This window comes from Urocitellus parryii, chromosome 5 (assembly GCF_045843805.1).
Source record: "Urocitellus parryii isolate mUroPar1 chromosome 5, mUroPar1.hap1, whole genome shotgun sequence".
NCBI classification, from domain to species: Eukaryota; Metazoa; Chordata; class Mammalia; order Rodentia; family Sciuridae; genus Urocitellus; species Urocitellus parryii.
In genome coordinates, this window is record NC_135535.1 from 8,448,797 (window position 1) to 8,732,015 (window position 283,219).

General features: G+C 40.6%; 2 protein-coding genes and 1 non-coding gene across 5 annotated transcripts; 1 reads left to right on the plus strand and 2 right to left on the minus strand.

The window, feature by feature from the left end:
* Window positions 1-787: 787 nt before the first annotated feature.
* On the minus strand, window positions 788-17,433 carry Adsl (adenylosuccinate lyase). Of its 3 annotated transcripts, none has more exons than XM_026405919.2 (13): window positions 17,236-17,433; window positions 14,135-14,338; window positions 11,848-11,892; window positions 10,840-10,919; window positions 8,756-8,927; window positions 8,513-8,559; window positions 7,743-7,833; window positions 7,025-7,094; window positions 6,739-6,886; window positions 4,202-4,292; window positions 3,089-3,178; window positions 1,928-2,104; window positions 788-1,044 (listed from the first exon to the last, which is right to left on the minus strand). In XM_026405919.2, the coding sequence occupies exons 1-13, from the start codon at window positions 17,386-17,388 to the stop codon at window positions 958-960; spliced, it is 1,455 nt and encodes a 484-aa protein (XP_026261704.1). In that variant the 5' UTR covers window positions 17,389-17,433; the 3' UTR covers window positions 788-957. The 3 variants fall into 3 exon arrangements, with proteins under 3 accessions (XP_026261704.1, XP_026261705.1, XP_026261706.1); XM_026405920.2 differs by lacking the exon at window positions 17,236-17,433 and adding an exon at window positions 16,407-16,507; XM_026405921.1 differs by lacking the exons at window positions 788-1,044; window positions 4,202-4,292 and having other exon boundaries at window positions 1,934-2,104.
* A 20,567-nt stretch (window positions 17,434-38,000) lies between these two features.
* Tnrc6b (trinucleotide repeat containing adaptor 6B) lies at window positions 38,001-224,935 on the minus strand. The gene is made up of 25 exons (XM_077798936.1): window positions 224,896-224,935; window positions 217,118-217,192; window positions 205,557-205,647; window positions 187,770-187,837; window positions 105,954-106,041; window positions 100,845-100,866; window positions 91,636-91,974; window positions 86,681-89,029; window positions 83,845-84,003; window positions 80,446-80,621; window positions 77,517-77,591; window positions 76,683-76,728; window positions 75,403-75,539; window positions 70,012-70,137; window positions 60,010-60,141; window positions 59,605-59,700; window positions 59,273-59,456; window positions 53,204-53,341; window positions 48,032-48,208; window positions 46,622-46,768; window positions 46,112-46,207; window positions 43,004-43,228; window positions 42,761-42,831; window positions 40,223-40,362; window positions 38,001-38,740 (listed from the first exon to the last, which is right to left on the minus strand). Exons 3-25 carry the CDS (start codon window positions 205,599-205,601, stop codon window positions 38,353-38,355), a joined length of 5,424 nt encoding a protein of 1,807 aa, XP_077655062.1. The 5' UTR covers window positions 205,602-205,647; window positions 217,118-217,192; window positions 224,896-224,935; the 3' UTR covers window positions 38,001-38,352.
* Window positions 43,277-43,350, plus strand: Trnas-uga (transfer RNA serine (anticodon UGA)). The gene has a single exon. It is a non-coding gene; the product is annotated as a tRNA-Ser (tRNA).
* Window positions 224,936-283,219: the final 58,284 nt, after the last annotated feature.

Sequence of the window (283,219 nt, forward strand, 5' to 3'; positions counted from 1 at the left end):
GCTTCTTCCTGTCTAGAATAGAAGACAGGCCTCTTAAGAATTTCCCTATACATAGCACTCATGAGGTAAAGATGTCATACCACAATTCAGAGCAGAGAAACCAAGCTTAGTTTTGATTTCTAATTACATTTAGAATTAACTAGGGGGGCTGGGGATGTGGCTCAAGCGGTCACGCGCTCGCCTGGCATGCGTGTGGCCCAGGTTCAATCCTCAGCACCACATACAAAACAAAGATGTGTCCGCGGATAACTAAAAAAAAATAAATATTAAAAATTCTCTTTCTCTCTCACTCTCTCTCTATAAAAAAAAAAAAAAAGAACTAACTAAATTTAACTAGTTAAATTTGTGTCCAGTTGACTACATTTGATAAGAACACATCTTGATGGGGATGAGTTACTTTACAACAAAATCTTCTTTGGATGTTGGTGCTCTGGGTTACCCTTAGATCAGGAACTGTTTTCTCAGTTCTGGCTCATACTGAGTTAAAAGCTGATTTAAATTTATCCTTGTTAGATGAAATCTTAGTTATTCTCCTAATTCTGGGTCATATGTAAATCTTCTAAACAACAGGTTTTTTTCAGCCAGGGACCTTAGCGCACCTGTAATCAAAGCAACTCAGGAGGCAGAGGCCAGAAAGTCAAAAGTTTGAGGCCAGACTCAGCAACTTAGTGACACCTGGTTTGAAAAAAAAAAAAGGCCAGGGAATGTAGCTGGGTGGCAGAAAGCCCTGGGTTCAATCCCAGTACAACCACAACAGCAGGAAAAAACAAAACAAAACAGAGTTAAGAACAGTTCACTTTGTTATGCAGTGTTAAACCTTAGAAAGAAAAAAGGACTATATCAATTTAAGGTAACAATTCTTGTTGTAAACCAAGGCACTACAATAACATTACTTTCATGTGTCAGCAATAAAGTTAACAAACCAGCAATGATTTTTCATTTAATTCTCTTCCAACTCTACAAACGTAATTCTGCTTTCACCTTCATCACACTTTCATAAGGTTTTAACAGGGGATATACCTCCTCTTCTAAGAATCTCTGTACCTGCCAAAGAGGAAAGCAAAAATACAAAATAAAATGTTCAGAAAATATTAGCATCAGTTGATATCACTAAGATCTAATTTAATAAGGCTTTATTCCAACACTGAGCATCTGTTTTCCTCAAATGCCTATCAAAAATCTCTCCCTAGCTGGACACAGTGGCACACGCCTGTAACTCCAGCAGCTTGGGAGGCTGAGACAGGAGGATCTCGAGTTCAAAGCCGGCCTCAGCAATGGTGAGGCACTAGGGTCAATGAGACCTTGTCTCTAAATAAAATACAAAATAGGGCTGGGGATGTGGCTCAGTAGTCGAGTGCCCCTGAGTTCAATCCCCAGTATCCACCCCTCCCCCCCAAAAAAAACCCTCTCCCTAGCCAGAGGCAATTCAATCCACAATGCCCACATAGACCACCTTCCCACAGCCCAGCCCAACCTATGTTCCGTCAGATGGCCTCACCATTTCCACCCAGCTGCCATGAGGGTATTCTTGGTTCCTCCTCCTCCCCTGCCCCGCTTGACCAGCTTCCAAGTGATGAACCTCCTCTTCACCCCCTTGTCTGTGTCTACTACAGATAAAACTAGTCTTTTCCCAAAGGCTAAGAGAAAATGACATAACATTTTATTAAGTACTTACCTTACACTAAGCACTACGCATTTCAACCCTTACAATACCACTGTGAGATGAAAAGAATACCAAGAAATCCAGAGGGGAGAGATACTTAAGGCAACTCAAAACAGCCAAATCTTTTAAACAGCTTTTGCCACCAACGTATTCTGATTTCTAACTAGCCTCCTAGTTAAAAGAGCACCAACATGAGTAACCTCTGTTCTTCAATTCAACAGGGTAAAGAGGGGAAGACTCCTCAGCCTTCTGATGGATGCTTACCTGCTGGGGGGCACGACCAATGAAAGAAGAAGGATCCAGTAAATGCTGCAACTGGGAATGAATAGGACTGAAGTAGGCATCAGACTGGATTCGTTCTATGAGGTCATTGTCATCTCCTTCCTGCTTAACAACAGCAGCTGCTTGCTGGGAAAGCACTCTAATTTTCTCATGGCAATCCTAATGGGAAAAAAAAAAGTGGTAGTGTTAGTTCACTAATAACTGTTTGAACACACTTGAAAAGTCATTAGACACTTCACTACAAAATTGCTCCAGGCGGAGATGGTGCCCTCAGTCTGTACATATCTCAACTCTGACCACATCTTAGGAAGATCTTGAGACGGATGATCCTCTTCTCAAAACCCTCATGAAATTTTTGCTCTTGCTTCCTGCTCACTTCCTACGGAAACTCAGACCTAATTCCTTCACTAAGGTTGATCTTTTTCTACAAAAAAATTTCAGTACTATGGACTGAACTTTACGGGTGTTTATAGCTGAGCTATATCCCCAGCCTTTCTAAATTTTTTGAGATATATCTTGTTAAATTGCTGAGGCTGGCATTGAACTTGCAATCCTCCTACCTCAGCCTCCTGAGCCACTGGGATTATAGGAATGTACCACCATACCAGGCAAGAGATTTTTTTTTTTTTTTTTGGTGCTTCTGGGGATTGAACCCAGGACCTCACATATGCTAGGCAAGCACTATACCACTGAGCCACATTCATTTTTTAATAAAAATCTCTTTCCAAAGATGGCAGAATATAGTCACTGTGCCAGGAACGATGGATGGTACACTCCTATAACCCCAATGACTTGGGAGGCTGAGGCAGGAGGAGCATAGGTTCAAGTCCAGCCCCAGCAACTTAGTAAGTTCTAAATCAACTTACATCCTGTCTAAAAATAAAAAAAAATAAAAAGGGCTGGAGATGTAGCTCAGTGATAATGTGCCCGTGGATTCAATTCCCAATACCAAAAAAAAAAAAAAAAAAAAGAAAGAAAGGAAGGAAGGAAGGACTAATGAACAAATGAATGAATATAGTCACTGTTCTGTTCTATGCCAATACTATGACAGAAGGTCATGAAAGAAAAGCCTTCCTTCAACAGTTTTTCTAGGGGAAGACAGCAAAACTCTCAATTTTTCCAAGAGCATGAGGGGCTGCACACCTGGCGGCTAACCCCAGCTTTGACCATGGCCATGATGATGTTCTCTGTAGCCATGAAAGGCAGTTCCTGCCTAATGCGCCGTTCAATGACCTAGAAGAAAAGAAAAGGTGAATGAGCAAGACAGACACCTCAAGAAGGTATATACATAGAAAGATACCAACTTCATCAAGTAAAATACAAAGCAGGGACATGGACTACCATTAGTTACAGATGGAGAGAAATGAGTTATTTTATTCTGAACTGTATTGTTTACTTTTTTTTTTTTTTAAAAAAAAACTCCCTTCCACCCCCACCAAATCCAGAGATCGACTGATTTCAGTACTGGGGACTGAACCCAGAAATCATCTACTACTGAACTACAACCCCAGCCCTTTTATTTTTGAGACAGCGTCTCACTAAATTGCACAGGCTGGACTGGAACTTGATATTCTCCTGCCTCAGCCTCCTGAGCAACTGGAATTACATGCATGCACCACTACACCCAGTTACTTTGATTTTAAAAATCAAAGTAAACTTAATTTTCAGAAGCTGCTTCATAGGAACAGCTCCTAAAACCTCAAACTTGATAATTCAGTGCTCCACTCTAAGAACTTGAGTATAAGATTGAAATGTAAGCCAGGTGCAATGGTGCATACCCATAATCCCAGAGGCTCTGGAGGATAAGGCAAGAGGACCACGAATTGAAAGCTAGCCTCAGAAGCAACTTAGTGAGGCCTTAGGCAACTCAGTGAGACCCTGGCTCAAAATCAAAACAGGCTGAAGATATGGCTCAGGGGTTAAATGCCCCTGGTACAAAAAACAAAACAAAACATCAACAACAAAAAAACAGATCCAGGGGCTGGAGATGTGGCTCAAGCGGTAGCACGCTCGCCTGGCATGCGTGCGGCCCGGGTTCGATCCTCAGCACCACATACAAACAAAGATGTTGTGTCCGCCAATAACTAAAAACAAAAATAAATATTAAAAAATTCTCTTAAAAAAAAAAACAGATCCAGGTAAGAGAGACACCCTATGGAGGAGAATACAACACTCACCCCAAACACACACTCCAGAGAACTCTCCTTCCCACATTCCAACCCCCCTAATACTTTACTTTTAATCCAGGCATCTTACTTTGGGGTACACCACCAGTCCTTCAGAAATGTTTTGTAATGTGTTCAATATAGTATCTGCCGTAAGAAATGCCTCAGCCAAACAGATTCGTCTACAAAGCAAACAGCCATTCAGTTATCCCTACAAACAGATTCAATATCTTGGGCATGTCCCAAAGAGGTGCCCACTGGCTTTTCATGCTGTATGTACTGTTCAGGCAGTTTTCTTCATCAGTCTGTGACTTCCCCCACCCCATGTCCCCATGACCCTCAAAACTACCACATCTAGTCCAGACCACTCACCCCAGTGCCGGACCTTATCTGAGAGATTCCCCTGGCTGATCCACAGGTACCTCAAACCCCAGCTTCAGCTTCCTCCTCATTGCCCCCTCCCTACTGCAAACCTGCTGTCTCCCTTGGAGCTCCTCCTGCAGTAAATGCCACTGTCATCCCAATCATCAAGTTCTTTATATTAACCCCAATCAAACACCAAGGCTAATCACTCTGCCTTTTTGCAGGGGGGGGGGGGTTTGGGGGGGTATCGGATACTGGAGATTGAACCCTGGAACACTCTTAACACTGAACCATAACCCCAGTCCTTTTTATTTTAGTTTCAAGACAGGGTCTCACTAGGTACTAAGAATCTTGCTAGTTGGTGAGACAGGCCTCAAATTTGAGTTCCTCCTGGCTCAGCCTCCTAAGCTGCTGGGATTTCCACCATGCTTGGCTCGAATTCTTTGTGAGGTCCAATGATCCTCCCTCAGCCTCCTAAGCACGTGGGACTATAGGAATGTGCCACTGCACCCAGCTGCCTGACTCTGCCACCTCCTTTCTTTCCATTTACATAGCCACTGTGCCAAGGTGAGCTTGGAATTTTAAAGCAGCCTTCTAACTTGTTCTGACAGGATCTGACTGATTCTACTATTTGTGCCAAGGTGTCTTAGCAGGCAAATCAGATTAGGTCACCACCTGCTAAAAATTACAGTTGACCTCTGTAACCAAGCATGCAGCACCCATGGATTCAGCCAACTTTGGATGGAAAATATTCAAAAAAGAAAAAAAAGGCATCAGTATGAACACACATATTTTTTTTCTTGATATTAATCCCTAAATAATGCAGTATAACAAATACTTACATAGCACTTACACTATATTAGGTATTATAAGCAATCTAGAGATGATTTAAAGTATCTGTATAGGTTCCATGCAAATACTACCCCATGTTATATGAGGGACTGGAGCTTCTGGGGTTTCTATGAAGGGCCCTGAAAATAATCCCCTCAGATTGCAAAGGACAAATTTATAAAAGGCTAACTTCTGAAGGGAGTTCACATGAGCTAGTTTTAACTACAACATTCTTTTCCACTCAAGAAATCCCAATATTATGCAAACAACAAGAGTACTGAGTGAATCTGCTTTGGATGCATACTAGAAAACCATGTTCATATTGGTACCTTATAGGTATTTATAAACTCCTTCTGACCCATCATATGACTAATAAAAATGTTGTTATGATTTTAGATTCTAACACTCATTAACCATTATCTGCTATTAGTTCACAGAGCCTATGAGGCCCTCCATAAACTGGCTACTGTCTGTAATCCTGTCCTGCATCCTACCACATTTGACTTCAATCCTCAGTGCTACCCAGCTATTAGTAACTTAAGGTGTTCTTTCTCCTGCCTTTAGCCTTTAAACATGATTCTTATCTTGTCTTAAATGTTTGAAGCCAGCCAGGTGCAGAAGTGCACAACTGTAATCGTAGTGAGCCAAGAGGCTAAGGCAGGAGGATCACAAGTTTGAGGCCAGCCTCAGCAACTTAGTGAGACCTTCTCTTAAAAAAAAAAGAAGGGGGGATTTGGGGGTTCAGATGGGGCTCAGTGGTAAAATGCCCAAGTTCAATCACTAGTGTCTCCACCCCCCACCGCCCTCAAAGAAAAGTCTGAAACTTTTCCTTGTTCTGCCAACACTATTCCCTCCTCTTTCCTCCAAAAGTACCCTGTATACATTAAATCATTAACACCACATTATTTTTGGCTTTGAGATAGGGTGTCTACCTGTTGTCCAGGCTGGCCTCAAATTCCTAAGCAATCCTCAGCCTCCTGAGTAGCCAGGACTACAGGCATCCACCACCATACCCAGCTCACATTGTTCTTTGTTTTTTTTCTTCACTGCAGTCCTGCAGATGGACTGAGCCTTGTGCATGCTAGGCAAATGCTTTATCTCTAAGCCACACCCTTAGCCCTCGCTAGGAGATTTCAGAGGTGCTCAAATATGTCCTTTTTAGTTTATTTTTTAGTAATGCAGATTTAGCCCAGAGTTTCATACATGCTAGGCAAGTGTTCTACCACTGAGCTACGTCCCAAGTCTAACTGATAATGAGATAGGTCTCCCTAAATTGCCCAGCCTGGCCTTAAACTTGTGATCTTCCTGCCTGAGCCTCCTGAGTAGCTTGGATAATAGATGTGCCACCATGCCAAACTCAAATATTTATCCTTTTGCTTACAGGCTCATTCTTTTGTCCTATTCACAACACACTATAACATCCCTGTCACTGACCGGTTGGCACTATCATCCAGTGTGCGTTCAAACCACTGCACAGAAGCTGTCTGCAGTGGATCCATGAGAAGGGTCATCAGGTGACGGGCAAGGCTGCAGCAACGTTCTGAGCGCATGGGGTTCCTCTTGTATGGCATCGCACTCGAGCCTGTCCATGTAAGACAACAAGATGCAAAGGCAGAAAGACTTCAGAGGACAGGGTGCCTGCCTCTGGGTGAGCTCTTAGCACATGTTCATATGCCTCTGCAGCAGCTGTGATGCTCCCAGGTCTCCACCTAACACTCACCAATCTGCTGTTTTTCAAACGGCTCCTCCATCTCCTTGAGATTTGCCAGGAGGCGTATATCAGTGCAAATCTGGAGGAAAGCAGAGGAACAGGCATCATTTCACATGTTCGGTACACAGGACAGTAAGGTAGGAGGTGGGATGAGTCTGGAGAGGTGAGCTCTTTATGTGTGCCAATGCTGAACTGAATGCCACGCCCTACCCAACAGCTCCTGGGAGCATCTCACTCAGGCTTGTTGGAATGACAAGTTAAAGGAGCAGGGAATGCTGTTGTGAAGCACTACTTAAGACATCTTGGAATGGCAATGGCAAGATTAATCTTAACACAAACCTCAAAGAGATGGACATTTTACAATCCTTGCAATAAGTGCTTTTTCTTTTTTATGGTACTGAGCCCAGGGATTCCCTACCATTGAGCTACATTCCTGGCCCTTTTTATTTTTTGATATTAGGTCTTAATAAGTTACTAAGGCTAGTCTTGAATTTGCAATCCTCCTGAGTAGTTTTCAGGCATGTGCCACCATGTCCAGTACTGAAGTCACTCTAAAGAGAATGCTGACACTACTCTTTCCCTTTGACACCCCTTAATATAAGGGCTCCGTTTACAGGTCCCAAATTATTAAAATTGAAGTATGATTGAGAGGCAGGATTGGGTGAAAGTCTGAAGATGATTCAGTCTGCTAAGGTGTCCAAAGCTCCCATTTCATGGTAAATCTCACCTTGTGCACTGATGCTCCCAAGCTAGCCAGCACAGACAACACCTCAATGTCTACTTTTCGTGTGTATGTCTGCCCTGTGATGATAAAAGCCCTAGATATAAATAGAAAACAGATTTGTTATAACCTCAAAACATGACTCTTCAACAAACAAAAGCAGATACTAGGCAACATGGAGATACCACGTAGTGTGCTCAGTCCCACTGAACCCAGAGGACCTGACCAGTAAACCAGTAAACTGCTCCTGAACAAACTGTTGTTTCACCCTTTTTACTAGTCCTTAGGAAGCTGTCCTTACCCAATGAAGAATGTGACCTAGTGTGCCCATATTCTGCCAAAGCTTGAAGGAAATATCTGGCAGAAGCAGCCATGGAGCCTACTAGACCTCAGTTGAAATGGTCAGGTTTAGACTAACCCATTGAAGTCCCCAGGAAAGAAACAAAGAAGAGAAGGCTATTCTGAAGAATTCAGAAATAAATAGTTTCCTTTTTTCTTGCAAATTGAAAGAAAAGAGAATCCAGGACAGCAGGTATAATTCAGCAGAGCACATGTGTAGCATGAATGTGGCCTTAAGTTTACTTCTCTATACTGCAAAGAAAAACATTAAAAAATAATTCAGGTCATAAGAAAATAAAACCCAGGTCAGAGATTGAAGAAAATGGGTAGAACTAAGAGAAAAAAGGCCAGAAAAGTAACTATCAAATTATTAGTAAAATGAATACAGGCCTGTTATCAACTTATCTGAGAGGCCGACACTTTCCCCACATACCTACCTCTTAAACCCTGCCTTTTCTGTCACCATCTTGTCCAGCTGCTCCACCTTGGAGAGAAAAGACACATCCCAATAGAAACTCAGGAGTCCAGTGTGAGTGTACATCAACAATCCATCCTGCCTTGGCCTTTGGACTTCCTTACAGACTATTCTGGGATCAATCTCCATCCATTCTGGAGGCCAGCCTTATTTCTTGGGCTGTCACTAACAAGTCTATGCATTTCCCAGGTCACTTTCAGAATACCTTTTGGTGATCTCCCTCGAAGAGCTGCAAGAAGCTAGCCTGAGTGCCAGTGGTGCCCTTCACTCCACGGAAGCGCAGGTCATCACGGACCCGCTTCAAATTCTGGAGATCCATGCAAAGATCTTGAATCCAAAGACAGCAACGTTTTCCAACTGTGGTCAGTTGGGCAGGCCTGAAAACAACCCAAAGAGAACACATGAAGGTCTCACACCAAAGTCTACCTTGACAAAGACTTCATTTCTTCTTCTAATGAGCCATTATCTCTTTTATTTGGTAGTGGGGATTGAACCCAGGGATGCTTTACCTCTGAGGCACATTGCCAGCCCTTTTTCTTTTTTATTTTGAGATAGGGTCTCACTAAGTTGCTGAGGCTTGCCTCAAACTTGGAAATCTCGTTGTTCAGACCCCAAGCTATTTGAGATTACAGGTGTGCCCAAACATCTCCAGCAGCCATTACCTCTTGGAAGCTGGTTGACAAAAAGTTAAGAGTTGACAAAACCAGTGAAGACAAAACTAGAGCTAAAAGTTTGAGCAAATAATAATTAAGGAGGATCCTGAAGGCTCCCGAGGGCCTCCAGTTATATTGCTATTAGTGTACAAATTCAAAGAAGCCCAGAGAATTTCCAAGTGGCTCTTTCCTAAGGAACTGAATCTGGGCAGTTCCCTTCCAGCTGACAGAGCCAGGGCAAACAATGGACTCTGGAGTTCTAGTCTGCAACACAAAAAGTTTCCCAAAATAACAAGGAAAAAAAATTCCTCTTGCTTGGTAGGGAAAGAAACTAGTCCCTTTACAAGAACTTCAACTTGCAGAGAGTCATTTTGTTTCCAGGGAGTCACTGTGAATATCAAGGAGGGAAGCTGGGACCAGGCAGCAGGACACATCTACTCTATACCTTGGGGGAAGTGAAATGCAGAGCTATGTAACACTAAGGGAAACATTTCACCAAAGTAGTAGGGGACATCCCTGTAGACTAAGTTGCCAGTGGAAGCTTGAGGCCATTCCAGGCAGGTACAGGGAGGAACAAATTAGCAGAATAAAGTCAGGCAGCATGCCTGAAATCCCAGCTACTTAGGAGGCTGAGCAGGATCACCAAGTTTAAGGCCAGCCTTTTGAGACCTGTCTCAAAATAAAAAAGAATGGGGCTGGAGTTGTGGCTCAGTGGTAGAACGCTTGCCTAGCATGTGTGAGGTACTGGGTTTGATCCTCAGCATCACATAAAAATAAATAAATAAAATAAGGATAATATGTCCATCTACAACTAAAAAAATATTTAAAAAATAAATAAATAAAAACAAAAAAGGATGCAGCTTAGTGATACAGCACCTCTGAGCTTAATCCTCAGTATCCACCCCAGACCCCCTCACCCCTAGAGAGAGAATGACACTGGAGAAGGCTACCTTGGATTGGTAGTAAAAGCAGCCTTTGTGAGGGCAAGCATGCTATGGAGAAAGGACTCTTAACATAACAACCAATGGCTTTATTTCTGAAGTCTAAATCAATGTACTCATGGTTTGTTTCTGAACATAAAATATGATCATGCTGCAATATGTCCAAGTTCTAATAGAGATCCTACCCCATTCCAAGTGGAACTTCTGGATACTGACAGCTAGTGACATCAAGGCACAGCACTATTAAGGTCTATAGTAGGCTTCTCACAAGCTACAGCACCCCCAAGTTAATCTCATGGTATTTGTTCTTGTTAACTCCTGCTAATAGATTACTGGTATAAACAAACAAATTAATTTCATAGACTTATTCACAGCAGCATTATTCTACCATTATTCAAGGTAGAAACAAACCAAATACCTATCAACTGATGAGTAGGTAAACAAAATGTGGGCTATCCATGCAATGCAATGTTATTTGGCTAGAAAAAGAAATGAAGTTCTGACACATGCTACAAAATGAATGAAAACTGAAAAAATTAGGCTAAATGAAAGAAGGTAGTCACAAAAGGTAACACATTGTAAATGATTCCACTTATATGAAATGTCTAGAATAGGCAAATCCAAAGTCTCCCTTTTAACTGAAATCCATATACACATAAGAAATCCAATTCCCAAGAAGTAATCTTGTCACTTACTGGAAATGTGTAAAACCTAAGGTAGGCAGATTGGCATGTTCCTTAGCAAAGTCGGCAAGCCGAGAGATCACTCTGGCAAGCTACAAAAGAGACCACGTGGTGGAAAAATGGTGAATTCACGACTTCATCACACAATTAAGAACTACACTTTTAGATGACTTTACATAAAATTAGACCTCCAACTCATGAAAGTTGGCATCCATACTTTTTCATTTTCATAATCTAAAGTGCCCTGATCTGTGATCATAACCATCAGCAATCAAAAAACTGAGTTGAGCCAGGTACAGTGGCGCATGCCTGTAATCCCATCTACCCAGGAGGCTGAAACAAGAGAATTGTAAATTTAAGGCCAGCCTAGGCTTTAGTGAGACTATCTCAAAATAAAAAAATAAAAAGGGCCGAGGCTATAGTTCAATGGTAAAGAGCCCCTGGTTTCAATCTCTAGGACTGCAAACAAAAACCTGGGTTGAAGCCAGGTGTGGCAGTGCACACTTTTGATCCCAGTGACTTAGGAGACTGAGGCAGGAGGATTATAAATTCCAGGCCAGTTTGGGCAACTTAGGAGACCCCCATCTCAAAATAAAATAAAAAATAAAAGGAGTTAGGGATATAGCTCAGCAGTAGAGTGTATGCCTAACATGTGCCAGGCCCTGGGCTCAATCCCAAACACTTAAAAAAACCCCAAACAACAAAATAAGACAAAAAACAAACTGATTACCTAAAAAGTCACAAACTATTTTGTCAACTGTAGAAAAACAGAATAAAATCATGATCCTTACCTATATTCCAGCAACATGCCTCTCCTTACTTCCTTCATTTAAAAGCCTATGCTTTAAAAAGTATTCACTTACATTGTTTTAACTCAAGAGACAATTAGCTCTACACATTCAATATGGGAACATTCACCTGAGAAAATGATGAGATTAGTATTATGTTTTGTAATATAATTTCCCATCTCTTGTCAGAGGGAAATTGAGAGCTGGCAGGAAACATCTGCCCATCTCTTACCTTCGGCAAAAGCAGGTCAAAAGCATTTCTAAGAATAATCAAGTCCTGCAAAGAAAAATACAATGTCGCTTTATCAAACAGTATTATTACCTAACACTTTCTGGCCATCACAGCTGGGTTTCTTAGCTAGCAACTAAATCACCTTTAGCAACCCACTGTATATGCCAGAAGATGCTAACAAAGGTGGATCTTTTCAGATCATTGTTTCAAATGCACAGTAGGACTTCCGGGATTCACTGTAGCAGAAGCTTTATACTTATATGTATGTTGTATCTACAAATGACTAAAAAATGTGCAAGTCAATGTATTTGTATCTATTCAGAGGATTGCCTGAGGCTCTCAGAAACTCCCATATGTTCCCATTCTACTAATATTCTCCTCCTTTTTTCTAACCATAGTTGCTAACAAGGAAAGGCACAGACTAGAACATCAAGATAGAAAACTTAAAGCTGCTCCTGAGGGAGATTAGAGATGTATTTCAGACAACTCCAACACATGCTTATACATGACAATAACTGCTGAGACCAGCTACACACTGGGTATTTTTTTGTGGGTACTGGGGACTAAATCCAGCCTTGACTAGGCTGCACTTCGGCCCTACAATGGGCACATTTTTAAAAAGAATCTTTCCAAGAAGACTGTTTTTCTATTATCTGACCAATTACATAGATGCCTGTAAGTGGGCTGGATGTAACTTAGCAGTAGGGTACTTGCTTAACATGTGAGTTCCTTTCCAGCATGAGGAAGGGTCAAAGTATTGACAGCAATTTAAGTTACTGGCTTCTTCCTCAAATTTCTTTTTCTTTCTTTCTTTTCTTTTTTTTTTTTTTTGTGCTGCTGGCAATCAAACCTAGGGCCCATGCTTGCCAGACAAATGCTCCACCACTGAACCACATCCCCAGCCCACATTTTTTTTGTGTGTTTCTAAGGATTAAACCCAGGGGTACTCTACCACTGAGCCATGTCCCCAGAACTTTTTATTTATTTCTTAAAAATATTATTTAGTGGGGCTGGGGATGTGGCTCAAGCGATAGCGAGCTTGCCTGGCATGCGTGCGGCCCAGGTTTGATCCTCAGCACCACATACAAACAAAGATGTTGTGTCCGCTGAAAACTAAAAAATAAATATTAAAAATTCTCTCTCTTAAAAAAATATATATATTATTTAGTTGTCAGTGGATTTTTTTTTTTTTTTAATTTATATGTGGTGCTGAGGATCAAATCCAGGGCCTCACACATGCCAGGCAAGCACTCTACCACTGAGCCACGCCCCCCTTTTATTCTTTGCTATAGGCACAATTTCATTTGTATAAAATCTCTGTAATGGGCAAAACTATAGAGACTGTTATGGTTTGGATGCGAGGTGTCTCCCAAAAGCTCATGTGTGAGACAATGCAAGAAGGTTTAGAGGATAAATGATTGGGTTATAAGAGCCTTAACCAAATCTGTTAATTAATCCTGATGTGATTAATTGAGTGTAACTGAAAGCAGACAAGGTAGCTGGAGGTGTTAAAGCACTGGGGGGCATGGCTTTGAAATATATTATTTGTATTTGGCAAGTGGAGATCTCTCTCTGCTTCCTGATCATCAAGTGAGCTGCTTCCCTGAGCCACACTCTTCCACCATGATGTCCTGCCTCACCACAAGCCCCAAGGAATGGAGCTTGCTGTCTATGGACTGAGACCTCTGAAACCTTAAGCCTCCAAATAAACTTTTCTTTCTCTACAATTGTGCTGGTAGGGTTTTTTAGTCACAGGAGCAAAAAGCTGAATAAAACAGAAACAGAAGGCAGGTCAGTGGTTTTCTGGGATAGGAGGGAGGAATAGGGACTGACTGCAAACTGGCAGGAAAGAACTCCTGGGAGATGTACTCAGAAACCAGTGTGTGGTGACGGCCGAGCAAATGCATTAATTTATTACCACTCACTGTACATTTAAAATGGTAAACTTCACTGAGTTTTTAAAACTGAGAAAAGTTGTCTAAAAATGGAAATAATAGCATCTATCTCTTATGGTGGTTGTGAAGCATAAATAAATAAAATAAAACCTATAATGTGGTCGGAATAGGGCATGGTACCTAGTGAACTCTCAGGAAAATACTTGCTTTTACTTTTCCATGTTTGATTATAAGATGGCTTTACTAGTTAAGGGTTTCACTTAACAGTTATAGTCCTTTCTTTTCTAAAGCCACAGCAAATTTATAAAAGAAAGAAGAATGCTTTGGAAAATTAAAATCTATACATGCATTGTAAAGACAAAGTCCTAAGTATAAACAACATGGGCTCTTACTGTGTTGTCTCCAACATAGCAGGAGGTGGCACCCAGGTGAATAATGCCTGCAGCTTTTGGACAGCAGTGGCCAAATGTATGTACATGAGCCATAACATCATGTCGCAACTGCTTCTCTTCTTCAGCTGCCATCTTAAAGTCAATGTTGTCCAAGTTTAATTTCATCTCCTGGATTTGTTCATTTGTTATAGGCAAACCCAATGTCTGCAGAAGAGGCAAAATAAAGTCAAACAACCTCAGTGTCACAATTACTTGAAGTGACATTGAAAAAAAAAATGCTAGTGATAACCTACCACCCAATTCTCAAATTAAAATCTGGGGCAACCAACCTAAAAGTAAACAGGGGGAGAGGGGAATGGGGAAGGAGTACTGTGTGAAAGAACTTTGTCAATAAATCAAGGTAAATTATATCCTAACTAAATGCCAATATATAAAACAATCCTGATCTTGACTGTTCCCTCTGTCCCTACACCTCTTCTTGGCTTACTGCCTCCTATGTGCCAGCCTCTGGGCTCAACTGTCATTTACTCAGAGGTCTTCTCTGACTTTACTGTAAAACACCTTTGTGTCACTCTATCTTTTGGCCTGGTTTATTTGTAACAGTTATCACCACATAACATTTTTTACATACTTACTGTCTTCCCAATCTAGAATATATGTATACTCTGTGAGAGGAAAACTTTGTTTTTCTGGGTTTGATTTTTATTTTTATTTTTTTTAAAGACAGGATCTCACTATGTTGCCCAGGCTAGTATTAAACTCCTGGGCTCAAAGGATCCTAATGCTGGAATAGAGGAGTATACCACCATACTGCCCTCAAGTAGAGCTCTGTTTTATTTATTATTTAATCCTTAAGGTTTAAATAAGGATAAGTAAGTGTGGTACATTTACATTTAACCTAGATGGATTAACTCAGAGAAACCAAAATTAAGTATTCTATAAACTTCACCAACAAATTATGTAGAACAAATTCAGTACAGCTGAAAGCAATTCCAGGAGATAGCAATGAGAAAATAAACACATTTACATGTTACATTCATCTATCACTGGAAAAATTAGGCTACCCAAAAAGCAGGGGGCAGAAAAAAAAAAAGAGATAGATTTAAGAAATCCCCCATCCCACCCCGGGGAGGGTAGTAGTGAGGAAAGGTGATCATCCACATTCAGAACCCTGGATTCATAATAATGAAGTTATTCAAATCTCACTTGAAATTTACAAGGCCTGACAGGTGTGGTGGCAGATTCCTATAGCCCCAGCAGTTTGGGAGTCTGAAGCAGGAGGATCACAAACTGGAGACCAGGCTCAGCAATTTAATGAGGCCCTAAGCAACTTAGTGGGATCCTGTCTCAAAATAAAAAAGAAAAAGGACTGGGGATGTGAATCAGTAGGAGAACACCCCTGGGCTCAATCCCAAGTACCAAAAAAGAATTCAGTTCTTAGCCACATTTCAAGAGTTTAGTGACCATATGTAGCAGAACTGCCTGAGACCTAGATCGTCACTAGATTTGACATCTCAGGGTTCCTTTTTAAGTAAAACAGGAGGGAGACACACTATGGACATGTGCTTTCTCTCCCACACTTTTTTTTTTTTTTTTTTTTTTGGGCAGACATTTAAAGACAAGCAATGTATCTTGTCAAAACTTGTACTTTCTTCTCTACTGCAATTTTCTGCATTCCTCTTGGTCATTCATTTCCCAGTGGTTTTTCCTTAGTGTTTTTTCCTCTCAATCACTTAAGTAATGATGTAACTAATGCTGCTAATTTAGTTACTCTAACAAATAATCCAGATCAAAAACTACATGCATTCAGACAATGTGTAGACTAGATAATAAATGGTTTCAAGGACTGCTATCAATCGCAAAAGGACTGCTATCAATCTCATATACAGAATGGAATATCCAACAAGAAGAGTATATACAGTATATCCCAAAGCACAACTCATGATTAAGGTCCTACTGTTTACTATTATCTGAGCCAATAGTTCATAAATCTCTCAATACCTGTATTCCCTCAGACATGAACTGGCTAATAATACTTCCCCTACAAGGTTGTTTTGGGGCTTCATGGGCTACAAAATGTAGTCTTATTTGGGGTTTTTACAGGGAAAACACAAAATTGGAGCAGCGATTGGGACACAGAAGGCACCTCATGAATGTCTGCCATAAGTATATCATTTGATGTTTGAAGCACAGTGATGGGGGCTAGGCAGGGAATCTAGGATCAAAGTTTCCTGTTTGGGGAGTTCCAGGTTCTAAGGTCCTAGGCACTAACCAGACTGTTCCGTTTTTTACTTTGCCCTTTGCGAGGATACTGCAACCTTGCTTGTGGTGGCAGTTTACTCTGAAACTTGAGAAGAAACATTACAGCTCTCTGGATCACTTTCAGTTTCCTTCATCTCTTGTGGGAAGGCCGCTCTGAACTTATTTCTGAAACGCACGGTTTGAGTAGGTGTACATGCTGCCTGAATAAAAGAAACCATAAATCGCATCTAATAAACTCCTACCCGGATCTTCCCTTCTCAGAGGCGAAGCAGAGTCCAGTGAACTGGAAAGAGTGGCCTAGAAAACACAGATTCTAGTGTTGTCGCTTACTTCACAAGCACTATGGAAGATGAAATGGTTTAAACGCTCAGTTCAGGCTCGGGACTTATCCCAGGTCCAAATCCCAGCTCCGCTCTTAATAGCTGGGGGGCCTACTGCAGACCAGGCGAGCTCCAGGTTTGGCTTTTCTCTGGTGCAATTAGCAGACACCTCTACTAAGCTTACAGGGTCTTTTATGGTAGGCAGTGAGTTTCAGCGAGCGCAGTCAGAGGTGGACTGCAGCAGGAATGGCCCAGTAGCATTCCCTGAGAGGACACACTGAATTTCCCATCGCTCTTCTGCGCATCAAACTCCCAGAACTAAGGATGGGAGGCAACAGGTGCAGCTCCGAGGCTTCCCGCCCTTGTCCACGTGGGGCCGCAGTTCCGAGAACAGTGAACACCCGACCTAAAATAGCCGGGCCCTGGCTCGCCGGCCAAGCCCACACTCGGCGCCCCGCCCAGCACGTGCTGGAGTGGAGCCACCTCTGCCCGCCCGGCCCTCAGTCCTGGGACCCTTACCTGCTCGGCCTCTGCCAGCCACAGCCAGAGCTGCCGCCACGTCCGGAATTTGTACCTGTCGCTAAACACAAAGCACATCTCGGGGCTGGCGTAGCGGGAAGCAAGCGGTGAGCGGTAGCTGTCAGGCGCGCCATGGTCGCCTCCCGCCGCCATCCCCAACAAGCGACACCACGAGAGGAGTCAAGACGTGCAGGAGCGGAAGCGGGAGGGCGTGACTTCCTTCACCGGGGTGGGACTTCCTCCGCGTGGTCCCGCCCCCTGGGATTCTGAGCGCTGGGGCCACTGGAGGATTCCAAGGCTTTGGCCACGTAGGGTTGCGGCGTTTTTCTTCGTTTAAGAGAACCGTGAGCCTCTCTGCACCACGACTTTTCCATCCGAAAAAGGCACACTAAGATCTGCTTTTAAGAGTGTGGGTGGAGTCCGCAGTTCAGTGATGCCCGTTATACTCCGAACACCCTACTTCATTCCTGCTGCTTGCAAGGCACCAAGCGCCTTTCCAAGCAGCAACAAAGATGAACGAGGGAACTTTGACATTTGTTGTGTACCAAGTGGGCCCCTTGTGCCAAAATGCGATTAAAAAATGGATTTCTGCCAGATTCCTCATGAGGGAAGTGAAAGAAGCTGAAAGACCGGCTGAGAGTCACCCAGCCAGTAAGCATGGCAGGACCTGAAACCCAGGTCCGCCCCTCTTTGGACCCTGCGCTCACTTATGCCCAGGTCACACCATCCTCCCACCCCCCACCCCCCCCCACCCCCCGGGCTAGAGCACCTTTCTCTTCCAGTCCCAGCAGCTCGCAAAGCTGAGGCTAGAGGCCAGCCTGGACAATTTAGTGGAACACTTTCTCAAAAATCTAAAGGGCTGAGGGTGTAGCTCAGTGGTAAAGTGCCCCCAGGTTCTATCCCTGGTTCTGCTAAAAAAGAAACAAAACAACAACAACAAACAAAAACCCTTGGTCATCCATCAGAGAAGACTACCAGTTACTTGGGCTCACCATCATGGTCTTCTTTTGCCTCTCCTTTTGAGCTGTAGAGAACGAGTTTTGCTGGAGGGAACTTGTGGGGGTGGGGGTGGGGGTGGGGTGGAGTGCTGGAGATTTAACCCAGAGGTGCTCTACCATTTTACTCTTATTTTTATTTTGAGACAGGGTCTTGCTAAACTGCTGAGGCTGGCCTTGAAGTTGAGATCCTCCTGCCTCAGCTTCCCAAATCACTGGGATTACTTGGGCCACCACGTAATAATAATAAAAAGGGCTAGAGATAGAGCTCAGTGAACCCCTGGGGTCAATCTCCAGTAACATTCACACACACAAACACAGAGAAAAAAGGAAAAAGAAACATCATCACTTTAATAGGTAATAATCATGAGTGGTGGGAATATGAGGTCAAGGAGATAATCAAGAGCTTTCTTTTAAAAAAGCAATTTACCCACTGTCCTGCCTGGCTTAAGTCCACAGGATATGTTATGTTCCTCAGCAAACAATGTGTTATCTGCAAGAGAAATGCAGGTCTGAAAGGCTGCTGTCTACTAATGAGAACACAAGTTACAAGGAAGCGGGTAAGGGTAAATTTCATGACCCTTACACAAGATTCCAGAACTGGGAGAGATGTGACAATTAGAACCAGTCAGCATGGGCCAAAGTGATTCAGAGTTGCCTTGGAGCTTTACCATCCATGCCCAGTGGGGATTTGGAAGTCTGACACAATCAAGTAAAAATTGACCTGGATGGAACTGTCTGGAAACTTTCTGGGACCCCTCCCCCCAATAAAACTGTAGACAGGAGGGGTGTGCCCTCTCTTTCCTCTCTTGACAGGATCCACTTCTCCCTTAAATATCCTCTTTCCCCTTCTACCTTTTCTAATAAAATTATGCCTGCTACTCTGTGTGACATGTCTAACATCTTTCTGGCACGATCACAAGAACCAGTAACTGAGGACCCCTTTGGCTCCGTGGCAGGCCCTTGCTCTGTTACAGCTTGCCCTGGTATCTCCTTAATGTAAAGTCCTCTTTTTTTCTGGCTGTTTCCTCTTCAACCATTCCTGGCACTACCCCATATTTGCTGTTACTTGCACTACCCTATATTTGGGCAAGTTACTTAAATCTTTTGGCACTTTGGTCATCTCACCTGCAAAATGTGGCTGATGATCCCAGGAGTGCAGTGAGGTGTGAAGGCAAGAAAAGATGCTGGGTCCCTGGCTCACTCACTGTCTGGGACAATTGGGGCTCAACAAATTCATTCTACTCTCTGCTTTAATCCTTAGCACTTCAATAAAACTTCTGCCCTCTCCCCTTCCTCCAAATCATACTCAGTGATCATCAATAACTTCCTCTAAAAGACAAATCAAAAGGCCTTGTTCCCTAACTTATATATTTATTTGCTTATATTTGCATTAAAAAAGTGTTAATATGGCTGGGGATGGCATGCAGGGCCTGGAATAGAGATGGACAGAAAAAGGGGCAAAACTTCCCAATGTCACCTCTATGTCATTATCATTTTTGCACCACATTTTTCTTTTCCTTTCTTGTATTGGGAATGGAACCCAGGAGCACTTTACTACTGAGCCACATCCCCAGCCAGTGTTATTTTTTCTTTTTCTTTTTTTTTTTAATATCTTTATTTTTAAATTTTTTTTATGTGGTGCTGAGAATCGAATCCAGTGCCTCACGCATACTAGGCAAGCACTCCACCACTTAAGCCACATCCCCAGCACCCCCTCTTTTTTTTTTTTTTTTTTTTTTTTGAGGCAGAGTATTGCTAAATTGCTTAGGGCCTTGCTAATTTGCTGAGACTGGCCTTTGACTTATGATCCTCCTGCCTCAGCCTCTTTGGTGTGCACCACCATGCCAGGCACCAAATAACTTTTATCTTGTTTTCCTGTACACATTCACACCCCCTAGTTGGTTGAAATATTTAGCATTTCAGGTAACCTCTTTTCTCGCTGCTTTGACAGGTGCTGATGCTGCTCCCTTTCCAGCTATTCCTTCTTGGTTATTTCTCTCTCCCTCCAGGAGAAGGAACTGGTGGGAGTTTCCCCCAAGATTTAACTCACCATTCCTCCCTGGGAAACCTCTTGCAGAACTGCAGGGCTTACCTCCTGAGTTTGCAAGTCCTCCGAAGCATTCTTGATCTTTAAAGGCTGGATGGTTGTCACTGTTAACTAGAGCAACATCTCTCAATCAGAGTCTAGTTGCTTTTTTTTTCCCTCTCAGTTGTGGTCTGATTCAACAAACAAGTCTTTTGGTTGTTTTCTTCTATATTCATTTTTATTTCCAGCTTTTAAAAGCTTAGATTCTTAAACAGGTGCTGTCATTTCCCCATCTCCCAAGTACTGAAGATTTCACACAGGGGTACTCTACCAGTGAACTATATCCCTAGCCCTTTTAATTTTTTATTTTGAGACAAGGTCTTGCCAGATTTCCAAGACTGGGCTCAAACTTGCTATCTTCTGCCTCAGTCTCCAAAATCAATGGGATTAAGGTGTGCACATCCACACCTGGTCTGACTTCAAATTCTTCATTAGGACCATTTATTTCAAGATACATATACCAAAGTGTATATGTGAGTTCAAGGTCTCACCTTTAACTAGGCAATAGGATACCATGAGACTGGAGTACAAAGGACAAAGGTAAGAGCAAGAGGTGAATTTAGGGAAGTAGATGGAAGTCAGACAAGAACTTTGTTGGGAATAAGGATATTTGAAGTTTTATTCTAAGCATCAAGAAGCCACTAACAGGCTTTAGAGTGAAGGATGACCGCTACAGATTTGTTTTGGAAAAATATCATCCTGGGTATCAATGTAGTCTATCTACATTGAAAACAAACAAACAAACAAAAAGAATGGAAGCCAGATGCAGTGGCACATGCCTGTAATCCCAGTGGCTTGGGAGGCTGAGACAGAAGGATCTCGAGTTCAAAGACAGCTTCAGCAACAGTGAGGCAGAAACTCAGTGAGACCCTGTCTCTAATCCAAATAAAATACAAAATAGGGCTGGGGATGTGGCTCCGTAGTTGAGTGTTCCTGAGTTCAATCCCTGGGACCACCTTCCCCCAAAAAAGAATGGATGGGGCAGGGGGCTGGAGACATAGCTTAGTAGCAGAGCACTTACCTAGTTGTGCAAAGCCTGGCTTAAATGCCTAGCACTAGGGGAAAAAAAAAAAAAAATAGGGACAGGGAACTGGACTTGCTGGATGTGAGAAAAGCTATGCTAATGCAGTGAGTTCAGTAAGACCTATTGGTGTGGGTGGCCTAGCTTGGACAAGGGCCAAAAAAAGGAAAGAGTCTGAGGTATGATTAGCTAGGTTGGTGGAGCACAGGAGGAAGAATCAAGGGTGATTCCAGGTTCTTCATGTTTATTACTGGGTACATTATGCTTAATGAGGCCAGCTACCTCAGGGTGGGAGGCAGGGCAAGCAGGCAGGACCAAATTTTGTTTAGAACTTACTGAATCTGCAGGGTATCCAAATGCTTCCAAATGGTGAGTAGACAATTACATACACAGGTCTGGAGCTCAAAGGTAAGGGCTGGAGATAACACACGCAGTTTATTATAGATAAACTCTGTTCCTTTTGGTACTAGTGGTCTTGTGGTCTCCAGCACCAAACAAACAAAACAAAAACAAACAAAAAACAACGAGCATGGTGGCACATGCCTGTAATCCCAGTAAGGGAGGTGAATAATAAGATAATTTTACAGTGATCAGGTTTTTTTTTTTTTTTGGAGGGGGGTTACTAGGGATTGAACTCAGGGGCACTCAACCACTGAGCCACATCCCCAGCCCTATTTTATTTTATTTAGAGACAGGTTCTGAGTTGTTTAGCACTTCACTGTTGTTGAGGCTGGCTTTGAACTCGTGATCCTCCTGTTGGCCTCCCAAGCCACTGGGATTACATGCGTGTGCCACTACGCCTGGCAATAGTGATAAGTTCTGTGAAGAAAATCAACGAGGACAAGAGCATAGAGTACCTTAGGGTAGTTGGAGGTGGTAACAGTTTTTTTTCTTTTGTTGTTTTTAAATATTCTTTGGTTGTTGATGTAACTTTATTTTTTTATTTATTTTTTTTGTGGTACTGAGGATCGAACCCAGTGCCTCACACATGCTAGGCAGGTGCTCTGCCACTGTCCACAACCCCAGCCCCAACAGCTTGTTTTTGACAGAATAACCAAGTGAGGCTTCCTATTTGGTCCGAGATTAAGCCATGATGTGGGGGACAGAGGAATAAGGATAATGGCCATGAGGTGGGCAGGATTTTGGTGTCATTGGGAAAAAGGAAGGCTCAGGGGGCCTGTGCTGAGTGGGCTCAGAGGGAGTTAGCAGCTTGGGGATTTGTAGACAGTGGTGTGGAGTCTGCATTTCAAGAGATGTCCATGGAGGGTAAGCATATGCCTAAGTTTGGTTGTTATGCAGGGAACGGTCTAGCCTGGGGTAAAGAGTAAGAGAATGGACAACGCTGTATTGGTCCAGGTGAGCATAGAGTGGGACCTGAGTTGGTGGCGGTGAGACACGTTTGTGGATCCACATGCATGACACGTAGTGAGACTGGGCCTCACTACATTGTCCAGCCTGGCCTCGGACTCCTGGGCTGAAGACTTCTCCCTCCTCAGCCTGGTGGCACAGGCTTCCTGATGGAGGTGACAGGTGGAGGTGTGGGTTTGAATAAATAGGTGAGCTGTGAAGGGTTAAATGGATGGGAGGAGTAGATTTGACCAGGAGGGTGAAGCAATTTGTCCATTAGTCTTGGAAACAGGCAGTTAGGTAGTTGAATAGACAGGAGAATAGAAAGGTCTGGGTTGAAGATAAACTTGTGCAGAATAGGCATTAACAGTGTACTTTAAAATACAGGGCTGGGGGCTGGGGCTGTAGCTCAGCGGCACAGCACTTGCCTATCATGCGTGAGGCACTGGGTTCGATTCTCAGCACCGCATAAGAATAAACGAATAAAATTATAAAAGCATTCCGTACAACTACAAAAAACAAAAACAAAAATACAGGGCAGGGTGAAAGCCTCCAAGGGGAGCAACAGAACGGGAACACAGGAAGTTTAGGACAGAGCCCAGAGGGGTACACAATCTGAGGAAAAAGAAAAAAGGAATGTGGATGGCATCATCTAGACTCATGGAAGAGAGAAAAATAGGAGGGCCTGGTCTGAGCACTGGTGGGACCCAATGGCTCCAGGACAGACACAAGGGGACCAAAGCACAAGACACAGGAGACAGAGAAACTGTTGGAGAGCAGATGGAAAGCCAGGATTTGTGGTGAGCACAGAGGAGTGGCAGGGGCAGGAACCAGACGGAGTTAAGATGAGACAGTGGCTGGCAAGGCAGGTCCAGCACCTGTGCTCACAGGCAGTGTTGTAACCTGGGAGGGTCACCTCTATGGGCAGGAGGCCCCAGGGGAACGGTGAGGGGAAAGGGGACAAGGAGGTGACAGGAACCCAAGGGAGGAGGAAGGGAAGGGTTCTAAACACTAGAGGAGGGACTAGCATGAGGAAGGGAGACATCTCTGCTTAGGGTTTACAAGAATTTCAGGGAATTACGCTTAGACCTCTGTTTTTCCCCATGTATTGGTGGGCAAAATCCTCAGCTGGAAGGAGCATGGGGTTTAAGATTTGAAATCAGGAAAGGTCTCTTTTGTTTTGAGACTGGGCCTCACTACATTGTCCAGCCTGGCCTCAGACTCCAGGGCTGAAGACCTCTCCCTCCTCAGCCTCCAGAGTAGCTGGGACTACAGGTGCATCCAGTGCCTGGAAGAAAAGGTCTTAAAGGAGGGGGAGCAAGGAGCAAGCTGATCAGATGAGCACAGGACACTTGCCAGGCCACCTGATTGTGGGTTATAGAGAATTTAAGGAGTCCTTATTTGCCCTGTAAAGACTTTTCTCCCAGCAATGTTGGGCTGCTTTTGCATGCTTGTAGAGAATAGAATCCCCAAAGTGGGGATTTTGTCACATCAACAAAACAGAGTGGCAGACGAATTTATGGGGGAAAAATGTGTGTATAATAATAAGATAATTATTATTTTGGTACCAAGGACTGAACCCAGGGGTATTTAACTACTAAGCCACATACATCCCCAGCCCTTTTTATTTTTTGAGACAGGGTCTTACTAAGTTGCTGAGGCTGGCTTTGAACTTGCTGTCCTCTTGTCTCAGTCTGCTGAGCTGCTGGGATTACAGGTGTGCACTAGCACACCCTGCTGGAATTTATGAATATTAGCAGCAGGTTATTGGAATTATGGACTATAAAGTCTAAACTGGATTAGAAGGAATAGTCAATGAAGTCAAAGCAGCCATCCAATAGGAGTAGGAACCAGCTGGGAGGACAGAGGCCATGGTCAAGGATGCTGAAATTACTGATAATGGTGGGGAGCAATTTGGGGTGTGTGTGGCTGGCGAGGTCTGGACAAAGTCGCTAAGAACCCAAGGTGGTAAGATGGATTTTTCCATGTGGTCACGGAGAAAGACTGATTCAGATACTAAAGTCTTTTAACAACCATCTTTAATTCTATAATACCTTCTTCCTTAGCCATTAATACATTTTGAAAATATCCAAAACTAAAATAAAGCCTCTGGTAACGACGAAGGCCTTATTTTTGTGCTGATCTCTATACTATAATAAAAGAGCACATACGTAGGACTGGCAGGCCCCCAAAGTGTTTATGAATATATAGTCATCTCTTCTTGTCCACATTTCCCAGTGTTTACTTCTTTTAAGATGAAAGAATTGAATGGAACATAGCCTACCAGTTTGTATAATAATTTCCTTAAAACTCTTCTCTGATATCCAGGTGTTTTTCAGCATAGGCATTTTTACATAATACCAACTTTTTTTTTTTTTTTGGTGGTGCTTGGAGATTGAATTTAGGAACTCACACGTTAAGACTGTGTTCTATCACTGAGCTATACCTCCAGCCCTAGTGACTTTTTAAAAACAAGGTCTCATTAAGTTGCCCAAGCGTGACTCAAACATGCAGTCTTCCTGCCCTGGCCTTCCAAGTTAATGGATTATAGGCATGGGCCAGCATGACTTCTGAATGCCACCTGGGTTCCTATTATGGTCACGCCTAAGCAGTGGAGAGGAGCTTCAGTTAAACCAGGAGCATGTGCTTGGAGCACGCCCCAGCTCATAGTGAGCACTCAGTGTTGCCTGTTATTGGCTAATTAAATCATTTGAAGCTTCAGCTTCCTGATGAAAAGGGTTTGCCATGTCTACCTCATGCACCATTCTGAGAATTAAATCAGATACAAAAGTACCTAGGAATTGGGGGGGGGGAATAAATTCTTATGGATTCCTTTTTCTATTCTAGAGGCAGCAAACAAGAGACATGGAGACAGGAAAACCTGGCCCAAGAGCTGAGGTGGTGCTCTTCAGCAGTTCTGCAGCACCCAGCACAGGGCGGAGGGGGGCTCAGCATGGCATTTTCTGGACAAAGCCACTTGGCTGGTTAGTCCCTGGGCACAGCTGCAGCAGGAGGAAGAATCTTCTCTCCTTCACTTTAATGTTCTCCCACCAAATGCAAATTGGAATTCAACAGACAACAGTCAAAGGCAGGAGAACCTGAATTTCTTTTATAGAATCTGAACCCTGCATGGTGGCAGGTCACAGCACCAGGGCAGGCAGCAAGCAGCACAAATGGACCCACCAGTCCGACATCAACCAACAATACCACAGAGCAAGACAAAATGGACAAATTTGAGGCCCAAATTTAAAGCTTTTATATATGGAGCAGGGAGAGACAAGAAGAGGAGGGGGGAAAATGATAAAACTTTCAACAAAGGAGGAAATTAAACTGGCAGAATAAAACAAGAAACCACAATAGTAAATGCTTAGCAGCCAAACACATTTATTAGTCTTTTTTCTTTTTTTTTTTTTTCCAGGAACCCAAAAATATTTTGTAGTTATAATGTAAGCAACTGAGTTGCACATAATACAATCATATCTTTCCAAAATAAAATAAAATAAAAAACTAAACAAAAACAAAAATAAGCTGTTTAAAAGCCCAAAAAAACCCTTCAGAAAACTCTCATATATGCATTACATCATCTCTCAGTTTTAATGAAATGACGACGACTTAATTCCTTATTACTCAACCTGTCACAATCCAATAAAACACCACCCTTCAGTTTTTTTTGTTTGTTTTTGATATATATATATATACACACACACATATATATATATATATATTTTTTTTTTTTTTTTGAAATCCAGCATGAGAAATACAGTACCTGCTATGGCAAAAAATACACATAAAATGCAACTTTTCAGCTTATTTGTACATTAGTAGAGTTTAACATTTTATTGTTTTTAAGTGAACCAGTGATTTTAAGTACCACTATACTAAAAAAGTAAAATAAAATATAGAAAAGGGGGGCCCAGCCTGCCGTGCAAGTGCACCTCTAAAGTGCCTAGTTTCTGTGTCCATGTAAAACCAGTAACACGAGGAGCAATGTCAACATATGGGAGTTTGATTAAACCTCTATTTAATAAAAAAGACAATGCCATGTCCTCCCTTTTCTCCCCCAAGTGTCCTTAAATCCCATCATCCTCTTTCTCTATTGCCCATCTGAAGAGAGAAAAGAAAGCCACCAAAATAATATTGTAAAAGCTATTTCAAGTATAAGAAAAACAAAACACTTATAGGTAACTTGCAGAGAGCATCAATATGTGCAGCTATTTAGTCCTTTTGACAGGTTTTGTTTCTGTCGAGTGTTTCAGATGAGAGGTTTTTTTTTTTTTTTTGCTGTACCTTCTGTTACCTGTTTGTGTGCAAAGTTGGAAAGCTGCCTCTTTATTAAAAAATCCAGCCTCCTTTTGATGCCTTCTCTGCACCTTCTGTTTAAAGGGGGCAAGGAGAGCTGTGGAGGAGGGAAGGAGGGAGCCCATGTCATAAGGATTTGGTGATACCTCTCTGCCTCTCCTCCTCAACCACACCCCCAGATCCTCCGGTGTCTCAGGTTCACCCTCAGTGACTCCTCACTGAAGTGACTTCCACTATTCACTGTTTCCTGATTTGGTAGGATGTATTTCACTATGTAAACATAGCCCCCTAGGATTATGGAACCCAAGCAGCATTTATATCTCCATCGAAAGGGAGAAAGATAAAAATAGTCAAGAAACCTCTCCTCAGATTGCTTTTGTTGTCTGTTTTTGGTTACACAAAACAGGGATGGGATGGGGCAGATTCAGAATGTGAAGTTTTAAGCAAATTATGGGGAGTTAGGAGTGGGCGTGGTTAGCTGTTATATCTGCTTTATTTCCCTCCCAGTTTTTTTTTTTAACTTGTTAAAAATGTTCCTGCACCTTAAGTCGTGCTGAGATTAAGGCCAAGGGTGCAGAGTCTTGTGCACGTGTCTCTGGGAGCACATTCAGGAGCGTGCACCATTTTGTTATCTTCTGAGATCACTGTGTACACTTTGGTCACTGGTGTGTGCAAAGGGTGGTAGTGGGGAGGTGTCCCAGGAAAGAGGTGTGGAGATCAGCAAAGCCCTTTGGGAGCATCAGAGAAGGGCAGAAAGGCAGATAGAACCCATGAGGATCAGAAGAAGGAGACTGCTAGGTAAGGGCCTCCAGGTAACAACAGAAGGAGAATTCCAAGTTGACAGAACCCGAATCAGAAGGTGGGTGGAGAATGAACATGTACTTATCATCCAGCTTCTTCCTCAGAGGAGTCGTCACTAAGCAAGTCCAGGGAGAGCACACTAGAAAGGGTTTCTCAACAGTTTACTTTCAAAGAGCTGGGGTGGGGGTAAAGAAGCCATTCAACAGGATCCAATCCAACCCTGTCTCATGGGGACCCAAATCCAGGAAGCTAGTAACTGACAAGAGTCCTATGAGCTTGGTGTTAAAAGGTATTTCCCTCAAGTCTGATGGAAGGAGGAAGATCTGAAGATGTGCACGGCCTTCAAGGTTGTTAGCATTGTCTCCTTAGATGAGTTTCCTTCTAAGAAATCCATATATTTCAAAAGCATCACAATCTGACAAGACTATAAATTTTTTAGCACAAACTGAAATGCCAGGGATTAAATCCCCTTGTGAACTACAGAGTGATATCCAAGGTGTGTGTGTGTACTCAAAGTCTTGCCTAGAAACCCTCTGGAGTCCCAGCACAAGACAGATCTTCCAGAGAAATCCACATAACCCCCACCCCAGTGCTGGGATACTGGAACAGATGGCAGTAGTTAAGAAGACAGGGTTGGACACTGGTCTTCGGTCACTGTGAGGCAGAGCGACAGACACAGCTCCACCTGGAAACAGATTCATTCTACTGACCTGCTCTGTCTTTGCTTCTTAAACATGAAAGGATTCAGATCTGAGACTTTTGATGGCTTAGTATGGAAAATATCATATTTTAGGGTTACTTTCACAGCAAACAATGTTTTTAAAGTTATCCTGCTATTTACACATTTATATTTTATAAAGAATAACTCACCAATGTTAGAAAGGAGACAGGAGTTAAGGGTTTCCATTGCAGGGGCACTGTACCTCGAGGTATTGTTTTGTGTTGACAGTTGAAACGTCAGGATCTGTTTTTTTGTTTAAAGGCAATCTAGCAGAGCAAAACCCTGATAAGGTCATGCCTATGCAGTCCTGCACCGGCACGAGGAGACTGTGATCAAGTCTGCTACTCGTTACAGTACTGTGAACATCAACAACAAAAGTTGCTGCATGGAAAACACTGAATACAGGCCGAACGATCTCTTGCTTATGATACTGTGTGCTGCAAATAATGCCTAGGCCAGAGCAGTACAGGTGCCATGATGTGTCACAGGCAAGATCAAAGGAATTCTGTTAGAACTAAGAAGAGGACTATGCAGGCCTTCCCATGTCACTCACTCACTGCTCACCATAGGAACAGCATCATAAATGCAGGGGGAAGCAGAGAGATTCCATCTGACTGTAGGACAGCGGTTGGGGAAGGGAAGAGAATCTTTTCTTGCCTGCCAAGCAACAGCAGGCAACAGCCCTCTTCCTCACAGAGGAGGGCAGTTCCCTCATAGTTAAGAATAAGTTCACTTAACAATGATTAAAAAAGAAGAGAGAAATTAAAAAGGAGAAGAGGAAGCATTTTTGAATTGACATAAAGATTTACTTCAAGATCAGCACAAGGGAGACATGGTTTCCTGAGCTGAAGGGTTCTGGATTCAGGAAAGGATGAGACTTCTTTGTCCAGAGAACACTGGAGCCTTTGGGGTCCCAGTTTCCCTGGATTAACACTGCACGGCTAGGATCAGGGATCCTGTACCATACTGGTGGTTAGGAGCTGCAGGCCCCCTGAATGTGCCTGGTCATCTGACCTGCCAACCATGGCAAGAGGCCTCAGGTCTCTTTTGATCCCACAGTGGCAACCTTGGCGCATCTTCTCTCACTCCCCCTCCCTCCACGATGTGGGGATACCATGGACACAGAAACTGGAGAACAAGGACTCAAAGCAACCCTCTTCCCCTCCGCCCTCCTCCCCCCTTTTGCAGAATGCATAGTTACAATTCACGTTACAAAATAAAGAAGCAATGATGACCACATATGGACCTTTTTTTTTTTTTGAAAAAAGAAAAAAAAATCCAACAACCTCTTCTTAAGTTCAGTATCAAAATTCACATTTGCATAATAATACATTTCAAGGCCATCAGAGAGGAATGAGAGTGAAGCAAGAAAGCCAGGCTCCCCTCCTCCCTTTGTCTTCCTGAAGGAATCTAGGGACTGCTTTCCTCTGTGGGGGAGCTGTGAGGAACTGTGGGAATGGCCCTTAGCATCCACTTGGTATTTCTTTAGAAGATAGGAGTGGGGAGAAGAGGTGGAATTGTTGAAAACATCAGAATAAAGAGACACTGCAGATTTCTATGTTTAACTATAATAATTGCTGAAGAAATAAAACATGACTGCAAATTTTCCTTTTCTTTCTCACAAACTTCAATCTTAACTCTTTCAAAACCTTTTTCCTTGTGTGCAATACCCTGTGTGCATAAACGGCAAGATGATGGGACTTCCACTGGAGAAAACAATGACTTTCTCAGGACACAGAATGAAAGGGTAAATAAGGGTAAACGTACAGCCCAAGCTGCACACACAGGAGCCAGCCAGAAAATGCCTTCTTTACATGCATGAATGAATGTGTCACAAATATCACCTTATTCCAATTCTCCATGGTTACGGAAACATAAGAAATTAAACAGTCACAAGCATGCATGTTTGTACACACACACACACACACACACACACACACACACACACACACAGAAAACTAGGGAACTCAGATACCAAAACCAAACTTGCACTCTCGGACTAACCCAGGCCTCTGTCACTTGTGCAATTGCACTTCATCCCTTCCTCTCCAGAGCCGACAACTACATGTGCAACACCGATGCTAATGAAAGCTCAACAGCTGCCCCAGGGCTTCCAGAGAACTCCACTGCCCCAAAGACCGGGCTGATCGATGACCGTCTTTCTGTGTTCACCACAATGGGTGGCCTCTACCTCAGAGAGACGGTCTCTGAACTCACCAAGGCACATTCAGAGGTACTTCACTTGAGTGATTTCTGGGACAAAATTAAAAGGGAATGGAGGAGGTGGTGTTTTAAACACATTTATGCTAACTTAACCCGAAATTTCTGGCAAGTGTCAGGCTAAAATGCATCACTTGTAGAAAAACAAACAACAACAAAAAACCACACTACCTTTACAAGGCATGTGACTTCTTGAAGGGCTCTTGAGATTTTTGCTTTGTTTTGCATAAATCCTCTTTTCACATTTGGCAATCTACTGCCTTCCTCTGTGAGTCCGCTCTTCCTCACAGCCTCCAGTTCTTTACCACCCATCCCCACCCCCAGAGCAGGGTACACCTTCCGGTGCCCAAGTGCCCAAGGAGGAATGCCTAGTTCACCAGGAGGTCTAGGAAGTCAGTGTGAAGGGAAAGGAAAGCAGGACAAAATAATTACTCTTTTTGAAAAATCTGTCACAACATAACAATGCTTGCTGGATTGGGCCAATTGTAATAGGGAATTTATTTCCAAAGCAATGACTCAGGAGGTACACACTGCTTCAGGGAAACACTGTTTTCACAGAAAACCTCTTGTCTGTTGCATTTACTTGACCTTTGTCCTCCCATGAAAGGACATGTGTTTGCCACAATGAAGAATCAATGACTGAGCCTTGCAGAGACCCTCTGGAGAGGGAGTTCCTGGCATGCAGTGTCTTGTTAAAAGCAAATCCAGGTGTGTGGCTGACAGAAAAGGGAACTATTTAAATTCTGTGAAGCAAACACTCGCAGTTTCCGCAGTTTCCGTCAGTTTGCTACTTTTTTGGAGGGTGAGGGGTGGTTTTCTGGGTGACAGCATGAGATTGACAGTTTAAAACAAAAACAACTCAAACATTAGAAATACTTCATAATCACTCAGGACCTAGTCCAAGTGATCACGGGTGGATGCTGGGCTGGTGGGGAAGCTACTCTCCACTCCCTGCCCAGCATTCCTGCTTCTTCACCCTGTAGATATTCATGGTCTCCTTTGGCAGAGTTGGGTAGGAGGTGGGGAGGTATGTGGGCAGTTTAGGGAGGATTGATGCTCAGTTTTTATTAAGCTATTACTATATTCATAGGTTTTTGGAGTCAACAAATATTTCAAATCTAAAGAATGTGATACCACCATAGCCCATGTCAAAATTAAAAGAAGAAAACACTATCACTGGACAAATGGGGACCTTCACATGCCTTTGGCACTGGCCATAAGCCTACAGATCATATCATACTGTGTGCACAAACTCTGGACATGGAAATAATATTCGAGATTGTTGATATTCTTATAGATCAAGACAGAAAGGGGGCACAGCCTGGTGTGCAGCAGGGCTAGAGGGCACCCTATTTTTGTGAATGAGGTCTAAAGACAGACAATACAAAATTCTTATCTGCACTATCAGTGGCCTTAGTTTTACTCTTGCAGGAGGAAAATCATCATTGCAGAATTAGACTTCTTTCTAAGTGGTATAGTTAATGCACAGACATGAAATATGACAAACTTGGCAAAAACACTGGAGAAAAAAGTTTGACTTGTTTTTTGACCAGCTAAAAATATCTACTCCTGGGGGCTGGGGCTACAGCTCAGGTGGTTGAGTGCCTGCCTCACACGCACAAAGCTCTGGGTTCAATCCCCAGCACCGGAAAAACCAAAACAAAAAACAAAAGACTACTCTTAGCTGAAGATCTTAACAAAAAACAAAATAAAACTAAAAACTCAAACCCCTAAACAACAAAGCTTTATATGCTGAATTTAAACTATGTGGATGGAGAAAAATGGAATTTTTTTTTTTTTTTTTTTTTTTTGTGGTGGGGGAAGGAACTGGGGATTAAACCCAGGGGCCCCTCTTCCACTAAGCTACTCTCCAGTCCTTTTTTAAAAATTTTGAGACAGGGTTTCGTTAAGTTGCTAAGAATGGTCTAGAACTCGCAATCCTCCTGCCTCAGCCTCCCGAGTTGCTGGAATAACAGGTGTGCCACCGTGCCCAGCTAGAATGAGACCTTTGCTATTCAGGACTCAGTTGTGCCCTAACCTTAGAAATGGCTATTAAGCCAAGTCTACTGAAAACACCCCGTTTACACTTGGAAGGAAACAGGCTTTGCTTGACTGAGCATTTTGCTCAGCACACAGATACTAGAGTCAAGATGACACTATACGAAAAATAAGATGAAAAAGGACACAGCATCTGAGGTTCAAATGGAATCTTGCTGCTAACCCACAAAACCACACCCCCTCCATGAAAAGGGTGAAAGTGAAAGGAATATTTGCTCTTAAAAGTCTGTGAACTTTTAGTTTCTCATAGACATGTTAATAAAGGTGCTTCCAAATTCTTAGGCAGGAATTTCTTGTGTCTTTCTCCTTCCCTTGCACACCTTATATAGCACATTCAAACCACAGGAGTGTGGAAGAACCACTTACTTAGGCTACATTCGTGTCAGAAGAGTTGGGGAAATTCTTAGAACAGCAGCCGTAGTAACTGAACATCAGCTGCTAAAGTGGAACTAACTGGGCAATAAGTGGCTGATGTAGAAAAGGGAAGGAAGGGGACAAGGACAATGCTGATGAAAGAATGTGGTTTGGAATATTTCTTTCTGTGTGGTGCTAGGGACTGAACCCATGGTTTGGAATCTTCACTTGAAGCACTGCTAAGTCCTGTCTCGTGAGCGTTGTGAATGGAACACTTGTAGGGGCAGGGATGAAGGAGATGGAGGTATTATAATTTCTTCCCAGGGTTGCAGGGAACTGAGATTTTCAACACCTGAAGTGGGGTCATGGCACTGGATTCTCACTGGCAGCAGAGGCCCCTGTCTGATGGAAGACAACCCTTTCCCTATTTCACTTTGTTTTTCTTTTGGCTACTCATGTGGTAGACAGAAACCAAGTTTGTGATGTTTAAGAGATATACACACTTCCAGCCACTCTAGCACTCAAATGTTTAAAAAACAAAACAAAAAACAACAACAAAAAAACCCTACTACAAAATGGAAAACTCATGCTTACATGTCCAAAATGTGTACAAAGTAAAATCTATGAAATGAGGGTGGCCTCGGTATATATGCCAGAATGTGCTGGAAAAGAGGACACACCCACTGAATTTTCTAAGTACACCAAAGCCACCTAACTTCTTGGTAGACACGGCTCTTGCCAAAAAAATACCATGGAAAGAAAAGAGCTTTCCTCTTTAATGATACCCTCACCATAACCTGTTCTTAGGTCACTGCCAACCAACAAAGCAAAGCTTTCAGCAAGATGACAAAGGGCGGGTAGGCAGAAGAAGCAGAAAAACAGGAACCTCCTTCCACTGGCCCAGCACAGAGACTTTCCCCATCGCAGGAGCAGTAACCATTACACACCTGGAGAAGTCTACGCTGGGCAAGGGAGGGCACACACACGAGGAAGGAACTTGGCATTCCACATATCACAACATAAAAGCCTATTTAGCTTCCTTGATTTCTGTTCATCTGTTGAATTTAGCCCACTGCCTTTGGGTCCTGTTTAGGACCACTTTAATCACCTTCCTGGGCAAGCATCCTACGGGCTGTGGAGGGACTGGACCATGGGCACATTCGTGTCCCCTGCCTGGGATGTCTGGGTGTGTGAGCGAAGGCACTAAAGCGGCTTTGGAGACACTGCAGGCAGCGACCCACCCACTCCCTTCCCTGTGGAGCCAGAGTCTCCTTCCTACCCCGAAGCTTAAGAAGCTTAACGTTTGAAAGAAGCTGTGGTCATGCTTGGGAATGCTGACCGCGGGCCCCAGAAAGGATATGAAAGAAGAACTCAACATCCAAAACTGAAAGGAAACACTCCAGATCTCTGAGGAGGGAGAGAGATAATTAAGCAGCAGATCCTCAAAACAGCAATTAAAACAAGTACAACAGTAGCTGGGAGCTAAGAAAGTAAAATCACTTGTTCCTTATTAGATTCTTCTACATTTTCTCCTCCTCTTCCCATGACAAACAGAGGTGAGACAGACATTCTTCATTAATAGAACAGTCCATATATAATTTCCTCTAGTAATGCCTATGTTTAAATTTGTTCCAAAAATTATTAACCTATATTTCCTAACTCTTTACATAGATTCTCAGCAATCCAACCGTACTATTTTACAGATTAGAATTACTCTTATTTTATTTTTAAAGCTGTTGTTTCTTTCTGTATTTCTTTCTTTTGTTGCTGGGGTTGAAGGGACAGGGAGAAGGGTTCCATTGAAAAAATTAAAATGGCTTGGGGAGGTTCCAGTTCAGCCTTACAGGGAAAGGAATGAGGTGACGGCATCCCCACTCTGCAAACACTCCCTATTACATTACACGCGATTTCAAATAGTCCGTGAAGGTGCTCTTAATCCTTCTCCCATATTTTTTAAGATAATGAATTTACCTGTTGCTGCTAAATTGGTAATTTTTAAAAAATAGTTCTTTCTATATGTTTTAAAATGTATGATCCCCAGTATGACAATAACGTTTGGAGACTTTTCTTTTTACAATTTTTTAAGTAAAAATTGTTTAAACTTTTTGAAGTTTCAGGAACTTGTAAAAGTTTATTAACAGGAAAGAAACAGCCGTCTATCTAGGATAAGATACGGTTAAATAAACCATCTTCAAAAAACTGGCTTCCTACCCTAGAATTCCTGAGAATGCTTGCAAATTTTAAAGCAGGAAAATAAATGTTAAAAACAAAAACAAAAAACACTGTTAAATGCTCCCAGAGTTAGTCTTCATCTAAAATATATATTTATATGTATATATATGTATATATATACGCACTTTTTGGTCTTTTTTTTTTAAGTTTTTAGTTTTTTTCCCTTTAAGCTTATGATGGAAGAACATTTTAGCTTCTCATGTTTATTTTTACATATTTCAAATCCCTCATTTATGTCTTGTAAACAAGAGGGGCTCTAGCACCCGGCTTTCACCGTAGTATCGTAAGGAACTCAACTAAGCCATAGTGCAGGTCAAGGACCCAACAGGCAGGAGGAGAAGAGGGCAGGGCAGGACACAGCCGTGAACCAAGAGCGGCAGTGGATAGTCCCCACTGGCTCTCAGGAGCCTCGGGACAAGCTCCTGGCCCAGGGACACTAAGATTTAGCCTTCTGTTTGTAGATGTATGAACACAAGCTGTGCTTCACCTGGAGGTCACCACACGTGACAGGGCTCTGCTCCAACACAGAGAGCAGTCAGTGGGGCTGGAAGGAGACGCATGGTCGGGGCAGAGATGAGAGGGGCACGGTGGTGATGGAAACCGGAGAGCAGGAGGAGGGCACAGTCAGTTTGGACAAGGCATTCGTGGGATCAAACCAGCGCTGCAAACTCAAGTGTGAACACCCACCCGCAAAGGGCTTCCTGCGGACTGGCTCATGCAAGCGCTCACTTGACTTATGCCTGTCAATCTCTTTTGAGGCTAGGTTTGTCATCAACAGAGTATGCCAACAGGACTACAGAATTTCCCATTCTTTGACTCACAAAAACCACTTACATGCAAATAACTTTTTTGCCTTTTCCTGTACACACCCATCCACCCACCTACACAGACATGACCAAAAGTCAAATGCATCAGGCATTGTTGTGTCCTTCACTGAAGATGCTAAAGAAAGAAAGAAAGACTCCCTTGAAAGCAGCAAGTTACAGAGGACAGTAGAGGTCTGCTCCCACCAAGGGCTGGAATGGGCAGGTATCTGCTGGTACAGAATGTCGGCACTTTATGTTGAACAGTACGATGCAGACTGGGGCGTCCACACAAGTGCTAGTTTGTCACCAGCACGTGTCCCCCTCCCCGAAACCCCCACCTGTTTTGTATAAAGGGGTACCCTCAGGTCCGCTGTCACTCTTCACAACAAGCAGTTTGATATACTTTGATTTCAACATAGCACATACATGTTGGTGGTAACTGTGGATTAAACGTTGCCCCCTGTTCGGCCCAGAGTACTACTACATTGATGCTTAAAAAAAAAAAAAAAAAAAAAAAAGTCTTTAAATACAGAAATTTAAAAAGCAACATTACAAAGAGAAAAAGAAAAAAAAAAAAAGAGGTCAAAACCAAAAAAAAAAAGGTGCAATACTTAAGTCTTTGCTAAGTTATTCCTGCCTAAGCAAAACCACATACACAGGAAATACACAACACAGAGAAACAAAGGGAAACGCTTGAAGTACACACTGGTTTAAGAACATTCGTTAAGTAAACGTCTCTGTCAGTGATGGCCTGGTGCTGTAACACGCCATGGCCTGGCACAGGTAACGCTCAGCGAGAGAGGAGCAGAGGGGGAGGAGCTGCGATGCTTCCAGGAGGCTGCTCACAACTTATTGTTTTCGTCAAATGAAAATGAGAACCAATAGAAATATTAAATTCAGCATTACCTGATTTTTTTTTGATAAATTTCTCACACCTGCTCACATAGGAAAGAGGGAACACAAATTTTCTGCTTTTGAGACATCACATAATCTAAAAACTATCTGATAGTCTGTTCCCATTCAAACTAACGAAAAGGACCTGCATGAAATTTAACAGATGCTCAGGTGTGCCTAGTGGCCATTCACTTTTAAAAAACAGACTGAACACACAGCTGCTCCAAGAGGTACCTCCTGCTCTCTGATTTTTGGACTTGGCAGTGCTCCGCTCTACTGCTAAGTCAAGAGGAAAGCTAGAGAATCTCTCTCTCAGGCTAATGCACAAGTGGAAAGGAGCTCCCTGCTCTCATCGTGAAAAAGCACTCTTCGTCTCAATGCAGCCTGACGGAGTGGCTTCAGTTGCAGTAGCTCCCTGTGCTTGTGTGTTCTCATAGTTTAAAAAATAAAATAAAATAAAAAGTGGGTGGCCGGCCAGCCAGCCTGCAGACTGTCAGCAATGCAGCTTTTTGAGAAATGAGGGTGGGGTGGGAGGAGGAGGGTGGGACGCAGGCACACACACACAGAGAGACAGGAGGATGCACGTGAATGCACATGAACACACGTGCACACACATACCAGAACAAGCATGCCTGGGCAGTTACATGTGCCAGAACACACTGGTATTTATCAACCAGCCAATCACAAATTTTTTCTTTTTCTTTTTTTTTTTTTTTTTTTTTTAGGTTTTTTGTGTTTTTGTTTTTAAAGTGAGGCTCCGTCAAGTCTTCCCTCCCCCCTCCCCCAACAATTCTTTTGAATTTCCCTCCCTCCCAAACATGGTAGACCTAAGGACGGAAACACACCCAGTGCAAACAAAGTTAAAAAGCTATTTTTTTTTTCAGTATATATGTTTCTTAGCAACAACTTCCATATAACATGAAAAAAGTGAAAAACTAGAAACTAATTTTTTTAATTTTTTTTGTGTTTAAATTTAAATGGTATGTGTACTTGCTTCACATTGTCTTTCTAGGTTGGCGTTCATGATTCAAGTATTTCAAGAGTGATATGTTCTCTTTTTTGGATTCATATTCCAAACGAAAAAACTGAAGTTATAAGGGAGGCAACTATGTGCTCAGACAGTCTGTCAATGACCCACCTTTTTTTTTTTTCCTCTCTCCGTTTTCTTTTTTCCTTTTAAAAATGTATTTATTGCAAGTTGAAAAAAAAAACGAAAAGGTCAAGTTAGTGCTGCTGCTGTTCCAAAAAAGGTCACGAGGTCAGAGTTGAAAGTTCTAAGTTCAGATTGAATCCGACCCTCCTCCCAGAAGGTCACCAGGTAGTAAAGGAGCAGGGCTGCCCATCCTATGGGGATCTTCCACAGCTGGGACTCCCCACAAGCTAGAAGAATAGTTTGGGGGCCCCCACAATGAAGCGCCAGCAAGATCAGCCCCGCTGCTGCCACCAGCACTGCTGCTCCATTGCCCGAGCCCAGTGGACCCACCGAAAAGGTTCAGCGCAGGTCCTACAGGGTCTGACTGGTTCTGGCCGGTCTCCAGCGACTGCCACCCCGTGGCTGGTGCACTTGGGGTTGCTGCAGGTGTAGGGGGCTGAGCTTGTGCCAGAAAGCGGCTAACTTCATCATCTGTGGCAAACTCAGCCAGGATGGTAGTGTTTCCCAACACACACCTGGAGAAGGAAGGAAAAGAGAGCTGTGGGTCTAAGGGAAACGCTCCAGCACCCTTGGGACTGAATGCTTCCAGTCCCCTGCTGTCAATTCACCTGGATGCTTTTGAGTATGTAGAATCACAGGTACCACCCTGGGCCTACAGATCAGAACCTGCACTTCAATTGATACAATGCAGTGAGGTGTGACCCAAAGCTCCAGAGAGTCAAAGCCTCCTGATAACCGTGTATCCACACCGTATGGAGTTTATATATTCCTGACAACTTGACTATCAGAAACGCGTCTGTGTGTGTTAGGGGAGGGTGAACACATGGAGCACAGAGGAGTTTTAATGCAGTGCAATTACTGTCGATGATAAGATGATGGTGGCTACATGCCATTATACATTTGTCCAAATCCATTCAAGGGACACCACCAGAAATAAATCCTAATATGAACCATGAACTCTGGGGGATTAAATGTCAGTGTATGCTCATAAATTGTGACAGATGGACCACTCTGGTGAGTGATGCTGACAATAAAGGAGGCTAGATATGTGAAGGAGGGATAGAAGCATATGGGAAATCTCTGTATCTCCCTCTCAATTTTGCTGCAAACTTATAAGTACTCTGAAAAAAAAAATTCAAATCTTAAAAGAAGAAAAGAGACGAAAAATGTCATTTCTTTTTGTCCCATGTGGGGTAAGGATCACAACCTCAGCACCAGACACTCAAAAGTGCTGCCCTGTCCCAGGGCTGGACCTGCTTGCTGCCTGGGCTTTCCCACTGCCCACTCCCTCTGTGCATGGAATTTTGTCATGGCATCTGCAGCCAAAGGGAGTCGGCCCTTTTTTGTCCACCAAGGGCTGGGGGAGGGAGGAGTCTGATCCAGTCCCATCTACTTCAAGCAAAACCCTGCCACCCACCCAAACCACAAAATTTCAACATCACTTACAAGAGGCTACAGAAAGCAGCTAGATTCTTTTATGAAAAATGACAAAACTTTTCACATTTTATAAATATCTGCTTTGTTCTGTGGTACTTAAATTTATTCAACTATTTCACAAATTATTTACATTTGGAGTTCTGATGATCAGCCTATAAATACACAGGATAATCTCAGGTAGGTAGAAAACACCTGTCACTTCAATACCTAAGACTTGGAAATGCATGCATGATGGTGTTAAGTTTTTATTTTATTTTTTTTTTGGTACCAGGGATTGAACCCAGGGGTGCTTAACCACTGAACCACATCCCCAGCCCTTTTTATTTTTTTAATTTGGAGACAGAGACTCGCTGAGTTGCTTAGGGCTTCATTCAATTTCTGAGGCTGACTTTTAACTTGCAATCCTCCTGTCTCAGTCTCCTGAGCCTCTGTGCCCAACAATGGTGTTTTTATATGCCTGTCCTTGTCTCATGCATCACTGTTTGATTAAGCAGGTTCCAGGATACTCACGGGTGCATCTCCTGCATACTTGCCTAGAGGATGCAGGATAGAATACTCACATGTGCAGTGCGGTTTGGGCCTTGGCCGCCTCCTGTTTGGTGCTGTATCGAATCAGGGCAGTGCCCTGGGTTAGATTCAGATGGAATGTCAGCAGTGGACCATGCTGCATGCAGATCGTTCTCAAGGTTGACCCATCAATCTAAGGAGAAACAACACTTATGATGGGAAAGGCAACTTTAAGATATTTACACACTGAACATTGTTTAGGATGACAGAACTATGGTACAGATTGGTTATAATGGTGATTAAATGAATTTGTGTACCTATCAGAATTACACAATATCAAGTGTGAATTCTGATGCATACTAAATTGGTCTCAATAAAGTTAGCCTCCATGAAAAAAAAAAGATATTTACACATTGGACTAAGATCTACTCTTCCCATTTTGCAACTAAAATGAATAAAATGCATACATAAATATAGCTCAAAACAAAAGAATATGACTCGACCTGTGATCTGTTTTCTTTTTCTTTCTTTCTTTCACACATGCTAGGCAAGCACTCTGCCTCTGAGCCACATCCCCAGCCCCTGTGGTCTATTTCCTTTAAGAGGTAAACACATGTGTGTTAATTTTTAGATCCTAAAAAGGCAGAAACGAAGGCTAGAGATATAGCTCAGTGTTAGAATACTCACCTAGTGTGCGTGAGGCCCTGAGTTCCATTCCTAGCACCACAATATAAATAGAAGTGAAATAGTCCCCAAATAAGAACGTTAACATGCAAGGTTCTTAGTATTATTACTAATATTTGATTCTTCTGTTTATCCAGTAAACAACCTCACAAAGAAGTAAAGAGAAAGACAAACGAGAAAGCACTGCTAGACACCTGAAGACTTAGAATCTCGATGCCTGGCCTACTTCCCAGACCGTCTCAGCACTGTCTTATGGCTGCTTTACCATCCCAAGGTGAGACCATTTCCACCTCCTTTTCTCTACTGTGTCCTCTGCTGCCCAAAGGCGATGGGACTGAAGGCTGTAGTCCCTCAATCCACTCAGTATTCAGGGATTAGGGATAATTCCCCTAACCCACAAGTTAGTTAGATTAACAAACCTCTTCACTCTTATGTGATGGACTAATTTTGCATCAAGAGCCTAAATAGATTTATTTCAGTTGATCATTCCATCATTTCAGTTCATTTCTTTGAAAAATAAAAATACTGGGCTGGGACTGGGACTCAGTGGTAGAGTGCTTGCCTGGCATGTGTGAGGCAGTGGGTTCGATTGTCAGCACCACATAAAAAGAAAATAATAAAACAAAGATATTGTGCCCATGTATAACTAAAAAAAAAATATTAAAAAAAATAAGTATACATTTTTTGGGGGATTGAACTCAGGGGCACTCAACCACTGAGCCACATCCTCAGCCCCCTGCCTTTTGTATTTAAAGAGAGGGTCTCACTGAGTTGCTTAGTGCCTCACCGTTGCTGAGGCTGGCTTTGAACTTTCGATCCTCCTGTCTCAGCCTCCTGAACTGCTGGGGTTACAGGCATGTGCCACAGCGCCCAGCTAATTTCTTTGGAAACTAAGTATGTTACTATTTGAAATTGCTTTAAAAAATTGTGTTACTGGCTGCTGGATGAAAATGGGTGGTTTCTCGGAGATCTTTAAAGAAAAAGACCAAAGAAATCCCCCTGAGCTTGTTTTATGAGTGAAAACTGACTACATAAGCATGTCAGTATATCCACAAGATACTTTACAGGACAAATACCCTTTAAACCAATTTTAAGTGCTGAAAAGTAAACGTATCCAGTGTCAAGATTTACTCTTATGACTGAGATTAATTTGTACTAGGTAGCTTTGATTTTTTAACTTAATCTTAAGTCTTTCTAATACAAACACAGCCACCCTATATTCATTTAATATACATATTTATATATGCATAATTTTTTTAGAGAGAGAGAGAGCTTTTTTTTAATATTTATTTTTTAGTTTTCGGCGGACCCAACATCTTTGTTTGTATGTGGTGCTGAGGACCGAACCCGGGCCGCACGCATGCCAGGTGAGCGCGCTACTGCTTGAGCCACATCCCCAGCCCCATATATGCATACTTATTATTTTTCCTAAGACAGAAAAAGTGAACAGCTGGTTAACTTGCCCAGGCTCCTTTCAAAATAGGAAAACCCTTACTGCTTCCTTCATCCTACCAACATCATAAGCACCAAATTATACGACAACTCTAAAAATGAGGCATACAAAGCTTTGAGAATCATCATGTAAGATCCTGCATACTGGGGCTGAGGACAAAGCTCACTGGCAGGCTCACTGGAAGCTCACTGGCGTGCGACAGGCCCTGGTTCTATCTCCAGCACTGGAGACTAATAAAAAGATCAAACAGTACCACCCCACATATTTCCAACACCTTAAAGTCAGGTGTGAGACCACATGGCCAGAATCCTGGTTCAAAAGTAGGTTATGAGCCTTGAATGGGGAGAGGAGACCAAGAAATAGTTGAGTTTTCTACCTCCTAACCTCCCCCACATGCGAGTTTCTCTTAATAACACTGAATCTTGTCTAGAACACCTCAAGAAAGCACAATTACCTGTGGAGTGAGATTATGAAGAACCAGCCAGTAACTAGGGCGAACTGAGCCACCATCGCTCCAGGTAGAGGCTGTAGGCAACCAGAAAAAGGAGGAGGAAAATAATGAGCAACTTCACCCAGCCCAAGGGCCCAACCTCCACACTCTCTTCCACAGTCCTCCACCCCAAGCACACATGCCTGCAGCCCTTTCACATCCTCCCTTATGATGACACAGCTGCTCTTACAAGCAGGTCCTTCTCACCTGAGGCAAGCCGAGAGTCCTGTGTTCCCCACCCCCTGACTGATCGGGGTGCTGTGCTGCTCCAGGGAGATGCCGGTTTGGGGTTGGTCAGGCCGGGAGGTGGGCGGGGCAGCGGTGTAGTGTTCCTGGAGGAAATGTGGTTTTTCCACATCTTGTTGGAGAGATGAGTGGGGTTGTGTCCTATGGGATCTGGGGACCACGTGGATTTATAATCAGGGAACTTTGCTGTGAGAAGAAAAAAATCAGAAAGCAATAAGATGGACCACAAGGGCTGGGGATATAGCTCAGCTGGTAGAGTGCCTGCCTTGAATGCATGAGGTCCTGGGTTCAATCCCCAGCACCACACAAAAAAAGATGGACCACAAGCACACACAAACTGTCTCAACACACAAATATATGCACATCTATCTTCTAAAAAACAATAGTAAGCACACATTTTATGAGTAGCAATACAAAGTAACATTGTTCTTTAAGCATATCAACTATAAAATTTTCAGTAACTATTACTGTAAACTGAGAAAATTATATGAACTATTTTTCTACAACTTTCTTAGCTAAACACGCTTGAAAGAGAAGACAAATTCAAGGAGAAAATTTCCGTATAGCCCATCAGCCTTACAGATAGTTAGAATGTGAACACCAGCAAAATTAAAGTATCCTATAAGTACTCATGGACTGCACGGAAAGTACATTAGAAACCTACACTTTTCTTATGCCAAGATCCAGCATATTAGAAACCAACATCGAAAGAGATTTTTGAAAACAATCTGCAAATATTCACTAAGGGCTTATTGTGCTTAAAGCATTAAAGTAGCACGATGGGTAACACAGTTATTCTCAAAGGCCTTCAGTTTGAATGGAAGCAAGAGCAGCAGAACAACAGAACTGGTAACTCTGGTAACATATATGTTCAGCACACAGAGGAAAGTGCTAGGTTGCAAGCAGAGGCTTTGCAAGACAGGTCTGAAGATTTATATAAATGGATAGGCCCAGGAAAACTGGAAAATGGAAACCTAGTTTCACCACAAACTTTCCCTATACAGAATATGTCTTCTGCCAATCCTGGGTGAAAAGTATTTCATAGAGTGCAAAGGATAAGGTGGTCAGGAGTTTCTGCAGTCTACTCAGCATTGGGTGTTTGAGTGAGGGTGACAGCAAGAGAACTGAGCAGAAGCAATGAACTTGAAAAATCCTACTGCAGATCATACTGCTAAGAATCAGCATGGCCTGGGTCCAGGGAGCAAGGGAGAGGAGAGAGTGAGAAAATACTGAGCTCTTGTGACAAGGTAGGTGATACATGGGAGCATCATTAAGAAAAATAAGGAAAAACAATTTTGGGGGATGGGGAAGTTCAGATTCAGTTTTAGACAAGTTTGAGGTGATTCTTGAGCCATCTCTCAGGTGAATATTCAATTGCAGGAAAAAGATACACTGTTCAACCTAAGATATGAGCATTCATAGGAGTAAAAGCTAGATGAAAGCAGGGCATAGCTGTGCATACCTGCAGTTCCCAATACTCAAGAGCTGGAAGAGGAAGACTGTTAGAATCCAGGAGTTTGGGATAACAAAGTGAGACATCATCTTTTAAAAAAGAAGAAGAAAAAAAAAAGCTGGGTGTCTATAACTATATACGTGTCTATAACTCCAGTGACTTGAGAGGTTGAATGAAGCAGGAGGTGCTCAAGTTTGAGGCCAGCCTGAGAAACTTGATGAGACCCTGTCTCAAACAAACAACCTAAAAGGGTTGGGGATATAACTTAGTTGTAGAGCACCCCTGAATTTAACCCGTAGTACCATGAAAGAAAGATAGGAAGGAAGGAAGGAAAGAAAAAGAAAAAAAAATCTGGGTGTATGCCTGTAATCCCAGGGTCTTGGGAGGTTGAGGTAAGAGGAGAGCAGGTTCAAGAACAACCTTGGCCACTTGGAGATACTAAAAAAAAAAAAAAAAAAAAATTAAAAAGGGCTAGAGATGTAGCTCAGTGGTCAAGTGGCCCGTGCTTAGATCCCAAGTACCACAAACAAAAAAGAGAGAAAATAAAATAAAAATTTGAAAAAGAGTGGCTGGGGATGTGGCTCAAGCGGTAGCGCACTGGCATGCGTGCGGCCCAGGTTCGATCCTCAGCACCACATACAAAGATGTTGTATCCACTGAAAACTAAATAATAATAATAAGGAAAAGTACAGTGCAGGGTGTAGCTAAGGATGTGCAATGCTGAGGCAGGTCAGTATTCAGTATTTATAATTCAGGCTTGGATGCGACAGCTCTTTGAATCTCAGTTTTTCCATCTACAAAATGGGGGATGGATCATGATAGGACCTACTCATAGTGTTAGATAGGGTCAAAAAGGAATTCATGCTAGAAAATTCAGTAAATGGCAGGTTATTGTTGCACTGTTGATATGACAGATATGGAAAGAAAAAGAAGACAATTTGCACACCATAAGCCTGTAGTGACAGAAGAGAGCTAAAGATTTGCTTTCTTGGCTTTTGCCTTGATGAAGCACAGAAATGCTAATGACTTCCATGGCTTAAAAGGCCCAACCTCGAAAAACCATGGTGCCAATAACTAATGAGTTTTCTACTAATCTATAAGGCATTGTGCTAGCTGAATGATTTCAAAGCCTCTAATATATTCACTAACTTTTCCATTAAAAAAAAAAAAAACAAGGAATTCAAATATTGTTGGTGAAATTAGTTGAGATTCTCTTTTTGACTCTGGCCATCTACCATTATCCTTTTTCTATAAGTACAAGAAATTTTAGGAAAAAGCAGACCATCAGTAGATGCTGTAGAAATAATAACCTGGACCTAACTAGTTCTTCCCATGGCCCTTGATGTATTGGCAGCTGGTTAAGAGGAGCATTTGTGCTATCAGGTCTTAACCTCTATCCTCTGAACACCCAGTTCCCAGAGATTCTACCATCACTCACCTTGAGCCAAAGTTATATGTCTCACCTGCCTCTGTATGACCAGAAGATCCTCAAGAAGAGGGGAAACAAATGGCATCCATCCACACTGACCTGTGCCCTTCAACTTCCATTTAAAGGTATTATACGGGGGAAACTGATGGCAAAACGCTATCCAAAGGGAAACAGAACACCCTCGTACCTGAAGTGCTATGAACGTTGGTAAAGGAGTTGTCAGAGGCACTGTAGGGCCAGGCACCAGGTGAAGGCAGCGAGGTGTTGAGGGAAGAATTAGACCCTTGATGTGACAAACAAAAGAACAAGAAAAAAAAAAAAAAGAACAAAGAATATAATGAAGATAAATGGCAGTATAAGCAGAGAAACTTTGAAATTATTTTATTTAAATTTCAACAGGATAGAAAACAAAATGCACACAACAAAAAATTTGGCTGGGCAAGGTGGAGCACACCTCAGCTACTCAGGAGGCTGAGGAAGCGGGATTGTAAGCTCGAGGCAACGTAGAAGATTCTGTCTCAAAGTAAAAATTAAAAAGGACTGGGGATGAAGTTTAGTGGTAAAGTGCATGCATGAGGCCCTGGGTTCAGTCTGTAGCACTGAGAAAAAAATTTAAAACAAACATGCAAAGCAATATTTTTATATTTTCTGGTTAAATTATTAGGTACCTGCATGAACAAATAAAGCAATCATTTACCTGTGGTGTTATCCCGCAGCAGTTGATGGTCAGTATCTACAATGGGAGATGTGGCTGTACCCCCCAGCACACTTCCTGGGGTGACATAAGGGTCAGATTCAGGGTCAATGTTTTGTATACCTTTCCATGGCACTCCTGGTTGGAATTCTGAGATAAGAACAACAAATATTAGGGGTAGGGGGTTGTTCAAAAATGGTAAAATCATGTTTTAGTGGAAGAAATGGGTCTGTGAAAAGTCTATATACTGAATTTACTGTTCTCAGATTTTTGTCATGAAATTAGGAAAAAGAAAAAAAAAATCACCCTGAACATATATTCTTGGCAATAGCACCTCTGAATTATCATATGTCTGGCTGTCTGCAGTAGTGAATATGAAGCCACAGCCCGTCAAGGCCTGGCGTGGTCCCAGGTCTTCCTGCTCCTCAGGGAACTCAGGCCTGATGGCAGAGTTCTTGGCTCAAGGCCAAGAACTGGGAGAAACTGGGCTAGAGACCAGTTATCGTTTCCATTTTCATCTCTAGACATTGCCCAAAATACACAAAAGAAAATGCAATACAAATGACCACTGCAGCATGGCCTACCCAGTGACAGCCAGCAGAAATGGTTCAGCTTAAAAAAAATTAAAAAAAGAAAGAAATGGTTCAGCTTATCATGAGAAAGACAAGACTGCATAGGAGAATTTATGCTTTGGGGCTGGGGATGTAGCTCAGGGGTAAAGTGCTTTCATGCCTAACATATGTGAGGCCCTGGTTTCCATCCCCAGCACCACAAAAACTAAAAACCAGACTTTATTAGTCAACTGAAATCACATTTAAAGCTATGTGATGGAAATAACGAACTATTTTCCTTATGTTGAGCAGCAATATGTATCACATATGAACATTATATATTTCATCCAACTCTAATAAAATGAAACTATATTCATTCATGTCCCAGATATATATGTGCACAGGAAGAAGTCTAGGACAAACTATCTGATTTTTATTTTTGCTTTACTAAATTTTCTACAATGAAAATATGTTACTGGGGATGGGAGGCGGAAGGGAGAAAGTAAGAAAAAAAAAACCAACAAATAATCTCAGTGTACTCACTACTATATACCTGGAATCAAACTGGCAGCCCAATAACTGAACCAATAAATTCAACAGACACTTCAAAAGAACCCATCTTTCAAGGCATCCTAGACTTGGGATGAATGCCACATCCCAGCTACAAGGTCACCTTCCTTCATCCCCACGTTCTTCATCTAATAAAGATTTGTTATCTTCCCACAGCACACATCTCAGAGCACATGTTCTGCTTTTATCATAGAATAATTGAAAACAAGTGCCTCAGTAAAATGAGTTGCAAAAGCAGTGTGTTCAGAACTTGAAATTAATCATTAAAGAGAAAGCATGTCGTGGACAATACCTGGAGGCCAACTTGCATTGCTGGATTTACTTCCGATTTTACTTGTTGGTGGAGATTTGGCAGGTAACCAGCTATCACCAGCAGGACCCGTATGGCCACCCAGTGTGTCACCCGGGATGATATCAAACTGGTTATATGGTGACCCTCCTCGGGTCTTACCAGGGGCCACTATAGCGCCTTAAAAAAGAGAAAGGTAATTAATCCATTCATACAGAGTTCCAGTAAACAGACATTTTCTCTCTTATTTTTGAATTTTTTTAAAAGAGAGAGAGAATTTTTTTTTAATATTTATTTTTTTTTTTTTAGTTTTCAGCAGACACAATATCTTTGTTTGTATGTGGTGCTGAGGATTGAACCCGGGCCGCACGCATGCCAGGTGAGCACACGCTACCGCTTGAGCCACATCCCCAGCCCCTTCTTTTTTTTTAAGTGAAACCCAAATACAGTATTAGGAAGCTTATCAAGTGAAAAGAGCAGTAGAATAAGAGGTGTGTGGAAGACAGCCTATAATCAAGAAACAGCTACTAAAAACATCATCATCAAAACAACAACAACAACAAAAAAAACAAGTGCAGTAGCATATTCCTCTAATCCCAGCATGTCGGGAGGCTAAGGCAGGAGGATCTAAGTTCAAGGCCAGTTTCAGCAAGTGAGTGAGACCCTGTTTCAAAATAAAATAGAAAGGGCAGGAGATGAAGCTCAGTGGAAAGCACTTCTGGGTTCAGCTTTCAACACTGAGGTGCGAGGAGAGCAGCAGCAGCAAGTTTGTAACAACACATCTCACAGTCTCTCTCTGTCCTTCCAGTGGTGTTGGGGATGGAATCCAGGGCTTCCTGCATGCTAGGCAAGTGCTCTACAACTGAGCTACGCCCTAGCCTCAGTTCTTACTCTTGAATAATTTTTTTCAGAGCTAAAATTCTATGGTCTCCTGAAATCAACGAAACATTTGCAAACTATGAATCATACCATTATCCCAGTGGTTTCTATGCTGATCACTTCATGAGTGAGAAATAGGAAAAAAAAACTGACCTGCTGCACACTAGAGGGTTTTTAAGTGACACTTCCAACCAAGTTCTTAATGTGGCTGTGCCTAGATTAACTGGAAGCAGCAGACAGCAGAGTGCACTGGAGAGAATGGTGACTGCTTCAGATTCTGAGGCACTGAGGTGGAATTCCCACCTGGAGCCTTGGCCAGCATGAGGCCAGCTGCATTCTGCAGCTTGAAGACCCAGGCCTCACATGGGAACAGAAAACCCTTTGTCACTGGGTTCCTGAGGGCATTCCAGTGGCTTTGCTGTGGCCCCTTCATGCATTTTATATGCTACAGAGCAGGAAAAAAAAAAAGTGTAAAGCTTAAAATTTCCTTAAATTAACAAGAAAACAACAACAAAAGTGCTTTATTTTAAATAAAAATTTTAGGTGTCTCTGAGATACCATTCCACTTGTTTTCTGAACAAATCTTGTGTCATGCATGCATACTGTCACTCACTAGGTATATTCTTAGGATGCTGTCATAAACAGACAAAATTATTTCCAGGATAATGTATTAAAATATTAGTGTAAATATTGAATAAAATAATCGGTTTGGTTTGATCTAACAGGAGTATTATCAAAACTATCTTTATGCAGCTAAGAGGATATTTGCTCTTCTGGAGCCAATGACAGAAATTTGGCTCAGGGTTGCATTACAGTGAAGTAGTGGAAAGCAGAAAAGCTCAGTTATCCTTGGGGATTGCTGAGGAAATGGGGAAAATATTACCCACAGGCTCTGAAGTGGCACGTGGACATTCTACCTTCAAGACAGCCTCCCACATGCCACTTTGTATTTATCATCATGCACCTTTCATATCTTTGGGGACAAAAGAACACTGTGAATTAGCCTAAAGAAGCAGTGAAAGTGCCCAAAGCTTTAGATGACACTGGGCTAGAACTAGTCCATAATGTCAGTAAATCATTCTCAATTCTGTGTCATGAAGTCAAATGGTCATGCTTGAAGATGGCAGGCAGAGAGCACCATGTAGTTCCTTCCTTCCCAAAATGGGCTTTCAGAAAAGGGCTGATAAAGGAAACCTGAAGGCTGCAGACCAAATGACTTGTCTGGGCTAATAAGCCTGCCAGTGTTATAGTAGGAACAGTTAAACACTGATTTATGGGGCTGGGGTTGTGGCTCAGTGGTAGAGCTCTTGCCTAGGATGTGCAAGGCCCTGGGTTCAATCCTCAGCACCACATTAAAATAAAGGTATTGTGTCCAACTACAACTAAAAAAGAATAAACATTAAAAAACAAAACAAAACAAAAAAAAAACCCACTGATTTATACTTGGTTCTCAGGAAGACCAAGTGAATTACTATCAACTGAAACAAACATTGAAACCAAGACTGAAGAGAGGTTTGAAGACCCTTTTATCTGTTTTACAGAAAATGGAGAAACTTCTTCAAGAGAATTATGTAGAGAATTATGTTGCCTACTCACGTTGACAACCAAAGTCTGCAATGTACTCACATGATGTCCCACACGAACTTTAATTCACAAAGAACAAGAAAGCTTTGGGAAAAGTTTAAACTTCATGTACTTTGATCTGTTAGTCATCTTTTGGAGTTTAAAAGAGCAGGAGTTTTTCAAAAGTTGATGAACTTAATATAGTTCCAATAAGCAATAAGATACATTATTTGCTGTGATCGCCTGTCCCTCAAAAAAGAGCAAAATCAAACCAGCCAAAAACCTAATAAGCTGATTCTGTTCTCTTAGTCACTTCTTTTATTTATTTATTTATTTTTAAAGAGAGAGTGAGAGAGGAGAGAGAGAGAGAGAGAGAGAATTTTTTTTAATATTTATTTTTTAGTTCTCGGCGGACACAACATCTTTGTTGGTATGTGGTGCTGAGGATCGAACCCGGGCCGCACGCATGCCAGGCGAGCGCGCTACCGCTTGAGCCACATCCCCAGCCCCTTAGTCACTTCTTTTAATACCATAACGGGCACCCTAATGTACTGCTACTACTCTCAGTTCCATGGCAGGTAGGAAATTTTGCTACCCTTACTTAGAACTTAAGAATTTCAATTCTTTGTAACTTGAAATACACACAATTCTAACCTTTCTCTGATAGCCAATCATAAAAATTTTGGGGAAAAGCTGGGCACAGTGGTGCACGCCTGTAATCTCAGTGACTCAGGAGGCTGAGGCAGCAGGATCAAGTTTGAGGCCATCCTTGACAACTCAGCAAGACCCTGTCTCAAAAATAAAAAATAAAAAGGGCTGAAGATATAGCCCATCAATGAGGTGAAGAGAGAGCCTACAGGATGGGAGCAAATTTTTATTAAACACACATTGAATAGAGTGCTAATCTCCAGGACATATGAAGAACTCAAAAAAACTTAACACAAAAAAATCAAATAACCCAATCAATAAATGGGTTAAAGAACTGAAGAGACACTTCTCAAAAGATATACAACGGCTCAACAAATATTTGAAAAAAATGTCCAACATCTCTCGCAATTAAATAAAATGTAAAAAAAAAAAAAAAAGATATAGCCCAGTGGTGGAGTATCCCTGAGTTCAGTCCCCAGTACCACAAAGAAAAGGGAGGGGTTGAGAAGGGATCAAGGAACTCATTAAGAAAAAGCTAAAGATCTATGCTTTGAAATAATCACATACTACATTTCACCACGTAATTGTCACCACCTTGTAATTGCTGTACCAATTTTTTAAAAAGTCCAAAACCTGGCTTATAACCTTTCACTGTGTAATTGTCACATGGGGTGTGTGTGTGTGTATACATATATATGTGTATATTTTTTGGTACTGGAAATTGAACCCAGAAGCACTTAACCATTGAGCCACATCCCCAGCCCATTTTTATATTTTATTTAGAGATAAGGTCTTGCTGAGTTGGTTAGGGCCTTGCTAAGTTGCTAAGGCTGAACTTGCAATCCTCCTGCCTCAGCCTACTGAGCTTCTGGGATTACAGGCATGCACCACTACACCCAGATTAAAAAAAAAAAAAACAAAACAGAATTATACCGTGTTAATTTTTTAATATTTATTTTTTAGTTTTCGGCAGACACAACATCTTTGTTTGTATGTGGTGCTGAGGATCGAACCCGGGCCGCACGCATGCCAGGCGAGCGCGCTACCGCTTGAGCCACATCCCCAGCCCCGGTGTAATTCTGTTTGTCATGCTGTTTAAAAGATAAACAGAGAAGTAGCCCGGTGGTACAGCACTTGCCTAAAATGTGCAAGGCTTTGAGTTCAATCCCTAGCACCCCCTGCCCCACAGAACAAAAAAGGAAAAAAAAAAAAAAAAAGGTAAACAGAGCAACGGTGTATTCCCCAGTGGAATACAGATACATGCATATGTGTTCTTGACCACTGTGAGCTGCCAACCTAGAATTCTCAGCACACGTGCACTGTTGAAAGCTGACTTATGCTGTTTTATTTACTTAGAGTGCTACAGCTCTAATGGTGAGTAGCCACTCACATCTTATGAGTGGTGCTGAGGACAGTGCATCAAATAATGATGCTTGCACAGAATTTTCAGACACAGAAGATTAAATTTTGTTAAGTCCATACTTTGCAACAATTGTAGTAAATTTTCTCAAGTGTAATATTTCAACTGGAATGCACAAATCAATAATTAATGTGTTAACCTTTTCTTCCCAGACTAGAAAAAATCTTAGCTAAAATGTCACTAGGAAATGATGTGGGTTGATATGGACTATTCAATTTTAATATATATTCATAGGTTATCTGTGCATCCTAATTTTGCACCGAGGCCAGGTTAGTAATAAAAATGATTTTTTAGTAATACTGGCACAATTTTTTTTTTTTTTAAAGCTTCACTTAATGGTCAACATCATTTTTCTTTGTATTTGTTCTGGGGATCTAGCCCAGGGGCACTTTACCACTGAGCTACATCCCCAGCCGTTTAAGAGACAGATTCTCACTAAATTGCTGAGGCTGGTCTCAATCTTGTAATCTTTCTGCGTTAGCTTCCCAAGTCACTGGGATTAAAGGCATGGGGCACTTTGCTGTGCTCTTACCCCACTTTTTGTAAAAGAAAAAAAAATCTGACATAAAATCTGTTGACAATTATGCACCAAAATATGACAGCTGCTTCATCAAAGCCTGCTGAGGTCAGAAGGGCTACTGCTAGTACCATGGGCATGCTCTTACCATTTTTGTGCATGTTGGCTTCCTGTGTGGCTACAGAGGGCAGTCCTTCCATCATGGAGGTCCACTGTTTGAAGCGAGACTCAGTCCCAGCCTCCTTCCCACCAACCATGCCATAGTCCATGCCACCAGAGCTGAAGCCTAAAATAGAACAACAGTCATATCTTGTAAATTTCTCATTATCTAACCAGGAGTCCCCAGACAGAAGCCATGAATGCCTTCGTTTGTCATTCACAGGTTAATTCACAGTCTCTTTGCATAGTAACTCGACGCTTTGATTTGAAAGTTTGATTTTGGCTCCTGCTTGCTAAAAAAGTTGCTGCCTCTTTGTTAAGGTATGAAAATATATGTCATTGCCATCTAATTAAGTCCACCCAGTGCCAGCATGCATTCACTTTTTCACTGTGCCAGACAGTGCATTGGGGCCACTCATTCTCCAATGGAGGTGGATTCCAGATGCCAAACCAACGTGGGAGGACAGAGGACAACAGTGATAGGGTTGTCACAAAAGGTACTGGGAAGGAAAGGCTTTGTAGAGGCCACATGATCCAAGGCCTGGGAAACCAAGTGCAAAGCTCTGACTCATGACATGTTTCAGGAATGGCAAGAAGTTCAATGGACTCCAATGTTTACCTGACTATGGGATGAAGTGAGGCAGAGAATACCGGGGATGCAGAGAGACTAAAAGCCATGTTATGTAGGGTCTTTACATATTGGGCCAAGGATTGGGACCTTTTTTCTCTAGGACAGGAGAGAAATAAATTTTTAAGCAAGAGAGGATTGGGCAGGGAGAAGAAGGGAGAGAGAGAAAATGAGAACTATGTTTGTGTTTTAGAAAACTGGCAGGGTGAGAATGGGGTGGATGGAGGCTGGATAGAATCTGAGAAACCAACTCAGAAGTAGAATTCACACAACAAGAAATAACCTGAAGCTAGAGGAGGCAGTAAATGAAAGGCTGAGTTTGTGATGTGTGAGCCCTGGGAGTTACTCTTTGCAAGAATCACAGGGATGTTTCCCTACTGCACAGAGCAGAGGATTGAAAGCCACAGGTGTGTGCAAGACTTGCTGATAGACCCACATGGCCCACCACCCACATAACACTTCAAACTGACTCTAAACAAGGGAAACTGAAGACTAAAACTAATGGCATGGGCAATGGGAAGAACCATGAATACCCACAGAGAAGCAAGAGTGAGCAGTGGAGAATGCCGTGTGCAGCCCAGGTAGGTGAATGGCACCCCCACCACACCAGGGTATTAGGCCTGCAGCAGCCCAGCCCCCGGCACCTCTAGCCATAATGTGGGTCCCGCTATAGCTGGACCAGAGGCTAGCAGACCCCACTTGGCCTTCCCACCATCTGCGTGATTCCTGAGTCTTCCTCGAGGTCCACTTATCCAAATCCCTGAGGCCCAGGCCATGCTTTTTCTCCACCCTGTGCTTACCTTGTTGGTCTGGGGTGGTTTTATAAACACATAATAAATCAAGGGGGAATCCTTCCTGTCCTTCCTTTAAAGTGTTGCAATTTATAGAAAGAACCCTATTCTCCTACATATTCACAACTGAATTTACTAAATCCAAGTGACTGCTTGGAGATAGGGTGCAGGAATCCTTAAGATCAGACAAATATGATATTAAATAATTTTCAAAGAAAATATATTTTTTCATTTATCTTATGTAGCAAAAATGAAATGATTGAAGAAGACTTTCTTTGACATGGCCTTCATGACTGTGTAGGCTGTCCTCAAACAAGTTATACCTGTACACTTGAATGAGAAAACCAGGCCAAGGTGCTTAGATTGCAGGTCATCTGAAAGCACAGCTCCAACTGTCCAGGAAAGAGCTTTTGAAAAGAAAAATAACCTAGATTCTATAAAGATTAAAAAGAATGCAAGGACTGGTAAGATGAAGCAGAAGTACTTAACTGTTAATTTTCTTTAAAGTTACTCTAAAATGTCTTTAAAATACATAGTGAATTAAAGTTACTTAATTTTAGCTGCTCAAGAATTAATCTGTGATACATGAAGTATAGAAAATTGAGAGTTATAAAATCTTCAGAAAGGGAAGAGTTGAGCAGACCCAGCTGAAACTCAGCTAATGTGGGCACCTGGCTCCTCAGAAATTTGGGGACCAAGTGCTCACAACAGGGCGACTCCTGAGTCTTCCTCGAGCACAACCACATCACAGGGCTTGGTAAGGAAAACAAAACAGAAGGGGTAAGAGGGAGAACAGGAGATAAAACTTCCTTGGCAAGTTCCATACACAAACCTGGAACTATGAGAGGAAAAAACCAGTTCAAAGGTGACACTGGGACCTGGGGGTGTGGCTCAGTGGTAGACTTTGCTTGCCATGCACAGGGCCCTGGGTTTGATCCCTAGCACCACAGGAGAAAAAGGACCTACTGGTCATGCCGTAACTGGTATGATACCAAATCTCCAAGGAAGAGAGATTAATAGGGCTAATTAACAAATAGCAGGGGGTATTTCACTAGTAACTCTCTGGCTATCTATGGACTTCACAACTTGTGATCTAGGAACTTGCTACTTCATCAAAACCCAACTTTCCTCAGTCCATCAAGTAGCTTCCCTGTAATTCTTCACCTCAAAAGACAGAGCTTGCAGGGTGTGGTGCCTCACAAGCCTGTAATCCCAGCTGCTCAGGAGGTGGAGACCGAAGGATCACAAGTTCAAAGCCAGCCTCAGCAATTTAGTGAGGCCCTAAGCAACTCATTGAGACCCTGTCTCTAAATAAACACAAAAATGGGCTGGGGATGTGGCTCAGTGGTCCAGTGATAAGAGTTCACTCCCCGGGACCCTGCCCCACAAAAAAGAGAGTTTTAACTTAAATCACACAAGACATTTAGATCTATTCAATGAATATTTATGGAGAGCTCAATTTGTGCCAAGCTCTGTACCAGGAGCTGAGACTCTGGGAGAGATAAGCCATGCTCCTTGCCTTCCCTGGGCCACAATCGACAGAACATGCCTTTTATTGCTCTTATCATTCTTGCAAGTAGGGCCCTTTGCCTGCCTTATCTGCCCTTGCCAGAATGACTTTATTCTGCTCCATACACTCAAATCCCTCACCTCTTCATCACCACCATTTGGCTCAGTTCCTACACTTTTGAAGATACCCTCTCAAATTAATGCTTTCTCACACTGTTCATGCCTTCACTCCCTTCCCTATGCTTTTTTACTCTGTAAGTCAGCATAGCTGAGCCCTAGGTGAGATTCCTAGCACAGAAAATAGCAGCAGCAGCAATCCAAAATCCAAAACAAAAACAAACTGCTGCTTATATAATGATTGTAATAAAAACCACATGTAGGAGGTTAAAGTGGAAAGACTGCTCGAGTCCAGGAGTTTGAGACCCTTCTCAAAAAAAAAAAAAAAAGTGTGTATGCACACAACAAAGAATAAATGATAAGAGAATTGAGCCACCCATAATTACTCATCCTGACAACTGTGCCATGTCCACATGAACACCTAGCATTCCACACAATCTCTTCTGTCATTTTTACAACTCCAATATTCAAAGTTCTACTCTTGGGCTGGGGTTGTGGCTCAGTGGTAGAGTGCTTGCCTACCACGTGTGAGGCGCTGGGTTCGATCCTCAGCACCACATAAAAATAAATACAATTAAGGTATTGTGTTGTACTACAACTTAAAGTTCTTTTAAAAAAATTAGCAGGTTTTTAACCAACATATAATTTTAATTTTTAGGAGAGGCAGAAAATATGAAACACGAGGACTTGTCACTGAAATAAATACATTGTAAAATTTTAGATTTTGAACAACTAATTGACTAAGTCATTCACAGCCTAAAGGAAAGGACAATAGTTCCTCCATAGGCTTGTCCTGGTGCATTTTGAAGAGGTGCATTTAAAGGTATCAGAGTCACTAAGCCATGCTGATCTAGCTGTGCAAGGTGGGATTTTCTTTTCACCCACAGATATGCCCTAGGGTTGGGTATGGTGAAGTGCTGAAAGAACCTTGTGCATCTGATCATGTGGGAAAGCCGCCTTTGCCTTTCAGATGCCCTTCCTCCTTGGGAGTGCTGCTTTATCTCTGAACTACACCACCCAAGCTCTACTGTACTCTGACAAAATGGGATGGGTGGCAAGTTGCCCTGCTTCATTATTAGAAGCTGTGTCTAAATTCAGAATAACCTGGACAAGTGAAAGTACCTAGGATCTTCCATTAGGCTTCATCCGTAACAGAAAATATGATTAAGAGGTTTCAGGCAGGAACCCAGTGGTCACCATACTTTTAGGAGTCATTCTGGGAGTTGTCCTACACTTGGCCCCGCTGGGCTGCTGTAGCGCAGAGGAGCATATGGTAATACAAGGTGGCAGGAGCAGAGAGAGTATTTTTTCTTTTTGTGGGGCTGGGGACCAAACCCAGGGCCTTGTATATGTGAGGCAAGTATTCTAACACTAACCTATGTCCCCTGGCCCCAGAAAGGCTATTCTAAATTTAAATCAATACTCAGGCAGATTAATTTTAAGAGGACAGTTGATGGTGGAAGCTGGAAATTAATTCCCCTAAACTACTAGAGTCAAGGACACCCTAAAGTCTTTGCTCACGCCTGCAAGTGATCTGGCCTCCTGGGAAGCAGAGCAGAGAGCAGATATTTGTCAAGTCACTTTGTCATCCAGAAGTATAGATTTCAGGTCTTCTCAATCATCTTTTTTTGTTTTTGTTGTTTGTTTGCATAGAATGGTATCTTCTTTACCAGTATAAATTCTAAATGTTGTCAGTCTAAATGCCGTCTAGTCAGAGATATGTTTTTTTTAAGTCTTTAAACTTTATTTTTAAATAACTGTTGCCTCGCTGTTTGAATTCTGCTTACAGCATGTCCCCCGCCCCCCTTCTAAAACAGCTAAGATTTGCCTGACAATTTGTGTGTGGGTGTGTACCCAGTACTGGGGACTGAACCCGAGCTTCCCACATGCTAGGTAAAGGCTCCACCACTAAGCTGCATGCATAATCCTTTTTATTTATCTTGAGACAGGGTTACCCAGACTGGCCTCAAACTTGTGATCCTCCTGTTTCAGTCTCCCCAGTTGCTGCAATTGCAAAAGAGAGCCTCCATGGCCAGCTCCAAAAAATTCCTGTTTTTTTTTTTTTTTGGTATTGGGGATTAAACCCAGAGGTGTTTTATCAGTGAGTCACATCCCCAGCCCTTTTTATTTTGAGACAGGGTCTCACCTAGTTGCTGAGGTTGGCCTGAAACTTGTGACTCTGCTGCCTCAGCCCCCTGAGTCACTAGGATTACAGGCATGTACACAGCTTAATGAAAGTGTACTATTCTATTTAAGTCACATGAAATTCTGATACTGGTAGAATTTTTATCAATTTGCTTTATAATTTTAGCTCTTTTTACTCCTCCTCTTCCTGTAATGGGTTTGAACTCAGGGGTGTTTTACCATTGAGCTACATCCCCAGTCCTTTTTTTGAGACAGGGTCTCACTAAGTTGCTGATGCTGGCCTTGAACTTGCAATCCTCCTGCCTCAGCCTCCTGAGTAGCTGAAATTATAGGGGTGCACTATTGCACCCAGCAAGCTTCTCACTTTTTAAGAGATTTTTATCAGTTGAATAAAACAATTCAATTTGTACATATTTTAATAGATTATAACCTCAGCCAGGTGTGGCAATTAGAATATTTATACTTACAACTGTCTTTTTAAAAATTCCCTGTGGAGTATACATGCATATATGAACATGGCATAATGAATCTCACTATTATGTATAATTATAATGTTCCAATAAAAAAAAAAATTCCTGGCAGGAGGAAAACATTTTGGCCTTTGTAAACATGCTGTCATAGAAGGCTGCTTTGGAACCAGAGGGGTTGGAACCCAACTCTGTTATGTACTAATTATGTGGTGAATCTAGGAAAACAAGCAAAACTTAAGAGCCTCAGATATTTCGATCTAACCTATAAAACAGGGATAAGAATATTTATCTACCTTGTATGGCCACTATTAAAATGAAGGGAAATGTAGGTCCAACCTCTACCACAGGCTTAGATCAGCAGATTTTTTAAAAGATAATCTTCATTATGAACACCATACCAGAACCATATCCAGGGATTGGCCCTTTGGTCTGAAGGTCCGGGAGCCCCACATTCAGTGCGTTGGGTACCATGTTGTCCAGATGTGGCTTGGGCCCAACAGGATGAGATGGCGAATGCTTCATGCTTGGCTGCCGCTGCTGCTGCTGCTGCTGCTGCTGGAGTGCACTCACCATTCGAGCCAGCTGGGAGAGCAGCAACCAGATCAAGAAGGACACAAAGGACAGGAAAGGAAGACCATAAGCCAACTGTATGCCATTCTACTCTGGGATCAGAGGGTAAGGCAGAGGCACCCCTCACACAGAGCACAGGGGACCCTTCCCATCCACGAACCTGCTGTTCTTGCTGCTGGCGCACTGCTTGAGAAATTTTTCTCTGGTTCTGCAGTAACTGCTGCTGTTGCTGCTGCTGTAGGAGAAGCTGACATGCCTATAAAACAAGGAGAGAAGAGAGGGAACCAAAGCATACTAAGATTAACTTTCAGAGAATACTATAAGGGCCTGTGCGCTGGCATGCAGGTCACCAAGTCAAAAGCATCAATAAAGAAGTACCACTACCTTTATCTTCAGTTTAGCTGATAGAACAACCTTTAAGGAAATGCAACAGTTTGCATAAAAGTTTGAACTATTGCTCTTCAAACATAAAAAGTGACAAAGATACATGAAGGAAATCAAAGTTAAAAGGAAAAAAAAAAAGCAAATAGCCTTTTTAGTTATTAAAGGAAAACCTACTACTTACCAACTGAAACTGGGGGATCTGTGGAAGCTGGCTCAGCATGGCAATTTGTTGAGGAGATAATTGGGGCCCCACATTGAAAAGACCTGGGTTCAGGCCACTGTTGGGAAACTGCTTGAGCATTGAGGCAGAAACCTAGCCAAATAAAACAAAAGGGAGGGGAAAGCCTCAGAATTTATCAAAACAAAACATTTATTTTTCTGTGAAAACACTCTTGATGCATTTAAGCAAATACTGCCAATGTTTTCCTTAAAAAATATTAGCAGGAAATATACCAAAGTGTTAACAACGATCATCTGTGAGCAGTGGGATTTTAAGGGCTTTTTAATTCTCAGAGTTTTCAATTTTCTACAAGAAAAATGATGAGTTTTACCATCAGGGAGACATCGGCAATAAAAATACCAACAACGATACGGCATTTGTGTAATTAAGAAATTACCAGTGGGGCTGGGGATGTGGCTCAAGCGGTAATGTGCGCTCGCCTGGCATGCGCGGGGCGCTGGGTTCGATCCTCAGCACCACATAAAAATCAAATAAAGATGTTGTGTCCACTGAAAACTGAAAAATCAATCTCTCTCTCTCCTCTCTCTTTAAAAAAAAAAAAAGAAAGAAATTACTAGTGGAGCGGCTGGAGTTGTGGCTCAGTGGTAGAGCACTTGCCTGGCATGTGTGAGGCCCTGGGTTCAATCCTTAGCACCACACGTAAATAAATAAATAAAATAAAAGATCCATTTACAACTAAAAAATATTTTTTGGGGAAAAAAAAAAAGAAATTACTAGTGGAAACATGCCTTCAAACAAAATACACCTGATTACACAGAAAGTAAATGCTTATGAGAGTCCTTCTATTACACAGTTAACAACAAAATATTAACTTGTAAAGAGACACTGGTGTTTCCACTCATGACTTCTGATAACCAAATAGAGCTGCAAAGAGCTCATGGAATAGAGCCTGAAGTTTAAGGCCCAGCTCCTTCCTTTCTCCTGACTTTCAGTAGTCAGGCTGGATTGCTGGAAGCTCTGGTGACAGGGAAAGGACTGCCTCCCACCTTTGGGCCACTTGTCTAAGAGTGTCTAATGTAAGCTGAAGTGAGTTTCTGCCATTTTCATCCAGGAAAGCGCCAGCTCAGTTGGACCATGTAAACCTAACACCTCTCCTCTGAGGGCAGGAAGCTCAAAGGTTTGACGCTAGCCAGGGGCAGAGGCACAGCTGTAATCCCAACTACTCAGGAGGTGGAGGCCGAGGATCACTTGAACAGCCTGGGCAATATAGTGAGACCCTCACCTCAAAATACAACAAGAAAAACAATCTAAACCAAGACCCTCATCTCAAAAGAAAACAACAACAGGCATGTATCCCAGCTCTGCCATCTCTAAGCTTTATGACATAGCAAGTAACTTATCTGACCTTTCTGAGACTCTCTTGCCTTATCTCCAAACAGGAATAACAACAACTTCGGTGGGTTGCTTGAAGATTTCAAGTTACTTAGAAATGTACTCCATAAATGTTCATATTATGCCACAAGATGGTTCTTTAAATGTTCAGAGGCAATGAACACAGATCCCTTCCATCTTACCTTCAGACTGAACATATTTCACTTCTTTCTCCTGCAGCTTACTACTTCTCAATGCACGGAGCAAAGCAGAAAGCCATTTTCTAGAGGGGGGTCTGACACCAAGCCAACCTGGCTACCCCTATCCATTCTGCCCAGAGTCAGGCTTTCAGTAACAATGTCTAGATCTCAGTTTCTCTGGTGATCGCCTCTGCACACCCAATTCAAATACTGAGTTCAATGTCAATTAAAATCTGCAATATTTTAAGATGTTCTGCTCCCTGGTATAGAATTTAGTATTTAACCCATGTAGCTTTTTGTTGTTTTGGTACTGGAGATTGAACCTAGGGGTTTCTCTACCTCTGAGCTACATTCCAGCCCTTTTTATTATTTATTTTGAGGAATGATCTCACCAACTTGCTGAGGCTACCTCAAACTTGTGATCCTCCTGCCTCAGCCTTCCAAGTCACTGGTATTACAAGTGTGTGTCACTGCACTCAGCAGCTGTTTTTTTTTTTTTTTTAAAGAGAGAGAGAATTTTAATATTTATTTTTTAGTTCTTGGCGGACACAACATCTTTGTTTTGTATGTGGTGCTGAGGATTGAACCCAGGCCGCACGCATGCCAGGCGAGCACGCTACCGCTTGAGCCACATCCCCAGCCCCAGCAGCTGGGTTTTGAAATTTTACTAATTTATTTTTGATCTGAGCGTAGGACCTTAGATTTATCTGTGTACACACAGTAGATGCTTGATAAATATCTATGAAATGAATGAGCCTCTATTATATATATATATTTTTTTTTTTGAGGGGGGGGAGAAAATTTTTTTAATATTTATTTTTTAGTATTCGGCGGACACAACATCTTTGTTGGTATGTGGTGCTGAGGATCGAACCTGGGCCGCACGCATGCCAGGCGACCGTGCTACCGCTTGAGCCACATCTCCAGCCCTCTATTATATTTTAAGTTGTTCAGATCACTCCACCCAATTCTTTTCTACCCTATTATTATTAAACTTATTCCCAGGCCCCAGCCTCCTACTGGCTCACTGATGAGAATGCAGAACTTGATAGAGATGAGGACTTTTTTACTAGTATGCTACTAAAAACTTCCTTCCAACCTAAAACTGATTTGTTTGTAAATAGCCATTTAGTAATTCACACAACTATTTTAGCATTTAGCCTGTGCTCTTCCATTTTGTCTAAAACAGAGAGAGAGCATGTCAACTGACCTTCTGAGGCGGAGAGGTACAACAACCTACCTCATTCTTATGATCGAATGCTTTTACCAATTAGTGAACGGAATGACAAGTTAAAACCTGGGCCATGTGTATGTGCCTATGGTCCCAGCTACTCAGGAGGCTGAGGCTGGAGGATCATTTACGCCCACTAGAGTTCCAGAACAGCCAGGATAATGCAGTGGAACCCTGCCTAGGGGGGAAAAAAATCCCCCAAACCCAACAACAAACCAAAAACCAAACCCCCCTTGGTAGCAAGCTGTGATTATTGGTTACTATCAGAGTTGCTCTCAAGCCGCTCCACCCACAGGGACACAGACCTTTTGGTTTGATCATTCTTCATTTTAGATTTCATATGGAGTTTTTTTGGGCAATGCTGGGGACTGAACTCAGGACCTTTCACATTCTAGGCAAGTACTCTATCACTGAGCTAATAAACCCTCATCCTCGAACATTCTTGTTCTTAACAGAAAAGACAAAAGTAATAAAATGTTACTTCTGTTTTGTAATAATTTTTTTTATATTTATTTTTTAGTTTTTGGTAGACACAACGTCTTTTTTTTTTTTTTTTATGTGGTGCTGAGGATCGAACCCAGCTCCCAGCACATGCCAGGCAAGCACGCTACGGCTTGAGCCACATCCCCAGCCCAAAAGTTTTTTTTTTTTTTTAATCTTTTTTTTTTTTTTTTTTTTTTTGTGGGATTCTTTTTTTTCTTTTTTGGAACTGGGGGTCGAACCCAAGGCTTTGCGAATGCAAGGCAGACGCTTGCCGCTGAGCTACATCCCAGCCCGTTTTGTAATAATGACGGGCATTATACAATTAGTCTAAGCAAGGATTCCTTTTCTAGTCACCAAATTGCACCAAACTAAACGCTGAAAGTTCTTTGAATCTTCCTTTTCTGTAGGCCTCAGCTTGTTTGTTTTAATCCTCCAACACTTACACATGTTCGTCCTTGTTTTCATCCTTACTTTCCATCTTCTGAAAATGCCCCTTTAAAAACTATCAAGAGGGGCTGGGGATGTGGCTCAAGTGGTAACGCGCTTGCCTGGCATGTGCGGGGCGCTGGGTTCAATCCTCAGTGCCACATAAAATAAAATAAAGATGTTGTGTCCATCGAAAACTGAAAAATAAATATTAAAAAATTCTTTCTCTCAAAAAAAAAAAACTATCAAAAAAACCCTATCATCTCTTTGTTATCACAATCAAAGTCATATTCCTCAGTTTCCTTTTGCTTTTAGGTCACTCTTTGCCACATTTTCAAGAATTTATGCCCATCTTTTCTTTGACCCTTTCTAGTGTAGAAACATCTGACCAAATTCAGGTTTTCTATAATTGGCTTATCAACTTTTTTTTTTTTTTAAACCAGGACCTCAGTCAAATGTACTTACTCTATCGATTCTATCACTTTGGAAAAAGCATTCTGGCTAAGAAAACTATACAGTTTTCCCAGTTGTTCCCTCTTCATCTTCGAAGAAATGTTGATGATGTCTAATATCAAGCATCACCATCCAATTTAAAAACTTGTCTGGCTGGGCATGGTGGCGCATGTCTGTAATCTCAGCAATTTGGGAGGTTAAGACAGGAGGATCACAAGTTCAAAGGCAGCCTTAGCAACTTAGTGAGATTCTAAGCAACTTAGCAAGACCCTGTCTCAAATAAATAAATAAAATTTTAAAAATGGCAGGCTGAGAATGCAGCCCAGTGGTTAAGCACCTCTGGGTTGAATTCCCAATACCAAAAATATATACATGCATACATACATACATACATATATACTTGTCTGACTTCCTATTTTGGACTTCTGGCAGATGTAAGCACAATATGAACATACTACTACTGTCCATCTTGTGTTTGCACCAGTTTTATGGCTAGCGTGTGGAACACACCCCTACACAATTATCCCTAAATAATAACTCTTCATCACCTCTCCTCTGAATTCACCCAAATGATAACCAGTGTAACTTAAGTCATTGTCTCTGACCTAATAATTCTATCCTCATTGTAATAAGAGTTGTCCTCCGCCCCTGGGGGATGAGAATAGATATTCCATGTGCTATCAAAATCATATTCCAAACCAGTCTCTTACAGTCTTATCCTACTATACCTCCAATACCCATGAAGTTCCACATACCGCTTTCTGTGTAAAGCTTAGTCATCAATTTGGCAACAGTAGTTGGTTAAATAGTGTTCCCCTAATATAAATTCATATTCATTTGGAAATTTAGGCTGTAACCTTATTTGGAAATAAGTCTTTATAGATGTAATCAAGTTTAGCAAAGGTTATAAGATGAGGGTGGACTATAATACAGTAACTAGTGTACTTATAAGAAGAGGGGACTCTGGATTTGGGAGGTGGGGGGGTAGGTAGAGAAAGCCATATAAAATATAGAGATAGCTGGGGGAAGAAGACCATGTGAATATGGAGACAGAGATGACGATGTCTACAAGCGAAGGGACACAGGAGTGCCAGTAACTCCCAGAAGCTAGGAGAGAGGCACCAGGACAGACTTTCTTCTCTCAGAGTCTCCAGCAAGAGCCAACTATGATATCACGTTGGTTTCAGATCCGAAGTCTCCAAAAGTAGCCAAGAATATACTTCTATTGTTTTAAGCCATTTCATTGGTAGTAATGTGTTGTGCTGGCCCTAGGAAATGAATATAGTACTGGTACAATTCTCTCGACCTCTGTGGCCCAATACATTCACTATTTCCTATGGCTAATGAGCACGTGAGACCTAAGAGTCTAAACTGAGACTTATTTTTAAGTGTAAAATACACATCAGATTTCAAAGAATGGGAGGGAGCAAAAATTTCAATAATAATATTAGGCATCAATTACATGTGAAAATGATAATTCTGGATATACAGTGTTAAAGAATATATATTACTAAAATCCTGCAGGTTTCTCTTTGTTTTTAAATGTGGCTATTGAAAAATTTAAAAATTTTAATCTATCATATTATTTCCAAATTCCTTCCAAGTACTATGATTTGTAGGAGCTCTCTTCTACTTGGTTTGTTGTTCAAACTGCTGGCCTTCAAAATAAATGGTACTTGTCTGAACTTTCATTTTCCTTTCCTTTGGTTTAAGCAGCTCCACTGAAGAAATCAGCTGGACTCTGATTAACCCACTACTCTTCAGTCTTGAAAATGGATACCATCTTTGGCCCAGAGCCAAGTATCCCCCACACCACCATTCCTTTTACTCAAAATTAGCACCATTCAAAGTACATATCCTAGAGAAACACATTCCAGAAGATAAATCTAAGAATATTCACAGCAGTTATAAGGCATGGTGGTACACACTTATAATCCCAGCAACTCAGGAGGCTGAGGCAGGAGGACAGCATGTTTGAGGCCAATCTCAGCAACTTAGTGAGACCCTGTATCAAAATAAAAAAGGACTGGGAATATGGCTCAGCAGTATAGTACTCCTGGGTTTAATCCCTTGTTCCAAGGAGTTGGAGAGGTGGGATTTTCACACAAGCACTGTTCCTAATAACAAACATCTATAAACAACCCAAATGTCTACCAACAGTAGTCAGTAGTAGAAAGATTAACAAATTATATTATACTCTTATCATGGAATATTATACAAACCATAACTAATCAAAAGAACATGGGAAAATCTTAGAAATAATGTCAAGTAAAAATAAGGGGGAGGGCTGGTGTTGTACCAGTGCCTAGTAGCAAGTGTGAGGCACTGGTTTCAAACCTCAGCACCACATTAAAAAGTAAATAAATAAAATACAGGTCTTAAAAAAAAAAAAAAAAAAAAAAAAACTAAGGCAGGGGAACAAGACAGAAAAAAAAAATAAGGGAGGGGCCTATATACTATACAATTAAAGTACAAAAAAGCAAAGGCAAGTTGAAACAAGACAATGTTTAATGATAGTTACAGAAAGACTAAAGAAAAGGATAGGAATGCTAACATGGGGCATTCTTATATTCAACTAGTACCACTGATGACTCTGGAGACTAGTGACACTTTTGAGGACTTCCTGTCTAGCCTTGCTCAACTACTCCCTTCTACAGGTTGCAGATGTGCCATATCCCTCCAAAGAATTACCCATGAACTGAGAGCAGCACCACTAAGTTCCTGGCGAATGACTGTTCATACCTGGGTTGCAGAGTAATTAAAGTGCAGGTTTGCACATTCCCATTGCAGGGAGATAATTACTCTGTTTTAAAAGCCCTTCAATCTCCAGCTGGGCTGGTGAAAGTAAAGCTCTTGTTGCAATCAACATGACATTTAACCAAGCACTACAGGTGCAAAATTTAAAGGTAAGACAAAAGCCTGCTAGAATGTTACTTTCTGCATATTTGAGTGACTGGAGGAAAATGACAACAGTAGAAACAATGAGGGCTGGAATACTGGTAACAAATCATTAGTTGGTTGTTTTGTGGTATTGGGGCCCCAACGGAGGGCCTCACACAAGATAGGCCAGTGCTATACCACTGACTGAGCTCATCCTTAGCACTGCAACAAATTTAAAGATGAGTTGTGAGTGTCTGCTGTGCATGCTTACATTAAATATTGGCTTCCCCTATGAAGTGGTCAAAATGGATATAGAATTTGATATTTATCAAAACTTTGAAAAATATACATGCACTTTGATCCCAAAACATCACTCTGGGCAAAGTTCCTTATATAAGGATTTCTCTGCAGCATTACTTATAATAATGAAAAATTAGAAACAATTTAATATTCAATATTGGGGGAAATGTACCTGATGAAATATCATTAAGACTGATCAACATGAGAGTGTAGCTCAGCGGCAGGGTCTGTGAAGTTCAAGGAAAGCCCTGGAGGTGGCACAATGTATGTAGCCCAGCAACTTGGGAGACTAAGGCAGGAAGATTATACATTCAAGGTCAAGGCAATTTAACAAGGCCCTGTCTCCAAATACAAATTAAAAAGGCTAGGAATATAGCTCATAGTAGAACACTTCCCTAGCATGTGTGAGGCCCAGGGTTTAATCCCTAGCATTACGGGAGAAAGAGGAAAAGGAAATGGGATGCCAGTGTTTGATTTACTTTTTTGTGGTGCTGGGCACTGAACCCAGGGCCTTACTTATGGTAGGCAAAGTGTTCTACCTCCAAACTCCATCTCCAGCTAGAGCCCTGTGTAACTTAAACTGGAGAAAGCAAGACAGGAATGAAGCAAGGTGGCAGGCAGGAGGCCCTTGCAGTAATCTAGGAGAGGAATGGTGGTGGCCTCATCAGGGGCCCTATGAATGGAGAAGGTAAGAACAGTCAGAATCTGGATAAAGTTCTTAAGGGGGGATCTGTAATGAACTAAATGTGACCCCTTGATGACTAGCTCTAAGGTCTTTGGCCTGAATACTTGCAGAATTGGTGCCCATTTACTTGGAAGATGAGGAAATTTTTGAATGGTATCTAGGGTAGGATTGAAGTTCTGTTTGGATGTGTTAATGTGAAGTACTGGTAAGCATCCCACTGGTGATGCAAGCCGTCCCTGGAGTTGAGAAAAAAGATGTGAGCTGTAGACACAATTTTGGTACTCAGTATTTCAAGTGACTCCACTGTGTGACATCACCTAGTGGTGGCTGAAGATGGTGAGCAGAAGAGGTTGGAGAACTGAGGATCAGACATTCTGATAATTAAATATTGGGAAAGTGAGGAGGAACTTGTAAAAGAGATAGAGGAGATTTAGATACAGAGCCAATACAGAACATGCCCACAATATTTTTCACCTGGAAAACCCTCCCCCACCCTACATTTTATCTATAACAGCAAAAGTCAAAATTTAGGGTGCACATATACATCACTTGGAGGTAACCAGGTCCCAAAGCCCAAGATAGGCAAAAATAGCAGCCCAGATACTGATTATAAACCAGGCTGACAATGACAAAGGTTGGCCTATACGACAAGCCCCAAATACCTGAAAAAGGCAAACTAAATTTTGCCAAATTTTGTCCCAATTTCTCTGTCTAGTTTCTTCTTATTCTAATCTAGATAGCATGCATGAGTATACATATGCTTCAACCAGCTTAAACTAATTATTCAAACAAATTGCACTTCCCCAAACATGCTACATTGTACTGGATATCATTTCCCTCTGCACAAAGGCTCCTGTAGCCTGGAAGGTCTCTTTAATCTGACTGTGCCCAGAAAACTGACTCATTCTTCAAGATTCATTTTTAAATGTCACTGATAGTGCGAAGTCTCACCAGATTCCCCAAACACCATTAAACATTGCTATATGACATTTATCAGACTGACTATCTGCTAGTGATTTTACCATCAGAGGAGTGTGTGGGAGACTGACACAAATCCCTCACCTACATTCCTCTTTTCCCCAAAACCAAACTGCACAGCTCCCATGAAGAAATAGACCTGCAGACTTCCTATGGTATCGAAATGACTATACCCTACACAGAGCTACTCGATGAGTTAGATTTTAGCCCAGGAATTTCTGCCTCTTCATCAGTTCTAGAACTCCCCCACCCCAAGCATCTACATAGATTTTTGGAATATGGTTCCTCAAAATTCCTAAGAAAAACCCAGCAGTCTGACAGTGCTTCTGTTTATCTAAAGCTGAATCCTTGAGGGCAACCAGCTTCTGAAGGTTGTTACGTCAGAAATCATTAAGTAGTTTTAGTTACATGTGATTTCATTAGAAAATTAGAAGATTCAAAAGGAATAATAATACTTCTCAGGTGGGGGTTGTGGCTCAGTGGTAGAGTGCTCACCTGGCACATGTAAGGACCTGGATTCAATCCTCAACACCACATAAAAATAAATGAAAATAAAGATAATGTGTCCAACTACAATTAAAAAAATATACATTTTTTTAAAAAAATACTTCTCAGGGCTGGGGATGTGGCTCAAGCGGTAGTGTGCTCGCCTGGTGTGCATGCGACCTGGTTTCGATCCTCAGCACCACATACAAACAAAGATGTCGTGTCCACCAAAAACTAAAAAAAAGTAAATATTAAAAAAAATTCAAAAAAAAAAACAAACCAAAACTTCTCATGCAAAAACACCTACTTTGTTCATATGCATGATGCTATAAAAAGGAGGTTTGATATATTGTCCCCAAAATCTTGAACCCAGCCCCAGCATGTGGCTTTTCCCCATTTTGACTGGCAACTATTTTATTCCTTTTACAATCACAAACCAGTTTATTAATAACTAGTAATAACTGTTAAGAACAGTTTTTGATTTTGAACTGTGAACCAAAGTTGCTCACCTGGGGGGAGATAAACTGGGGAGGCACTTGCGCCCGGAGACTAGGAGAAGAACTCAGCGGCTGCACTGGTGTATGCAGGCCTCTCGATTGTGCTGTGCTGTTTCCAAATAAACCATGATTGCCGCCCTAGGGACAGAACAGCACCAGTAAGACTTTTTGTTAACATGAGAAAACACAAGTAAGAAGCAGTTCGGGCTTCTACCTCTCAAAAAGAATCATGATCTGTGCCCCATGGACTCACACTCATCGGGGAGTGCTGGGCAACATTACTCAAATCAAGTTATGAGCAAACCAGTCACCATCTGTGCAGGATGAGAAACAACACAAACTGAAGGGCCAAATTGAGCCAAGTGCTGGAAGCAGCACTACATTCTTTTATTGAAAGGTACAGGCAATATAAGATTAAATTACTTAATTTTTAAAGAGTCAGATTACCCAATTTATTCTCAAACCTTATAATCTGAGATCCATCTTAAAAGACACCAGAATAGAAAGACACGCTTATTAGTAGTTATCAGTTGTAAAAATCACACCATGATTCCTCTTCTCTGAATTGCTGAACCACATAATTGCTGCCATGTAATACAGTAAGCTGCATGCCACGAGGACATGCTCAATCTCCAAAGGCCCTTCCCTGTCCTGGATCTGCTCCACCCCTTCTTTGCTAGTTGAGGAAACGTTAATCACACAGTGAGATCAAAAAGAAAGAAAGGGGAAAAGTAAAAATCATTCTAGGGATACCAAGCAAACATTACTCACCTGTAACTTCTCATTCAAATGTATAAATCTCAAGTCTAGTTAAAAATCAGTTCAGTTCCCCGGTTTTTGGAAGACACCTCCCCAAGCACATCTCCCCTGTTACAATGACAGCTAGAGACAGCTGCACTGTGCCTTTCTAACTTGTTTTTAGCTAAAGGAAAGTCCTTCAGCAAAAAAACAGTGTTTTATAATCTGACATTGTTCCTCTGCCTGAGATTCTTCTCTACCCCATCTTCACTTGGCCCCCTCAAGATGCAACTCAGAAGGTCATCCTTGTCAAGGATGGCTTTCCCAAGACTTTCCTCATTCCACAGGCAAAGCAACTGAGCTCACCTCTAGATTAACAAACACTGAAACTTTGATGACACCACTTAACAAACTGTGTTAAAACAATTATTTTTCCATTCTGTCTTTCTACCACCAACTTAATCCTTCCCTCTTTGCATTCCCAGAACTCATTAAAGCCCTGGTCTGTAGGTCGCATACATCATTTGCAAACATCCATGAACCACTAATTTATCCCACTGATTATCTTCAGCAAAGAAAGAGGCACCACTGCTTGCACAGCTTATGCTGAGTGTACAAACTCTGAACTAAAGCCCCCACCTTTAGCTTACCACAGGGATAAAGCAATTTTCAAGAATTTTGCAATAGAATCATTAAGTTCTAGAACACTAAAGATACTTTGATGGTTTAATGATTCAAGAACAGATTAAGGGACTGCTACAGGTAAATTAATGAACTTAAAAGCATTGAAAATAAGAATGATCATAAAAATAAAGTAGAAATGGCAATTAAAACCTGTGTGTCTCATTAAAAAAAAAATCAAAGATCCACCATAAATTTTGTTTCCAAAAAGTTCTAGAAGCTTTGGGCTAGGGTTGTAGCTCAGCGGTAGAGCACTCGCCTAGCATATGCAAGGACCTGGCTTCATTCCTTAGCACCACATAAAAAATAAATAAAGCGAACATAATGTGTCCAATTACAACTAAAAAATAAATTTAAAAAAAAAATTCTAGAAGCTCTAATATTTCCACTCCTCCTGATTACTCACTAAACTGTCACTTTAAGGTTAAACACATCAGCTTTAACTTTTCTCAGATGACAGCTTGGCTACCAATCATCCCTGAGAATATTATCTCACCAAGAATAGTGTGCTATGATCATTCTCATATTTTACTCTCAAGGTAATTACCTTGCCACTAAATATCATTTATTCACGATCAATTGTTGAATGGTAGTTATCGTCTTTCCCAGAATCCATGTTTTGGCAAAAATGAAACAATTTTATGAAGGGTTTTTTGGTGGTGGTGGTGGTGGTTTTGCCAGGGTGAGGGTGCTGCCAGGACTTTATGAATGCATTCTACCACTGAGCTACATCCTCAGCCCCTGGGAGTGACCTGTTAGAGACAGGGTCTTGCTGTGCTGTGCAGGGTAGCCTTGTACTCCTGTGCTCAAGCAATCCTGCTGCCTGAGAATCCCAACTAGCAGGGACTACAGGCATGTGCCACTCTATCTGGCTTGGGGTCAGTTTAAATTTCAACCTTCCCTTCGATAAGGGAAAAAGAATCTGTATCTGTAAGTTTTGGTAAAATCAAGCCCCTACTTTCCTTTTTCCAGGAGACAAGACTCTACCTTTTCCATTAGGGATCTCTAAAGCTATACATAAAACATTGATATATCTGAAATGGAAAATAGTAGTCAATCAAAAATGCCTTCCCTCTACCTTAATAAGGAATCTTGTCACCACAGTGCTTATTTTCTTGGCTTGGATTTGCTGTTGTACACAGTGATGTATTAGGGAAATCCTATTTATCTGGCCTTTTAAAAAATTAAATTTAGAAATTAAGACAACAGTATTCCAAATCTTGTATGTATGCTATCATTGCTTTATCTGGCTATCACTAAAGTTTTGACTGTTGTATGTGAGGCTTCAAAGACAACTGGAGTCCTCATAATTATTGGTAATATGTGCTTTAACCCCAGTGTTCAACTCAGGAAAGTCTATTAATTTAAAACAAAAGCAGCAAGCTGATTGAAATCTTATGTAACTTGGAAAATAAAAACCTTGAATTTTACTTTTAATTATGAAGTATATTCAATTAACTCTGAATGAGGATAGCCTGAGAAGACCTAGAGCAAGGGGCTGCTCCAGGTCCAATGAAACTGCTTTATTTGGACAGAACATGTGCACCAAGGTGGGCAACAACGGACTTTGTAGCAATGCACAAACTACAAAAACAAGGAGGAATGAATGATCTTTTCGTAAAGTCCAGGGCCAAACTAGTTTGGATGGTCTATTATGCTCAAGAGTATGTACTAACAGCTTCTGATAATTATGCAATCTTAGACCACATTTATCATCAGCATTAACCAAGAATATTATGAAAATTTTACATTTTCTACATCAACTCAAAATATAAGAGTAATATATATCCATATCCTCTGTGGAAACATAAAAACAGTGAAAAATAAAGGAAGAAAACAAAAATTTACTTATGATTCCCAGTCCAGATATAACCAATCTGAACACATGGACACAGTATAATCCTCATTTCAAAACGTGCCAGGGCAACAACTGGACATAAATGCCTAGGAGCACCCAGACTATGGTCTAAGAAGAACTGCTTTATGTCAGCCTTCAATGTTTATATGATAGTCATACAGAATACAACTAATAATTACACACTGTAATCAATGTCCTCCTATGACACCCTGGGGTAAAGGACACAGTGATAGTAGGGGGTCCCAGAGTGATAGCTAGTGAGATTCCTGCTAGAGTTATTGTTGCAAAGACACTGTTGCTCCAAATCCCTGGCTTTCTCCAGAGACTACAACAGACTGTGGAGTGACAAGAATCCTGCTGTGCCCCCTCAGGCCTGAGAGAGCCAGAAGGCAGCAGGTTACCAGCCCTTCCCTTCCCTGGAGGACATCCAGGTGCAATCCTACCTAGCAAGGGGCTGTTTAGGTTCAAAGAAGCCACCACATCTGAGAAAGAGCTCTTCTTTTGGGTAATTATTGTATTTTAAACTTAAAGACATGACATTTTAGGATGCTGTAGCCCTCAAAAAAGAATCTTACTAGTTTTGCTGTTATTTTTTGATTAGCAGGCATATTAAATTGAAAAGACCCCCAAAGTATTACTTGTTATCCAATCTAATACTAAAAATAGCACATATTGCTAACTTAGATCATATAAGGTATTTACGGTGGCCTCATTAACATTTTCCCATCAGTTATCAGTTAACTTATTAAATGTGAATTCATGAGCAAAAATGAGAAATCAAATTTTTAAAAAGGTTTAAAATAAAATCTATGTTGAGAAACATGGAGAGAGATGGGTTCTATGGGATCTAAGATCTAAAACCTACACTTAGTATCATTCTGTGCATTCAGTAATCAACAAATTTCCCAGAGACAGACAAATGATGCAATAAACTGCAGACCAGGGCCAAGGCGAGGCCATAGCCAAGCAGTTACAAATTTGAGAGGCCTCCTTACTTGTCTAGCAGCGAAGTTTTGGGGGTTGAGCCCTGTGCCGATTGCTCCAAGGCTGACGTTGGGTAGTGTGGAACCAGAGGGAGACAGCTTGTAGCTGGGAGAAGGGGAGAAGGGAGAGCAGGGAGCCTCATCCCCAAGGCACCCATCTTGATTGGAGAAAGGCAAAGTCAGCTGAAAGGTAGTAGGAGTTAGCCAATCACAATGAGTGTTGGTTAGTGAAGCAACAGAATGCAAGAAGGGAAAGAGAGAGACACTAGGAATAAACAAAGTGAGAGCGTATTAGCAATAACCCAGGATGGAATCTGGATAATAATCTGGATAATCACCATCACACTTTGCCCAACAGATACTGTCATCCTCTTTGAAACAGTTTTCTTTTCACATTCTGTCCACTGTATTAGATAAATGTTGCCAGACACTTATTTTTTTTCTGCATCTAATATTGATTCCTCTCACTGTGTGGCTCCTTTAATAGAAGCCAGGGTAATCTTCTTTAGAAGTATGTTGCTGCCTGGACCAGCATCAGTGATGTCAAAAAGGTGCCAGATCTAAACATTTTTGTCTTAACTGCTTTATGAAGACCAGGAGCACTGCAAATTGGTGTTTTGAAACAAGGAACAATGTTTTCCTTTAGAAATGTTAAAAATTAAAAAAAAAATAGATAAAAATTATTTGACTCCATCAGATAGTTGAGAATTTGAAAAGTACACCACTGTTACTAAATACAAACTACTAGGAAAGTGAGAAAGAAAAAGAGTTCTTTCAAAACTGAAGGCAAGGCCTTAGGAAATACAAGTATTTGCACAATACCCAAAATGTATTTTGTAGTTGCAGAGCAGAAGGGGGGAAAATAATTCAGAATAAATTTATCTCTAAAATTTCCTCTACATGCTTTGAGTGTGTATTACCCATCAAACTTCATGAATATTTCAAAACCTAGATCTTGGTCACAATACTCGCATGCTAAAGACAGACCTTTTAGATCCTGCCCAATCACCTATTCTCAGGTCACCACTTCAATGCAGGTGATGTTTTGTGCTTTACTCATTGAGTCCAGAATCAGTTATCAAAATCTGACAATGGGAACCAAACCAGTTCTCTTGAATTATTATCTTAAAGAATTCAACTCACCTTCTCAAAATAAGGCCCACTATCTGTGGTTCCCATGTCTTTGGAATTAGGTGGACGGAACCCAGATCGATCCTTCCTCATGATATCATTAAAATCCCCGAGATTCATTGCTCGCTTGTCCACATCAAATTTCTTATCTGAAAGGACATAAACAGAGTGAAAATTTCAAGAACCAAGAGAGACCCACCCACCTTGCTCTCTGGGGTGCTGGGTATAACCTCTATCTGCTCCTTGGGGAAAAGATCAGGAGAGATCTCACTGGGATAATCTGTTGGGTTTTGTCCCCAGAACACATGTGGGTTCTTTACTAGAAGCAACACAAGACACAAGACATGTATCTGCTGCAGCTTGTCTTCCAGGGAGAACAGAAAGAGAGCCTTAGGGCTAACCCAGTACAAATCTGGCTAAGAAAATATTTAGATGGTTATTGATGTGTTTAATGAATACATCTTGCTCATAAATTTGTGTTTCTCAGTGAGAGAAACTGTTTTTGCTTTTTTAGCATCTGGTAGATAAATGATGAAGTTGTGAAATACAGTTATAGGGGGAAATGTCAAAGAGGCCCAACGGTTGCTTTGAAATTTAAAGTTTGAGAGCTGCATACAGTCAAAAGCATCCGTGTCACCTGCAAAATGCAATCTCCTAAATGGACCAATCTCTCCCATTTTCCCCTCATAACTCTATAAATTCGCTATTATATATCAGAGCTCCACACTACATACTTCCCTTACTACCCAGGATTGTTTTCTTTTTGTCTTAGTTTAAGTTCCTCAGGGTGAGTAATAGCATTACTAAGAAAATCCCACAGATTTTCAGATAGGGCTGACACTATAAGCTCTCAAACTGCAATGGAAGAGTATGTCAGTAATGAAAACAGCAACTGAGGCCCAAGTCTAGCAGCACCACAGATATCAGGATATTGTTACCTCTCTTGAAAAACTGGGAGATGTGGCACAACCCAGCCTGCAGTCCTCTGTAACACCAATGCTTGGAATGAAGAGCAAGGCTGATTTTTAGGTGGACTCTTCCTCTCCACAGTTAACTGACAACTACCATGTCCTACTTTCTTACAGGGGGCACACATCACTTCTTTGCATTTGTTCCTGCTCTTGCCATGTGAGTTTTCAACTTCTACCTAGTGTTTTATGTGGTATCTTATACAGAGTAAGCATTTAATAAATGTCCATTGAACTGCCCCATCCCAAGTTAACACGGCAGGAGATCCCAGTGGCACATCATTAACACCAGTACATTCCAATCCTTGGTGAACTGATACACACCTACAGACAAATCCATTTTGCTGCCTGGATTATCGTCAGTTTGACTCTGAAAATTCAAATAAAAACAGATGAGAGAAAATTAAGGGTGCACATGTAAATTAGGGAAGAAGTAGCATTATTCATGTGAAAGCCACATCTTATCAGGGACACTATACAAATGAACTTTACACTGGAACGAAGACCTTAACATTTTAACATGCTAATTTGATTGCTGCTGGTGTCTGTAATTCTTAAAATTCAATTTTCACATATGATCAGCCTCCTACACCTATGGACAGAGAAATGGCTAGACAGCTGCAGGGAGAAATAAACCCGTCCTCAAGTTCCAGTCAGCCCCGGATCAAATTCCATGAGTGGCAGCCAAACGATGACGACTGAAAAGGTGTAGCCAAGTCATTTATCTGTTGGCAATCAGGTCAGGTGTCCCCACAATGTTCTCAAGAAATAAGGAAACTAGAAATCCACAAGAATTCCCTACATAATTAATCCCTGTAGTTCTTCTAGGTATTTTGTTGTTCTCTTTTTAAAATTAAAATATAAAAACTGACACAATAGTGTTAGGGAAAACTGTGTGAACTTAAGTTGTTTGCCATTTTCTTCCCCAAGGAAAAGGACACAAAGATAGCAAATTGAAGCCCTCATCTTTAAATGTTGAAGTATATCATTAAGAATAAAAGAACAGAAAGCAAATATAGTATAATTCAAAACATCAAAAACACTGCTTAATTAGCTTCTAAATTTGTATTATTATATGATAATGTGGCAATAGATTTAAAATTCATACTAAACCTAAAATTTGGGATACATTATACATATGAGAAAAGTAAAACTTACCAGCAATCCCATATTTGAAAACTGTTTGGCAAGAGGATTCATCCATGAATCATTGTTTCCTCCTTTTAGTGAGCACTACAGAAATGAAATATGTAACCTCAGAACTGCATAATTTATCTCCCCCTCCTGGATTTCGAAAGTATACACTGAAAACGTAGAACCAAGAGTTTAACTCTGTGAACCCTATTTCTCTAAATTACTTTGGTATTTTAATGTTAGTTTAAATGATTAATAAGATCTCATTCTGTTTTCATTCTTTCTCTACTTATCACCCCGAACTAGAAGTAACTAGAGAGACATAAGGTACTTTTAATTTTTAAAATGTAAAGAAGTTATAAAATGTGATTTCCGAGCACTACCACTTCCACTTTCAGTGGGTTGCTCTTCTTGTGACTCAAGCTGGTTTGTATTACGGAAAAATAAAGAGCTGATACTGGTGCACATCAGCTTTCATTTGGAAGGAGCCTACTTAAACAGGACATCCATACAGAGGTGTGGATGCAATGAGAACAACGATGTAGTACCTCATCTATTTCACAGCACAAAGGACATTTGTTCGCAGTCGGAAAGAGGACTGGTATAAGACACCATCACCTATCTTCTGGGCAAATAAGTTGTTTGTTAATGGGATCAGGAAGACTCTCCTGAACAAGGCACCAGTCATCAGCTCACTTCCACTTCTGGAAAGAAGACAGGTGGAACTGTGATGGGAATTTGGCAGGATGGAGTCCATGTTATGGCTTGCATCTAGTACTGTTTCCCCCTACAAAGGTCATGTGTTAACAATGCAGCAACATTCAGAGGAGCTGTAACCTCATCAGTGGATTAATCCATTTGATGAAGTAATAATTTGAATGGACTACTGGATATCTGAGACAGGTGGGTATGGCTAGAGGAGGTAGGTCATTGGGCTTGTGCCCTTAGGGATCACATCTTGTCATTGTTGTCACTTCCTGGTTGCCATGAGCTGGGCAGCTTTCTGCCACCATACCCTTCCACCATGATGCTTTGTCTCACCTCAGGCCCAGGAATGGAGGTGACTGACTATGGATGGAGACTCTAAAACCGTAAGCCAAAATAAACTTTCTTCCACTGAGTTGTTCTTATCATGTATTTTAGTTACAGTGACCAAAAACTAACTAAAACAGTTTATATTAATATAATTAATACTAATAGTGTGCTCTATAGGTAAAAATTATGTGTTGTGATATCTGTCATATTTATAGGTTTCGAGGTCCAAAAGTCCTCCCTGGAGGGAAAGGGGGAAGTTATTTTTGTTTTTTAAAAAATTTTTTCATTTAGTTGTAGATGGACACAATACCTTTATTTTATTTGTTTATTTTTATATGGTGCCAGGGACTGAACCTAGTGCCTCACATATGCTAGGCAAGCAAGCACTCTACCACTGAGCGACAACCCCAGCCCTGAAGTTGTTTTTTAACAGGTGAAAGGTTTTAGTTTTGTAAGATAAAAACAATGTTGTTTTGATGGTAGCCCAATGGCATGAACATAATTAATGCCACTGAACTGCACACTTAAAATGGTTAAGATGATAAATGTTATGTGTACTTTACCACAATTTTTCAAAAAAGGTCCTCAGAATGAAAGTCTCAGAATCACTGGCATAGGAGCTGAAGCACCCAACTTCCATTTAACTCAATTAAATAAATCTTGGTTGTCACCTGAGTAGGGCATTCATTAGGATTAGGGTTAGGGTCAGGGTTAGGGTTCTAAGACGAATTCTCCTTTGGCCATCTGTTAATGACCAAAATGCTGCCAAAGCAGACTAGAGAACATAAAGGTATAAAGATGCTGAAAAGATTACCAAATAATTTCTTTTGTGATGGGAGTAGGAAATAAAAGTCATTTAAAAAGGGAAAACATAAGGAATTATATGAATAAAATGTCTCCAATAGAAACAAACTGTCTTCTCCTGCTACAGAAGAAACTCAAGGTATTTAACTAAATCAATATTTCATAGGCAAAGGGATAAAGGCCACCAGAAGGTCTTCTAAGATAGCATCAGGTATTTGAAACCTGGGAGAATATTAACTGTGAAGTGTTTCACAGGGCAACAGTGCTCTCAGATTGAAAATCAGTATATGCTTATTTCTGTCATTTTTCGTGTGTGTAGAGAGAGAAAAAAAAAAAAAAGGAGAACCCTACTGCCAAGGCAATGGTTTAGGTGAAAAGACTACTGTTCTAGATTAAAAACCAAAGCCCTAGAGCTAGGGGTACAACTGAACAACTGAGTGGTAGAGTGTTTGTCTAGCATGCACAGGGCCCTGGGCTCCAAACAGCACTGCAAATAAACAAACAACCTCATTAAACTATGCAAATCCAAGGAGAAATTAAGTTGTTATAAGATACAGAAAGTGAAAAGTTTAGAAGTCAGCCTGGTAGAGGATGTAGAGAAATCACCTAGTTGCTATATAACAAGAGCACACAATGGTACTTTGATTAGAAGGTTCTGGGTTTTGGGCTTTCCCCAGTCAGGTAAAACTACTACAAGACTTCCTGGAGAAGCCAGTGTTATCTTGCTTGAGTTTCTCTTGTATATCTCCATTGCACTTTACTTAAGAACTTCTTTGGCTTTTTAATGTCAATGCATAAAATATTTTTAAGACATGCTTGGAGAGTTTCCAACACATTGTTATTATGGGGAAACCAAAAATGGAAGATGACCTTACATCTTAGCAAACTTCTTTGTACCCACAGCAACAGTTCTATAGTGCAAGGTTTCAAGGTCACAGGGAAGAAGAACAGGGATAAATAGGAAACAGTTACCAGTTTTTTAGGAAATATTTCCCCTTACTTAAGACCTCTGAGACTCTAGTTCCCTCACTCCTTCCATTAACACATTCTCAGTTCTGCATTCTTCTGCCTTCTAAGAATGAGTAAGCAAGTGCAAATATTTCTGAAGGACTACCTTCATTTGTTTCTTTCCTCCTTGTCCCCAGCTTGCGGAGTTGTGGGAGGACGCACTTCCCTGAGAGCCGGTGGTGTTCCAGACTCCTCCATCATCCTCCTCTTCCCAGCTGGGATGGCGAGTTCCTGTGACTGGCCCATCACTCTCCCCCCAGCCATCTTGCATAGATTTGGAATCTTTTAAGAAAAAAAAATGAATCAGGTGTTTGTAACGACCAAAAAATTATATATGTAGCCGGGCATGGTGGCACATGCCTGTAATTCCAGTGACTCCAGAGGCTGAATTAGGAGGATTGCAAGTTTGAAACCAGCCTCAACAACTTATCAAGACTCTCAGCAACTTAGCAAGGGCTGGGGATAAAGTACCCCTAGGTTCAATTCCCAGTAACCCCCCTAACCTGTCCTCCCCAAAAAGGAGGTATAAAATGTGGAATGTGGAGGATAGAGGGAAGGGGAGAAAGACAACAGAAAAATCAAAGAGGGCTGTGAAGTTCAAAAGGACAGGGCCTCAATATTCCATCTATTCTATCAACATCTACACACGTGTGTGTGTGTGTGTTTGTGGGTGTGTTTCATTGCTGGGGATTAAACCCAGGGCCTCACATACTCTAGGCAAGTGATATCCCCTTTAAACAAGATCTTTAACTTGAAGATTGAGATAAAACCTTAATCTCCCTCTAAAAATACTGTATGCAATTAGATTAGCCTATTTAGATTTCACCCACATCCTTCTTTTGTGCACTTAGCTTCATGTGAAGTGTAGAGCCAAAAACTGGCTCTTCTAGTTCCTTCTTCAAATGACTACTGCCATCCCCTGGGGCCAGGCCCATGACAGCTAGACAGTTGATTTCTTCTAATTGCGGCATTTCATGCCCCCAGGAGGCCCAGGTGAATGCCAAAGGGGTTTTCTGTCAGGGTAGCAAGAGGCAGGCCTGCTGCTGGTCATTCAGTGATAACCAGAACTGTGTTCTCTGCATAAGGGGTTATTAATTTACATAATCCTGCATTACATTTATATTATGGATTATACCATATAAACACAGGCTTCATACCACATACTGTCAAGCAGTCAGAATCTAAATATAAAAAATACACTGCCCGCCCTATGCAGTGATGCACGCCTATAATCCCAGTGGCTGGGGAAGCTGAGGTGGGAGGATTGAAAGTTCAAAGCCAGCCTCAGCAACTTAGGAAGCTGTAAGCAACTTAGTGAGACCCTGTCTCTAAAGAAAATATAAAAGGAGCTGGGGATGTGGCTCAGTGGTTGAGTACTGGGGTTCAATTCCCAGTACCAAAAAAAAAAAAAAAAAAAAGTCCTTGTATAAAAATGAAAACACAGGTGAACTCTTCTTTTAGAGAAAAGAGCTTAACTTTTAACATGATATTCCATAGCATGTTTTAAAAGAATGCTTTAAAAAATAATATTTCTTAGAAAAAAAGGGGGAGTGCATACAAGTAGGGAGAGCTGGGGTGCAGCTCAGGGCTACAGTATTAGCATGCAGCAGGCTCTGGGTTCCATCTCCAGCATCAACGGGATGGGGCTCTGATTTTAAATCACAGAACTTATAATATCAAACTTAAGGCATCCAGAGGCTAGAGAAATCACAGATGAACTATTAGCATCACCTGGAGGCTCTAACTCTCCCTCTGTGCATTGCACATTCAAATCACCCAGTAAGAGGACATGAACTGTAACTACAGATGCTCCTGAGAAGAAGACATTACAGAACATGGAAAAAGAAGGTTTGTGATGGAATAAAGGGATTCTTAAGATTGGAAAATCACAAAAAATCCTGAAGGTCCTGTTGAAAGGTCTGTGTTGAGGGTCTGGTAAGCAATGTGGATCTATTTCAAGTCTACGGGGTGACATATCCCACGACGACAACTGACCTCATAGTTAAAAACAGGAGAACAAAGTCTTCACAAAGTTTGGGATATCTATGAAGCTGAGGAGATTCGGGAGATCTTTGCTTTTGTTTTTGCAGCAACAGAGATTGAGCTCAGGTACGCTGTGCCCTTGAGCCACATACACGGCCATTTTTATTTTGTGACAGGGTCTTGGTAAGTTGCTGAGGCTGGCCTTGAACTTGCCAGCTTCCTACCTCCCAAGTTGCTGGGATTACAGGCATACATTGCCATGCCTGGCAGGAAGTTATTTAGGCACAAATGTGAATTTCTAGAATAAAACTAATATTCTTTTCAAGGCACTGTAAAAGTCTTAATTATCATAGGATAAACTTAACCACAGAATCTTTTATCTTCTTCAAAGTCTGAGCATTCCATAAAATTAATTTTTTTAATTAAAAAACAAAACAAATCTTCTATGTTTTAGAAAAGAAATGTTAAAGCTCTTTTAAGAAAGTTACAAAGAAGTGAAAATGGACATTCAAAATTTTATTTTTTAAATTTAGGAATATCCAATGAGACATTCCATAGCATGAGTCTACAAAGTTTCCCAAAATTATGGTGCCAGCTGGAGCAAGTATAGTTTTCCATTTTCAACAATTATGAGTAAGTAGGATGTTCTTCATTTAAAAATTGGAATGAAGAAATCTTTGTCAGGTTAAAAAAACCTGTAAGTGTTCAAACGTGGGTGGATGAATGAAAATAGAAAAACAAAAGTGAAGTACAGAGGGACGAAGTCCCTGGCAAAGACGAGGTTCTACATTAGAAGCCAAGGAGCTCTTTTGAGGCCAGCCTTAGCATCCTGGTGAGACACTGTCTCAATGTAAAAGTAAATAAATAAAAAGGCTGTGTGTATACCTTGGTGCCAGCACAGCCCTAGGTTCAATCCTCAGAATCCACCCCTCTCCCCCGAAAAAAGTCAGGGTACTCTTTAAATTATATTAACAAAAGAGTAGATTTGCAAAATGGATAAAACAACATGTTTAAGTTACTGGGTAAAAATGCATTACATCAAAATTACAGTTCTGACCAGATACCAAATCTAGCTTGAAAAAAATAAAAATCAACAGGGGCTGGGCTATAGCTCAGTGGTAGAGCACTTGCCCCTCATATGTGAGGCAGTGAGTTCGATCCTCAGCACCACATAAAAATAAAATAAAGGTATTGTGTCCACCTACAACTAAAAAAATAAATGTTTAAAACAAAAACAAAATCAATTGGGCTGGGAGTATAGCTCAGTTGGTAGAATGCTTGCCTTGCATGCACAAAGCCCCGGGTTCAATCCCCAGCACCACCACCAAAAAAAAGAAAAAGAAAATTAATTTATGACTTCTAGTAAACACTTTAACATATCCCAAGACCAACTACCATTTGATACTATTTAGTGTTCAAGGTCCTGAAACAACAATTTAAAAACACTAAACACTCCTCACGAAAATGTCTGACTTCCACATTAATAAAGAATATCTCAAAATTAAAACTGCGGTCTACTTACTGGGTTTCATGGCATTGGAAGCATTGGCAGGTGTGCTCCCCCAGCCCGAGGTCGATGCTCCTGCATCGTCCATCTCTCCCCACCCAGGACTGCTTTCATTCGGTTCACCCCAAGCCGAAGTCCCATTATCTGGAGCAGGTGGTGTGCTTTTACTCCAGACTGTAAAAAAGAAGTGCATCTTTAAGAACGACCTGTTAAACAGCTCATGTCCAGAGGGGGTGGGCAGTGGCAGGAAGAGGCACACCCTACATTCTCTTAGCAGAAACAAGACACATGTTCAACCTCTACAGAGGCTATATGGCAGTGTCACTTTAAAGAAGTCCAAGGGCATAACACTTTTGACCAGTACCTACCTCTACCCAGCAGAAAGTCTACCATCAGACACATATGAAAGTCAAAGTCAATGGGACTATATGCACAACATCGACTGCATCAGTGTTAGAAAAACCTGGAAGCAATCTAAATATCTATCAGAAGGGGGCAAGGTAGGGACCAACCAGGGGTCCTCCATAAAATGAATACTAGATATGAAATAATTCAAAGTCCTGTATGTGCTAATATGAAAAGCTTAGAAGTAGGTGAAAACAGTAAAGTGAATAACATTGTCTAGTATAACCCCTTAAAATTTTTTAAAGGATAGACATATTTTGCCAATCTACTGGAACATGATATATGAATGAAACAAACTTCTAAGAGATTATCTATAAAGAGAGATACAAAAGGCTAAGATACTTTTATTTAATTTTTAGTTTTAGGTGAACACAATATCTTTATTTTATTTTTATATGGTGTCGATCAAACCCAGTGCCCTGCGCATGCCAGGTGAGCGCATTACCACTTGAGCCACATCCCCAGCCCTACTTTTCTATCTTTTGCTTTCCTGTACAGTTTAAGGGTTTTTACTAAGTGAATATAATTTTTTTAATGTAAGCAATTTTTATTCTACATAGAGTCAAAGCGCAACCTTCATTTCCTTTCTCATTCTTTTCAATACTTGGAAAAAAAGAACTAGTTAAATATAATCATTTTCTGTGTGGCAAAAAACAAGTGAGTTCATTGATCACAGGTTACTTTGAGGAGTAGAAAACTGATCACTAAAATTATACTAAGTGTAAACAAAAAAGACTTGAAATGTGCATCCCCTTCATATATGGAACTACATGCTTTTATGGGGACATTCAAGTCAAGGGACACTCATGACAAACTAAGAATGAAATTACTACTTATTTTTAACTTACCAGATGTTTCCTATTCAAATGGTGAGGGAACAGAGTTTAATTTCAGGTAAATTACTAACCTGAGATAACCATCTCTAATGAACAGTATACTCCCTTCCAGAGGTAATCATTAAGAATCACCAGGAAAAGAAACCCAAAGGGTCCAGATACCAGCTCTGCTGCAGCATTATGATGCCCTCTGCAAGACAGCTCGGACAGATTCCTTTCACTGGAGGGGAGGACAGGCACCAAGGATGAGTGTGCAGGTAGAATCTGGATAGAAATTAGGTAGATCTGCTTCCACTACCACTTTGGTTCTCTATTTTTAGAACTCATTAACTTTTTTAGAATTCACTTCCCACTTTTTGCAACACCAAGGACTGAATCCAGGGCTCCGTGCATGCCAGCAAGCGCTCTCTACCCATGAGCTACAACCTCAGCCCCAGTTCTTTATTTTTAAATAGAGCACAGTTTGTTTGGTAAGATGTTAAGTCTTTTGGATTCTGCAGACCAAGACAATTATAGAACAATAATTCTTCGGATTAACACAGAGATGCCAGTTTTTTCTCTTGCCACAAAAGAATACCATAATCTACTAGCAGCAGCTGATGCTGCAAGCATCTATAGAAGGACAGGCACTTCAGAAATAAAATTGATCACTAAATAAATGAAAAAATGTTCAACATCTCTAGTAATTACAGAAATGCCAAATCAAAATTATAGAGTTCTATTTCACACTCCAGTCATAGAACAGCAATTATCAAGAATACAAGCAACAATAAATGTGGGTAAGATGTGAAGGAAAAAGGTACATTCATATATTGCCGGTGGGACTGCAAATTAAAAGCAGTATGGAGATTCCTAAAAAAACTTGAAATGGAACCACCATTTGACCCAGTCATCCTACTTCTAGGTTTATACCCAAAGGACTTAAAATCAGCATACTACAGTGACACAGCCACATCAATGTTCATAGCAGCTCAATTCACAACAGCTAAACTATGGAACCAACCTAGGTGCCCCTCAACAGATGAATGAATAAAGAAACTGTGATATACATACACAATGGAATATTAGCCTTAAAGAAGAATAAAGTTATGGCATTTGGTGGTAAATAGATGAAATGGAGAATTTTATACTAAGCAAAATAAGACAATTCCAAAGAACCAAAGGCTGAATGTTTTCTCTGATATGCAGATGTTAATTCACAATAAAAGGTGGGAGGACAGTGGTATTTTGGATTAAACAGAGGGGAATGAAGGGAGTGGAGGGATGGGAATAGGAATGATAGTAGAATGAATCGGACATTATTACCCTATGTGCGTATAGGATTACATCACCTGTGTAACTCTATATCATGTACAACCAGATGAATAAGAGATTATACTCCATTTATTTATGATATGTCAAAATGCATTCTACTGTCACATATAACTAATTAGAACAAATTAAAAAATATATTAAGGGGGAAAAAAAAGACAGGTTCTCTAGCAACAAAGTAGAAACTGCAGGAAAGACTCTCAGAATGAAGCTAAGTTGAACAAATAAACTTTAACTAAAATGCCTTGGTCTAGGCTTTCATTTCTCAATCAAACTTATGAGAAAAAGCCGTTGCTTACCAGATGCTGATTTTCCAGTCATCGGGGTGGGCAGGTTCGGTTCTCGAGGTGCTGGGCCCCCTTGGGAATTCTTATCCCACAGGTTCACATTCTTGTAGTTGTAACTGCTAGGGTCTCCCCATGCTGAAGTGCCATCATCGATGTCCATTTTCCGACTAATTGACTGCGGGGATGGCTCTTCCCAACCGCTGGGTTCCTCATCCTTAGGAGTCGCAGGCTGGGGCCCGCTGCTCCAGTTGGAATTGGAAGGCCGAGCACTGCCTGGAGGTGGTGGGGGTGGGCCACCCCATGAGCCAGAAGCCTCTGGTTGTGGTGGCGGTGGCTGCTGTGGCTGCTGTGGCTGTTGGTGCTGTTTATTCCAGGAACTGGGCTGCCTGCCTGCCTCATTCCATGCGGGGGACCTTTTGCAATCTTCCCATCCACCTTTTGAAGTTAGGCTTGCATTCCCACCGTTACCCCAAGTTCCAATTTCGTTCTGCCCTCCTTCACCCCACCCAGACACAGGCTTACTTGTAGAACTTTCCCAGTTGCTGTTTTTTGCTGGATCAACTTCCTCTCCCCAACCATTCTTCCCAGAAGTCCATCCTTGATTAGGCTGGCGTCCACCTCCCCACCCCTGATCCTTGCTGGAATTCTCATTCCAGGAGGAAGGTGTCTTTTCATCTGGTCTTCCTCCTCCCCAGTTGGAAGAGTTGTTGTTCTTATAGTCATTCCAGCCTCCTGTGTTCTTGGGGTCTTTCCACTCTGTTGAGGCTGAGAGCTCCCCCCATCCAGACTTCATTTGATTGCTTTGGCTGGGTGCATCTCCCCAGCCCCCTGAGTTCTTGGTCTGTGTGGCAGCGCTCTCCCACCCCTCAGTTCCTTTGTCAGACTTCCCCTCAGGCCTCGGCACCTCTTCAATATCCCACACGGTGTCCTGCTTAATTTGAGTTTGGCCCCAGCCAGTGTTTGACAGCACCCTGGGGTCCAAATCAGTTCGGCTTAAAAGAGTCTGCAAGACAGCCTGGCAATCGGGATGTGTGGGCCTGTATGACCGACGGCCAGAATTATGACTGTCACTACTTCCTGCTTTGTGGTTGCTTCCAGTGCTTTGACCTCCAACTTCACTTCCTGTGGAGCTGGAAGATCTTCCCCAACAGGGAGCCTGGGCATTGCCTTGGTTTTCAGGGAGGGGGTGGCCCTTTTGATTGTCCCATGCTCCAGTGCTAGAATTTGGTTGGTTTGGACCACTCCATTCTCCAATTTTCAACTCATCAGACCCAGTCGGCTGTTTCCATTCTCCCTGAGAGACCCCAGATGTCATTTTGTTCCCTTCACCCCATTTGTTGTCATTAGAGTCCTGAGGGCCAAAGTTCCAGGACCCACCCGTAGACCTGTTATTGTTGTCCCAAGAGTCATTTTTTGACCCAGTTGATTTCTGAACAGAAGCTCCTTTCCAGGAGTCCTCTCTATCTTTTCCATTGTTCCCATTGTTTCCAGAATTGCTTTGTCCAGAGACTGTGTCAGTTCCAGAAGGCCCCCTAGCTGCACCCCAAGATCCAACACTCCCAGTCTTTCGATCTCCAGTGCTTTGTGAAGGGGCATCAGTGCTCCTGGAGGTGTTCCCCAAGCCCATTCCAAAGGGCATTCCCTTATTCTCCATGGGGTTTGGTGAACTTAAGTTCAAGGAGTTAGTGTTTCCATTTTTTGGTCCATCAGTGTTATGAATTTGAGCCTGTTCTCTGCCAGAGACAACAAAATTAACACCCGCATTTTCCATCTTTGACTGCTGTTCCCTGGATGCCTGACCTACTGTGCTAGCCTGTGCACTGGAATTACTATTGTCTGTTTCCAATGCCCCTTTCCTAGAAGTTCCTTCTTGGACCAGTGCTGGCCAGGCAGATGGGTTGCTATTTGGGTTAAAGTTGCTGAAGCCAGAGCCAGGTCCGATTCTGTCCTGACCACTCACATTCCTCCAATTTCCTAGTCCACTGTTGCTCTCTGTAGTAGAGTTGGAAGATTGAATAGATTTAGTCTTAGGGTCAGATTTCCAGACCCCAAGATTACATTCGTTCCCAGAACTTGCAGACTGGCACTGGCTCCCTTTGCCTTTGTTACTAGTGGTGCTTCCTGGCAGAGTGCTCTTCTCAGAGCCAGGGTTCGAGGCACTGTTGTTATCGGTGGTGTTTTCGGATGAAGATTCAGTGTCTTTGCTGGCAATGCAAGGCCACTCTTCCATGTCAGACCCGTCTACAATCACCTTGTCCCAGATGTGAATTGGGTTGGGGGAGGCGCCGTTGTTGGAGGAGGCTCCCGGGCCCCAAGTGGAATTTGCATAATTTGAAGCAGCAGCACCTCCAAGGGTTGACTCTGGAAAAGACATGATCTCATCAATCACAGCTGCACATGCATTATCATCAGTAATACCTAGAGCTCAAACTGCCCCTATGAGAGTTCATTTCATCTCCCCACAGACTGGCTTCTCTGTCCAGATGCTTGTCTTGGCTGATGGCAATCACACCTGTCTGAGTCATTACTTATCTTTCATCTGCTTGATGCTGTATCTGCTAAATCTAACTCCACACCATCTCTCAAAGCTAGCTCCCTGTCATTTCTATCAGCAGAGAAGGACCTTTTTGTATCTTGAGACAAATGCAACAGCACCCTAAACTTGCCCCACATCTCCAATCTACTCTATACTCTCAGCTGGAGCGACTTTCCTAAAACACACCTTTGAGTCTATCAATCACTGCTATCTGAGAGCCTTCCACAGTTCCTTAATGCTCAAGAACAAAGCTAAATTCCTTGGCCTGGGGTTTTGATCGAGATGCTCTATGACCCAGGGCCAACCAATCTTTCTAGTCTTATCTTCAATGACTTCCTATGCAAGTATCTACATTCCACAATAGTGTCTTCTCACCTTGGCACCAACTGTTTTTTCCTCCTGAATTCACTCATCTTTCTGGGCCTGGTTCAAATGCCATTTCTTCTATGAAGCTGTTTTTGAGCTCAAAAGCTGAAAATAACCTTTCCCTGTCTCATTTGTCCAGTGCTGTAGCACCATATTTACATCTTCCCTTCTCTGTAACGTGTGTCCCTTTCAGAGCCCCTATCTTGCTGGTGTGTTCCCCACATGGCTAGTGTGGGGCTGCTCAGTGAGCACCTGCTGAGGTGAACGAGCACCTATGAATTGGTGCTAGGGCAGGCGACTACAGATCAGACAGAAATCTTATTCTGACATATCAGCCCAGCAGAACATATTTTGATGGCATTTACCATATTAGGTGGCAAAATGTGACATGTTTTTAATGAGAAAATTTCAAGTTACTTTTAATTCCTTTAATCAGGGAGCTTTAAATCAATATGAAGTTCAAAAAAGCACTACATAGAACTGTATAGAAGTAAGGAAGCAAAGAATCTCAAGCTCTTGAGATGTAGGGAAGTCTTTGATTTTGTGTGTAGACAAAAGAGATTCTGACTCACACTGCACCTTTGTTTCTGAACCTTGGCTACACAGGGAGTGGAAACACACAGGACCATCTCCTCACATGTCTTCCTTTGCAACTGGTTCCTGGAGCCAGGAAGGAGGGGCCATGAGGATCTTCCCTATTCATCCAGGACTGGCCTGAAGCCACCACAGGAAGCCTCATGGGTAGAGCTACTTCTGCATGAAGACTGAGTCACCACTAGGTTTGTTCCTGTCCTTATTTTTCACACGAGGTATTGACAGAATTTTCTAGGAAATTCATTGTTCAAACTTAGAACTCAAATAAAGCATCCTTTTAGTGTCAAATACACTGGCCTTGATAGTGTTTGAGCTCTGAATTTTAATACAACCTCAAAAGATGGTTGAAATTAATATGAAAAAAAATTAGATGGTTGAAATCTGTTAATAAGCTTTAAAAAAAAAAAGGAACCTGTAAATTTTTAGCTGTTGGTTGACTAAGTATTCAACTATTAAAAACTCTTAAAACTTGTCTTCTTTAGAGTGTATAACAAAGTTCAAAATTCAACATCCTTGAAAGAAATAATGATATTAAAGAATTTGGGAAATAATTATAGAATGGCATTATTTGGTGCCCCCCACCCCCTCCAGGATTCTATATCATAATCCCAGAGGTCATTCTCTCTCTCTCCCTCCTCCTGGCATTCTGGCAGAATGAGCCGCCCTGCAGCCTCACCTCCAATTCTTCCCTGAATAATGTGCTCGTGGAGGGTAATGCTGTAGTAAGGCTCTTGTCTGAGGAGACAAAGGGCCCAAGACACACTGAGTCTCTGGCAGAGCACACTTATAGGATACTAAAGCCCACTTTTGGAGAACTGCCCATGTACTTTTTTTTAAATTGGAAATTATTTATTAACACTCTTGAAGATCATTACAATTAGGAAAACGGTAATATATGTGTGAACATGTTAAACACAAAGTTGCAATATCTAGAATTTTACTTCTCATAGTCTTAGTATGTATTTGAAATTCTGTCAAGTTTTATTTTGACTACAGCTGTTTGGTCATTTGAATGCAACTTTTCTTTTTGATAATTCCTTTGTTATTTTCCTTTTCTTTACTCTTTTAAATCTATCCTCTTTTTTTTTTTTTTTCCTTTCTCTCGGTTCGGTTCTATGTCCATATCACCTTAGAATTCACTCTATTCTAGGCCACTGATTCTTTCAGGCAGTCTCTCATTGTCCTGTCTTCAATGATTTTTCAGAGGTCTTATAGAGGTTATGCGTGTTTGCACATTAAAAATTTTTTTTTTTTTAGTAGCTGTATCCTTGATTTTTTTGGGGGGGGGGCGGGGTGGTGATGCTAAGGATCAAACCTAGTGCGCTGCTCATATACCATTTTACTCTGGGATCCTCTTTCATCTTCTGAATAAACCCAAGTGTCTACATCATTAACTGTTCTTTCACACCAAGTCCCTCAAACAAAGCGCACTCTGGGAGGCTGCAAGGCACCCCTCCCGACGCGGGCTCACCTGGCGCAGTCCCACTCTCACTCTGCAGCAGCGCTCCTGTCACTTGTGCGTTGTTTGGGTTTGCTCCAGGTGCTGTGCAGGGAGGAGGCCCTGCCCCACCCCCCAGCATGCAGGACGGTGGAGGGGGCTGCCCACGTTTTAGTAACACTTTGTGGTCCTGCTGGCAACGGAATCGCGGCGGCACCTCCCGAGGCATGTAGCGGGCGGCGCTTGGCGGTTGTCCGTTCGGCACTGCCACCCTTTTGGCATTGTTGCCACCATTGACTGGTGGCGATGGAGAGCTGCCAATTGGGCTGGCGGCCGTTGGTTGGCTTAAACTTGGTTTCGTCACTTCGGGCACTGAAAGAGAGGGGTTGGGAAAGTCTTTGAAATCAAATGAATTGTTTTAGAGATTGTTTTTAAGAAAAGTTACACGAGACCGATTCTAACAAGGCAACTTTTCTCTTTTCACTGTACTTTTGAGGGACATAGTTTTCCCAAATTCTTGCCACCATCTTCAATTTACCGAGGATACAGGGGATGTGGTGGATGATGGTGACAAGGATTAAAAGACAGCGACATCAAGGAATGACATTCCATCAATGAAGGGGGAGAGGGAAAGCAACTATCACTCACTCCTCCAAATCAATGTTGGAATTAATTCCTGAAAGGGCTGACTAGCAAGGTTGTCCACAGCAAAGTCCTTGGTAAAAGGATCAGCCTCAAAGTCGAAATTTCCCTCTTCTTCATTCATTTTCATAAAAGATTGACCTTTGTCTTGGATGCAGTAGTGCAGGTCTATAGTCCCAGCTACTTGGGGGGCTGAGGCAGGAGGATCACAAGTTCATGACCAGTGTTGGTAACCAAACAAAACCCTGTCTCAAAAACATTTTTTAAAAAGCCATGGAGGGGTGGTGCTGGGGATATGACTGTGTGGTAGAGTGCTAGCATGGGCAAGGCCCTGGGTTCAATCCCTAGAGTACAGTGAAAGGAAGGAAGAAGGGGAGGGAGGGATCGAAAGAAGGAGGGAGGAAGGAAGGAAAAGATTGACCTTTGTGCCCCCTTCCTACAGTCCCCAGGTGAAGTGCTTAAACACATTCATCTGTGCTCCTGGAACACACTGTCCATCTTTCCCCACCACAGAATTTACCAGATTATGTTGAAATCCACCATTTATAGGTCCCTCTCCCTCACTGATCACTAATCCCTCAATCAAGGGATCAATATTCATGGGCCTGACAAGGAGTAGAAGCCATGGGGGAACCTCAGGGCTGAACAGTCACATAACTTTGTCACCTGAACTCAAATGCCTGCTTGGCCTTCTATGTAAAAATCAGAAACTTATATAATCTCATAGCTTCCCCCCCCCCACCCCAAAGATGTGATGTTTTCACCCCTAGTTCTTGAATGAATATAGAAATTTTAATATGTAGATATTTTCCCTATTTGCTTTAAATAATTTAATTTTTACTTTAATTTTTAAAATGGTAAACAGCATGGGAACATACAGGGCAGCCATGAAGCTGTATGAGGGATTCTTTAGCCCCCATTCCCCGCAGCCCTACAGAGGTTCTCCTAGATCTGCACCTCCTTCTTCATTCTAGCAAAAGACCACTGCTCTGCCTGGAGAATAGTGCCTGGCAGTGTTTCAGAAATAACCACCAGGAATAATCTGAGGCCTAAATAAACCCCTGCCACTCAGAATAATATTGGGGCTAGCTCTGGTGGCAGTACTGCTTTTACTGCTGAAATGATGCTGGGCCAGCATGTTGCCATTTAACTGGATCCGTTATGAGGAGAGATAGACATCATCAGAAATCAGGGGCCCAATATCTCACTACTGAACATTAGAAAATACTATGAGTGACAGGAGAAGTAAGTTTCAGGCAACCCCTATGTCTACCCTTAGCCAATCAAAGGCAGTACTGGCCTTCCAGTAAGGAAGAGAGTGGGAGGTGGGCAGAGGACCTATATTAAGAAAATAAACCAATCAGGTCTGGGGATGTAGTTTGATGGTAGAGCACTTGCAGGACAAGCATGAGGCTCTGGGTTTTATCACCAGTACCATACAAGGAAGCAAGGAGGGAGGGAGGGAAAGAGGGAGGTGGGGAGAGGGGTAGAGAGAGGGGGTAAAAAAATCAATCAATGTTAATATTAATATATTACCCTCTTCAGGACCTACAAAAGCTGATGGGTAAATAATTGGCAAATGAATAAATAAAGATTATGATTTCTTTTCTGTTTCTGAAAGATTCCGCATGGCATTACCATCCCCTTTTCTTTTATGGGAATAAGCAAAGGTAGAGAAGGTTCTTTCTAACTGGTTGTTGGGATGGAAGAAGCTATGCTTCTGTGTGGCTGCCCTTCTAAAGGGGCTACAATCTTCACTTTAAGTCAGCCAGGCAGGCTATATGCCTGAACTCATTTCCTAAAAAGGAATAAAACAAAGACAGAACAGTTTTAAATGACTGAGAACATCAGTTTGACAAAGGCCTACCTAAGAAATCTGGTGGACAGCAAATATTATGCAAGTGCCCAAACTCCTCAAGGGTACTTTCCCACTATCATATCAGAGACTGGAAGAACTATTAACGAATAAGTCATTTAAAAGCAGAAACACATCTCAACTACTTTTCCTCTAATATGGAACTGTCCTGGAAGATCAGTCAATCGAAACTCTAGAACACAATCAGAAAAAGCCTATAGGACCATGCAAGTCTGAGTGAACTGTGCTTCAGGATTGGAATGGATTCTTATTCTATTTCTTTTATCACATTTCCCTTTGAATTCAAGACCTGAAGGCATTTCAAGGACCATCAAAATTCCTTGACATTAATTGCACAGTGATCTACCTGTTAGGCAGAAAGTCAGACCCAACAAGATGCCCCAAGTACAAAATGAAGGCACAGGGATCCGTGTGGGTACCCTGAAATGCTCCAGAACATCAAATGACAACTGGGAGGAAAATTCGCAAAAAGTCTGAATGTGTCACCTTTTGGGCCCGTTCTTTTCTGAATCTTGATGATACGTAGGTTGTAGCATACATATTTCTGAAGGTGAACTGCTTAAAATGAGACCGTAGTTTCTCATTTTCCAAAGAAAAAGTCTGTGACTTTAAACATGGTCTCTGTGTTACAGAGACACTAGAGGAAAAAAAAAATGCTGGGTATCCTATTTTCTAATTTCCATTCAATCTATTTTTAAAAATCATTTATATGCTTCAATGACTCAGTCTTTCCCCTTTCCCAACCCTTTTATTTTATACCCTTCTCATATCTTATAGTTTGAAGTTATAATTACCTATATTTCTGCAAATACCAATGAGATGCTACTTTCTCAGAAGAAAGCATTCAGGCCAGTTTCTGAATTTTTAAAAACTATGTGTATAACAAACCCAACTGCACAGGACCAATATAAACCACAATTTCCTTTAACAATCTTGATAGAATCAAACATTTTAATAGTTCCTAGAAATGCTTTTAAGGTAGTAGTTAAAATATAAATCAAACCCAGATATTATTTCTGGCTAACAATTTAAAATCACAAAGCCTAGTGACCCATAGTGAGTAGCTAATGAAAACTGAGCAACTTGCAGTAACCCCCAAGCACTTCTTCCCTCCCCCTCATTCCTCACCCTGGTTTCTGTCCCCAACATTTCCCTCCTCTTAAGTCACTCATGGTCTTCAGTGCACTAGTGGCACTCATGGACTTTTTGGTCTTCAACTCATCCGCAGCTTCTGACCCTGCTAGTCACTCCTCCTGCTCTGTTTTGTGTGACTACACCTGCTAGCTCTTTAGCTCTTCCCTTTTCTTTGTGGGTTTCTCAAACTCTAGATTAGGGGTCAGCAAACATTTTGTAAAGGGCTGGATAGCAAATATTTAGGCTTTCTTGGCCCTTAAGGTCTTCATTGTTAATAGCCCAACTCTGCATTTGAAAGAACCAAAGACAATGTGTAAACAAAGTGTGGTTGGGTTCCAGTAAAACTTTTCTATGGACAGTGAAATATCAATTGATAACATTTTTACATATCATGATATATGGTTATTCTTTTTTCCCCATAACCTAAAAACATAATAATAATTTTTAGCTCATGAGAAGTACAAAAATAGGTAGCAAGTCAGATGCATGGTTGGCAACCCTTACTTTTAACTATTCTCTTAATCATCATTATAAAATGGCAGCTGAAGTTGTGCCTTAAAAAAAACCAACAACAAAGAAAAATCAAGCTGGGTATGTTGGTAATGCCTATAGTCCCAGCTATTCTAAAGGCCTAGGCAGAAAGACTGTGTGTTAGAGACAGAAGGGGTGGAGGCAGATGTCAGTGGTATAGAGGCTCTGGGTTCAACTCCCAACACCAAAAAATAAATGTACAAATGAATGGAACAAAGGCAAAAATAATAATAATAAATTAATGTGAAGGTGGGGCTTGCACCCTTCCCACACTGACGCTTCCTGAGCATGTGACACATTCTCTCATGCTGAGGTGTTAAATATGATTTGTGTAAATGTTTCACAAATCACTATCTCCAGCTCAGATCTCTTTTGCCCTTCCCCTTCTTCTTAGTTCCCTGGTTCTAAATCCCATTATCTCCTATCATAACGAATGAAATCATCACCCAAATGTTGCAACCAAATTAGCACCTTGGCAGGTATCTGAGACTCCTCACTCTGCCCCTGCTCCAAAACACACACCACTATCCATCAATCTGGAGTTTAACTATAGCGTCTCTCCAATTCCTTTCTTCTTGTTTACTATCACTACTCATAATCAAGTGAAGCTTTCATTATCTCCCATCTGCACTATTTTTGTGCCTGCTTATTTGAGTCACATTCACTCTCTTAGGGTCAGCCAGTTCTCTCTTTCAACCATATTAGAACATACAGGTATCTCTACACAGTATGAAGGTTGCTACAATTAGTGTATAATTTAAGGGAGAAGGACCATTCTGCCATTAATAATTAAAATAGACTCAGTGTTATTCCAGCAACCACTATGCACTCACTCTAACAGGCCTTCTACAAGCTCAGAAGAAAGACAAGAGTTATAGCCAATGTACTGCAATGGTCCATAGCTCCAGCTGCTGGTGGAAAGTGCTGTGCTTCAGATGTGTACCAGTGGGGTAAAGAGGCAAGGTTATGAATTATTGCTTTGAACCATACTATCACCCAGTGTTGCTTACACTAAATACATTCACTGTTATTTAGCTTATACTGAGTAGAAGATTTTTCCCATTGCTTTGACTCATCATTGGTACTTTTGGACTCAGAATAAATCTGAATAAAACACATGACAGATATTTACTAAGGAAATGTGAAATGCCAAGCACCAGAACCCTTTAGATCTTTGAAGACAATACCTGAGATTTCCCAAACGGGAAGCCTTCTCCTGGGAGCTAAACAACCCCAGGTGCTTAAATCTTCCTGAAATGACCAATTCCTTGACCAGCCTAGAATGAACTTCACAGACTCCAGAGAGGACTATCTCTGTCCCATTTCATGTTGTGGTGCCCACTACAGAAACAGTAATTTACTTCTTGGACACTACAGATATACAAATATCTCTAAGGTCATGCTAGCTTTCATAAACCAGTCATTTCAGAAAGCCAGCCATCACCCAAACACCTTTTTTTTTTTTTAAAAGAGAGAGAGAGAGAGAGAGAGAGAGAGAATTTTTTAATATTTTTTAGTTTTCGGCGGACACAACATCTTTGTTGGTATGTGGTGCTGAGGATCGAACCCGGGCCACACTCATGCCAGGCGAGTGCGCTACCACTTGAGCCACATCCCCAGCCCCACACCTTTTTTTTTTTTTTTTAATTTTAATTTTTTAGTTTTGGTTGTAGTTGGACACAATATCTTTATTTTATTTATTTATGTTTATACGGTGCTGAGGATCGAACCCAGGACCTCGCACTCTACCACTGAGCCCCAGCCCTAGCCCACCCTAACACCTTTTAACAAGGCTAAATGTCTATATTCAAATTCCTCCATTACAAAAATCAATGCAATTGGACTTTTTACTTCCAATCTGACTCTTTATACCAGTTAAATTTCAACTTATCAAATCTTGACCTATTACATCAATTCCTGAAACTCTTTTGATTCTAAGTCTAATGTCCAACACGGAGGATCTGTGCTGATGTCCAAAGGAGTTTTTTCTTCTTCACTACCTGAATGGCAGCCCCAGCTCTAGCCCTGTCACAAGACCACCACTTAAAATCTGTCCTATTCCCGATTCATGAATTCTCACCACCTTTTTTTTTTTTTTAAATGATGGGCGATATAAGGAAAAACATGTAATGAACCAACTGTTTCTCCAAAATACAGAAAAATCTTACTTCAGTCCTCTGTACAACCCAAGACTTGGCACCAACAGTCTTTTCTTTTTTTCTTATAGGGTCTGTTGGGGAAACAGGGGTAGATTCAGAGTTAAGGGAAGACTGCCTGAGGAAGATATCACTTGGGGGAGATGAAAAGGACCCAGAAACATCAGCTGAGGAAAGAGAAGAAGGAGACAGATAAAGTACCTAACAAAGAAGTGGCTTCAAAACTGGGCAAAAAGTAACAGCAAGGTCAGGACCTCCCTCTACTTACAGTCTAACATACCTCAGGAATAATTTTTATTTTTACTTTCTGTCTACTCCTCCATTTTAACAACTAAACCCCTTAGGAGACCTAAGACAGGCTTCTCAGATTACTTTAGGATTATATGGCTTTGTTTTCTGATTGAGGAGCTGGAGTTAGGGAGAATATGGAGACTATGAAGCTGTATTCTATCTTTGGTAGGCATGAAAAAAGACCCTACTGGAAGGAAAATTTGGTAGTAAATAGAAAGGAATTTTTTTTTCTTTTGGTACCAGGGATTGAACCCAGGGGTGCTTAAACACTTTTTTATTTTGAGAGATCTCGCTAAGTTGCTTACAGCCTCACTAAATTGCTGAGGCCAGCCTTGAATTTGTGATCCTCATGCCTCCTGTAAAGCCCCTGGGATTACAGGTGTGCATCACCATACCCATCTTGGAAAGTTAGATTTTTAAGACTCAGGCAAATGTGTTTGAGAACAGACCTGGCACTAAAAACAAAACAAAAAAAGTGCCTCTTTGTTTTGAGAAACAATGCCTAGTAGATTTTCAATTTTCCAACAGAAATACCACTCATCATACAGAACAGTCTGGTCTACAGTACAATTAGAACCTGGCTTCAAGAGCATGAGACTTGTGGCCATGCCCAGGAACTCAAATCACCACATTCCAAAAACCACAGAGCCTATGTTGTCTAGGAAAATTCTATTTTTTAAAATTGTTGTTCCCATAAATAAAAGTTCTTTTCTAAGCAGTGTGCTGGTTTAAAAAATATTGACACACTATTTCTATAAAGTATAATTCATATTTCAATCAAGTAATTTACAAAGATACTTCCCAAAAGAAGCCTACCCTGGACTGGGAACCGGATGAATGGACAAGGGGAAAATACTATTCTCTCTAACCAATTAAGATATAGTTTATAATGGTTTCTCTATTTTCTAAATCACTCTATAAAATCTCAGGCTATATTCTTCTCTGAAATGTTCTTTGAAGAGAAATATATTCCAGTAATACTAATTATGTGAGAATTTGTTTTCCATAACAAAGTTTCCTAAGAAGCTAGCACTATCTTTATTGGTCTTTCATCACTGGGTGACATGCTTTGGACTGAGAGTCTAATAGAACAAAATAAAACAATGAGAAACCAATCATTAGAGGGCCTCCCCATCAGCGTTGACCTCTCCCTCACCCTTCTCCTCTCCTAAGTAATCAGCCACTTCTGATTCCCTTCATCCAGGGCAGTAGTTCTAGTGCACTAAGGTCACCTGCAGAGCTTTTCAAAAATACATCTGCTAGGGCTATGGCCTGAGGCTATGAAAGTCTGGCCATGGCCTGAGCTAGTTAGTGCATTTTGACCACTGTATACAAATGAGTCTATGTATAGCTAATTGAGAAGCACATATTTAAGGAGGCAGCAATAAGAGCTATCTCAAGGAATTAAATCCCCATTCTTAAGGGGAACTGACCAAAAGTGTGATCATCACCAGATAAAACTATAAAATCAAAAATAAAAGGAGAGCAAAAACCAAAAAGGATGGAGACCATTATTGACAATGACCTGAAGGTTATCTGCTTCTGTTTGCAACATATCGCACTATTTTCAAATGGTTAACCTACTCAAAATTAATTATGTTTAAAAAAGCATATTCTAAGATCAGTAGAAGAAATGGATTGGGGTGAGGCAGGATGAAAGGAAAAGGGGAAATACAGGGAATAATATTGGACAAATTATATTGTTATGTTGTGTGCAGGTACAAATATATAACAACATATCCCACCATTATGTACAACTATAATGCCCCAATTAAACAATTTGGTGAAGAAAAAAAAAAGCATATTCTAGGCTCTAGCTCAGAAGAGAATATGGATATCCTAATGTGAAATATGATTTTGATGCTGCCACAGATCAAAGTAGTTAAGGTACATAACTTCCCTCTGTAGTTCATATCCGTAATTAGGAGCTGGTGTTCTGTGTTACTGTTCCATGTAAAGTTTTGAAAAGGTTCAGTTCCAAATCCTGACTCATACTTTTATTTTTGTTTTTTGGTACCCAGGAATTGAACTCAGAAGCGATTTACCACTGAGCCAAATCCTTAGCCCTTTTTATTTTGAGATAGGATCTAAGTTGCCTAGGGCCTTGCTAAAGTTGCTGAGGCTGGCCTCAAACTTGCAATCCTCCTTCCTAAGCTTCCTGAGTCGCTGGGATTATAGGCATGTACCACTGCACCCTATATGACTCAAACTTTAAAAAAATCCAGTATTTACTCTTTTACCTCCTAAAAAGTTTTAATTCTAGCCAGGTGTGAGAATGCACTCCTGGAATCCCAGCTACTTTGGAGGCTGAGTCAGGAAGATTGCAAGTTTGGGGCCAGCCTCAGCAAAAAAAAATAAAAAGGGCTGGGGATGTAGTAGATCAGTGGTAGAGAGCCTCTGGATTCAATCCCTGTACCAAAAAAAAAAAAAAAGGCAAGCCAAACAGGAACTCTAATACAAGTTCTCTTAATTTGTCATTATGCTCTTCAGTGACTGCAAACAACCCACCTTAATGACTCTACACCCTCTATCTTTTAAGTAGACTGAAGGCTGAGTCAACAGTGCAAAATCTGAACAAAAGATTCTAACGAGTGGGGGGGGGGGGATCTTACCTTTGGTTTTTTGTTCCGTGACCTGCAAAATAAACAGACACAAGTACATGAGATTTGCTTTTTAATTCAGAACTATAAAGACTACTTTAATTCTGATAACTCAGTTATTTCAGATTGTCAGATACACAGTACACAGGCAGGGTTGAAACCCAGTAAAAGCAGCTGAGAGTCAACTCAGACACCCTTCTTGAGACTATGCCCACATGACCAGCTACAGCTTACATGATCACTACTGGGAAGAATTCTAAAAATAAAAATAAAACTTTAAATGCACTCCACACTCTTTAAATGATGCGATTCCTGAACTGGGAATGTTGTTTACCAGTCTGCCTGCTATAGCTAGAGAAAAATCAAATAAAATGTGGCCCAGAAACTAAATGAGCCATAGAGATAAAAGGTTTTCCCTATGAGTATGTACTCAAATACTTTTCATCTCAAATCTGAACAGCAAAGCCTCAGGGACCCATGATGAGAGACACCAGAGATCATGGTGGGAAAGCAGGATTCGAAACGAAGCCTTGCTACTTTCCTGGCTGTATGATCTCAGTTTTCCATTTATGTGCTGAATGGAGATAATAACAATCTCTCTCTACAAAAGGCCATATTAAGGATTAGATCAGATATCCTGTGCCAATGCTAAATGAATGTTTGCTATTATCAAAGTTTATTAAAATTGCATGATGTAGAACAATAAGATTGGAATGAATATGTAAATTTTGTCAGGTGCAGTAGCACATGCCTATAATCCCAGCAGCTCAGAGGCTGGGGCAGAAGGATCAAAAGTTCAAAGCCAATCCCAGCAACTTATCAAGGTCCTAAGCAACTCAGTAAGACCCTGTTTCAAAAGTAAAAAATAAAAAGGGCTTGGTTGGGATTTGGCTCAGTGGTTCAGTGCCCCTGGGTTCAATCCCTGGTGGTAGTGGTGGTGGGGGACCTGTTAATCTTTTAAAACACTTTTGCATTGGTTAACTGACTTTTGTAATAAACATTATTAGAAAATGAATTCATAATCTTACAAAAGAAGAGTTGTGGCTGGGGATCATATTGGGTTACATGAAAAAATGATTATCTTTGAAGGGTATGTTCTGTAGCTAACCCAGTCCACCTCGAAAAGAATCCCAGCTGAATCCCAGATTCAGACTCTGAATCAGCTAAAACATCCATTCGTAGGACTTCCTGGAATGCTCCTACTTTCTTTTTTTTCTTTTTTAAAAAAAAAGATCAGTTAGTTTTTTGGGGTTTTTTTTAACCATTTATTTTTTTAGTTGTAGGTAAATACAATACCTTCCTCTGAGCCACAACCCCTGGCCCTCCTATATTCTTGAATTAGAAGATAAGCTAATTCTACATAGTGAATTTGTGGAACACAGTATCTTTTTTTTTTTTTTTTAATATTTTTAGTTGTAGATGGTACAATACCTTTACTTTACTTATTTATATTTTTGTGGTGCTGAAGATCGAACCCGGTGCCCCACACATGCTAGGCAAGTGCTCTACCACTGAGCTACAATTCCAGCATGGAACACAGTATCTTAAAATGAATGTTTTCCAGTACTAATTGCTACAGAGCTCAAATCTATTGAAAATCCTCTGTATAACCCTTACTTATCCACAAATGAATGGATTTGCATTCACATGACAATTCCTTAAGGCAATTTAGGTTTTAAACCATTGTAAATATTTCTTACAACCCCACTTTGAAGATAGTTTTTTAAGTAATAAACCAAATAATGTCAAATATGTCTTATAATGTCTGTCCTGTTAAAAGAGCCAGTCCCTAGTCAGTGAAAAGCTACATGGTCAAAGCACATGTTCTGCCAACACCACACAATGCTCCTTTAGCATCATCAGCCTCCTGAATGAAGAGTCCTCCTTTGACACCTCCCTCATGAATGGAAATCTTAACACGGTATATTCAGGGGTGGCTTTGGAAACAGTAGAGTGACACAGTCATTGAGAACAGCGGAAAAGGCTCACATTTAATTTCTGTGTGAAAGTAATTTAGTTTTAGCTTTAAATAAAAGCTAATTTTATAATTATATAATTATCTTTCATGGCCCCCTCCTGCCCCAACCACCAGGGATGGGACCCATGGCCTCAGCCGTGGTAGGAGAACACTCTACCACTGATGTCCGTCCCTACCCTGCCATTATTCATTCTTTTTTCTTTTTTAGTTGTCAATGGACCTTTGTTTATTTGTTTGTTTATGTGTGGGGCTGAGAATCCAACCCAGTGCCTCACTCTCTCTAGGAAAGCACTCTACCACTAACCACAACCCCAGCCCTATCATTCACTCTTGATCACTCTTTTAGTTATTTGAGTGACTACAGGGCACAGGCACTGCCCCAGTTACTAGTAACACAACATGAATGAAACTTCAAGACACTTCCAGCCAGTCTAAAGGGGAAGACAGATGCTAAAAATGGTTATATGGCAAGGAATCAGGCAGTGAAAAGATGTGGAAGGACACGCTGGTCGAACAAGTGACCACATAACAGAACCTTGGGCACCTTCTCTATGATTCTATGTACTACAGCACATTTTATGCCTCCTAGCTTATCTTCACAATAAGGTAAACTTTGTGCTTTTTCCTCAGAATTGCTAAAATGGAGGGGCTGGGGATGTGGCTCAAGCGGTAGCGCGCTCGCCCGGCATGCGTGCGGCCCAGGTTTGGTCCTCAGCACCACATACAAACAAAGATGTTGTGTCCGCTGAGAACTAAAAAATAAATATTAAAAAAAAAAATTCTCTCTCTTTAAAAAAAAAAAAAAAGAATTGCTAAAATGGAATTTAATTATGAAATTATGCATTGGCTCAGTTAACAAAACATTATCAAAAGCCATCAACCAGCCTATGTCAGTCTAGATTCTATATCAGCTGATCTAGATCATTTTAAGAGAAATAACTAAGTTTTTATTGTTCAAAATTAGCTACTTCAAATTTCAAGTGGTTTTCCAAATGCATAAACTGCAAAAACAACATCATCTGCAGAAATAAACCCAATTCACTTTCCATTACATCCATACTCTTTTAAATTTATTTTCCCATTAGTGAAATATACTATAAAAGTTTACAGATGCATTTTTTAGTCATTTCTAGATATTGATAATTTTATTTTAAGAAAACTGTTATCTATGTGACGAATGAAGATGAAATGGACATTGACTAAAACAACCATGCTATTTGTCATCTTGTTAACAGCCTCTACTCAAGGCCCCTGGTGTCTAGCCTATAATCATCCATCCCCAAAGACTACAAAATCTGATTTTTGTACCAATTTAGTAGATGAAATGTGTGAGTGCCTAGAAAGAAAGGAGGTTTTTTCTGAGGTTCAATCTCACATTTCTCCAATTATGGTGGTGTCGGGGTGTGAAAGACCCCAGGCAGGAGTCCACAATCAACTGGGACAATGCCACCAACATCCTAGTACTGGTGTGACTGCACCCTGCAACCTCAGTGTTGAGCAATGTGGCTGTGTGCCCAAAAAAAGCTTCTGGGTTCTTATGTGGCTTCCTCTCTTCAGATTCCTTATCCAGAATTTTAGACAAGCTAACAAGCTTAGAAGAGGAACAGCAAATGTGAAGCAGGTACTCTGACAGCTGTGACAGGAAACATAACTCTATTAGGTAGAAACAAACAAAATTAAAGTAGACAAAATCTTAAAAGAGCACAGCAATCTATTGCAGCACCAAATAACAATCAATGTTCTTTATCAAATAAAGTCATACAGAAAACATAAAATTATATTTCATATGTTGAATTTGGCAAGGTCATATGAATCCCAATTCTTAAAATCTTTCCAGGAATTTTCTTATGCTGGTCCCTCACTAATTGTCTATTTCAAGACTTCAAAAAATGAAATTATGGAAAATGGTCATATCTAATGATGCTGGGAAAACCTGTAGTGCCCCTTATGTCTCAAGGTGGCTTGTGTCCAATTGCCCTGACTGTTCTACATCTAGAGGTCCCTCTGAACTGTGTAACTATTTACACCTCCTTAAACTCAGCCACCCTAACTAGCAAACAGCAATGAGGCCCTGCTTCCCAAGTGTTTCAGGTGGCGGTAAACTGGCAGCAAATCCCTTCACCACCCCCAAAACACAGCAGGAACTCTGCTGAGTCAGGGGAAAGCAGGGGACAGACAGGGCAAGGGGCCAGGCTCAGAAGCCAATGGGGTGTGTGCAGGGCGTTCTGACTACTCTCTGCTTCTGATAGCTGTCACACAAATGCTTCAACTGACACCTGACAGCTGTCTTTTTCACCCCGATTCCACTACTCAGTACTGGGAACTGAACCATGGAGCTATATCCCCAGTCCTTTTCATTTTGAGACAGGGTCTCATTAAGTTCCCCAGGCTGGGCTGAGGTTGTGGCTCAGTGGTAGAGCGCTTGCCTAGCATATGCAAAGTACTGGGTTTGATCCTCAGCACCACATAAAAATAAATAAATAAAATAAATGCAATGTGTCCAATTATGATTAAAAAATATTTTTTAAAAATTACCATTACCCTGGCTGGTCTCAAATATGCAATTCTCTGCCTGGGCCTCCAGAGTAACTGTGATGATAGGCATATACCAGTGTGCCCTGCTCCTCTCTTTTCGTCTAGCATTTCTCTATTTCTTATAAGCAAATTCCTCAAATTCATGAATGCTCTAAATCAAACTAGCAGGCACACTGGGTCCTTTGAGGAACATTTCTGGATGCAATTATCAAAAGATAAACTCATCTAAACAATAATTTTATGGATGAACCAAAAGAACACCAGGGAACAATCCAGCAGGTTTTCAAGAGTCAAGTCTACAAACTTATTTAAGATAGTGAAGATTCGATTATGATACAAAGAGAGATGTATAACAAGAGTCCAGAGCCCGGCAGCCCCGCCTTCCTCAACATCATGCTGCTGTTTTCATAGATCAGCGGCAGCGTGGTTCAACATCCATTTTATGATTAGTGCATAACTTTGCATAACTGAACTTTCTCCTTCACTATTTTTTTAATAAACTAAGGTCTCAAGTAGAAATATTAAGACATCAGGTACCCAAGCTACTAAGATAATCACTTATTCTGCAAGCTGGACAGATGTGAGACTTATTTAATTGGTTAACCCACCTTCTGAGTGGCTTCTTTTTTCTTTTTATCCTCTTTCTTCCTTTTCTTGTCTTCCATTAACTGTTCTTCCCTTTCTTGCTCCTTCTCTCTGTTAAAGTAAAGTCACATCAGAAGGTTACACATTTATATTCTCTCCACTTCTGTAACAAAGTTCATCTCCATGGCTGAACAGAATATAGCATTTTACTTAAACTGAAAGTATGCATAAAGTTCACCACAATTAGGCATTCCCATATCTTGGTTTATCATCCCTTTTACAAAATATTAAGTTTGACTTCAATAAAGTCTATTAAAGTGGTCTGAATAATATTTAGCCAAAAGAATACACATGCATGTGAGCACATACACACACACACACAAAGGATTAATGTATTTTTTTCTTAATATTTTCTTAGTTGTAGATGGACACAATACCTTTATTTTATTTTTATGTGGTGCTGAGGATAGAACCCAGTGCCTTCCACACACGAGTTGAGCACTCTACTACTGAGCTACAACCCCCACCCAGATTAATGTATTTCTAATCAGCAAAGGATCAAATTTGGATATAACAACATCCAACTGGCTTATGGAAATATTCATAATAATGCAGAATAAGTTAACTCCATTATGGTCTATATGTATTTATTATAATTTGTTTCCCCTTTCCTTATTTTTCCTCTACATCTGGTTTATTTGTTTGGTGCTAGGGATTAAACTCAGGGGTGGCTTTATAACTGAGCTACATCCCCACTTCTCTTTTTAGTTGTAGATGGGCATAATATTTTTATTTTATGTATGTATGTATGTATGTATGTATGTATGTATGTGGTGCTCCCATGTGCTAGGCAACCACTCTACCACTGAGCCACAATGCTAACCTCCTACCCTAGTTCTGTTTTTTTACTCTTTGAGACAGAGTCTCAGTAAGTTGCTGAGACTGACCTTGAACTTGAGATCCTCCTATCTCAGCCTCCCATGTCACTGGGATTAGAGGTGTGTGCCAAGGCTCCTGGCTCACATTTTTTAAGAGCTGTATATTTTACAAATTTTCTTTAAAAAAATTTTTTTTTTCCAGTATGGGGGATTGAGCCCAGAGGTGCTCTGCCACTGAACTATATTCCCAGCCCTTTTTATTTTTAAAATAGGTTTTTCCTAAATTGTAGGGGCTGGCCTTGATCTTGGGAATCTGACAATCCCCAAGTCTAATGCTGGATTTCTGTGGATTCAGGTTATATATACATCAGTCTAAGTGTGATAAAGCTCTTGGAGGAAAACCACTTGCAGCAGGGTGCCACTCTATGCAAATGGGTTTACAAAATCTGGCCAGATGGATGTTGACCACCTAATGCAGGCTGACCACTGGTTCTGTTATTTGGCTCTAAGAACTTGCTTTCTCCGGTTTTAGGTGGAAGGAAAGTATGGAGTTCCACGTCCCTGTAATTAGGCTTCCACATTTTATAGTAAAGCTGACTACAGAAAAGGAGCAGCCGCTACCTGAATATCGCCTGCTAAAATATCTGGTGCTTTAAAAAAGCAAATTGCCATTTTTTTCCTAAGTCTAAAATTATGCTAAAATAAAAAGTTCCTTTTTTAAAGGTAATGTAAAAAGAAAGTTTTTAATTAGACACATTCTTAAAAAACAACTAATCTTTTCAAATACTTTTCCTATAAACAGGTAATTCAGGAAAAGAGACTAAAATTCTTGCTCACTAAAAGTGGTTTTATTTCCAAAACAAATATTTTTTGAAGCATTTTAGCAGACAGGCTGTGCTTTTGCCCTGTTTTTTTGTTTGTTTGTTTTTTTTTGGGGGGGGGTTGTTGTTGTTGTTTTGATACCATGCATCTCTGTAGAATTTAGTCTTCTCCTTAAATTTCATTTCCTTAGGGAGAATTTACTTTGCCAAACCTGACTTTAAAACCCAGTCACTGGGGCTGAGGCTGTAGCTCAGTGGTAAAGTGCTTGCCTTGCATGTGTGAGGCACTGGGTTCAATCCTCAGCACCACATAAAAATAAATAAAGATACTCTGTGTTCATCTACAGCTAAATAAATATTTAAAAAAATAAAAAATAAAACCCTGTCACTGACTTCAGTGTGGCATTCACTTTTCTCCGACCTCAGCTGGCATATTAGCATCATTTATGGAGCTCTACAAAATCCCTCCACCGAGTCAGAGCCCTAGCAGAGGGTGGAGGACAATCGCACTGGAGGAAACCGGTGATGGTGGTGCCATACAGAGGGACTGACCAACAAAAAAATATATTAAGAATGACAACAGCCAGGTTTCTCACCATTGAGAAAAGGAGTTACAAAAATGTAAGGGGAGAAAACGCAAACAAACCCTGTGAGACGGAATCAAAATTAATTATTAACATGAACTGTTTCACTATTCAGAAGTACAAATATCAATAAATACCAATGTCACTTGCAGAGTCAATGGTAGTAAGGTCTCAATGCTGATGTTTTCCGTTGATGGTGTACTGTGGTCTGCAGAAGAATGCTCGTTTAGAGATATACTACAGTGTTGGTGAAAGGACTGCGGGTGATGGGGCACTGGGTCAGCAGTTTATTCTCAAATGAATGAGGAAAAAAAAGAAAGCTTTTCAAAACCATACAGATTCAAATTCTGTTAAGTTCGAGACTGTTTCCAAAAACAAAACAAAATCCAAACAACAAACACAAAACTATTGCCCAGGCAGCACTCCCGATCAATTACACAGAAATTGCTAGGGACTTTTAAAGCCCCCCACCCGCAGTGGTTCTAATTCTAGAATATAAGCTGCCAAAGCAAGCACACCCCCAAGTGTTCCAACATGCAGCTAGGACTGAGAAGCACTGATCAAATTCTCATTCAGATATACACTTTAGAACTATTACCTGCTTTATACCTCAAAAATCAAACCTCTCCTGCAGCAACCAAATACAAAAGCCAGGTGAGGAGGTGGATCCAACCACTGCATGGAAGTTAGAAGAGAACTTCATCTCTACATATACAATTAGAAGTAAAACCCCTTCCAAACTGCAAGTTAACTCATTCAACAAATTCAGTAAAAATATTCACTGAGTACTTAGTACTCTCCAGCCAACGCATGGCTTCCAGGCATGTACAGAACACAGAGCAGAGCCCCTCAAATCCCTCCCAGCTACAATGTGCGCTGCTAGCCCCAACCGCCTCAGCCAATTACCCAGGGTGTTGTACAAATCTCTTCCATGTGGGTCCTGACGTTGTCTAGGAGCTGGGTTTAATACCAGCTACTGTGCTTGCCATCCCAGTAGATAAGACTTTGTTACTTCTACTTAATTTTTGTCAGTACTGGAAGAATTAAGGCACAGTATAGGTACAACAAAGATACAAGTATTATAATTCAAAACAAATCTGGAATGATAGAAACCTCTGTGTGTGTGTGTGTGTTGTGTGTGCGTGCGTGGTGTGTGTGCTGGGGATTGAATCCAGGTCTTAAACATGCTAAGTACAAGATTTACCAGCAAGCATCACTCACAATCCCAAACTATTAAAATCCTATAAGGTGAAAAAATAATACAACAGCAATTCAAATTTTTATTTATGTATGTATGTATTTACTGTACTCACTGTTGAGAGTACAAGTGCCTTTAAGAAAGTAATTCTTGTTGCCAGGGATGTAGCTCAGTGGTAGAGCACTTCCCTAGCATGTGCAAGACCTTGGATCTGAAGCCAGCACTTGGGGTTGGGGGTGGAGGGTAAAGGGAGCTATCCCTTGAATAAAAGGAAGCTATCCAATATGCACCTGAGCTGAGACACAGCAAGACTCTTGCTCGGTATATCTGGGTCCAGAACAGCAAAGATGCTGACAGCCCCCCAACACCTGCTGTGGCCTAGAGCTTAAGCCTCTGAAGGTTAGAGACCTGCAGGGGAAAACTAGGAGCCAGAGAGCTGGGCTACGCGCCCAAGTGCTGGCACTCAAAGCCAGCTCAGCCTCCACATTTTCCTTACCCAGTCTTCACTGCTGACATAAAAACCATCCTCCCTTTTATTGCCCAACACATTTTACCTAACTGTCAAGTCCTGGCTCAATATCCACTTGCTTCAATGAAATCTTGCCTGCCAACTCCAGTTCCCAAGAACCTTGACCTCCTGTGTATACCCCATGTGGAACTGTGTACACCCTGCCTCTGTGTGGCCCTGGAAGTGTCTCAAAGTAGACACCACCTGTCATGGGCAGCATCTGGGCCTGTGAATGACCTTCTGTACCGCGGCTCTTACCAGGGATCTGGCAGGCAAAGAGTGGTTTGGGGACCCTCTGTGTTTTACCTCCCCCTACCAGGTTGCCCAGAGACTGATCCATTAATTAGGTGTCTAACATGAGCTAGACATTTTTCTGAGCTCTGGGATATGGCAGAAACAAAACCAGGCTCTAGCTTTCAGGGACCTTGCCTTCCAGCAAGGGATACAGGTAACAAACAGGGTACACTACAAAATGTATGTATAAAATACACATTTCCCTGAAGAGGATGGGGTGAGGTAGGGTGAGCTGATAGATAATGGTAGGGGAGAGAGAGGGCACCACCTTATGCTGGATGGTTAAGAAGCCCTCTCTACTTTCTACCCCTTCTGTGGGAGATGTGTCTACAGGAAACATCCTAACAGTGAAAGAAATCATCTGATATACACTAGGTGACCATGACATGCCAGCCATTGATCCAAGCACAAACATAACAGTGGGCAAAAGAGGGTAAGTCCCTGCCCTCAGGAAGCTGACATCCTAGACAGGAGATGAATACACAGGACCAGGAAATACACAAAGAAAATAAAGATGGATAAGGGGCTCAAGAATGTCTAAGGAAGAAGAGACAGGGAACATGAAATGTTTACTGCTTCTATGAGATTGTGACATCTGAGTAGAAATCTAAGTGAAGAAAGTCATCTTGGGAGCACAGTGATGTACCCCTGTGGTCCTGGCTATTGCGGAGGCCAGGGAAGGAGGACTGTTGGGGACCCGGGAGTTTTTGAGCCCAGCATGGGCAACATTCTAAGACTCTCTCAAAAATAAAAAAAAATAAAAAAAAAAAGAAAGAAAAAAAATGAAATTATCTGGTGAATGAGTGGTCCTCAGATAGGAAAGTACTTGGTGTAAATTTTGGGATTTTGTTTTGGGGGGAACATGGAGAAGGATACTCTTCTCTTCTACCCTCCCTCGCTGACCCTTTGGTTTCCCATGCTCACCTTGTAGCAGCCCCCACCACACCAAAAGAACAGGGCCTCTGCCTAAAAGCTTCTTTTCTACCTCACTCATTCATTATTTTGGTGCCTACTTGATGCCAGATCCTGAGGCCGAGTGCTCAGTGGCAAACGAGGGCCACTCCTGCCAGCTCTCTCGGTACTCTCAGTCCAGCTTTTCAAACAGCTTCATCTTGTTTCTGCTTCCAGACAACACCTCCAGGGCCAGAGTCTGTGCTCTTCTGTTGGTGCCACCTTTATGATACCTTGGGGACTCTTGAGGAGAGCCTGCAGTGCCTTTGGTGTCTTAACACCCCTGAACTGGAGATGTGTGAACTTGTGGCTGTGCTACAGCAGGAAAGAGAACAACTTCTCTGAACAAACTGGACTCCCGAACAATGGTTCCTGAATGCCCTGAGCATGGACAGGCAGGGCTGACAACTTCAGACTTGAAGGTAGTAAATCTCCAGAAGTAACACTGACTAGAGGACAACCCTTACTAAGAACCTCCACGCAAACAAAGAGCCAGGGCTCAACTTGACAGGAAAATGGCTACAGACACCCAGGAGCACAACAGCTTCAAAACCTATCCCTGACACTGTGGTAAGTGTGGCAGCATCCTCAGTGCCAAAGTTCAGAATCAGCTCCACACAATGGGGGCAGACAGACCTGAACATGTACAACCATCCACCCAACACGGGAAACAGCCCAGAGACAAACCAACACTGTTAAAAAAAAAAAAAAAAAAATCTTCCAAATTAAAAAGGAACAAACTTAAAACACAAAAAATTGGATAAATCTCCAGGCAATCAGGCTGAGTGACAATAGTCAATATCAAAGGCTAGGTATTATATGATAGTACTTATAAGATATTTCTTGGTTGTCAGAGATTGCAGGTGAGGATGAAGCAGGTATGGTTGACTCTGTGGTGAGGGCATTGCTCTGTACCTTGATAGTGGTGGTGAATACATAAACCTATATTGATAAAACACACACACACACACACACACACACATAAAACTGGAGAAATCTAAATAACCCACAGATTGTACCATTTGGAAATTGAGTAAAGAGCACATGGGAATCCTCTGTGATAATCTGAAAACCTCATGCAAATCTACAATTACTGCAATAAAAACTTCAAGTATAAAAACAAAAGCTTCAAACTTTGACTCATTTTTTGGTCTCCTATAAAAATGCTGTTAAGTCGTCTAGTTTAAATCATCTTGTTAATGGCTCTTATGAGAGTCACACAGGAGCCAAAAGGATCTTTAGAAATCATTTAATCCCAAGAATCCCAGAAATGCATTTCCAAAAAGACTCTAGAATCTACAATTCACCCTACTATATTGCAGTGGTCATTAATTTTATCAATCAAGTGTTCCTTAAGTATATTAGATAGACACACAGGGTACCACAAGGTAATTTAGTTTTTTGTTATTGTTGTTGTTTGTACCAGGGATTGAATCCAGCAATAGGTAACCCCTGAGCCATATCCCTGTCCTTTTAATTTTACTTAATTTGGGGGGTACCAGGGATTAAACTCAGGGGCCCTTGATCACCGAGCCATATCCCCAGCCCTATTCTGTATTTAACTTAGAGACAGGGTCTCACTGAGTTGCTTAGTGCCTCGCCATTGCGGAGGCTGACTTTGAATTTGTGATACTCCTGCCTCAGTCTCCTGAGCTGCTGGCCACCACAAAGTTATTTGAAACGTTCCCCTACCACATAATTCACAAGAAAATTCTTTTACCAACAATGTCAAGGATGTAATGTCCACCTAAGCCTGCTATTCTAGTTTATGGAGGTATGGATATACATCAGCTTTGTCAATACCAGTTCTAAGCTCCTGTTATCCTATTTCCCAGACTCTCTTAAGACCAGATACAGAGATGTCATTTATGCTGTCAATAAGGTGCACTTATGTGTAACTTCAATGGAGAACACACAGGGTACCCATCTTGTCAGGGAATAGATAAGAATGATGTGGTCCCAGAGGCTATGCCTGTCAAGCAGCCAGGAAAGAATATCACCATTTAATAATCCTGTTGCACCAATGGGAGTGCACACTTCTGTCTGCACACTAAGAACTCTGTCCAACACAAACACAGAGTTAGACAGAAGTTTAAAAAACACATCTCACACACACACACACACACACACACACACACACGATTTGTACAATCATCTATTTCCTTAAAAGACAAAGATAATCTTGGCAATTTTATAAAACAGTGAAGAAAAAGTCTAGGCACACTCAATTCAGGATTAATAATACCACATGCCTATTGGGGAAAGAAAAATTAACAAATGGAGCACAATTAAAAGAGTTAAAGTGCTCCAAGCATTCATTTCCAGTGTTTTTAATTAAAAAATGCGCGTGCGCTCGCATGCACACACGGGCATGCTGGAATATATCCATTCAGGCAGAGGAAATTACACAGTAGGGTACTCCAAATATCTGTGTTGGATTTGTTCTTAACATTTTTCATTTGCTTGGGTCTGACTGAAGGAATTTAATGGGATGCTAATATAATTTGTAGATGATATTAAATTACTAGACAGGGCCAAACACCACTGGAGCACAAAAATCATTCTGAGATTGTGTGGCTCACAGAAAGAAAACAATAAACCTGGAAAAACTAAGTAAATACACATTTTTTATTAGCCTGGAAGGATATAGAAATTTCTCAGGCCTTCAGTTGCATCTTGTGACAGGTGACAGGCAATGCCAGTAACAACATGTAACTCAACTCCTATATGTGGGCTAGCTTCCTTTCAGAAATTGTGCAAAATTATGCTTCTCGAACTTTAAAAGGAACCTTGTTAAATGTAGATTCTTATTTAAAATATGTAGAAGGGAGCCTGTAATTCTCCATTTCTAACAAGTTGCTGGTTTCAGGATCTTTTGAGTAGCATAAGTATAACTTGCTCAGTTGTTTCTTTCCAAGAAAATACTTAGTTATAGTCATTTCTCCTTGAGTGATAACTTCATTAATATCAAGTTTATGCCTTGTTATATCTGTTTCAATGCCAAATGATGGTGTAGTCATTTACTAAAGGATTTTTAAATGGAATTAAACAACTCACACGGTATTGACTGTACGTGAAGCCCCACTGAAATAATGACATGGAATAGAAGGTTTCAGAATCAATGAAATACAGCAGTTAAGATTTTTGCCAACATGGCCTCTGACTCCAGGCTTTTCACAAGTTTTCAATATTTTGAGACACAGCAATGAAATGGAGTTTTTTGGAATTACTTACTCAAACCGAATAAAGCAAGATAATGTATTTTAAATAACCTAGTTTTACTTTCAGAAAGTCCACGTGGCAAAAGTTGTGACCGATGATTTGTGGGATCTTTCCTTGCAATGAATTTCAGGGTTAGAATGGTGTAAAGAAGATCTCATCTGAAACCACTCATCTTACGCCTCACCTACTCTGCTCAGGAGGCCCAGAGACCTGTAATAGAGATGTGGCTTTCTATTCCACATCGGTGCAGCTGGGTGAGAGTCTCTTCATACTATACTGCCTGGGAAATGTGTCCTTCAGCTTCCGCCCAGAGGCCCTAAGACTTCCTTTTGAGATCATACAGAACAAATCTTTATAAATACTTGTAGTCACTACTGTACATTCCTGAGTCATTCCTAATTCCTTCAAACATTTCATGTGACCATCTTTTTCTATCCCCTTGCCACTGGAGTCACACTATTCCCTAAACATGCTTCAGTTTGTCTGCACTCATCCTATTACTAGGCAAAACAGCCCACAGCAAAGTGGGCCTGTCATAACATGCTACTGTCAAAGGGCCTTGTCTATGTTCTTGGAAATCACATCTTACTAGGTCAAAGCCATGTAACATCCTTTATTTTTTCACAGTATTGCTAAGTCACTTTTCTCCTCTGTTTCCATTAATACCCTCTGCACCACACTGTCAAGCTTGCATCGTTAACAGCCCTCTACACTCTTTCCCTACACCCTGCTGAGTGTGATCTCCGAAAGGTAGGGAAAAGCCTGGAACTACATTCACAAGAGTCCAGTTCCTTATATGGTTCCAGATGCTACCAGAGAAAGGTACCCACTTAAGATATGGAAGGAAGAAGTTGTCATTCTCTAGAGAAGTTGTAAATAGACATAAAAGTAGCAGCAGACAGGATTTACCACTTCTGCAGCAGCTTCCAGATGATCTGAAGTCACACTGGAGCTGCAGACAGCCAGCCTGACTGCTTCACAGGGAACTGGCACTCCAGCAGATGGTACTCCAACTTAATCAGCGGTAACAGTGGTCTCCCCAAATTCCTTTAGACTCATTAATGGTTGTGTGCACAGTTACTTTTCTAAATTAAAACCTTTCCCACTTGAAAGATTCAACAGACTTTTATATATATGTACCAGAATTCAATAAATGAGTTTAGCAAGGTTGTGGGATATAAAATATATAATACTTGGAGGGAGGGATGGGGTGGGGAAAGGTTGGTCAACAGGTTTAAGTTGCAGTTAAAAAGAAGGAAGAAGTGAGTTCTGGTGTGCTGCTGCACAGTAGGGTGACTAAAGATAATAATTGTGCATATGTGTCTCAAAAAAGCTAGCAAGAAGAATTTTGAATGTTTTCACTATTAAAAGGTAATAAATGAGGAGGCGGCTATGTTTAATTTGATTATACAAGGCATAAATGAGCACTCCATTAATATGTACCATTTTTATGTTTTTATATATCAATTAAAAATGAATTTTAGTCAGGTGTGGTGGCAGTGCACACCTGTAATCCCAGCAACTTGGGAGGCTGACGCATGAGGATCACAAGTTCAAGAACAACCTTAGCAATTTAGCGAGGCCCTGTCTCAAAATGAAAAGGGCTGGGGATGTAGTTCAGTGGTCAAGTATCCCAAGATTCAATCCCCAGTAAAATAAATAAATAAATAAATAAATAAATGCATATATGTGCATTAAAATAAAAGATTTACACATAAAATTGTTACAGATAAACTAGAAAACATGGGGCTGGGATTGTGGCTCAGCGGTAGAGAGCTCGCCTAGCACAGGCGGGACCTGGATTCGATCCTCAGCACCACATAAAAATAAAGGCATTGTGTTATGTCCATCTATACCTTAAAAAAAAAAAAAAAAATAGAAAACATGACAGAATTAAGATAAGTTTAACACAGGCTGGGGATGTGGCTCAAGCGGTAGCGCGCTCGCCTGGCATGCGTGCGGCCCAGGTTCGATCCTCTGCACCACATACCAACAAAGATGTTGTGTCCGCCGAGAACTAAAAAATAAATATTAAAAAAAAATCTCTCACTCTCTTTAAAAAAAAAAAAAAAGATAAGTTTAACAAAAATATATACAATCCCTATACACCAAAACTACAATACATTGTAAGAGAAAATTTCCGTAACCCGATTAAGGAGAGATATATGGGACTGAAGACTATACACATTGTTAAGGTATCAATTCTCTCCCCAAATTAACATGTAGATTCAGCACAATCTATCAAAATTCCAGCTAGACAGTTTTTTTTGTAGAAATTGATAAGCTCTTCATATGGAAATGTAAAAAACCCAGAATAGCTGATAATTTTTCAAAATAATGAAATTGGAGGACTGATACAACCTGACTTGAAGATTTACTTTAAGCAACAATAATCAAGATAGCATGGCACTGACACTAAGAGAAAAAGGTTAATGGGAAAGAATACAGAGCCCAAAAACAGGTGAACACATGTAAGGACAACTGATTTCCCAATGCAGTGCAGATACAATTCAATGCCGAAAAGGATAGTGTTTCCAACAAGGTCAACTGGTAGGCACATATATATTAAAAAAAAAAAAAAAAAGAACCTCAATCCATCCCTTGCACTATACAAAAATTATCTCAAAGTGGATCATAAACCTACATGTAAAATCTAAAACTATAAAACTTCTAGGCAAAAATATTTATAATCCTGGGTTAGGCAAATTATTTCCTAGTTATAGGAAATATAAAAAGGTACATGCCACAAAAGAAAACAAATTGATAAATTTGACTCATCAAAATCAAAACCTTCTTTTTAAAAGACTGCTAAGATAATGAAAAGATAAGCCACAAACTGGGAGAAAACATTTGCAAATCACTTATTTAAAAAATTGTGCAGAATATAAAGAATTCTCAACAAACAACCCAATTTTTAAAATGAGCAAGCCAGGTGTGGTGGTGCACGCTTGTAATCCCAGAGGTTAGGGAGGCTGAAGCCCTAAGCAATTTAATGAGACCCTGTCTCAAAATAAAAAATAAAACAGGCTGGGGATGTGGCTCAGTGGGTTCAATCCCTGGTACCAAACAAATAAATAAATAAATAATAAAGAAAGAAATATGAGCAAAAGATTTGAACAGACACCTCACTAATGATACACAGATAGCAAAAAAGCATGGAAAATGACGTTCAACATTTCTAGTCATTAACAGAAATAAAGTCCAATAAGATGGCAACACACATACTTTTATAGAACGTCCAAATTTTAAAAAACTGACCACACCTGGGCATCAACAACAGGACTAGCTCATGGTGGGAAGATAAAATGCTACAACCACTTTGGAAAACAGGGAATTTCTTAAAAAGTGAAACATACACCTACCATATAACCCAGCCATTCTATTCCTAGGTATTTATCCTAAAGAAAGCAAATGCCGAACAAAGACTTTGAAATGAACATTCAGAGCAGTTTTATTTGTAATAGCTAAAAACAAGAAACTGCCCAAATGGTCACTAAGAATTGAACAGATAAACTTCAATACAGCACCTAACAGAATGCTACTCAGCAATAAAAGGGATGAATGGCTAATATATATAACATGAATAAATCTAAAAACGTAGACAGAAGTCAGACAAATTATACATGTCAGTTTATTGAATGTCAATTTTACCTCAATAAGTAAAGGTTTAAAAAAAAGAGAAGAAAAAAAAAAAAAAAAAACCCCAAAACCCTGGAATCCCTAAAATGGCCTCTGCTTCTCTGGCAGATCCCTGACTGACCAAGGCCCCTGGTGTGTGTGCTGTTCCCAAGACCACACAAGCTCTAAACTGGAGCATCTGCACAGACAGTGTTCCTCCCACAGGTATAAAGTTTCATTTTTCCATGCTAGGAACACTCCTGTAAAAGAGGCTTAAAAAGGCAAATGTCTCGACTCTTAGACCTTTACCTAACATCTGGTTGCTTTAACCCTCTGGACCATTGCTAATGACCAGAATCCTTACTAGATTCCTAAACTTGCCTTCAATCAGTAATACCTAAATGGTGTGTTTATGTCATAACTCAATCAAAACTGTTAATTTTTCAACCATTCCTGAAGTTTTGCTTGCCTTAAAATAAGATTTTTTGAGTTCAAAAAATCCCTTAGGTTTTAAGGTAAGATTTGGTGAAGAAATCTTTGTTAACATCACCTCCCATTTTACTCCAGAAAGTACTTTCCCGTACATTACAGTGGTTATGTGAGGCTCTTGAGGACAGCCTATCGCTAAGACTAGTGCTACAAATATCCAGGCAGGCTAAGGGACACGACGGTGTTGAGGGCTACGCCACATACTCTAATATTTATCATCTGGAACCACTAAAAACTATGTTTAAACCTGAGGAATCAGACAAGCCCACAAAAGCCAGGGAATCATTCCACCCTCTTCATCAAGGAACTGAAGAGGAGGAGTCTAAGCCATGATGTGGAAAGAACTACCCACTACAGAAGAGTGATGAAAATATTGTTCCTCAACAGGAAAGAAAACAAAGGGACCCACTTGGAACCTACGGTTTGGAGGCACTTAGGAGAACTGAGATCTTGCTAACTGTCACAGGCGCTGCTCTCACATTCAGGTGCTTTCATTTTTATGTTGCTGTTTTTTTCGTGCTTCTACACACAATCCAGCACATTTATTATTTTATATTTTTAAAAAATATCCAGGCACAGTGGCACACACCCACAATCCTAGCTACTCAGGAGGCTGAGGCAGGAGGATCACAAACTCAAGGTCTTCCTCAGCAACTTGGCAAGATCCTATCTCAAAATTAAAAAATAAAATTAAAATAAGTAAAAGGGCGTAGAATATCTCTGTGCTCAATTCCCAGTACTGCAAAAAAAAAAAAAAAGCCTTTGAAATCAATCAATTAAGATAATTAGCAATTCCACATTAAACTGAAACATGTTGAAACACCAAGGGAAGTTAACTGTAAAGCAATTCAAACAGAACACCTGACTGTTCAAGTATGTGATATCCAAAAGCATCAGGCAGTGACTGGGTAGTTGGGACCTGGGAAGAATCTGAAGTGCTTTATACAGGGACACACACACATCAGGCTTCTTTTCTGAAAAGGCTGACTGGGAAGCCATAGTCCAAGCTCATCCTAGGGAGAAAGAAACCCCAGGTTCTTGGAGGCCTTCTGCTGCTAAGGCCCTGGAACTGCTTCCACTGACTAAGCACTTGCTATCCTAGGGTTAGACTGCCACACAGAAGAAATGGGGCTAAACGATGTCGTGAATATTAAGTATTATTTAAATTTAGGGAATCAAAAAGAAGTGAATTCAACTAATACATCTGGCTAACCTCTGACCATGTGTCCTCCACTCCAGTGACAGTGGGGAGAACAGAGCATCACAGCCCATGTGGTCCTTCAATGAAATGGTTTTTACACACACATATTTTATGTGAGAAATTAAACAGAAGAGATCTGGACAGTCCTGGGGATCACACAGGCTCCTGCGGTAAGCCAGCCGGGTAGCTAGCAGCTTCCGGGTCACACAGCAGCACTCCTGTTTTATTAAGTTGGTGTATGTTGTTCCAATTCTGGCAATCCTCTGAGAAAGGCTGCTATTTGAGACACTCATCTCAGCATTGAAAACAATTAGCAGAGAAGAAAACTGAATTCCACTTCGCACGGGTGACAGTCATACCCTACTTCTCAATGCTGGCTCTTTGTGCTCTATTTTCAGAATAGTAAAAATGGAAAGTCAAGTTCTTGTGTGCCAGCAGTTGTCATGTAAATTTAGCAAGCTGAATGATAATAATCAAATTACCTTGAGGGAAATGTATATTTCCAAAAGATAAGCATACTTAATAATATAAGTAATTAACTACAGAGTAAAGTTGGCTTGTGAACTCCTATGACCCAGTTCTTCAACTAAAATTATACACCAGTGGGAAAATGACTCAAGATCTAAAATATGATTTATATACAACCTTTTGGTACCAACTAAGCTAACACTACCTGCTGGAGCAGATATAAGATGCCTAACTTGATTCAAAAATGACATCCAAAAGTCTCTATAGATACACAGTTTAACTCCTAATTTCTACTTAGCAACCTAGGGAAATGTTTAGCGAATGACCTACCATTATGCTCTTTAGTAGACAATCTTAGAAAAAGCTTTGTGTAAATACCATGTTTTTCTAAAAGGATACTTAAGTTTCTCTTAATCAAGCCCTCACGTGTAACCCCAACTACTCCAGAGGCCGAGTCATAAGAATTACAAATTCAAGGCCAGCCTCAAAGGATATGTTTTCTATATACCATTTGCATCTAGGGATTCTATTAATGAATGCATACAGTATTTATTTATTTCTTGGTATTTCAGGACTCTAAGCCTCCAACATCTTCAAAATTCTTTTGAATCCATCTCTCCCAAACCTATGCACAAGCATGGCCAATTACAAGAAGAGGTGCCCTCTCCCAGTGTGTCCCTCTTCTCCACATAGCCAGGTGAATGAAAAAGTTTAGGTTCTGGAATCTGACAGTTTAAGATCAAACTGGATTTCAGACACCAGTGTTAAGAACTTGGGCAAATGATCTGGTCTCTACATCTAAAAAGGGGGTTACACTCCTCATCATGAGAGTGGCTGTGTAGGTGCCCAATGATAACCAGCACAGAGGTGGCTACTGCTGCAGGGATCTTCCTCCTTCACACCAAGCTCTTATTTGTATAAAGCAACAGAGAAGGAGACACTGAACTCCTGAGCAGGCTCTCAAGACCCATGTGGGGCTATAAAATGGATCTACTCCCTCACTCCTTACACAAAAATAAACTCCACAGGGATACAAGAGGGAAGCAGGGACCCAAGCAGAGAGGGAATGGCAGGCCTGCATGCAATAAAGCACTCTGAGACACGGGAGAGTGAGTGAACACTTTCTAACGTATGTTTAGCTTCATACTCAGAAGTCACAAACAAGTAATGACTACATCTGACCATATAAAAACTTCAAAACAATTACATTGATAAAACTCTCACACACACCCCTCACCAGGAACAAAGTCAATATTGCTGGAAAAAAAGCATCAGAAGTTTTTATCACCAAGAGCTAGGTTCCGCATTACATAAAGAGTTCCTATAAGTCAGCAAGGAAAAGACAATAATCCAATGGGAAAATGGGTGAAGGAAATGAAGAGTTCACAGAGAAAGAAATAAAGATAAAATCTGCTATTAACACAGTGCTGTTGAGGTGGCAAGGGAAAAAACATTCACCTATGTCATTACTGGTGAGAATATGACCTGGTACAATCTCTTCAGAGGATAATTTGGCAGTTATTTATCAAAATTAAAGTATACATAGTCTTTGACCCAGTTACCATACTTCTAGGAATCTATCACAGGAAAATAATTGCACATGTGGGGAATTATGTAATATTAAGGATATTCACTGCAGCAAAATCTGTAATGGCAAGAAAAAATACATCACAAACGAGCTTCAGTTAGGGGACTGGTTAAATAAATTATACCTATCCACACAAGGAAAGATCTTTCTGTACTACTGAAAATAGGTCTTTAAGATACATTGTTAAAAGTAAAAATCAAAAAACTGTACTTTATGCTTCCATGTATGGAAGTAAAAGGGGGCTTACATCTAACTCTTATAGAAGAGACTCCTTTGGAAGGAAATAAAAAACTAATACTAACTACTATGGCACAGAAGGAAAAGCAGGAGGCTGCAGACAGCTATATAGCCTTTTTTTTTTTTTAAATATTTTTTTTTTAATTTTTTAGTTCTCAGTGGACACAACATCTTTGTTGGTATGTGGTGCTGAGGATCGAACCCGGGCCGCACGCATGCCAGGCGAGCGCGCTACCACTTGAGCCACATCCCCAGCCCCTATATAGCCCTTTTTAACTAGATAAATTCAATTTAAAAAACAATAATTCAGCAAGATGTTACCACTAAGAGAAACTGGGTAAAAAGGTACACAGATTATTTCTTACAACTTCATGTGAATATACAATTAATTCACAATATTTAAACAAGGAAGGAAATCTATTTATGTGAATAAGCAACATAAAATGGATCTGGAAGTTCAAGGAGTAGTCAAGAGAAAAATGCCCATCCATCCTGAGCTCAGAGGACCACCTTCTGCTTCACCTCAGAGGACCTGTTCCTGTGTGAGCATGCTCCATTCCCCAGGTGAGTCTTCACCTCCATGGCTCTTTGGATCATGCACCTCCCCACCTGGATGACTACATTCCTTTCTTCTTGTCCCAACTGAAAACTTCAAATAGCCAAGAAACTTCCCCTTGTCTACCCATCCCCTTTAAACCTCTTTTATTTCTGACACCTCAGCAGTCTGTATAGTAGTTTATAGAGGTAATTTAAACATGAAGATGAAGACTGTCTCAGACCGGCCATAATAGCATTGAATTCTCTTAGGAAATAAGCTAGACACAGATCACCAAGAGGCTTCCAGGACTCCCTATTTATCTCTAGGAGGGGCAATGAGAGGTTTGAAGACCAAACACTGCACAGGACAGCCAGAGAAGTCTCTGGAGAACGAGACCATATTGATGTCTCCACTTTTCCCAGGGCTGAAAATGCCTTCATTATGAAACACAGGTCATCCTGCCTCCTGCTATACCTTAAAGAAAATGTGAAAAGAGACGGTTGGGCCAGGATATGGTAACTTCAGACCCCAAACACTGAGAGCCTTTGATTAAACCACCCCACATAAGGACTCCTTGCTTACCAGCACCATCTAATTCTCATGCACAGGACACCTGGGCTAAGGACAGGCACAGGCAGAATGCCCAGTAGGAGCCTTGGGGCAAGGGACAGCAGGAAGATAGACAGAAGGAACCAATAAAGGGGCCAAGGAGACAGGCAAAGCCTTCACCTAGTTAAACCAGCTCCAAGAGAGAATCCCAACTAGACAGGAAGCCTGCACTCCTCCTGCCCCTGTGCACTCAGCTCTGCAGAATGCTGCTCCTGGATCAAGGGCCCAACACTCAAGCGGCCCTGAAGTCTATCTCAGGAGTCCAGGTAGTATATTACTGTCTAAAGGGGGAAAGGAGGGGCTCAGCAGTAGAGCACTCACCTAGCATGTGCAAGGCCCTGGGTTCGATCCTCAGCACCACATAAAAATAGATAAAATAAAGGTATCATATCCAAATACAACTAAAAATAAATAAATATTTTTAAAAAAAAAAGGAGAAAAGGAGGTCCTGAGAAATAGGAAACTTCTGTCACATTGTCACTGGGATAACAAAAGAGCTGCAGTGTTCCATGTGCTGGCCAGGCTCAGAGTTGAGACGCAGGAAGGAGTGCAACAGGTACCAACAGAACTAGGGCAGAGGGCAGGGAATGGGGGCACTGGGGGGGGGGGGGAGAGACACACTTAAAACTTCCCAGAATCTGTTCAGCTTTTTTGCTGGAAGCTTGAGAGGCAGCTTTGGCTGCAAGCGCCAGGCATTTACGCCGCGCGCGTGCGCACACATACACACACACATCCCAGCTTGACTTTTTTCACTCACTTTATTTGCTGCCCTGGGCCCTCAGAAATTACACCAACAAGTTTGGTCTTGAAAAGCTAACAATTACTCTCTAAACACACCAATTTCCTTTTCCTAAAACAAAGGTCTTAAAAGGGAAGGGAAAGTAAAGAAAGCAAGCTCATTCACAACCAGGCAATTCTCCCAGCCAGCTCAGATCCTAAGTGAGGCTTCTCCACTGTTCCATGTGCATCTTTGGCTTGGGGAGGGGGGAGTTGAAAGGAGATGTGAAACTGAACAGGGCGACCCAAACTAAACTGAAGATGCTAGCCAAAAAGAACGATTTCTGATAGACTGTTTAAGCAAGCACTTCAGCAATAGAGCACACACATACATATTTACTCTCTCCCTCTAATGGGGTAGCTTCAAATAGCCCCCTGCTGTCCTCTGCTTGTCTTCCAAGTCACTCCAAAGATGACAGTGACAAAGGCTCCTCAGTGAGGTTGGGAGATGGAGGCACACACACCATTCACCCACAGAGGAAGTGCAAATTGCACCTGACACACCCACTGCCAGGCCTTGAGCCTGACTCCAAGTCACACTTTTAATTTTGGATGCACCTTCCAGGACCACTGCAGCCTGTGTGTGGCTACTAAGAGTTTGGGGATCATCCAACAAGGATTCCAAGGATCCCTAGGACACACTACATGACCCATGTAGACTGAGTGCAGGCCACACCACCCAGTGGGGGCATGCTAAAAAGGCTTGCCCCCAGAAGCACCACTCTCTTCTGCTGGTCCTCATTGAAAGCACCACCCCATCTCGCCACCATCAGGAATATCAGTTGTGAGTACTATCATAATCTGTTGCTAATAAAGTTCCTAAGGTTCTCAAACAATTTGGTAAAAAATAAAGGGCTATATTCTCTCTTTTTTTAATATTTATTTTTTAGTTGTAGTTGGACACAATACCTTTATTTTATTTATTTTTATGTGGTGCTGAGGATCGAACCCAGGGCCTCGCACATGCTAGGTGAGTGCTCTACTGCTGAGCCACAACCTCAGCCCAAGGGCTATATTCTCTAATAAAACAGACTTCTTTCTCCCCTGGCATTCACATAGTGCCCTCTATGGGCCACAACTTGATTTGGGGTCTCAGACACAGCAGAAGAGACAAATTATATTTACATTCCAGTAAGTGAAAATAGGCGCTCATCCAGGAGATGAATGAACAGAATGACTTCAGCAGTGCTCAATACTATGAAGAAATAACCCAGAAAGAGTAACTGGACAGAGTGCAACAAGGACAGAGGCAGGGTTCTTTTGGATAAGGTGCAGGGAAGGCTTCTGAGAAGGGGACATTTGAGAGCTGGATGCTGCCTACAGACACAGGGTGGGCACCACTGATGTGGGTGCAAGGCACAGGGAGCAGGTCGGGGGTGGGGGGGGCTCAGTTCCCCTGAGACATCTATAGAGTAGATGCTGTTGGAGGAGTAGTTGTGGTGTGGATAAGCCATGAAAATACCTGAACAGTCCAAAAGGGAAAAGCCCCTGCCATCATTTCCAGGAGTTGCCCTTCCTTGGACTGCGACCAAAGAACCTCCAGCTTCCTGCTGTACCTCTCCAGTCCTATTCCTTAGCCTGGACCTTTGCAGAGGTTATTTCCACCTAACACTCGCCTCTGAAGGTCCAGAGGGCTTACTACATTTTGGAGTGAGAATTTACAGCCCACTTAACTAAGTGGCAGTTATTATCCTTGCCCTGAGGGACACTGGGGTGAACCACAGACAGCCTGTCCTCAAGGAGCTCAGCCCGTCTCCAGGGAGAGGAGTAGTAAGCAAACAAATTCTATACAATGGGGTAATTGTAACAATAAAAAAGTTCACTTGACTTTTCATCAGATAACTGCCTTTGACAGCAACTTAACTCTAGTGGGTGTGTATACGGAGTCATCTGCCCAGACCAGCCTAAAAACTCAAGAGGCAGGTCAATCTGCTTCCCAGAATGCCTTAGAAGTTCTGAGTTATGCCTGTGCCTCCTCAAAAGTCTCCTGGGGCAGACTATAACTTCGCCTTCCCATCAGGAACAAGCCTCCAATTCTGAGTCCAGATCTTAAAAGCCCACTACTCAAGGGATTTCAACTTAACCGCCCCTCTGCCATGTTTCCCTGAACAGACCTTCAACTGCTGTTATCAGAATCCATCCATGATTGGTTAGCTTTTACCTTTCTCTAGTCACCCTGTGCCACTCATGCTTTAAAAGGCACTTAATAAATGTTGGCTAAAATAAAGAAAAAAAAGGGCAACATTCCTCCAGCCTACCAGGGGCTTACTTAAGTCTCTTGTCCACGAAGCTTTGCCAGCAGCACTTCCTCTCTCTAGTCCTCACAACCACTTAGTAGATGCTACATAATGGAATTCAAGAATTATCTCTAGGGGACTGGGGCTGTAGCTCAGTGGCAGAGTGCTTGCCTAGTACATGTGAGGCACTGGGTTCAGTCCTCAGCACCACATGAAAATAAACAAAATAAAGGCATTTGTCCATATGCAACTACAAAAAAAATATATTTTTAAATTATTTCTAGGACTGCAAGTGTGGATTAATGGTAGAGCACTTCCTTAGCATGCACGAGGACCTGAGTTTAACCCCATAACTGCAAACAAACACACACACACACACACACACACACACACACACAAGCCTATGTTTTTCTAGTGTTATTGTCTCTAAACAATACAACAGTGTCATCTGTCATTGTTTCTAAATATTAAAAGCATCTTCAAAATAGTAGCCATCCTCTATAAATTGTATCGTAAAGGAGCAAGTCTGTTAAAAAGGAAGGAAATCCTGCAATATATAGCAACATGGGTGAACCTTACAGACTTTATCCTACGAGACAAGCCCACAAAGAACAACTACTACATGATTCCAGATATGAGGTGTCTTAAAATAGTCAAATCCAGAGAGTCAAGAGAGGTATGGTGGTGGCCAGGGGCTGTGGTAAAGGGGACATGGGGAGGTGCTCATCAACCTACATAACCTTCAAGTTGAACGAGGTGAGGAAGGACTAAGGATTACCAGCAACATGGTGTCTTGAGTTAACTGCATTACACACTTAAAATCATGTTGAGAGTGGGTGTCCTGCCAAGCATTCTTACTATAATAAAATCAAACTTGAGAAACAAATAAGTCAGAGACTTTAATGATCACTGGAATTTACTAAGACCAGTAAGTCCTGTTGGCCCGGTTACCTGGAGCTCTCCTTGCAGACTGTGCCCCATGGGGCTCAGCTACCACTAACAGCTGTAGAGTCTGCTTTTTCTTTAAGCAATAGTGATTTAGATTTGTAAATTCTAGAGGATTAGTCTGGCAAGAAATTAATGTACACAGTCACATTGTGCATCCTTTCCTGACACCGACTTACACACAGTAGGTCGATAGTGCTCACTGTCATCAAAAACACAATGCAGTGTATCATAGTCCTGGCTCTGTCTCCAACATCCTTCAGGATCTGGGCAGGCCAGGCACTTGCTCTGGGCCATACATGTGAGAGAGGGAATGGGGCTGCATGATGCCAGGTTCCTTTCAGCCCATTTTATGGTGATTTTAGAGAATTAGTAAAATCTAGTTTCAACAAAAGTATCTTCAGTGTAGAACAAGTATTAAGAAATCGCCTCTACCTTTTAGTTTTAGCTACCAAACTAAAACTAATGATGTAAGTCACACAGTGACGGAAGACACGAAGGAACGAAGGAAATGTCTCTGTCAGAAGGAAATTTGAGTATCAACTCCAGAAAGGACAGATGGTACACCTGCCCAGAATAAAGCAACACAGAACTCTCACCTGAGAGGAGAGAGTGGAGAAGGCTTGGAGGAAAGGAAAGCAGAGGCACAGCACCATGAGTCCATGCAAAGTATGTAACAGGACAATAAGGCAATTTTAGAGGTGCAAGCATCTGTATCTTGTGGGTTCATGCCAGCACAAAACCTTCAGAAACCCAGGGCCTCATGCAAGCTAGGTGGCGCTCTACCACAGAGTAGCATCCCTAGTCCATATATCTTTTAAGGAGGGTAGTAATAGAGAAAAGTCTTTCAGGATTAGGCTTCAATGCATACATAGGGTTTTTTAAAAATATTTATTTTTTAGTTGTAGTTGGACACAATACCTTTATTTTAATGTGGTGCTAAGGACTGAACCCAGGGCCTTGCACGTGCTAGGTGAGCGTTCTACCGCTGAGCCACAACCCCAGCCCCATCCCATACATAGGGTTTTTATATTATCTCTTCACTTAATTATCATAGAAGGCAGGAAATCTGACATATTTCCAGTTTAGCAAGTGAATTTCTTCTCATGGTTTGACTCTCAGCAAGTATGAGATGAAACAGGCTTAGTACATGGGGCCAGACCATTCATGGCCCTGCAGGCCTCATTAATAATTTTCTTCTTTTCCCTGAGAGAACAGAAACCCGCTGATGGGTTTTAAGTGGGAGAATATAAGGTTTATATTTTAAAAGGTCACCAGCAGCAGGGAACACAGTGTGTATGAGAGAGACTCTCAGATGCAGAATATGCTCAAACTGGTGGGTCTATTGAGTAGTCATCAGTCAAGGTCCATTCGGTACAGAAACCACACTCATTATTTTAACACAGAAGTTTTAATATAAAGGATAGTATAAAGAATTGATGAGTAGGTATAAAGTTATTAACTAGTCACTGAAAAGGCAAAAAAAGAGTGCAGGAACTAAGGCACTTCCAAGGCAGGAACTCTCCTAGGGCTGGGGAAACAGGGAGGAGGTTTTGGGGAAGCAGGGCAGGTGGCTTGGCCTCAGAGGGGGCCACGAAGCTGGTCCTGGAAGTAATGGGAAAACTAGAAAATGGATTCAGCTGCTGCAACAGGAAGAACTGCTGTCTCTGGGGCAAAGAAGTGTTGCTCAAGTGCCCCTCTCAGGGGAATAAAAGGCAGACAGGAAGCAGAAGTTCCTTCTTCCTTCTCTGGTCATGAAGTCACCCTCTCACACCCCCTATTGGCATATGTAACAAAGAGCCAGGGGGCAATCAGAAATGAGTTGATAGGAGCCCAGCTTTAACATCACAAAACTGAGCAGAGAGCAGAAATGGAGCTGAGATACACACAAAACATGTGTCAGCAAGATTTCACCAGTTACTATTCTGTCCCAACATAACTGAACTACTCACTAATCAAACGTATCAAATCTAGGAAACCAATGATTATAAGACTTATCAATATTTTATATACCACCAAGAAAAACTGCCACCGATTAAACAGACTTGATGTTAAGTCCACATGAATTATAAGATATATCCTTATTTCAAAGATGTTCAAAGGAGAAGGAAAAAGGGCCAAGTGTTCTTTAGTAATGTATCAAATTTAATCAAAACAAGTCATTTCTGTAGAAAATTATTATGGAAGAAATACACAAATAATAGGAAAATACTGAGTTTGGGAGACACAGTCAGTGGTAGAATGCATGCTTAGTATGTACAAAGCCCTGGTTTTAATCCCTACCATCAGAAAAAGAGGAAAATACTGAAAATTCAAGTGAAAACTTTTTATTCAATTTTTTGTTTCTAACTATTTATGTTGGGATAATTATACATACACATGCAGTGGTAAGAAATACCACACCCAGCTGGGCTCAGTGCCACACGCCTGTCATCCCAGGGATGCAGGAGGACTACAAGTTCAGCAACTTAGAAAGACCCTGTCTCAAAAAATAAAAAGAACTCGGGATATAGCACAGTGATAAAGCACTCCTGAGTTTAATCCCCAGTACCAAAACCAACCAACCAAACAAACAAAAATTACTATCCTATATAACCTTAACTCAATTTTTCTTAATGGTAACATCTTAGGTTAACTATAGTATTCAAAAATGAATAGTGACATTGATAAAAACCACCAGTCTGAATTGATATTTCACCAGTTTTACACACTCATTGTGTGTATTCTGCTCTATGGGATATGTCGTCAGTATATTCGTATACCCCAGACCATAATCAACACACAGCACAGCTTCATCAAAGGATCAATCATACTACCTTCCCCTCCCCCAATACTGGGGACTGAGCCCAGGGGTGCTCTACCACTGAGCTACATCCCCAGCCCTTTTTGTTTTTTATTTTGAGACAGGACCTAGTCAAGTTGCCCACACTTGGCCAAGAACTTGTGATCTTCCTGCCTCAACCTCCTGAGCCACTGGGATTACAAGTACCTACATTATTTTTTAAGGAAAAAAAATGTATGTCTTATTCTGTCACTATTTGTTACATGAATCCCCATGTTCCTTCTCTATATTTAAGAAGTGATTAATGAAAGAAATATCTCACTTGACTTCAGGTTAGCTATTTCTATAAAGCAATGTGCTGCAAAATGGGTAAAGACTTCTCCAGCAGGAAATCTTATTTTCAGATAAGAGGTGACATCTTTCCAACCCCGTGTTTGCTGGCTGCATGATCACTGAACTGCATATGGCCTTGGGGGCACTCATCACCCCTTCCTGTGCCACTGAGCACTGCATATGGCTGCTATTACCATCATATGACTGTTATTAACCTGATCATATCTCTCTTGGTCCAGTTTTGCTACCCTCTGATAAATATTCAACAGAGCAGCCAGGGTAATCTTTATAAACATGAAACCCACACATGTCATTTTCCTGCTTGGAACCCCTCAAGGTCTCCTATAGCTTTCCGGACCAGGTCTCCTGTCCTTGATCTTCTCACCAGGCTCTTCATGGCCCAGCATCCACCTGCTCTGCAAGGCCCTTGGGTCCATCTCTTTCCCCAGGGCCTTTGCTTATACTTGTCAGACTCATGGTTCTGCTTCCTCAGTGGAAACCTCCCCGGTGGCCTTTAGCTGCAGGTTTTGTATCCCTTCACTATGCATTCTCTTTTTTTATTTTGGTAAAGTATACATAACATAGCCAGTGCACCACTGTACACACCTGTAATCCCAGTGGCTTGGGAGGCGGGAGGATCACAAGTTCAAAGCCAGCCTCAGGAAATTAGTGAGGCCCTGAGCAACTTAGTGAGACCTTGTCTCATAATAAAAAATAAAAAATAAATGGGCTGGGGATGTGGCTCAGTGGTTAAGCACCCGTGGACTCACTTCTCTGGGTGCCAAAAATATAATTCACACACAGACACACACCAAAATTTAGTATTTTAATGTTTTTCAGTATCCAATTCAGGGGCTTTACTAAGTCCTCCCTCATTATTTGCAGAGAATTAGCTCCAGGACCCCCTCAGATACCAAACACTAAGAATGCTCAATTCCCTTACATAAAATGGCATAGTGTCTGCATATCACCCATATCCTCCTGTAAACTTTAATCTCCACATTATTTGTAGTAACTACTAATAATTAAATGCTACATAATTGTTACATTATATTGTTTAGGGAATAAGAACAAAAAAATGTACACTTTTAGTACAATATTTTTTTGAATACTTTCTATCACCCTTGGTTCAGTTCATGGATGTGGAGCTCAGATACAGAAGGCCAATTGTAACCTATTCAATTTTACTACAAATTTATTACTCTAGATGCATCAGGCAATGCAACACGTAAGTTTTCCATAAAAAGAATATCGGAAGGGCTGGGGATGTGGCTCAAGCATGTGGCCGGGGTTCGATCCTCAGCACCATATACAAACAAAGATGCTATGTCTGCCGAAAACTAAAAAAATAAATATTAAAAAATTCTCTCTCTCTCTCAAAAAAAAAAAAGAATATCAGAAGTCATGAATTAGAAAAGACATGAGTTGCATTTAGCAGGAAGGGTTATTATTAACTGCTAAGACCTGTGTAATACCCGTGGCAACTAAACTTGAATAAATTTAAATATCAGTTCCTCAATCACACCAATCACATTTCAAATGCTCGGTAGTCAACATGTGGCTAGTGGCCCTCATTCTGAATAGTAGATATAGAACATTACTATCCCTGCAGAAAAGCTTCTGAACAGCACTGCTTTAAAAAAAAAAAAAAATTGGGAACACCCACTTGGTGAAGTGCAAGTCATACAGACAGGAGCAAAGCTGTCCGGCTAGAGGAATCTGTATGTGCAAGCACAGAGATCAGGACTCAGGGACTGATCTGTTGGCTACAAAGTCCTCAACAGATCCATTCCCAAAGGTATGTGTTTAAAAACTAATAAATGTTGGCAATGTAGTCTGTACTGAAAGTGCTGGTTAAGAATGAAATGGTTCAAGGGCTAGAGGTAGAAAGAAGCCAGCAAGGCCTCTCCAGGAAAGGCCAGCTTGCATCTTAAAGAACAGATGCCAGCTTGGAGTCACCATGGGCCTTCCAGGCAGGTTCCAAGGTCACAGAGCTGGTAGGTGGTAGAGTCAAGCTCCAAAGACAGGTCTGTCTGTTTCCCAGAGCCCATGACCTTGACCTCTCCAGCAGACTGAGGAAACCATAAAAGCTGAAACCTGAAGAGTTGAAGCAGGAGTGTCTGGAGCCATGAGGAAGTCTACATTAACAAGTCTACAATAATAAAATAAGAAGGGTTTGTCTTTGAGGCTGAATTTGGGCTTCAGCTTTGTGAGAAACCACTGCAAGAATCTACTAAGCAAACCAATTAAGCAATCACATTTATACTTTAGAAAGCTAATGTCTGAAGTAAAGGCAGGCGTCCTAGCAAGAGATGAGGTAGGCAAAAGGAAGGCCAGGTGAGGCTCTGGGTAGCAGGCTCACCTAAGCTCCACCTCCAAACAACAGTGGGCAAAGGGTTCCCTCCCAGGGCTCAACTTCCTTACAAGTAAAATGGGGATTTCTCCTTACACATTCTTGTTGGAGATGAAGGACTGGCCCTTCTGAGCACTGCTGCCAGAGTTCTCCCAGTGTCACCCTCCTACTATCCCTTTCAGGGAAGGAGGACAAGGAGGCTTGGAGCACAGCATAGCAAGTATAGCCGACCAATATGGAGAAGGGTGGAATTTGGGGCGTCCAAGTGTTAAGAAACTTTACAGGAGGTCATTGGTTTGGACTGAGCTCCTGCACCAGGTCCATCTGGCCAAAGCAACATGGAGTCACTTACAAGGTCCTTCCAAGCCAAAATTAAGGTCTGTATCTGACCTTCTGAGAAATGAGAGAGAGATTAAGAGCCAAATCCCCAAACAAGCCAGTTTTAACTGGCATGATAAAGGAATTCCCTCTGCTTTAACCTTTACAAGGAGAGTAACTTTGAAAAATATCAATGTTTTTTCTTCTGCTGCTGCCTTCTCTACTAACCAACCTGCTGGACCCATTGGAATACATTCTATTTCATGAACTGAAGTGTTGCCAATTATAAAAATCTCAAATAAAGGTCAATTAAGATCCCCTCACCATACCCTTGATACCGGGGATTCAACCCAGGGATGCTCTACTACTGAGCCACATCCTCAGCCCTTTTTTTATTTTTATTTTGAGACAGGGTCTCACTAAATTGCTGAGGCTGGCCTTGAACTTGCAATCCACCTTCCTCAGTCTCCCAAGTCACTGGGATTATAGGCATGTGCCACCACACCTGGCTCAATTAAGATCTTTAAAATAGGGCTGGGGTTGTGGCTCAGTAGTAAAGCCCTTACCTAGCACATGTGAAGCCCTGGGTTCGATCCTCAGCAACACATGAAAATAAATGAATAAAATAAAGCTATGGTTTCCAACTACAACAAAAAAAAATAAATATTTTTTTTTAAATAGTTGAGTGTGATGGTGTGCCTATAATGCCAGCAACTCAGGAAGCTGAGGCAAGGGGATGGCAAGTTCGAGACCAGCCTCAGCAATTTATCGACATCCTCAGCAACTTAGTGAAAAAAAAAGTGTGGATTGTGGCTCAGTGGTAGAGGGCTTGCCTAGCACATGTGAGGCACTGGGTTTAATACTCAGCAGCGTATAAAAATGATTAATTAAAGGTACTGTGCCTATCTACAACTTAAAAAATAATTTTTATATGAGTTTAAAAAACTTTTTTAAATAAATTAAAAAGACGCAGGACATAACTCAGTGAATTTGGTGGGGAAATAAATGTTCTAAAGCAAGACTGCCCCCAAGAACAGGCTACTACCAACTTTGACTAGAATAAATTGGCCTCTCTTAGTTAACCACTCACATTTTGAAGTCTTACCCACAGGAGATTAAGGGACAGTAAAATTAAATGGTTGACATGCTGAAGAGAATCTGATGTGGGAAACATTTTCCATCTGGCTCAATTAGTTAAATGCCAGGAAAATATAAAATGAACAGGAGATGTGCATATTGTAGCTTTGATAAAAATGTGAATAAGTTTTCACATGTTGCTAAAACCCCCTATGGACAGCTCTTGGGACACACTGTCAAGTTTACAATGGCAGAAGCTCCCTCAATGCCAAAGCCATGTTTTAACTGGCATGATAAAGGAATTCCCTCTGCTTTAACCTTTACAAGGAGAGTAACTTTGAAAAATATCAAGGATCACCAGGCCTTTCCCTTCCCTGTTTCAAGCATCTCTCATCTACAAAGAATTCAAAACACATTTAAAAATAAGTATTGGGTGCTTGAATTACTTTTTGGATGGAGATAATATTTCTGTTATTTTTTCCATTCTTGAAAACAATAAAATTTCTGAGGTAATTTCTAAATGTTTTCATTATTAAATATTTAATACTTCCAAAAGAACTTCTGCATGCCCACCACTCAGAACATTGCCAAAACCCAGAAGCCCTTGTATCATACCACTTTTTCACATTCCACCAGAGTTAACCAACCCACAACCAAATGCTTAGCATCCCTTCACTTACCACAAAATGTTGTGTACCTTAAACCATATTTTAGTTTCATACATTTTTATATTTTGTAAATAGAATGACACTATTCTTTTGATTCCTTTTCTCACTCAATGTTATATTCCTAAAGTTCACTTAGGAATGCTGAGGCATTAGCTGAAGTTTACTCACACAAATTCCGAAAATAGAATACCACAACGTATTTATCCATTCTCTTCCTGATAGGCATCTGGGTTTCAATTTTTACCACAGCAAGCTCTGTTAGTATAAACAACCTGGTACAAGTCTCCTGTGTAGACGTAGACACACACACACACAAATATACATATATAAGTAAATAATAGTCCTGTGGGACAGGTACATCCACAACTGAAAATGCTGGATCACAGGGTGGCCATGTTTTCAAACTTTCCTGGACATTGCTACCTACACTTCCCAAACTATAGGTTTCTCTCAAGAAAATTTTCAAATCTCTTAATTTTTGACAGTTTGATGGGCATAAAATGGCATCCCATTGGGGCTTAACTTACATTTCCTTAGTTACTAATTAAGTTGGAGTCCCTTTAACTTTATTGGCCATTTGGATTTCCTCCACTATGAAACTGCTATTTGCTTCTTGTCTATTTTTTTCCTTCCCTTTTTTTTTGGGGGGGGGGGTTGTGGGGGGCTGCTGGGGATTGAACCCAGTGCCTTGTGCATGCAAGGCAAGCCCTCTACCAACTGAGCTATATCCCCAGCTCCTCTTGTCTATTTTTTCTACTAGGTCTTTTTTCTAATTCATTATGAGTTCTTTTACTGTATTCTAGATACAAATCCTTTGGTGTTTTTGTTTGCAGTGCTGGGGGTTGAACCCAGGGCTTCACACATGCTAAAAGTGTTACATCACTGAAACACACAGCCAGCCCTAGGTACAAATCCTATTGACCACACATTTTGAAAATATTTTCTCCTATTTTATCACTTTTGTTACAGTGTCACTTGGTGAATGTTATGTCACATTTTGCGCTTTTTGAAATTGTATTTAAATAATTCCTGCTCCAAGGTCATAAAGCCTCCTATATTCATTTCTAGGAATAATAAAGTTTTTCATATTTATCTGAGTCCATTTGGTATCTATTTTGTATGTGGTGTCTGACTTGGTCCTTATACACAGAGGAAAACACTCAGGTGAAGATGAAGGCAGAAATTGAAGCGATGTGGCTATAAGCCAAGGAACACCAAACCAAGGACTCCAGCAAACACCATTTGCTAGGAAAAAGCAAGAACTGCTCTCTCCTAGAACCCTCACAGGGAGCTGACTTTGTACTGTTAGCCTCCAACACTGTAAGAAAATAAATTTAGGATGTTTTAAGCCACTCAGTTTGTGGCATTTGTATGGTAGACCTAAGATACTAATACAACCCATGTGGAATATTTCTACCATTTGTTGAAATGTTCGTTATCCACCCCCACACACACACACTAATCTGTAGTGTCAGGGGTCACCTGTCCCTACAAATTGGTAGAGCCAGTTTTAATGGAGAGCAAGATTCCATATAGGCAGGGTGGTCCGAACAGGGATTCCCACTTCACCCCAAAGCTCCACCACACCACACTGCCATGATCACACTGCTTTAGGATAAGATATCTAGTAGGTTAAGTCCTCCGACTTATTATTCCTGTTCTTTCTCTCTTCCACATAAATTTTAAAATCACCATATCGGAAAGGTTACAAGGATTTTTATTGGAATTGCTTTGAATTTATGTATCAATGTGAAGAGAACTAACATCTTTAAATTATTGAACCTTTTGTATTCAGGCATATAACAGGGCTCTATGTCCATCTAGATCTCATTTTAATGTTCCCTAATACAGTTATACATCTTCTCCCAGGGAGGTCTTGTTAGTTTTAATCCCAGATTTCTTATATTTTATCTTGCTACAGAATAATACCTCTAAAAACTACATTCTTCTTTTGGTACCACGATTTTTTTGGGGGGGATTGAACACAAAAGCACTTAACCACTGAACTACATCCTCAGCCCTTTTTATTTTAAAATTTGAGATAGGGGTCTTGCTAATTTGCTTAGAATTTCACAAAGTTGGTGGTGCCGGCTTCAAACAGGCGATCCTCCTGCTTAGCCTCCCAAGCCACTGGGATTATAGGCACAGGCCACCACATCTGGCTTAAAAATTACATTCTTTAAACAGAAAATCATTTAAATAAAAAAGATAAAAGCCTGCCGATCTTTAGAAAACAACAGTTCCTAATCATGTACTCATGCTCAGTAACCTCCTGGGTGGGCAACTCAAAGTCAAACATTTTAATAACCATACAAACATCTAATATCTCAGTGATTATGTGCTTCGTATTGACCTAAATGTGCAAACCTCATAAACTTAAGGTAAATTCTATTAATCTCATTCTATAGTTGAGACAACTAATGATTAAAAGGCTAAAGGCACAGGAGGTAGCTCCAGCAGAAGGAGCCAGTGTTCAGCTCCACTCTTAACTTCTTGAACAAGATGCTGTGGATGCTCCTTGTTGTGACAGATGAGAAGAATAAAATCCACCCTAACCTCAAAACCAAGAAGTTGGCTGGGCGTGTTTGGACATGCAGTAGTCCCACATGTCAAGTAGCTGAGGTGGGAGGATCACTTGGGCCACTTGGTTTGTGATGTTTTGTATGGCACAAAATATGTGTAGTTCAAGACCAGCCTGGGCCAAACAGTGAGACCCTGACTGTCTTAAAAGAAAACACCAAGGCAACCTTCCTAACAAAATCCTGTGGGATGCTCATGTTCACTTGATGGGTTCTCCAAATCCAAATAGCACTAACATTATATTTATGGATTCAAAAGAGGTTTTCAAATTTAGAATAAAATGCTCTATAATATGATAAACACCCAACATTTTCAATCATTACATTTTTTTTAAATAATGAGATAATTCAGTAAATGGAGAATGTCACAAAACCAGTATTTCCAGGCTGGGAGTAGCTCAGTGGCAGAAAACATGCCTAGCATATGCAAGGCCCTGGGTTCAATCCCCAGCACCACAAAACAAAAAAAAACTATTATTTTTGTTTGTTACAATAATTGCTAGATAATTTTTCAGTTGCTTTAAAAAATGCTCAATGCTTAACTGTCAATTTCCAAATTAAAGACTCACTTTCAAGATTTAGTAACAGATCACACCTGGATCCCAAAACATTTAGGTTCACTGTTTCTGTGGGAAAACCAGCAACGGACCTAGTGAGTTCTCAGTGATTACATTAATATATTATGTCTAAATTCTTTCTAATACGTAAACCACAGAATTGGTATTTCCAGAATATCAGTACTATTCAGACCTTGATTGGATGGCAAGGAATCCTTTTTTGCGTTTGGTGTACACCTCAGTCTTACCTTAAAAAATGATCAGTGAACACCCACAGTCTATTTACTTAATTTTATTTGTTTGATTATTACAGCACCACAAATACTAACTTCTACTAAGCACTTAAGGTATATTGTGAACAAAACACACAAAGAACCTGTCAATTTCCCCTACAACAACAAGCCATCCAATGAAGAAGGGGTATGGGGGGGGCACTCAGCACACTCCAATGTGGGCCAAGAGTGGGCAGAAACAGCTGATCAGCTTATTAGCTCATATCTGTGGAACATACCTGAAATTAATGCCACTAAATTAATTAATGTATGCTAAGCAAAGTGCTCTTAGCCATGTGGCTGTATACTGCTTTCAAAATGGAAAACTGAAGAGTGCTATTTAGTAAGATAAAAAATGCATCATACTTTCAAAATAATAACTAATAAAAATCCTTAATATCGTTAATTTCAGTAGTTAAATGAAAATGAAGGTCAGAAACTAACTACATTTTCCCTGTGCCATTTCAATGAACTGCTGGTGTTCCACAAAAACCAAGTAATTGGTAACCTATTAAAAATAGAAAAAGCAGCAGCAGCCACCACAGAAACTACCACCAGAGAGAACAATAGCAGGTGGTGTAAGTACAGATGAGCTTCTCAGTAGCCATGGGCAGCTCTGTAGTTACCAGAGTCAATTATTCTCACAGAAGAGAATCAATGAAGCCAGGCTGCCCCCTGGGTGGGTTACACATGTTATCATTTAGAAACACATCAGGCTTAAAATACTGGTGCACACATTAAAACTCAGTTCCACAAACTGCTTTGCAACACATAAAAATTTGCTCTGGCTAGTCACTTGTTAGCATTCCTGAATACAGTGGGATAGAGGAAGCAAAAAGGCAGGTCAACAGCCAAGAAAAGGAATATCACCTGGGCTCCTCAAGTCCCTGGGAATGAATGTGGCAGAGGGTGAATCTAGAATGACTGACTGGTCCTGGCCACTGGCTGCTGCAGCCCTAGAGGGGGAAGAACTGAATGTGTCTGCCCAGTTTACCTTAATTGTCCATGAATGAATGCTGTATTATTATATTTCAGAAAATTGACTCAAATTTGCAAGTGTATTCATATAAAGTACCTGCTCCCATATTTCTTTATCATTAAAAAAACAACAAAGAACTCATAGTTGAAATAGTGCAGACAGCTTGTAAAATCCAAGACAAAGTATTTAAATCTTCCACAAATTTTTTAAAAATGTGGCAACACATAAGAAATAGTTAAATATTTTGCTCAAAACATTGTATTATTTCTTCTTCTTTTTCTGTCATTTCCTTTGGAGACAAATAGAAGTAAGAAATAGAAGTAACAAATAGGGTTGAAGGACGTGATGCTTTTTGGATAGGAAAATGGAAAGACAGAAAACCGAGGAAGGAAAGTGAAAAAGACCTTTATTATATATTTATTTATTTATTTTTGATACTGGGAATTGAACACAGGGGGTCCTTCACTACTGAGCTACATCCCCTTTGGGGGCTGGGCGGGACACAATGATTGGAGATTTGACCCAGCAGTGCTCTACCACTGAGCAACATCCTAATTTTTTTTTTTTTTTTTAACTTTTTACTTTGAGACAGGGTCTCACTCTCACTAAGTTGTTGAGACTGGTCTTGAATTTGAGATCTTCTTGCCTCAGCTTCTCAAATTGCTTGGATTTCAGATGTGTGTCACTGCAACTGGCTTTTTTTTTTTTTTTTTTTTGATACTGGGGATTGAACCCAGAGGTGTTCTACCACTGAGCTATATCCCCAGCCATTTTTATTATTTATTCTGAATCAGGGTCTTGCTAAGTTGCCCATGCTGGCCTTTAAACTTGGGATACTGCTGCCTCAAGCCTCCCAAACTGCTTGAATTACAGGTGTGTACCACCACACCCAGCAAGATAGACACTTTATAAAGGGCAATAAAAGAAGCTAGAGGCCCAAATCAATGCCAACTACTATCCGTTCCTACCCTATGTCTAACAGCCCTCCTGGAATCTAGATCACTGAACCCTTAGAAAAGTGAGGCTAGAATTTCCTGCAGTTTCTAAAGTCTTTCTCAGCTGCACCTGCCATGTGGCAAGAAATGAAAACAAAACAAAAACAAAATCATCAAAAGCAAAGGCTTCACTCACCACAAGAGGCTATCTGATGACTGAACCTAAGGCTGTCTGAAGAAAGAAGAAATTGGGTCTGAAAATTTCATTTTAAACATACAACTTCTTGTAACTGAGGACTGTCAATGTGGTTTAGTGGTGCAGCATTTGCCTAGCATATGTAAGGCCATGGGATTGATGCCCAGTGCACTCACACACGCTACCAAGAACTTTTATACCATAAATGGCTTTTATCAAAGCAACCAAAGAAAGACTTCCCATTTCCACTATATCTTACAACTGTACATTTTTGCATTATCCATGACATACCTGGAAGAGATTAAAGTAGAAGCAAAGAGTATTCTCATGAAGCTGACTTCTGTGATGGAAGGGCAAGTGGCAGGACATGGATTGATGGAAAGAGGAAGGTAGGTCATTCAGCCAGAAGCAACCCTGGTGGGAATCCATTAAGGGGGCGAGCCAGACCCTGGGCAGAGGGGGTGGAAACCTTGCATGCTGTGACATGTGAGGTCTTTGTGATGCACCAGAGTGTCCTGACACCTGGCTGGGAAGTACCAATAGCTAAGGACCAAAAATGTGTTTTGTTTAAGCTACTGGTCAAGTTCTTTAAACATGTGATAGCCAGTAGTTAGTTCTATTGCACTCAACAGCGACAGGCTATTTATAGGCAGCTGGCATTTTTTGAAACCTGTAAGCTAATGTCATCCTGCAAAGCTGAAGCCCATTCAACAGAAAACTTGGCCTCATCACACTCTTAAGACAATAGGCCTGGGGCTGGGGATGTGGCTCAATCGGTATCGTGCTCGCCTGGCATGCGTGCAGCCCGGGTTCGATCCTCAGCGCCACATACAAACAAAGATGTTGTGTCCGCCGAAAACTAAAAAATAAATATTAAAATTCTTTCTCTTCTCTTTCTCTCTCTCTCAAATAAATAAATAAATATTCTAATTAAAAAAAAAAAGATAATAGGCCTGAAGTCCTCCCCACTAAAAGACAAAATGTGTGACGAAAAGGTGGACAGAAGTGATGCTGATGGACCATCACTTTTGAGAAATACAGCAACATAAACTCTCAGAGATTTAATCTGAAGAGCAGAGTTCCCTCCCATCTGCAATTATCCTCTCCATTCTGTCCACTCCCACCCTACTTGAGCTGGGTTCTGCTGAACCCCTTCAGTACATCATCAAGCACTAGGGATCCACATGACCAATGACAAGGAGGAAACATTTTGGTGTTCCCAAAGCTATGAGCCACGTAGCTCCAAACTGTGAGAGCTTCCTTCACTATCTTGAGGCAATACCTTGCAAGCAAATCTCCTGTCCTACAATGAGTTCATTATACAGTCACAGTAGCAATGGTCTATTTACACTCCTCCACTGAGTGCAGGAAAATCATAGTTTATTTGCAATTATAATACTGTAAAAATTAGATACTAGATTCTTTCAAATGTGAAAGATAATAAGAGGCAACATTCTTGGTAAAAACTCAAAATACAAAGTTGGTCATCTGCAAAATATGTCCGCCAGAGGCAAAAAAAAAGGTATTTAGAAGTTTTAAAATTCTATTCTAGTTTTTAGAGGAGGATTTGAAGCAGGGTATATAGGTATATAAAATCTAAATTAAAGGACTTTAAACTACAGCAAGCAGGAATTAGTATCTACTCTCTTCTCTGACATTCCAAATCCATCAGAAAAAATTCTCAAAACCTCATACATGCTACTTTTTTGTCTTTTACTACTTGAGACAAGTAATTTCAATTTTCTATGATCACTATTATAAGATCCTTCCAAATTTGAGCAAAATCACCTAACTATTCTATGATTATTTGAAAATAAGCAAATTTTCATGTAAAAACAAAGCTGGAATAACACTGGAATTAAACCAGTATTTCATATTCCATATTGCTCGTGCTCCACTTCTACATAGCAAAGAATTTCAGACATGTTCCCCATCCTTCATCTAGTTTTTCACTAATAAGAGACTAACAAAAGCCACTAAAAGCAAAACTTCATGGTAGAAAGACAACAAAATGTTCTTAGGTTTCTAAAGCATAAGTATGCAAAAATATGCACATGGCAATTTTTAGATTATTTATAAAAGTACAAGATCATAATCTAAATGTCTGTTGGTTAGAGATTTTATTTTTATTTTTTTGGACCGGAGATTAAAGCCAGGGGTATCCTAACCCTGAGCTGAATCCCCTTTTAATTTTTTTTTTATTTCAAGATAGGGTCTCACTAAATTTCCAAGGCTGGCCTTGAACTTGAGATTCCCCTGCCACAACTTCCCCAGTCGCTAGGATAACAGGCATGTGCCACCACAGCCAGTTTAGTATTTACACCATGAAATTATGGGTCCCCTTTTTTTTTTTTTTTTTTGGTAGTACCAGTGATGGATCACATTTATTTGTGCTTGCTACCTGCGTGCCATACACAAGTGTAAGCACCCTATGTGTACCCCTACCACCTTATGTAATTCTCCCAACAGTCTATTAGATGGAACTAGTAACATCTTCAATCTGTAGACACAGAATCAAGAGGCTATGAAGCTGAGTAGATTTCATAGCTTCTGACAGGACAGAGATATGAATTTAGAGTTCAGCCACCTACCAGTGATTCTCTCCTGCAGAAGTGTAAAGAAGTGACGGCCGCCTCTGGATAACACAGGGATGCAGATTGGTAGTGGTGGTGGAAGGGTGTTCCTTTTGATCAATAACCACTGTATTCTCAGGGAAGCAGTATTCTAGCACATCAAAAATACTCAATATGATCTATAATATGTATTATATACATATCCACACATACATAAATAAAATGTCTAAAAGAAGAGTTTAGGGGCTGCCATTGTGGCTCAGGGGTAGAGCACTTGCCTAGCATGTGTGAGGCACTGGGTTCGATCCTCAGCACCACATAAAAATAAATACATAAAGCAAAGATATTGTGTCTATCTACAACTAAAAAAGTAAAATAAAAAAAAAAGAGATGAGTTTATTTATTTATTTTTTTCCCAGTGCTAGGGACTAAACCCAAGGCCTCACACATGCTACGCAAGCACTCTACGACTGGGTCACACACCCAGTCCAGATGTCTTTACTTTCTAATATGAGATGTTCCAGATTTACCTTAAACATTTCCCTTTCTCTCTTTCTTTCCCTTTCTTTGTTTCTGTCTTTCTTTCTGTACTAAAGATTGAACTCGTAAGCACTTAACCACCAGGCCACATCCCCAGCCCTTTTTGATATTTTGTTTAGAGACAGGGTCTGAGTTGCTTAGGGCCTCACTAAATTGCTAAGGCTTGCTCTGAACTCACAATCCTCTAGTCTCAGCCTCCCAGCCGCTAGGATTACAGGGATGCACCACTGCGCCTGGTCATCTTATTAAACATTTCTGCTTCTATTATGTAATGAACTATTTGTCCAAACAGCTGTGGTTCTTTTTAGTAGAAAATGGTATCCAGAGGCCAAGTTCCAGCACCTGATGAGTTCACTGCTACCGAAATACCGCTGCTTCTAGGTATTCTCACTGTGCACTATGGACAGAGCTAGTTTAAGTATATGTGTAAGCACACCCATGCAAGTGCACACACACAGAATGCATGCATTTAACACTGATATTATTTCTATATTTATTGGTACTTATTAAAATCCATGTGCCCACACCAATACTTCTGACTGCAATCTAACATTGAAGGATTCATTCTCGCCGTCTCCTCTCTAATTATACTTCTAATTATATCTAATTAACCCTTCCCCAATAGTAAGAGCTGCTAATTCCCCTTATCCTGAATGTACATGCTCAAATTTCCCCAATCTCCAGCTGCTGCTGTCATGCAGCCCTACACGGACACTTCCACCTCTCCTGGGTTCTATTACAACACACCAGACCCTCCCTCAATGTGAAGGCCTCCTCAGCCTACTTGGGCTCTGAGGCCCCTGGCCAGGTCTCCAACACCTTACCTTACTATGCCAATTTACTTACTAGCCTTTAGGACTAACAGAATTTTTCAGGAGAGAAAAGAGAAAGGAAAATACTTTTAGAATTTTTCAAAAATAATGTAAAAATATTCTTAAAAGGATGTCCATTAAATCTGAACTTGTGATAATTCAGAAAACTAAGTTAAAGTTCACCTTTGCATCATCTATGAAGAACAGGTTCGCTAAGTAAATTAATAGTGTAAACAAGCTTGTAACCCAGATGTTTAACCTACTTAAGAAAACTAATTGTTTTCAAGCATTTCAAAATCACTGGGCATGTACTTGCCTTTAATTATTATCTAATTACAAATGATTCTATTTTCTTCATTATAGCTTTGATAAGTCCTATTTGATTGCACTTTTATGAATCATAACTTAACCTGATACAGTTAAGATTCTTTTTAAAATGTCTATTAATCAATCTTACTTTTCAATTCATCATCTGAAATTAAGTTTTTAGCCTGTCAGTGATTTCTCTTTAGTTAATCTGACATGCTGCTTCAAAACAAATCAAAAGCCTTTCAGGGGCCATCCACAGCTCCAGAAGACCTATACCTGCCACCAGCATGGGCCTCAGTACTGTTATTTATTACAAATGCACAGCAAAGGATACCCATCAAGCTACTGGCTCCCAACATTTGCATCACTATTTTATTTAAGACACTCCATTTTACAAAACAAGGATTCAATCAACATATTATTCTGCACTGCATTTATGGATATTTGGGAAGAGAACATATTGAGTTACAGCACCCAATTCCTCAGCTTCTTTTTGGGGCCTCAGTCTGGCTATTGAGCTGTATGCACTCATTTATTTTTGGTAAGGATAAAATTATTCTCCCCATCAGGCTGTAGGAAAACTGGTAATGAGAAATATCCAAAGGCACTATATAATAGTCACCAAATGAATATTATTCAGTCCTTTCCACCAGAGCCCCTTGATTCAGAGCAATTTCAAAACTGGTCCCACAGAACCTCAGAGAGAACCCACTGAAAACTATGTCTACCCATCACTGCCCTGGGCCAAGACAAAGAAAATGTGGGAAAACACAAGTAAGGGTCCATAACCTAAAACAACCAACTACCCATCCATGACCCAGAAGAACAGTATTAATATTTCAGGGATAAGGGACAAGAAATAAACAGTATAGCTCAGCAGTAGAGTGCCCTTGGACTCAATCCAAGTACCAAAAAAAAGTCCCAGAGAACCCAGTAAATCCTGGCCTATGGGCACTGGGACCACTGAATGCACAATTTATTTCAGTGGTGGGTTATCTGGTTTTCTCTCTTTTTTAAATCTATGTAGCTCTGGTCAAGTACCAATAACAAAGTATTAGGATGGAAGATCACATTAAAAACCCATTATGGGGGCTGGGGATGTGGCTCAAGCACACCTGGCATACGTGGGGCACTGGGTTCGATCCTCAGCACCACATAAAAATAGAGATGTTGCGTCCACCGAAAACTAAAAAATAGATATTAAAAAAAAAAAAACTCTCTCTCTTTAAAGGAAAAAAAAAATTTATGGGTTGTGGCGTAGCTCAAAGGTAGAGTAGTGCAAGGCTGTGGGTCTAATCCCCAGCACCAGAAAAAATAAACAAAGAGGGAGGGAGGGAGGGAGGGAGGGAGGGAAGGAAGGAAAGAAGGAAGGAAGGAAGGAAAGAAGGAAGGAAGGAAGGAAAGAAGGAAGGAAGGAAGGAAAAAAGAAAGGTGTTTATAACATGGGCCTCTAGCTGTGTTTAAAAGACAAACAAAACAAGACTAAAAAGCTAGTCCCTAGAAGAGAACTAGGTAGAAGGGGGAAAGGCCCAGGAGGTAAGACATTTTAGACAAAGGTACTGAGCAAAAACACTATGATCAGGAGTGAATCTAAAAATTGCCAGCAAATAATGCCAGATGATTTGTTTGCTCTACATTTTCAATATTTGACTAAGTTTTCTTGGCAAATAAGATTATGTGGTTCTGTGTTGTTTCTTTTAAAACCATAAAAATGTGTTTATGTTGAAGAGACAGAAGATAGAGTAGCATTCCTTCAATCTGCTGCAAGAGCAAAGTCAGGTATTAAAAGAATGCAAACAAAATGCTGAGGTACACACTGTGGTCTCTGCAAATAATCCTCTCCTCATTCAGATGGAAAATGTTGTGGATAGGTGCCTCTGAGCTTCCCAGTAGCCTCCAGGCTTAGTTTAAAGGACCTAAACCCTGAGTACAGGTCAGGAGCCTCAGATGGAGGGGAGGGCACAAGCCAGAGAAGAAATTCCTCATCCAATAGCAGAAGTCCAACTAGTTATCCAAGAGTCCATTCAATCTAAAATCTAAGTGAACACTCCCTGCAAAAGAGTAACACATTCCTGTTTGTCAAACCAGAAATTGTATCCCCAAACCTCTACCCGAGACACTACAGCATTTCTGCAAAAAGCAATGCAAACTTCCATTCTTTTACACACACACACAGACACACACACACCAGATAAGTGGGGCCAGGAGCTCTGGCTGTACTTTCCTACTTGGTGGGGAAAGGACAGGTGAACAGAGACAGTGCTGCAGCTCAAAGAATCCATAAACTGATTTGTATTTACAGTCTTTCTTAATTAGGAAGTGTTAGGTGTGCTTTGTTTCTTACTAAAGGAGACTGAGACGTGAGCAAAGCAAATGGTCACACAGCATGGTCAGCCCTTGGCCCTCAGTTTCTGCAGGACCCCCGAATATCCCCAAATCCACCGATGTTCAAGTCCCTTACATAAAATGGGGCCATATTTGGGGCTGGGGTTATAGCTCAGCAGCAAAGTGCTCGCCTCGCACCTGCAAGGCCCTGGGTTGGATCCTCAGCACCACATAAACAAACAAACAAACAAACGTATTGTGTGTCCAACTACAAAAGGGGGGGCCCATATTTGCATATAACCCTCGAACATCCTCCTGTACACTTTGACTCATGTCTAGATTACTTATAATACCTAATATAGTATAAATACTATATGAATAGTTGTAACACTGTATTTTTTAGGAAATAATAAGGAAAAAAGTCTGTACATTCAATGCAGACACAGATTTATTTTCTGAATATTTTCAATCCATAGCTGGTTTAATTTGAGAATGCAGAAAGCTTGGATACAGAAGATCAACTGTGCACTGTTGTCTAAAATTAATTTTAAAAGTAGAGGGAACAATTCATAGCCCCCCTTCCTTTGTATCATCCCAGGTATTTCTTCTAGATGGAAAGCTTCTGGGACTTTCCTTCTAGAAGAAAGCAACCTCGGGAAGCCATTGCTTCCTGAAGGTTACCCGGCCCCCACCCCAGTTTGTTTGTCTGTCTTCTTTCTTCCTAAGGCAGCACAGCACAGTGCTCAAGCACCCAAACTCAGCAGCCAAGGCTGTCTTGAGTCACTGCCTACCTACTCTCTGGTCTTCAGGAAGATTAAACAAGTTAGCGTGCATCTATACAACACCTGGAGCATTGAGCCTGGATTCATGGCAGAAGACACAAGAAGTAATGTTACAGCTTTCCCTTCCAACAAGGGAGGTACAACCTGGACCTTCTCCTTCCTTTTCTTCAGGCCACATACCTACTCCTGCTCTTCAGTTCATTCCCAGCTCAGCCTGGGCTCTCATGAGCACAGCCCTCCACCCCTGCCAGCCCCGGATTTTCCCATACTACCTTTCAGGCCAGTCCTCACTGGGACTCAGACAACCGCAACCAACTGCACTTCCACCTTGATGTGCACCAGATGCCTATACAGCCACAGCCTCAGGCAACACCAGCGAAGCCCCTGGAGCCAGTTCTTTTTCTTGGTTGGGGAAGAAGAGCTGTTAGATACACGGTTTGTCTTCCTTCAGGCTCCCCTTCTCCACTTAGACTTCTTCACCTCCTCGTTAAAAGAGACACTGATGCTTCCTAGGGGAACTCCTTCCAATACCCTTCCCTCTAATTCCAATTTGCTTTTCTCTCTCTGAGGCTAACCTGTCATCTAAATCTTTTCCCACACTTTAGGTCTCTCCTCTGACCTTCTCTCCCATGTTCACGTTAACTTGCTTTACCAAATGCCTGGTTGCCACACTGAGTTCACTATGGTAGAGGGTTCGTTCACCTTTGTGCCTTCAAACCTCTCTGTGCTCCTTCCCCCAGCCTTCCCACACATGCTTCAGAATGTAAGCCCACCAAGAATAGGAATTTTATTTTTTGGGGGGTGGGTACCAGGGATTGAACTCAGGGGCACTAGACCACTGAGCCACATTCCCAGTCCTACTTTGTACTTTATTTAGAAACAGGGTCTACACTGAGTTGTTTAGTGCCTCGCTTTTTGCTAAGGCTGGCTTTGAACTCATGATCCTCCTGTCTCAGCCTCGTGAGCCGCAGGACCCCGGAAGATTCCTAAATCCACCAATGTTCAAGTCCCTTATATAAAATGGGGCCATATTTGGAGCTGGGGTTATGGCTCAGCAGTAGAGCGCTTATTACAGGCTGATTACAGGGATTACAGGTGTGCTCCACCATGCCCAGCCAAGAACAAGAATTTTAACAATTTTCGCTCACTGCTTATCCCCAGGCACTAGCATAGCCCTGAAATGCATATGACACTCAATAGACATTTGATATGTCACTTCAAGTCACCCTGGATTCACTTATTCACTCAACAAACATTCAGTGAGCACCCACTGGGTGTGTCCAAGGCTATGCAGGTGCTAGGATTACACACCAAGTTCCTATCTTAGAACTACTCAATGTATTGGCAGAAGAGAGCAAAAAAAATCCGTGGGGCAACTCCTCTATGTGACAGACAGCAGTGAGCAGGATGAACACTGTCTGGGGGCTGCTGGACCCTAATGCCACACCAGGCCACATCAACATCCAGGGCTTATCTTGGCTGACCCCTGGGGCCCTGGCCCAGACGTCTTCCAGAACTTCCCTAAGCCCCTCCTGCACCACCCTTGTTCCCTACCCACCGCTGCTCTGTGTAAACTGACAGCTCCTAACCTCTCCTGAGCTCCAGCCCCTCCCTCCTGCTTGCCCTGCTGTAGGAACTGTCTGGCAGACCAAAATGTTCCACCTTCCAACCTCCCCCTGCCTGGCTCACCCAGCGCCCACTCTGACCACCAGCTCCACCCGCTGAACTTCCTCCCCAGTTCAGGGCATGGTCCCTTCACCAGGCCTGGGGAGCCACACCTCCTCCCCCTACTCATCATATTCCAATTCAAGTGTCTCGGGAATCTAGTCTTTCCCTCTTTCTTGCCACTGCCTACTTCTGTCCTTCAGTCGGTCCCCTGCTAGTCTTTCTGCCCTCTGCTCTTCGGTCACCACTTTCTCAGCATGGACATCAATATGGCAAGCTGGCTTTAAAAAATTGCTTTCTATGAGATAAAATCCAAATTTCTTAGAACACAAACCCATCAAAATACAACTCCAAACTACCCTCCACTCTCCTTCAGATGCCCACACTCGCACACCACCAGCCCACCGTGCTCAGCCTCTCCCAGGGCTTCCGGACTCCCTGCCTCTGCGGATGCTACCTCCCTTGGCCAGAAACGCCAACAACAATGATGACAGCGGTAGGGAACACCAACCCAAGCAATGTGCTGAGCACTTACAACAAATGCTCACTTAGCCCCCAGAACAACTCTCCGAAGTAGGTACTAGTATTCGTTCTTCTCATTTTGCCAAAGAGAAAGCTGAGGCACACAGGCCACGTGACCTCCTAACCCTGGGCTGACCTGAGAGCACCAGGGTCCCAACTTCAGCACCTCAGTTCTTAGCCACCCAACCCAGGCTACTTACCATCCCCCAAGCAGCTCCTCTTCATTCTTGAAGGCCTGGCTCAAATGTTCTCTCGCTGTGAGAGGCTACCCTATCCCCTAGGCCTCTCTCCATTGCCTGTTACCTGCAACCTCCCATTCACATCATTAGTTAGGTTCCAAAGGTAAAAGGTGGCTCTTATTTACCCTTGTATTTCCAGCACTGTATAGTGCCTGACATAATTTTTGTACGGTCAATAAATACTCATGAAATTTAAACAAGCTCTTCCAATGATATAGGATTTAGATTATTCCAAGTTCAAGCTCAAGACACACCCAATCCTAACCCTCTCCTCTTCTCCTCTCTATGCCCCAGGACTCTGACAAGGAATCTAAGGCTTGTGGGGTGGCAATCCCCACCAGCTGATAGCATTATCATGGCAGGGCAGGCCAGTGAACTGCTGGCTATGGTCCCCTTGATCACAGGCATTAAGTTGCATCTAAGAAAAGCACTTTCTTCTCTCGGAGAAGTGAGGGGGCATTTGAGGTGGGGCTGCCATATTTAAGGTCCCTGTCATTCAAAATGCAATTGGAAGATAAACATAAAAATTAAAATATATATAATGGAAAATTTTGCCATCTCTCATGGACATTATTCATAACTTGAAATTAGATGGCTAAAATATATATAAGCAATAGTCATTTTGTGACCTACTTGCCACTTTTACATAATCATCATGACCATATACTTCGACTTTATTATTCTAGATTCTACAACTACTCAGTACCTAATGGAGTTGTTCCCCCCCCCCCCCACATCTTCCCTACCCCTTAACACTAATGTGGACTGGTTGTCTGCTCATAGTATATTAGAATAAAAAAAAAATTTTTTTTTTTTTGACTGGGGACTGAAACTAAGGGTTTTACTGTACCTCTGAACCACATCCCCAGCCCTTTTTTATTTGGAGACAGTCTTGCTACATTGCTGGAGCTGGCCTCAAACTTGAGATCCTCCTGCCTCAGCCTCCTGTGTAGCTGGATTATGGGTGTGCCACTGAGTCCAGCATGAAATAATTTTTTCTTAAAGTGTGACTCAATGAAACTACCATTATTATAGTTACTAAACCAGAATGATGGAAGTATTCCCAGAACTTGAAGTAAGTAAACCTATGAGTGAGGCAATAAATAAAACCAGCAAGCACATGGTTAATTGTAATACATACTGAGAGAGTGTGTAATTAGAAAGCGGTTCCCAAATGCTGAACTTTAGTACCTGCACTGATAGATGGAAGGAAGAAAGTAAAAAAGTAATGGTTTTCATAAAGCAATATTCAATTTAATGAGATGTCTCTCTTATTCTGAGATTATCCCCTTTCCATTTTTGTTAAAATGGTTTTTTTTCTTTGAAATGACAGTAATAAATCGTGGGTTTTAAAAATCCTTTACTTGGCAAATTTAAAACTAGTAACTCATGTTATATTCCAATACTGCTGTTTCAATGTTCCAGTTTCCTGACACCTAAGTCTAGAAACCACATCATGAAAGTGAGAAGACTCAAGAAACACCCAAATCCAGCTTGCTTGACTAGGAAGTAGTTTTAGAAAGGAATAATTGAAATGAAAAGCTAATCATACACCCTAGCAAACTAAGACTAAAAAAATAAAGCAAAAAAACTTGGTATTTTAAGAAAAAAATTTAAATACTCATCCCTTAAGATTTCACAGTGCACATTACCCACCCCACCCTGCACCAGTACTGTTGAAACTAAGGGCACTCTACCACTAAGCTACATCTTTCCCCCTTTCAGACAGGGTCTCAGGTTGACCTTGAACCTGTTATCCTCCTACATCAGCCTCCCAAGCAGCTGTGATTATAGGCAAGTCCACACAACCGGCTCCAATGCTCAAGAGTAACTCATTATAAAACAACATATCTTTTGCACATAACCTATGCATACCCTCCCATATACTGTAAATCATTTCTAGATTGCATGTTTGGTTCAGACACAATTGTTTTCCCAGAATATTTTGATCCATGATTATTGAATCCACAAAAGCAGAACCCATGGTTCCAGAGGACTAACTGTATACATTTTCATTTCTTAGCATAAACATACACGCAGATAAGGGCAAATATCCATTTCTCTATATAGATAGCCAGTTTTTTTTTTTATCAGAATGTCCCTGTCCTGGACAGGGAAGACAGCATTCTGATCCCCCGCATGTTAAAGTAACAAATAAGCATCTTTTTTTTTTTTTAAGTTGCTTATGAATTTAGTTGGCGTGATAACTGAAGAGACTGATAAATTTGATTCTCTAGAACAGCAAAAATGGGAATCATATCCTGGAATACAGTCATCTGTGAGTTTGAGTGGTTTCCTCTAACACTTTTCAAACAACAGCAAGAGAACATTTACTGGATCATTAAACCAATTTAGCAGGTTGGGATCAGGTTTTGGGGGTTCTGTTTTGTATTTTACAAAATGGATTTAAGGGGGCTGGGGCAGAGGGCTTGCCTAGCTTGTGTGAGGCACTGCATTCAATCCTTAACACCACATAAAAATAAATAAAGGCATTCTGCGAATCTACAACTACAAAGAAAATTGTTTTAAAATGGATTTAAATGTGTATCTGAACACATTACATATAGTCTCAGAGTAAATACTTTTGCTTCAGTGTATACATTCGTGTACACAGTGTCAATGCAAATTGTGTTTCCTACAAGTGGATCCAATCAAAAGGTTTGAAAGCGCCTGTTCTAAGCTACCAAATTATCCAACTTCAGCTTATAAACAGGAACTTCTTGGCATTAAAAAGTACAGCTATTATTTCTTGTAAGCAAGGGAGTAAAAGAAACAATGGCACCCAAAGACAACCACTGACCATAGCCTTGCTGCCCTGGACTCCTGGGAAGGACCAGTCTTATTAAGGCATTAAAGAGCATTTATTAAGCCACAACCACAGTCTTGGTTTTTACAAAGGCATTACTTTCCATACCGATTTAAAAAATAAACAACCCACAGAGTGGTGGTACAGTTTGCAGAACTAGCACTTGGGAGGCTGAGGCATGAGGATAGCCTGAGGTCAGCCTGGGCAACATAACATGACCTTGTCTAAAGAAAAAAAGGAATCAGGTGCAGTGGCGCACACCTGTAATCCCAGTGGCGCACACCTGTAATCCCAGTGGCTCAGGAGGCTGAGGAAGGAGAATTCAGAGTTCAAATCCAGCCTCAGCAACTTAATGAGACCTTGTTTCTAAATAAAATTTTAAAAAAGGTCTGGGCATGTGGCTCAGTTTTTGAGTGCCCCAGAGTTCAATTCCCAGTACTCCCTCCCCCTAAAAAAAATAAAGAAAGAAATATATTAAGTAACATTTAAAAACCAAACCAGGGCAAAATAGCTGACACCTCAAACTCTTACAGGGTACTTCATAGAAAAATAAGCTCCTCTATGTCAGCTGAAATGAGAACTGCAGTAACCAAAAACAATGCTTACTCTCCAGAGTGAATAAGGTTGGTTCCAAGAAGAATTCTAAGTCATCTCTATCTTTACTGGTTACTACTTAGAAGGTCTACTTAGTTAACGGCTATAAAGCAGTCTATGAAATCAATGAGAATATTAATTTTTTTTTAATGTTTATTTTTCAGCTTTCGGCGGACACAACATCTCTGTTTGTATGTGGTGCTGAGGATCGAACCCGGGCCGCACGCATGCCAGGCGAGCACGCTACCGCTTGAGCCACATCCCCAGCCCTCAATGAGAATATTAAAGTCTTCATACCTGCACCTTACAAACAAATAAAATCCACCCATATTCAGTAAATATTGGTTCCACTGAGCCTGGTGTGCAAATAATACAAAAATGCTTACACATTGCCAAGCAGAGGTGAGGAAGAAGCATTACCTAACCAGCCCTGTGGTTCCTTTCCCTCACCACACACCAGGGGCTGGGACTGCAGACTTGAAAGTTCCAAAAACTACCCACATGGATCCTCATTTCACATTCCCCTCCCACATGCACCCACCATCTCACTGAGGTCAAAAGAAACTCCCACCCCTCCCACTGAGTGTGTTTTTAAATGTAGGCCTCCACACCAAGCATTTCTTTCTTTATTAATTTTTAATTTTTTAGTTGTAGTTGGACACAATACCTTTTATTTATTTATTTATTTCTATGTGGTGCTGAGGATGGAACCGGGGGCCGTGCACGTGCTAGGTGAGCACCCTACTGCTGAGCCACAACCCCAGCCCTATACACCTACCATTTCAGAAAAATGACACAAACTGTGTGTTTAGGACCTTCTACCAATGTACCATTCTGCTGACCTTAGCTAAAACAGTATTTTAAATTTTGAAATCCATGTACTTTTTTAAAAAGTTTGTCTCCTTACATGCAACATTAGGGACATCATACTTTCAATTCTAAAATTCCATTAAGCCAACAGTGTTCAAAGTAACACTCTTTTTGTTGAAAGCTTTGTGATGGTATGAAATCATTGTGGGTATTTTCAGAACCCATGCTGGCTGGAGTAGATGCTTTACTTCATATAACCCTGAGCTGTCCACTGTGGTGTCTACTATGGTAGCCATGTGTGGCTAGTGCCAATCAAACTGAATTTTAATTAATTTAAATATAAAAACTGAGAAGTTACTTGCATTGCTAGAATACTTTTGAATATCTGATAAAACTTGGGTGTAGGAATTTACTTTTTCACGAAACAGTAGTGAATTTTGCTGGTGGCACACCTGTAATCCCAGAGATTTGGGAGGCTGAAGCAGGAGGATTCCAAGTTTTTGGCCACTCTCAGCAACTTAGCAAGACCTTGTCTCAAAGGATCGGGGATGTAATGTAGCTCAGTGCCCCTGGGTTCAATTCCCAGTTCCTTCCACAAAGTAATAAATTTCATGAACTCTAAATATAGATCAAGTGATTACTATGAAAAATTTATGTTCAAACTAAAATGTGTTGAAACTCAAAAATACACAACAGATTTTAAAACTTACTGTGAAAAAAAGAACATCAAATATCAAATAGTTTTAAATCAATTACATGTTGGACTGATAATTTATATATACTAGGTTAAATAATATATACACAATTAAAATTACTTTGTTTCTTCCTTGTTAATATGAGTTCTAGAAATTATAAGGTAACAGTTGGCCTGCTTTCTATTTCTACTGGACAGTGCAGGTATAATCTAACAATTTCCAAACTTTCCCTACTGGAACACATCCTAACACCAGGTTTGGGAACAGTGCTGTAAACAAATATTCTTCTTCTGGTGCAGCATCAGAAAGTGCTGACCACACCTGAGACTGGAAAGCCCTCCCCTCATCCTCAATACCTGACTGCTCTCCCACAGACCCACCCTTCTTTTAATCCTTTCCCAGGTCCTCTTTCTCTTCCCATCTCAGTTCTCTTTTCTATTCCTTTCACTTCACAGTGACCTCATCCACTCTTTGGCTTCTCTAACACTTCTTTGTGGATGCCTTCCAAATTCTTTATCTTCTCTTCTGACCCCTTTCTCAAGCTGCAGCTCCACACTGCCAACTGCCTGCTGAATGGTTCCATCTGGAAGTCCCCAACAGCTCTGTGCATCTGGGGTGGAATTCATCCTCTCCATTTCTGTTGAAGACTCCCAGCACTCACTTTGAGACCGGCCCCTTTTCTAGTCCAGTCTTCTAGCAGGCCCTTTCCTAAATGCCTTTGCTTCCCACCTGTCCTGCCAGATTCTAAATTGTCTACCTCAGTCCTCAATTATAAATTGGCCCTCACTCCCTAGCCTGTCCTTCTCTGTCCCATAGACATATCAGTTGTCCCAAAATACCACTTTGCTCACACTGCCACCAAACCTTCAACAGGTCCCCATGATCTACCAAAAAGACAAACTACTCAGCAGTCATTCCAACTCCTCCCAATCCCAGTCTCCAACCCATTCTGCTGGACATATCACGTCTACAGCCCTCCTCCACCTGCTTCACGCTCCAGTGGCCCGCCCTTGGAGTCCTTACAATTCTGCCCAATCGTTAGGACTCAGCTCAATACCAGTTCTTCATAAAGCCTCCCATGACCGGATGGACATAGCTGAAATCAATGTTTCTCCTCCCTCAAACACCTGTGGTATTTCTAACGACCACCGTTGTAGTAACAAGAAGATACAGCCTTATATTCCCTAAAACACAGTGTCCCCTTAACAGCACGGAACAGCATCTTGCACTGTCTATTGTGGGTATGTCATCTTTGACAGCTTACCAAGGAAGTCAACTTAAAAAGCAAAACCTTGATTAAACTGGAATTACTGATGATTCTCAAATCATTTTTAAAATTTTTTCATTGTAGATAGACACTACACTATTATTTTATTTATTTTTATGTGGTACTGAGGATTGAACCCAGTGCCTCACACTGCTAGGCAAGTGCTCTACAACTGAGCTGCATCCCCAGTCCCTCTTTAATCTTTATCCCAGACCAAACCTCTAATTATTCCAGACCTTCACTTGAACATGCCAAGATGAACTCCAATTCCAAATATGAACTCCTGGTCTCAACCCCACAGCTGTCCTTGTCAACGTGGGCTCTAACTCAGTGGATGAAACTACGCTTCTCCCCACAGCAGCCAGGCCAGAGGTGTCATTTTTCATTTCCTCAAGCCTACCTCCTCGCTGCAGTGACTGGGTCCTATAAAGTCTTCCTCAGTGCCCTTGGAAATCATCCATTTCTTCCCAACAATGCTGTCAGTTCAAGCCACCACTGATACCTGAGAGACACCTGAGAGTACTGTAATATCATCTGGACCTATACTCAACTTCCAGCCATTCCCAAAAACCCCATCCAAACAAGTGTCATTCCTGCTCAGAACCCTCCAACTATTTTCAAGATAAAGATTTTCCAAAACAACTTAAGAGACGATTCCTCAATGAACCAAGGCTTAAGCTTTTCAGCCTCACCTCACTTACCAGATCATTCTTCTCTTAAGCACATACTTTGACAACTTCCACATATTCTATGTGCAGTTACGCCAGCAGCCACTCCTGCTGCAGGACCTTTGTATAAGCTGTCACCTCTACTTGGGCTGGGTGTCCTTCCTTTGTAATCACCTAACACCTGAGCATCAATCAGTCTCCCTACATTTATATTCTAATTCAGCAATGATGCCTGGAGAAAATTTTCACACTATTTCTATGCTAGCACTTACCTCAATACCTGGCATGTAATGGGTACTCAATAATAACTTGCTGAATGAGTGGCTAAATAGATTTTAACTTTGTAGGTAAAAAAAAACCTTTTTTCAAGGTCAATGGATGAAAGCCATTTCTGTGTCATCTATATTAATTCGACAGCATTGTATAAAGTGAGCAATTGACCTAAATTTTGGTTTTTCTGTCTTTTAAAGCAAAACTAGTAATAATTTGGTTAAAAAAGTAGAATTTACATGTATAAACTTAAGATAATCAAAATGAAGGGGAATACTAAATTCCATGTTCTCCTTTGCCCTGTAACTCTAAGAAAAATTCATGTGAAACTCCTGAGAGACTTCTGATGCAAAACAGAACGTATGAAAAGCCAAGCAAACGTGGATCAACTTGACATTAGACTAGAAGAACATAGGAACTTCAATAAAAAGAAAAGACTCGGCGCTGGTCCTGTCCTTGTCCAGGCCAGAGCTCTGCACGATCCCTGCACAGCTTCATGATCCTGGTGGCCATGAGAAAGAACGGAGGCATTCTGTGGGCCATAAAAGCCTTTCTCGTTTATCAACAAAAGCAGACATTGCAAAGGGGAAGGAAACATTTACTAAGCAACTAATAAGCTAAGTGCCCAGCCCTTACGTACAGCATTTCCTTTGTGCTTCACAACAGTATGCTATCCTCATTTTACAGATGAAGAAACAGAGGCCTATTACCACACAGCTAGTCCTGGTGACCTTAAACTCAAGTCTAACTCAAATACATTTTTATTGAGCACCTACTCCTGCCAAGCCCTGGTCTAGGTTCTGGGAACAGAACAGTGTGCAAGACAGGGAAGGAGGGAAGGTGTCTCTTCTCAGGTAAGCTTATAGTTCTGTGGAAGAAATGCCCACTACACAAGTAGTATAATTTCAGATGGGATACAATTAAGGGGTATTAAAAACAGAAAACTGAGGGATGTGACAGAGTTAACAAGGCAGGCAACTCTGGGCTACAACATTCTCAGGGATAATTCAAAAGTTAATTTTGAAGAAGGAGCTAAAGAAAATAAGGATAATCAGGCATGGTAGTGCACACCTGTAATCCCAGAGATTTAGGAGGCTGAAGCAGGAGGATCACAAGTTCAAAGCCAACCTCAGCAACTTAGTGAGGACCTAAGAAACCTAGTGAGACCTTGTCTCAAAAATAAAAAAAACCTAACAGGGCTGGGGATGTGGCTCACTGGTTAAGCATTCCTGGAAGCAACTAGAAGCAAAAATAACCACTCATTCTCTAGGATTATTAGTAAAGAGAATTATAGTGTTAACCAAGTCAAAACTCAAAACCAGCAAGTTACACAGTTTCTAGTTAGCAAGTATTTCCACATGTACCAAGTAGCATCCAGATTTATGGTCTGACCAAATTAATTCTTAGATCCCTCAGCACCTACATCAGGGTATAATAAATGACTGCTGAATGAATATACAAAGGAAGGAAGAGAGACCATATTAAGACATCACTCTCATGGGTTAAATCCCTTTTCAAGCTAAGTGGCTTCAATTCACCTCACCCCACTCTGCCACCAGTCTTAATCTCAAGAAGCAGGTGAAGGAAGCGGGATTAGTATAAACCCATAAACAATACTGTAGTAGGAAGCAATTAGCAAATGCTGCCCCCTCTCTAATCAGACAAGATCAGATGCATTTCAGGGTGGGATGGCTGTAGGTCCCCAATGGTCAGAAACCCCATCTTACAATCACAAGTTCCACATAAAAAAAAAATATAATACTTAAATGATGACTCAAAATTAGTAAGAGTAATTATCTGACTTCTTTAAATATCAGCTCTCCCAACAAAGATACTCAGGATACTTCTGAACCCTGGCACTAATTCTTAATATTGCATACATAACACCAAGTTGAGATGACCTGTTTGTAACAACTTTGTTACAAGGAGAGGGACAAAGTACATTCACTTGTGTCACACCTCAAGGCAGGTAAATTGCAGACATCAATGATTATATGATCAGAGTTATAAAAGTTAAATTCACCCAAACCTTTCGGTCATGGAACAGCTGTGTAGGGTGAGAGTCACCCTGTATCTTTTCTAACTACTAGGCCTGACCCGCAGGACCAGAAGGTCTCAGTATCACCTATCATTCCTGCAGGGTCTCTGAAATGGTTGAAGAGCTGGAGAAGCTACCAAAGTCTCTACTCCAAATTTTAGTAGTTTATTTTTAAAGACTGTCCTAGTGGCAAGAGCAAATAATAAATGGCCATTCAAAGCTCAACAACAGAGTTGGGTTCACACCATGGATCAAAGATGCCAATACTTTCTGGGAACCAGATGGAAGGCCTGAAAAACACTTTAGAATTAAGATACCATTTTTATTTCATCCTACTCCTCCTTCTTCCTCCTCCTCCTTTTTTTTTTTTTTTTTTTTTTTTTTTTTTTTTTGGTGGGGCTGGGGACTGTGCCCAGGGGTATTCTACCACAGAGCTATAGCCCTAGTTCTTTTCTTAAAATTAGTTTTTAGAATTTGAGACAAGGTCTTGCTGAATTGCAGAAGCTGGCCTCCAACTGGTGATCTTCCTGCCTCAGCCTCCTGAGCTGCTGGTATTACAGGAGGGTACCACCTCACCAGGCTAAAGAAACCAGTTTTTTTGTTTTGGTGGTGCTGGGGATTGAACCCAGGGCCTTCCTTGTGCATGTGAGGCAAGCACTCTACCAACTGAGCTATATATCCCAGCCCTAAAGATACCAATTTTGATAAACACTATCAGTTTTTGTGACATTTCAGTGATAAGCCTGGGGCATTTCTTTCTAAAACACAGCAGTGTTGTGGATAATGACAGCACTATAAATCACAAGTAGAGTCAGCATAAATTCAGATTGGGGGGAAGGAAGTTTAGTAAGGATCACATTTACTTTCTCAAGTAAGAAACCTCCTTTGGGGGTTGAGAGATGGCTCAGTGATAGAGTGCTTACCTAGCATGCACAGGCCCTGAGTTCAATCTTAGCACAACACACACACACACACACACACACACACACACACACGAAAAAAAAAAAGGAGGAGGAGGAGGAGGAGGAGGAGGAAGAAGGAAGGAAGGAAGGAAGGAAGGAAGGAAGGAAGGAAGGAACTTCCTTTGATTTTTAAAAAGTAAAACCACAACTGGGAGCCATGGTGCACACCTATAATTCCAGCAACTAGGGAGGCTGAGGCAGGAGGATGGCAAGTTCCAGACCAGTCTCAGCAACTTAGCAAGACCCTGTCTCAAAACAGTAAAATGGACTACGGATGTAGTTTAGTAGTAAATCACCCCGGGGTTCAATTCAGTACCAAAAAAATAAAAAATAAATAGATTAAAAATAAATAAAAAGTAAAACCACAACATGCAAGTTTGAATACCTTTGGGTCGTGCTCTTCATAACATCAAGCACATCTTTTAAGTTTTTAAAGCTTCAATTCGTACTACCCACAGAAAACTTTCAACAAAAGGCACAAACTGAATAATATCTATTTATACACAGGACGTATTACCTATTTTCGTTTGCTCTGAATGTCCACCGATTTGGTGAGCCACAAGGACTGGCTTTGCAGGTACTCAGATCCAAAATGGCAGCTGAGCTTCTAAAACTCACCAAAACCATCATGCCTACTACCAGTGAGACCAGGCCTTATAATATCACCTTTCAACTATCTCAGGGGGAAAAAACATTTAATTTTAAAAAAAGCCAATGAATGAGATGGCCTTCTGCTAGTCATTACCCTTCCCTTTTCTGCAGGAAAGCAGGCACCCTCTCTGGTTCCTCGGCTCTGCAAGCTGAATCAACCTGCCATTCACATATTCACACAGTCCCTAAGAACAAGCTAAGGGCGAAACACGGAAAGCTGAGGTTTTCCTCTTTTCTTCAGTGAGGCCAACTTAGGAAATGGGTGTAAAATGAATCATCCAACAAGTAAAGCCCCAAATAATTGCTTTCATTTTCAGAAAACAACAAAAATCAGAGCTCTAATTTTCCTCGGGCCCACCTCAATGCAACACTCCCCACCACTAAGGTAATTCCTTTTTCTTTAAATTCCAACTGTAAAAATAAATTAAAGAGACAAATTGAGCTACCTCTTTAATGTCATGTTTCCAATCCCTCTGAACACAAAAGCTGAATTTATATCACCAAAAAATTTACATTGAATCTAAACCATCACTTCTCTACTATAACCATTACTAATACAACAACATTACTTTTTAAAAAAAGAATAAAATACTTGCTCTTTAGAGACAGAGGACTTTAATTATCTTTATTATTCAAATGGAAAGTCTTTCGGTTAAATTAGCGTGAAAGTCCCTTCATCTACACACAATTGGCCCAAAGAAACAGGCCATTTTCAGCACAAGAGGCCAATCCATTTTAACAGTGAATAAAGCTTTTGAAAGCACTACACACCCTCTTCCAGACTGTCAAATTTTCAAAATGGTCCAGCATTTTTCCCATTTTATTTTTTAACACTTTCAGACCCAGCAAGTATCTCATAATTAGATTAATTAAAAAGGAAACAACAAAAAACACTGCTCCCTTCTGATCAAAATTATTCCATTTATGCTTAATTAGCTTTAATCCAAGCCTACATATTTAATGATGGGGATATGACAATTCAATCCATTTGCATATTTTAAATGCCTTTTCTAAACTATACTTTGTAACAGATTTAGAAGAACAGTCTCTTTCTCATGCCAATATACCAAGGCATAAATCAGGAGGATACAAATTAAGGAAAAAAAAGAGAAAAGAAAACAAGGCTTCTCAGAGCCAGGGATGTGCAGAGGGGGTGGGGTGATCTACCCGGGTGGGGGCAGTTTACCCGCCACATCACAAACTACAGCCCTTTCAGCCCACCAGACCGGGAACCATTACATCACACCCTCACAATGATAGGGGGAGGTGGCTCTGAGAAAGCAAGTTTTCAGCTTTCTTTCCTCCCTGCTTACAGGCTTCCAGAATCCTGCATTAGGAGTAATGGAATTTAACTTGAGGCACTGCACAGTTTCAGGGGTTACTAGCAATCACACGGCTGCTTATTTATGTGACCCTAAATGACCACTTCACAATGGATACACAGCCGAAATCAGCAAACACACACGTACACCCTGAATTTGAGCTGAAAAGCCTAGTTATTCATCTGTACCAAATTAAATGACAATTTTATTTCGTGGGGAATGGAGGCCAATCTAGAGGTAGAAGTGGAAAAGAAACAATTCTTAATCAGAGTGAACAGCTGTTTATATCTTTAAGATATCATGATTACAAGATAGTCCTACCATTTGGTTGAAACCATGATCAAAATAAAAGCGCATCTGGCTGCACATTTGAGCACACACACAGAGACCCAGTGCAAGCGAGCGCGCGCAGAGAGGGTGAGCCACATATTGCCTGGGAGGTTTTCAAGCTGAAGAATCTACAAACCCAAAACCTCCTGGCGTTCGCTCGCCCCCAACCTGAGGTTTAAAACGTATCAGGTCTTGCTTTAGGTTTTACATCTCTCTAGGAAGGATGGCGCGGTTTGAAAAAAAAGAAGAAGAAGGCTTTTCCATTCTAGGGCTTGTCCTCCCAGATCCTTTGTCGGCCTTAGCAGCCGAAAGAATGCAAACCCATTTATATTTATGCAAATTTTTGCAGCAGATTTAAGGGGGGAGGGGGAGGTCTGTGTTTTTTTTTAAAAAAAATCCTCTTTCTAAATATCAAATTTCCAACTACTTGCAGCTTTACTTATTTGCAAGAAAGAAAGGATGATGAAAATCTACATATAAGCTAAAAGTTCAATTCAATCATTTCAAATTTTAAATATTTTACCAAGTCTTTTCCATTTCCAAAATGCCGAACCAAAAGTACATCACGGGTCTGATTTACAAAGATTCATGAAATGTCTGAAGCCAGTCTCCATGCTAGACAAATGTCGATTTGCAACAGCACTAGTGAAAACGGTTAGACAAGATCCATATAAATCAATTGGTTTAAAAAAATTGAAAATATTTACCAACCTCATAAAGTGCAGCAGTGCTTAAATCCAGCAAATTGAGGCATACAAGGTAGAAATGGAAATGAAAAAAGGTCCAAAAAATGAATTCTTTTTGTCTATCTGTTTTTTTTGTATTTTAAATATTCAGAAACCAGCAGAGACTCTGTCGGCCATTTTGGCTTGAACTAACTCTCTCTCTCACTCGCTCTCCCTCTTGCTCTCTCTCTCCCCCTCTGTCTCTAAAGGAAGCAGCTTTTTGTGACCTTCAAATAGAGGCGGATCATGTGACTTCGGGTAGGTTTGTCAATCAGGAAAGGGGAGGGAGTTGGGGCTGAAGCTGCCTTAAAGGGGAAGCAGTCCTTTTCCTCTCGCTTTCGTTTGTGCAATGCTGTTATCTCATACTCCCGCCTACAGACACTGCATGTGAAAGTGGCAACAGCATAAGGGTAACAGATGAACAAAATAGAAAAACCTTTATTGGTTTATAGAAATATGCTCAGTTGCTAACGATTCTTGCAGATCCTGCCTCTTTATCTTGGCTGCCTTGCTAGTTATTCTCTAGATGTTTGGGCAAGCACAGGCTGGCAAACTCCTCTTTATAAGGGGGCTTAAACAAAGCTTTACCCAAACAAGCAACTTAAGGTGAAATACAGGGCACAACTGATTTCTAGCTAGCTCCTGAATGGCACAGAAAAATACTGAAAGGGAATGTGCCCAAGCATAAACTGAGTGGCAATTGAGAGTGGCATCCCAAATCATACAACCGATAGCTACAGAACAGGGACTGGTTTCCCAGTTCGGAACTTGACATTTATTGTTTTGTGTGAATACAAGTTTGGTGGCTCCTCCCCTAAACCCAAATAAAAACCATGCTACAGCACTGCAAACTTGAGTTCCTCTGGGCTAAGGCAGGTCTGAGTCATCTTTAATCCCTTCCCCCACCTAAGGAAGTAGCTTGGCAGCTGATAGAAACTAGGCACTAAATTAAAACCTACCTGTCTTCCAGCACCCCAAAGTCTCTTCTTCTCCCATAGGCATCTTGATTTGTACCCACCTAAGGAACCTACTCTGAGCTTGCCTCTCTAGCCCTGCAGCTGACAGGAAGTAGAACTTCATTAGTCAAGGGAAACCGCTCCTTTCTCCGGGCCTCTGTTTCAGCAGGTACAGAGTGTACACACTGGACATCCGAGAGTTCGAGAGTTCGGCTCTCAGACTCCCTACTTGGCTTCTTTTGTTGTAGCACTTCTGTTCACCTTATCCTGGCCATGTCAAAAATCAGTCACTGCCCAGGGAAAGCTTCTTAAACCTCCTCGTCTAGACTGGGCCTTCCTGTTAAATACTCCCATGACACCCTTTATGACTTCTTCAAAGCAATGGTCATAGCTGCAATTTAGTATTTGTGAAAAATATCTGCTTAATGTTGATCTTTCCCTGTAGACTGTAAACTGAGAGCATATACTGCATCTTTTTTCACTGCTCTGTGAGGCCCCACACCCAACCCCAAATAGCAAGTGAATAAATAAATGAATAAATTGCGTGGACCTCTATTAAAAGGCTTGGGCTAGCCATGTGCAGTGGTTCAGGTCTGTAATCACAGCAACTGGGGAGGCTGAGGCAGGAAGATCACAAGTTCGAGGCCAACCTCAGCACCTTGGCGAGACCCTGTCTCAAAAACAGAAAGGACTAGAGTTGTAGCTCAATGTTTATGTAAAGTGCCTCTGGATTCAATCCCCAGTACCAAAAAAGAAGATGGGGGGAGGCTGGGCTGATCAGGAAGAAATGTCCTGTGTAATTATAAGTAATTCAGAGGAATGAAAGTCACATACTGTCCAGAAACTCTCATCCATTCTGTTTTGAGGCTTAAAAAAACAAAACAACTAAAATGGTAGAAAGTCATCGAGATGGCCTGTGACTTACCAGACCCCACCTGTCTTTAGAAGCCAGGAAAGGTAGGTTTCCTGATGGTGCATTTACCACGTGACCTAGGCTGACACACCAGCAGGCAAAGAACTAAAGCTGGAAACCCGCTTTCCTTGAAAAGAAATCTGCTAATGCTGCCTAACCCACACAGTCTTCCTGGCTCCTGGGTCTTTACAACCTCCCTCCTTCACTTTTTCCACTCTTGAGAAGAACAGGAAAGGCGCTGTTTCAGGGCAGGCAGAGGCCAGCGCCTAGACGATCTGGCAGCTTGGATATGTGTGGTATAAAATGCTTCCACTGTCTCTGCACAGTACTGAAGAGAACAGACAGGCCCTAGACTGACAGTTGAGATGTAGGCAAAAGCAGGAAACTCCTAGGATGGAAATTCTGAACATTTACTCTATTTTTATCCTTCCAATACCTTCCAGATGAGTTACAGAAAGCCTTCGTAACATAGCGCATGCTCAATATGTTAAAATGCATGGAGACTGACTATACAGCCACCTTGTTTTAATTTGTGATATATGATCTCTTCATGAAACTGAATTTTCCAAGTTTCCGTTCCCCAAGGTAGAATATTATAGTACAAATATTTTAATGTATTGTCTTGTATGTTAAATGACAAGCTGCACAAAAAGTCAGGAAACAGAAAAAACACTTTTTGGGGGGTGGTGCCAGGGATTGAACTCAGGGGCACTCCACCACTGAGCCACACCCCTAGCCCTAGCCCTGTTTTGTATTTTATTTAGAAACCGGGTCTCACTGATTTGCTTATGCCTCACTTTTGCTGAGGCTGGCTTTGAATTCGCGATCCTCCTGCCCCAGCCTCCCTAGTTGCTGTGATTACAGGTGTGCGCCACTGCACCAGGCCAAAAAAACACATTTTGAGATAATGCTTTTTCTTCAACCTACAGACACTTTTGTGTGTGTGCAATACCTCTAAATTTAAAGGGTGATTTATCCAGTTGCTCATCTAAAATAAACAAGTACAATACTAAATACATGTAGCTCAGTGGTAGAGGACTTGTTTTGTACATGTGAGGCCCTGGGTTTGATCCTCAGCACTACCTAAAAATAAATAAACATATTCTTTAAAAAATTCTAAATACATTATTCTCCTTGTGTTTCCAGACATACTGGACTCTACTGTATTTTATATTAACAATTAAACAATGTTTTAAAGTTATTTTTATTATACAGCATAGATATAAAGTAATAAAGCAATTTACCTTGTAAAACAAAAAACAAGAATTTATACATTCTAAAGAATGTTACCTTTCAAAGCTGGCAGATTTGGCTGGGGATATAGCTCAGCTAGTAGAGTACTTGTCTCATGCACAAGGCCCTGGGTTCAATCCCCAGCGGCACAAAGAAAGAAAAAAAGCTGACATCTTTGGAGGTTACATATCATTACTCAAAATACTTTTATTAGAAAAAAACTTTTTAAATAACAAACTGAACATTTAACTCAAAAATCTAGAAAGAAGAATCAGACAGAGTAATGCACCCTTGTAATCCCAGCAACTTGGGAGACTGAGGCAGGAGGACCCTAACTTCCAGGACAGCCTCAGAAATTCAGCGACACTTTATCTCAAGGAATAAGAAGAGCTGAGGGCAGGGGTAGCTCGGTAGTAGAGGACCCCTGGGTTTAATCCCTAGTACTTTTAAAAACAAAAAACTAGAAAAAGAGGGCTGGGGATGTAGCTTAGTGACAGGGTGCTTGCCTAGCAAGCTCAAATACCTAGGTTGTATCCCCAGTACAGAAAAAAATAAATCTAAGAAAGAATCATAAACCCAAAAAAGATATTATTAATAATGATGACAGTATAAATACAAAGTAATAACAGCAACAATAAAAGACAAGCCTAGATCAACAGAACCAACATCTCTGGTGGTGGTGGTGTTGGCGATCCTGGGGATCTAACCCAGGGCCCTGCACATGCTACACAAGCACTCTACCACTGAGCAACAACCACCCCAGCCCCCAACATCTGTTTCTTATTTATTGGGGTTTTTTTGGTACCAGGGATTGAACCCAGGATCACTTAACCACTGAGCCACATCCCCAGCCCTTTTTTGTATTATGAGACAGGGTCTTACTAAGTTGGTGAGCCTGGCTTTGAACTTGCAATCCTCCTGCCTCAGTCCCCCAAGCCACTTGGGATTATAGGCCTGTGCTGCTTTTTGTTTTTAACACACAACAAAAGTAGATAATCTTTTAGGAAATCTGATCAATAAAAAAAGAGAGAGAGAAGTGATAAATGAACATTAGAACTGAGAAAGAGGATACAACTAAATTTAGAAAGGAGCTTTCACTTTGTATGAGAATTACACATAACTTTATGTCAATAAACTTGAAGACTAAACCTGAAGAAAATGGATGATCGTCAAGGAAAATAAAACTATCAAAATAAACTCAAGAAAATTAGAGAAACAACCACGCACAGCAGAAATTTATAAGCTATTCAAAAAACCAGTCACTGAAACTACATCACCAATGTTTTTCTGAGTGAATTCTACCAAACTTTCATAGAAGAGATAATTTCAATGTTACCTGTTCTAAAATTTATGAGGATATAAGGGAAAAGGTTCTTAATTTCTTCCGGAAGGCTAACATATATTCCTGAGCCCCATCTGGACTAATATGGTACAAAAAATAAAACTGAAGACCAATCTTCACTTGTGAAGACAAATGCAAAAACCCTAAATGAAATATTAGCAAACAGAGTTCAGTAGTTTTAAACAAATAATTCATGTGACCGTGTAAAGTTCATATCAACAATATAAGAATGTTTAAATTTTGTGTTAATATAACTCTTCATTTGTTCAACAAGTGTGTAATAATAGCTGTGTCAGATTTTGTGCTAAGTGCTGGAAATACAATAGTTAGAAGGTTCTGGTCCACAGGGAGCCAGCATCCTCATAGGAGACGGAAATACACACTTGGGGAGCCAGGTATTATTACTGAGGGAGACTCGCTTTATAGAGGTGGTTAGGGTAGGCTCCACTCAGGAGTGACCTTTCAGCTGAAAAGCAGTTGCTTGGTGATCAAGGAACATGAGGGAACAGCAGGAGGCTAGGACATGTGGGTGTGAGAGTGTGGCACAAGAGGACCCTTAAAAGGTTGAAGGAGCTGGGACAGTGATGCACGCCTGTGATCCCAGTGACTCAGGAGGGCTGAGGCAGGAGGATTCCAAGTTCCAAGCCAGCCTAGGCAACTCAGTGAGACCCTGTATCAAACTAAAAAATAAAAGGGTTGGGGTGTAGCTAGATTGTAAAGTGTCCCTAGGTTCAATCCCTAGTACCAATAAAAAAAAAAAAAAAAAAATACGTAGGAGGAGCTAGATTTTTTTGAGTTCTGCAGGCCTTTTAAGTTTTTTTTTTTTTTTTTAGGAATAGTGGAAAAAAGACTTTTTTTGTTTGTTTATTTTGTATAACTGAAACATAATACTTGTACATGTTTATGAGACACAGTGTGATGTTTCAATATAAGCAGACACTGTGTAATGATCAAATCAGGGTCACAGAAGAGTTCTCAGCAGAAGCGTGAATACAAACACTTTCTCCATCAGTCACTCTACTTAATATCAAGAGTTTATAAGTTTATAAGGGGTCTATGAAAATGTTTGGGACCCAAAAAAATTCAAGTCCAAAACACAGAAAGAAAATTATAACTATAAAAATCAACAAAATTGGGCTGGGGATGTGGCTCAAGCGGTAGCGCGCTCGCCTGGCATGCGTGCGGCCCGGATTCGATCCTCAGCACTACATACAAACACAGATGTTGTGTCCACCGAAAACTAAAAAATAAATATTAAAAAAAAAATTTTAAAAAAAATCAACAAAATTGCTTAAATGTCCTTGAAACACAACTATTCAGTAATTTCATTCACTGTTATGTTTAGCATTTATAAAATTCTCATTACATTCAAAAACAATTCTCACTTTACAAAAATTCCTAAATATGTTAACCATTAAGAAGTATTAGATAGGGCTGGGGTTGTGGCTCAGTGGCAGAGCACTTGCCTCGCATGTGTGAGGCACTGGGTTCCATCCTCAGCACCACATAACAATAAATAAAATAGAAGTAAGGAAGTTACAGAGTGTAGAAGAAGACAACATTTATTCTACATTTGGCAGATAAGACACATACATGAGGGGACTGCAGATAAAGCTCAGAAGTAAAGTGCTTGCCTAGTATGAGTAAGGCCCTGGGTTCACAAAAAGGAAAAAAGACACACATCAGACAGTCCACAAGAGAGTGAAAGATAAATTGTGAACTGTATGGCTCTGCCTTGAGAGAGACAGGAGTGAGAAAATGGAGGTAGTATACAGCTCAGCTCTGCTGACTTCAAAGGAAGGGCAGGGTTAGAATTGTCAACCACAGTGGCTTTGCTGTGAATCTCATGGAAGCCTAAGCTGCAGGTCCCTTGTGTTTACTGCCCCTCCCAGATCCCTAAGAGGAGTGTGAACAATGATCCTCCTATTTGTCCTCTACAATGTATGCTTTCAAGTTTTATTGTGGTTAAAGAAAATAAAAACAAACCCTGCATCATATAAAATTTACCACTTTAACCACTGTAAGTGTACAGTTCAGCTCAGTACTATTAAATATTAGTATATTCACATTATGGTGAAATAAATATCTAATGTATTTTCATCTATCAAATGTGAAATTCTCTAATTCTCAAGTCCTCCCACCCCCACCCAAGGCACTGTTCTGTTTTCTATGATTCTAACTGCTTTAAGGATTCCCCCCTCCACACCGGTACTGGGGATTGAATCCAGGGATGCTCTACCACTGAGCTATAGCCTCAGACCTTGTTTTTATTTTGAGAAAGGATCTATCTCAATTGTTGAGGCTGGCCTTGAAATTGTGATCCTCCTGCCTCAGTCTCCTGAGTTGCTAGGATTATAGGTATGCGCCATCACATCTGGCTCTAAATATTTTATATAAGTGGAATCATACAATACTCATCTTTTTTCTGTGACTGGTTTCTTTCCATTAGCATTATCTCCTCGGGGTTCACCCATGTTATAATATGTAACAGGATTTCCCTCCTTTTTAAGGCTGAATAATATTCCATTGTGTGAGATAGCACATTTTGTACAACCACTCATCTGCCGATGAATACTGAGTTTGCCTTTGCCTTCTTTGGCATGAGTGCACAATGATGCTATGAGGAAGGGTATGCAAACATCACTTCCAGACCCGGCTTTCAACCCTTTTGGAGTTATACTCAGAAGAGGAACTGCTGATCATAATGGTAGTTCTGTTTTTAATTTTCTGAGGAGGCTCCATACTATTTTCCATAGAAGCTGCATCATTCTTGCAGCTGTACCAACTGCATCCCTAACAGCTCCGGATTTTGTTTAAATAGCAGCCATCATAATGGGTGTGGGGGTGACATCTCACTGTAATTTTGATTTGCAATTTTCTGATAACTCATAATAGTAAGCATCATTTCACATGCTTGTTGACCATTTCTGGAGAAATGTCTATTCAAGTTCTTTGCCCATTTTTTTAATCAGGTTTGTCTCCCCACCTCCCTTGCCTTTACAGCACTAGGGATGGAACCCAGGGGTGCTTTACCACTGAGCTACATCCCTGGCCCTTTAAAAATTTCTTTATTTTGACAGGGTCTCATTAAGTTGCCGAGGCTGGCCTGGAATTGGGATCCTCCTGCCTCAGCCTACTGAGTCCCTGGGCTTACAGGCATGTGCCCCTATGCTCAGCAGATTGATTTTTTGTTGTTGTTGTTGCTACTGAGTTGTAGAAGTCCCTTATTACATATATCTTGAATATTCACCTCTTACTAGAATTTTTTTTTTTTGTACTGGGAATTAAACCCAAGGGCACTTAACCACTGAGTTACATACCTACCCTTTTTTGAAACTGGGTCTCACTGAATTGCTTAGGGCCTCACTAAATTGCTGAGGCTGGCTTTGAACTTGTGATCCTCCTGCTTCAGCCTCCTGAGCCACTGGGATTACAGGTGTGCACCACCGCATCTGGCTCAGATGTATGATTTGCAAGGTTTCTCCAATGGTAGGCTGGAGAAACGCATCTCTAAGTTGTCCAAGCTGGCCTGGGATTTACAGTCTTCCTCCCTCAGCTCCTGGGTCACTGGGATTACAAGTGTGCACCACCAGTACACTACCTTTTAATTCTGTAGTATGCTTTGATGCACAAGGTCTTGAAGTCTGATATAATCTTACTTGGCTATTTTTGCCTGTTATATCTAAGAGATCATTGCCAATTAGATTTTTCTCCCCACACTGGTGATGGATTGAAGCCAGAGCCTCCTACATGCTAGATAAACCCTTTACCACCGAGTTACACATCCCCAGACCTCACCAAGCTTCTTCTCCTGTTTTTTTTTCCTATGATTTTTATAGTTTTAAATTTTACACTTTACTCTTTAACCTACTGATTTTTCTGTGACGTAAAAAGGGCCCAACTTCCTTAATTTGCATGATTCCCCAGCATCATATGTTGAAGAGACTGTCCTCTCCACACTGAATGGTCCTGATAATCTTGTCTATAATCATTTGACGAATATGCACAGGTTTATTTCTGGACTTTCTGGTCTATTCCATGGCCTATTTGTTGGTCTTTAAGCCATGGTCCTTATGCCAGTACCACAATGTTTTGATTATTGTAGCTTTGGAATATGTTACAAAAATTAGGAGGAGTGAATCATTCAACTTTGTTTTAAGTGGCCCCTTAACTTTTCCTTTTTTAGATTTTTACTTCTATTTTTATTTATTTATTTCATTTATTTATTGTAGTACTGGGGATTGAACCCATGATGCTCTACCATGGAGCTATAACCCCAAATCTTTATATTGGTGGGGGGCAGGGTACCAGGGATTGAACTCAGGGACATTCACCACTAAGCCACATCCCCAGCCCTTTTTTTGTATTTTATTTATGGACAGGATCTCATTGAATTGCTTAGTGCCTCATTTTTGCTGAGGCTGGCTTTGAACTCATGTTCCTCTTGCCTCAGCTTCCCGAGCTGCTGGGATTATAGGCACATGCCACCATACCAGCTATATATTTTATTCTGGGACAAGGTCTCATTAAATTGTCAAGGCTAGCCTTATACTTGCAATCCTCCTTCCTCAGCCCCTTGAGTCACTGGGATTACCAGGTGTGGATCACTATACCTGGCTATTTTGGGGGTGAGGGGGGCAGGTGGTGCTGAGGACTGAATCCAGGGCCTCATGAATGCTAGTACTCTATCACTTAGCTACATACCTTTAGTTCCCCACCCCCAGTTTATTTTTATAAACTACCAAAGCAAGTATTTTCATCACCATCTTAACCCAGACACTTTTTTTTCTTAAATATATGTATTTTTGTTGTTGATGGACCTTTATTTTATTCATTTATTTATATGCAACAGTGAGAATCGAACCCAGTGCCTCACACATGCTAGGCAAAGGCTCTACCACTGAGCCACATCCCCAGCCCCTTAACCCAGATTCTTTTTCTTTCTTTCTTTTTTTTTGGGGGGGTACTGGGGATTGAACTTGGGGGCACTTGACCACTGAGCCACATCCCCAGCTCTATTTTGGATTTTATTTTAGAGATAGGGTCTCACTGAGTTGTTTAGCGCCTTGCTTTTGCTGAGGCTGGCTTTGAACTCTCGATCCTCCTGCCTCAGCTTCCCAAGCCACTGGAATTAAAGGCATGTGCAACCATGCCCGGCTTAACCCAGATTCTTAAAACCACACTATCCCCACTTTCTTTCTGTCATGGTTCCCCTGATATCAGTGGAGTTAAGAGTGGCTATAGACATTCTGCAGATCCTCTAAGAGAAACTTATTTTAGGAATGTGTTTATTTATTATAAAGATCCCTTAACACAGTACCTTTTTTTTTCTTGGGGGGGGGGTACCAGGGATTAAACCCAGAGGTGCTTAACCACTGAGCCATATCCCCACCTCTTTTTACTTTTTATTTTGAGACAGCATATCACTAAGTTGCTTAAAAGCCTCAATAAGCTGCTAAGGCTGGCTCTGAACTTGTGACCCTTCTGCCTCATCCTCCCAAGCCGACAGGATTACAGGTGTGCACCACCACGCCAGGCTTGCACTATACATTTCAAATAGCCAGAAGAGAGGGTTTTGAATGTTCTCATAACAAAGAAATAATAAATGTTTAAGGTAAAGAGTATGTTAATTACTCTGACTTAATCACTATATAATGTATTCATGTATAAAACATCATTATTATATTCCATAAGTATGTATGCTGATAACGTTTTTAAAATAAATATTTACTTTTAAATCTAATTTTTTATTTGAAATTAATTTTCATTTCCTTAAAGAGCATTCTCACAAAATATGAATTTGTTCCTGGCTAGAAAGGGGGGTCTGATTGTCAGAACAGAGGCACATACTGGGAAAGGAAATCAGATGTTTGTACATGGTTCATGGAAGAGACTTTAAGAGGCACCACTCAGAAGAACAGGAAGTTTCTGAAATAGAGGTAAGAAGACTAACGGCATTTTATAAAAGTCCTTAAAATTAAGAAAATGAGGCAGGGTGGTGCTTGCCCGTAACCCCACCAATTTGAAGGCCTGAGGCAGAAAGATCACTGGTTCAGAAGCCACCCTCAGCAACTCTGAGAGACCCTCAGCGGAGACTCTGTCTCAAAATAAAAAATAAAAAGGGTGGAAATGTAGCTCAGTGGCAAAGAACCTCTGGGTATAATCTCCAGTATCAAAACAAACAAACAAAGTTAAGAAAATGTTCAGACAGTTCTAGAAGCACTGAATACCAAGTCAAAAACGTTACCAATTCACTTCTTCTTTTTCTAGTAACAAATAAAATGATAGAATTTCAAGATTTTTAATAACCCCAGCTTAGGTTTTCAAAGTGATAGGCAAAATAGGGACAAAGATATAGGGACATTTTCATTAATTCAATATGTGCTTAGTGATGCTTTTTGTGTGCCAGGCACTTTTCTAGGCAAGGACCAAGACAACAAAAATCTGTCATTGTAGAGCTAAAGATCAAGTATAAAGCCTCACTGAACCTGACCTTCTGGCTGCCCACCTCTCCCACTCCTCTCTATCTCACCCCACAGATGACTAGTTGAAGAGAAACCCAAGGAGGGTGCTCAGGACAAAACTGGTACCTACCCTCTAGTGATCCATCATGAAATTTGGGGAAAATAAACACTAGCTTCCTTTGGGGCAGCCCTGGAGTTTCTTGATGCTGACCTACTTATCTTGACCTATATTTACATACTGATGAAGAGTCAAAACATTTTACAACTACATGACAACGATATCCACGGGAAAGAAGCCTTAAATTAAACACCATTTTCAAGAAGAAAAGAAGAATAAACACATTTTATGTTTCAAGTAAAGGCATATTATTTGTCTATAAGTAAAATATAAGCAAAATAAGACTTTTATTTATAAAATTAATTTCAATTTTCTGGAAGCTATATGATCAACCCTATCCACCATTGTTTCAAGTCATCACCTTAGCCTAAAAGTAAGAGAAACTCGGAGTATGCAGTAGGTGGGAAACATATGTACTGAAGGAATTCTTACTGTGGTCCAGGTATCCAAGAAGAACTTCATAAAATAGGCTCCAGAACTTATTTATTATGATTCCAAGACACTTAGAGAAAAAAAAAGACATTTTCAGAGAGTTCATTTTTTAAGCAACTTAAGTGCAAATTAGAAAATTTATTGCAAAAGAAAGTTTCCTATAGATATAGTACAAAATGTTGATGATTTTACTCAAGTTTCCAAAAGCAAAATTTCCATGAGCATAAAAATATCATCTACTGAACTTCTTGTGGCATTTTCTAAATACAAATTAAACTTAAAATAAAACTTATTTCTCCTCCCCCTCCAAATATGAAAAGATTATATAGAAAAGCTTACTACTATATAATAACTGAGTTCACTGGGAGTTCCATTTAGCACTTCTTTTTTTTTCTTATTTTTGGTACCAGGGATTGAACTCAGAGGCATTCAACCACTGAGCCACATCTCGGCCCTATTTTGTATTTTATTTAGAGACAGGATCTCTCTGAGTTGCTTAGCACTGAGCCATTGCTGAGGATGGCTTTGAACTGGGATATAGCTTAGTGGTAGAGCACTTCCGTGGCCTCCGGAGCCAATGGGACTATAGGTGTACACTCACCGTGCTGAGCCATTCCGAATTCTTTTTTTTTTTTTTAATATCTTTTTAATTGTAGTTGGACACAATATCTTTATTTATTTTTATATGGTGCTGAGGATCGAACCCAGTGCCTCACACGTGCGAGGCAGGCACTCTACCACTTAGCCACAACCTCAGCCCCCAGAATTCTTAATGCATTTATTTCAACATGCACTTTTTTCTTCTTCTTCCTTTTTTTTTTTTTTTTTTTTTTGGTACCGGGGATTGAACTTTACCACTGAGCCACATCCCCAGCCCTTTTTTATTTTGAGAAAGGGTCTTGTTAAGTTGCTGACCTTAAACTCGCCAGTCTCCTGTCTTAGCTTCCTGAGTCACTGGGATTATGAGTGTACATCACATCCACTAGGCTCAACAAGCACATTTTTTAATGATTCAAAGGAAGAGAAAGAAAAAAAAAAGGGGCTGGGGATGTGGCTCAGCGGTAGCGCGCTCGCCTGGCATGCGTGCGGCCCGGGTTCGATCCTCAGCACCACATACCAACAAAGATGTTGTGTCCGCCGAGAACTAAAAAATAAATATTAAAAATTCTCTCTCGGGGCTGGGAATGTGGCTCAGCGGTAGCGCGCTCGTCTGGCATGCGTGCGGCCCGGGTTCAATCCTCAGCACCACATACCAACAAAGATGTTGTGTCCACCGAGAACTAAAAAAAAATAAATAAATATTAAAAATTCTCTCTCTCTCTCTCTCTCTCTCTCTCTCTCTCTCTCTCTCTCTCTCCTCTCTCACTCTCTCTTTAAAAAAAATAAAAAATAAAAAATAAAAATAAAAATTCTCTCTCACTCTCTCTTTAAAAAAAACATTTAGAAAAGAAAAAAAAAGTTGAAAAACACAAAATGTTTTTTAAAAAAACCTTTCTATGCTCAACTACCAACATCTGTGTTTGAAGATGATTATCTGTAAAATTCACGATCTGAAAATATTTCTATATTTTCTGTATTTAGAAAACACTATAGAGCTGTCCAACATTTTTAAACAAACAACCAAATTAATGATTCCCAAAAAGCTTAGTGGTAGTCAAATATGAAATAAGGAATATCCTAAAAAAGAAACTTCTTCTTTTTTTTTTTTTTTTTGCAGTGCTGGGAATCAAACCCAGACCTTGCCGCACAAGTGCTCTACCACTAAGCTATATCCCCCCGCCCAGGAATCTTCACTATAAATATTTGGGGAGAATAAATGTTTATAAATTGCATTACAGTATGAGATGAACCCAACAAAGATAGTCACATATAAAGTAAGGAGTTAGCTTAAGAACAGAAATAAAGACAAGGTAAGGACATATTGTTAGAACTTCTGAAAGGTCTATGTAATCAATAATTTAGAAAAATTAAAAAGGGCATTTTTTAACTAGGCATTTGGATTGGGAAGAATGTAATTAGGAAACAGAGAATTTAATCAAGACGTTAGAAGTTAAGTCCCTTAAAAATATTAACTAGGGGCTGGGAATATAGCTTGCATGCACAAGACTTTGGGTTCAATCTCCAGCACCACAAAAAAAAAAAAAAAAAAAAAAAACCTGGAAGGGTGGGAGTGGTGTCCCACACCTGTAATTCCTCCGAAGTGGGAGGCTGAGACAGGAAGAAGGATCAAAAGTTTAAGGCCAATCTCAGCAACTTACAGAGACCTTGTCTCAAAATAAAAAATAAAAGGGCTGAGAAAATAACTCAGTGGTAGCGTGCTCCTGGGTGCAATCCCTAGTACCACAAATTAAAAAAACAAAACAATAAAACAAAAACAATAACAAAAACCCCACAACAGACTAGAGCACAAAGTCCCATCACAACACATTGGGTATGAACAACAATGCAGACAACATTCTTCACCTGAGTCTTCAATATTAAATTGTCTTCAGCACTTTGATTTCCTTATTAGTCTCTCCTGCAGCCTCTCAACAGATGCTCCATTAGAGAGCAAAATAAAAACAGATGGTACCATAAGACAGTAGATATAGAAATAAAGGGATTGATACAATTTCTTTCATTTCTTAAGATTCTATCAAATCCCTAAAAAGGGGATGCTGTCTATAAAGCACATTATGAATTGAGATTTTTAAAACTTTAAATAATGTTTTATTTAATATATACAAAAGATTATCATTTCAACATAAAATCAATTCAAAAGTTAATGATTTATATGTACACATATCAATACATCTATCTAGATATATCATGGTACTGGGGATCAAACTCAGGGTGCTCTTCTGAGCTACATCCCCAGCCCTCTTGTGTTTTGAGACAGGGTCTCACTAAGTTGCCCAAACTGGTCTTTAACTTGCAATCCTCCATCTGAGTTGCTGAATTACATGTGTGCACTTAATGGAATCAGCACGAAAACAGACATGAAGACCAACGGAACAGAACAGAAGACACAGAGACAAACCCACATAAATAGTCATCTCATACTAAATAAAAGCCCTATAAATATACATTGGAGAAAAGATGGCTTCTTCAACAAATGGTGCTGGGAAAACTGGAAATCCATATGTAGCAGAATTAAATAGAACCCTATATCTCACCATGCACAATTCAAATTGGATCAAGGACCTAGGCATTAGACCAGGGACCCTACATCTTCTAGATTTAGGCCCAACTCTCCATCAGCCGGCTTAGGAACCAGCTTCTTCAATAAGACTACTAAAGCACAAGAAATAAAATCAAGAATCAATAAATGGGAGGGTATCAAACTAAAAAGCTTCTTCACAACAAAAGAAACAATCAAGAATGTGAGGAGAGAGCCTACAGAATGGGACAAAATCTTTGCCATCTGTACCTCAGATAGAGCATTAAATCTCTAGGATATATAAAGAACCCAAACAACTTAACACGAAAAAACAAATAACCCAATCAATAAATGGGCAAAGGAACTGAATAAGCATTTTACAGGAAAAATACAAATAATCAACAAATACATGAAAAAATGTTCAACAACTCTAGCAATTAGAGAAATGCTAATTAAAACCACACCGAGATTCCATCTCACTCCAGTCTGAATGGCAATTATCAAGCAAAAATAAATGTGGGTGGGGATGTGGGGGAAAAGGTTTACTCACACACTGCTAGTGGAGATACAAATTGGTGCAACCACTCTAGAAAGCAGAATGGAGATTACTCAGAAAACCTGGAATAGAACCACCATATAACTCAGTTATCCCACTCCTCAGTATATACCCAAAAGACTTAAAATCAACATACTACAGTAACGCAACCACATCAATGTTTATAGTAGTTCAATTCACAATAGCTAAGCAACAGAACCCACTGAGGTGCCTTATAACAGATGATTGGATAAAGAAAATAAGGTACATATACACAATGGAATATTACTCAGCTATAAAGAAGAATGAAATTATGGCATTTACTGGTAACTGTGAAATAAGCCAATCCCAAAAATCCAAAGGCTGAATGTTCTTTCTGATATGCGGATGCTAATACACAATAAGGTAGAGGAGGGAAGAACAGAAGTTCACTGGATTGGACAAAGGGAAATAAAGAGAAGAGAGGGGAGAATGGGCATAGGAAAGTCAGTAGAATGAATTGGACTTAACTTTCCTATGTTCATATATTAATACATGGCCAGTGAAACTCCACATCATATACAACCACAAGAATGAGATCCTAATTAGAATAAGTTATACTCCATGTATGTATAGTATGTCAAAATACACTCTACTGTCATGTATATCTAAAAAGAATAAAATTAAAAACAAGTGTGCAGTTAACGTTATATAATTTTCTACATTAAGCCTTTAGAATTTAGGCTGCAATTTCCATTTAAAGTACATTTTAATTTGATCATTAAGTTTTAAAATTTTGTTTTGTTTTGTTTTTTTACTATTGGGGACGGAACCCAGGGGTGCTTTACTAATGAACCACATCTCCATTCCTTTTTATTTTTATTTTGAGACAGAGTGTCAGTAAATTGCTGAGGCTGACCTTAAATGTGCTATCCTCTTCCTCCAGCCTCCCTAGTAGCTGGGATTAAAGGTGTTAACCATCATGTTGATTTCATTAAGGTTTTTTGTTGTTGTTTTTGCAGTGCTGGGAATTGAACCCACTAAATTCGCTAAAATTGTGGTAAATAAAGGTCTGGAGGCACAGTTCAGTGGTGTTGTATTTGCCTGGCATTCACAAGGCCCTGGGTTCTGTTACTAGCATCAAAATAAAATAAATAACGAATTGTGATTTAAAAACAAAAACAAAAACAAAACATGTATCACCTTAACCTCTCCTTTATTTTTCTCTTTGTTTTTGCAGTGCTGGGGCCTTGCACATGCCTGACAAACCATCTACCACTGAGCTATACCCTGAACCCCATCTTAACCATTTTTAAGTGTATAGTTCAGTAGTGTTCAGTCAGTGTATTGCTATATATATATAACACATCTCTAGAACTTTTTCATCTTGCAAAACTGAAACTCTATGCCCATTGAACATTAATTCCCCTTAGCCCTTGGCATTTATTTATTTATTTTTAATTTTGAGACAGGGTTTCACTGAGTTGTTTAGGGCCTCACTAAGTTGCCGAGGCTGGCTTTGAACTCTCCATCCTACTGCCTCAGCTTCCCAAGCCGCTGGGATTACAAGTGTGCACCATAGTGCCCAGTTTATTGTAGATACTTTGAGTAGAATTATATAGTATTTTTCTTTTTGTGACTGACTTATTTTGCTTAGCATGATGTTGTCAACATGTATCCATGTTGTAGCCACATGACAAGGGTTTTTTTTTTCTTTTTAAGGCTGCACAATTTCCACTGCATATATACATGAGTGCCATATTTTGCTCAGCCTTTCATCTGTTGGGGGGGGGGGCATCTAGGCTGCTCCCACCTCCTGGTTCCTGTGAGTAATGCTGCAGTGGCATGGGTGTGCAAATGTCCCTTCCGCATTCTGCTTTCACTCCTGCGATCCCAGTGGCTCGGGAGGCTGAGGCAGGAGGATCATGAATTCAAAGTCAGCCTCAGCAACTTAGTAAGGCACTTTGCAACTCAGAGAGAGACCCTGTCTCTCAGTAAAAATATGTAAAGAGGGCTGAGGATGTAGTTAAGAGCCCTTGGCTTCAATCCCCAGTACAAAAAAAAGCAATTATGCTTTCAGAGATTTGTTTTTAATAATGGCCTTTCATAAAATGAACCAAAAAATTAAAATGTTGTTAACGAAAGTTTACTAAGCAAACTGAATTATTTTTAGCAAAGACAAGTATCTTTTGAGAGTATGAGTCAATTTCAGCACCGAAATTTAAAACTTAAACTTGTTTATATATTATATTGATACAGAAGGAAGTGAAAGAGACCAAACTCACCTTATCACCACACCAAAACTGATTTAACTTTGAAATTGCTTAAAACAATCTTCCAACAAACATCTAGGCCATGATGGGTATCATAAAAAAATCCAAATCAAAACTACATCTATAGGGCTGCAGGTGTGGCTCAGAGTAGAGAGCTCCCCTAGCACACGTGAGGACCTGGGTTTGATCCTCAGCGCCACATAAAAATAAATTAATTAAAGATAGTGTGTCCAACTACAACTAAAAAATAAGTATTAAACAAAAAAACTACATGGATAGCCTGCCTAAGTAGAAACACAGTATCCAAATGAGCTATCCAAAAGCATGGTAAAATAACCAAGAAGCAAAAATCTGTTTATGTTGCTTTTTGGTAAGATGTCATAGTTTTTATATTTACTCCTGAGTTATACATGTCATGGAATTAAAGCTGTGTAATTTTAATGTAGTAATTATATGGCAATCAACTTCTCTACTTTGCTACAGTAGTTCTTTTAAAGTGAATATCCTCAGGAAATGATTACATTAGATACAGTAAAATAAGCCCCATTCAAAAGCAATACCATTGAAACTATTGTTTAAAACTATATACTCTAAAATCTCACTCATGCACACACACTGAAATTCAGCACAATCAATCAAAATATTAATAGTTTAGCACAGATATTTTTCATTATCAAAAGTCTATTATTTTGGGCCGGCATTGTAGCTCAGCAGTAGAGCGCTTGTCTAGCATGTGTGAAGCCCTGGATTCAATCCTCAGCACCACATAAAATAAATAAATAAATTATAAAGGTTAAAAAATCTAATATTTTTTAAGAGAGCTTTATGCATGCACGGCACCCTTAACTTCCCTTTTAACAGATCTTAATTCTACTGAAACACCACAGAAATGAAATAATTTTTTAAGGCTTCCAGAATATATAATCAAAATGTTAAATGAGGAAACAAAGTGGCATAGATCATCCAACAAGGTAATTTCAGTCCTAACACTTCAAGAATTTGCTTTCTGATCCTCAGAAAGTAACATCACGTGTGTTCTCTGGATTCCACACAGTGAAACAGCTACTCATACGGACCGATGTCAATGGATAAGAGCCATTCTAGAAATCACTTCGGAGAAAAAATAGGCTAGATCTCTGCCTCACACCACATACAAAGACAAATGCCAGTTCAAATGTAAAAAGTAAAGCAAAGAAATGAAGGATAACATATTGTGTTAGGGTAAGGAAGAAGACTGCTCTGGGTAAACAGGAAACATGGAAACCATAAAGGCTGATTTTACTACATAAAAACTTAAAAAACTTATTAGTATGAAAGTTATCCCAATGTTAGATGACAAAGACTGAAAGAAAATACTTAAAACACCTCAACAAAGGTTACTATCTAAAATCTATGAAGGGGCTGGGGATGTGGCTCAAGCGGTAGCGCGGTCGCCTGGCATGCTCGAGGCCCTGAGTTCGATCCTCAGCACCACGTACAAATAAAGATGTTGTGTCCGCCGAAGAACTAAAAAAAAAAATAAAAAATAAAAATAAAATCTATGAAGGACTCCTAAAAGCTTTAAAAAACAAAAATCTGCCAGGCATGGTGGTGCATGCCTATGATCCCATCAGGGAGGCTGAGGCAGGAGGATTGTTCAAAGTCAGCTTCAGCAACTTAGTGAAGCACTGAGCAACTCAGTAAGATTATGTCTCTAAATAAAATATAAAAAGGGGGCTGAGGATGTGGCTTAGTGATTAAGCACCCTGCATTCAATCCCCCCCAAAACCAAACAATCCAATAGGAAAATAGAAAAGTAAATAGATGATACATAAAATAAAAATAAACTAACAAAAGATAGTCCATTTCTCAATAAGCAGAAAAATGCAAAACTAAAACAGTAAAATATTATAGTGGCAAATTTTTTGGGTGGGGGTTTGGGGATTGAACCCAGGGGTGCTCACCACTGAGCCACATCCCCAGCCCCTTTTTATATTTTATTTAGAGACAGGGTCTTGCTAAGTTCCTTAGGGTCTCACTTAGTTACTAAGACTGGCTTTGAACTCACAATCCTCCTGCTTCAGCCTCCTGAGCCGCTAGAATTATAGGTATGCACCACTGCACCCAGCTACAGTGGCAAAAATTTAAAGAAAAGTATTTTATTATCATAAAAAACGTGAAAAAATAGTTATTTGTACATACTACTGATGGAGGTGAACAATGATACAGCTTTTTTGGTTTTTTTGGTACTGGGGATTGAACTCAGGGGCACATGCCCACTGAAACATATTCCCTGCTTTATTTTATTTTTATTTTTTTGTAATTTATTCAGAGACAGGGTCACTGAGTTGCTTAGCACCTCACTTTTGCTGAGACAGGCTTTGAACTCTCGATTATCCTCCTGCTCCAGCCTCCCAAACCGCTGGGATTACAGATGTGTGCCACCACGCCCGGCCTAATAAAGCTGCTTTTTTTTTTTTTCTTTTTTGGTGCTGGGGATTGAACCCAGGGCCTTGTGCATGTGAGGCAAGCACTCTACCAACTGAGCTATATCCCCAGTCCCTGATACAGATTTTTAAAAAGGCAGTTTATTAACAACTATCTTCATGTAAATCACACGTGCCCACAGATTTTATAAGTTTTATTATAAAGTACCCAGAAGACAAAATCTTCTATAGAAATAAACCTGTGTATAAAGATCTAAGAATAAAAATGTTCAATAACCCTTCAGTAGATAAATGGATTTTAAAAATGTGGCGTAAATACACATTGGAATATTACTCAGCAATAAAAGAGAATAAAATCATGGCATTTGCAGGTAAATGGATGCAGCTGGAGAAGATAATGCTAAGTGAAGTTAGCCAAACCCCCAAAAAATAAATGGCAAATGTTTTCTCTGATATAAGGTGACTGACTCATAGTGGGGTAGGGAGAGGGAGCATGGGAGGAATAGATGAACGCTAGATAGAGGGCAGAGGGGTTAGCAACGATGGTGGAATGTGATGGACATCATTATCCAAAGTACATGTATGAATAATGAATTGGTGTGAACATACTTTATATACAAACAAAGATATGAAAAAATTGTGTTCTATATGTGTAATAAAAGTTGTGATGCATTCCGCTGTCATGTATTTAAAAAATAAAAGCAATTAAAAAAAAAGAAAATGAAAAAGTAAAAAAAAAAAAAAGAATGTTTAATAAAATATTTTCTGTACGAATTGAAGAAGTGAAGGTCACCAAAAAATCTTTTAGATAGAATGTTAGTCAGCTTTTTCATTGCTGTAACCAAAAGATCTGGCCAGAAAAATTTTAAGGATGAAATTTCATTTGGGAGCTCACAGTCAGAGAGGTCTCATCCATGTACAGCTGGCTCAATTCCTCAGGGCTTGAGGTGAGGGGGAACAGCAGGGAAGAGTGTGATGGAAGGAAGCAGTTCCCATGACCATCAAAAAACAGAAAGACTCCACTTGCCAGTGAGAAGATATACCAGAACGGCATGCCCCCAAGGCCCACCTCCTCCAGCCACACACCCCCAGCCTTCAGTTACCACTCAGTTAATCCCTATCAGGGGATGGATCCACTGAAAGCTCTCACAATCATTTAATCTCTGAATGTTCTTGCACTGTCTCACACATGAGCGTTTTTTTTTATTACTTATTTTTTTATTTTTGCATTTACAGATGGACAGTAAACATTTATTTTATTTGTTCATTTTTATGTGGTGCTGAGGATTGAACCCAGTGCCTCACACGTAAAAGGCAAGCACTCTGCCACTGAGCTACAGCCCCCGCCCCTCACACATGGGCTTTTGAGGGACACCTAATATTAAAACCATGACACCATCATAACAGAAGGTGTTGCAGAAGTTTCAAAGAATAAAAGCCTTCAAAAAGTGTAAAGTCACAAAAGCAAGAATAATGTTGGGAAGTCAGGTGTGGTGGTGCACTCCTGTAATCCCAGCTACTCATGAGGATCAGGCAGGAGGATCACAAGTTTGAGGACAGCCTCAGCAACTTAGACTCCCATCTCAAAATAAAATAAAAAAGCTGGAAGTGCTGGGAGTGTGGCTCAGTGGAAGAGCACTGCTGAGTTCAATTCCTAGAACAACATACACATACACACACAGAGAAGTAAGTTGGGGGAAAAGATCCAGTTGTTGTTTTAAATATATTTAAAAAAATATTTAGGAAGACCACAAGGGGAAAGAGGGCAAAAGAGGAGTCTCACTTTCTATATCCTCATTTGCTGCTTGACTGTCTTTTGACAAGCATGTATTCCTTTTTCATTCTTTGATTTTTTGGTTGTTTTTTGGCATGGTACCAGGGACTGAACCCAAGAGTACTCTACCACTGAGCTACATCCCTGGCCCTTTTTATTTTGAGTCAGGATCTTGCTAAGTTGCAAAGACTGGCCTCAAACTTGCCATCCTTCTGCCTTAACTTCCCAAATTGCTGGAATTACAGGCATGTGCCATAATTGAAAAAAAAAAAAGAAGAAGAAGAAGAATGGGAATTTCTTAAATTATTCAGCAATGTGTCACTTTTAGGGTCTGCTGTGAACTATTCAGTTCTTAAGTCCTCCTATCCAAGATTCATTCATATTTATAAAGTACATAAATAATCAGTGGCCAGGGCTGGGGTTCTGGCTCAGCGGTAGAGCGCTTGCCTAGCACTTGGTTCGATCCTCAGCACCACATAAAAATAAACAAAATAAAGATATTTTTTTTAAAATAAGTAAATAAATAATCAGTGGCCAACTATAGTTCTAACATTAAAATAAATTAATTTTTAGGGCTGAAGATGTAGATCAAAAGTAGAACTCTTGCCTAGAATATGCAAGGCCCTGGGTTTGATACCCAGCACTGTAAAAATATTATGTAAATGAAAAACTTTTAAAACTTTGTTTCGTCAAACAAATGAACACAGCACCTTTACTCCCCAAACTCACTGAGTGGTGAGTAGGTCTACCAAGGAGTGCCCAGTGAGAAGACTCATTTCTGCTTTATACTTTAATATAGACTAGGCCCAACCCAGACAATGCATCTATGAAAGAGTCAGGCAGCAGGAGCTATGTGAACAGCAAAGCTATTATACAAAATGTTCAAGTCTGCTAGGCTATTTGAAACTCTCTGAAAGAAGCACAGGACGTATAACATAACTTTTACAGAATCTGCCCCTGGGATGTTTCCTGAAGAAGGTGATTCAGAGTAGAGGTTACCCAAGTGCGTTTTTAAAGATAAAAACTGGTTACCTTGTTTTGTTCCCCCCCACCCCCAGGGCTGAAGACCAAACTCAGAACAACTATGAATAATGAGAAAAACAACCTACTCCTTACAGGTGCGCTCTGCCACTGAGCTAAATCCTCAACCCCAAGACTGGTTTGTTTGGGAGAGGGATACCCTCTAGAGAACAGAACTTTCATCTGTGCCTAAAAATAAGCTTTAAATGCGGGCTGGGGTTCTGTCTCACTGGTAGAGCACTTGCCTAGCATGTGTGAGGGCCTGGGTTCCATTCTCAGCACTGCATATAAATACATATAATAAAGGTCCATTGACAACTAAAAATATATATTTAAAAAACAAAAAGCTTTAATGCCCTTGTCATTGTTTCCTCCAACTCCTTCTTATTCATGAGACTTTGATCTTGACAACTGTATGCAAGGATGACAGAGATCTGAGAGTACCATACTATAAAACACGGGGGGTGGGGGTGGGGGCGGGGGCACTTGCCTGGCATGTGTGAGGCACTGGGTTCAATTCTCAGCACCACATATAAATAAATAAATAAATATAATAAAGATCTATCAAAAATTTAAAAAAAAAAAAACACTTCAGTGCTGGGGATGTAGCTTACTGGCCCAGCATGCACAAGGCCCTGGGGTTCAATCCCCAGCACTGCAAAAAACCATGCCAATAAAGGAAAAAAACTCTAAAGCTAGAAGGATCTGGGTTCAAATCCTAAGTTCCACTGTAAGTTGAATTATTATGGTAAATAAGTTACCTACCCTGATTTCTGAGTAAAATGGAGAGAACATGCTGCAATGAGTGGAAATGACAGATCAAAAAGACATCTAACCAAGAACTCATGCACTGAAAGCCCCTGAACCATGGAGCTATGATTTCTATATCACAAGACCTTTGACTGGAGTGTAAGGTCGGGGAGTGGATGTAAGGCAGGAAGAAAAGCACTTAAAAGTGATTCTCCTGTCATTCCATTGGGATTCCATGTCTGGCATTCTAATTTGCTGAAGATGAATTGATTCCATCAGTTCATGCAGATGTAAGTGCATTTGACAGAATACAGCAAAGTTAGAATTTATACTGTGGGCTATTTTTAAAACTGCTAGGTTAGCAAAGTAAACTGGCTGTGAAAATATCCTGGTTTCCATTCACAACAAATACAAGACAAACCATTTTCCTTTAATGACTCTGGCCTCGTGGCTGCATAATCTCTTCTGCATAATTCATTCCTAAGGGTTTCGGAGACATAATTTTCTTAAGACAGACCAAAATTAAACTACTTTTCTAGGAAGAAAAAATGAAGAAGAGGGGTTTCCACAGATTTTTTCAATAAATTCCATGAATCACCATCCCATTAGGAGACTACAAGTCTCAAGAAAAAAATAGTAGTTCTGTCAGTACTTTAAGCCAGTCTGAAGTTTTTTTCCTTTAAAAGGGCATATGAAAAACTGGTCTGCTCTACAATACAATTTTTCAAATTCTGTGACAGAGGGAGAAAAAAAATTGACTACTCAATTTTTTTCACCAAAAAGCTATCCAGCAGACTCCAAATTTCAGGTTTAAAACCAATCACCCTTGAAAAAGTCCAAGGAGAGATCCTGTAATGTTTAAAATGTTGGCTTAATTATGTTAATTATAATTCCTGCTCCTTTAGGGAAACAATTTGTATTTAAACAATGATCAGAAGTGTAAATAACCAAATGGAATAGAATTTCAGGAAGTACTATTGAAATAAATTCAAACTTGGAATGTAGGCGCAGTCAGTTTAGTTCACTTCATAAAGACATTGCTAAGAAAAGGATGTACTATTTTACACTTTCTTTGGAAAACAACCAAAATGAATTAGTTCAATTTGGAACATCCTGAGCCTTAAAGACTTTGCAAAAGCATAATATAAATTTTGATTAGTCAAGTGTGAAAAACTACAAAGCCAACTTTCTTGTCCCTCCAGTTAGTCAGTCTATAAATAGAAGCAATGCATTAAGTGCACCAAAGCAACTGGTGAGTTCCACAATATCTCCAATGTATACATCCCAGCAAATATACTCTCAGCTTGTTGAACCAAAGTGTTTCCAAGGATCTGTGACAGAACCCTTTTTAAATAAACAGTGACTCACTGTTTGCTTTCTTCACCAGGAGGTGGAGTCTTGCCATGCCCTTCCATTACAAAATCCTCCTGTTCCACCTGCAAAGGCAAGAACCATAGGTTAGATGCATCCACTAAGTAATATGCAACTCACTCCAAAGTGCCAGGCTCTGCCTGTGCACAGGGCCATGACACTGCAGTAGCTTGGCCAGAAGCTTAGGGCCTGTGGTTTTCATTCTTCTTCACTCTCCAGATTTGCTTAAGGTATTTCTCCTTGGGTGACTAGATTTGCTGAATGAAAAAGGAATCATGTTGATTTGCACCTCATGTAACAAAGGATTTGCATCTGGAATGTAAAAGAAAGACTATGAATCAATGAGAAAAACAACCTACTCAAAAAGTCTGCAAAATAACTAAATAGGAGTTCCACTGAGACTTATGCATATGAAAAGACGCTTAATCTCATGTCAGTCAGGAAAATGCAAACTGAAATCACAAAGAGAGATCATTTTGCAACCACCAGGTTGGCTAAAATGAAAAAGTCTAGCAATAGCAAGCACTGGCCAAGCAACAGCAGCTCTCACCCACTCCCAACAGGAGGGAAAAATTGGTACAATTACTTTGAAAACAGTTTTTGCCATTCCCTGCTACATAGCAACATGTACTTACTATACAAATTTCTTCCTATTTTTTCAAGGTTTTTTTTTTAAGTTGTAGATTGACACAATACATTCATTTTATTTATTTATTTTTATGTGATGCTGAGGATCGAACCCAGTGCCTCACATGTGTTGGGCAAGCGTTCTACCACTGAGCTACAACCATAGCCTTACTATACAAATTTCTAACTGTATTTCTAGCTATCTACTCTAAAGATGCTTTTGCACATATGCAAATATATTTATAGCAGTATTATTTTAACAGAAAAAAATAAAGAACTATCCATCAACAGTGAAATAGACAAATAGGCTCTGATGCTCTCAGGCGACAGAATGCTATGCTACATGAAAAATGAATGAACTACAGCTACATGCTTCAACCTGGATGAGTTACAAAAAGTTAACACTGAGTGAAAGAAACAAGACACAAAAGAATACAGTCATCCCAGGCTGGGGATGTGGCTCAGTGATAGAACACTTACCTGGTATGTGTGAAGCCCAACACTGTCAAAACAAAACAACACAAAAACAACAACAAAGTTATCCCTTGGTATCACAGAGGACTGGTTTAAGGACAACTTCCTTCCCTATGGGTATCAAAATTCACTGACACTCAAGTCCTTTATAAAAAAGAAACAACACATGCATATAACCCATGTGCACCCTCTGTGTACTTTAACTCACCTCTAGATTTTCTATAATATCTTATATAATGTAAATGCTACGTAAAAAGTTCTTACACTGTGTTATTTAAGGAATGATAACAAGGAAAAAAGTCTGAACATGCTCAGTATAGGTGTAATTTTTTTTTCCCCCTGAATGGCCATTGTAGGTATAGGTAGAAGTCCAATATGCTATCCACTGAGCCACAGAGCCAGCTGTAGTTTTTTTTTTCTTTTTTTCTGAATATTTCTATCTATGGTTGAGTAAGTCTATCCATGGATGTGGAACTCACAGAAGGGAGAAGGCTGACTCTACAAATACAATATAATTTCATTAATATAGAGCTCAAATATATACATTTTAAATCACATACAGCATAAGCACCCCTAATCTGGAAATCCAATCAGAGCATTTCGATTTCAGATTTTCAGATTAGGGATGGTTCAATCTGTGAAGTCTATGCAAATATTTCAAAATCTCAAACCCTCAAACTGGAAACACTTCCAATTCCAGGAATTAAGACAAGGGACACTCAGTGTGTGTGTGTGTGTGTGTGTGTGTGTAGACAAATCTATGTGTAGATGGCCATAAAAATGGAAAAGTTTAATACAACATTTAGGTAGTAACTGACTTACGGTGGGAGGGGATATGATGAGGGAGGAAATTCACTCAGGGAGGAGTACATGGAGAGTTCTGAGGTATAGTTACGTTCTATCTGTTGGTCTCTACAATAGGTGTTGTTTTCTTCATAACTGTATATAGATATATGTGATATAGATGGTATATACAGATATATGTATATGGCTTATATAAATTTTCAAAGGAAAGAGAACCATTTTACTATTCCAGAAATTTACTGGTCTATAAAGAAAGATAAGTGACAGAAATAAAGTCACCTCTACAAATAGGTTTAACAGCCCTATGAAAACTCCCCCAAAAGGTGTAATGTTAAAAATCAAATAGATGTATTCAAGGATATAGATGGACTATTCCCCACTAAGAAAAATAAAGTCCATTTCTTTTCTTTTTTTGGTACTGGAAATTGAATATAGAGGCACTTTACCACTGAGCTATATACCCTTGGCCCTTTCAAATTTTTAACTTTGAGACAGGGCCTCACGAAGTTGCTGGGGCTGGGATTACACCAGCAAAACAGTCCATTTTTCACAAGACCGAATGATCTAGAAGACAGACAAGAGCACCACAGATACACACCATGATGGCATCCAAACAAAAGAAATAGCTTCCCAGGAATACTATCCTCTCCACCGTTCATCACGTCTCAGAAATGAGAGGAGATGAAATATTGGTAAGAGAAGCTATTTCTGAAAAAGAACAGAAAAATGAGAAGTTTATTTTATGTCCAATAAAAAGAGAAAATAGCAGAAGGAGAAGCAAGAATAATAAAAGATATACAGGGCATATACGGTGAAATTCAAAACAAGCTTGACTTTTCTTTCTTTCTCATGGACTTCCTGATTCTATAGCCCACAGGGCTTTGCCAAGGAGAGAAAAGATTCATTCTCCCACCCTAAATTTACAGAGTTCTAAGAACTTGGACCTGGGGCTGTAGCTCAGGGCATAGAGCACTTGCCAAGCATGTGACAAACCTGTGTTCAATCCCCAGCACCACAAAAATAAATAAATAAAAATAAAGTAAAACCTCTAGATGAGAAAAGAGGGAAGAGGTGACAATGTTATAGAGAGAGACTTAGAAAGAGCCAGAGATGCTCTACATCTGGATCTGAGTTGTAGTTACAACAATATGTACATAATTTTCTAAAAAATCATTATCATTGAGTTGTACATTTTATGCCTTTAATCATACAAATGTCCTATTTTAATTTGGAAAAAATAAAATGAAAATTGTTTAAAACGTATTAAGTGTCTTGGAACTTTAAGTGTAAACCATTTTCTCAAAGACAAGAATGTCAGGGAGCATGGTAGCACATGCCTACAATCCCAGCTGCTTGATGGGGAGTGAAACAGAAGGATCTCAAGTTCAAGGCCAGCCTGGTCAACTTAGCAAGGCACTATCTCAAAATAAAATGAAAAGCCTGGGGCTGTAGCTCAGTGGTAGAGTATGTGCCTAGAACATGCAAAGCCCTTGATTTAATCTTCAATACCACAAAAGCAAAAAACAAAAACCAAGAATACCTATATTCCAAATTGTATACATCATGAAATTTTCTTGATCCTTCTTCTTTAGGTCACCTCCAACGAAAGAGTTCTGAATTGTGTGCCTTGATCTGTTTACTAGTAAAATAATAAAAAGGGATTTACCTATAATTTAAAAAAAATGGGGGATGGTGCTGGGGATCCAATCCAGGACCTTTCACATGCTAAGCAAGCACTCTACTACTGAGCTACATACCCAGCTTCAAGAACCTCCTGATCAGCTCCCAGATCTTAACTCCAGCTCTCCTATTCTATTTGGATGGTCCAACAGGTCCAAAATGAAACGTTATCTTAGTCCCCAAATGTCCTCTATTTACATCCCTATTTCTGTGAATGATACCACCATTTACTAAAGTCCTCTAACAAAAATACCTATCATTGATCTAAATCCTCTGCTTTTTCTCATTAACCCCACATTTACTGACTCCCTACATGCTACAGCTTCTATCTCATAAACAGCTCTCATATCGCTGACTCCTTCTCAACTGCCAGCTACTCTAAATGTCATTATTACCAAAGTCTTCTCACTGGTCTTTGTGCTTCTGGGTCCCATCCCACTTTAATCCATTCTCCAAACCACTTACATTTATAAATATACTTTGCAAAATGCAAATATGATTGCATTTACTTCTCTGCTCAAAATTCTTCAAGGGTACTCTGTCACCTTCAAGGCTCACTGCCTTCTAGAAACAGGTGCAGGGAAGCATTGCAGGGTAGATGTTCAGGCAAGGGGAGGATCAGAGGAGGGAGTGCCTGATGTCAGGAGAGCTTTCTAGAAAGGAAACTCTGAAATCAGTTTTGAAGGCTGAGGAAAAGTTCACCCCAAACACCAGATAAAGAAGTGGTAAGAATTCAGCTCTTCTGCCTCCCTCAAGCTTTCGGAATCCCTGGTGCCACACACTGCCTGCCCTACAGCCCTCCTCCACGCCTCATCTTTTGCAGGGGATTGATTCCAAGACACCACCCACCCATGGGGGATACCCATGTCCTCAGATGCTCAGATCCCTTATATAAAATACTACAATGTTTCAATATAATCTATATACATCCTTGCACACATTTAAATCATCTAGATGATCTCTAATCATCTCTTGATTACTTATAATATTTGATACAATGTAAATAAAATACTATACAAACAGTTATACTATATCACTTAGGAGATAAGGACAACAACTAAAGTATGTAATGTTCAGTATAGATGCAGTTTGTCCCCCCAATATTTTCAATCCACGGTTAATTGAATCCATGGGTTTGAAACCTAAAGATACAGAGTGCTGACTCTAGTTTTCCCTCTTCTTTTTGGAGGTAGGGAGTACTAGGGATTTGATTGACCCAGAAGCACTGTACCATTGAGCTACATCCCCAACCCTTTTTATTTTTTATTTTGAGACAGGGTCTTTAGCAAGATGAGGTAGGCCTAGAACTCAAGCTCCTTCTATTTCCAATTCCCGAAACACTGTAATTACAGGCCCACCACTGGCGCAGCCATAATGCTTCCGCTTGCCAAGACCCCTTAGTATACTCTCTCCCTTCCACTCCACATAAATTCAAATTCCTACTTTATTTTAAATGCTAATCAAATGTTTTTCCCAAACACTATCTCTTTTGCCAGGATTCATACCTTTTTCTACTCTCTATCAACTCAGAAGGCAATAAAAACAGTTCAGAAAGGTCACTGCTCCTTATTGCCATCTCCTGGGTTTTGTTTGTTTTTGTGTTTGTTTATAAGAGATGGGTCTCCCTATATTGCCCAGGCTGGCTTCAAACTCATGGTGCTCCTTCCTTCATCTCCTCCACAATGTGCACTACACCACCATCAGCCCATTCTTCTTTTGAAATTTTTATTAGTTATTGATGGACCTTTATTTATTTGTTTATATGTGGTACTAAAAATTGAACCCAGTGCCTTGTACATGTTAGGCAAGTGCTCTACCACTGAGCCACAGCCCCAACCCCCATCCCATTTTTCTTAAATCCACTTCCAATTCCTCTGCTTTTTAATTTCTCTTTTCCACAAACTTCTTGTATACATGCACTTGACTTGATGATCTAATCACTCCTCTCTCTCGATTCATTTTCAGGATCGACACTTATCTTTATAAAATGTCCAGCTTACCTTTCTCCCAAAGTCATTCAGTAAGTGTTTATTGAGCACATATTCCTGAGTTACACGCTGTGTTGATGTTATGATGAAAGCAGCCTCAGCCCTCCCCAAACTTAAGAGGTAAGTGGGAGAGAAAACAAGAAGCAGGAGATAACAATGCAGTGTAAGAATCTGATGGCACAACCCAAGGAGAGCACTTCACTGAGCCTCAAGGTATCTGACACTCTTTAGACCTGCCCCAGACAAGCGGTCCATCTCCATCCCATTTCAGCTAGGGAAAGGGCAGACCAGGCTCTGGACCTCACCACCAATCCATACTGCTTCACCTGGAGGTCCACACGTCCTGAAATCCAGCTTTGACCACAACCACCTTTTCTGCTTCCTCCTTGAAACCTTAATCAGACTCTGCAAGGAGTCCTTAAGGTAACCTTCAGATCCTCACCTGACAGGTGGGCCAGTGAGTTGCCCAAGCAAATCCCTAGGTTTGCTTCCCAATCCACTTGTTCTTGGCCTCCCTGCACCTTGCTCTGTCTCCAGACTTCAGAGCACCGCTGGACAAGGCTATGCAACTGGCTCCTTCACAATGTAAACCTGTTACTTCCTCTCAACACTCCCACTTCAGAACCTCTGCCTAGAAGGCCCTTCTTCCCCATCGGGTCATTGTCCTGAACTTCTAACTGACCTTGACACATGGCTTCAAAGTTGCCTCTTCTAGAAAGTGTCTTCTAGCACTTCCTCCTCTGCCCCTTCCTGGCTTCCACAGCAGTGCTCCACAGGCCTCCCCTCCCGCTGCCACACTCTGTTCACCTACTTCCCCACCTGAGGTGGCCAGGTAACAGAAACAATGTAACCTTTGTCTGTGTACTGTAGAAGAGAACACAGCCAGACTAATTTCCAAATGCCTTCTCTGTACTAAGCAGTGGGGCGAAGATCTGAATGATCCACTGACCTTCCCAACCAGGTCCCTCACTATTCCCCAGTACCTTTCTAGTCTTCTCACACTCCCCAAACCCACGCACTAGGCATCCAGCTGAGGCTCCCTCAGACAACAACAAGGACCATCCTGACAGCCTCTCTCACACAGGCCTCTCTTTTGTTCTTCTGGTGACTGCGTTACAAACCTGCATCTTCATTGCTCTCTGCAAGGTGAAAAACGTCCCTTGTGTCCTAAACTCATGACCCACACTATCCTGCCTCCTCTGGGACCCTCCTATCTAAAGAAATCTTCCATTTCTCTCCCTTTCCAATAATACCATCTCCTCAACATATTTTGCAATCTCTCCTATTCTGAAAAATTAGCCATGGCCTTCTATTACTCCAAATAGACTGCTTTGAACCCTTCCCTTTACCACCCAAATTCTTAAAAGAGCAGGTTACACCCCACTGCTTCTATATTCTGATAAAAAAAATTACTTGAATTTATATGAAGGTAACAGAGAGAGCGCCAGGCTGGACACAGCTCAGGGAGCATTCGCAAGGCCCTGCTGTGTGTGCATGCCCATCACCACCCCCCCCCCACCAATTTTATATACATACATAATACATACATACACACACACACATACACACACACACACACACACACACACGAGATTTTAATTTTTCCCTTTGTTTTCTCTTACATACAAGATTTTAAAAGTAAAAAAAACAAACAAACCTGCCTCCCACTCATCTTCCAATGTGACTGGCTGGTCTTCTTCAAATCAATATTCAGCTTACACAATGCTATTATTAAGTAAATAATATGTACATATGCACCATATTGAATGGTATAGTTTAATTTCCTTTCCTGTAAATAAATTACCTTTCTTGTATAATTTTTAATTTTTCTTGGAAGTTCCTCTTCTCATTCTTTTTCTTTCTTTTTTTTCTTCCTTTTTTTTGCTTAGTGTTTATTTTTATTTTTCACTAGTTTATCTTCAGATGTTCCCAGCAGAGCTAGAAGTATCTTTTTTTTTTAATTTTTTTTAATATTTATTTTTTAGGTCTCGGCGGACACAACATCTTTATTTGTATGTGGTGCTGAGGATCGAACCCGGGCCGCTCGCATGCCAGGCGAGCGCGCTACCGCTTGAGCCACATCCCCAGCCCCTAGAAGTATCTTTTTAATCAGGCCAAACATCTCAGGGGATCTGCTAGTGTCCTGAGTGGAACATTCCTTGGGCTGGTCTCCTATTCCATCTTGGCCTGTTTGCACCCTAGGTTGCTAAATCACTGCTGTCTTCTCCTTCATTTCTGAAATTCCCCCTCTCTCCTTTGCTGGATTATCTGTCTCTCAAACCTTTTCTTTTCTTTTTAATGGTTTACTCCCTGGTCAAGGTGGAACACATATTCCAGTGATCTCCTGATTAAAGATATACGGACAGATAATTTGAGCCCCTGAATGAATGAAATGTCCTTATTTTATCTGCACACATAATAAACTCACAGAACTTTTCAAACCCACATACTTAACTGAATACAGAAATTCAAGTTAGTGAATGTTTCCCCAAAACATATCTTTTGCTAAGGTCCTGGGGACTGAACCCAGGGGCACTCTACCTCTGAGCTACATGGCCCCTACACACACTTTTTTTTTTGAGATAGGGTCTTGCTAAATTGCCAAGTGGACCCTGAACTTGCAATCCCCCTGTCCCAGCCTCCCAAGTAGTTGGGGTCATAGCCTCACATAAGATGTTTGATAAAGATTTACTAACTGGTGATTCTGTTTCTCTTCCTCCTGCTTCCTATGCACAATTCTCCCAGGTCCTATTCCTGGACCCATCTCTTCAGATTCTGCCACAGCAATTTAATCTGAAGTCATAACTTAAACTATCAAATCTTGAGTGATTTCTAATTCTGTACTTCCAGCCCGACCTATCCTGTCTCCAGCACTGTATTTTCACTTGACAGATCCCGGTCATACAGACAGTATACCAGCAACCCAAACACCACAGGTGAGAAAGAATCCTCCTATTCACTCCAGAACTTGCTTTTTTGTTTATGGGTCCTACTTTTGACAGGAACACCCCATCTTCCTAGTCTCAGCTTGACAACTTGATGTCACCCTTCATATCTCCTTTTCTTCAATATCAAATAAACTACTAAATCCTATCCCTTTTATAAATGGCATATTTTTCCAATGGCCTCCTCTATTCTAGGTGCTGGAATTTAAAAAGAAAGAATACATACTTTCTGAAAGCTGAAAAGTTAATTAATACATTGGATGGCAGAATCATGTTCAAAATGGTTTTAACAGGAGCCAGGGCTATTGGCTTATGCCTGTAATCCCAGCTATCTCAAAATTACCAAAAAAAAAAAAAAAAAAAGAGGGAGAGTGGAACTGCGGGTGGGAGCTCAGTGGTAGAGTGCTACTGGGTTTGATCCTCAGAACTACAAAAAAGGGGTGGGGGTTCCAGCAGACTAAGAGAAAGGTAGAAGCTCCTAAAATTTTTTAAATTGAAGTATAATTCACAAAGTGGAAAATACTCAGGTGTAAAAATTGATTGACTGTTTGATGGTACTAGAGATGGAACCCTGGGCCTCCTACATGCTAGGCAAGCACTCCGCCACTGAGTTACATTACCAGTCTTTCTTAAATTTTTATTTTACAACTGGTCTTTTGCCCAGGCTGGCCTCAAAATTGTAATCCTTCTTACACCATCAGAGGCTGGATAGTCCCATCAATGGCTGTCTGCAGGCTGGAAAGCTGGGGAAACCAGCAGCTGCTCAGTCCAAAAAGCTGGGTGCCTTAAAACAACAGACACCCATGATACATCCTCAGTCCCATTCTGAGTCTCTGAAAGGCCCCTGGAGCCTTGGCGTGAGTCCATATTCAAACAGAACCAGCAGCCAGTCAATCTTTATCAAACATCTCAGCCTCCAGAACAGCGGGGATTACAGGTGTGTTCCACTGAGCCCAGCTAGCTTTTTTACATTCTTCATGGTGTCATCTGATTAGAAGTGCAAAATTTTTAAATGAAGTTCAATTGAACAAGTGTTCTCATTTATCATTAGTGCTTTTGAATCTACCAAGAAATTTTCATAGTCTTCATACAACTGTGAAAACATCTGTTAGGTTGTTTCCCAAAGGTTTTACAGTTGTAGCCCTCACATTAGATCCATGGTCCATTTCAAATTACTTCTTTTTTTATTTGTTTGTTTCTACCAGAATTGAACCCAGGGGCACATCCCCAGCCCATTTTTATTTAGAGACAGGGCTCACTAAATTGCTTAGGGCCTCACTAAGTTGCTGAGGCTGGCTTTGAACTCACGATCGTCCCTCCTCAGCCTATTGAGACACTGGAATTATAGGCGTGTGCCAACGTACCCAGCTCAAATTAAGTTTTGTGTATAATATGTCACATGGTGGTCATGATCCATGCATTTCCATATGGTTATATAATCTGACAACCTCCCCTCAAAAGACATTAGTCTTTAGACAATTTTTTCTAATTGTTAAGTCTTTTCATTAGGTTCAAAAGAATTGATGTGTAACTACAGAAGGGGCAAGACCAGCATTACAGTAGTGTATTGGACAATGTGATTAGATTCTGAGGTAAAAAGACTTTTTTTTTTTTTTTTTGGTGCTGGGGATTAACCTAGAGTCTTGCATACACTAAGCTCAGGATTTATGACTGAGCTACATCCTTAGCCCAAGAAGCATTTCTTGGTTAGTAACAGAACCACAGATTTGGACTGGGAATGTGGTTCAGTTCTAGAGCACTTGCCTAGCGTGTATGAGGCCCTGGATTTGATCCCATCATTGAGAGAAAAAAAAGAAGAAAGAAATTAATTTAGCTGACACATCCTTTGAAGATGATTTTGACTGGTCAAAAAGAAGTAGAGTGCAGTATACAGCTTCCATGAAGTCCCTCAGAGGAAGGGATAAGTTCTTTCCTTTTTCCCATGTGGCATGCAGATATGATGGGGCTGGAGCTCCCATTACATAACAAGGTGGAGGCAACACATGAAGATGAAAGAACAAACAGAAGTCACCAGCCACTGAAAGGGCCACGCATCCTGGACGACCCGGCCAGGCTGTTAAGAGCTAAGAACTGTCTTCATGTATTAGAGCCGTTTACAGAAGAGGTAGTAATTTTTATCCTACCTTATTCTAGAAGGCAGGAACAAGACAAAATGCCTTAAGATACAAAAAGTATGAAGTAACAAACAGCACAGGCAAGGCCCTGGGTTGGATCCTCAGCATCACATAAAAATAATTAATAATGATGTTGTATCCAACTACAACTAAAAAATATTTTTAAAAAGACAAATTGGAAGCAAATATTGTCTTTTTAAAAATATTTATTTACCACTGAGCCACAACCCCGACCCCTAATTTGTCTCTTTTCTTAAGGAAATAAAACGAATGTAGAGTGAAGGGTTGAGGACCCCTGTGTGGGCTGTCTAAAGTCTGTATCTGCCTCACTCTCTCCCCACTCCCCATTCTCCACTGCTATTCTGGTTTTCAACCCAGGGTCTCACACATGGTAGATACTCTACCACTAAGCCGCACCTCCAGCTCTTCCTCATCTCTTAAAGGATGCTTAAACAACACAATGGTTCTTCATCCACTGACTGCCCCCCAATGCCACTGTAGTATGCCTACAATCTGCATAGGAATCACATGGGCTGCTTACAAAGAAATTATAGATCCCAGGACCCCAACTCTTGAGATTCTGTTTCAGTAGATCCAAGGTGGAGCCTGAGCATCTTCATCTTAAAAAGCATATAAAGTGCAAATCACGACCATAAACGAGTCAGGCACGGATGCATGTCTTTAATTCTTGGTAGGCTGAGGTAAGAGGATTGCAAGTTTGAGGCCAGCCTCAGCAATTTAACAAAACCCTGACTCAAAATTTAAAAACAAAACCAAACAAAAACCCCACAATTTTAAAGGGCTGGGATATAGCTCAGTGGTAAAGCACCCCTGGATTCAATCCCCAGTATAAAAATAAAACAAAACAAAAACACAAAAATAAACAGAAAAAAAAAATCCACAATGAGGTAGCATTTCCCATTCACAAGAATGGCTAAAATAAAAAACAGAAATAACAAGTGTTGGTGAAGACAAAGGACCAAGAGGAAACCTCACATATTTCTGGTGGGAATCTAAAATGGTGTGGCCATTTGGAAAACAGTTTGGGCAGTTCCTCAAGAAGTTAAACATAGGGGCTGGCACCTGCCTCGCACATATGAGCACTGGGTTTGATCCTCAGGACCACATAAAAATAAATAAAGATATTGTGTCTATCTATAACTAAAAAATACTTAGGAAAAAAAAAAGTTAAATGTAAACCATACGGCCAGCAATTCCACTCTTAGGTATGTAACCAAGAGAAATGAAAATATATATTCAAACAAAAATTTGTACAACAATGTTCACAGCAGCATTATTCATATTAGACAAAAGTATAAACAACTCAAATATACATCATCTGATTAATGGATAAACAAAATATGGTATATCCAGCCACAGTGGAATACTAGTCAGCCACAAAAAGGAATGAAGTACTGATATGTGCTAAACATGAAAACATCTGCTAAGGGAAAGAAGGCTCACACTGAATTCTAAAACACATGTTGTATGAGTCTACATATATGAAATGTCCAAAACTGGCAATTCCAGAGCCTGGTGAGGTGGTACACATCTATAATCCCAGAGACATGGGAGGCTGAGGCAAAATAGCAATTTTGAGGCCAACCTCAACAACTTACCAAGATCCTCAAAAATTTAGTAAGACACTATCTCAAAATAAAAAAATAAGGATTAGGGAGGTATCTCAGTAGTAAAGAGCCCCTGGGTTCAATCTCCAGGATGAAAATGAAAAAAAAAAAAAACCAATAACAAAAATCCCTGGCAATTCTATACAAACAGAAAGTTGATTAGTGATTGAATTCCAGGAGAAAGGAAACTGGAGTGACTATTAATGGATATAGAGAGATTTTATGACTAGAAATGGTTGTACAACTCTGTGATTAAAAAAATTGAACTATATACTTTAAATGGATAAATGTGTGTGTCTGTGTGTGTGTGCACTCAGAATTTACCCAAGGCTTTGCACAAGCTAAGCACATGATTTACCACTGAGATATATATACCCCTGGCAAATGGGTAAATTTTATGGTATATGAAATATCCTCCCCCCCCCTTTTTTTTTTTTTTTTGGTGGTGCTGGGGATTAGAACCCAGGCCCTTGTGCATTCGAAGGAAACACTATGCCAACTGAGCTATATTCCCACCCAATTTTTCCCCTTTTTGCTATGTTGCCCAGGCTGGCCTCCAACCTGGGATCAAGTGATGCTCTTGTCTCAGCCTCCAGAGAGCTGGACTCCAGGTGTGCACCAGTGAAGTGTACTTTAATGAAGCTACTTTAAAAAGTAAAGATCCAGGTGCAGGGGCACCTACCCATGATCCCAGCTACTCAAGATGTCAAGTCAGGATGATTGCGTGTTCAAAGCAGCTTATGCAATGTAGCAAGATTCTGTCTAAAAATATAAAGGGCTGGCTATGTTGCTCAGTGGTAAAGTAGGCCCTGGATTCGATTCCCAGTACAAGAAGAAAGAGAGAGAGAGAGAAGAGAAAAAAAGAGGAGAGCAGGGAGGAAAGGAAAGGAAAACACCTAAGATAATTTTTATGAATATTAAAGTCTAACACACAAACAAATAGTTCCAGTTGGGCCTTTTCTCACTTCCCAGGCCTCATCTATTCCTATGTGTTAAGAACTCCCAATGTACACCTGGTCTCCTAAGCTCCAAAATGCCTGCTAAATATTTTTACTGTGAGTGCCTGCAGGCACTTTCAAAATCCAAACCCTCCATCCCCAGTTAAAAACAATAATGGGCTGAGGATGTAGCTCAATAGTAGAGCATTTTCCTAGTGCGTGTGAGGCCCAAAACCACACACACTCCCAAAACCACAATGATAACAAGAGTAACTTTTACAAAAAGTCCCTCTATTGGACTCTGATGCTTTTCTGATGATTAGACTGGGGTAATGGGTTTTAGGGGAGGTCATGGGGTGAAGTGCTATTTCATTACCTTTTATTATTAAGGTTACACACATTAAACATGATGTCACTGTTAAAGCTGACCTTGGTCTCCAGGCTGAGGTAGGTGTTGTTATGATAGGTTTCTCCTCTATATGAACCACATTTAAGGAGTAGGAAGTTAGGTTTCCTTGAGGGTGGAATGTCTACATAAATCATTTGGAGTTCTTCTGCCTAGGATACTGGGATAACACACAGCAAGATGTCTGAAACACACTCAAACCTTCTCACCATCTCTCATCACACTTTACTACTTACCTGCTACATGTCACTCCCTCTGCTTATGACACTCCTCTCCTCCCCACCCACCCAGCAACAAATCAATTTTTTATTTTTTTTAATATTTATTTCTTAGTTGGACACAACATCTTTATTTTATTTATTTATTTTTATGTGGTGCTGAGGATCGAACCCAGGGCCTTGCATGTGCTAGGCAAGCGCTCTGCCACTGAGCCACAATGCCAGCCCCCCGATTTTTTAAAAAAATATTTTTGTAGATGTAGATGGGACAGCATGCCTTTATTTTATTTATTTTTATGCGGTGCTAAGGATTGAACCCAGTGCCTCACATATGCTAGGCAAGTGCTCTGCCACTGAGCTACAAACCAATTTTTCTTTTAAATATTTAGTTTTAGGTGGAAACAATATCTTTATTTTATTTTTACGTGGTGCTGAGAATCGAACCCAGTGCCTCACACATGCTAGGCAAGCTCGCTACCACTTGAGCCACATCCCCAACCCCAATAAACCAATTTTTAAAAATCTTTCTTCTTCTCACAAAATCCAGTTCAAGTGTCACAGTCTCCATTGTGGAGCTTCTTTCCAGGAAGAATTCACAACTTTGGGCTAGGCACATGTTTACTATCAGTATCATGGTCTGATTAGCATGGCTCCCTCTCTCACCTTGACTGAAGTTCCCCACATGCAAACACTAATGTCTTACATGACCTGGCATGCCTAAACAGGGCATCAACAAACAGCAGGTGCCTAATAAGTGTTTCTGACTTAAATAATTAATGACTATTTTATTGAGAATGACTCTTCTGTGATGTTATTAGTAATATCTCAATTTAAAAAAATGATGGAGAAAGGATGACATAGCTGGGGTCCAAGACATGTCAGTAAATCAACACCACAGCTAAAACCTCCCTGGCAATAGACAGCTCTGCTCTGAACAGCTTAGATCAGACACATAAAGAAAAATGATCATTGCATTCAACAAGTGAAAGCCACATATGACAGATAGAATATATTTTAGATCAATAGGCACATAACTGTCAAATAAAGTAGGTGAGCTGATTCTTTCTCTAGGGGATTCAGGCCAATAAAGTACATATCCTTGCTTTTGGAGTTCCTGATAAGTCACCAAAGACTTTTTTTTACAGAACATAATTTTCTTACCTAACCTCAAAAGTACGGAAAAATAAGATGGACTCTTGGTTAGCTGTGTTAGTTCTATTCAGTTTTCTCTCTCACATACATAGCAGCAAAATTAAATAAGGCCTGAAGTGGTCTTTGGGAAAACCATAAGTAGTAGTCGCTAAGCCTACAAAGAACATATTTAAGAGCTTCTTCTGAAGTTTTACCTTGATAATAACTGTCAACTTGTCTTCTTTAAGTACTTTTTTTTTTTTTTTTTGGTACTGGGGATTGAACCTGGGGGTACTTTACATTGAGTTAAACCCCCAGCCCTCCTTTTGTTTAAATTTTTTTATTTTGAAGCAGGGTCTTGCTGAGTTGCTTAGGGCCTTGCTAAATTGATGGCCTTGAACTTGTTATCCTCCTGCCTCAGCCTCCTAAGTTGCTGGGATTACAGGTGTGTGCCAATGTGGTCAGCTGCCATTCTTCACTTTGATACAGTCGCACTAAATCGCTGAATGTCTCACCAAGTTGCCCAGGCTGGTCTTGAACCTGTGAGCTCCTGCGTTGGCCTCCTGAGCAGATAGATAGGAGGCATGTGCCATTGTGCCTGGCTTTTTATTCAAAGGCAGCCACAAATTGTTACCAAAAATACTATGATACATTTCTGCATTAACATGAAAGCATTCCAAATACAAGATTTTAAACAAAAGGCAACACAGGGAGAATCAAACATAAAAACCTGAATTGAATTAAGACTGATGAGGCTGAAGTTATACTCTAACTTCTGATTAACAGAAGCATCTACTTTCTTCAAGTATAAGAAGAATGTTCTTTCATGTTTTTAATCTAACTGATTTTAAACTGATAAACTATTAAGTAAATAAAAAATCAAGAAAACCAGCCCCCCATCCCAGCCAAACAAAGGTAAAATCTGAGTTTATAACATAATAAAATATTCTATTACATGCTCAGTAAGCAATCTTCTAATTACCCCTCAGCTTTCCAGGGAGAGATATATTAGTAGCCAGGGAATCCTAGAATCCAGTCTTCATTAACATTATATTTCATTATAAAATAATGAATTAGGATCTTGGGGAAGTGTGTATGTGTACCTCAGAAATCCCAGGGTGTATGTGTCTTGACAGTCCTGGGCATGTGTTGAGGCGATTCCTAGAGCCCCTGAGTTTTGTTGGTTCTGACAGCCCTCACTGAGACTTAGGGTCTAGGTACATCTAGTGTAAGCCTACAGGCTTCTGCCCTGGCTACAGAAAGAAGAAAGAGACCTGGTGAGATGGGGAAAAAAAAAATAAGAAGACAAGATGGCACGTGTCCCCCCTCCATGGACCTGATCACAACCCTGTTGAGTGGTGAAGTTCAAAATCATGCTGAAGGAGCTGTTGAGGAAGGGACTCAGTTTCTTACAGCCTAGCACACAATGTGCAAGGGCAGACTAGTGTGTGGCCTCTCTGGAATCCAGTGAATCAAAGCAGGAAGCCAATAGGCAGTGAGCATGGGTAACAGGAATCCATTGACTTTTTTTTCCTTTTTTAAAATTTTAACAATTATTGATATGAAATTCATATAACATAAACATATTGAAATGAACAATTCAGAGGCATCTAATGTATCTGCAATGCTATGCATCTACCACTTCTATCTAGTTCCAAAATGTTTTCATCACCCCATGTGGAAACCCCATATCCATTAGGCAGTTACTGTCCATTCCACATCTCGCTCCTCCAATCTCCAGAAACCACCTACCTGCCCCTGCCTATGGATTTATCTATTCTGCACATGTCCCCTATGTGGCATGATGCAATATATGATCTTTTGTGCCCAGTTTCTTCCACTCAGTATGCTTAGGGGGATTCTTGGTGCCATTTTGACTGGTCTCCACTTTGGCTCTGGTGAAAGAATAAGCATCCCATAGAGAATACTTGTGGGAGTGCAGCAGCAGAGGGCCTCCCGCCTTGGGGGATCCTTGGTAGAGGGCAAGGTGCAGTGCTGGAGACTGTTTAGAAGACAATGTGAGGTACCTAGAGGCTCCCAGAAGAAAAGGTCCCATGTGACCACATCAGGAAAGAGCCAAGGAAATTCAGGACATGGAGCCAGATAGAAGTAGATAAACACAGATAACCTATTTGTAGATTGGGTTTGACAAAGAAAAAAATTCCTTCCATTTTAAATGAAAAACCAACAAATTATCACTTAAAATTTATAATAGAAAAATGTCTGAAAATCACAAGTGACTGCTTCTGTGCAGCAAGAACAGGGACAGGCTTTTACTTTCAGCCTCATATACTTCTGACTGTTAATTTTTACAAGTATATTAAACTTTCATATTTTTTTAAAGAGAGAGAGAGAGAATTTTAATGTTTATTTTTTAGTTTTCAGCGGACACAACATCTTTGTTTCTATGTGGTGCTGAGGATCAAACCGCGGCCACATGCATGCCAGGCGAGCGCGCTACCGCTTGAGCCACATCCCCAGTCCCTAAACTTTCATATTAAAAGTGAAAAGATAAAATGATATTCTAATAGTGAATCATAAAGTTCCAGTCAAATTTGTTTTAAATTTGTCACACAGAATAACAAAAACATGAGCCCCCAAATAAACTTTTCCTCCTCTTAAAAGAAAAAAAAAGAATAACAAAAACAGATACTGAGAAGAAAAAAAATCTTTCCAGATCTAGATTAGGTTCTAATTTAAATCAATCTAATTTATAAATTCACCTAAAACACAACACCCACTCTATTCATCCACTACCTCTACTATTGGATTTCTACTCAAATTCTTAATATTGTAGGTACATTACTGACCTTGGAACTGCTTTCTTCCGACACTTCTCCCTCATTAGTTTGCATGGGAACAGACTCTGTGCAAAACTCTGCAGAAAAACACAACTGCTGCCTGAAAGAGAGATAAGGAGAGAAAAACGCATGTAAGGAATTTGGGCAAAAGTTTACTTCCCTAAAGATTTAGACTGAAATTTTGTCACTGAGACCATGGATCCTGTGAGGAGATGACCTTAGGCACTTTGAGTGTGTGTGCACGCGCATGCTAAGTTACCACGTGCATCTTAGGTAAGAAGAAAGATGGAGTGAGGCGGAGCAGGACTCTTCCCCTATGCTGGAGGAGCAAGATAACTGTGAAAGGCTTAAGGCACTGGGATATTAATAGCTCTAGATTTCTTTTCCAATCTTACGTGGCTCTTGGCAGAAGTGATAATGGAAATCTTCAACGGTTCTTGCAGTCAACACCAACCTGCCAGAAGGACGCAGTGAGCAAGGCGGTGTGCCAGCTGTTGCGCTGCAGCAGGTCACACCGCTGGATATTGGGCTAGGCTGCTGGACCTGGCCAGGTTTTCTGGGTTTATGATTTATGTTCAACAGACTTGTTTTTGTAACAAAAATGAAAGTCCATTCTAACAGGTGGTCCACTTTGTTTTTTTTAAGAAAATACGCCTAGCCAACTAAATGTCAGCTAATTTAATTTGATAAAACACTAGGCTAAGGCTGGGGATGTGGCTCAAGCAGTAGCGCGCTTGCCTGGCACGCAGGGGGCGCTGGGTTCGATCCTCAGCACCACATACAAATAAAGATGTTGGGTCCGCCGAAAACTAAAAAAAATAAAAAAAAAAAAACAAAACACACTCTCTCACTCTCTCTCTCTCTCTCTCACTCTCTCTCTCTCTCTCTATTAAAAAAAAAAACACTGGGCTACTTCTGGGGTAAAACAACAAAGAATAGTAATTTTTCCTTTCAATACCAATCAAGCGAAAGTTTGTTAAAATGACTGAATTACAATATGCCAAAAGGAGTCAGTGCACACCTGCAATCCCAGCTACTCAGGAGGCTCAGGCAGAAGAATTAAAAGTTCAAGGCCAACCTGGGCAACTTTGTGAGACTGTCTCAAAATAAAAAGTGCTGGGATGTGGGTCACCTAGCATGCATGAGGTCCTGGGTTCCGTCCCCAGGACCACTCCCCTAAAAAATTTTTTTTTGAAATAAATAAAAACTTAAAAACCTCTCAAATATTTTAAAAGACTGACAGCTACAAAATGTAAAACCTAAAATGATGCTTGTAACACATGCTTTTCTGTGTGCAGAGACGTCTCTTTGTGAACACACCAGGGCATGGCAATCCCTTCTGGTGCAGGTTTCTTAATAGCCAGCTGCAAGACCTGAGGCTAAGAAGGCACTTCTGGGTTTCCATGGCTGTTGGCTGGGAAAAGGGGGTATTCAAAATATCTAGTGAGCTTGCCCAACAAGGTTTTTTGGGAACAAATGTTTATTTACGTGATGTGAGTTTACAATTGGTACAGCAGAAATTCTCACGCAACCTCCATTCACTTTCACGTGTTACCCTGTGCTGCCCAGTCCTCCAACACACACACACACACACACACACACACACACACACACACACACGAGGTGCACAGCAAGTAAACAGGCTCTCTCTAGTTGCTTTTGCCCTTCACTGTTTATGACTGTTGTGTAAAAACAGGATTGCTCTTTCTATGAAAATTAAGTTGACAACACTTGAAAAAATTCAAAAACAACCAGCAAGATATGAACTGCAAAGCACCTCCCAACCATCCTCCTACTCACAGGAAGGGAGGTGGGTACTCGCAGAGGATGCACTCCACACACCAAGAATTCCCTTCCGCTCCCAGGTCTGCGCTCTCAGCCAGCACTGGTTACTCTCTGCTCTGAGCCCTGGGGCTCCACCCAGGCTTCCGGTAGGAAGGCAGGAGAGGAAGGAGGCAGGCGATGGTGTGCTCCTCTACAAAAGGCCACTGCTGTTGTATGGCAGACTGCTTGACCTACAGCTTTACCACCTCCCCCCTTCTCTTGTCCAGCCCTCGCTTTCTTTCTCGCTGACCTTTCTCTGACCTTCACTGCTCTTTTCCTCCCTGATTCCTCTTCCCTGCCCCAACCCCAAGCCCTCTGTCCTCCCCAACCTTCCTACCCCCCACTTTCAAGGTTATTATCAAGACCTTCCCCCAGACATGGACCTCACTATGCTGCCCAGGCTAGCCTCCAACTCCTGGGCTCAAGATATCCTCCTGCCTTAGCCTTCCGAAGAGCCAGGACTACAGGTGTACACCATGGCGCTCAGCTTAACCAAAGACTTTTGCCCCTACATTCACTTTCTAAAATCCATCATTTCCTCACAAGATCCCATCTATTCATCAAGGCCTTATTAAGTCTTACCTTCTCTCCTTATAGCAGCCCTAAAATTTTCAACATGTTGGAGAAAAAATTATTAAGGAAGAACAATGGACCTGTACCCATCCAGTGGACAACCTTTCTATTGTTAGGCCTGAACAGGCAGGAAGCAGTGACAAGCCTAGAGACAGTCACAGCTGTAACTCAAGTCAGACGCAAAGGACTATGTATATGAGACATTGAGAAAATTCCCCTTTATCTCATTTCCCTGGGGAACATCATTTTCCTGAGGATTGAATGTAATAGGTCGAAGGACATGCAGATGGCCACTCTAAAAGCTCCCTCTATTCTCCTATACTCAATCCCCAGTTCTCGCTGAACATTTCCCTGTGCCTTTATGCTCACAGGACACTGCTTCCCTCTCCTGCTGGCTCCTCTCTACCCCAAAGGAGAAAAAAGCTTGCCTTGAAGAGACTTATCTGGAATGAGAGCCAAGGCGGGTGGAGCTCAGCCCTTCCTTCCCTTGGGAAGGAGCTACCACTGGGGAGCAGGCGTTCTTCTGGCTCTTGTACCCCTAAATGCAAGACCCTCACAACTACCTACAACTAAGTAAGTCTGCCGAATTCTGAGGCTTACTGTTAAGAAGTCCACTTAGCAGTATCTATGTGTAAGTCACATTTTTCAATACAGTTTTGTCAATAACAGAGACAATAGTTTGGTCTCTCAAATGCTTTCCTTTTTTATCTCATTTCTCCACTGGTACACAGCTCAGTCAAGGGGAGGATAGTACTATTTATTAGGTCTCAAAGAGCCTAATATCTAGTGCATAAGACTGATATCTGGATAAAAAGACAGGAAGTAAAATTGGGGGGCATGAAATACATGTGGAATTTTTGAAGCTTCAATTGGAGGCCAGGACTTTGGGCCTTTAATGAGACACGAAGGATTCTCCTGTAGATGATTACATTAGGCCACACAGGTTTTTACTTGTGTATTAGCTTTTTAACCTACTGAAGCTTATAAACTATAGGCCACACAGTATTTTGACCTTAATGGTAACTGTAGTTATGGCAACTTTGTCGTCAGATAAGTGATTGTTTCTATAGAGACAAGGCTGCATGCACTAGGCTCAGAAATTTCGGCAAAGACTATGGGGGCTTTGAAAGTCTCGCCAAGAAACAAGCCACAATTGTGACGGTGGCACTGAAAGCTCATCTAAACCAAACTCCAGCTGTGCAGGCGGTCTCAGCATACACCGTCCACTTTGGCCTAGCAAGCAGACGCCATGTGTGCTAGCCTCAGCACAGGGTGTTAGCAGGCGTGGGTGGCTTCAGTGTACAGAGGGCTGCTGCTTGACCTTGAATTATGCTGGCATAGCTCTTCCTAAACTGGCATGGCTGAGGAAAGATTAGACTTTAGGGAAGAGTCTTCATTTAGGCCTTTCAGACATCAGAAAGTGGGACATTTATTTGCTGCATACAAGCTAGAAGACAGGTGAACTTCAAAGAGCACGAGTCTTACAAAGTGAGCAAAGTTGTCCTTTAAAATTGTTTGTGGACTAATAAACAGTACATAGTTAAGCCCAAGGGGAAATGGAAAGGAAGAGGTTTCTGTCTAAACCAGGAAGAAAGGCAGGAGGGAAGCGGTGAAGGGAGGAAGGGGCTTGGCAGACTCTGGTGTCTGGACTTACTTATTGGTAAAGACCATTGCACTAGGAGACAAGAGCTGGGGAGCTAGGGGAGGGGAACCTTCTCCCCATCCTTGAGGATTCCCTCCATGTGGGACAATGTGAATGTTTTAATATCATGAACTTACCATAACATGACTCATGCTGTTGGGGTGAAGAGACTTACCTGATTAGTGTCTCTGGAAAAAGAAAGTGAATCTGGACTTACACTGGCCAGCCCCCTCTGGCCCCTTTCCAAGAGGGGAGCCTATTAGGCTCCCTGCCCTCCCTCTTCTACTAGGCAGGCCTCTCCTAGATTAGAGCTATGGGCTGAGCACACTTGTTAAATCCTGGAGTTCTGAACTAAGAAGCCTATCTGCCCTAGGTATGTCAGCTTTATTAGTAATAAAAGTGACATTCTGATCTCAACCTGTCTTATTTCTTTGTCAAATACCTCTGCTGGTTTAGAACTTGGGCAGGGAAATGATTATTATTTATTGGGTCCAATTCTATCCCAATTTGCATCTGAGTCTACTCCTCACAATTAAGTTCAGCTTCTGTATCTGCCTACGCTGCCCCATCATCCCATGACCATAACATCAGTAACATACCTTTCCTTCCAAAGCCCTCGATAACTTCGCTATACCCAAAGGACACACTATTCGACACTTTACTCAGGCAAATCTTTCCTTCTCTCCACACAAATGTGCCAATAACTACCTATGAACAATCGCCAGTCATACCTACTATCATTTGGACATTAAATGTCCCCTCAAAGGTCCTTGTGTTAAAGGGCTGGTCCCCACATTGGCACAATTGGGAGGCAGAAAGTCCTCTAAGAGGTGGGGCCTAGTAGAAGGTCTTTAGGTCACTGGGAATGTGCCTAGGACTATAGGTATGTTCTACCATGTCTGGCAGGAATCATTTTTAGAAATAAAAATTGCTGGGTACAGTGTCACACACCTATAATCCAAGATACTCAGGAGGCTAAAGAAGGAGGACTGTAACTTGTCTCAAAATAAAAAGGGCTGGGATCAGCTTATTAGTTGAGTGCTTGCCTAGCATGTGTAAGACCCTGGGTTCATCTCCAGTACCATTTTAAAAAAAAACCTCCGGAGATGGTTTCAGAGAATTGCGTCTACTTTATTGCACAGCAAAAACAGCTTTTATAGTGGGTATGTGCCAATTTACATATAACAACCACAATAGGCCAGAGGTGACACACAACATTTCGTATTACAGGAGTCCAGACACCAAGAGTTCAGAAACTGCCATGTAGGCAGACCTTGTACCAACAGGGGAATAACTTCTTGTCAAAGGAGCAAGGAAATGGCAGTTGCCAGTGTTCTGACAGCACTCTGTCCCAAAACATAGCGTTCTATGTTAGGATTTCCCTGCTGCACAAAGATAAGGATTCCTCCATGAAGGTCCAGAGTCAGGCCCTGCAACAAATCCCAGTTTCTTGGGAGTCTGAGGCAAGAGGATCACAAGTTCAAGGCCAGCCTTAGCAACTTAGCAAGACCATGTCTCAAAATAAAAAAAATGAAAAGGGCTAGGAGTGTAGCTCAGTAGAAAAGCACTGCTGGGTTCAGTCTCCACTACTAGAAAAATAATAATAATAATAATATTTTGTTTTTAGCTGTAGTTGAACACAATATCTTTTTTTTTTTAAGAGAGAGTGGGAGAGAGAGAGAGAGAGAATTTTTTTAATATCTATTTTTTAGTTCTCGGCAGACACAACATCTTTGTTTGTATGTGGTGCTGAGGATCGAACCCAGGCCACACACATGCCAGGCGAGCGCGCTACCGCTTGAGCCACATCCCCAGCCCCTGAACACAATATCTTTATTTTATTTATTTATTTTTATGTGGTGCTAAGGATAGAACCCAGGGCCTTGCACATGCTAGGCGAGTGCTCTACCGCTGAGCTACAACCCCAGACCTGCAAAAAATTTTTTAAAAAACTAAAACTTTCCCAACCAACACCATATAGTCTGCCTACTTAACATTTTATTGATACCTGCTTTTCTTTTCATCCTTTCTTTGCTCCCATTTTTTTTGTTGTTCCTTTGGAATTATCCTTAATAGTTTTTATTTTTATTTATTTATTTATTTATTTATTTATTTTTAGTTTTCGGCAGACACAACATCTTTCTTTGTATGTGGTGCTGAGGATCGAACCCGGGCCACACGCATGCCAGGTGAGCGCACTACCGCTTGAGCCACATCCCCAGCCCTCCTTAATAGTTTTTAATGTGTTTCTTTAAAAAAAAAAAAGCTTGATGGGTAGTGGGGTGCAGTTCAAAAGTAGCCCTTTTCATTTTTTTTTTATTTTGAGACATGGTCTTGCTAAGTTGCTAAGGCTGGCCTTGAACTTGTGATCCTCCTGCCTCAGACTCCCAAGTAACTGGGATTAGTTGCAGGGCCTGACTCTGGACCTTCATGGAGGAATCCTTATCATTGTGCAGCAGAGAAGTCCTAACATAGAACGCTATGTTTTGGGACAGAGTGCTGTCAGATCAAACCTAGGGCCTTAGTGCTGTCAGCATCAGTGTGGTGCTGAAGATCAAACCTAGGGCTTTGTGCAAGCTCTACCTCTGAGTTACACACTCCCAGCAATGATGACATTCTTGTTTGAAGTTATGACTTATAGTTGTGTCTAGGGTCTAAGTCAATCTTACTGTCCTTCTGACAAACTGGAAGAATCAAACAAGCAATGCACAGTTAACTCTGGGTTCCCCTTGGGGACTGTCAGAAGGTATAAGTATCAGTGCTAACAATCATGAAAAAGTCAAGGCAAAACCCACTTAAGTTAACTGGAGAGGTGAACAAGGAAGGCCAGCACTGTCATAAGATGATGTGCAAGCACAAGCATTTCATTCTGCCTCAATGTGTCACTTCACCTCGGAGCTGTCATCAGTATACCATACATGTAAGTAATGGATGGTCTTGGCCTGGTACTGTGCTCAGCACACACAGGGCAAGACTCAACAAATGTTAATGGATAAATATGAGTAATGTCACTTAGATCCTGAGCAAGGTTGTCCATAAAAGTTGGCACATGCCAAGCGCAGGTGCACACACCCATAATTCCAGCAGCTTGGGAGGCTGAGGCAGGAGAATCCAAGTTCAAAGACATCTGCAGCAACTTAGGAAGATCCAGTCTCAAAATTAAAAATTAAAAAGGTCTGGGGATGTTGCTCAGTGCTTTAAGTGCCCCTGGGTTCAATCCATGGTACCAAAAAAAAAAAAAAAAAAAAAATGGCACATATGCTAGTATTTTCAAAGCCCTCCAGGATCTAGCCTGTCTCTGTCTCTCCAGTTTTTTTTTTTTTTAATATTTTTTGGTTGTATAGACACAATATATTTATTTTATTTATTTATTTGTTTGTTTGTTTATTTATTTTTATGTGATGCTTAGGATCAAACCCAGTGTCTCATATGACCACTGAGCCCCAGCCCAGCCCTGGCTCTCCAGTTTCACCTATTTGATTTCTTTGTTCCAGCCATGCTGAACTTACAGCTCCACAATATGCCAGTATGCTTCAGGTTTTCATGTTTTAATTCATATTATCCTGCCTGCCTTTCTCTCCCCTATGCCAAGAAGGGACACCCTGTTTATCATTACAGACTCAGTTTTTAGAAAGTATTCCCTGACCCCGGTAGAAGTGATGATTCCTTTCTCAGTGGCCCTAGTGGATACTGTTTGAATCTTATTATTGAATTCATCGTGTTGGGCTGGGGTTGTGGCTCAGTGGTAGAGCGCTTGCCTGGCACATGTGAGGCACTGGGTTTGATCCTCAGCACCACATAAAACTCATTGTGTTTTACTGAATTTATTTGTTCACATAGATGCCTCTATGTAATACGGATCTGCCTGTCATCCTCTTGATATCAAACACTAAATCTTGTTATTCTCTTTATTCGGTCCACTTAAAATTGTGTTCCTGGCATTTAATAGTATTTGGTAAGTTCCTTTTTATTTAAAATGTAATACATACAAAGAACTCAAAAAGTTAAATAACAAAAAAACAAATAACCCAATCAACAAATGGGCCAAGGACCTGAACAGACACTTCTCAGAAGAGGATATATAATCAATCAACAAATACACAAAAAAATGCTCACTATCTCTAGCAATCAGAGAAATGCAAATTAAAACTACTCTAAGATACCATCTCACTCCAGTAAGAATGGCAGCCATTACGAAGTCAAACAACAACAAGTGCTGGTGAGGATGTTGGAAAAAGGTACACTCATACATTGCTGGTGGTACTGCAAATTGGTGCAGCCAATTTGGAAAGCAGTATTGAGATTCCTTGGAAAGCTGGGAATAGAAGATTTGGGTCAAATGGTGATTTGACCCAGCTATTTCTCTTCTCGGACTATACCCAAAAGACCTAAAAACAGCATACTACAGGGACACAGCCACATCAATGTTTATAGCAAAACAATTCACAATAACTAGACTGTGGAACCAACCTAGATGTCCTTCAATGGATGAATGGATTAAAAAAAGTGGCATTTATAAACAATGGAATATTATTCAGCACTAAAAAAATAACAAGATCATGGCATTTGCAGGAAAACAGATGGCATTAGAGCAGATTATGCCAAGTGAAGTTTGGCCAATCCCTAAAAAACAAATGCCGAATGTCTTCTCTGATATAAGGGGGGGGGGTGACTCAAAATGGAATAGGGAGGAAGAGCATGAGAAGAAGATTACCAGTAAATAGGGAAGAGAGGTGGGAAGGAAAGGGAGGGAGAAAGGGAATTGCACGAAGAAGGAAGGAGACCCTCATCGTTATACAGAATACATGTATGACAATGTGAGGGGGAAAAAAAAAAAGAAGTGTGTCACTTTAGATTGTGTAGAGAGAAGTGATGGGAGGGGAGGGGAGGGGAAGGGGGGAAAGAAAGGACAGCAGAATAAAATAGACATTATTATTGCTGTGTGTATACACGTGACTGCATGACCAATGTGATTCTGCAACCTATACACTCAGAATAATGAGAAATTATACCCCATCTGATTCAAAAGTATGATATGTCAAGATCATTGTACTGTCATGTGTAACTAATTAAAACAAATTTTTAAAAAAGTATAAAGAAAATGGTAGAATAAAAAAATAAAAAATTAAAATGTAATACATATGAATGCAAAAAACATCTAGTGAGTTTCTACCACATGTCAAATGGTGCTGGGCTAGTATGGTGTAGTAGAATAAGCTTTGACTTTGAAGAAACAAAATCCTTCTTCTTTGTCAGTTATTAGGTGTATAATCTTGGACAAGTTATTAACCTTCTTTGTCTTTTTTTTTAGTACTTGGGATTGAATTTAGGAATGCTCTACCACTGTGCTACACCTTCAGCCCTTTATAAAATTTTTTAAAATTTTGAGACAGGGTCTTGCTCAGTTGCTAAGGCTGGCCTCAAACCTGTGATCTTCCTGCCTCAGCCTCCCACATCACTGGGATTACATGGTTGCACTGTCATACTTGGCGTTAACTTTTAATCCTTAGTTATTTTCATTCATACACCGGACAGGTAGAAGTACAGAAGGATTAAACAAGGAATGTATGGCTTTACTAAGGTGTCCAGCAGTGGCCAACAGGCCTAAGCATGCACAGAGCCTTGGGTTTCATCCCCAGCACAATAATGAGAAAAAAAGTTAGTTCTTAGTTCCTGGTTCAAGTGTGCTGTTGCCAATAGAGTGACTACAAATATGTAATTTCAAAAAGCTAGAAAAAAGAGATTTTTGGATGTTATCACCATAAAGAAATCATGAATGTCTGAGGAGACAGATGTTTAACCTGACTTAAAACATTACAAGGTGTATACATGTATCAAAAATATCAGATGGAACCAGACAAATATGTACAATTTGTATGTTTTTATGTATCAGTTAAATAAATTCATTTAAATTTTATTTTTTTTTTTTATTTTTTTTTTTTAAAGAGAGAGTGAGAGAGGAGAGAGAGAGAGAGAGAGAGAGAATTTTTAATATTTATTTTTTAGTTCTCGGCTGACACAACATCTTTGTTGGTATGTGGTGCTGAGGATCGAACCCGGGCCGCACGCATGCCAGGCGAGCGCGCTACCGCTTGAGCCACATCCCCAGCCCTCATTTAAATTTTAAAAAGTTCCTTTCCAAGAAGCCTCAAAGAGTTTACAGAATAGTAAAGATGATGGACACAAATAAAAAAAACTCACATTAAATTAGGGGTAATTTATTATCATAATAACAATAGGAGTTCTCTTTTATTTATTTTTTAGTTGTAGTTGGACACAATACCTCTATTTTTATTTATTTTTATGTGGTGCTGAGGACCAAACCCAAGCCCTCCCATATGTGAGGCTAGTGCTCTACCACTGAGCCACCACCCCAGCCCCACAAGAGGAGTTCTTAAGACACATGAAAAAGGAATTCTATAGCAGTCTGGGAGAACAGGAAAATAGGAAAGGTAGAAAAAGGAAGAGCAGGTAGCTGCATTTTGCTACACTCTGAGCAAAGAGAAAAGCATCAACCAAGGCACAAAACCATACACATTTAGGAAACAGAAAATGATCTGGTTAGACTTATAGACTTGAGGGCTGGGGGTAAAGCTCAGTGTGTGCCTAGTACACATGAGGCCTGGGTTCAATCCTCTGCATCGCAAAAAGAAAAAAACCAATCAAAAGATTTACAGACAGGGATTCCCCACAGAAGCCAGAATCCATGCCTGGAATTAGATTTTGAAGGGGTTTGTAGATTAGCATCAGCAACCACTGGGAGCCACAGAAGCTGTTTCAGCAAAGCAGTGACATGGCTAAATCTCTCATCTAGAAAGCAAACCCAGGCAGGAATGTGCACTGCAGAATGGAGCAGGGAGACCAGAGGCAGAGAAGCAGGCAATGTTCTCACATAGAACTGCGCAACTGCTAATCCTAGTAAGGTCCTGCTTTATAGGATAAAGCACCAATGTCAGTAGCCATCTGAACACCATAGCTTGTCCACTCTCCCTCCCTCCCCGTGCCCCTTTCTTTTTCTTTGTTTTATGTAGTGCTGGGGGTCAAATGCAGGCCTCATGCAAGTTAAGCAAGTATTCTACCACTGAGCTACATCCCCACCATCAATACCAGTGCAATTTAAAGGGATCTACCAAAGTAGGAATTCAAAAATTTCCTTCTATAAGAAATATGCAAAGAAGCAACAACATCATAACATACTTTCCTTTGTGTGTGTATGCAGTGCTGGGGATTGAACCCAGGGCCTTGTGCATGTGAGGCAAGCTCTACCAACTGAGCTATAGTCCCAGCTCTTTTCCTTTTTTTTTTAACCTTTAAAAAAATGTTGGGTTTTTTTTTTAGTTGTAGATAGCACAATACCTTTATTTTACTTATTTATTATTCTGTGGTGCTGAGGATGGAACCTAGTGCCTTCACATATCAGGCAAGTGCTCTGCCACTGAGCTATGGACCCAGCCCATTTTCCTTCTTTTTAAGATAAAGACTCTCCCATTCCATTACCAATACATGGTGGATGTCAATTTTAAAAACTTACCTTTGACAGTATCTTGGGGCAATGCAGGCCTGAGACAATAAGTCTAGGTTACATTCAGTGCAAAAAACCAAAACCCTGAAAAGAGAAAAATCACAATGAGCTACGTGCTCCATGGAAGACACCAGAGAAAAAGTGGATCGGGAAGCCCCATCCAAATCCAGCTCCCTGCTTCACAGCAGCTGGCCCGAAGGCCAGTGGCCGGGCCTCCCAAGTGAAGACTTCCCCATCCAGCACTAGGGCAGTAACAGCATCCTCCTCAGAAGGTTCTTTTGAAGTTTAATTATGTGTGAATGGCCTAGTATAGAGTAGGGCACCAAATACAAGCTCAGTCAAGGCAAATGGCTATTAGGAACATAAACTGGAACACTTTCTAAAGGGACATTAAAACCTATTATCAAAACTTTTTTATTTACTATTTTACCCCCCAAAACACCAAAATGCCTTTTCAATGTCTCCATCTGGATGTCTCACAATCACTACAAACTCAACTTGTCCCAAACTCCATCTTCACTCTGCCCAAGTTCCTCCCATCTCCACTGTCTTTATCAAGGCAGAACCTGAAGTTCTTTCTTGGAACCTCACCTACCCAAGAGTCCCTCACATAAGCCCTACCATTTCTGTTCTCAACATCTATATCTCAAATCCACCATAATTCTTCATTTCCACTGAGGTCATCACTTTCCCTGTGGAGGCCTCTTAGCTGTTCCCCGCTTCCACTCTTGCTTCTCCCCAATCCATTCTCAAATAATGGCTGGAATTGTCTCTTCAAATTAAATTAATAGCAATCTGCTAATGAATGCAGTGACAATTTTATGATGTACTAAGATATATTCAAACGTCTGAATATGTTGATGAATGAACATATAGATAGATATCTGTCAGTATACAGGCATCTGAAGATATGTGAAATGGCCAGTGCCTTCATTTTACAGAGGCAGAAACAAGTATTAGGTTCTCCAGCTCAAGACTGCACCTACTGTGTGTGACAGGGTGGTCAAAACAATGGTGAGCCCAGCCTCAGCTTATCTGTGATCAGCATCTGAATTGCTGTTAGAAAGCTCTTTGGAAGTCGGTCCCTTTATTTCACAATCAACTTAATGCTTCTGTCCATGAGAGCACATTCCACTCCTGGTGGCTACAGGCTGTTAGGTGTAGTTTTAGTCCCATATTATGTTCCAGTGCTGGAAATGTCACTTTAGCAAATCCTGAAAGCATCCAGTGACCTTATCTGTCATCACTTTTACTTATTTTACTTAATACCCTTTTAGATCAATAAATCTCTGACGGAATGGTGTTTGTTTGTGTTTTAGTTTTTTGGTACTGGGGAATGAACCCAGAGGCGCTTAACCACTGAGCCACATCCCAACTCATTTTACATTTTATTTAGAGACAGGGTCTTGCTAAATTGCTTAGGGCCTTACTAAGCTGCTAAGGCTGACTCTGAACTTGTGATCCTATTGCCTCAGCCTCCCCAGCCACTGGGACGGATTATAGGAGTGTGCCTCCACGCCCAGCAAGAACCCATATGTTTTAAATTTTATTCCTATCTCTCTATTACACACACTGTTGTCCTAGCAATGCAATGTGTCTTTTTCTTTTTTCTATTGTACTGGGGATTGAAGCCTGGGTTGCACTACTACAGAGCTATACTCCCAGCACTTTTTATTTTTTACTTTGAGACAGGGTCTAAGTTGTCTAGGAGGGCCTCAAATTTGCGATCCTCTTGTCTCAGCCTCCTGATTTGCTGGGGTTAGGCCTGTGCTACTGCACATTCCTGGTGCAATGCCTCTTTTTCAAAAGTAAATTTGACCTTTGTGGATGTGCACTGACTTGTATTCAGTCAATAACTACCCATTACTTTAGCGTCAAATCCAAAATCTCCTCAGAACTATCTTATCTTCCCATTCTACCCATAAGCACTGTGCCTGGTTTCCTTGTTGCCCACACTCATGCACTAATGCCTACTGAGGGCCCTTTGCTAATTCCCTTCTACTCATCTTTTATCCTTTGAACCCAGGAGCTTTACCACTAAGTTACATCCCCAACCATTTTATTTTTTGTTTTGAGACAATGTTTTGCTAAATTGCCTCGAATTTGTGATCTTCTTGCCTCATTTGCTGGGATTACAGGCTTCTGCCACCACACTGGCTTCTACTGGAAATTTTCTGTCAATCAACCATAGACTATAAAAGAATACAGACTGATTTTTAGTTTCCTATTTTAATCAAAGATTCTGCCCAGGCTAAACCACAACTTCTTTAGATTTATCATTAGTACAAATTCTGTTCCAACTTCACAAAGTAGCTCATTATTACATATGTTCTTTTTTTTTTTTTTTTTTTAAAGAGAGAGTGAGAGAGAATTTTTAATATTTATTTTTTTAGTTCTCGGCGGACACAACATCTTTGTTGGTATGTGGTACTGAGGATCGAACCCGGGCCGCACACATGCCAGGCGAGCGCGCTACCGCTGAGCCACATCTCCAGCCCCGTATTACATATGTTCTTAACAGACAAGTTAAGAAGACAGTGACCATCTCAGTCCTTTGCCTGCTCTGTCGTGAGTCTCAAGACACTTGCCAGCATTCAGTGAGGGGAAAAGGATAATGGCAGTTAATAGCACAGGTTAAGCAGGCAAGGGAAAACAGGCAATTTTCCAAGTACTTTTTTTATTTTCCGCCCCTGGAGATAGGGTCTTGCTATGTTGTTTAGGCTGGTCTTGCACTCCTGGATTCAAGAGATCCTCCCACCTCAGCCTCTACGCAGCTGGGACTCCAGGTGCACTCCACACCCAAGCACCCTAAGTCCAGAGTGTATGGAAGAGTGTGCCCGTCTGCAGAGCTGCACTACTGCATCAGGTGCACTTGCACTCAAGGTCCACACAAATGTTAATTCTAAATTTAACATCTGAAATTACTTAGTTGAAGTTGTCTACAGCACTATTTTCCTTCCAAGGAATAAATAATGGCAAATTTCCTCAAAACATTCAGAACTACTCTGTAACCACCTGATGATCATGTGCAGTTGTAGCAGTAAACTATGAACCACTCAAGTTTTCTCTCATCTCTTACAGGGCAATGAAACTGGACTTGAGGTTCACAATGGGGGGTTCTATGGATCCTGTAGTAATCAAACCCTGAGTCTTGCTAAACTGCAAGCAGACTTATGAGTTCCTCCAAAGCCAAGTATCTAACTAAATTTACAGGATATAACTGGAACTTCAAGTCTTCCTGTGAATATGACAAGATGAAAGAAATACACAGTCAACTAACAATATTTACTTTCTACGAGTGTCCCCTCTGATACAGAAGTGTTTTAATTTTCAAACTTGACTATTCAGCATGGTTCTTTTTAATTTTAACTCTCATTTAAAAATTTCAAGTGGTATAGATAAGGCCCTTGACCACTCTTCACTCTTCCCCTCCCCAGTCCTCCTAGGACTCACCACTGTCACCAGTTTGATATCTGGCATTAATTCTTGGGTGCAGACTATTGAGAATATATAACTATTTTTTCTTTTTGGCTAGAGATTGAGTCCTGGGCCTTACACATTTGAGGCATGCACTCTACAGGGGATACAGGGGGCACATGCACAGCCATATGCTATAAACTTTTAATCCAGTCACAAATAACACTTGAAAACTATGACTGCCTAGGTGGGAATAAGGTACTTACTAAGCCAGGCACTATGGAACAGGCCATAATCCTAGCAACTCAGGAGGCTGAAGCAAGAAGATCACACATTTGAGAACACCCTCAACAACTCAGCACAATCCTATTTCAAAATAAAAAATAAAAAGGGCTCAGAATGTAACTCAGTGGTAGAGTATCCCTGGGTTTTATCATTACCACCACCACCACCACCACCACCACCATCATCATCAAAATAATAAGGAGGAGGAGGAGAAGCAGCAGCAAGGGGAGGAGGAAGAACCTATAAATTAGCGCAAATTGCAACATCCAAAACTAAGCCACGCAGGTGAAAGCAGATGGGATTATGTACCCAACACAGGAGATTCACTAGATCTGGAAATGCTACCTTTGCATTTTCAGACCACTTCATTTCAGCTCAATGCTTTGGCAATTCTGTAAAAATATTCAATTCTGCCTGTTCTTTAAACACCCCTCTTTAGTCCTAAAGTCTGCTCTAGTTCCCCTATTTCCTTTCCTAGTCATGCTTCTTGAAAAAGGAGTTTCTATTTGCGGTCTCAATGTCCTCATCCCTCATTCACTTGTTAATCACCACAATTTGATTTCTGCCTATTAATCCAGTTATCGAGTACAGCGGATGCTATTTAATCATTCCTGCTTTGAACTCTTCTCAGCTTTTTTCTCTTCGTGTTGTAGGCCTTATACATGACAAACAAACAAATACTCCACCAAGAGGTACATGCCCAGCTCTCTCTTTAGCATTTAAAAATTAGAACTACTTGGTGTGGGGATGTGGCTCAGTGGCAGAGCTGCTTGCCCAGCAAGGACAAGGCCCCTGGATTCAATCCCCAGCACCATCAAAAACAAAAACAGAACTACCTGAAACCCCTGTCATCCTATTAAGGTTACTGCAGATTCAGTCACTGGACCAGGGCACCTTTGGATGTCGTCTGTCCTCCTGTCTCCTTGGAGTGCAGTCACCTTTTCCTTATGGGCAGGGGGTTAGGGGAGTGGCCATGGTGCTGTACCAGGGAATGAGGGAGCAAGGTCCTGGTGGGGACCTGAACTCAGTTCTTGGCTTTAAGTTCTGACCCCAGTTGACCTGGAGCATGTGTGGTCCCTTCACCCCATAGGAAGACCATCCAGTGTCTTCTGTCGGCTAGTCTCCTGGTGCTTTCATGACTGGTCCACCCCTCGGGAGTCTGAAATTCTCTTGTCCTTCTATGATCACACATGACCTTGTCCTCTCACAGATGTAACTACCACATCTACCTTTGTGACTCCCAACTCTCTCAGTGCTGACCTTTCTTGCACTCCCCAGAGCCACCCACGTAACTGCCTCTGCCAGTGGAGTTCTCACCTCTGGACCACAGCTCCTTAAGATTCAACACAGCTGCAACTCAAACAGCTCATCCCCAAAATGCGTTCTCCCTGTGCCTCACCCAGGAATGATGTTATCCCACCCAATCCGAAATCTGGCAACAGCATCAGCTCCTTCCTCTCACCAAACTCTCAATGCTAACCTCCAACTATTCTAGTATGTTCCTTCTTGCCACTGACTGCCCTGGTCTGGCACAGGTTCCCACTGGTTTTGTGTGGTTTTGCTGTGCTGGGGACTGAATTCAGAGGGGATTTACCATTGAGCCACATCCCCAGTCCTTTTTATTTTTTTATTTTGAAACAGTGTTTCACTAAATTGCTTAGGGCTTCACCAAGTTGCTGAGGCTGGCCTTGATCTTATGAGAGGATCTTATGCCTCAGCCTCCTAAATTGCTGGGATTACAGGCAAGCACCATTGTGCCTGGCCCTCTACATGTTTTTAAAAATTGGTTTTCTTGCCCTCAACACCAACCCACTTCCCCCATTAGATATGACTTTTAGAAAGTACAAATCCTGATGATTAAATCCAACCCCCACTATATGGCATGCAAGGCCTGGGACAGCACACCTCTCTGCTGGATCTTTTTTTTTTTTTTTTTTTTTTTAAATACATGACAGTAGTACAACTCTCCATTCTTCTGGTTGTACATGATGTGGAATTACATCGGTCATGAATTCATATATGAATATAAAAAAGTAATGTCCAATTTATTCTACTAAATTCAATCGTCTTCTGTTTCCCTAGAGCACCACATGGTTTCTTATGCCCTGAAGATCTAGGTCCTAATTGCCATTCTCTAATGCAGTGCTAGTCCAAGGGACATTCCCAATAAATTCTTGTAGAATAAATGCATTTTTAGAAAAAAAAAAAAAACAATGTCAACTCAGTACAATACTTTTAAGCTTACTCAAACAAGAATTCTGCTTGTAAGCACATCACCGTGTACTACCTACACGGGCACATAAGACTTCCTGGGAGAAGAAATGAAGGAAACTTTGGAACTGATGGCATAAAAATATCAAATTTATTCTTGTATTTTGAAGTCAGGGAAAGTTGCCTACAAAAAATGAACCAGTCTAAAGCAAGAATAAGGAGAAAGACATGCGGCCTATCTTGGGCTATTTGCCCAGTTCGCTCAACTCCCTTACAGCCTCCAGCCTCACCCCAAAACAGCTTGTTGATTCTTTATTAGAAAGGGCCTGGGAAAGGAAGGCTTTTCAGAAAATCAAAACACAACAAACTGCAAGTCACTTGAAGGTATGGGCAGGGATGGCAGGGATGACAAAGACCCTGGATAGAGAACAGCAGAGGCAGCTCCTGAAACAGCAAATTCAACTCAATCGCTTTACTAAATGCTTACTGAGCACACAGCACTACTTTCAGCAAAGTGTTCAGAGCATGGGTCTAGGACCAGGTTTCATTGCAACTGCTGGTCACATAAGAATTATACAGACTGAGGTGACAGATGTGTTAATCAGCTTGATTTAAGTATTCCATGTGGTATTCATAAATCACAACATTATTTGTGATGTTAAATATGTACAACTATAATTTGTCAATTTATAATTAAATGAAAATTTTAAAAAGAGTTAAAGAGGATTAACATGCTCAGTTTTGGGGACTCATTTAATGATAATGTACATATCTTGTATAAATTTTATGTATTTTAAAAACTCAAATAGCTAGTTCTATTAAGGTGACTCTGGTTTTTTGGATTGTTTTGCTGTACAGGGGGATGGAGCCCAGGGGCCAGCTATTATGGAAGCTGAAGCAGGAGGATCACAAATTTGAGGCCATCAGGAGCAAAAAGCAAGACTCTGTCTCAAAATAAAACTTTTTTTTAAAAAAAAGGGTGGAATCAGCTAGATGTGGTGGGGCAGACCTATAATCTCAGAGGCTAAGGCAAGAAGATCACAAATTTGAGGCCATCAGGAACAAACAGCAAGACTCTGTATCAAAATAAAAAAATTAAAAGGGCTGGGGATATAGCTCAGTGGCAGAGTGCTTACCTAGCAGGTGTGAGGACCTGAGTTTGACACCCAGTACTTGAGGAAAAAAGAGACAAACAAAAAATTAGAAAATCTGTAGGTCTCAAACTTGCTCACCTCAGGAGCCCTTCATGCTCATAAAAATTATAGAGGACTTTAAAGTGCTTTTATTTATGTTGGTTATAATTATCGATATTTACCACAGTAAATACTAAAACTATGAAACATTTAAAATACTTATTAACTCATTAAAAACTACCAATAATAAATTATCACATTTTCAATTTTAAAATTATAAAAATTTCAAAGCATTAAAAATGTGAAAAAAGTGCCACTATCTTATATCTTGTCAAATTTCTTTAATGTCTGGCTTAGGAGATGACAGCTGTGTCCCAGCATGTGCATTTGCTTTCTGTCCTCTGCAGTCCCACATGTCACACAGCCCCTGGAAAGCTCCACTGTGCACTCAGAAGAAGGTGAGTTAAAAAGGGGCACTGCACTCTTGTATAATTAAGTTAGTTGGGACCAAGGGGGTGATGTAAAGGGTAAAGCAAGGGCTGGGCAGGAAGGAAGCATGTCGCTGTTAGTGAGCCTTAACTTTCAAGGTTGTAAACAGGACTTGTCTGGCTACAGGCGAGGGAGCAAGCCCAGGAGGCAGGGTTGGCTGTTGGTGGTAGGGAAACCTCTCTGCCTTCTGGGAGCCTCTACTGCCCTGGGCAACATTCCCCCAAGGCCACGTCAGGTTCTCCTCTCTCTCACCTCCGAGCTCTGCTTGAGAAGCTGCAAATGGCTCGCCAGGAACCGCCTTGCCATGGCTTCCGAGGCTGTGTTTACTAACTGTAAAATCCTCTCCCTGCTGCAGTCTCCAAGTCTTCAGACTTTTCTTGATCTGGCTGTCTTTAAAAGCAAATTTAACATCAGCCACATAGCCAGTTTTTCCCTGCCAACAATCATGTGAGTTTGCTATTCTGTCCCTGTGCATCTTGCACACTGTAAAAACAGTTCCTGGAGCATCATATGTCACCCATCTAGTTGCCATAAACTGAAAACATTTTCTTCATATTTTGTGGCACAAACTAAAAGCATTCTGGATGTGGTTTGCATACAGTCCATCTCTGGCCAAAAAAAGAGGTTTAAATTTATAGATAAGCAGAGGAAGTGGGATTAGAATACTTTTTAATGTTTGATAGTATATATTCTTTCATTTAAATTTTTCCTGTGACTAGTGTGTAATCAGTGAAATTATCTTGTAATAAATATAACCATGTTCATTTAATGCAGCAAGTTTTCCACTAACAGTATTTTATACCTGAGAAAAGCATAGGAAACAGAAGTTTTTGTTTTTGTTTTGAGTCTTAAAATAAAAATAGAAACAGCCATGAATCTATAGTACACAGTTTTTCAGTCACACTTATTTCTTGTAGTAAACATATTCATTAAGCCCCCTGAATAACAGATTTTCCTTTGTGTGTATATGTGTGTGTGTGTGTGTATGTGTGTACACACCTGCACATGCATTGGGAGTAAACCCAGCACCACGCTCAAGAACAGATAATTTCTTAAGTCAAAGTGAAACTGAAACTTTAAAAGAGATCTTTGCTCCTGGAAATGGTAAACTAGGTGACTCAACTAACAGTCCTAAGGATAGCCAGAAAATCTGGACACAACATAAAAATGTCTTCAAGGCAAATAAACATTAACAAAGTAATTAAGAAACACTACACATAAAAATTCATTCTGTGAAAGACAATAAAGCTTTTAGAAGATACTACAGAATAATTTTTTTATAATCTAGGGGTAGGAAAGAACTTCTTAAACAGAACACAAAAAGCACTTGTTATTAAAAATTAGCATTGCTTGGGCATTGCTCAGCGGGACAGCATTTGCCTAGCATGAGTGAGGCCCTGGGTTCCATCCCCAGCACCACAAAAAACTAACCAAAACAAAAAAGCTCAATATGACTACATGAAAATTCACAGTTCATCAAAAGACACCCTCAAGAAAATAAAAAAGAAAACAACATAAAACCAATAAAGGGTTCATATTCGAAATGATAAAAAGTTCTAACAACTTTTTTTTTTTAAAGAGACAAGACAAATAACCCTATAGAAAAAGGGACCAGAGGCTAAACAAAATATGATGTTAAATATGTACAACTATAATTTGTCAATTTATAATTAAATAAAAATTTTAAAAAGAGTTAAAGAGGATTAACATGCTCAGTTTTGGGGACTCACCTAAATCACATAAATGGCCAATATACACGAAAAGGTGCATAGCCTCAACAGTGAGGGAAATACAAGCAAAAGTCATAATTGTGTACCATCATATAAACAGAATTGCTAAAAATGTGTAAGTCTGATAATATCAACTGCTCTCAAGGATATGGAACAACAGGAATTCCTGCACACTTGTACACATTCACTTGTGTGAATACAAATTGTTTTTACTATTTTGGACACAGTCTGGTATTATTCTTTTAATATTAAAGACAAACCCATCCCCATGACCCAACAGTTCCACTCCTACATATATACATAGCAAAATTTATGTGCATGTAAACAAAAGGCATTTAAAAAAAAGCACCACTATTTATAATAGTCCCTGTCAAATAAAAATTAAAAGAACCAATTTTTTTTGGACTGAGTTGCTTCAGTGGGTCCCAACACACCAGGGTAAAAATAAAAATGGAGTCACTCATGTTAAAATTCCACATTATCAAGCAGAAGTAAATTGTTTATATGCCCTTCCAAGAAATCAGGATTAGAGAGAAAAGCCAAATTTCTCAAAAAGGCCAACTTCAATTGGCATGATAGCAAAGTTATCATACACCTTTTTTGCCTCAGTCCTCACACACCAAAAAAGTAATCTATTGTATGTGATGTGTTATGGTTTAGATGTAAAATGTCCCCTGAAAGGTTCATGTTTTGGAAGCATGATCCCTAATACAGTAAGGTTCAAAGGTAGGGCTTTCAGGCAGTAATTATGGCTGTGACCTCATCAGTGGATTCATCCATTTGGTGGATTATTAATTTGAATAAACTACTATAGGCAGATGGGCATGTAGGTCACAGGAGGAATGGCCTAGGACTATACCTGGCCCCTCTCTCTGTTTCCCAGCTTCCATGAGCTGAGAAGCTTTCTTACACCATACCATTTGGCCATGATGCTTTCCCTCACCTCAGGCCCAGACCAATGGAGTCAGTTAGTCATGGACTGAAACTATGAGCCAAAATAAACTTTTCCTTCTTTTAAGATGTTCTTATCAGGCATTTTGATCACAGCAACAAAAAGCTGACTAACACATGATATACAGTTATTTTCTTCCTGTCCCGGTTTTATAAGTTAAGTAACTCTGAAATATCCATTCCCCTTTTCGTTCCTGCTTTCTTCAACCTTACTCCGTCTATAAAAACGAACACTTACTCTATTTTAAGGAATAAAGCAGCATCTAATTCTAGAATCAAAAGTAAAGATGCTGTAATCCTAGCAACTAGGGAGCAGGAGGATGTCAAGTTCAAGGCCAACCTCAGTAACTTAGGGAGACCCTGTCTCAAAATAAAAAAAAATAAAAAATAAAAAAGGGCTGGGAGTGTAGTTCAGTGGTAAAAGCCCACTTGGGGGTTCAGTCCCCAGTACAAAAAAAAAAAAAAGAAAGTAAAGCTAGCTGGGCATGTACCTGGTGGTAAAGAGCTTGCCTATCATGCATAAGGCCCTGGGTTCAATCCACTGTTGCAAAAAAAAAAAGTGGGGGGGGGGGGGACTGAAGCCAATTAAGATCTTAAATAGTTCTGCTTTTGTCCTTGGATACCCCCAACTGCGAACATCACAAATATTCTCAATAGTAGAATGGTAAATACCCTGTGGAATATTCATAAAATGAAATACCACACAGCATGAAAATGAGGATCAGGCCACACGCAAGGACATGGATGAATCTCACCAACACAATGCTCAGATACAAAGGAGTATATATATTCCTTATGAGACAGCATCTGCTCCATTTGTTCAAATCAGCCCAGACTATAATGTCAGAAGGTACATGGGTGATAAAAGTAAAAAGAAAATAAAAAATCAAGAGTGGGCTACCTGTAGGTGGGAGGTCAAGGACTGTGGCTAGCAAAGGTCACCAAAGGGCCACTGGTTCATTGCAATGTCCCATTTCCTGACCAAAATGGGGTCATTTTAAAATAACCCATTAAGTTTTACATTTGTATTTTATGCACTTTTTTTTTTGGGGGGGGGTACTGGAGATCGAACCCAGGGGCCCAAGCATGCCAAGCAAGAGCTCCTCCTTGGGTTATATCCTCAGCCTTTAGGCACTATTCTGAATGTGTGTCACACTTCACAATAAACAAGATTTTTTAAAAATTTTTTTTTTAATATTTATTTTTCAGTTTTCGGTGGACACAACATCTTTGTTTGTATGTGGTGCTGAGGATCGAACCCGGGCCTCACGCATGCCAAGTGAGCACGCTACCGCTTGAGCTACATCCCCAGCCCTAAACAAGATTTAAAGCAAAACAAAAATAAAACTAATACAAAGGAAAAGTGGTATCTTTGGCATATCTAAAAATGAGATCAAGGAATTCAAAGTCCTTCCATGTTCATGCCTGTCTCGAGTCTTTTTCCCTGCCACACTCATCTGTGTTCACAAGGTGCCTGTCACCCTTGCTCCCAACTATGTGCTTTCTTTTTTTTTTTACTTATGAACCTGCTGTCTAGAAAACCATGCAGACATATCAATCATCCTTCTGTCAGACTAACTGTAAACTGTCAGTCAAAACGCTCCTGAGGTGTCTCCTCTGAGAGAAACCTTTTCAGGAGACAGACTCTGGAGTCAGACTGCCTGGTCCAAATTCCAGATCTGTCATTTACTAGCTGTGTGACCTTGATCAAGGTTCTCACTTTAGTTTTATAGATTTCTCATCTGTAAAACAAGATAAAAATGCTACCCACCACAAGAGGTTGCAGTGAGGACTAAATGGGTAAACTAAGTGCTTAGAATGTGCCTGGACAGAGGAAGCATGAGGTCAGCACTAGCTCTTATTATCATCAAAAACCTTGCTGTTCCCCACCCTCACCCTGTTAGCTACTTCTCTAGGTTTCCAAGGCCCAGTATTAAGTAGCTTATTTTCTTTTATATAGCTTTTACAGACAGTTCATTCCGGGTAAATGACATTCTGGGTGATAGTTCATTCTTCATGCTCAAAAATGAACAAACTAACTCCAAACCTGTACCTCTCTCACACATGGGAGAGCCTCTTGGTGCTTCCCTATCCTGTGTGAAGCACAGTCTTGATGGGACTTCTACGAGAACATGGCATGCTCGCTCCAGGCAGCAACAAATGAGCAGGGTACTACATGTCCTGTCTTCCTGCTGCCAGGCTATCACAAGGCTTCAATGATTATGACTATTCAAAGTAAGTTTTCAAGTATGAAGCTCTACTATAAGGTTTCAGTAACTTATTAAAACAACAGGATTACTGTTGGGTTGCAAGTCTAGAGAGGTAATAAATAGTTAACATAATGTAAAATTGTTATCTAATATGATTTTATATATATATATATAAAAAAATTATATATATAAAAATTATATATATATATATATATATATATAATTTTTTTTTTTTTTTTTGGTTAAAAAGGTCTTGTAGCCAGGTACAGTGGCACATGCCTGTAATCCCACCAGCTTGGAAGGCTGAGGTAGGAGGATCACGAGTTCAAAGCCAGCCTCAGTAACTTACAAAGGCCCTAAGCAACTCGGTGAGACCCTGTCTCTAATAAAATACAAAAAAGGATGGGGATGTGTCTCAGTAGTTAAGTACCCCTGGGTTTAATCTCCTGTATCAAAAAAAAAAAAATCTTATAATGAAATTTCCTAATTCTCACTTTTAGACATTTCTCATTTGGTTATCAATGACTTATGTAATATCAAAACAAATACTTGTGCATATGTGTGTTCACAGCAGCATTTCTATGATAGCTCATCAGGAGAACCAACTAAATGTCCATCATCTGGTGACCAGGTAAACATACTAGGGTACATGTACCCAACAGAAGACCACTCAGCAATGAAAAGGAACTAGCTGCTACTGATATACATTACAACATAGATGAACCTCAAAAACATCATGCTTACTGAAATGATTTCATTTATATGACATGTCCAGAAAAGGCAAATCTTGAGACAGAAAGTAAGTTAGAGGGCAGCTGGGGTGGGGAGTGGGAATGGAACTGACAGTGAATGGACAAGGGGAAATGCTGAACTGTAATGATGATCAAAAAATGTGTAAATTTATTTAAAATGTTTTAATTGTACACCTAAAGTGGGTGGACTTTATGATATGTAAATTATACTTCAGTAAAGCTGGGGGTTTTTAGTTTTAAGTGGACACAATATCTTTATTTCATTTCTTAGTTTTAGGTGGACACAATATCTTTATTTTACATTTATGTGGGGCAGTGCCTCATGCATGCTAGGCAAGCACTCTACCTCTGAGCCACAACCCCAGCCCCAAGCTGGGTTTTTTAAAACGAAAATATTTGGCACTCGCTTATAGCCAGATATTAGTCTCACATCTTTAAAATCTCACCCACACATGTGAGACCAAGTCACTTAAGAGCCAGGCATGGGGGCACATACCTGTAGTCCCAGCTACCTGGGAGGCTGAGGCAAGAGGCTAGACTGAACAACTCAGAGAGATCCTGTCTCAAAATAAAAAATAAAAAAAGGACTGGGGATATAGCTCAGTGGTAAAGCACTCCTAGGTTCAGTCCCCAGTATCAGAAAAATAAATAAATAAAAATTGAAGAAAAATATAAACCAGAACCCCTCAAGGCTCACATTCTGCTTTTGACTCGCTTTTGCTTCTTTCCGTCTGAAAAAGCCCCCTACAGTCAGTCCCCCTCCTTTTTCTTAAATGGTATCAACTTTTTTAAAGATGCAAGACCAACTGTTTAGTACAAAGTTTCTCCTTCTAGTCAGGCACAGTAGCTCATGCCTGTAATCCCAGCAATTTGAGAGACTGAGGCAGAAGGATCGCAAACTCAAGGACAGCCTCAGCAACTTAGAAAGACCCTGTCTTAGAGTTAAAAAATAAAAAAGAGCTGAGGTGTAGCTCAGTGGCAGACTGCCCTGGGGCTCAATCCCCAACATTAAAAAAAGAAAAGAACCCCCACAAAAGAACTCCATCACCTAAAATTAAAAAAAAAAAAAATACCATGCTGCTCTCTCTATATTCATTTTCCAACCTAGGAAAAGTAAAGGGTGATGAGATGAGCTCTCCCTGTCATCTGTTAACTGCACTGTACCTACAAACACACGCACACTCTGGCCCCACAGGCATTTTTAATTACAAACACAACAGTGGGGGGTGGCAGGGGGAGAAAATTTAATTTTTAAAAAAAGTATAATTGCACACATGAATATTTGGCATAATGTCCCTTCCCTTGTTTTTTCAACATCAAGCATAAGAGAATGATAAATACTGAAAGTATAATGTAAAACAAGATCAAAATAATGACAATATACACAGTAAAACAGGATTTCTAAATAAGAAATATTTTTTTCTAAGTAAGTTGAAGCTAACCCTTAGAAATTAACAGTTCTTTTATACGAATGTACTATACTTCAGACGAAATTCTCCAAGTCCCAAAATGCTGCCAAATTAGTTTGCTGAATTGGAATTGTTAAATTGGATACTGCTTAAAGTAGGTCACTGGCTCGGGCATGACAGTATTTGGTAATGCAGAGATCCACTTGCGAAGTCATCTATCATAATGAGATTTGACTTAGACAAAACAAAAGAAACTACATTGGCTGGGTGTCAACGGTCACTTGTATTTTATTCAGATAAATCTCATTTTAGATTTATCTCAAATCCTTGGATAGGGAAATATTATGAAATAAGTGTTTTTTGAAAGAGTAAATCTGGTGTCAATGTTTTAAAAAGTGCCTCTTTTGCTTCCTGACCTTTGTCTTTCACATCTACTCAGTCTCCAAAGCCCATTAATCCTCCTTCTTTTTTTTTTTTTTTTTTTTTTTTGTGGTGCTGGGGATTGAACCCAGGGCCTTGTGCGAGGCCAGCTGAGCTATAGCCCCAGCCCCCATTAATCCTTCTTTTGAAATGCCTTTCAGTTTTATTCCTCCCTCATCACTTCTACTCTCACCATTAAAGTCCCAATTTGTGTCAGAAATTATTAAAGGACAGAAAAGCTAGAAAAAGAAGCCAAACTACAGGTCACTGGGGAAATCCAGGAGGTGAGTGAAAAGGACTTGGCCTAAAGCAGTGGTTATCAGAGTGTAGTCCTCAGACCAGCATCAATAATATCAGCTGAGATCCTAGCAAACAGGAAAATTCTCAAGACCCTATCTCAGATGGACAAAACCAGGAACTCTGCATTGATTAATAATCCTTCCAAGCGATTCTGATGTAGGCTAAAGTTTGAAAATCACTGGCTTATCTATAAGTAGAAGAGGAAGGAATGGACCAAGATGGGGAGAGAATTGGGAACCCACTGAAAAGTTTACCATGATGTTCCCCCAATCTCTAAAACACCCTATCAAAAAAGAACTGTTCTCAAACCCGTCTCCAATCACTTTTTGATTTTTTTGGTACCAGGGATTGAACCTAGAAAAGCTTAACCATTGGCCACATCCTCAGCCCTTTTATAAAATTTTATTTAGAGACTGTTTCACTGAGTAGCTTAGGGCCTCACTAAATGGCTTTGAACTCATGATCTTCCTGCCTCAGCCTTCTGAGCTGCTGGGATTACAGGCGTGTGCCATAGTGCCTGGCTATTATTCACTTCTGATATCACCAACCCCCACATTTCTTAGGTTCAATTATCCTCCTCTGGGCTGGGGATGTGGCTCAAGCGGTAGCACACTCACCTGGCATGCGTGCGGCCCGGGTTCGATCCTCAGCACCACATACCAACAAAGATGTTGTGTCCGCCGAGAACTAAAAAAATAATAAATATTAAAATTCTCTCTATCTCCCTCTCTCACTCTCTCTTAAAAAAAATTATCCTCCTCCCTATTCTCTATCCAATATGGTATGAATCTTGTTGATTTTATGAGAAGGAAAAAAATGTGCTATAAATGGGAAATTATGATTAAAAGGGTGCTTCAAATCAGTGGAGAAAAGTATTAAACAAATAAATGGTCTGAAATAACTGGCTAGTCCCTGTGGGAGTGCAGAGTGGGAAGCTTTATTCCTGACTTCATATATCCACTCTATACACTAAAATAAAATTTCAGGTAAACCAAACAATTGAATTTAAAAACCATTATAGGAGTGCACACCTGAAATCCCAGCTACTCGGGAGACTAAGACAAGAAGATCATAAATTTAAGGCTGACCTCAGCCACTTAGCAATACCATGTCACAAAATAAAAAATAAAAAGGGCTGGGGCTGTAGTTCTGTGATAGAGTGCCCGTGGGCTCAATCCCCAGAATCACAATCCATCAACCAATTTTTTAAAAAAGTAACAGTGAAATTATGAGTAAAATTTTTTATTATCTTGAGTTGTTGAAAAGTTTTCTTAAAAGCAAGCTAATTTCACTCCAAAAGCATAAAAACAATTATTAATAAATTTTACTACATAAAAAGCTAAAGCTGGTAACGGTGGTATGCACCTATAGTCTCAGCTTCTTTGGAGGCTGAGGCAGGATTGTTCGAGCCCAGAAGTTTCAGGCCAGCTTGAACAACACTAGCAAAAAACAATCTCAAAAAACAAAATGAAACAAAAATATAATAATTTTTTTATAATTTAAGTATTTTTGATCACCTGGCAAATTGGTAAAGACTAAGATTGATGTGCAAAGGTGTGGAGTCAGAGGCATTATCATACACTAATGGCGAGATACAACATTTGAAGAGCAGGTTTGGAGAGCGTTCTTTTTCACAGGTTGGGTTGAAGACTGGGGGAACATTGTGGTAGAGATTGTCAGGAGATCCCCAAATTCTCCCTGTATCTTGGCCCATTCCTTCCTCTCATAACGAGTTTCTACAGCATAATTTAACATCTACCAAAACTTAAAATAGGCATTTCTTTTCCATATAGTCTACAAAATTCCATATAGTCTACAAAAAACAAAGAAAAGAATCCCCCAAACTCAGAGAACTCTGTTTTACACAAGAATATACTTGTGTAAAGATGTTAACTGCTATCACTAGTGTATTATTTGTAATCCTGAACTGATAACAACCTTTATGTCAACCACTAGTAACTGGTTATAGAAATAATAGAATATTACACAGTAATTAAAAAGGAGGAAGCAGGGCTGGGGTTGTGGCTCAGTGGTAGAGCACTTGCCTAGCATGTGTGAGACACTGGGTTCGAGTCTCAGCACCACATATAAATAAATAAAATAAAGGTCCATCAACAACTAATAAAAATATTTTTTAAAAAAATGAGGAAGCAAAAAATAACATGGAAGATGTTCACAATATCTTCTTAGACTAAAATCAAAGAACCATCATAGCTGGGTGAGGTGGCACACTCCTTTAATCCCAGCTACTGAGGCTAAGGCAGGAGTATCACAAATTTGGGGGGGAGGCTTGCCTAGTCTGTGCAAGGCCATGGGTTCAATCCCCCTCCCCATAGTACTACAAAAATAAAACAAAAAAAGAACCATCATAAAACACTATGTACAGTTTAATTCCTTATTAGTGTGTGTGTGTGTGTGTGTGTGTGTATATATATATATATTTATAACATTATGTATATATAACATTATGCACTATGTACTCTATATGAATACTCATAATGTTGACAATAGATAATATAGTTAATCAAAAGGAAAGGATGCAGGAAAGTCTGGTGAGACATAGAAAAGCCTTTAAATGCAGATTATCAGTAAAAAGTGGGATGGAATAATATTCTATTTTGTACTTTATAAACTTCAAGTCCTTTACAAAGAACATAAATTCTCTTAAAATAAAAAATAAATCTGATCATGCCATTTCATTATATAAAAAGTTCCAAAGTTTCCCAAGTCCATAGAGAACATAGTCCAAACTCCCCATTCAGACCTAAGTATGGACCAGCTATGCCAACTGACACTAGGGTGCCACACCATCACTAGGGTAAATTTCCCCAACAGGCAGGTTAGGAAGAAGACTGTTCCCTTCCTCTGTTATGTCCTACATATGGCCTCTAATTGTCACCTCTGATAACCCTTTCTGTCATTATGGGAGCTTTTGTTGCAAAGAAGCACATGATACCACTTTCCAACTTGTTCTTTTCAGAACAGTGTTGAAAAGAGCTGCTCCCAAAAAAAAAAAAAAAAAAAAATCAACAGATTTCTTCTCTATTAACTGCTTTTATGGGAAAATAAGTTCACATGTCAGGCTGATCAATACAACCCCACTACTAAAAACCCAAACCTAAACTTAACATTATGCTTTCTGGATAATAAATATGAATAGTTTTTTAATCTCTTCAGCTGGGGTATAATGGTAAGGGGTGGGCAGGCCCATCGAGTATTTAAATAACATCCTAATCAAGTCCCAATATCCAAACTCACTCAAGTTGTCAAGGTATCCCAACATCACACCACCTGTATGTGACTGCAAGTGCAACCCAGGATTCAAGTTATAAAAACATTCTATTTCTCCAAGAAATTTAGTTGCTTTCAAAAAATACAACACTATGCTCATAATGCTCAGTGTCGTGTGGGCTCATAATGCTATGCTCCAATCATCCCATAATATGCAGGGCTTCTCAAGTGTTCATTGGCTCATAACTGTCCTCACAGAACTCTTAAATGACTGCCATTCCAGTAGTTTCCTATGCCCAAAGACCTAGAATCTGAAATCTCATATAATTTTGGCCATGGTCTTGGTATTTAGTGGCTGACCATTTAACACCAATACCAATGTGTTCAACACAGCAGACAGTGATTACTGAAAGTGGCACCTAATCATATTTATATGTTTCTAAGATGATCAACTCAGTAAAATATATATATATTTTATGTATACACATATACATAAAAATATATGTATATTTTACTTATTTATATATGTATATATACATAATTATTTATGTACATGTATACAAACATATATATATCCTCAATCCCTCATCTGGGATTGAGGATGAGAAGGATGCAGAGGGCTGCACTGCATGGACGAGCTAGGCTTGCATTAGCAGCCCTGCTACCTGATGACGACAGGGATGAACCTTCTAATTGTCAACTGCATCTGCCTTGAGCATGGAGTTTATATAGTATTTGTCATCTTTGTGTCAATGTCCATCTCCCCTATCAAACTGGGTATCTTACTCACCTTTATATTCACAGTGGCCTGTCTTCACAGGATAAGTACTCATTAAATGTCTGCTAAATTAATGAAGCATGTATGTAAAAAAGCAGACATCACGTAAGTGGGCACATGGAAAGCTGATAGTTGCCTAATCTTTCTGCTGGAATCCAGTTTCAGTTAGTGGTAACCTTGTTCTTGGCTATCGGGCTACATTTCCCAAACTTCCTTAGATAGAGGTGGCCACATAGCTCTGGCCAGTGATGCACATTAGGAGACACCCCTTTTGTGCCTTACCTTGGAGGTACGGTGGTGCTGAGAGGGAAGCAGAGAAATCACTCTGCAACCATCAGAAGAAGCACACTTAAGGATGGATCAAAGAAATCTGAGACATAAACAACACTGGGGCGTGACTGTATCTGCTTGGACTTTCTCAAGAGAAAATAAAGCTATTTGGATAAAGCAAAGTTAGTCTATTACAAGTTGCTTAATTTATTCCTTATTGATAAAAAATATGAAGTAGAAGAGTTGTAAGGTTACTCCAAAAATCTAAAGACCAAAAATATTTCCTCATAACTAAAAGTGGTCATCTTCTTTTGTAGTCATATAATGATTTCTAGAGTGAATGATTTCATTAAATGATAACTCTCTAGTTAGCAGCTCAGTAATATTCGAGATGATCTAATCAAGTCAAAATGTTTGGAAAGAGTATTGATGCTTATATACTCTGACACATATTAGAGTATCATCAGCAATAAGACCAACTAAAAAAGATTAACATCCAAGCTCATAAGAAATTAGCAAAAATCTCCTCTTAACTACATGGAAGTGGTAATCAAAACTGAGTGTAAAATAAAACTGAAAACATTTGAAAAAGCACCTGCATATTAAATTTCTGTCTTATCCAACATATTGTACATTGAACATCTGGCCTTTTCAACAAGCTTCTTCCTACCAATATGATATTAAAGACACTTTTTGTTTAAGTAACAGCCACTGGGAAATGTTAATCCAATTTAAGGGCAGTTCAGCTGTACTTCACATTCACATCTGAAGAAATGTAAGCTATTTTCAATAGCTTCTACCCAAAATTCTCTAGCCACAGGTATCACACATGTAATATTTAGCTTCAGAACACTTTCATCAAGTTTTTCTTAACACTGTTTACTTTGTTGTACTTTTCGTGTATTTGATGTATTTTCTCCTGGGCTTGATAAGTCTTTGCTACCAAAATACTGTTATTTCATCAATTTTGAGATGCTCTTTTTTTTAACTCCTTGATATCTCTAAAGTCCAGACATATTTTACAATTAATGCCATCTTATATTATTAATGATTGGCAATATTATTTTTTAGCATTAAATAAAGGTTTGTCTTGTGATTAATGGCATCATAAAATCAGTTAAATATGGTAATAGTAATCCCTAACAGTTACTGAACGCATACCATGAACGAATCACAATGTTTTAAATTCGATGACTCACCTACTTCTCAAAACATTCCATGAGGTAGGTACTCCTGTAATTCCATTTTATAAAGAAAACTGAATCAAAGAAGTTAAATAATACAGCCATGAGCAGTAGAGCTCAAATTCACACCAAAGCTTAAGCTCATAACTATTGTATTATAACTAAAAGTTCAAAAACACTCCTTCACCCATTCATAATAGACATGGTCTTATATTTCAAAATTATTTTGCCCTTATTCTTGAAAGATGGTGATTTTTTCTTTTAGCATTTTGACAATGGCATTCAGTCTTGTGGCTTCCACTTTTGCTGAGAAATCACCCACCAGTCTGCCCTTGAAAGCACTCTGCTTTTTTTCCTCTCCACTCTGTATTAAGATCTTACGTTGGGCCGATGAATCTGGGCGATGTTTCTCTTTTTTCATCCTATTTGAGCTTCCTGATTCAGAGAATTCAGGTCTTTCATCAATTTTGGAAAATCTTTTCAAACACTGCCTCTGCAGTTTTTCTTTTACTTTTCTCTTTGCTGTACTAGGAACTGAACCCAGAGCCTTGCACATGCTAGGCAAGTGCTCTGCCACTTAGCTATATTTTCAGTGCTTTTTAAAATTTTATTGAACTAAGTCTTGTTAAGTTGTCCAGGCTGGCCTCGAATTTACCATCTTCCTGCCTCTGCCTCCTGAGTAGCTGAGGTTACAGGTGTGCTCCACCATTTCTGGCTCCCCCAATTTTTCTATTATCTCCTTCTAGAACTCTGATTATACGTTACATTACATCTTTTTCAAACCTCCCATGTCCTGGGCTTCTTATGGGTGATGTCTTTATCTTCTGGTTCACCAAGTCTCTCTTTATCTGTGTCTGATCTACTCTTTAACTTGTTACCTAGGTTCAATAATTATGTTCTTTATTTCTAAAATGGATCTTTTTTTCCTCACATTTTGATTTGTTTAAATTGACAAAAGTTATATATATTTATCATGTTTTGAAATATATGTACACTGAAGAATGGCTAAATCAATGAAATGGTTCTTTTTCAAATATACCTGGTTATTACTATTTTTTAATTATTATTATTTTAGCTAGCTGGATACCTCTGTAGTGACATACACCAGATTAAAAACACAGCTCTGACATACAGGATTTCTGGCCTTGTGATACCTGACAATCTCAGTTGCCTAATTATACCTTCAACCTCTGTTTTTTTATTTCTTTGAAATTATTATGTATACTTATTTTATGTGCAGTTTCCAATAATTATAATACTTGAGTCTTCAAATTTGATTATTTTTGTTGTTTCTGCTGTATCACTCACTGTGGCTTTTCTTAGATGTTTTGTGATTTTTCATTGTGGGCTTTTGTTCTCATTTGGAGGGCTTCTTTGAATGCCAAGTAAAGTAATTTTTCTCCTGAAAAGACTTGTGTTGCTCTATCAGGCTCCTAGAGACACTACTAACCCAAGTCCGGTTCAAATTAAATTATCACCCCGAGTTTTTCCTGCTACATAGATAGTATGGTTTCAAGTTCCAGACCCACACATGAGCCAATTTATGGTTATGGTTTCTAAAGGGACATTATTTAAAAGTATTTACTTATTTATTCATTTATTTATTTCTAGTACTTGTGAATGCTGAACCCAGGGGCACTCTCCACTGAGCTACATCCCCAGACTTTTTATTTTTTTTAAGTTGTAAAGGCTGGCCTTGAACTTACAACCCTCCACCCAGCTTCTTCAGTTCCTTTGACTTTCTTCAGCTTGAGTTCTTCTGATGTGACCTTTGTCATGGTCTATTAATTATTATTATTATTACTACTACTACTACTACTACTAAAGTGCACTACTACTACTACTACTACTACTACTACTACTAAGTGCAGTGCCAGGGGATGCAGTGCACAGGAATGCTCTATCACTGAGCTACACCTGCAGATCTGTTTATTTTTTAATTTGAGACAGTCTCACTAAGTTGTCCCAGACTGGCCTGAAATTTGATATCCCCGGCCTCAGTGTCCTGAGTAGCTGGGATTATAGGTGTATACCACCACAGCTGGCTCCCTAGTTCTTCAAGTTTTAAAGAAAAAAAAAACTTGCCTTATAAACATTTAAATAACTATATGGAATCAAATCAAATAAGCTCTATCTAAAGCAGTCTAACTTCTGTTTCTGTCCCCTCTACTCCAATTCCTTCTTCTCTCTCTCATACTTAAGAACTGTTTAAGCTTTTATGATTTACTCTTCCACTTTCAAAAACATAAACTGCAGATACTCAGATTTATATATGTGAGAAAACCTTGCATCACTGCGACAGAGGAGCAGAGCACAAAGACCACTGGCTCTGAGTTACAAGACCTGTTGCCCAGTTGCTGCATCACCACCTATTAGCTGCCTGAGAATTATCTATATTTCAGAACCCTAGCCCCCTTTTCTAGATTATGAGAAAAACAATAAACATCCACCTTACAAGAGTGCAATGAGGACTGGGAGACCTGAATATCTTAGAGGTACAACTGCATATGAGTGCTTGCTAGGAGAAAATGCTTCTGAAGGTCAGCCTAAAATAATTCTATTTATAATAAAAGCCTCTTTTGCTCTTAGGTACAATGTAAGCAGAAATAATTTTCAAACTATTTTTTTTTCTTTAAAAGAACCTTCCAGAAGTAGAGGAGAGAAGCTGAACTCAGAGTTCCCAGCTTCTCCCAGGAAAAGAACAAGGGGTCCTGGGAAGTGTTATGTGGAGGTCTGGCCCTTAGAGTCTGGGTCACCTAGGGTTGAATGGGATGAGTGGCTGTAGTTCTGGAGCTTTAGGGGGACTGAGGCTGAGGGCACCCTGCACAATCCTGTCTATACCTCCAGCTCCTCTCCTCCACCCTGCCTTCCTCTCTGTTTCTACCACTCCAACGCTTTTCACTTCCTCACAGGCTTCAAGCAGTTTCCTCCCTGAGCACCTTCAAACACACCAGTCCCTATGCCTGAAGGCATACTAGTTAGTAAACATATCTCGGTATGGCTCTTCATTGGCTGGAAACATCACAGTAAGATGAGACAACTGGCTATGTGTCCCTAAATAAAATGCCTCCTAGAAAGTATTTTTGCCAAACAAAAAGAACCTGAATTAGATTAAGCCTCAAAATATAACCACCAGTTTATATGAAATTCAAAGTAGAGGACCATATAAAACTCTCTATAGGGATGCAATTAGCAAAATCCAGATTGTGAGAAACTGCAGGACAAATGATCCAGTCTATTTTTAAGATTAACTGAGGGGAAGAAGTGAGAGGAACCTATGGATGAAAAGATATTTGGGCAATATTAACCAATGCTATGTTGGTCCCTTTTTTGGGAACCTAATCAGAACTCTGCTTTGTGACAGGAACTGATTTTTTAGATGTAATAAATGTGTTGTGCTTCTGTTTTTGAGAGAATCCTTGCCTTTAGAGACATACTTCAGAATGTTTACAAGTGAGTATTTGACAAGAATCAACAAATGGGACTTACTCAAACTAAAAAGTTTTTTCTCAGCAAGAGAAACAATAAGAGAGGTAAACAGGGAGCCTACATCCTAGGAACAAATCTTTACTCCTCACACTTCAGATAGAGCCCTAATATCCAGAGTATACAAAGAACTCAAAAAATTAAACAATAACAAATAACCCAATCCACAAATGGGCCAAGGACCTGAACAGACACTTCTCAGAGGAGGATATACAATCAATCAACAAGTACATGAAAAAATGCTCACCATCTCTAGCAGTCAGAGAAATGCAAATCAAAACCACCCTAAGATACCATCTCACCCCAGTAAGATTGGCAGCCATTATGAAGTCAAACAACAAGTGCTAGCGAGGATGTGGGGAAAAGGGTACACTTGTACATTGCTGGTGGGACTGCAAATTGGTGCGGCCAATTTGGAAAGCAGTATGGAGATTCCTGGGAAAGCTCGGAATGGAACCACCATTTGACCCAGCTATTGCCCTTCTCGGACTATTCCCTGAAGACCTTAAAAGAGCGTACTATAGGGATACTGCCACATCGATGTTCATAGCAGCACAATTCACAATAGCTATACTGTGGAACCAACTTAGATTCCCTTCAATAGATGAATGGATTAAAAAATGTGGCATTTATACAAAATGGAATATTACTCAGCATTAAAAAATGACAAAATCATGAATTTGCAGGGAAATGGATGGCATTAGAGCAGATTATGCTAAGTGAAGCTAGCCAATCCCTAAAAAACAAATGCCAAATGTCTTCTTTGATATAAGGAGAGCAACCAAAAACAGAGCAGGGAGGAAGAGCATGAGAAAAAGATTAACATTAAACAGGGACGAGAGATGGGAGGGAAAGGGAGAGAGAAGGGAAATTGCATGGAAATGGAAGGAGACCTCATTGTTACACAAAATTACATATAAGGGGATGTGAGGGGAAAGGGAAAAAAAACAAGGGAGAGAAATGAATTACAGTAGATGGGGTAGAGAGAGAAGATGGGAGGGGAGGGGAGGGGGGATAGCAGAGGATAGGAAAGATAGCAGAATACAACAGTCACTAGTATGGCAATATGTAAAAACGTGGATGTGTAACCGAAGTGATTCTGCAATCTGTATACGGGGTAAAAATGGGAGTTCATAACCCACTTGAATCAAATGGATAAAATATGATATGTCAAGAGCTTTGTAATGTTTTGAACAACCAATTTTAAAAAATGAGTGTTTGAGAGGCTGCACTCCACTAATGACCTATCCAGGAATGGCAAATCTACTTCCAAGACGTGCACACACACCATGGCTGCTGGATGGATGCTTCAGCTCCTCTCCACCATGACTATGAGCTTTTCCATAGGCTACATAAAGTCCTCACAGTATGGCACTTCTGCCTCTGTCCCTCAGACCACTCACTCTGAGGGAAGCCGAAGTGTTGCTTATGACTTAGTACAAGAAATGTCATGTGATATCCCACGAGGTACACAGGTCAGCCCTGTTCCATCTGAGAGAGGACAACAGAAAGGTGTGAACACCAGGAGGCAAGGATTCTGTGTATGTTGGAAGCTGGCTACCACACTGTGGCACTTAGGATCCCATACATGCACTAAACTCCTGACTGTGACTTTCCAAACCCTTTATCAACTAGCTCCTGCTGCACTCAAACTTCATTTCATCTCTTTCTTGGATCATCTTTTCTTGGCCAGCCTTAATGGCTTCCTTTCTTGACTCTAAGGCACCCACTTGCCACCTCTACATAAACTGTTCCCTCTGCCTGAATTATTCTCCCCATTCACTACCTTATCATTCAGATCTCAGCATACATATCACCTCTTTGGATCGGCCCTTCTAGTCTGAAGAATCCATCTACTCCCTTTTTAACCCAGAACTCAACTTTAATTCTTTGCAGAACACTTATCACCTTCTGATATTTGAGCACATCTGACTCAATGTTAAACTGTCTGACAGAATCAGTCATCACAGTCAACATAACTTTAACATTCAAATGGGTAACCAAGCCAAATACCCTGGCCTCACAGTTCTCAAAACTGGCTGGCTCCAAGGTCCTTTTCTTTCACTGTGCCTCAGCCACATGCTTGATGCCACACCAGACTCAATCCATCACCTCCAAACTTAATCCACTGTTTGGCTTTTGTAGTATACTGGCAAATGCCCCATGAAAATAATTTTGTAATTGCCATGAGACCTTCTATTCCATAATAATTTTTTTCTTTAGCTTAAATTTCACAGTTAATCATTATAATCACTTCCTGGCAAGAACCCTTAACTCTCTTCCAAGGTCTCCTCATCTCAAATGCCACAATCCTGACTCAAGAAACTGCTTTCTCCATGCCAAGATCATTGATGATAAAGCATTCAGCTTGGCAAGTTCACCATGAATTCAAGGTCACTAAATTGGCACTCACCTTTAACTGGAGTCTTACATTTTCTCTAACAAACAGGCTTTCCAATTCCCCTCTCCCAGAAGGCTATTTCTTATCCACTTCCCCTTACTGCACCCCTCTCCCCAGCTTTTTAGCTAATGTCTTTGACTCTTCACTGAGAACTTAAAAAGCCACAATGCAACCAGTGATCTGTCCTCTACTCAGGACCAGCTCTCTAAACCACCTGAATCTGTACCAATCTTCCCATCTTTCCCCTATTTTGACAGAAGTGGTGACTGTCCTCCTTCTGAAGAACATTTATACTCCTGACAGCATCCCCTTCCCTCTACTCATCAACTCCAACCTTGCAATTAGTCCCTTTTTCCTCCATCCATTATCACTCACTCTCTCCTGGATCATTCCCATCTGCATACATTTAATCTCAAGTACTTCCCCTTTGAAAAAAAATTACAAAATTCTTTGGCCCCATATCCCCTTTTAGCTACCATTCCATTTCCCTGCTCCCTTCACAGCCAAACTGTCAAAGTGTTATAAATCTGCTATCTGCATTTTCACACCTCCCATGCACGCTCTGTTCAATGTATTCTGATAAGACTTCTGTCTCCATCACCAGCAATATCCATGCTGCCAATTCAAAGAAGAGTTCATGCCCTCATCCCATTGAGCCTCTCAGCAGCACTAGATTCTGTGAATTGTTCCCTTCTTTAAATTATCTCTTTTGATTTCATTAAATCAATAATTACTGAACAATAGCCCTGGCCAGACACTGTTCTAGACACTGGGCTGGGGATCCAGGGGCTTCTATGGTACTTCACTCTCCTGACTTTCCTTCTATTTTTGATTTCTCTTACTTCTCTCTTTTATCCTTCTCTGACCTCACCTTTAAATGTTAACAGCATTTCAGAACTTAGTGCCAAGCCCCCTTTTCATTACCCTCTCCTAAAGTGTTATCATCCACTCCCATGCTTTTAATTACTGTCCTAATATACAGTGAAAACTTGCATATTTGCATCTGTACCTGGGAAATTTCCTTGGAATTCCAGTTTTCCTACATTTTCACTTGGACGCATCAGAGCATCTATATTTAATATAACCAAATTTTAATTCTTGACTTTCCTCAAAACAATTCTGTTTAAGTAAATCTCAGTAAATAATAATATACAGCTTTCAAGTCAGAAATCTTGATTCCTATCCCTTTGTCCTCTCCCACTTCTAATCCATCAGCAAGTCCCACTGAGTCTATCCCCAAATTATATCTTGAAAGTGTTTATTTCTCTCCCTCTCTCTTGTTATTATCATCTCTCCCTTAAATTACCCCAATAGCTTCCCAAGTGGCCTCTCTGTTCTTACTTCTGAATTCTTCCAGTCTTTTAGATACATACATTTTAAAAACATAAATTAAGTCAGAATTACACTCAGCTTAAAAGTCTTCAACAAACTGGGATGTAGTTCAACAGCTGAGCATTGCTTAGGCCCCCGGAGTTCAATCCTCAGCACGAGAAAAAAAAAAAAAAAGTCTTCAGCAGCACTGCACTGTACACTCCCCTAGGAGCCCCTTTCTCACTCCAGCTCTTGAGTGACATGGACTCTGCTTACCTGTGCCACACTTCCTCACTCCACGTAGCCACACTGACCTTGCAGTTTCTTGCCTAACTAAGCCTCTCCTGTGGCTTGGAACACTCTACTCCCTGTCAGAAACATCCTCTCTGCTGGCTGGCTCCTTCTCAATTTCCAGTCTCAGCTTAAATGTAAACTCTAGGGTCTTCCCTGACTTTATCTGTAATTGTCTTCCCTGATAGCTTCCTAACACTGGCTTTGTCCACTTTCTTTACATAACATCTTGTTTATTTTTGAAAATTTACAAACATACACAAAAGTAGAGCAAAGAGAATGAGCCCGAAGATTTTTATTTTTATTTTTGCTTTAACTACTTCCCGGTCACACTGTAAGCTGCAAGGGACAGAGACTATACCATTTCTCTTTACCCACCTATGGCCTTGCACATTATCTGCCATGATAAACACTCAGTAATTGTTTTTGCTTTTGCTCTGCATGAGAAGGAAAGTTAAGGATGACAGAAGAGAAAGATGGCACCTCTGTGAGAAGTGAAACAGGAAGGGAGAACCCTGAGGACAGCTGGTAATTTATTCATCAGTCTATTCCCTGCCAGGCTCTGGGAGAAGGATTGGGTTTCAGAGATAAATAAAAGAAAGTCTTAGGCAAAATCTAGTGGAGACAGATATAATCACAGGTAGTGCCTCTGAGGGCCACCTATAAGCTGGATACAGAGCCATACATTTCAGAGATACCGCCTCATTTAGGCCTCACAGTAACCCCACATGGAAGAAATTATCATCCCCATTTTGCACTAAGAAAATGGAAGCTTTGAAATGTTAAATAATTGGCTGCAAGTCACAAAGGTGAAAAATAATACAGCCAGGTTGAGTTCATAGGTTATTGAATTCCACAGCCAAGCCATGAAATACCTGTAATCCCAGGTGTGTACTCTGCTGTGGAGCACTGTGAGGACTGCTGGAACAGGGGCCCACAAGAGGTGCGAGGAAGTCAGCTGGGAACTTTGGTGAGGAGCCAGGGCAGGGAGGCTCCGCCAGAGGTGACACCTGAGCTGAGCCTGAAAGTTTAAGCAGGAAACTGCCAGGCAGTGCAGCCTGAGGAAACAGCATGTGAGAAAAAACAAACAAAAAACCATGCAGACATTTAAAGGAGCATCATCTACTCAGGATACTTCAAAGAATTTCAGTTTTATTTTTTTTAAAAAACTGAGAGCAATGAATATCATTGTGCCAAGATTCTTTGCAGCCTGGCCCTGGGGAACCTGGGAAGGCTTAATAGAAGATATGATCCTACCCTAGATCTGAAGGACAGATAACCATATTAGGAGAAGAGGGCATGCAAGGGAATGAAAGACTTGCACAAAGGAATGGCCATTTAATAAAGCAAGGACATGGGGACTGTAAGAGTCTGGAGTTGGATTTGTCCAGGTTTGGGGGACTGGATTACAGGCAGTGGCAAGAGATGAGACTGGCAGCTGGGTAAAGATGTGATCTTCAATGTCACTGAATGTTACTGTAAGAAATTTGGATTTAATGTTGAGAGTTTAAATAGGACAGTGGCCTAATAGGATTAAGTAACTATTTACCAAAAGTGCTTTAGAACCACAGTTACTAAAACAGTATGGCCCTCACTCAGGAATATATAATAAAGCAGAACTAAGAAATACATCTATGTGTACTATTGATGGAATGTGATGTATAATAAAGGTGACATCTCAAGTAAGTAGAAAAAAATCATTCAATAAATGCCACAAGGCAACAGATTAACCACGTGAAAAACAAAAACATTTTAGACCCTCTCCTCTATATCATACAAGGAAATTAAATCCATTTATATTTGGGATTAAATATAAATAACAACATAATAATTCTTTTAAAAACAAAATAATATTTTACAGAGTAGAACACAGATGCTACAAGAATTTATCAGCTAAACAAGAGACTTCAAAGTAATATTGTTCTGGTGGAAGACTAATGTGGGCTTGCTTCTCAACATGCAGGTCATCAAGTCCCTCTTCCGGAAAAGGCTGGAGACTGGCTGAAGCAGTGTTCGCACACCTTGCAGCGCCCCAGAACTGCCCACACCCTGAGAAGCATACCAGACTTCTAGGTTGAGAGACCTTTCTTTAATAAGTTTTCATAAAAAATAGACATCATATTGTCTGTTGTATGCATGTATAAATATGTAACAATAATTCCCACCATTATATACAACTACAAGGCACAAACGAAAAATACAAAGACCAGACACTTTTAACAGTAATCAGTGATTAATTACAAATAATTTTTATTAAGACACTGAAAAAGTACCTCAATGAAAAGTCTCCAGGTAGTAAAGAAGTGTGGATACTTCATGAAAGAAATTTCCTTACTGTATCTAAACTTTAGTCCCACAATGGATATCTTTAAAGCCTTTAAAAACACATACATCCGGGCTAGGATTGTAGCTCTGTGGTAGAGCCTAGCATGTGTGAGGCACTGAGTTCATTCCTCAGCACCACATATAAATAAGTAAGATAAAGGTATTGTATCCATCTACAACTAAAAAAAAAAAAAAAATACCAAAACACACACACACACACACATACACACACACACACACCCTGTAACCCAGCAAATTTTCTTACAGAAATTTAGCTAGTAAAACAATTATAGTTGGGTGCAAAGATAAATTACAGAGGTATTGATAACAATAAAAATTCCCAATTATTATATGCTCATATGATGAAAATATAGTACTCATTAAAAATGAAGTCTACTACCAGGCACAGTGGCACATGCCTATAATTCCAGCTCCTCAGGAGGCTGAGGTAAAACACTTGCCTAGCATGTGTAAGGCCCTAAGTTTAACCCCCAGCACTACAAAAAACAAAGAAACAAACAAAAACATAAAAATCACACATAATAATTGGGTACCATGTGACATTTCCACATACAAAGGCATTGTGCAATTTTTATTTATTGATCTATTTCTTTATTTATTTTTGCTGTACTGGGAATAAGACCCAGGTCCAGGACCCTGATATATGGTGTAATGTTTAAATCAAGCAAACCTATCATTCCTTCCCCAACAGTTATCATTTCTTTACGGAAAAATTTTTCAAAGTCCTTCTTTCGAGCTTTTTCAAGCATATAGTACATCATTATTACCTACAGTCACCCTATTGCACAGCAACACACTGTAACTTCTTGCTCCTGTCCTCAGTATGGGCCATACTGTTTTAGTAAGTGGCTTTCTAATGGGAGTATCACATTTAGAATCAAGGTCAGCAGAACATTATTTTGTTTCTTCCTTTCTTTTTATTTTTAATGCTAGGAATTGAACCCAGGTCCTTGTTTGTTAGGCAAGCACTTGCCACTGAGCTACACCCCAAGTTCATGTTACTTTTTTAACAGATTAGAAATAGAACATTTAACGGAGTGGCCTATATTCCTGTTGGAATTATTTCCTTGGTCTAACCTCTTGACTGGGTTCAGTAAGGCCAGGAATTGAAAACCATTTTGTACCTCCCTTAGTTCTCAAAAACATTTATGTTCAGGCTGGGGTTGTAGCTCAGTGGTACAGCACTTGCCTGGCACGTGTGAGGCACTGGGTTGAATCCTCAGCACTACAAAAAAAATTAACAATAAAATAAAGGTGTGTGTCCATCTATAACTAAAAATAATATTTTTTAAAAGATGTTTGTGTTCATTAAAATGTTTGCATAACTACTAAGCAGACTGAAAGGAGAAACATTTGGTAGAGAAAGAATGGGTTTAGAAATTACCACATATTAACTGAGTAGTGCTCAACTACCCACTTAATTAACTTCTGAGTTGCAACATGATCATCTGTAGACTATAACTGGTGCTAATCCTAGACTCTTCTCCCTCACCAGGAGCCTGTGCTGGGAACTGACTGACATCTCAACTGCTTCAGGCCATGAAAATGCAACTAAAATGAGACTTGCCAAGGCCTGACTGTTCAGGGTAGCTACTGAATGCCTGAGGTCTGCACTCCCACTGTTGAAACCCAGCGACTTGTGGGAAGATGCGAACTCTAGAAATTGTTCAGTTTTAAGCTCCCTAGTTGTTCCTTCTCCAACAGCTCATCTTTGCCCAGCCTTAGAAAGTTTCATCCTACAGTATTCAAAGACACAGGGAGACTCTCCATGTAGATTTCTAGAGTTCTTTTGACAAGTGCAGCCCCCTCCTCTTTGGTACTCTGCCCTTCAAATCTTAGGTATCCCAACTTTCCCAAACCCTGGACTCCAACTCCTCAAATTATTCAGCCTACTGAGCTCTACTTAGGTTCTCTCTCTCTTCTAGTTGCCACTGTCTAGAAAATGCTTCCAAGCAGAAAGCCAGGGCCTTCAAGAACTCACTTCTTTGGTTCCTTTTTCCAGAGATCATAGTTCTGTCCAATGCCTGAGACAGTTGCTTTATATATTCTGTCCAATTTTCTAGTTGTTTATAATGGGAGGGCAAATCTTCTGGCACCCTGAACTTGGACTTCCCTGCTCCTCCAGTCTTTTGTTATACTCTTTTGGTATGTAAATTGTCCAGCCTTTGTTATAGAAGAAGTTCAGACCAAGGCATATTATAAATAGGTGAATGACATTTGATTTCCCATAAGAAAAAAATACAAGATAGACACCTTTAATATTACAATAGAAAGGCGTCTTTTAAATGCTTGAAGATGGACACTTGCTCCATCTAAAATTTGATAGCCAGCAAAAACACACTTCAAAATGAAAGAGAAATAATTCAACAAACAAAAACTAAAAGAATTTATTGCCACCAGATTTCCACTATAAGGAATTCTGGAAATTTTTCAGACTAAAGGAAATAATACAGATGGGAACTCAGGTCTAAAGAAAAGGACTGAAGGGTACTAAAAATGGCAAATATGTAGGTTAATATGAAAGGTTTTTTTGTTTTGTTTTTTGGCACTAGGAATGGATCCCAGGGCCTTACACAAGTGAGCACATGCTGAACCACTGAGCTATAAAATAAAAGACTTCTTTTTCAGATTTTTAAATGTCATTAAAGCTAAAAATAGTCACAATGAATAAAGAGGAATACAACATATATAGAAGTTAAGTATACGATAATAATCCAAAGATATAAGGAGAAAAATCAAAGTGTGCATTACGAAGTTTTTTTTAACTAAAAAGTGGTGTGTTATTTTAAGGTAGATTGTATAAGTTAAAGATGCATACTTATAGGGCTGGGGCTCAGCGTCAGAGCGCTTGACTAGCACATGTGAGGCCCTGGGTTCCATCCTCAGCACCACATATAAATAAATAAAATAAAAGTATTAAAAAAATTGCGTACTTTTTTAGGCTAGAGAGCAACTTCTATAAAAGTAAAATAAAAGTTTATAGCTAACAGAAGAGACGGAATAGTTAAAAAAAATTAATCAAAAAGATGTCAAGAAGAGAGGAAAGAATAAAAACAGATGGGATAAACAGAAAAAAAAAAGCAATATGGTAGACTTAAACCCAACCATATTGAAAGTGACATAAATGTATAAACATCTTAATTAAAAAGCAAAGATGAGGGCTGGGGTTGTGGATCAGCAGTAGAGCGCTTACCTAGCACATGTGAGACCCTGGGTTCGATTCTCAGCTCCACATATAAATAAAATAAAGGTGCTGTGTCAACTACAATTATAAATAAATAAATAAATAAATAAAAAGCAAAGATGATAAGATTGGATTTAAAAAATAAAGATCCAACTATCTGCTATCCGGAAAAAAAAAATCATTAAAAAAAAAATAAAGACATAGGTAAGTTAAAATCAAAAGGATGGAAAAACACCCAGGCATTATTATTTAGGAGTGACCACATTGGTATCACACAGGGAGACCTCAGGACAAGGAACATTACCAGAGAGAAAAGGAGGGATTTTAAAGTTACTCTAAAAGGCTCTATTCATTGAAGACATAACCAGCCTGTGTACACAGCTAATTATAGAGGTTCAAAATGAAGCAAAACAAACAGAACTGAAGGAGACAGAAAAATCTATAATTACAGTTGGAAATTTCAGCACTCCTCTCAGAAACTGACATAATAAGTAGAAAGAAAATCAGTAAAGATATACAAGAGTTGAAGAACACTATCAAACAACTTGATCTTACTGACATTAATAACACACTATTTTAAAAAAAAAAGAAAAACAACATTATACCTAAAGGGCAGCAGAATACATTCTTTTTTTTTTTTTTTTTTTTTTTTTTTTGGTACTGGGGATTGAACTCAGGGGCACTTGACCATTAAGCCACAAGTCCAGCCCTGGTTTGTATTTTATTTAGAGACAGGGTCTCACTGAGTTGCTTAGTTCCTCGCTATGGCTTTGAACTCTGGATCCTCCTGTCTCAGTCTCCTGAGCTGCTGGGATTACAGGCATGCACCACTGTGCCTGGCGGCAGAATACATTCTTTTCAGGTACACTAAAGAAGATCACAAGTCTCAACAGATCTCCAAGGACTGAAATATAATTCATATCACCACAACAGAAGTTTTAGTCAGAAATCTGTAACAAAAAGATATCTGGAAAATTCATAAATATTTGGAATCTGTAAGATATACAACTCATAGATCAAAGAAGAACTCACAAGGCAAATTTGAAAATAACAATAAAAACAACATACCAAAGAAGCTAGAAGAAAAGCAAATTAAACTTCAAGTAAATATATGAAATAATAAAGACTGGAAATCAATAACAATGACACAGTAACTGGCTGTGATGGTACAGGCCTATAAACTTGGAAGACTGAGGCAGGAGAATCACAAATTTGAAGCCACCTTGGGCAACTCAAGAGAGCCCTTCTCAAAAACAAAAAGGGAGCAAGTGGCGCACACCTATAATCCAGTGGCTTGGGAGGCTGAGGCAGGAGGATCATGATTTCAAAACCAGCCTCAGCAACCCAGAGACTCTGTCTCTACATAAATTACAAAAAAGGGCTGGGGATGCAGTTAAAGTGGTAGAGTGCTTGCCTAATATGCATGCCACCTGGGTTCAATTCCTAGTACCACCACCACCAACAACACACACATGGCAAAAAAATTAAAGCTAAATCTTTAGAAAGATAATCAAGTTGACAAACCTCTAGTAAGAGTAAAGAATAAAATAAATGCAAAATATTAATATTAAAAGCGAAGGAACATCTTTCTTTCTATAAACATTAAGGAATAAAAGAATGCTATGAACAGCTTCAAGCCAAGTTTAATGAAATGGCAAAATTCCTTAAAACATATAACAAAACAGAAAACCTGAAGAACAATAAGTGATACAATTAAATTTGGAATCTGCATTAACTACAAAGCATACTTAAAAAAATAGTGCTGGGGCTGGGGATGTGGCTCAAGCGGTAGCTCGCTCACCTAGCGTGAGTGCGGCCCGGGTTCGATCCTCAGCACCACATACAAACACAGATGTTGTGTCCGCCGAGAACTAAGAAGAAATAAATAAATATTAAAATTCTCTCTCTCTCTCTCTCTCTCTCTCTCTCTCTCTCTCTCTCTCTCTCTCTCTCTCTGTCCCCCTCTCTCTCACTCTCTCTTTAAAAAAAAAAAAAATAGTGCTGGGCATGGAACTCTGGGCCTTGCACATGCTAGGCAAGTGTACCACCACTGAGTTACATCCTCAGCCCTTTTTATTTTTGAGACAGGATCTCCCTAAATTGCTCAGGCTGACCTCAAACTTGCAATCCTCCTACCTTGGCATCCCAAATACCTGGGAAAGATCAGTCCAGAGAAAGCTGGCTGCTCCTACTTGAGATTGATACAATGACACCCTGCACATTTTAAATGTCTTTTCCTTACTACTTATTATCACAAAGCACCTTTGAAAAGAGTGAAGAACAGAGAACTCTGAGATTCTTATATAAAAGCCAGCAAAGTGTAGGAAGGATCTAGTGGAGGCATCACGTGCCAGTGACAGCTGCCTGAGGTATAAAGCTTTGTGAAGATGTGGCCTAATTTCTATTAACTGGCCTGTGGAGAACAGATTTAATCTCATATCCTGTTGAAGAATAAAAGGAAAGCAGGTTTCATTTTCTAAGGGTGACAAGGTAACCAAACTTTAGAGCTAAGAAAGTAAATACAGTCCATAGAGTCCCTTATTCACATTTCCAAAATCCAAACTAAAAGTTTTCTGTAACTCATTATGTGGCAAAACTCAATATGAATTTAACTGGCAGAAAAATCTGACCTGAACTGATGTGAAACTACAATCCACCCACCGTAGTAAGAATAGTCATACTGAGGCTGCCAACACAATAATAATGTATTTGACTATGCAGTGCTGACCTTGCTGGGCATCACGTAATATATTGTAAATGCATCTTATTGGCTTTCTGAATTTTTTAAAAATTTCTGAATTCTAACATATGTCTGACTTTAGAGTTTCCAGTAATGGATTATGTATGTAAAGTGGGTTTTTATTAAGATGGTCCTATCAACCTCCACAGAAATGCATTATGTTTTCTGAAAAACATTCCCTTATGAATTAATCTGAACTAATTATTTTCTTAAAACTTAATAACAATTACATATGTTCCATCTTACAGCCGGACGCAGTGACGTATGCCTGTAATCCCAGTGGCTTGGGGGGCTGAGGCAGGAGAATCACAAGTTCAAAGCCAGCCTCAACAAAAGTGAGGCACTAAGCAACTCAGTGAGACCCTGTCTCTAAATAAAATGCAAAATAGGGCTGGAATGTGGCTCAGTGGTCCAGTGCCCCTCAATTCAATCCCCAGTATACCCCCCCCAAATAAGTTCCATTTTGAAAAATTGATAAAGATATAATTATTTCAGTTACAATATTTTATTCTACTTCAACGTTATTTTAAATCAACCCCTCTAAGGGCAACACTGAATGAAATCTGCTTTTGGCATAAGGGTATTATCAGAATGAAATTATAAAAACAGATCTCTATCAATGTGCCTGATTTTTCTTTTTCTCTCTTTCCACATTTATACTGGCTTTTATTTTTATGTTTAAAAAGAGAGATTGAGCATGAGTTTGTTTTTTGTTTTATTATCAAAGAGATGGGGGTCTTGCTCTTGTCCAGGATGGTCCTGAACTCTTGGGTTCAAGCAATCTTCCTACCTAGGCCTCCTAAATAACTGGGCCTACAGGCATTAGGCTAGGTTGGGTTTTTTGTTTTTGGTTTTTTTTTAAGTTTTAAGGTAGAACACTGATTTTTAAAGTTAAAAATATCTCAAGGTGGGCTGGGGATGTGGCTCAAGCGGTAACGCGCTCGCCTGGTAGCACAGGGCGCTAGGTTAGATACTCAGCACCACATAAAATAAAAATAAAGATGTTGTGTCCACCGAAAACTGAAAAATAAATATTAAAAAATTCTCTCTCTCTCTGTCTCTCAAAAAAAAAAAAAAAAAAAAACTCAAGGTGCAAGTTCAAGGCTAGCCTCACTCTCTGAGAGAATTCCTTAGCAACTTTTTTTTTTTTTTTTTTTTTTTGTGGTACTGGGGTTTGAACCCAGGGCTTTGTGCATGTGAGGCCCTTTACCAACTGAGCTATATCCCCAGCCCTTCCTTAGCTACTTAGTGATACCTTGTCTCAAAATAAAAATAAAAAGGACTGGGGGTGTAGTTCAGGGGTAAAGTGTCCCTGAGTTCAATCCCTAGTCCTCCCCCTCCAAAGTTAACAAACATTAAATTAAATCATTAAAAAAAATCAAAATCAAATGATATATAACAGAATCAAAGTAGTTACTGAATCATAAAAGTCAAGAATAGGGGGCTGGCATTGTAGCTCAGTGGTAGAGCACTTGCCTAGCACATGCGAAACCCCAGATTCAATCCTTAGCACCGCCTAAAAATAAATAAATAAAATAAAGGTTAAAAAAAGTCAAGAATAGGACATCTACAGGTTAAGAAAAATACTTTTACCCCAGTTATATACTGACTTTATTATTTAATGATTAAACAAAAAATGAGAAAAAAAGCATGCAAAACTCAAAAAGCTCTCCATTATAGAAAAAAAAATACAGGGCTGAGGTTGTGGCTTGGCGGTACAATACTCGCCTCACATGTGTGGGGGTTAGATCCTCAGCACCATATAAAAATAAATAAATAAAATGAAGGTATTGTGTCCAACTACAACTAAAAAATAAATTAAAAAAGAAACGAAACTACAAAGCCAGAAACGAAACTACAAAGCCAGATTTAAGAACTAAGACACAGTACAACTAAAAATCTATAATTAATTAAAATAAAGGCTAATTTAGAAGATCTCAAATGAAAAATAGGAAAAGAACACACTTTGTAACAAAGACAAATATGACACTACATTTTAACACAGTTTTTTTCTTTCTTTTCTTTCTTCCTTTTTTTTTAAACTATCTACCCCTCCTCCCCTCCCTTCACACTAACACACCAGGAGCTGTGCAGCCAAAAGGAAGCTCATTTCAGAGCTGGGGCAGACATGACAGCAGTGAGAACCTTTTTTAATACACGTATAGGGTGGAAAAGAACCCTGAAGTACTTCTGTCTAAAATAAGCTGTCATGAAATTATACTCAAAGAATCTTAAAACTGAAAAGTTATTCTAAAACCTTCTTAAAACAAACATTAGCAGGAAACTGGTTGCTGTTAGATCCTGAAACAAAATGTAATGCTACCTTTTCAAATATTGTTTTCTGATGTATGGTTTTTACAATCCATAAAAAAATGTGACCATCAGATATAGCACATGTGAAAACATCCCTGATATATAGAATTCTAAATTAATTAAAAAATGAAATGAACAACTTCTGGATAAATTTTATTACTATCTATCTCACATATATGAATTTAAAACAAGGTTTTTCTACTGGAAACTTACTTTTTTTTTAAACTTTGTTTATTATTATCTTTTTTATGTGTTGCTGAGGATCAAACCCAGTGCTTCACACATGCTAGGCAAACGCTCTCCACTGAGCCACAAACCCAGCCCATGGAACCTTCCTTTTATTGAAACACAAAAATCAAGAAGAAAAAAAAAATACTAAGATACAAGAACATCAAAATGAAGAGCAAACAAAAAGGTTACGTCATAATTAAGCGCTGTCACCCTCTCTACTGTAAGTTTTACTATTAAACAACTGTGACATTACAGTGGCACATGTCTATTATCCCAGATACATGGGAAGCTGACCTGAACATTCTGTAAGATCCTGTTTCAAAATTAAAATAAAAAGGGATGGGGATATAGCTCTGGTAGAGTGCTTGCTCAGTATGTGAGAGAACCTAGGTTCAATTCCCAGTATTACATTAAAAAGGAACTGTGAGGGCTGGGGTGTGGCGCAGTGGTAGAGCACTTGCCTATCATCTGTGAAGCACTGGGTTTGATCCTCAGCACTGCATAAAAATAAATAAAGGTATTGTATTCATCTATGATTTAAAAATTTTTAAAAAAGAACTGTGAAGCTAAATTCAGTTAACTAAAGATATAAAATTGAAGAAAATCAAAGCCAAGCACAGTGGGGCTCCTATAATCCCAGGTACTTGGAGGCTGAGGCAAGAGGATCCCAAATTCAGGGCCAGGTTAGGCAACTTAGCAAGACCCTGTCTCAGAATAAAAAATAAAAAAGGCTGGGGAAGTAGCTCAGTGGTAGAGCGCTCCTGGATTAAAAACACTCAGGACGATCTAAATAAACAAATAAATATAAAACCAAGGTGGCTAAGGTTTAGCTCAGTGGTAGAGCACTTGTCTAACATGCATGAGGTCCTGAGTTTGATCCCCAGTGCTGCTGAAGAAAGAAAAGAAACTCAAAGTTAAAAGTTAAAAATCTAGGTCTGGGGCTGTAGCTCAGTGGTACAGCGCTTGCCTAGCACATGTAAGGCACTGGGTTCAATCCTCAGCACCAAATAAAAAATAAAAATAAATAAAATAAAGGTATTATGCCCCTCTACAACTAAGAATATATATATATTTAAAAAAAAAAAAAAAGCTAAAAATCTAGCTGGGTGCAGTGACAGACACCTGTAATCCCAGCAACTGGGGAGGCTGACAAGGGATCAAACATTCAAAGCCAGCCTCAGCAACTCAGTTTCTACGTAAAAGATAAAAAAGGGCTAGGGATGTGGCTCAGTGGTTAACTGCCCCTGGGTTCAATCCCTGGTGTGCGCGTGCGCGCGCGCGCGCGCGCGCGCGCACACACACACACGCACGCACGCAAAAAAAAAAAGTCTAAAAAGCTAAGAATTAAACACATAAACACACACACATTTTTTTTCTTTTGGTGTTGAGAAGTGAACCATAATATTTTTTAAAAGTTCTTATGTTTCTAAATGGAGGCAGTGAAGTTAACAGGCATTAAATAGGACTGTGAAAAGAGAATTTTAACACCTTCCCCCTCAGAAAAGTTTTACTCAGTGATTAAGGTAGCATATGATAGAATATATATACCAACTTACTGGTTTCTAAGGGTATTCCGAGGTTAATGACATAACATATTCGGATACAAGGCATCTCTCTGAACTAGATCATTCACATAAGATAAATGTAGTTATCTGCTCAGGCTACCAGAATTTCACATCTTAGATGAATAGCTTTTAATTAAATTTATGAAGGCATTAATAATGCACAGGTATCCAAAACACTTTTATGCATTTATATATCACATAATGTACATTTGCATTATTATCTTAGTTTCCTTACAAGAAATTAGTTGATTATCATGATTTAAGAAGCTTCCACAGTTAAGATTGCACTATAGTAAGGGGAAATACAAACATATTCAAACATCAGTGAGTTTTAATCAAGCTGAAGAGAGAATATCACATGAGAACAATTTAAGAATGCTTATTAAGAAGCAGTTAAAAAAAAGAAGCAGTTAAGTACAACCTGTAAATATAAATGAACGACACAAATATATACCAGTAAATATACAGAAACAGTCAAATGAAAGGTTTTTCCAAGATGCACACCCCTAAGAAGTTTTATCCTTATCTTAACCAGATTGACACCACTGAAAAAAATTTCATGACACTTATTCTGTTTCCAAACTAGTCTACAAATTATCAAGAAAATCTGTCTCATTAGTCTGAACTCATTTGGACCCCAAACAGTATTACTCAGATGACAAATCATTTCATCAGACCTGAAAAGCGACTCTTAGTTGCTTCCCAAAATCAAATCCACTGAAACAATGATTTTCCCCTACGGAAATTCCAAAGAATATCTCATTCTCTGGAAGCAATTCCTAAGGAATTCCTCAAATGTTTTAAGAAAAGACTTGACTCCTGTTTCCAGAAAAGATGGAGTAACAGGGACTAGACTTATCTATTCTTGCACCAGAAACAACTAAAAATCTGGACAAAATACATAAAACAACAGTTTTCAAGACACTGGGCATCAGAGAACATAGGTCAGTGAACCCTGAGAGATGTCAAAAACAAAACAAAACAAAACAAAAAAATACTGATCTCTCCAACTGGCATGGACTGCCACCTAGGGAAAGTTTCCAGGCTACAGAGCAGGAAGGGGAAACTCAGAAAACTTCCTTAGTTGTTGGAGATGGAGGCAGCAGAGCTGGATTCTGGGAAAGCCAAGCCGTCTAGAATTTGCAGTGTACAATACTAGAAAGGAAAGAGCTACACAGAGAAAGAACTCAAATCTTGAGTATTCAGCTGACTACTTAAACAGCACTACCCTAAGCTGGGGCAATAACTGCCCAAAAGAGCACAGCAAACAATCCTCAGAGCTCACCCAGGCCAGGAATAGCCTAATCACATCAGCTGCAGTTTAAAAACCTCATAAAGAATGAGGCACTGCATGGAGACTCCAAAAGGTGCTGCTTCAGTATTGAGGATAATTTATCTTAAGTATTGTTCTAGTCTCCCCTAATGAAGCTTAAAAGCAACACCCAAATGGATAAAACTCTATCCAGAACAAAGTTCAGTAATACAAAAAGACTCAACATCCAATGATGAAAATTTACAATGTTTGGCATCCAAAAGAAAAATAATTATCAGACATGAATGCCAACAAATAAGAATACCTAAATGAAATGAACAAATTTCTAGAAAGATACCAACTGCCAAAAATGACTTGAGAAGAAATAAACTCTAAATAGGCTTATTATTAGCTGGATTGGTAATCAAAAAATTTATATTAAAATAATAATAAAGACATAAAAAATAAAAATACAAACCAATATCTCTTATGAATATAAAAGGAAAAAATTCTGAATACTAGCAACTCAAATATAGGCAATCTATAAAAAGGATTATGCATCATTACTATGTGAAATTTATCCTAGGGATATAAAGGTGGTTTAATATCCAAATATAAATTTATGTAATATATATCACATCAACAAGCAAAATGATAAAGCCTACATAATCATATCAACAAATGCAAAAAAAATAATTTAACTAAATTCAATACCTATCAATACAAAAACATTCAGAAAACTAGGAATGGAAAAGAACTTAATCTGATAAAGAGCATCTTAAACCAAAACCAAATAACCATACCCACAGCTAACATTATACTTAGTGTTGAAAAATTGAAGACCTTAGAAATCACCCAATATCAGGAGTAAAAGACTATCTAGCCGGGCACAGTGATGCATGCCTGTAATCCCAGTGGCTCAGGAGGCTAAGGCAGGAGGATTTTGAGTCCAAAGCCAGCTTCAGCAACTTAGTGAGGTCCTAAGCAACTCAAATGGCTGGGGAAGTGGCTCAGTGGTTAAGCGCCCCTGGGCTCAATCCCGGTAACACCGCCCCCCCCCCCCAACAACAAAAAAAGAATATCTAGGTTTGCCACTTCTATTCAACATTACACTGGAGGTTATAGCCACAGCAACTAGGCAGAAAATGAAATTTTAAAAATGTATACTTAGGGCTGGGGTTATACCTCAGCAGTAGAGCGCTCGCCAAGCACATGCAAGGCCTGGGTTTGATCCTCAGCACCACATAAAAATAAATAAATAAAATAAAGGTACTGTGTCTAACTACAACTAAAAAATAAATATTTTTTTAAAAATGTATACTTAAAGGAAGAAATAGAACTATATTTATTTTCAGATGACAAGATTTTAGATACAGAAAATCCTAAAGAATCCAACAAGATATTACTTGAATAAAAGTATTCAACAAGGTTGCAGAACATAAGATTAGTATTCAAAAACTGTGAAGTCAGACACAGGGCACATGCCTGTAATCCTGGCAACAGGGGAGGCTGAGGCAGGAGGATTGCTAGTTCAAGAACAGCCTCAGCAACTTAGTGAGGTCGGGTCTCAAAATCAAAAAAAAAGAGCTGAGGATATATAGATCAGTTGTATAGTGCCTCTGGGTTCCATCCTCAATACCATAAAAACAAACAAACAAATTGTATTTCTATATTTAGGAATGAACAAGGAAGATACACAGCCCCTGTTTTATCTTCTGTTTTAGTTAATTAGCTGTTTGTCTTTGTTGTATTACTATAGTGATTTATATTATGCATCTTATACTTAATCACAATCTATCTTCAGGTAATATTATCATTTTACTTATAAGAACCTGATAACTGTGTATCTCTATTCCTCCTCCTCTGCTTTGTATTGTTTTACATTTTCCTTCTCCACGTGTTATACATCCCACCATATATTGTTATAATATTTGCTTTAAATTTGAGTAAATGCTAGAATGTTATCAAAAAGGCTGAACCATTTACATTCCCACCAACAGTGGATGAGAATTCCTCTATATCTGTACCAATGCTGTTTATTGGATGCCTTTTATTATAGCTGCCCTGTCCTACTAGATATAAAATAGTATCTACAGGTGTTTTTTTTAACTTTATTTATTTATTTATTCATTTATTTTGTTTCTTTTTTTTTTTTTTTTTTTTTTGCACTGAGGATCAAACCCAGGGCCTTGCATTAAGTAGGCGAATGCTCTACCACTGGGCCACAACCCCAGCCCCCTACGGGTTTGTTATTCCTGTTTTTGTGGCACTTGGAATTGAACCAGGACACTCTGCCACCAATCTATACTTACAGCCCTTTTCAATTTTTTTAATTTGATAGGGCCCCAAACTTGAATTCCTCCTCATAGTTGGGATTATAGGTGTACAACACCACACCCCCAGCTGATATCTTATGCTTTTGATTTGAATTTCCTGCAGGCTAATGATTTTGAGGATTTTTATGTGCTTACTGACTATTTGTCAGTATAGAATAATATCTGGGCTGGAGATGTGGCTCAGCGGTAGCGCGCTCCCCCTGGCATGCGTGCGGCCCGGGTTCGATCCTCAGCACCACATACCAACAAAGATGTTGTGTCTGCCGAGAACTAAAAAATAAATATTAAAAAAAATTCTCTCTCTCTCTCTCTCTCTCCTCTCTCACTCTCTCTTTAAAAAAAAAAAAAGAATAATATCTATTCATATCCTTTGGCCATTTCTAATTGGATTACTTGTCATATTATTGTGTTATAATTTTTATATATTTTAGAAGTAAGTCCTTTAGAAGATACATGCTCTAGACTGTGAATATAAGTCAGCAGTAGAACACTTGCCGACTGTGCTGGAGGCCTTGGGTTCAACCCCTAGCACTGAAAATAAGAAGGGATATGTTTGAAAACTTTTCTCTTCTTCTGTGGATTTTCTTTTCACTCTTTTTTTTTTTTTTTTTGTAGTTGTAGATGGAGAGCATGCCTTTATTTTATTTATTTATTTTTATGCAGTGTTGGGGATCGAACCCAGTAAGTGGAATGTGTGCTTAACAATGCATGAGACCCTGGGTTCAATCCCTAGTACCTCCAACCCAAGGAAGGGAAAAAGAAGATAAAATGAAATTTAAAAACCCTTAATGAGGGCTGGGGTTGTGGCTCAGTGGCAAAGCGCTTGCCTCGCACATATGCGGCACTGGGTTCAATCTTCAGCACCATGTAAAAATAAAGAAAGAAAGAAGGCAGAAAAAGAAGAGCAAATGGCATCCAATGGGGGATCGAGAAGGGGGGAAAGGGAAGAATGAAAAAGCAGAACAGAAACCAATGAAATATAAAACAGAAAAACAATAGGAAAAAAATCAATTAAGTTCTGAGTTAGCCAATTAGACATCATGTACAGCAGAGGTCATACTACAGAATTTAAAAATATTATGGATAAAAAGTTATTGAAATTAAACATAGCAGTCATGTCCAAGCAGTACTATAGAGATCAGATCCCTTTATGAATCTGGTGATAGATGAATGTGTGAAAATGGCAAACATTAGATACAGAATAATACTGGAGTGATGGCATCATGAGGAAATAGTATTATCTGTTTGGAAGTCTGGGAACAAATATAATGGCTATATTCGACAAAAAAATCAATTGCTTCCACATGTCCCCCCTCAAAAGGCCCTGTTTTTCTATAATATAAAAAAATCAGGTGATGTACATTTCCATACCAAACACTTTTGTTAGTAAAAAATAGGAAAACAATGAAAGCAAAAGATGGTTCTTTGTGAAAAACAATAAAATTAATGCTCTTGCTAGATAGCATAAAAACAAACATCGAGAAACACAAATTACCAGTACCAGAAACAAGAGGGGCAACATCTCTACAGACTGTATTGTTAAAAGCCTGCTAAGAGAACATGACAATTTTATGCCAATAAATTTGATAACTTAGGTGAGATGGATAAATTCCTTGTAAGACACAAGTTACTAAATAAAGCTCACTAAAGACACAGAACCTGAATAGCATCATAATTATTAAATAATTTTAATTTGTGGCTAAAAACTTTCCCCCAAAGAAAGCACCACACCAAGATGGCTTTACCAGGCAATTCTACCGAACACTTAAGCAAGAGAAAAATGTCAATTCTTCATAAAATTGAAGAGAAGGGAATATTTCCCAACTTATTCTAGTATCAGGCCAGTATCATCCTGATAATAAACCACACAAACATTACAAAAAGAGATACCTACAGACAAAAATTTCTCATAAACATTAATGCAAATTTGGCAAATCAAATTTAAGACTTTTTTCTTTTTAAATATAGGATATTATAGGATAACCAATGGGGTTATTCCTGGAATGCAGGGTTACTTAAAGATCAAAAGTCAGCCAAAATATTTCACCATATTAAAAAATTAAAAAATAAAAAATATATCATCTCAAAAGGTCAGAATAAACATTCAAAATTATTCAACATCCAAGGTCGGGGTAAAGTGCTCACCTAGAATATACAAGGCCCTGGCCTCCCAAACAAAACAAAGCAAAGCAACAACAAAATTCAACATCCATTTCTGATAAAAAGAGAAATTCTGTAATGTGATAAAGGACAAGTAGAGAAGACACAGCTAACATCCTTCTTAGTGGTACAAGACTAACTGCTTATAAGACCAAGGAGAAAAGCAAGAGTGCCTACTCACACCACCTCTGTTCAGTACAGTCTGCGAAGTCCTAGTACAGCAGGATGAGGTAAGAAATACAACTTCAATTCTAGGAAATAAAATTGTCTTTCTTTGTATATAATTGTGTTTTTTACATAAGTCAAGCCTTTACAAAGGATGAGGATAAAAAGGGAGAAAATCACATGGAGAGTAGAGAACATATATACGGGAAAGTAAAGAATTTCCAACTGGGGAATGGCAGTTGACAGATGGAAGCGGGAAAGTTCAGACAGAGTTCTCTGGATTTCACAGAGTAAGAAAGCACAGGCTAAATAGGGGAAAGGAAACAGTAGACAGGAAATGTCTTTTGAGGAGCACCCAGAGCAAGACAACTGACAGGTATCTGAATAATCCAGACACAGAATCGGTATGGTGGCATGGAGGCGAAAACGACAGGCTCAAAGTCCAAAGCCACAATCCAAAGGACAGGGCAAAGATCCAAGTTTCCATATTTCAATATTCAAGTGTTTCAAGATTCAAGGATGGGACCCCAGAGAGCCAACAACTAGGGGAAGGTAAGGCAGAGGATCCTCTCTGGCATCCTCAGTTACGTTTCTGAAAAGTACCCTGAATGGGTCTTCAGAACCCAAAGACAGAAAAAGGAGTTAAAAGAAAACAACATAAAATGTCATGAAATATACATTTTTCAGTACAGTAAATAAGTCTCCAAAGCCAAGGCAAAGCATCAGTGCTGAGCCCTGCTCTGGTGAGTTCGGGAAGCGTAGGGTAGGGTCACAAAGTGCTGAGGCAGAATCACAAGCCACCAAGGGCAGGGTGGGGCAGAGGGTCCCCTCTTTAAAGCTTTCAATTCAGTCCTTACAGGCTTGAAATGTGATGTCTTTTGCATTTTCATTCTCTTGTTTTGTTTTTGCTACTTCTACAACAAAGAGCCTTTTCACTGTGTTTGTTTTTATTTTGCTTTTGGTATTTTAAAAAGTAACAACCTTCCAGGGGCCCCTCTGCCAGCCATATATTGGGAGTGAGGGGCACACATAGTAACCCTTAGCCCTCAGCCTCACCCCCCTCCCCGTGTGTTTTATGCAGGAATCAGTAATGATTGTGCTGTTTTAGCAGTATTGAGTCAAACTGCAAAAAAAAAAATTAGGCATAAATTTTATAGTGAAAAAAGGTTGACAAAAGAATAGATGGTGAAAGACTATCTTTAATTCTGTTGATTCTACATTTGGAAGCTCCACAGAGAATATACATCTGGGCAAAACATCTCCTCATGTCATGAAAAGGAATCTCTGAGCACCTGTACCACCAGCAAGATCTGCATGGGAGGAAACGGGCAGCCCTTTGGAGAGCACAGCTTTCCCTTTATTCCAGACCTCCTTCCTCCCACCAGAACCTGTACACAGCAGATACTCAGGACATTTCTCCTGATCTCCTGACCAGGAGGACTCCAGGTCAGAGAACTAGACCACTTCCACTTTCTGAAGCTCCTAAATTATACATTCTTAAATAAAGACATGTCAAAACAGCACTATACCTGTAATTCCCAGCAGTTCAGGAGGCTGAGACAGGAGGATCACTAGTTCAAAGCCAGCCTCAACAAAAGCAAGGTGCGAAGCAACTCAGTGAGACCCTGTCTCTAAATAAAATACAAAACAGAACTAGGGATGTGGCTTAGTAGTGGAGTGCTCCTGAGTTCAATCCCTGTTACCAACAAACAAGGACTGGGGATGTGGCTCAAGCGGTAGCGCGCTCGCCTGGCATGCGTGCGGCCCGGGTTCGATCCTCAGCACCACATACCAACAAAGATGTTGTGTCTGCTGAGAACTAAAAAATAAATATTAAAAAATTCTCTCTCTTGGGGCTGGGGATGTGGCTCAAGCGGTAGCGCGCTCGCCTGGCATGCGTGCGGCCCGGGTTCGATCCTCAGCACCACATACCAACAAAGATGTTGTGTCCGCCGAGAACTAAAAAATAAATATTAAAAAAAAATTCTCTTCTCTCTCTCTCTCTCTCTCTCTCCTCTCTCACTCTCTCTAAAAAAAAAAAAAAAAAAAAAAAAAAAAATTCTCTCTCTCTCTCCCCCCTCTCACTCTCTCTTTAAAAAAAAAAAAAACCCACAGCATTACAGAATTTGTGATATATTTTTTAAAATTTATTTATTTATTCTAATTTGTTATACAGGTCAGCAGAATGCATTTCAATTTATAGTATACATATAGAGCACAATTTTTCACTTCCCTGGTTGTATACAAAGTAGAGTCACACCATTCGTGTCTTCATACATGTACTTAGGGTAATGATATACATGTCTCAGGGTAATGATGGATTTGTGGTATATTTTAAATATATATATTTAATAAATCAACATTGTTAGGAAACTAATACAATGTCACTGTACTATTCTCACACACACAAAAAATGATTATTAAACATGTTTGCTAATCACAAACCAGATAGTATGATCTGGAAACTAGAGTAAGTTTAAAGTTATAACCAATATCCTCTTTCTGTAAATTTAGCACTATGACTGTTTACACCTAATATGAGCAAACCATCCTACTGTGTCCACAAAACAAACAAAGCAGCATAAACCTGTTTTGAGTCAAGGTATCCAAGATGAGAACCCATGGTGTCTTCCTCTGCTCCTGGGAAGCTGTAACAACCTTAAATGCTGACTATTCTACCTATGTCCACAGGGGGAATCTGGAGCCTTGTCCCATCAAACCTGTATCCTCTTCATTCAAGCAGCTCCAATCCACTCCCCAACCTCTGCTCTGAGGTCCTTCCTTAACATCTTTAAACAGATATTCTGTCTTACTCTAATATGTTGTTGCCTTCTCAATCCTGTCCTACTTCCATTTTTCTCCTTCTTGTCTTTCCCAATCATTTAAATAAACTACATTCATTGTTACCATTCTCCCTATCATCCATTACCTCTTTAGCCCTTTTTAATCTAGGTCAATAAATGAATACATAGAACTTGTAAAAGTCAACATTAATATAGGTAATTTAGCATATCTTGTGTGATCAGCACTACCAGATCACACAAGATGCTAAATTACCTATATTAATCACTTCCTCCCATTCTGGGGCGGAAGGGGGGAGGCAGCTCTGAACATGCAAAGCTGAGAAACACTGGTTAGCCAACAAGGTTTAGATGTCCCACAATTGCTCTTGAAAACAAGTTCGTGGCTGGGTGTGGTGGCACATGCCTGTAATCCCAGCAATTTGGGAGGCTAAAGCAGAAGGATTGCAAGTTCAAGGCCAGCCTCAAGGAATTTAGTAAGGCCCTTAAACGACCTAGTGCGACCCTGTATCAAAATAAAAAGGCTGGGGATGCAGCTCAGTGGTAAAGCACTTCCTGGGTTCAATCCACCATACCAAAACAAATAAACAAAAAAACCTAATTAGTGATTGATTATAGAATGAAAGATATTCATTCTATAGAGTGGACCAGGGAAAGGGGCACTACTTCAGAGTAATAAACAGAGGTAAGTGCTATAATCTGGACCTTGAATGTGTTGAAGGCTTGGTCCCTGCCCCACAGAACTACTGGGAGGTGACAGAACCTTTAGCAAGTGGGGCCCAGTGGAAGGAAGTTAAGTCATTAAAAACATACTTTTTAATTTTTTGGTGGTAGTGAGATTGAACCCAAGAGTGTTGGGCCTCTGAGCTACATTCCCAGCTCTTTTTTTATTTTTTATTTTGAGACATGGTCTAAGTTGCGAGGTTGTCCTTAAACTTGGATTCCTCCTGCCTCAACCTCCCAAGTAGCTGTGATTATAGGTATATGCCACCATGCCCACCTGGGGACATGAAGAGAACAGTGGAGTCCTGATCCCTAATCTTCCTCTCTTTTTCACCTCCTGACCCAGCCATCAAGAGGTGAGGGCTTCCTTGATTTCCTGCTCCCACGCCCCAGAGCAATAAGCCAACTGGCCATGAACTGAAATCTCTAAAACTGTGTGCCCAAATAAAACTTTCCTCTTTTCTTTTGGTGCTGGGAATTAAATTCTGGGCCTCACCTATGCTAAGCAAGCACTCTACCACTGAGTTATTCTCTAAGCCCAAACCGTTCCTCTATAAGTTTGATTTATCTCAAACAGTTGTTACCTTAACAGAAAGCTGCCTAACACAGAAAGAAAAGAAATGTTAAAACTGTAGAGGAATTAAACAAGAAAAAAAATGGGCTTGATTTCCATTCAATTTATCTTTCCTTCAACTCTGGTTGAGAATTAAATTAGACTAATGCTAGCTCAGTGAACCACGTGGAGACTTAGAGACTTGTAAAGACCTTCAAGCTGTGGGAATAATCTTTCTCAGGACACGCACCCAGAGGTCCTTCTGGGTAGTCCTTTCCTATCTCGTCCCTTTCACTGTTCAATGTCTGGCCATGAGAGATGGCATCAGCACTCACCTCAGGTAATCTAAAGGTCACTTCCTTTACTCTCTGCTGCTGCAGATAAGCTTCCATGAGTCACCACTTTCTAATTCCACATGACATTATTTGCATGGTTTCAGGTACTCTACTCAAGCAAGCATATTAACTTGAAGTGACAAGTACCTTTCTAGATTATGATTATCTTCCTTGAATGGAACTTCATAATGCCTTTATGAGTTCAAATATACTGAATCAGATAATTATTTACAAGGTCATTTCCAGTTCTAAACTGTAGTCCAAGAGTCTGTCTGACATGTCACGGCTAACCACAGCTGGTGGTCCTGTGCCTTAACACCAGCTTTATAAAGCACATAGCCACTGGTCATCTTCTCCATGTACTAAATGCACACCTTCATGCCTCTGCACAGGCTGTGCACTCTGCCTGAAATGCTCTCTTCTTCCACTGCCTTGTATGATCTTCATCTTCGCTGGAATACTTTCCAGATCTCATCCCCTCCCACTGTGCTTATGACTTTCCTTTACATGCACAGCCCCACACCACCACCCTTATACTAGCTATAACAACACTTATCATACCAATTGGCACTCACTTGGGTCCACTTCTGCCTCGCCCACTTCGCTGTGCAGTCCTTGAGAGTAAAGATTTCTACTCATCCCATCCTGATAGTTCTGGCTTCTAGCACAGCATCAGCACACAAATATCCAAAAAAAGTAGTCATGTGCATCCCTAGCATGTATTAAGATTTTTAATAACCATTCTGATTATTTTAACTAATAAGGATTAAGAGGATATTCACTAAACTATAATGACTAAATAAAATTTTCAAATTTTTTTTTTAATTTTTAATATTTATTTTTTAGTTCTCTGCGGACACAACATCTTTGTTGGTATGTGGTGCTGAGGATCGAACCCGGGCCGCACGCATGCCAGGCGAGCGCGCTACCGCTTGAGCCACATCCCCAGCCCCAAAATTTTCAAATTAATATTTGTAATTATATTATTTCTGTAATCTTAATATGTTTACCTGAGTAGAAATTAAGAAAAAAATATAAGGCTGAGGTGTAGCTCAGTGAAACAGTGTTTGCCGAGTACTGGCAAGGCCTGGGTTTAATCCCCAGCACTGCAAGAAATATATATTTTTAAATGTGCATACACACACACACACACAGAGTATAAATGTATCAAAAGATTATACTGTACCCCATAAAGGTATACACATTATTATCTGTCACGTAAAAAAGAAAAAGGATGCGAGAGAAAATAGAACCTGAAGACAATTTAAAATGGATCAGTTCTTCCCATATTTACTTTAACCATTAGCATTACTAAGAGTTTTAATTTTTTTTAATTTTGGTGCTGGAGATCAAACCCAGGGCCTTATACACACTAGGCACATGTTCTACCACTGAGAAGCACCCCTAGTCTAGGATATTTTAAATTCTATTTTCAATTCTGTCTTTGTTAACTTCGTCTGAAATGGTGTCGTGGACCTACAACCTTGACAATTCACAGTATTTGATGCTGGGGATACAAATATGAACAAAAAAGACAAAGTATGCTATGTTCTGTTATACCTGTTAAATGCTTATTTCATTCCAATTATATTAAATACTCTGTTTTTAAATAAAGCAATATTGGGCTGGGGATGTGGCTCAAGCGGTAGCGCGCTCGCCTGGCATGCATGCATGCGGCCCAGGTTCGATCCTCATCACCACATACAAACAAAGATGTTGTGTCCTCCGAAAACTAGAAAATAAATATTAAAAAATTCTCTCTCTCTCTCTCTCTCTCTCTCTCTCTCTCTGTGTGTCTCTGACTCTCTCTTTAAAAAAAAAAAAAAAAAAAAAAGCAATATCCCCCAATCTGGGATGAAGATGATTAGTAAGTCACTCGAGAAGTCACACATTCTGAGGACTAAAGAGGCATTAACTAAAGTTGGGGTGCAGGTCCCCTAGATGGCAGGAACAGTATGTGCAGGACAGTACCCTGGGTACTACAACATGCATTTCAGGGACTTGAGGAAGATCAGTGTGCAAGACAGGCAGCCAAGGGTAGTGGCAAGAAATGAGGCAGGGGATGGTGGCAGGGTCTTTACTGAGCATTCAAGCGAATAAAAACAAGTGTTCAGGTTCTTATTCTCAAGGAGTTTATATTATAGAGGAGACGATGACAGGTCTCATCAACACTTTTAAGCAGGGGAGAAATGTCAAATTTATACTTCTTTATACTTATTTTTTAAGCAAACATTTTTTGTTGAGGTACAGCAATACAGATCTGTAGTTTAAAAAATTATTTTTTATCTAGTTTCAACAATTCTGAGGCACGGAATCCCTACTTGCATAAGAAAAATCTAGGGCTCTACATAACTTAAGTAATTTATTTTGGGCATTTTTCAGTACACATCTGAATACTTACAATGTAGCTAGCACAGTTTAATGTGAGTTTGGAGGTGCAGAAAATAGTCTTTGTTTTAAGAAACTTACAACCTAGTGGGATAGACAGATCTAAAAACATGATAGACACATCTAAAAACAAGAAATGAGAAAAGACATGGGAGCAGAGAGGAATTAAATCTTCCTAGGAAGAATTAAAAATTTCACCTCTGTCTTAAAAGGGCTTTACAATTTTTTTCCACTAGTTTTTTGGTTCTCATTCCTGGGCTTGGAACATAGTTGGTACTCAAGCAAATGTCTACAATACAAGCAAACCTAGGACTTTTGACTCCCAGTTCAAAGACTCTCGCCTCTGCCCCATCTGGAAGGGTATGCATTAGTATCCATCAACGTGGAACTACTGTGCAGTTCCACTTCTAAAGCTGCTTTCAGAGCCAGTTTACAAATCACAAAAGAAAGTCTCATTAAAGTCAGACTTCATTTTGACTCAACCTGAAAACCTATAACAACCTCAAAACATAGTTTTTTTCAAAAACAATCTAGGAGCTGAGGGTATATCTTAAGAGGCAGAGCACTTGTCTACCAAGCTGGAGGCCCTGGTTTTCATGCCCAGCACTGGCCAAAAAAAAAAAAAAAAGACAGGGGCTGGGGTTGTGGCTCGGTGGTAGAGTACTTGCCTAGCATGCACGAGTCACTGGGTTTGATCCTCAGCACCACATAAATGTAAAATAAAGATATTTGTCCAGGGGCTGGGATTGTGGCTCAGAGGTGGAGTGCTTGCCTGGCAGGCATGAGGCCCTGTTCGATCCTCAGAACCACATGAATGTAAAATAAAGATATTGTGTCCAGGGCTGGGGATGTGGCTCAAGAGGTTGCACGCTCGCCTGGCATGCACGCAGCGCTGGGTTCAATCCTCAGCACCACATACAAATAAAGATGTTGTGTCCGTCGAAAACTAGAAAATAAAAAATATTAAAATTCTCCCTCTCTCTCTCTTTAAAACAAATAAATAGTAGATAGATTAACTATCCATAGCTTTTTGTGTCAAGGTTTGTGGAGGGGAGTAAATCTACATTCAGAGGATGAAGAAATGCTTCTGTGAAGATAATGAAGAAAATATGCCATATACTTCTTTGTAATTCATGATCTCTGTCCTCAAAGGACTTATATATATTTTAGTTTCCAACTGGAAAGATAAAACATAACACATAAAAAGAATAAAACAAATACAAGGTAGCAGTTGTTCATTTATTTAAAATATTTACCAACTGCCTACTACAGGCCAAGTCAGGAGGAGTTTGGGGGATACAAAGACAAGGAAGGTAAAGGCCTGTCTTCAGGAAACTCAGTCTTAAGGGGAAAGGCAATGCACAGTCCAGGACAAGCAGAGCTGTTACTCAGCAGGTATAGGCAGATGAGAACTCGGCTGTATATGGCTGGCATTAGTTCTAATTCATCAGTCATTCTTACTGGCTAGTGTCTGTGCTTATCCTCTCATAATACCAACTCATAAAATTTCTAAGAAATTACTATATGAGAAATGATATCCACCCCCCAAAAAAATATTAAAAGATTAAAAGAGCACATGGTGAGAACTGATATTTAGGGATGGTGTTGGGTCTCCCTGAGTTTCTTAGCAAGGAAGGTCGGCATTTTGGAAAAGGATACTAGTTCTAGGTGAGGGGAATGGAATTACCAAGGGGCCAGGGGCTAGAATTACCCGTCTGGTCCTTCAACATGTGTTGAAGACATGGTTTAGAGCTATGCCACTCAACATAGGAGCCAGTTTACAAATCACAAAAGAAAGTCTCATTAAAGTCAGACTTCATTTTGACTCAACCTGAAAACCTATAACAACCTCAAAACATAGTTATTTTCAAAAACAATCTAGGAGCTGAGGGTATATCTTAAGAGGCAGAGCACTTGTCTACCAAGCTGGAGGCCCTGGTTTTCATCCCCAGCACTGGCCAAAAAAAAAAAAAAAAAGACAGGGGCTGGGGTTGCGGCTCGGTGGTAGAGTGCTATGAAATAAAGTGCTATGAAAACCAACTTCACCCCTTTCTTCTTACTTTTCTAATGTGGCTACTAAAAAAATTTAAGTTACATACATGGCTCACATTTGCAGTTTTTGCTTTCTACTTCTATTGGACAGGGCTAGTCTAGGGAACTTTAAAAAACAGGCTGAAGAGTTTAAACTTTCTGGGGAATGAAACACCAAGGAAGGTTTACAAACCAAAGTGTTTGTGGTAAATCTGGGAGGGAGCAGGAAACATGAACAAGGCGCTGTTTCAGGAAGACTAGTGTAAGGGCAAAACACTGGAGGCAGCTGTCAATGTCAAATGCCAAAGGGTAAGCAGGCTACTCAGCTGGAAAAGGATACAAGGTCTCTAGAAGCAACAAGCTGGGTGGACAGACAAGGAAGAACTCAAGAGCAGTTTGAGGGCTGGGGATGTGGCTCAAGCGGTAGCACGCTCGCCTGGCATGGGTGCGGCCCGGGTTGGATCCTCAGCACCACATACAAACAAAGATGTTGTGTCCGGGGAAAACTAAAAAACAAAGTATCTCTCTCTCTCTCTCTTAAAAAAAAAAAAAAAAAAAAAAAAACCAACCTGTTATCTCTTAAGCATTAAAAAAAAAAAAAAAAAAGAGCAGTTTGAGACTAGGGAAGAATAACAGGTGCAAGTGCTGAGCCCAGCCTGGATAATCAAGATGCAACACTCATACGAGTTAGCAAGCCCAGCACAGTTTAGGTTAAACCTAGTTTAGCTTAATAATAAGGGTGCCCAGGCAGAGGTACAAGTCAGAGAACAGAACGAGTGTCCTCTTCAGCAATTATAGATATATCTCTATATGGTAAGACTTCCAACAGTGGGAAGTCCCAGAGAATGCCAAGAGGAGGAAGGCAACACTACCAGAAATGACAGTATAATAAACAATAAAAGCAAAAGCCCAACTTATAACATAATCAATAAATATTTTCTGGGAGTCTGCTCTATGCCCAAACTCTTACAGGCTCTGCAGATATGGCAAAAATAGACATGGTCCTGAATCACAAATTGCAGTGAGAGCTATGAAAAATGAACAGGAGCTCTGAGAGACCTGAGGGTGGATGGCAGTTGTGGGATGAGGTCTCCAAGAAAAGCTTCTCTGAGCAATGACAATTTAATCTGAACCTTGAGTTGGTTGGGTGATGACTTGAACCCTGAACTAAATTGCATTTTTTATCTTTATAAAACTCAAATGGAAGAAATATAAAGACCTTAGATGTACTTGTGTGAAAATGTTCTTAATTTCTAAAAGCCAAAAATAGACTTAATGTTCAATTCTTAAGTATGGGCAGCCTATTCACCAGTAGTGCCCTCCTTCTCTACTCCTCTGCTCTGCATGTCCTTTCTACCTTTCTGGCTCTGGATAATTTAGAGTGGCTCAGAGGTAGAGTGCTTGCCTGGCAAATATGGGACACTGGGTTCCATCCTCAGCACCACATAAAAATAAAATAAAGGTATTGTGTCCACCTACAACTAAAAAATAAATATATATTTTTTAAAAAAACTTGAGATTAAACCTATGTCCTTGAACTTCCCAAATGTATGGTTCTTACAGTCCTTTTTCTCATCCCTGGAACAGTAATGATATTACCTGAAGAGGTTGAGACATGGTAAGCATGAAATAAATGTTAGCTAACATTACTACGATTTGAACAAATGGTATTGTTCTTATTTTAAAACATTTTCAGTGCTTCTATGTGAATGATGAAAAAGTTATTTTCACAGGCATGACATTTATGTTCCAGTTTGGAAATTTCTATCAGAAACACTGCTAAAATAATGATTTTGGGGACAAGCACTTAAAAGCCATCAAGAACAGCGATTGAGGGGGTGAATGCCTGTAATCACAGTTACTTTGAAGGCCAAGGCCCAAGAGTCTAAAGTCTGAGGTCAATCTCAGTAATTTAGATAGATCCTGTCTCAAAGGTTGGCAATGTAACTAAGTGGCGGAGTGCCCTAGGTTCAATCCCTAGTACCGCAATACATACATACATAGATAAAATAACTGTCAAGAACTAAGAAAATACACAGGTATCCTTATTATCCCCACTGATCTCAGGTAGGACAAGCCTATCTGATTTGTGTTCTGGATAGTGGTAAATACGTACAAGTGTGGGGACATACTACATTCATAACCCTCCCACGACCCACCTCACACCATAGAGATAGAGGCAAGACAAAGTGCTACAAGCTCTGCTCCTTAAGAGGCATTTACATGACACTACCAAAAATACATATGGTTTTAAACCAAGATCGCAGATACTTCTCCAGATCAACAGGAAACCTACACTACTGAAATTTTAAAAAATAACCTCTAGCATTAAACTTACACAAGATGCGAAAATGTGGACTTGTATATACCTTAACTTCTATTTGCTTAACTGTTGAGGGGACACTAATAATAATACAAAGGCCAAAAGATACAAGCAGTTAAAAGTCCCAGAATGGTAACTAATCTGTGCCCAAAAAATTTACAAGGGGCTGGTCTTCGAGGCCCTCACGAGGCTGCCCTTTACTGGGAGTCCTTAGCCACTAGTGTATTTCGCTGGATGGGGCATTTGGCCACCACGGCCAATAAACCCGCTAGTTTGAGTCTTAAGGGCACCAGACAGGGGAAGGTGGAACGCTCGCGGGGGCCGTTTGGAAAGCCATCATTTCTCCGGCCCCTCGTTTCCTGGTCCGAAGCCACAAGCGCCTCCGGGAGCCGCCACTCGGGCAGCGCCCGGGAGCCCCCGGCCCGGCGAAGCTGGGCACACGATGCCTCCATCACGCAGGTCCCGGGCGTGAGGCGGGGACGCCGCGCAGGGACCCGAGCTCGGAGGCTTGACGTTGCCTCCGCCGCCGCCAGGCAGAGACGGACGCAGCTCCGCGGGCCTGGGCTCTCGGCCGCGTCGCGGGGCCCGAGGGCTCCCCGCCGCTAGGCCCCCCAGCGACGGGAAGCGAACTCGCCGCCGCCAGCCCACCCGGAAGCCCTCCCCCCAGCTCACACCTGCCGGCGCGTGACGCGGGAGCCGCGCGCGCCCGCCCGCCCGTCCCTGCCCGGCCACTCAGGGCGCCGCGGCCCAAGAGCCGGACGTCGCCCGCGGCCCCGGTAGTCTCTCGACTCCCATCCACCCGACGCCAGCTTCGTGGCGCGCGCCGGGCGCAGCCGCCCGCACCGACCCCGCGCGCTCACGCCCCCTGCCCGGCCCGTTCCCGCCGCGCGCGCTCAGTCGCGAGGACACGTACATGCCGCGTCTCAGCCGCGCCGCGCGCCCCCGCGGGCGCCCTCGCCCACCCGGGGGCGCCCCACTCGGACTGGGCGGTGCGCGGGGGAGGGGAAGGACGGCGCGGCCGACAGTACTCACCGCGGAACCGCGCCGGCTCCGAGTGCGCGGCGTTCCGCTGTGAGGCGAGACGAGGCGTGCGGTCCCCGCTTCTCCGCAGGCTATGCGGGCGACGTCGCAGGGGGACTGAGGGGCGTGGGGTTTACTCCCTCCCGCTTCACCTTCTAGAAGCTCGGGGACCCCAGAAACTAAAAACAAAATAAACAAACTTTCCCCTCCGCCTCCCTCCCCCAAAACCACAACACAAACACTGGGGGGCCCGCCCAGAGTCCCACTCCATTGGCTGTAGGGAGGTTGCCTCCGGTTCTCACTGGCTGGTTTTTGTGCCCGTCAAGCTGCTGTTCCGCCCCTGCAAGTCCTCGCCGCTGCCGTTGCCCCTCATTGGCTAAGTGCTTCCCGTTTGACGATCTAGGATTGGCTGAAGGGCCTGCGCCAATCACGCGGAGACACACCCCCTCAGCATCCCAGAGGCCGCTTCCTCGGTCGCGGACCCAGAGAGTCAAAGGGGAAACTAGAGCATGATGGCGGCCGAGCTTGCTTGGCGCAACCATCGTCTTTTTTCTTTTTTTTAGTTCATCAATGCCTCTCCCAGGCGCTGTTTCCTTTAAGCTCCTCTCTCCATCCAATACTGCCTAATAACGGAATCTATACGTGCCGGCTTCTTGATTTATCCCCACCGAAGTGTTGAGTGTGGGCTGGTTGTGCGTCATTGGACTGTCAGGATGTCGCTCGCAAGTCAAATCCTCAAACCATTGGTGGGACAGCAAGAAAGCCCGGCTCACAACAAGAGCTGATACCATTGGTTTGACTCCACTGAGTTCTTTCCTGGTTCTTTATTGGGCACACAAATGCGTCCTTCAGACCCGGATTTGCTGTGCTACAGTTAATTGTTTAGAAGGGAGCTGGGAGCAACTCTGATTAGTTGACCAGTAGTTGATAATAATGACTACCATTTATTGTGCGTGTTTTGTTCCAAGTACTGTATTGAATTCTTTACAGAGAACATCTGGTTAAACCTGTGAGTTACACACTGAGGTTTACGGGTAGGAAATGAAGGCTTGAGAGAGGTTAGGAAATTTGCCCAAGGTCATCCAGTTACAAAGTAGTTGGCGGGCCTTTCTTTATGTCCTGTATCTGACTCCAGAGCCTTCACTCTTTTCACTATGCTTTAGTGCCTCTTCTTGAGTTCATAAGCGTACCCGTCAATCAACCCAATATTTTAAAAACATTTCATTCAGATGCCAGGTTCCTTAATCAGTTTCTGGCAGTGACACTGCTGGAGACTACCTATAGCAAGGTTGTCATTGCCTCTACTTCATCCACCCTCAATTAGTCTTGATCTTTCCATGACAAATAGCCTGCATCTATGATCATTTTCTTTTCAGATTTAAGAATGGATATTTCTACCACCCTCGTGTGCCCAGAACATGTGTGCATATGCATTATACTAACCTTTACCATCCATCCATCTTCAGCTTGTTCCTTGGAGAGAGTCCTCAAGACCTGGAAACAAGGAGAGAGAGAGAGAGAGAGAGAGAGAGAGAGAGAGAGAGAGAGAGAAATTGCCTTAGAAATAAATAATTGATTGCTTGCAAATGAAAAAGCCCTTCAGCTCCTGGAAAGCTTCCAGGGAGCTGATGCCAAGCAAGCCTTGTGCTCCTGGCTTATGGCCACTGGGTTCTTTTCTCTGTGACAGCTTTCCATATTTCAGCCAGGGGAGGGCAGGATGCTTTGGACCCATTGCCAGAGGGCCAGCCCTAAGCCTCTGGGACGAAATGATCTTCAGGAGCACAATGCTGGACTCTAGCCCACATTCCGTCAGGGGTAATTACCATTTTACCATCCAAAATCCCTATCCCCTGTAGCTTCAGTGGGATCATGGCCCTTGTTTCACTCCCTAATCCAAGCTGTTGTGTAATCTCATTGGCACTGCTTTAATAATAAAACAACCACAGTAACATAATAATAACACTTATGACCTTTAAGTAAAGGAAGACAAAAGTATTTCACAAACATTAATTAAGAGTAAATGGCAGGTATTCCTAGGGCAACTGCAAGGGCAGAAGAAAAATCGTGAGTCACATTCTAATAAAGTTTCTAAGGACCTGAATCCTTACAGCTCCACACACATGCCCCATACCAGCATTCAAAAATCTGAGCATTTTGAACCAGAAAACACAAAGAATGTGGTGTCCAAAACCTTCCTAACATTCAAGTTGACTGATTGTACCCCTATTTTAACCCTTAAAATAGTGCTAATTTTTTGTTGTTATTTTTTGGTACTGGGGATGGAACTCAAGGGCTTTACTACTGAGCTACATCCTCACCCCTTTGTATTCTTTTTTTTAAAAAATATTTTTTAGTTTTCAGCGGACACAACATCTTTGTTTGTATGTGGTGCTGAGGATCGAACCCTGGCCGCATGCATGCCAGGCGAGCGCGCTACTGCTTGAGCCACAACCCCAGCCCTCTTTTATTTTGAGACAGTGTCTCACTAAATGGCTCAGGATACTTCAAAGTTGCAATCCTCCTGCCTCAATCTCCCAAGTCACTGAGATTAGAGGCATGCACTAGTTAGTATTTAGTTTTATATTTAATTGTTGGATATACCCCGGTTGTAATTATACTGAAATAATCTCTTTTTCATCTTTGTATCCCTTACATTGCTCTGATCATAAAAGGTTCCCAAATAGATAATTGTTCAGTAAATATTTAGCAAACATGTGGAGCACTTGCTTAGGGAACAAGGGTTGTACACCTTCCTTATGGTCAGGAACCTTAGTCTGGGAGGGGGCAGGCAACAGGTACACAGACAATCATAGTGTAGTGCTGGGACAATTGGCCCTAGAAGCACATGGGATGGTCAGGGGTTTCCAGGGATAGCTAACCAGGAAAAGTGACATATAAAAGAAAATTAAAGTGCCATCTACAAAGAAAACTAAAGACTATTGCCTGTTAGCCAGGCAATAGTCTGAAGATGTGTTGTTAACTGTAGCATTTGTTTTCTGGGGTTAGGGAACAGGATGGGAATATCCGGGAGCGGCCAAAGCCTGTTATTCCTATATTCTTTGTCTTTGAAGGCTTTCAATTATTTGACCATTCTGCCTCATTGTGCTTCTCTCCTTGGGAGAAGATGGGAAGCCTGAAACCTTGTCATAGTTGTCCACTTAAGAATAGGGAAATAATTTCCAAACAAGATTGCTAGGTGTTTTTTTTTTAATCATAGAAGTAACACTGAATAAATATATGACATTTACTCAATTTAATATGGTATTCTATATTTCAGACAGTATAAAAAGTTAAAAAGTAAAAAATAAAAGCTTTCCATAATCCTATCTCTACGGCCAGCCACCCATTAAGGAGAATGTCTCCCCAGACTCTTTCATGACTAGATCCACACATGGATTTCTTCTTCGAACAGTGGGATATGGTGCAGGGTCATATCTGGGCTCTGAGAGCTTTTGTTACTCTAAAGTGCAGCTCTGAATGGAACCTGTCCTCATTTTCTGTCTGGATAAGAAGGAAGCCAATAAATCAATCAAATATTTATCACAGAGGATGAGGGTTTCAAATTTCTGTCTCATGAAGTGTTAGGACTCTGGGGTTTGCTCAGCTTGGTGTGAATGTACAGCTAAGGGGGTGAGGGTGTCTGCTGAGCTCACCCTCACTGCCCTAGGGCTTTCAGGCACGACTTGATGATTGTGGCCACAAACCTTACCCTTAAAGGCAGCCCAGATCAGAAAATGAAATGCTGGGTTACTCTCCTATACTCTCCCTCTCTCTGCATGCTACTCAGGGTTAATATTTTTTGTTTGTTCCCACCCAACCAGAGTTGAGGGTAAAAAGACCCCTAGAGCCCTGCACACTTGTGTGCAGGCATGGGCACTGTGTTCTTGGAGCACTATACCATTCTTAGAGTTCTATATGTGGTGTTCCCTTGAGTTGTTTTTTTGCTGGAAGGGAAGGCAGATTTAATGAGTGATAGCTGCCTTGGATGGTGACCAAGAGTGCTCCAAGCCATCCAAAGCAACAGTCTTCCTTTTTGTCCCTTGAGAGATTGTGCTGTGATCTCTGCCCTTGGCCTGGACAAAATCCAAGGCAGTGGGAATTTTTGGCAAACACTTCTGCAGTGACCCAACCTTGGGACGACATAGCCAGCTGGTTCTACTCCAGCTCTGATTTCTGTGGTACAGGAGAACACCCGCCACACTTTGTCCTGGCCTCTCATTGCTATGAGACATTGGGCAGTGCTTGTAAAGTATTCTGCAATTCTTGAAGCTTCTAACAATAGGATGATCCCTGTCAAGAAACCTGACAAGGGGACAGCTATCAGCTGATACTGCTCACTTGGGCCTGGGTGTGGCAATAGCCAAAGACCAGGATCAATGTGGGAGAGGAACATACTAGTGTGTGCCAACGACAAAGGACATGCTCATAAGCATTTATTGCATGTCTGTGGCATTTACTGTGCAACAAAGCCCTTGAGATAGACGCTGTGCCACTTCCAAATCACCCCTCATTTTTTATGACCACACTTCCTGAAAGCTACTTAGTCAAGCAGCAAACCCTGGAACCCTTCAGCATGCTGGCCAATGTTAGATGCACGGGAGGGGTTTCACAAGAAGGCAAGGAGATGTTGTTGTTAATAATCACTGTCCTGTCCTGGACATGTGCATGTGTCTGTCAGACCCCATACTGGGGACTTTGCACGAATGGTGGCAGTCATGCTTCACAGCAACCATGGTTATCCCCATTTTCCAGATAGGAAAACAAAGGCACTGAAGGGCCAAGTAACTTGCTCCAGGTCACCACAGGTAGTTGTTGAATCCACAGTTGAACCCGGGCAGTCTGACTCCAGTGAGTGAGCTGAGCCACACAGCTGTGGTGCCCAGAGATGTCTACAGTAAGAACTCCACAGCACAGCTGGGGAGACAACCAGCCCCCAAAAGCACAGCAGCCCCCATAGTCTTTATTCACATACTCCACCCTCCTTTTCCTATAGACTCAGGGAAAGAGGCACACCGCTCCCTGGTGAAGTTGCTGCCTCTGGACATTCTTCCTCTGTAACCCAGTTGGCATCTGCTCTCCTTCCAGCCCTTCAGAGAGCCTGCCTGCCTTCCTTCCCTTTTCTCTTCCTCCCTCCCTCCCTCCCTCTCCTCCTCATTCCTTACTTCCCTTTTCTATTTCCATAGCCCAACTTCTTAAATAATAACCAGTGACCGTCTCTACCACTACCAAGCTCCCTTCTGTAAACCTGGCTTCTAGCCCTAATGCTACTCAAACTTGTTTCTCTAAGCTCATCTATAACCTTTTTTTGTGGCCAAGATCCAAGAGACTTTCCCAGTCCTTGTTTCCATGGCTTCACCACTATGTTTTACACTGAGAATCTTTACTTTACTTCCCAAAATAGCCAGCTTTCCTCCTACCTCTACAACTGTTCATGCTCTTTTTCCTACCATCTCTTTTTCTGGGCTCCTTCAAAGTGCCTGGGTGCACTTGCCTCCTTATGTGGTCCTCTGAGGGCACAGGGTGGGGGGAAGCCAGGTCAGTATCCTGCCTTCACCTCGAAGATTACCATCTCCATCTCCCCATCTCCAGCCTTTGTTCTGAGCCTGCTTGCATCTAACTCTGTGCAGGTCACATAAACTATCCAGCTTCAGTTTCCTTAGTTCTAAAATGAATATATCAAATCACATTTGTTATTCTCAACCCCAAGATAATGATAAAACTTAATATTTTAAAGCATATACTCTGGCAGGCAGGACTGGGTATATAATTGTGGGATCCAGTGCAAAATGAAAGCACAGGGCTCCAAATTATGAAGATTTGCAAGGTGGCAACGGCAGAGCATTAAACCAAATGTGGACCCCTCACCTTCTGAGTCCTGTGGAAACCACAGGTTGCATGACCAGAAAATGGGCCCTTGTGTGTTTCACATATGTTAATTTAGTCAATCCTCAAACAATCTTAGGAGGTAAATACAGATGAGGGAAGAGGAGAAGAAGAACTGCCCAAGGTCACACAGTTTTTAATTGGTAGATATGAAAAAAAAAATCACAGCTACCTGTCAGGGTTATTGTGAGACTCATAAGGAGAAGGTGCCCAGTGAGGGATGGTTTCCTCCAAGGGACTCCTCAGTGGGGCCATGCCCAGCCCTTCCTTGGTGAGTTTGTCTATTCCTACTCTGTATCTATGCCAAGTAAGCCCCTTCCTCCTTATCCTGCACCCCCTTCTACATTTCTACTGCCCCTCCCTTCTCCAGGCTTTTAGCAGAGTGGAAAGCAAGGCCCACCCCTTTTCCTCCCCTCAGATCCTCTGGCTGCCCTGATGGAGTCTTCACCATCTTGATTGCCTGATGCTTGGGATTTTACTAAGAGTTCCACATAGGGGCTGCACCTTTCCCTGCCTGCCTCCTTCCTCTCCTTGAACTCCTCAAGGGTAGCTCAGAGATCCCGCCCTCCTTCCCGGATCCTCCCCTGACCTACACTCCAGGCTGAGTGCCCCCTCTGGGCTCCACACTTCATGAGCCTCTCCACCATAACACGTGCCTCCCTGGGTCCTTCTTCCCAACCAGGTACTGAACATCTTGGGGACAGAGACCAGTTCTGACTTATCATAGCACCTGGGGCACAGAAAATTCTCCATGAGCTTTTTCAAATGAAGGAATGAATGAATAAAAGTATGAAGTAAATGTTGCTTAAAACTTGGGCTCTCGTATGTGCCTTGGCAAGGGCGGGGCAACTAATGGGCACCTCTGTGAACTGATGACATGGGTGGAAACCAGTAACGGCTCCCCAGTTTCTGATGAGGGAGGGGACCTCTGGGATTCCTCCTGACAAAACACTGACAAAGATGACAGGTAGGACGGTTGGGAGGTGGTGCTGGGAGCAAAGGCATGGAGGACAGGTGTCCTAGGCCCAGAGGCCAGCCTGCCACCTGTTTGGGCACTGCCTGTGAGGTAAGAATGTTTCTTCTTTTCTTTCTAAGGAAGGAGTTTCGGGCTGGGGTTGTGGCTCAGCGGTAAAGCACTCGCCTAGCATTCATAAGGCCCTGGGTTCGCTCTCCAGCACCCCATAAAAATAAAATAAAGGTATTGTGTCCACCTACAACTAAAAAATAAATATTAAAAAAGGAAAGAGTTTAACCCTGCTGCTCAGGCTGGTCTTGAATTTGTGGGCTCAATCCACTCCCCAACCTCAATCCACTCCCCTGCTACTCCCCGAGCAGCCGGGATTCTAGGTGTGTGCCTTAAAAATGGGTTTTACATTTTTATTTATCTATTTAGGGCAGCTGTAGATGGAACCCCAGGACCTTGCACAGGCTAAGCACACAGTCTACAGGCTGAGCTACACCCTCTGTCTTGGTTTTTATATTTTTAAATGATTGAAAACAATT

Coding starts and splice junctions, on each gene's coding strand:
- Adsl (XM_026405919.2), bottom strand. CDS start 17,388: ATGGCGGCGGGAGGCGACCATGGCGCGCCTGACAGCTACCGCTCACCG. Junction 14,339..17,235: donor GGCTGGCAGAGGCCGAGCAG/GTAAGGGTCCCA, acceptor CCTCTTCTGCAG/ACATTGGGTTTGCCTATAAC. Junction 1,045..1,927: donor TTGGTCGTGCCCCCCAGCAG/GTAAGCATCCAT, acceptor CCTCTTTGGCAG/GTACAGAGATTCTTAGAAGA.
- Tnrc6b (XM_077798936.1), bottom strand. CDS start 205,601: ATGCAAACTAATGAGGGAGAAGTGTCGGAAGAAAGCAGTTCCAAG. Junction 187,838..205,556: donor CGGAAGAAAGCAGTTCCAAG/GTCAGTAATGTA, acceptor TTGCCTTTGCAG/GTGGAACAGGAGGATTTTGT. Junction 48,209..53,203: donor AGCCAACATGCACAAAAATG/GTAAGAGCATGC, acceptor CTCTTTTTTAAG/GCGCTATAGTGGCCCCTGGT.